Here is a 288,358-nt window from a genome sequence, read left to right on the forward strand (position 1 = left end):
AAGCAGATCTCACTGGACCTCTTGCATTTGTCGTATGCTAACGGAATTCATGTTTACACGGACGGTTCGGTCTCGGCAAGTTCGACAGGTGCATTTGTCATACCATTTCGATCAATCACCGTCAAATTCAAGACATCACACGTCACGACATCTACAGGATCCGAGCTCGCCGCTCTTCAAGCCGCTGTGGAGTTTGTTACGCAAGAATCCCCTAGTAGATGGGCCATTTTCTGCGACTCCAAGGCAGCCCTTCAATGCGTGCGAAGTCTACGACGTGGAAACTACCACCAGATGGTGTATCGTATTAATGAAATTCGTCATCACGCTGAAGATCAAGGGCATGACATTGTTTTACAATGGTTGCCGGGCCACTGCGGCATCAGTGGTAATCACCTCGCCGACGACGCTGCCCGATGTGCCCACGATGGACCGCCCACACTGTTAATACCCTAGTCAAGAGTAGACGCAGCTAGAGAACTTCGTCACATCGCGCATAATGCCACGCTTGCGCACTGGAATTCTCCACTTAACTCCGATCATCACCCTACGATTCTTAAGTCATTACGTCAGAAACAACTGCCATCCAAGATTTCTCGACGTGACGCTACAATGCTGTGCCGGCTGTGGACTCGGGTAGCGTTTACTGAGTCATTCAGCCATCGCATTGGCATGGCGGATTCATCCATGTGTGAAAGCTGCAACTGTATAGAGACTATGGAACATCTCTTGTGCCACTGTGCCCAATTTGATGAAGATCGCCGGACTCTCCAGTGTGCCTTGAATAGACTCGATGACCGGCCATTTAATGAAGCAAACATCTTAGGAGCCTGGTCGCGCAGCACATCAGCACAGAAAGCCACACGAGCCCTCCTGAGATACTTGTCAGCAACTTCATTGAGCCTGTGAAACCCGGCATTGTGTGTGTGATGTGACATGTGTCTATCCTTCTCTCTTTCTTTTACTCCCCCTTACCCTCCCCTTGTGTAGGGTAGCAAACTGGACGCATAGTCTAGTTAACTTCCCTACCTTTCCTACATTCCTTCTCTCTCTCTCAGTGCTAGTTGACTACTGTTTCCACTAGCGCATTTCTTTTTTGTCTATTGCACACGCTTTGAACATTCTGTGTTTAAAATAAGTACAAAGTCGAAATTTCACTGCTAAAAAAATTGGTAAATACCACGTATAGTGGGAACCAATGATATGCGAAGCATGAATGAGAAATGTTGATATGTCACTTCAAAATCAGCAAAACAATACGAGATAGAGGTAAATGATGCCGTACATGACTTCCGTGTCAAGATTATCACGTTTGAAGGTGTCGTTTACCTTCCTCATCAATTCACGTCACGTGATACCAAATTTAGTATATATGGAGCTAGAGAAAAGGCCGCGAGCACGCTATGAGCGTGGTATTTTGTCGTGTTCATACATGACACGCGTGACAGGATTATCATGTTTGCACCAGTTATATTTCTTCATACATTGACGTCACGTAACACCAACTTTGGTATATGTGGATCTAGTCAAACGAGTGCGAGCCCATCATGAGAAGTCCAATGTACTCCAATGTAGCGTCGACGCGGGCAAACTGGTAACAGCGACGCCAGGTTAGCAAAACGTGAGCACTCTATAGTCTGACGCCAGGCGCGACCAGACGTGGGCCGACGGCAGCCGGCGCAAAATGCGGCATGCTGCATTTCGCGCCGATGCCACAGAGTAACACCACTCTATGCCGATGCGTTACCCAGACAACACTGCGTCTCCATCTTTTCGTAATGAAGGGATGCCGGACGCGCTGAAACGCGCATGCGTCAAAACAACACAGCGCGGCGCACGCCTGCGAGTATATGGCAGGAACAGCGGCTGGCGTGGCAACGCCGGCGGGACGCGACGAAATGAACACCGGCGAACACACGCACCGCGTCATGTCGAAATGTGTTGGCGCCTTGACTGTGACATGTAGTCATGTTCTCATATGGCAGGCATCTCAAGATCATTATGTTTGCACAAGTCACATACATTTGTCATCGATTGCTTCACGTAAAACTAAATTTGGCATTTGTGAAGCTAGCGAAACAGCCGAGAGTGCATCATGAGTGTGGCATGTAGTAATGTTATTACATAACACGCATATCATGATTTTCATGTTAGAGGTGGTCGCTTGTGTTTGCCATGTAATCATGCTATACCATACCACTTTTTCAACATACCTTGCGAACGAAACCACCGCAAGGGCTGCAGGACCATGAGCGGTAAATCATGACATTCATGAAATTCGTGTCATTATTTTCATGTTATGACTAGTCAAATATGTTCTCCATACAGCCATGTTACACCGTACCAAGTTTGGTATTGATATCATTATTGTAACGGCCAGGAGTGATAAAAGTCGTAGGTGGCTATATAGATAGATAGATAGATAGGCAGATAGATAGATAGATAGATAGATAGATAGATAGATAGATAGATAGATAGATAGATAGATAGATAGATAGATAGATAGATAGATAAATAGATAGATAGATAGATAGATAGATACGCTCGACGTCGTCGAAATTTGCCAAGATATCTTTCGCATTTAAAAAGGTTGACGATTAGTGTTCGAGGCTCTTTGCAAACATATCAGCCAAACATCATAGCGAGGCTTGGGTTGGAGTTCAAAATTAGGTTGCAAGGCCCACTAGAGGTCATTTGCACTTCCCCCGCGAAATTATGTCATAAGCCTAATTTATATCGCGTCATTAACACGTGAGTCATGCCATTGGCTGATTCAAGCCCTGTGCGAGGCATGGTAACCGCAGCCACCACGGCATTAGGCGACTTGCCCCTATCGTGCTCTGCAGTACTATGATTACACATCTTATACAATTAAACTCTAACGCTAAAAAAAAGAAGCTTTTTGCTAGGGAAGCGAAGCTACAAAAAGTGCGGATCTGGGCAGTCTCTTTTGTTTCTTATTGGTTTTGTTGTTCTTTCTTCCTCACTTTTTTATTTTTTACAGTGTTCGGTCTTTTAAATGCGAAGCATTTCTTGGGGAACTTCGGCTACTTTGAGCGTATCTATCTATCTATCTATATTTCTATCTATCTATCTAACTATCTATCTATCTATCTATCTATCTGTCTGTCTATCTATCTATCTATCTATCTATCTATCTATCTATCTATCTATCTATCTATCTATCCATCTATCTATCTAGCTATCTATCTACCTAGCTGCTTACGACTTTTAGCTCTCCAGGTCTTTTCTATAATTGTATCGATATCAAGCTTGGTATGGCATAACATGACTGTATGAAGAACATATTTGACTAGTCGTGACATGAAAATAATGATATGTATGTCATGATTGTCGGGATTTACATTTCATGGTCCAGCAGCTCTTGCGGTGGTTTCGTCCGCATGGCACGTTGCAAAACTGATAGAGCATGATATGATTCTATGGCGAACACAACAGACAGAACCTAACATGAAAATCATGACATGCGTGTCATGTAGCAACATGACTCTATATGCCTCACTCATGATGCGCTCGCCGCCGTTTCGCTAGTGTCAGATATACCGAATTCGGTATTACGGTACGTGAATATATGATGAAGGTATGTGACTGATGCCAACAAGGTAATCATTATTGATTTATAGGTGGGGTTTAACGTCCCAAAATCCCCATATGATTATGAGAGACGCCGTAGTGGAGGGCTCCGGAAATTTTGACCACCTGGGGTTCTTTAACGTGCGTCCAATTCTGAGCACACGGGCCTGCACCATTTCCGCCTCCATCAGAAATGCAGCCGCCACAGCCGGCATTCGGTCCCGCGACCTGCGGGTGAGCAGCCGAGTACCTTAGCCACTAGACCACCATGGTGGCACGATGATAATTATGAGATGTGGGTCATGTAGCAACATGACTACATGTCATTCTCATAATACGCTGGTGGCCGTTTTGTAAGCTTCACTTATACCAAATTTAATATTACGGGATGTCAATGAATGAAGAAGGTATGATACTGCAGTGTAAACATGATAAACATGAGATGCGCGTCATGTAACAACATGACTAATTGCTACACTATGATGCACTCGTGGCCGTTTCGCAAGCTTCACAAGTACCAAACTCGGTATTACGTGACGCGAACGGACGGCATAGGTAAATGACACATCCAAACATGATAATCATGACATGCGTGTCATGTAACAACACTACTACACGTCACATTCATGATGCACTCGCGGCTATTTCACTAGCTTCACATATGCAAATTTGATATTACGTGACGTCAATGGATAACGAAGCAATATGACTGGTGCAAACATGATAATCAAGAGATGCGTGTCATGTGAGAACATGACTACATGCCACAATCAAGGTGCCAATACATTTAGACGTGACACGGTACGAGTGCTCGCCGGCGTTGATTTCGTCCCGTCACACCAGCGTTGCCACGCCAGGTGCTGGTCCTGCCATGTATTCGCAGGCGCGCGTCACGCTGCATTGATTTGAAGCATGCGTGTTTCAGCACGTCCGGCGTCCCTCCGTCATCAAAAAAGGGAGACGCAGTGCTGTCTGGGTAACGCATCGGCGTGAAATGCAGCATGTCACATTTCGCGCCGGTTGCTGTCGGGCTGCGCTGACGAGCGCTGGTCGCGACGGTCGCGCCTGGCGTCAGACTATAGAGTGCTCGTGTTTTGCTAATGTAGCGTCGCTGTGTCCAACGTGCGCACGCATCAACGCGATACGGGTGTATATTGAGCCCTTTATGACCCTCCACAAATACCAAAATTGGTGTTGCGTGACGTCAATGGATGACGAAATATATGACTGATGCAAACATGATAATCCTGAGGCGTGACATGTGAGAACATGACATTATACCACGCTCATTGCGTGCTCGCGGCCATTTCGCTAGCTCCACATATAATAAATTTGGTGTCACGTGACGTGAATAAATGACCAAAGTAAACGACACATCCAAACAAAATAAACATGACAACGAAGTGATGTACGGCATCATTTACCTCCACCTCGTAACGTTGTGCTGATTTTAGAGTGACATATCAACCTTTCTCATTCGTGCTCCGCATATCATCGATTCCCACTGTACGGGGATCTGCCGATTTTTCCCCTATTTTTCTTGGCATCTTCCTTTCACCTGATATATTCCTCTTCTTTTTTTGGTCTTTCTATTTTACTTGCAATAGTCCACACAAAAGTATTTTACGACGGGATGTACCAAGGATTTAGTGACATCTTCACGAAAAAATATACATGATGAGAAGACACACGTTTTGTCAAAGGGAGTTGAACCCACAATCTCCAACTCTCTTACAACAAAGACTGGGCACGCTACCAGTGCGTGACGGTCAAACTTTTTGTCGTCTTTCGATAATGTGTAACATTTTCCTCCCGCAGCGTTCGCGGCAAATTGCAGTGATGCTTCATGACAGTCACATCAACGATTGGTTCCTTGAACGCGTCGTTTCACAGCGTCCATTTCATTCGGCGCATTAACAATAGGGGAATCGTAGTTTTGTCAACTCATTAACACACCCCCTGGTGTCCATCTTATCTCAAGCGTTGACATTTCAAGCGTTGACAGAATTATTGTACATGATTTCGATATCTTAGCGCCAAAAACGGTTAGCGCTCATGTTGTGTACGTCTCTTTCTTTCGTCTCTGTTTTTTCGGCACTAAGATATCGAAGTCATGCATCTTTACCAACCCGCCAAAATCGCCGCACTCATCAGAATTATTCTGGCTCGGTGTGACGTCACACATTAACAAGCACAGTTCAGTCCTACAAAAAAAAAAGGAGGAGGGGAGGGTTCACAGGCGCCCTCACTCATTGAGAAACTCGGAACTGTCACAGCAAACGACATATACGAATGAGTGGTGCCCATTTCGCGGGGCACCGGAAGAGCGAGAGATGCGCTGCAGATTAAGCGGTGAAACGAAACGAAATCGGACAGGAGGCGATAATGCGCATGTTCCGTGACATCGTGGATGGAAAGGAGGAGATGCTCGGGGAAACGGAATGGGCGGCTCAGCTCAAGCGCGCCCCCTGGCCCTTCCGCACCCAACTTTCGTTAGGAGATCGCGAGAGGGCGGCGGAGTGAGAGCCGCCAACGCCACTGCCCTCCCATGTCCCCTGGCGGTGGTTTGGCTCGACTCGAGCGCAGCCGCCGGCGAACTGCGGTAGTAGGGCTGCTTGCGGGCTCGGGTCCGTGTCGGGTGCTTCTTCATTGCGCGCTCGGGTCACGCGGCGTGCGGAGGCTGTTTGCCAGCGTGCTACATCGTCACTCCGAGCTCACGTTCGCCGGCTCCTTAATGGAGCGTATGAGCGTCGCTGCGTGTGCCGCGAATGGAACAGCGGTTGTCGGCTATGGAAGCGTTGCGGATTAATTCGTCTCGCCATAGAAACAACGAAGCACGACTGCGGTGAACGTTTCAATCTACACTGTCATCTCTTTTAACGGCCGGGACGTTCGTTGAACTTAAGAACTACTTGGAATAACCTGCACTAAAGTAAAGAGTCACGTCTTCTCAAAATCATACCATGGATTTGTAGACCTTGGTCTCTTTCAACTGCGTTATCAGTGTGGTTGTTTTCTGCAAACGACATTCCCGAAAACTGTGGATTATAGGACGCCTGGTCGCGCGGTGTGGAATTCGAAACAGAAACTCGTTCGTTGTGTTTGTGTTCGCTCGTGTGTTTACTTGCGGATTCCGAACGGATGAATTACTGAAACATCGCCATGGAACTAGAGCAAAAGAAAAGGCCAATTCTCATCGCTGCAGGTCAACCAAGGTAAGGCTCATCATTTTTGAAGAAAAAAAAGGAGGTGGGTGGGACGGCGAGTACTTGCATTCGGTATCTGTATATTTTTGCATGCCCTGAAACTTCCGCTGTAATGTTGGCTACATTCAAATCTAACATTATTTCAATAGTATAGAGTAGACGGACAAATCTAAGGCAGTACGTAAGAATAAAATTGCTTTAGTAATTATGTTTGATTTCTAGATACGTGACAGAGAAACTGGTAAAAATATGTTAAAGTTAAAGAAATTATCGTCTTTTTAGGTGACTCCTTATCACCCAAAAGCACACTTGGCAAACTCCAAAATTACTGCAAAAGTGCTTGCTCATAAAATCGCCCGCTTTCCTTATGCCGTTGTGGTTGAATGTTGGCTACCGTTTCAAATGCTATCAGTTCGCTTATCTACTGCAATGAAGAATTCCATTTTAGGTGAAAGTGAAAAGCGATTGTCTAATAAAGTGCTCACACCTTCAAAACCCATCTTCCAAGAAGCGCGAAGGAATGTAGAATTAGCTTGTAAGAACACACATGACCCATAAACCCCTTAAACCTAATATAACTATTACAAAAAAGTGGAAGTATGGCAGCCAAGTTCCTGGTGGCTTCTGTTCATATTTGTATGTAAGGTTGCGGTTCACTGCCGCAGCTGCATCATCGACCAGACTTTGCTCTAAGCACTCAATCACGCTACAAGCATAACATAATATCTTCCAAGTTTACAATGTCAGTTAACGCGTTAATCTCATAGAATGAGAATTGACGTCAAATGAAGCTTCTTAAGGAATAACGTTTTCGCATGGTTTTCAAGGATGTAGAGAGTTCACAGCGAGACGAATCACGAAAGGCATCTTGGAGATAGGTGAAGAAGGCGACTTTATTGTGTGGCCTCTATAGTTATGAGTAGTATCATCTTACAATTCCCGGCCGGTGTTTTAATCATCCCATAATCATCAGAAGGGCCTTTCATTCAGTCTTCGTGTTCATTGTGCAGAAGTGTTCCTTCGTTATCCGTGTTTCGAATCCAATTTTCTTTTCTGAATGCGCCATCATGAGCGTGCTGAAGTGTTCAACTTACGGTGGTTATTGCAAACCGTGCACACAACGCGCGTGCATGTAGTTCTGTCTGAACGATGAGTAGCCTGGGCTATAGCGTTGCTTACGGCTGGGTTATAGGGCTGCCATTTCCAGGTATCATCATGTTGCATGATTGAGCTTCGGGCATTTTAGTTTCCGTGGCAACGAGCGTTCCCCTAGCTGGGAACCAGGATTTTCAAAGCTGAAAAATAGGTATGGTTTCATGAAAATACTGATGGCATATTTCGCCGCCAAAATACTGTGGAAGGGAGAATAGTCACGTTTTGTTGAAAAAAATTGATAGAGGCGGAATACACTTTATTGCACGATCACTTATTGCAATGCGTTTAGAAAACCAGCAAGCCCACTTTCTAATCTTCCTTCTTAAAAAAAAGGAATGAATCCAAGCGGAAATTTCTCTGCTAGCGCAAAAGCCCAGAAAAGGGGATGGGTGCTTAAAACGGAAGAATCAGAGTTTTCGAGAACTAAACAGAGACGATGAATGGTAGGACGAATGAGTTAAGGCCGCAGGTGACCAGAGAAAGGAAATTGCACCAGAAACCGCAGCGCGCCGTCGTAAATTAGGCGTGTCCCTCACGAGTTCATTTATTCTCGGCGAAGATAGGTTTTCCGCGTCAGAGCTTTAGGTGGGGGCCACTCTGAGAACAAAAAACGACGACCCAAACAGATCGGCGCGCTTCTAATTAGTGGACCAGTATCGGATGTACCAAGGAATGACCTAGATCGGTTGCCTTTGCGATTGTAGCGAAAAGTGCTCCTACGAGTAATTTGTAACCGGCAACTATTGACGAAGTTTGCCCTCTTATTTTGTGGAATTATCTGTTTACGTTCGTTTTAATTTCTAAGTACTCTGGTACGATCTTTCGGAAGGATATTACCTAGCAATTCTATTACTTTCGCCTTCTGAATCCCGCTTAGTTCGTTCTCAGCTTTAGTTGCAGTTTGCGATAATCCTCATTTTCCTTGTTGCCGAGAAGCTGCATGCTGCTCAGTTAAACTTGAAGAGAGAATTTCGCAGATCTTGCCTCTGCTAAAACACCTTCGTATAGAACAGGTTCCCTAGCGAATATGACTGTGGATTGTGTAAACTCATTTTTCTCAATCTCTTTTTGATACGGTAAAGGAAAATTTACAGCGAATAACATTCATAAAGACATAAAATCCAGAAAGTCAGTTGGTGATTGGAAAACAACGATTCAGAATAGAAACCTTAGGATGGTGGTTTGGATAATCATTACTTGTCGCGGCATCTTCATCCCGTATACGGTGCTTTTATGCACTTTTGCCCACACAAGCCGCTTGTGAAATCTAGATTTATTCGTGGTCTTGTTCATACCATTAATTTAACGGTGTCACGTTGCACACGGGGCTAGTAATATACTTTAAATACAATCACACTGCTGACTGATTCACACTGACATGGGTACTCAATATGCGTAGACATATGTTCCACTTCAAAAGCTTTGCTCCTAAATTACTCCTTTCCACTACCTTTATAGCTAGTAATGTTGAAATCGTTGTTCAACCAATCTTTGCAGTTTTTTAAGTAACACTCGATGACTATGAAAAATTTGTAAGCATAGAGTGAGCACTGAAGGCGGTGCTTAGACGAGTGTACTTGCCTTTTCCAAAGATGCAACTTCATGCCTTGCAAGGCTTGACTCAATGCATGCAACTCAATGACTAATAGTACGTGCTTGGAAAACAAGATACATCGTTTGTTCGTAAGTAGGAGAAACGTTAATATACCCCATGCCTAGGTAAGAAGCAGCTGTTGTTCTTATGGCCTCTGTTTTTAAGTGCGCCTTCCTTTTTTTACTCTACTTCGAAAATTCATGAAAACGCTAAGTTTTAGGTATCAACAAAACGCGCTGTGAGGCCACATGCTAAGCTCCCGGAGCACTATTCTTGGTGTTGTGCTCAGCATATTTTATTACTTTTAAACAGTGTGCTGTAAACATCACGCTTGGGAGCGGGAGCCTATCTGCGCAAATGTGTCGCGTCATATGAGACGCCGACGACCAGGCAAAGCCAGCGATTGGTGGCATTGCTATTCAGTAGTTGAGACTGCGCCTTTTTCGCCTTCGGATAACAGTTGAAAAAATTCAGTAAGCTGCCCTTGGCGGACGCTGTTATTTTATGTGGTTCTTAACTTGAAAAGAAGAGAAAAGTGAGCCTCGTAACTGTTTGCATCAGTTGCGACACCTCAACAGTTGCTCACAAGGGATGGGGGTAAGGAGGGATTAAAAGGATAGGATTAAAATGCATATAGAGAGAGAGCGAGGAAGGAGAGAGCAAGGTACAGGGACAGCGAGCGATGGAAGAGAAGATAGAAAAGATGGACCTGATCGCTGGAGTCCGAGGACAGGGCACCACTCGGCGAGAGCTCTTGTCGGCGTCAGGAGATGGCATATAGGGTGAGTCCAGGCGGCCAGAGCTGCGCTGTCGTCGGAGATCGCGAGGGCACAACCGGTCGGCATAAAATCCAGCAAGCTAGACGGGGACACTGTTGAAACAGCGACGGTAGTGGCGTGCAATGGGGTTGAGTGAATTCGAATGAAGTGCCATGGTGTGATCAGCTGAGGAAGGACCTTAGTGATGAAGCGAGAGTGACGTGGCATCAAGTAACTGAGTGAAGTAGGAAGATAGGCGAGAGCAGTAGTGAGCATAGGGCTGAGTTGTGGGAGTATTGAGTAGTCGGAGAGGCTAAAAGGGTGGCATACATCCACAATGGGATATACATACTTTCTTTGGGTAAATTCCGATACGATCTACAAAAGTTATCAAGCATCAAAGCATCAACCTCTAACAGCTTCGTAACTGAAAAGTAAGCACGTAGTTTTATTAATTCTTTCGAGTGGAGCGGGAGAAGAGCGGATTAACACCAGTCCCACCCCACCCTCCGACGAGTTAAGAGTAAAAGCGCGCTTACGCTGTGATGAATATTTTCAAAAAACAGAGCCCATATTTTTTTCTTGCAGTGCGGCATTGTTGTATGATATCGTGTCGATGTATATAAAAAATCACTCCTAAATTCATCCTTGAATAAAAAATCGGGCTTAGTTTGTAAGCCTAAATGAAATAAATAAATTGTTAATATAATTCTGACAGATTAAAAAAAAAACTTTCGTGCGCAGGGAATTGTGAGGCAATAAATTTTAATGGTATCATAATTTTATGACTACTAAAAAAACTCTTGCATGGCTCCTTTTTTAAGCGCACAAACGACCGCAGTTTGCATGACCGATTGAGGATGGCAAGTGGCAAACAGGAAACGGGAAATCTGCCCAGCCACCTCCGCTTAGCCACCACTGATTTAACGTTGAAGGTGTGTTGTGGCAGTAGTGGAAGCAGGGGTACCAGTGGCACATAACCGTTGTGAGATTTACCCACTGTTTGCGAGTAAATCCTAATGTGACCAACTATGGCTCCAGCTCATGAAGAACTTTGGTGTTGAAAAGGAATACTTGTCGGTGATCGCATCCCAGGCGTACCTAAGTGGGTAAGGGTAGTACCAAGCAGTTCGTAGTGTATTCTTTGCGACTGTTCTATCACAGTATATCACCTCTAAACACTTAATCAGGCCCCGAGTTCTCAATAGAGCCAGGAAAACGAACAATTGCTTGTATCCTTTCTTGATATAGCCATCATTTATATTGGAAATGAATAAGTGTAAATTATATGGCCTAAGGCCTACGCAGCCAAGATTCATGAGCAAAGTGCACGAAGCCGATGAGTATGGCGAGTTATAGGAATACCGAAAAAAAAACTGCGTCTGTGCTTTCTCTGAACAAGCGCCTTGCGTAAACTCATTTAACGACACGTGCGCAATCAATCTTGCGCGTATATACGCACACGTTCCTGCCATCTGAGCGACGGTATTACGATTACTGTACAACACTACGCTGGAATTGTGGTGCGCAATTAACTCCATTGAGGGGACAGGCTATTACCTCCTCTGTAGGTACAGTAAGCTTAATGTGAATGTCTTTTTGAAGCCGCACGAGCAAGAAAGTACTCTAATGTCGAATGTGTATACAGTTTGTCAGAATGTGCAACGATGGATTAATGCACATGCTTCTTTTGCAACATGTGCGCCGATTTGTTCAGCGTCGGAGGCAATTACTCTAAGAGGTGATATCAGCATTACTAAGAAAGAAAGAGAGAGACAAAAAGAGAAACAAAAAAGAGACATAGAAAAAGAGAAATTTTTGGAGGAGAAAAATTCTCGTCAAGGCGAGATTCCAATGCGCGTAGGCGCAATATAAAAGTGGGCGTAGTAACCAATTACACAACCAGGCATTTTGGCAGAGCATATGGTATAAGATTGTAGCGTAACAATAGGGCGGAAGAGAACTGAGGAAGAGGAGATGGGAATGCAAGAGGAGGGAAACGCCACCCTCTTTTTTCACTCTTCACACAGCTTGTGCGCAGCTTCCTAACTAGTATTTTTGCCACTAATGTCTTATTTCGTAAGATATGAAAACAGCACTCGAACGTTAGCTATAGTAGAGTGGGCTGTCCCATATTTATCAAAAAAGTATTTAATAACATAGAAAGAAAAGAAAATTTTTGGAGAATAAACGAATAAGAAATAACATATTATATTCACAAGCACTATGTACAGATACAGTATAGGACGTATAAAGCATGACCAGAATTCATGGGCATAGTCCATTATTTGAACAATGATCTTATTGCGGATAGAGACCGTAGAAATAATTTTTGTATGCACCTGAATATATCATCACTATGAGATATGTTCATAAGTCAACAGTAAAGAGAGCAGCAATAATAAGTACGCGTGTTGGTAACAAACGTGCTTTGTCTGTAGACGCAGTTTAATTTTTTGCGTCAGTTCCAGCTGATGATTGCGTGGAAGGTGCGGTGATTAAAAAAATGAAAAAGAACAGAAAAAGCTACTACCACTTAACAAAAACTCCGCCGAGTTAAATACAGCATGATGTTATGGCGCAGATGCGCTGTCAGGAAACAGCTTGAACGCCATTCTTTCAAAGACAGTAACCCACATCACAAAAAAAGCGACATTCCAATCGATCGAAAATAGAGCAGTCCCTCCTAAAAGCTTGAAGGAGGTCGGCGTAACCTGATTTCCATGGCGACATGTGTGAAGCCACCAGGGACCACCGAGAGGCAGCCGCTTCCGTAAATGTCTATGAAAACCTGAATATCGAGTTGCCCTCGAGAAAATGTAAACTGTGGTTGTTGACTATTTGCATTTCACTTGAATGCGCTGCCGAGAAAAAAAATAGAAAGAACGAGGCGTTAGGCGATCTTTAGGCTTGAACGAATATCTTGTTCGTGGCTGGCGAGCCAAAGGTAGCACTAGCTTAAAGTGGTGCCTTCTGCTTACTTTTTTTTTTCATCTTTGCAAATACGACTTTGCTCACGCATGTATTCGCTACTTTCAATATCATTGCTGCATGTGCCTTTGGCGAGAAGTTTGCTAGAAAAGTATTTGTAGGAGACGTTGTTGCTGTTGAAGGGCGCAAAACACGTTCATATTTTTCACAGTAAGAACAAATCGTATCTCCGAATGCAGTAATATAAATGATTAGTTTTGACAGATTTTCAGCTTCGTAGAAAAAATCTGGAACAGGGGCCGAATTCACAAAGCTTTCTCTTTGGCTACGCATTTTCTTAGCCGAAAATTCTCTTATCTGGAGGGATTACTATAGCGCGGGTATGAATTTAACTTATTCGGCACTTAAGAGGGCAAGGAGGACACACGATAGCCGATGAAACGACAAGGAAAGAAAGAAGTGTGTGCCGATAATATCAAGGAGCACGCAAAGCGTCTAGCATCGAGAGTATACGATGATAGCCAATGATTTGCTGCATCTAAGTTTCAGCTCCACGAGCGTCTGCTACAGCGCTTACGGGATGCCGCGTACGTTGTAATAGGCGTTTTGGCGGGCTGTGCAAAGCCAAGCACTCGCCTTTCATCAACGACTGTAGCTAAAAACGAAATTGCTCGATGGCCTTAAGTCATCGAGCAATCCATGCACTACCTCGCCAAGTACAAGTAAACAACACTCCAGGTGCATTACATAAATGAAACCACACATAAATCGATGCATGCAATGTTTGAAAATGTGCCTCGAATGTTTTCCCCTATTTAACGCGACCAGTTATCTTACATTTCATTGAAGCTGCGCTGCTACTTAACTATTTCGGGGCAATCTAGCACGGTATTGTGGTGAACGTAAGGGTGTTTTGTACCTATAGTCAAAGGTAGCCTTTGTTACAATATTCTTTTTACAAGACACATGAGCGACTTTGGTGTTTGCAGACGAATTGTGCGGAAATAGATAACAGCAGTAATCAAATGAAATTGTGAGTGCAATATCGCTGGTTCCATGCACCACAGCATTTTTATAAAGCCGAAATGCGAGAACATGCATACGCTTACGCATAGGTATATGTCTACGTAAAATGAGGGAGACTCATTGGGAAGTGTCTCAGTGCTAATGCTTTTCACAAAACACGGTGCAAATATTTCGTCCAGCGTTGTTTGAGTGCGCAAACAAAGCAAGGAACGTGTATACGAGTCTTGAGGTCGAGAGACGTTATCACACGTGCGAAAAGGATGAAAAGAGAGAGAGAGAGAGACTCTCGTTTCGGATTCGCAAAAGCTTGAAATTGATAGATAATAAACACAATTTTCTGGCCCAGCAGACGTCAGGGAAAGTCTCCGCAAAGCAGCGTCAGATGCTCGGAGAGCATAAAAAAGTGAAGTACGCGTTATATGGGAGTGACAGCCACTCAGAAAGCGAGATGAAGTGTGACTGTCCTTAGATGTGAGAATCAATGCTAATTAGGAGAGTTGAGTTAATGAGCCAAAACTTTCCTAGATAACGATAATGTAAGCAAACTAAGCATTCATCTAGTGAAAGTGACACTAGTGACAGTGAACTCATAATAGTGGATTAGCGTTGTCACAGGCCGATATGTATTTTTATTTTTTATTTATATTTGGCAAACTATGAGAAGGTAGCCTACGTTAGAGCCGGCTATCCCAACGTCATGACAGTAATTTACAAGAATAAATAGCGCACGGTTATACAGTCACGCGGTTGCTATCTTCTAGTAACCTTGGGCAAACGCATTCTATTTTTTCTATTTTTTGACAAAGTTTCACCGGACGTTTTTGCATTTGGCTTCATTTGAAGGAAGGACGATATATCAGCAATAGGGCGAATGCAAGCACTGCTGCAGTGGTCGAGCGGTTACAGCGCTCAACTACAATCTAGGAGGTACTTGGTTCGATTCGCAGAATCACTGAGCACTTTTTTTTTTCAGGAGGTTGCCCGGCCTGACATTATGCGTGGTGGCGGGTACTAATTTTTTGAGAAGTAGGCTTTCGCTTTTGCTTCTTTCACTCCTCTTTCGACCCAAAAGCGCTGTATGTACTGTGCTCCTTCAAAAATTAAACAATTCAGGGTTCATAATTTCTCCTCCATCCTCTCTTATCGCAAAGTGTCCAGTGCTGAAATACCAATATCATACCTGGTATATTACTTTTCCGTGTTTGAATATTCGACCAGCAATCAGTCTTCACGGTGTTTTGAAGAAAATCTACACATGCAGTGAGCTAACTGCTTGCAGCCAAGTTGACTGCCTTTGTAGGGACACGCTTTCGTGCTAATTTGGTGGGCATCATCAGATGCAGCAAGACCAAAGAGCACGGACAGTTAGAGCTGACGCAAACAGAGCGATTAGTTTGTGTCTTCTCTCCCGCTATTTGTCATGCTGCACGCTTCAGTGTAATGTCGCTGTCAATGGTTAAAATGAACTATACCAGTTAATCGAGTTCTGCTAAGAGGGTCCCCTATCGTCCAGAATGGAGCATAACAATGGCAATTTGATTTGTGTGATAAAGAGATACCCTGGTTTTGGTTACTAGAATAAATTTCTAAACTGAAGTTTATTTTTTATTATCAACAGTTCCAGTGCAGTTGGAAGGTGCATGGACAAAATTCGTGTATTCAGCTTGACTAGGTTTGTGGCCTTAATTGTATCACAGTATGCATAAATATCACACACATATACAACCACGGGTGATAGCTTGCTTATTCTCATTAAAATTGAAAGGTTGAAATCGACATATTCAACCAACGCAATGTGTACGAGATATGCCATGTAGAGTAGCTATGCTCTAAACTAATCTTCGCAGGTTCGTTCCATTTTACCCAATTTCTTGCCCATGACTGTAGGTTGGTTGAAACAACTTCTTCGAACACACATATTCTGCGTAAGGTTACATTTTTTTTGCAGTACAAAACAAATTGAAATGTATAATGGCTCAAAAGAGAAATAACTAGAAACAAATTCAGCCAAATCATTACCAAACTTACTCACCAATGATAAACGGATTCTCATTTAAAAATACATATATATATACATATATGCACACACACATATACATATGTACACCCATACATACATACATACACTCAGGTGTAAATATTAAAATGAATGGCTATAAAACAACAATTCTACTACATTCCTTTTGAAAATACTACAGAAAGTAACTTACGAGAAAAATCCACCGGCACTGTTATGTCTGAACATGGTGTTTCTCGAACCATCTCGCAAAAGCTTGATGCATAGTTTTCCGCTGCTGCCCAGTGACAAGCAGTTTTTATAAAAAACACAAGAATAAAGCCCTTGACAATTTCATGCTAAAGAAAAGGGCTGTGCATCAATATTTTGTACATGTCTGCAATATCACTTTATTTGCATAGCTTGGCTCATTCACAACCCACTAACAAAGCATGATAGAACACTTGGGCTGAAAGTTGGCACCGCGCGAGTAAATTCTAGACAATACATGAATAATACAATTATAAGCTGCTAAGCTCCTTGGTGCAAACAGTATTTATATTGACAGCTATAGGTGCCATTTTGTTTCCCCAAAACACTTCTCAAAAGTAGAATCAACTTTATTTAGCTAAAAGTTTCTATTCTGGCGCGTCGTGTTGGCTCAACGGTGGAAGTGACTCTTTCGGCCAAGAAAACAAAGACAAATTATTTTTCCAGTTTGTGAATTCACCCCATGCTAACATTGAGGCAGCTGGTAGGAGTGCTTTTGGAGAGAGGAAACCACCACATTCCCACTAGTTGTGGCCTTGGGTAGCTACTTCACTTGGACAAAAATGATGAAAAACACTCCTCAAGAAGACTTCAAAGTTTGCACATCAACACAGTTCCCATACAGCTGTCTATTAGTCTGCTTGAAAAATATTGAGTTTACTGGTGGGCAAAGACTGTACACTATGTGAGGTGATGCTCCAGCGCACTGCATGTATGTCTTGCTGCTGGCATCAACTGCGATGTTGCTCAGCACATATGTGTAAAATAACAACTAATACTATGCCACTGCAAAGTAATTATGTGTCATTTGCATGAAACAGGGACCACAATAAAAGAACATAACAACATTTGCCTTCACAAAGTTCAAAAAATGTAAATAAGTTTCCACAGCGTTTTCACAGTTCATCTGAGGATAGTAATATTGGTTGTAAACACATTCTTACTTCCACTAACAAACTATTTTAAGATGCCAGATTCAATATTAGAATATACCAGCACTTTTGTAGGGCTAAACAATTGTACAGGCACCTAGAAAAACACAAGTGAATGCATGCTATAGCTACATATAAAAATAAATACTTTTATTTGTAGTCTGAGTAGAGCTGCATAGATGATAAGTCACTTGAAATACATTATGAACAAACCTATCAGAGCAACGTATACATATAAAAAGTTACACTTACACAGTAGATAAGTAGACTGTTGAAGGACGGACAGGCAGTGGGATAATACCCAAGCACTAAAATCTAGTGTTAAGATATACTAAGAGTAGTGATGATCCTCTTCCTTCCAAATAAAATAATTCACATAGATTCACTTCCCAAAGCTTATACACTCATGGCATCATTGGTGCTATACAAATGAGTGTACACTGAAGGATTACATCGACTAAGTACATAATTACTGCATTCATGGCTTTACTTCTTGTACTACAAAGAATGCAAACACAGTTAGTTATCATTGGCGACCATGGATGCTGTGATTTCTGGCATGTAAATGTAGAGGCACGCAGGCACTTAACACACATGTTAAAAAGTTCAGCTCAAAAATATTTTCCCACTAACACTATAGCAGCCTTTAAATTAGTGTCATAGTTTGGTATCTTCTATGCAATATTTAAATAATTTCAAATGCAAGCAAATGAACTGCTGAATAAGGCACTGCTAAGAAGTTAAGCAGCAGCTGCTCCTGACACCACAATATGCTTTTTCTGTTGTTGTAAACTTTGGGCAGGAGAACAGTCACTGGAAGTCCCTTTATACTTGTTGGTCTTCTGTGCTTTGTTCTTGATACACTGTACATGACAGTGGAGCACCGAACCCCTTGTTACTGCTGGAACTTAGAAAAATACAGATAATTGTTACAACCATGCTACATGCAAGAGTGTATCGTTGTCAATTATGTGCTTATATTTACAGATATTGTCTTTTCAGAAGCCAATGACAAGCCTCAACACACACACACACCAACAGTGAAGACTGAAAATATATTTAATATGATACAAGAGCAAAACTACAATGTTATAGATGAAGGCATGAAACTTCTGCCAGACATAAAAAGCCAATAAAGTTTCTTCTATTTTGACTTTACACTAGGTGCGAGAAGCAGACCACAAATAAGTTCACTAAGAAATACAAGTTAGACTGCATTACAACGAAACAGCCAATGTTCCTAACTTTAAGGCTGTCTAACATAGCCAGCTCACCATACCGCATATAGGAGCAAATGGGCAGTCTAGAAGACACAAAGAACTTGTGGATTATCAGTGTGCTTGTCGCTGACATCTATTATTCTAAATGAAGAAAACCTTTCAGAAATGCACTTTATCAGAAGAAATAATCATACGCAACAAACACAACGGGCTCCTATAGGTGCCACCAACACTCACCATTATTGTTGATACCAGTGTCTTGCCGGATGGATATGCTGCGTCCTGCACAGAACACCAAAGGAGCGCTCCATGACTTGGATTGCATGTGTGCTAGCTGCATCGCTCTGCTGCTGAAATAGGCTAGTCACAGACAGAGAAATGAGAAGCCATGGCTTTGAAACACACTGAACGTCACCTTTAGTGATCAACAATGCATACTTAGGTCAGGTACAATTTGTAGAAAAATATATATCACTATGCAATCGTGGTTAACATGTTCGGCTGAAACACAAGCAACAGCACTAAGAGAGAAAAAGCTACATTAGGTAAAAGATGCAGTTACTCGCCCTATGTCATCTGAGGCTTCTTCAATAGGTCTTTCTCCTTGCAAGTTGTGAACAGCCAGGCAATTTTCACCCACTTGCTCTTTCCACAAGCTCGAGAGCTCAAGCTCGAGAGTTCAGTCACAACCTCGAGAGCTCAATAAGGAATCAAAGTATTTGTGCTCGTTTCAAAGCACAAGCTTTTGTGTCTCAGATTATTGGAGTTTCATTTAAAGCTGCAGGCTTTCAGCTTTCAACATTCTCAATTATCTTGTAATTTAGTTCTATAAATGTTGAATAAGAATTATGTGTAAGAATATTACAGGTATCCACTGAAAGCAACCATGCTTGGGTTTTCAATTTGTGCACAGTAAGTGGTGTTCACGTAATCGTATGTATTAAAGAAAAACTAACCTTGCAGCCAGCCGTTAGGCAGTTTTGTGCCCTCGAAGCTCCTAAGCAGATCGCAGTCCTTCCAGATGAGGCTGCCATGCATGCTTCCACGCCACATCCGCTGAATAATAACAGTCCTATCAGTGACATAGACTTGCACAGTTAGGGAGAACGTGTCCTTCCTATATTTTTACAAATGCTCCAAGTAATGATGAGAATTGATGTGCCAGAATGTGCAACCGATGCGTCACAGGACCTTAACACAAACCGATCTCTGCGATCTGTGAAGAGTCAAAAACGAGATATTTAAAAACAATCATTAAAAGCACTCACTTCTAATACTTATTTGAGGAAGCTTTAAAATAAACTGAAGCCTCATGTAAAATTTACGTACAGCATTATATATGTCGTACTGAAGTATAGTACTACCACAGTGGTAATCGTCTATAGAACAAATTTTCCAAAATAACATAAATTTTTTAAGTGCAACCTGGCTCCTGAAAAATAAATTCACATTAACTTTCCAACTATCAAACCTGGTCAATCGACAGGCCCAACCTCATAATAAAACAAGAGCTCACTTGTATCAAATCACAAAAAACTTTTTATGTATTTGCTCTATAATATATGTATGTATATAACAGTAGTAGTAAATTTTTCATGCTTCAACTTACCATGGAGAAACTTTACATCTGATGGGCTTAAAAACTTACACACGTTATAGAACTGCGTGAATTATAGTACCGGTGAAATTTAGTTCTACAAGGTGAACTCACCGATGGCAGCATTTAGTAGCCATCGGTGTCATGAGGAACCAAGTACGGCCAACAGGCAAAGGGCATCTGCAGACTGGAAGCTGCCAATGACAGCAATAAAGGGCTGGCCAGGCGCGCACGTCCATTGATAAAGTGTAAGAACTGGCCATGACCGGCTGTTGTCAAGGCTCTAGTGCCGTGCAAAACGATGGCCAGACGAACTCGTAAACCTGTAGTTAGGCGATATTGGCCTACAACTTCATCCAAAGCAAGGCACCGGTGAAATCTTTGCTTTTTCTGGGGGTCGGAGGGAAGGTTGACCTTCACGGGCTCTCGCTGCCACATAGAACTCTCAAGTTGTTACCGAAAAACAGTCTAGGCGCGCTTCCAAAGTAACACGATCCACAACAGAATGTAGCATCTCGCAGTTTTGGTTGATCACATCACAGCGCTAGGACTATGGTTATCACAAAAAGGAGAAGTGACGACTTAACAAACAAAAGCGCCAAGCTGCCCCACCACAACTTCGCAGGGCAAAACAGTTATCAACGCTGTCTTTCAATTTTCGGTCACACGAGCACAGCTTGTTCACAAGTCTTGGAACGTCAACACAGCACCACTGTTCACAACGAACATCGTTGCACTCCCGAACAGTACATTGCTCTCACGTAAATAGAAGCGTACGGGCTAACTGGTGGCGAAGCAAGAACCGAGCGCGTAGTTCATGCGTTTCCGTACGTACTTGGGGTCACTCAAGTAACGTGTCAAAACGCTGTCAATCCGAAATGTCACACAGCTACCAACTGAGAGACTGGAAAGTCAAGCGAACGAACTGTTACCGGCACACAAACACACATTGCAAGCTTCCCGAGTGTTAGTTGCCGTCGATACATCGACACCGATCCCCGCTTGATAACCACACCGACGCACAGGCTTCGCTGCGCTTCACCGAACACCATTGCACTGCCACAGCTTTCCGCACTGCTTACACGCACCGAAAGAGCTGCTGTAATCACAACATATCCGGTCAAACGCTGAAGTAACTCGTGCGAGAAGCGTTTGCTGAAAGTCGCACCGACCGATACGCTGTTTAAGATGCCATGTTGTTTTCGACAACTGCGCAGCACATAAGACGATAAGAGAGCTCTTAGAAAGTACTTGAACTATTTTGACGGCGTGAAAAAAATTGCTCTTATGTGCGAGAGGGGTGATATGACGAACACGACAGGCGTGCCATATGAAAGAAGTGTTTTGGCAACGTCATGGATTGAGCTGATGTAGAGGGTACTGCTTCACAACCAATCACAAGCTGTGCCCGTAGGCCAAGCCATCGTCTGCTCACGTTTGTCGTCTGCTTCGATCAGAGCATGCGATAGGACATTCGCCTTCGCAAAGCTATTATTCTCAGGTGAAGTGGTCGCTGCGTCGCACAAAATACATGTCAGTGGCTCGCTCTACCTTTGAATGATGTTCGTGCGCCAAGTTAAATGGCTGGTAATTGACACAGGGATGAATTCAGCCAAGGTTTGCTCCAGAATCGTGAGGGTTTGCATATTTTCGGTGTCATACAAAGTTACTAGGGTCATTTCATTCCGATTGCTTGCCATAATATCACGGTCCATATCGGTGTCTGAATAGTGAAGGTGAAGATGCATTATTTGTTTGTAGTTCCATGCGTAATCACGCGCACCCCTAATACGCTTTGGTTTACAAAGTACGCTTTGTTCCAGATCGTCCCGAAGTGTATCGACAGCTGTATTTCAGAGATCGGAACCATTGGACAGTTAGAGCCAATGAAAGTACACTAGAGCACAAACTTTAGAAACCACTCACTGAAAACTTCCTCTCATTTTTTTTTCCAATAGCGTGCAAAGAATGTGCTCCCATTAACCTCTTTGGTGGTAATTTCCACCAATGAGGCAAGGATCTCGAGTCGCACTTTTAATTGGATGAGATGGGGCGCAACACAACAACATAACAAATAAGGTTGATCCTATGTCATGTTGCGTTCGAATGCACCGACCATTCACGTATCACATTGGTTTTCATCCAACCACAAATCTTTACATGCGTACTTTTATGCCATTGACGCCCAATAGAATTCTTCAATTACTGCGACGTCAAATTTATTGGACGATGGTGGTTGTCAATACCATCCACTGCGTACAAGGGAAACAACACGCGAAGCTCAAAGCGCCGAAAGAAATAAAAACGCACCAGCAGTCATCAAGCAGCCCTTAATGGGCGTGAAATAACTCAAAACCAGCCAGGGCACCAAAGTATACCGCCACGGCAGCAGGTTCTAAGTAGCTACATTGTTCCTAAGAGTGGTCCGGACCACTCTTGGGGTTTTCTCTCAGCCATGCTGTTTTTACGCACAATTTCGCTTCGTGAATTCACTTACGAGCACTTTTCGGTGACGTAAGCAAATATAGCAACTGCATCACCATCGCTGACGTGTTCCCGGGCAGTCACAGCGCGCTTTATTTGCAGCGGCCGATGTGACAACTATGGCCTCTTACGACGTTTTTGCGTTTCGTGAATCGACTTACGCAACAAAATTTCTCTTGCGCAAAAATGTTTTCGTAAGTGAGTTTTGTGAATCCGGGCCCAGTTGTCTGAGTAAGATATCTATAATATTGGCGTATTGTAAAATAAAGAAACTGAAGACAGGCAGCGTAAACCTAAAGAAGGTCAGTATAATACCTTCTAAGAAGCGGTTAATTCTCATCTACTTTTGTCATACGCGCTTTTCAAAAGAAAACATGTAATGAATGTTCAACGCAACGTTATTTTTTTCTGGGGATGCCCCAGCTGTTGTATCGACATCTGAAGTCCCTTTGACCAATGCTTGCAAAGTTTAAGCAAAGTATGAAGGGAAAGTAATGCACGATCCCAGTTCGGGTTCTTTTCTGCGTAAGCTGTTCCAAAACGCATTCTCTCTCTGCAGAACTTATTGTGATTGACATAGCCGAAGCTCACAAATAAGCTTTTGGAGTTCAGAAAAAGTAGAAAGTTGCCTAAAACAAACCATATTTCTCATGCTGGCATGTCAGTCAATGCACGTCGAAGGGCGGCACAGCGAATGAAAGAGAGTAGCTCCACAGAAACAAGGAGTGTTTCTTTTTTGACTGTTACACAAGGGCGGTTGTTTGCAATTTAGAAGCTCTATATCGCTTCGGCAGCTTGGTCCAAATGCACAGATCACCCGCATTTCACAACAGCGTGGCGTTGTGAAATACAAAATGTTTACCCAAGACTACGTAGAAGTCCTCCATCGAGGAACAAGCAATGGAAGATATAAAGTACTGCAGAATGAGTTTCTGGGGTGGGCGAGTGATGGTGTTACCATTCAGTTTGACGTGCAGGCTGCCGGGGTCCAGCTGGAAAGGAAACATTCTTTTCGCTTTCTCTGTAAAGGCAGTCATACACCCGCTTCTTGTCGATAGACCACTGCAGACGGTTTTCTTCCGCTACAGCGAGCGATCGTACCAGATGGGAGCGGCGAACAAATTGCAGGCTTTCTATGCGTGTTTGCTAAGCCTAAAGAGAGGGAAAAAAAGAAGGACAAAGATCGTCTGAAGCGGGATTTCACTGGACAAATGAGAAAAAATCGTTGCCCAACTCTCCCGGAGTTTTCTCTACCAATCGAACGACGTCACGGGTTCTGCGCAAGCGAGATGATAGGCCTGCGCGATATGTCAGACTGTGCGCTATGCGGAGATCATCGGAACACTCACGGTCATGAATTAGGTTGTTCATTCCCATTGTTTGCTGTGTACAATTTTTGTGCAGTTCTTGTATCGTTCCTTTTTATACCTACTTTCTCGTAGTGACATATGGAGAGAACAAAGCCTTCAGGAAAATGGCAAAGCTACTATTCTATATTGACAACATTGTCCTAAAAGCCAACTTCATGATAATCAGGGGTGAGAGCTGGGGCATTCAAGTAGTATTTATGTAGCTCCTTAAGCTTATTTGCAGAATTAACAGAAATGTTCCACGCCAGTGTAGTGAACTTTGCATGAGAAATTTCTCATATAAGGGTACACAGGCACTAAAAATAGCTCTTCCTGTTTCAAAGGGACATACATAAAAAGATAATCATTGAAAAACTACTTGCATCCGCTACCAAAATATATCGTTTAATTACTTTGAGCAGTTTCTCTTCGCTTTGAATTTGTTGATTCTGAGACATAATTGGTAGCCCGATCAGACATAAACAAAAAAGAACGGAGTCACTGAAGACGTGGGAAAAGTATTCATTACACGTGTCCCTCATAATTAGTCGCATGTGTTGCCGAAAGAAGAAACTGAAACATGGTTTTATAGCTGGAAATCGCTGGTGAATTTATATTTTTATTCATTAGGACTATGTGGCCGGCAGATTAGACATAAGGAAAGCGGGTGCACTTGAAGCAAGGTATAGATGCTTGTTTGCCAAAGAACTCTTCTCCACGGGTAGTCATTGCTTAATACCCCCGTCGAGCCTTGACATCTGAATTAGACTGTGTGGCGTTTGCTAGATTGTGCTTGTTTTGTGTCACGCGATAAAATGCGCTGCAGTGTACATGAGCAGCTCCAACGGAGCGGATTTCACGGGCGACCGACAGCGACACCCACGGAAGGATTGCAAATGAGGGGGCGCTGCCGCCGGAAAGACGGTGTGCACACGTCAACGTACTCTCTGCATCGCCATTCTACGTACCACTCCGGACTTTCCCGGTGTTGGAAGATCGTCAGTGTAATAATCGGTAAGTGGGTAACGTTTTATCAGTGCGTTAATGCGTGCTATATATATATATATATATATATATATATATATATATATATATATATATATATATATATATATACTTTTGTGTGAGTCCGTGTGTGTGTGTCTCGCGAAATGTTGTGTTATCACAATTGCCTCCTGCTGCTCCTTAAGTCATCACCCTTTGGCTGAGTGTAGTAACCAAGCAACATATTTTAAGGGTAGTTGTCATAGCAGTTGACTGTTTTAGAGACTATATTTACTCCTTCCTCCCTCATAATCAGTCTTGCGGTTTTTGTTACGACTTGCTGTCTGCGATTCGCATATTATTTTGTTTATTTCTTGATGTAGGGGTGACGTACAAGGCAGTCGTAAAATCACGCCTTTTTCCAACAGAAGACGCTATCGACAAATATTTTTTTTTTCAGTTTTGAAAAAACTCGTGACACGAAGATATTTTAAACTGATAAGTGGTTGGCCTAACGCACATGGCTGACGATGCCCAACTAAGAAAAATTTCCAAGTTTCCCTCACAGCCATAAACTTTACGGAGACATTGGTGGGTGCGGTCGATGCCTCGGATACATGCCGCAATCGCCGCCAAACGAAATATGGCGAAAAAAAAATACACACTGGAACTAAGCACTCCGAGCACTTCCAACGCAAGTTATGTTATGTAGTTGTGCAACACTGCAGTGGCGCTGTCGTTATCAGTATACCATCGCTGCATAACGAGTTTCAACCGCCCCATACGCAAGTCGATGGGGAAGATCTCTTGCGGAAGAGTTTCGCACATACAAACATTTTTTCTTGCATTCTTTCCAGCATGTCTGCTTCTTCACTGTCGAAGTTATCCCTAGAGACTTTGCCAGAACTGGAACCGAGTGCAAAAAAAAAAAAAACGAATGCGAAATGGTTCTCTATCCCGAACAGCCATTTTAATACCTGAAAAACAAACACAAAAAGAGAGCTAAGGGAATCGTTTGCTCGTTTTCATTGCCAGCGATGTTTTGGTTTATTTTGTTTTCTTTATAGCCCCGCCCACTGATTTTCTGACGCAATAACGTTGCACGCTATAGCCGTGGCACGCAACAACATAGCGATTTGCTTTTCGTGTACATTTCTGTTTTTTTTTTGCTGCGTGAGCATGGTTTTTAAAGCTTATTAGACACGATGAATTAACAATGAGGCTTGCTTCAACTCTTTTATGCACACTTCATTTTTGGCGGGAAACAAAACCCAAACAAAAAACTTGCGAAAACTCTCGCAGAAAATTATTTGCTCGCATGTAAACGAAAAAAAAAAACGGCAGTCCTAGTTTGATCAATATGAGGTGGCCATCTGATGTGACTACCGTGCAGTAATGGTCCACTGGTCACTTTCGAGGAAACTACAGCTCCCCACTCCTATAGTCCTTAGCTTTAACTACTTATAGAACATGCTCTCCTGCACCATCGACATTCTAGCAACAGCACATACATTTATATCTATAAAAATATCTTGGGCCCAATGCCTAGCGCGCTTTCAGGACAAGCACAGCCAGAAAAAAGCAAAAGTAACAGGTCCCAATAAAGGCCAAACGAAGTAGCGTCATCTCTGTCATATTGGTGAATGCTTCAAAATATGTGCCATTTAGGATTCGAGAAGTGGGTAATCATGATTTGGAAGAGAGAAAAAAAAGTCTATAAAAGGTGATTACCTGGGATGACCACCATAGCTGGAAAGAGTTAAAGGCACTCAAGTGACAGGGCTGCAGCCAGAACTGTTTTTCGGATGTTCCACCTCCTAGATTTCAGTAAGAGTAATCATATGGTAGTTTCAGGACGTTAACTCCTACATATCAATAAATCATCATCCGATTTCAGTGAGAGAAAGAGGGGGGCACAGGCCCGGTGAGCCACCTCTGGCTTTGCTACTGTCAGGTGGCACGAAATTCTTTTTTTTTGCATGTCATCATCAGGTGCGCAAAATACAAAAAATATTTTTGTTCGCTCTTCTCGACTAAGTTCATAGGCTGTCTCTGTATGCAGAATGGGTTTTAGGTATCTTTGTCCGCATTTCTCCGCTTACTCTACGTATTGTGCTTATTTCGGATGCCACCTGAACGCAGTTCTATTATGTATCCTCAATATTTAAAACACTGTCAGCGCCTATATTTGAAGTAGAGTGTAAGTGAAGTGACCATATATGAGATATTTTTTCTGTAGTGCGTCCGTACCGCTGGTAGGCTGGTAGTACTGAATGTTAGTATAAGTACTAGACTTATAGGTACTTTTAGAAGATATATTCATTACAATGGGACAGCTTACATCAAAGGACATGTCAGCTAACCAGACACAATTTCATGAATATAACCAGATTGGAATCCACTGAGCATTAACTAAAAAAAAAAACTCGGATGATTAACTGGATTTACCGGGCACGACATTTGATGGTTTGTAACGTGAACGTATCAGCAATAGCTATGTGTTACTGGGAGACCCTTACTTCATTTATGTACTGGAGTAAGATCTCGCGCCATAGAGGATCTGAAATGGTGAGGCTGACAGCCGTAAATAATTGATGTGCAAAAATTGAAGCAGGTGAACTTCTTTTTTTGTTTTATTTTAAATGCGAAGCACTTCATATCGAAATTCAGCAACTTTAAGTGTCTCTCTCTATCTATCTATCTATCTATCTATCTATCTATCTATCTATCTATCTATCTATCTATCTATCTATCTATCTATCTATCTATCTATCTATGCGCCAATGACTCTAGCTCTCCTGGACGTTTAGATAATGGTTTCAATACCGAACTTGGTATGGAATAACATGACGGTATGACGAGATTACGTGACTAGCCACAACGTGAAAATCATGAGACGCATGTAATGATTTTCATAATTTATAATATATAGTCTTCTTGCTCTCGTGCTAGGTTCGTTCACATGACATGTTGCAAACTCGGTATGCTATGACATGAATGCATGGTAAACATAAGTGACAGCCCTCAACGTTGCAATCGTTGTGTGTTTTGTAAATCATGACTACATGCCACGCTCATGGTGCACTCGTGGTCATTTGGCTGGCTTTAGATATACCCAGTTTGTTATTACGGGACATTTATGGATGAAGAATGTATATGACTGGTGCAAACTTCATAATCATGAGATCCGTCTCATGTATGAAAATGACTACATCCCACCCACATGATGCGCTCACGGCCATTCTATAGCTCCACATATACCAAATTTGGTATTACGTGACACAAATGGACGACGAATGTAATTGACACGTTCAAACGTGATAATCATGAAATGCCTGTCATGTAAAACTTTACTACATGCGACTCTCATTGTGCGCTCACAGTCCTTTCGCTAGCTTCATATATACCAAATTTAGGGGTGCGTCACGTTATTGCATTAAGAGGGCAAAGGACTAGTGCAAATATATATATTGAAGACATGGGTGGCATGTAAAAACATGACAACATACCCTGCTCATGATGCGCTCACGGCCATTTCGCTAGCTTGACATATACTGAGTTTGGTGTCATGTGACGTGAATGAACTATGTTCAAAATAGATAAATATTTTAAGCGGGTCATGTTAAACAGGACTACATACTGCGCTCACAGTGCACTCGCAGCCGTTTCACTAGCTCCACGTATACCAGATTTGGTATTACGTGACGTGAATAGGCGACGAAAGCAAAAGACATGTCCAAGATTGATGATGACACAGAAGCCATGTACGGCATAATTTAAATCTACCTCATAACTTCTTGCTGACTTTAAAATGACATATCGACCTTCCTATTTGTGCTTCGCATTTCATCAATTCTCACTGTACGAGTGATCTGCCAATTGTTTTATTTTGTGCTTCGAGTGCACTATAGCATGCAGAAAAACTTGACATACATTTTCACGGCTAGATAAAGGGGATTTTTTCCCACTATTTATAAGCAAACTTCGGTTTTAAGTAGAGGGGGCTTCTTATGCCATTATGATCAAAAGTTCTGTCTGTTTAATTTTCTTGGGGCAATATTTCAGTCGGTCCTGCTACAGGGCATATTTTTATCGAAGTCGACCAGTGAATAACTATGAGCATTACCAAACAGAAGGCTCCAGCTGTGAATACAGTTGTTTTTACAAGGAGATTTTGGTGCTAGAATTGTTGAAATAAGCATTTCGTGGGGCTTATAACTGAGCTTCGTCTTGATAGATGATGACGTGGTTGGCATATGCTGTTTTGTTACAGTGATTTACCCGGTAATTTGGTATCACAAACGCGACTGTTGTCTGTTAAGTGTTATCTATGGTGCTGACTGAATTACAATGCTATCTCTTCAGGGAAAAAAGCACTGGGTAGCAGAGCTAATAAGACGAATATCTTCGGTCATCATAGCAGCACCTAGTTTTCCCTGTCTGCAAAAAACACGTAGGCCATCTAGCTTTGTGTATTTTACAGACAGTTTGATGTAGTTCTCTCGATGACCAGAGACCGCGGTAGTGGTGTTGTCACATGTAGTTGATTACATCCATGCCTTTTATTTCTTCACGTCACCCTCTCTTTGCCCTATCGATTGAATCATTTAGTGCCGATCTTTGCAACGACGTTTCTCGGCGCCTGTCTGCAGGAAGGATTACCTACGCCCATTCAGATTCTCTTCACTGTATTTACTTGAAACAACTTTCACTGTTATGTACAAAAAACTCAGTACTTCACTCGCCGACATACAGAATTTAGCAGAAATGAACGAAACTTTTTAATGAACCTAGATAACTTTACCATAACACTGCGAAACTACGGAAATTTCAGTGGATTTCACAAAAGTTGATTTCGACCGGCAATAAAAACGTTTAGCTGAGGGAACTACAATGACGAGATAGAGTTGATTCATTTCCCCGACAAATCACGGGAAGGAAGGAGACTACGTGAACAAAAGAAGAGAAGCTTTTCCCATTGGTTTGACTAGGCGTGGAATGGGCGTGGGGTTTAAACACCCTCCCTTCTCCTTCTTAACGAAAAAAAGAATTTTTGGTTACGCCCTTGAAGGGCGGCAATATATTTCCGGCGAAAACAGGGCTACACTTTTACTCCATATCATCTGCCAGAACGTGAGGTGATTAGATGACGTCTATAATCGTTTCCGCACCAGGTGAGTCATTAGACTCACGTTGTTTAACAATATACAAACCATATCAATGATTCACGGTAAACATTCATACTGCTATACCGATCTAGTCTTATCTGGTTTATGGCAAAAAAAAACACCGGTTATTTACTCTTTCCTACACAAAATACATTATCAAAAGTAATCACGCCATACGTTGCTTTGTGTAGCGATACTGTTAATTTGTTTCGAAGGAAGGGATGCTGCGTTTCAAGTGCCACCCACCGAATACTTTTTTTAATGTGTTGCAAGATTAATGTTTTCAAAAGCGCCGCACCATTACATTGCTCTTGTCTACAGCATAATTAACAGCAACAACAAAACAGCGGTGGGACCTCTTATTCGGTCAAGAAATTGGGGTCAGGTGAAGCTAGGCGTGGGCGCGCGTGAAGTTGTATTTTAGATGCGGAAGCATCTTATACTCGCGCCTTGTAGTGCGCCGTCCGCGCCGTCCGCACCGCTTCTCGAACATTCGACAGCTGACGCGCGCGCATGCGCCGTCGCGCCGTCGCCCACTCTTCCACCATCTGTGCATCCCTTCCTCCTCTACACACCGCGCGCGCTTCACTCCACCATCTGTGCACCCTTCCTCCTCTACACACCGCATTCGACATCTACAATTCTCCTGATTCTCCAGTGGACGCGCATGTGGCGTCGCGCTTCGAGAACATTCAACAGCTGACAGTGCATGCGCCGTCGTGCTGTATATATACTCAAGGTCGGCGCTCGCTCGCTCAGTGTCCGCTCGTCGGTTGGTTTGTACGGCGCGTCGACGTCCAAGGTCGCGGTGAAATGAATTCCAACGAATCCACAAACACAATGATCGACGTCCCTTCGACCAGCGCCGCCCTTTCGCATACGTGTGTACGTGTTCACTCATTTAACACCCCCTCCTACAACCACGTTAACCAATTTAGCCATCAACCCAAGTAAGTCGCAATTTAACACCCCATTTCACAACCACTTTAACCAATTTAGCCATCGACCCAAGTAAGTCGCACTTTAACACCCCGTTAACCAATTATATGGTCCGCATCCTCCTCAGTGTTCCCCCGAGGGAAGCTGTGGGCAATTTTTTATTTTCTTGCTCCTTTTATCTGCCTCGTTCGAACAGTGGTTTGGGTGCTTGGCTGCTGATCTGAAGGTCACAGGTTTTATAAAGGCCTCGGCGGTAGCATTTCGATGGAGGGAAACTGGTAGAGGCCCATGTACTGCATGATATCAGGGCATGTTAAAGAACATTAGACGGTCGAAATTTCGGAGCCCTGCGCTTCGGCGTAACTCGTAATCATATTGTGCTTTAGGTTGTAAAACCCGATATATTAGTAACCTGTGTCCTTTCTTTTTTCTCGCTATCCCATTATGCGACCCTTCCTACCAAGTTTAGAACTCTATCCGGTGTGCGGCATGACCACACTTGCTGCGATTTCGGGTTCCCTCCATCTCCTATGCTCGGTCCTCTCCCGCCTCACACCGCCCACGCAGGCAGCCTCTGTTAGCGGACTCTCGCTCCCTTTCTCTCCTCTCTCTCCCAACTTAACGCCGACGCAGGGAGCCTCTGCTGGTCTAGGCTCGCTTTCCCTCTCTCTCTTATTGCCATCCCTCTCCGTGGCCTTTACAGGCCCATTGCGCATGTTTGTCCCCCCCATCTCTGCTCCCACGCTCCCCCGTCTTTCGCCTCGCAACGTCGGCTCAGAGAACCTCTGCTAACGTGATTGAAAAAACTTAACGCTGGCGCTTCACAACCATTCACTAGCCATCCTTCATATGGACACCGGATATAGACCTTCAAGGTAGTGCCGTTGGGAAGTTTTTCCTGTGCGTCAGAGAAGAATACAAAAATTCGCAGAGTGTGCGTGAACTAAAAGTGGACAGCAGGTCACTATGTCCAATTGGAGTCTCTCATTGCTCATTAGCAGCCATTAGCATGTTCCAGTACAAAACACCAGTCCATCACGGCGTGCTTTAGGCGTCCGCAGTTTTTTCTCCCGTGCAAAACCGCGATGAGCGCCCGTGTCCAAGCCGCCGCCAGTGTAGGCGTTAGTGCCCGATGCTTTACATCTGCACATGGTTCTCTTTAACGTGAGATGGTGTAATTCTTCCTGCTTCGCGGGAATCGAACGCTTATGCTCGTGCTTATCAGTAGAACACTTTCCTTGCTACCGGCAATAACGATAGCAATGCAATCGTATCAAGGCGACAGTCACGCGTGCGAGTGTGAAATGACAACTAACCTTGCCACAAGATCAGATCACCATAGCAGACACGGCTGATCACCCAGACGTCCACGACTGACTGCATATAAAGCATTGAAAATCAGAGCATACAAATGCGAATGCGACCAATGGAACTTGGAGGGTCACAAAATTGCACACTCGCTGGCACTGTGCTTTCCGCATACGTCACTACCACCGAAATGCTCGAGTTATAACACGGCTTGAAAAAGCTCTATGAAATCATACCAAGAAGCACGTGCTTAAGAAGTTTGCTCATTAGACATCAACTCCGAAGCAACATGGCGCCCAAGAACGATGAACTTTTCCAACGACGTCATCTGCATGGCGCGCACGATTTCTTTTCGTGAGCGCTTCCTTCAACCCTCGTCAATCTCCACAAACTTCAAAGCTCTCACTTGAAGGGAGTCGCGCTCCTCTAAAGGACCGTGAATTACAAAGTGTCGGAAAAGAAAGGGCACCCCTAGTGCAAGCGGCGTGGCCTGGCCTGTTTCCCGCCTGCTTATAATTGCGAGATGGAGAGACATTCAAGAGGCTTAACGGTCCGGAGGGGAGACTGTACCCAGTTTCTCCCTCAACCCTTGACTTCCACTTGGAAAGAGGACTAACATTATGAGAACCCGAGAGAAATCTCGCCGCTCCGAGCGATTTGCACGGAAAAAGTGCCGCGACTGCTGATTCCATTAGTGCTGCCGGCCCCGCTTCGCTACTAAGTGCACGTACGATTAATGTCACCGGGTCCGAGGCGCTGCACATCGTGTTGCTTCTTGGGGCGGCCGCGTGTTCTTAACTTCTGAGTGTGCCGCTTTTTTGTCTGGTTCTTTTCTTCCGTGTCTCCCCAAATAAACGTTTACGATCCCGATGTTGTGCAGTTCTTTTTTTTCCGTCCTCCTTTTTCCTTCTTTTTACGCAAGCGGCGTTCCGGAATACACTGTTTACTACAAAGAGAAGATTCCCGAGCTCAACGCCCAACTCTTGATGAGTTTAATGATCCATTCAATAACTTTGTGGGGAAGACTATCTGGTTTAGGGTAATGCGGTTTTGCAGAACAGCGCATGCTTAGGTTCACAGCACAGTTACGCGGAAGAACATTGTGCGAGTGCTTCCTGTGACTTGTATGCTTTGTCTGCTCACTCAGGGCACTAAATTAGGCCGTCTATTCGTTGCCAGTGAAACTGGTGAAAACGACCTTGACTGTATATGATGGTGCTTCATGGTTGCGAGAGTGGTATCTATACGGTGCTCAGTTTCCTTTCTTAATAATTATGGAGAATGATTACACTTGTCACGCCATACGTTTTTTTTGTAAAATAAAAATGGTTTATTTGTTAAATAATGGCTAGATGAAGTTACTTGGATTAATGAGTACATGTGATTTGCTAGAAGAGATTGCCAGAAATTTCGTAGCTTTCTTTTTTTTTTGCTTTCTGTATCCCATTACTTTGTTTGGTACCAGAGTTAAAAGAGACAATACGGCTTTCAATGTGAGGGTACATTTGGAGTCATTTGGCCGATGTATGAAAAGTTCTTTCTGTCACAAAGCACAACATTATATTTAAACAGTTTGAGACATTCATAACCGCATCCAAGTTGGAAGTTCTGAGAACCACCAAAGGTGCCACGTGCAATTTGAAGCGCGGTGTGGGTTCGCAGTGCTGGAGAGCCTCGTCAGCTCTGCGCTATGCTTTCCTACGCTATAGCTTCGAATTTCGCAACTTCACCGTTGTTGCTGAAGTGGCAGAATTCATACTCACTAAGCGTTTTGGTGGCGGAGTCTAATTTGGCACCGGAGGCCTGTGTTGCGTAAAATCACATAAAATGAGCGCTAAAGATATTCTGGTTGTTGAAATAGCTGAGATGACAACCACTATCGTGTCTCATTATGAGGACGCCGTTCAGGAACCTAAATGCTTGAATGAAAATATTACGAAGTCCACTAATGATTACGTCTCTGGTTAATAAAAAATGACTTTTTCAAGTAGTGTTCCTTTCTGTAATGCAGAGCTGAAACATTACTTTGTACAACGAGCACCTATATTAATAATTTTACAGAACATTGCATAACATTTATTTAAGAAGTGTGTTTTTTCTTCTCGAACATTCTCTTTAAGTGTACGAACAATGCTGTCATTTATGAAATAGTAGAAGTAGTATTACTTTATTGCTTAGATAGAGCAGCTTTCAATTAGATCAGAGAACAAAAATTTTTCTAGGTTCAGTTTAAGCTATGAAGTAGAGCAAAAAGTACGGCCATATCCACGAAGTGAATGATGATGAGTGGGCGAAGCTCCAGAGCTAAACCTGGTAAACCACGAAGTCTCCGTACATTTTGCCTACTCGATATTATTGCAATGCTCCCCCTAGCGTACGTCGCCGCACTAAATCGAACGATTGCCTTCCACTAATGACGCGCACCATATGTGACATCATTCCTATTTTATAACATCTCGCATCTTTCATCAACTACAAGTACCGCCGTCTAGTTTATAACATCTTGCATCTTTACATCATCAGCTACATGTACCGCCATGTAGTGGACACTGAAAGAACTCAACGAGAAGTGGCTACAGGATGGATGGATGGATGTGGCTGTACCCTTTAGATCGGGCGGTGGCCAGCGCCACCAAGCCGTAATACCTAATGAACCAAAAACTATATTTATTTTTTTCCTTAAAAAAAGAGTTTGAGGATTCGTACTTTGCAGTGAAGAGTTTAATTTTCACTCGTGCCTTGACTTTAGCCACCAATCAGATAACCTCCTTCTAGTTAAGTCTTCCCGCTTAAAGTTTATTTTGCCCTCCCGGTCCCTAAACCCCAGTGCTTTGAAAAACTCTGCGCCATCATCCTGAACTATAGGGTGAAGCCCTCTACAGAACATTATCAAGTGTTCGGCAGTTTCTTCTTCCTCTTCACACACACTGCATACTGTGTCTACCCCTACGTATTTGGCCCGATATGTCTTGGTTCGCAGTACTCCCGTTCTGGCCTCAAATAGTAGAGAACTACCCCGAGTATTATCATAGATCCTTTCCTTGGCAATTTCCTGCTTAAACGTTCGATAGATGCGGACTTCTTAATCATGCCCATTCTCCACATGTCAGTCTCCGTTTCCTTCACTTTCTTCTTAACCAATAGTTTTTTTTTTGGTTTGGCCACCTGCTGTTTTCTAAGTATTTACCAGTCAACTTCCTCGTTCGCTTCCTCCATTTTGTATCGACATTCTTCATGTACAAGTAGCTGAAAACTTTCCTAGCCCAGCGCTCTAGCCCCATTTCTCTCAATCGCTTCTCAAATTTTATCTTGCTGCTAGCTCACCTGCCCTCAAATAATGTCCATCCCATATCACCGTGTACTCCCTGATTTGGTGTATTCCCGTGAGCTCCTAAAGCAAGCCTACCTATTCCACGTTGCTTAATTTCTAATCTTGCTTGAACTTCTGATTTCATGCACAAGACCGCATTGCCGAACGTCAGCCCAGGAACCATGACCCCTTTTCATATTCCTCTCACCACATCATACCTATTGTAATTTCACAGTGCCCTATTTTTCATGACTGCTGCATTCCTGTTACCTTTATTCGTCACGTATATTTCATGTTTCCTCAGATACTCGGTCCCACTGCTTATCCATACGCCCAGATATTTGTATTTATCTGTTATCTCTAGCGTGACCTCCTGTATTCTGAGCTCACTACATTCGTTGTCATTGAAAATCATGACTGCTGATTTTTCCTTACTGAATCTAAAATCTAACCTATCTCCCTCATTACCGCAGATGTCCATCAATCTCTGCAAATCTTCCTTGTTGTTGGCCATTAGCACTATATTATCTGCGTACAATAATGCTGGTAGTGCCTGATCAATAAGTTTTCCTTGTTTGACTAAAGAGAGGTTGAAGCCCAGTCCACTTCCCTCTAATTTTGCCTCTAATCCTTGTAGGTACATCATGAATAATAAGGGTGACAGGGGGCACCCCTGCCTAAGCCCCCGTTTTACCTCTGCAGGCTTGGATACCTGGTTTTCCCACTTTATAACTACCTTGTTACCTTTATAATACCCTTTAAAAGATTAGTGACTACATGTTCCACGCCTAGTATGTCCAGTATTCCCCACAATTCCTCTTGAACCACGCTATCGTACGCTCCCTTGATATCCAAAAATGCTAGCCACAGGGGCCTGTGTTCCTTTTCTGCTATTTCGATGCACTGCGTCAGTGAGAACAGATTGTCTTCCAACCTCCTGTTTTTCCGAAACCCATTCTGCAGTTCCCCCAGCACCCCCTCATCCTCTATCCACGCCTGCAGTCTTTCCTTTATAATCTGCATCGCTACATACAGGGGACGGTACCGCCATCTAGTAAACACAGCAAAAACTAAACGAGAGGTGGCTGCATACAGGGACGCACAGCTCACGCCTTAAGGAGCTTTGCCCCTAAAAAAATTGTCACTATTTGAGTTACCACCTGGGCGTGATATTTCACGAGGTCTTCAAGGAGATCTATACGTCGAACTCTTCCCGACCACTCGTTCGTTGAAAAAGGAACTCTTTTGGTATTTCGATTCCATTTTCTGAATGATTGCACTCGTTCTAAACGGTGTCAGGATATTCTTCTCCAGCGCGTTTGGTCTCGCATTGATAGTCTTATGCATTTGGAACCTTTATTTTTATTACATAGGTCCACTCTTTTCACTTCCTTGCACTCCGTTGAAGTAGTTTTGTCCATCGACGCCTTTGGAGCATTCGCGTATAGCTTGCAGACAAAGTATTGTTTTTTAGCACGAAGAAAGGGTTTAGCCTATCTTTCTGCCTAAATAAAAGAAGCTCATTTTTTTTTCAGTTCATTGCTGCCCAGTAGAACTACTAAAAAAAATATTCCTGCTGCCGTGAGAACAGGCTTGTAGCGGCCAACTTTCTTTCTGGTATGGGAAGGAAGGCTACGTACTGAAGAAATTGAGGGTTTTAGGAAAACGATTTTCATTCTTTATTTTCCGCAAAATGCCACCCTCTAACACTTTTGGGGGGAGGGGGGTATAAGGACCCTCCCTCCACGCTCTGGCTACGGGCTTGTAACAAAACTATCGTTCCAGCAGAAATATAAATGCGTTATCATACGAAGCACCAGCGTGCTTAAACGTCGAGCATCATCGGTGGTTGAAAAATGCTGACGAAAAACATTTCAAACATTGACACCAGCACAGGTGGAAGCTAGTCAATTTACACTGAGTGCCAACTTTCTATTAATTAGGCTTGCTTTAAAAATGGAATTGTCTACTAAAGTGCCTGATGAATTTCTGCAATGTAGTAGAGCAATAATGAAGCCTAACCTGAAAGATTACGTCATTGCAGAAGACGTATTTCACAAGAAAAAAAACCCTTCGTATAATCAGCCTCGTATAATTAACACTATGATGAGTGTATTACAAACCTATATCACATATGTGGACTAATAAAGCAAGCGTAACTGATTCCCCCTGTTTAAAGTCGACTTGATATATACTCAGCGCAAGCTACCTACCGTAATATGCACGGCTAATGCACTGCAACACACGATGAGCTCCTCTTCCCATGGCGCTCATGATCTGCATCTAATGAACCAAAGCTTATTTGCTGCTCGTACACGACCTATGCTGCACGTATTTTTTTTTGTCGTTATGAAAAGCGATACATTACGCACTCGCCACCTGAACTCGAATTCACGTCGCAATATATTTGAGTGCTGCTTCCGTAATCTTCCGCTTCATAAGCTTCGGCCTTGCTCTACATAAACACCACCAATATCTAATATCCAAGCAACTGGGTAAGTTCTTTTTAATTACGTGCGAGTGCCTGTATCATTCTTTTTTGTCAATACATTTTGTTTTTGCTGTGAAAGTTCACTTTTTTTTATTGAGCGTAAAACCAAACACACACACACACACACACACACACACACACACACACACACACACACACACACACACTTTGTCGAGTCGACAGAGCAGCCAGGAACTGAGAGTCTGGGGGAACTCTCGAGCTTATCATATCCGCAATCAACCACCTAATGACCATTCTCTTTTGGACGTCCGGGAGTGACATTCGAAGTGATTTTTTTTACTTACCAAAATTCATGAGCTATGCAAAATAAAGTCATCTGAAAAGCACGCACCTACCAGGTATTTGCTTTAGGCTAATATTTTATAGATCTTGCTTCGAAAACTTCAATTGCCTGCACGCTCGAAGAACACCTATTTCTATTTTCATTAGGTATTAACTATACTTGTCGCAGTCACATTCCAAGTAAAACTACAGACGTGCCTCAGATTCGGATTTACATAGTTCTTGCGAAGAATCTCAGTAGATCTAAACTGTCTTTTTTACTTAGCTTGTATATATGACTGCTGGCATCCTTGTTCTTATTATGGCCTTCATGGTATCGACAACTGAAAGAGCTTATTATCATGAACGATTCCGAGTCTCAATAACCTAATAATGCCACATAATAACTAACTTCATGGAGAGCATCGAAATTTAGTGAAAAACAAAACACTTTTTTGTGTTCATGGACTAACTCGTGGAATTTATCATCAATTTCACTACCATGTTTTTTGGTGCCTCAAAAGAGATAGTATGACCCACGGGTGCCTTAACCATTAAGGCAATTAACTACTGAGCGTCAGCAGTTGCTGAAGCTGTTACAAGTACTTTGAAACAAGTTGCGAATCGGGCACAAAGCAAACCACCATACGACTGTTACATACTAAGCGTTTATAATGTTCACGACATACACTTGTCATTCTGTGCTGCACGTTTACTGAGGCAGTACTACTATAGAAAAAATAACGGCATCACACAGTCTCTTCTAATGCAAGGAAACTTAATTTTCGTCACAAACCACATGGTGTGTTGTCACTACTTTGCCGTCAAGTGTTAGAAAGCGGGAAGTTCCCTTTACTACCTGGAGTTCTTCAGTTATTTTACGCCAGCATTTCAATAAATTACGCAAGAGAGGATCCCAATCCTCACCCTGTGTAACGTTGAAATTGTTGCCGTCGCATCTGTCGATTCACCATTTGGCCAAACTGTCTTTTTTCGTGGAATCGTCCACAACAGAGATCTTTGAAACTGCTCTTTAATATTCTGCATGCAGTGTTTTGTTATGTCCATTGTTTCCTACGGTTCAAGCATGCGACGAGAAATTCGAAATTAAGCACGGTTGTTTTTGTTATTTTTTATTTATTCTGTCCTCTAAAACCAACGCTGAATATATGTGATAATTGTGAAACAATTACCATGGCAGAAGTTACGTCACGAAGACGGCCACAGGATCATGACAGATGTCGTAGTAGAAGGCTTCAGGAATTCCGACCATGTGGTGTTCTTTAACGTGCACTTTCATCGCACTTTATTGCATTTCAATGTCACCGCGACAGCTAAATTGAACCCGTGACCTTAGAAACACAGAAAATTTGTGCTTCGGTTGATATATGCACTGACTAGTATTGGTCATTGCTGAACTGAGTTCCCCTAAAGGACGAATCAGTCTTCAGGTTGCTCTGGCGCTTACATTATTATTCAGATAGGGCAACGTAATAACCATAAGGCATGTATAGAAAAATTATGCTCTTATGAAAGCCATACTTGAAATGTGCATCATTATTTGCACCTTATTGCTTGTCAGTTATGTGTGTTATACACTCAAGTCTTGTCATGACATAAATACTTTGTATCAAGTTACCGAAACGACACCAAAGTGTCAAGACGATGGCAAGAAAATGATGCTGTTTATGATATACAAGCCATAGTTTCCACGATAAGAACTGTCATTTATGTTTGTCATGGAGCCGCCTTACACCACGCCAATTCGTATTTAACCAAATGGCCATGAAAACACAGTCATAGGCGGCTAGACAGACAGACAGACAGACAGACAGACAGACAGACAAGCAGACAGACAGTTCGATAGATAGATATACTGATATATATATATATATATATATATATATATATATATATATATATATATATATATATATATAGATAGATAGATAGATAGATAGATAGATAGATAGATAGATAGATAGATAGATAGATAGATAGATAGATAGATAGATAGATAGATAGATAGATAGATAGATAGATGGATAGATAGATAGATATGCTCAAGGTCGGCGAGGTTCACTTGGGAATTCTTTGGACGTTAAAATACGACATCAGGGTTGATGCAGCTTCTTCAACACGACCTAACTCGTGAAGCTCTTCGCACAAGAAAAGAAACAAGCAAAGATGTGCTTGAACCAAAAAGAGAAAATCAGGGGCAAATTTTTACCTTCCAGTTTAGCTGTACCCGGTCAAATTCGATTAACGTCGCTCGAAGCCAACGACACTTAGTTGTAAACGAGAAGACGTCAGTTATTCCATTGTTCTTTAAACCAACCTGAAGTGCTAATTGAAACGCGGAGCGTGGCAACCGCACCGAAAACAAAAGCATACCACCGGCAAGGCGAATGGCGGTTTGAATATATTGTTCTTCTACGGTTCTTCGCTTACCGTGTACTTCTTCTGCAGTCCGCAAAAAAACTCTAATTGAAAATTGATTTCAGACGTTTGCTTGTTCGGTGCCGCTTGAGAGTGAGTTCTTTTGTGCCGCCCACGGTGAACTTTTCGTGCTGACTGCGAGTCGAGAGAGATAACGCACGAAAAAAAAAGCAGAAAGATGTAAAGGTAAATATATTAACGTTGCACATTTCCATTAGGACTGCGAATGCAGCAGTCTGCAATTTTATAGTTTGCTCCTTTTTGCCCTCTTACCTTGCTAATCTAAAGCGTCTGCGCTTGGAAATTACTTTGCCTTGGTGGCTCCGTCGTCAGTCATCTTCGTGAATGTTTAAACTTCGCTATGTGGTCCACAAATTATATTCCCGCTTGAAAATCGCCCTCTCAAATGTTTCACTTCATAGGAAATGGTAAAATATTACTAATGTAAAAAACAGTGGTTGTCATAAACCCTGTTCAACATTAGTTTTTTCTTGATAATACATTCGACATATCTCTTTCACCGTCGCGTTATATTAATCTCTTCGTTTCCGCTTGTCTCCGTGGATTCTGATAAAATATTTCTGTTCGACTTCGACATCTTATTTTGCGACAGGTATTGCAATGCACTGTAGTTTTCCATTGCAACAGAGTGCCAAAACTTTACTCCAACGCAAATTACATGCACATGTAGCCCTTGTGCTCAGTTGTTCTTTTCTATTCACGAGTATTTTTAGAAAATGCTCTATGCAGCTTATATAGCTATATTGTGCAACGTATAACGTACATTTATTTTCAAAGAATTCATTTCGAGTCACTGCCATGCCTCTACAACACGAGGCATGTGCTATTCTCTGAACACACAATCATCAAACACACAATTGCAAATGAGCGAGCTGAGCAGCAAATTTTCAATTTAATATTTGGCGTCAAAACTTTTATTTTTGTTTTTGCTAGAAACTATCTTTATCTTTTTATTGATGAACCAGAGGTTCACTTATATATGAGCTACCATCATTACATTATCACATACCATCAATAAATCATCAAAGAGATCCATCCATCCATCCATCCGTCTGTCTGTCTGTCTGTCTGTCTGTCTGTCTGTCTGTCTGTCTGTCTGTCTGTCTGTCTGTTTGTCTGTCTGTCTGTCTGTCTGTCTGTCTGTCTGTCTGTCTGTCTGTCTATCTGTCTGTCTGTCTGTCTGTCTGTCTGTCTGTCTGTCTCCTACGCATCGCACTGGAGCGAGTGCCGCAGTGCCATCGCCATCTATTGAGCGCTCCGAGTGAGCACAAGAAGTGGCAACTACAACGGCAGAGGCAGACGAGCCTACGCCTTAAGGAGCTTCACCCCTAAAAAAGCAACAGTTTGCTCAAAAGCTAATAAATTATATGTGATTCTTCAGCATAGCGTGAAAGCGATTCATGTAACTTTCATATTTATTATCCCTCAGAAATAAGGGCACGATCACGTGCGTGTATCGATTGACTGTAAGAATAAAGATTTAACGTATGTGGTGCTATTGATTCAGAAAAAAAATAACACAGAGAAAATTCAGGCTATGTTCTCTAAAGTCGATTACCGGCAGTGCTAGAGCCACTGTCTTGGTCAGTGTCAACATGTATTCGTCCGGATAAAAAGCTGCACACAAAGCAATCGACTCCGCAGCCACACTTTTTGAGCGCTTCACTAGAGTAGCTGTCTCGTGGTAGTGGCCTATATCTGTGGAAACAATTTTACCTGAACAGCAAGTTCTTTCTTTATTTTTTTCTTTATTTTAAAAGTATTTGATAGTTGACGTAATATTTTTCTTTCAGAAACTAATGAAACATGGGCTATCGAGTGTTACATCGAAAGATGTGGACAATAAAAGGCGAAGCAAGAGGGCTCTCAAACCAATGGCCAATATGAAAGGTTCCTTTCAAGATCATATGCAGAACACTTACGACCTCACTAAATTGCCAGTACGCACTGAATGCTGCTATTTCACCACATGTTTTAGTGAATTATCAGAACATGCCAGTTGTACTGGGCTCTCAGTGATGGAAATCATAGCGAAGAAAGTGCGTGTACGTTGCTTACCCGTTATTCGAAGAACGTTTGTGTGTGCACCTATACAAGGATCCCACGATTATCTATGCATTTTTATAAATTTAGGTGTGATAGTTACACTTGTATTGGTAGCACTAGGCTCATATTTATCTACGTGTTAAGCGAGGAATTTGATAATCGCCATTTATGTCTCACCTTTTCGTTTGTCCATCTTCAAAAATCTAAGAATTACGGCACAGACAGTGTAGCTACAGAACGTTTCGTTCAGGCATCATTAAAGGTCTAGTTATGCGAACCTGTAGTACAAAAAAGGTCCGCCCGCCAACAAATAGCATTTTAATTGCCTCAATATAATTAAAACGCGTGAATGTGAATGTTATGAGAAGAGCAGCATCATTCACAACAGTATATATTTATATTATGATCGCGCTCATCCAATGACCACCTTGTGTTCTTGTTTTTTGCATACGTTTTTCTTTTTCAAGATGAGCATGGCGCGTATGGCACGGTAAGCTTGCCCTCACAAGTATACCCGTCAATGTTTTTCACATTCGCTGTCTCACCGCTCAGCACATTTTTTCAAATATAAACGCTGGCACAGCCGCTTGCTACTTTTCCATTCGGTCTTCATTGCGGTCTTCTACACGTCAATATAGGTGGTGTTTCTACATTCGGTTTTGTTCACTGTATACCGAATTTCGGTTTTTAGAAACGGCCTTGCCCTATGACAGTCGCTTATGAAACGCACACGCCGGCTCTCATTTGATGCCTGTCGCGTTTCGTCTGTCTGGCTAAATCGATATCGAAGACACGGGGCTCTGCACACCTGAACCGTCGGCAAATTTCTTGTGCGGCATCATCATGCACGCAAACAAGTCCAGCTTGACGGTTTGCAAAAGTGTGATTCCTGGCTTCTTAGGAAAACCGTACTGCGTTGATCACTCTCTCTCTCACTTTTCCGAAGTCTGCTCTACAAGATGAAACATTACTGAAAATGTGCAGTGCATATTGAACGAAAATCCTATTTTCTATTTTATCGGGCTCGCTATCATTTCTTCCAAATACCATATATATATATATATATATATATATATATATATATACTCGACGCTATGGCTACAGGTTGCACTGACTGACTTTTCCATGTTTAAAAATTCACATTGATACCAAATAGAGTGGCTGAGGGGATGAGGGGATAGCTGCCGTGGTAGCTCAGTGGTCAAGCCTCGAACGCGTTATTCGAAGGTTGCAGGTTCGGTTCCTGCCATAAGCAGGTTATCTTTTCACCCACCGCTGTTTTCTAACAATTACATTACGATTCGGTCTTATTACTTCCCCAATACTTTTCTGGGCATTATTATCTGTTAGATCTCAATAATATTGTGTCAAACATGGAAAAAACGAGCCCTTAAGTGTAAACTTCTGCCCTATTCATTAACTAGGGTCTCGTACTGGCAGACTTGGTGCCGCTAGGTTGTATACGAGGCACTATGGGTCAGCTTCTAGCTCGTAATAGGTTCACGTGCTACGTGATGCCTAACAGGCTCAGAAAAAGTGCGCCACACTCGCCTCCATGACTACAAGTGGAGCTGACTGACCCTCCCACGTTTAAAAAATCACATAGATTACCAAATAAGTGGCTGGAAGGATAGCTGCCGTGGTAGCTCATTGATAGAGTATAGAATGCGTTATTCAAAAGTCGCAGTATGCATTCCTGCCCCCTGCAAGTTATCTTTTTATCCACTTTTCATTCTTCACATTTACAATAAAAATCGGTCATCAAATTCCTTTCTTTTTTCCTTGGCATTATGGTCAGTTAGATCTCCATATTATTGTGTCAAACATGGCGAAAAACGAGCCCTTAAGTTCAAATTTCTTTATTTATATATATATATATATATATATATATATATATATATATATATATATATATATAACAAAAAATAACCAGCCGTGAGCAGCCGTGGTCGTGGCTGGCTATTTTTTCACCCACATTTCTTTCTTCTTATTTACATTTCATTTGTTCTAATAAGTTCCCCTATACATTCCTTGGCATTATTGTCCGTTAGATCTCATATATATATATACAAATATATATATATATATATATATATATATATATATATATATATTATGATAAGACTATAGACAAGCCGTGGCAAGGCGGAGTACTCCGGAAATTTCGACAGCTAAGGCATTTTTGAGCGTGCTGCACAAACACTACTTCCGTGCGCCGGGACTCATTTCTCTATTAGATATGAATCAGTTGCTTGGTGGAAGGAGCCAACCACGGAAGTGCACACTGCTCGAAACGACTGATGTCGCATAAATTTGCCGAGCTGCGTCCACAGCCAGCGTTCATGTGAATGATCCAACTCGGCAGCTGGAGAAGCTCAATGTATCTGAAACAGTGCAGAAGCTCGCCTGAGAAAAAATGCGAACAGTAGCGATCTCCCCCGGCGGGATCTCGCCATCAGCAAGCCTTGTGCAAAGCCATAATGTATTCGCAAGCACGTATTTGGCTGCATTTATCGGCAGCGCGGTGTGAGATTTATTGCACCGAAGCACTGAGGGGCGTTTGCGCTAAAGCAGAACACCGAGGATGCCTTTGAACACAAAGTGAACTTGGCTTGCTATTTGTTGGCGTTTGCTTATGCTCCCCGCTCCCCTCCTTTAAGTTTGGATAGAATGGGGCATATTGTGGAGGACAAATAATAATTATAGGCGCTTTTCAAAGCCGTCGACAAGTGCAACCCCCCCCCCCCCACCCTTCCCTGAAATAATTTCTGGCTACAGCAGCTAGAGGAAGTATTCTAAGCAGAAGTGTGGGAGTTTCACAACGTGAGAACCATCGATATCTTCTGCACTTGAAACAAGAGAGCGTTCCGAAACATCTACAGAGAGGTTTCACCGTAGAGGCTGCTGATTACATTTTTGGTGGACACAAGGCTCCGTCATAAAAATGAAGATAGTAGATTGAAACACTGTGCGAAAACTGAGGTAGGCAGAGCTCTAGATACCTGTTCAGCGAGCAGAACAACGCATGCGTAACTCGAGATTCATTCATTCATTGGTGAGGTTTGCTTCGGAAATGCAGCCGCCGCAGCAATGATTCAATTCCACAAGCTGCGGGTCACCAGCCGAGTACCTTAGCCACTAAACCTCCACGGGTGGGGGGGGGGGGGGGCTAACTAGAAGCTACGTGTTTCTGTACTACATGTGCAATCTTTGGATGCCTCTCAACTATCGCGTTCCATTTAGCGTTTGCACCTTTCATGAACCTGGAACACATTGTCCGCCATCGGCGAACGTCTGTGCATCCTCAGCTGCAGGCGTTCACCTCTGTGCTTATGCATATAGGCAGGCGTTTCCCGCTGGCGGTTTCTTTTTCCATTCCCACAGAGCACTTGGAGTTTGGGGTGATTCCGCGATGGATAGCCCAATGCAAACGCAAACTTGGAGTGAGGTGATTCGTGGGACAATCTCTTGGCAAGGGTGGCTGCGCCAAGCAAAAGCCTGCCATATAGATGGCTTCCGATTTCATTACCAGTACCTATAGATATACTTACATAGTTCCAAATTTCAAATATTTTTTAACTTCTGCACATGTTCTAGCAAAACGAATGTCAGGAGAGCGCCATAGCTGCGTTTAGACAAGTCGCTGAAATATACCTACAACCTGAAGAGGAAATAGGCATGAACGCAAAATGAAATCACCTACAACAGGTAAACAAGTTCGTGTTGTTTCGTTAAAATATTATGGTTCTCATCCATTCAAAAGCTAGCAGTATGTGTAGGCGCAGAAACTTCGCTCAGTTGAAAGCATTTTAAGACGTCCAAGTTGCTTATTTTATGTCCCATTTCTTAAACGTTGTTTGTATGATCAGACGCCTTCTATACTTTTAATGGTAATGAAGGTGCGCTGTAACTCTATTGAATGAATTTGTGCGCTGCAAATGAAGCTCGTGAGTGAAGCTGCGCCCTCGCCGGGGGCATCGGGCAGACTGTGGCCACATACTGTGGCATGTCACCATGCGTCTAATATCATATGTTTGGAGTTGTACGCGTTATGCTTATGGATCGCGAAGGACATCACGTGCATGCGGCGTATTTGTGTGTCTATCTGGATGAGTGGTTTTTAGTTGTGGGTATCGATATAAGCGACTTTATGGCCATAGTGCCATAACGTCGCTTCCACGGGAACAACATACCCAATATTCAATGCTGTCCGCACATATGCATCAAACAAATCTTCATAAAACCTCTGCACATATTGACCAGCAGCAAGATCAAGAAACGGCTATCAAAGAAAACAAAATTGGCAGTAACAGGCGGCAATCTGTGGCTCCATTTGATATTTTTCGGAGCTGAGATATGAATTCCTCAAAAAAACTTTGTGCTGTTTAGAGCATGCACATGTCATTCGCTGCCTGGCAGCCGTTCCTTAACGTCGAATAAAGACGCAATTGTTGTGTGGAAAAAAAAATCAACTCTATATTGACAATGCGACTTGTAAACATGAAACTGACTAGCATGTTTATTAGATAGTCATTTTATTAGTAGTTACTCAATATCTGATATGGTGTAGTTGGTAAAGTACTAGGTTGGGAATAAGAAAATGGAGAGTTCGAATCCTTTACTAGGACATTTTTTCTTGCAAATTGCTGTGAATCCGTTTACCGCTGTTCAGCGTCCGAAGCCATTCTGCTGCTCCAGCATCCCAGTGCCGAGCGCGATACTGGGCCCCTAACATTTCATTGCACTGGACGCTGGTGCACAGTGGCGCTGGTTTTCGAAGTAGGGCTCTCTTTTCGCCACACAAAACTTGCAGAGATTGCGATGTGCAGTGCAACTTAGGTGCCACCACGATTCCTATATGTGAAAGTATTCCTTTCAGTTCCATCTGCCACCCTCAAAACTTCGCGATTTCAGACACGCGTTTAACAAGTAAGCGTAAGGGACATGGTATAAAGATATAAAGGAAAACGGCCCTCGAGAGTGTACTTGTGCGCAAAAGTGCTGAGACGTTAGAGGCCCAGTGATTTATAGTATTTTCAAACGTCCCTAAAAGAAAGAAAAAAAAGATTCATTGCCGTAGTGCGCCTCACCTCCTTTGAATCGAGGTTCTTGTGTTAACGCCGGTTTCGGGAGTTTCTAAGTCATCCCCGCTTTTCTACACCACTGCCATTCCAACTTTCTGTACGAAGAGTTTCGTCCTGCCGGTTTGTCGTAACGCTGTTTGCCTTGGTGCCACACCAAGGGAGTTTGTGCAGCCATTGTTCACTGTTTCGCACCATCAAGCGCCTTCTGCGCTGGTATAGAGCACGAAGCATGACTTGTTTTCAGCGAAAACGTGGCCACGGTAGCGGCTTAGTAATGAGACTTTATTTCCGTCGACTAAGGTTAAAATATAGAAACAGAGGCAGATCTCTTTCTTGTATAACATTGAATGGCATAGTACAGTTAAAAGTGAGCACTTGAACCTTGATGTCTGACTCTCTGCGATTTTAATAAACGTGCTGAGTTTCGTTTCTGTGTTTCGATGCTATTCACATAACGAGAATAAATAGTGTGGATGAAATATAGTAAATACTCCGGCGTGACTGGAAGAAAAGTTTTCGTGTTCTCGTTAGGACGGAATGATGAGAGTTGCGAAACGCGTAGAAAGGAAGCTATTTTTAGGAGAGTAAGAACAAGTAGGTGCATCAATTCTCTGTAACAGAATAGCTAAACTAGGAAGAAATGACAGAAAACGCGAACTTACTTTACCGCACGTCTTGCCCAGGTTGTAAAAACATGGCTTCGCAGAACACTTACACTACATTCTTTTTTAATGCCCATTTCTTCTCTATGCCTTGTCTATATCATCACTGTTATATGAAAATGATGCTCCCATGCTTACTAAAGCAAAGTATGAAGTTCTACAACGCCTTCGCCTTATCTTATGAATGGAGCCATGAGCATAGGAAATGAGCTTCATATCATGGAAAGTTCTGAAACAGAGACCTCGTTTTTTCAAAGTACAATGCAACAAATGAAGCAGTAGAGAAAACTAACAAATGAATAAAAATGTCTTGAGCTATGCTAAAAGTAGTTTGCTACATTTTTGTACACAAAGCACGCAAATGTGCTACGTGGTACATAAAATAGCAACGACGCAACAGCACTTTCATCGTTACTTAATTTACCTCTCCCCGCAGTAGCTTCTGGGCGAAGAAATCTGTGAATCTTTGAGCGCCAAAGACAATGTCATTCATAATCTTATGCGTTCATTGAAATATCCGGTATAGTCTTCCTTCAGAGCGACTCACTTCCTGAACGATTAGAGAACACATTGTCTGGTCTTTAATTACTTAACTCATTGTCTACTAAAGCGAAAGAAATGCCTAGTTCAGTTTTTCACAGGTTGTGCACAGAGTGATTGAAACGTAGACTTAGTCACGTGGTACCACCAGGCATGTCAGAGAGTTAGCTGAGCTGTGATGTCCTCCAACAGTGCTTCACGTCGTGTGACATCATGCCTGACACACGTGTTCTACTGCGGCTCAGAGTCATTGGGAAATGGTACCGTTCGCAACATACTATAATTAAGTGTTCGTCCTGAAACAGCGTCGAAGCGGGGGGACGAAGGACAAACTCCAAGTGGCAGCTGTCCACGTAAAAGATACGTGCTTAGTTATAAGCACACTCGAGTTGTGACAGCAATCACTTTCTTGCGTGGTTCACGAAGAATGACTGTGCTGACATGCCCCTCGATAATAATGTAATATCAAGTGTTCAAGTCCAAAATCAACGGAATATTATTGTGGGTTGCCATATTGAAGGGCTCATTATTCGTATGTCTATAGCGCACCACGGCAAGGACACAAAGGAGAGACACACCCAGACAGGGCTGAAGGACTGAGACGATTTATCAATCTGGAGTTCCATAGCGTGAACTGGCATTGCAGAGTACACGGGCATCTTGCCTTCATTGAAACACGACCGCAGGGACCTCGACCGAAGCCACGACCTTCGTTTCAGTAATCTAGCGTAGTAACTACAACAATACCACGCCAGCACACTGGCAGATGCCCTCCGATGCCTTGCCTCGTTATAAATTCTGTGACAATATTTTGTGCACTGTTGCTTGCAGGCACCCGTAGCACTCGTTATGACTGCAGGTATAGAGTGCTTTGAGTCGTGAGTTGATAATTATATAAATAGAGAGCCCCAAACCGTACCAAAAAATAACTGCTTCACTTTGTGTCAGTGACGGTGCTGTTAAGAGTGCTACAAAGCGAGGCATAATAATCTAGACTGACGCCGCGAAAACTACCAGTGAGATAACATTTCACTTCAAATACATATGCGCCGTTTAACGTCCCAAAACCACCATATGATTATGAGAGACACCATAGTTGAGCGCTCCTGAAATTTCAAACTGGGCTTCTTTAACGTGCACCTAAATCTGAGCATTCGAGCCTACAGCGTTTTCGCCTCCATCTAAAATGCAGCCACTGCAGCCGGTACTCGATCCCGTGGCCTGCGGTTCAGCAGCCTAGTGCCTCAGCCAGTAGACCACCGCAGCGAGGCAAGTTGTACAATGGAATTGTACAGGAAACATAAGGCAATAAATGTAACACTCTAGGCAGATATGACGATGGTAAAAGCAGATATAACCATCATTGTGTATAGTTATTTTTTAAGCGTAAAGCGAAGCTGCCATTTTCTCAGGCCAAGGGGTCTTAGGTGCCTTGACCTTTCCTGCATTTCAGTCTAGAACGCCTTGTTCGAGCCGTGCGCAGCCGCTCATGTTCGAGATAAGGGCAGCACTATCTAGGCCAACTTCATTGATCACTCGGGGTTCGAAACGTGGCAACCGCGTTTGCGTGTTCTAACGTGGAGCAAGCCACGCCACTTCACACAGAAGTGCGATGACGTGGCTGAACGCCAGGTGGCGCACTGAGTGGCGCACGGTGTAGAAAACACGAACTAACAAGATTCTTGCACCTAGTGCCTCACTTCGTTTCGTTTTCTCTGTATTACACTGCATTGTGTGCTGCGTGGTACACGGGTCCCTTCATGACCAGGAATTAGGAACACGTCCATTTAGTTCCATCTGTTGTCGCTGATCACAGTTCCCTGTCGTAACGGAACGGGATCTAGGCGAAAAAATTATACCTGGCAGAACAATTTAACAAAAATGGCTCTCGATGATCTGTAGCAGAGACCTACTGGAACATACCGGTAAAATGGCAGTGTCACAACAGAAACCACGTAGCTCATCATCACGTGTAAAATTCAACAATATGACCTGAGGTTTTTAACATCGGGACCAAATGCAACATCATGTGAAACTGGAGCATTTATCATGTTTGGAGTCATTATGAAGAGCAAGCTCAGCATTTGGTAAAGCCTTGCAGCAAGCAGCGAAAATAGTTTAGTGCATCCACTTTTCTCATGACTGGTCTCATTATTGTAATCCCTTGATTTTCCCTACCTTTATGTTAGTTGTTCGAATGTTCGATACATTATATGTATGTGGCACCTAATATAGTGGACCTCCAGGGGCGACTCTCCTTAAAGCCGCACCCGTCAATCCCTCGTAGTAGTGCGTCACATGTCCTATGCTTTGACCTGCAAGGTGGTGCCGGTGGGAGAATTCTCCTGTGTGTTGTTGAACAATAATAATTTGCAGCGTGCGCGTTAATTGAAAGGCGAATTCTCCTGTCTCTCATTCCCCATTAGCAGCCATTGGCATGTACATTGAGCACTGTATTACAAGAAAGGGTTGCTACGTTATACTCGCTGGGCGTAACCTCCTTGGTTTTACAAAGGTTTAGCGAGCGTTGGGCCTCAGTCCCCTGAATACAGTGAACTAGTATGTACCATGAACTCGAGGTGGTTAAAGGTGGGAAGTAGACACGAAGCACAAGCCGTAAGAAAGTGTGCGTGTGCCACCTCTCGTTTAGTCTTTGGAATATCTGCTGAATGGCGGTGCTTCTATATGCGGAATGGATGAAAGGATGCGAGATGGTGGTACTTGGTGTGTTGACTAGATGGACGAATGGACACACAGACAGAAGAATGGATGGACGCATGGATAGCTGCATGAACAAATGGACGCATGGACGGACGCATGGGATGATGCATAGATGAACGCAGGGATGGACGTGCGGACGCAAGAACAGATGACGCACGGACGGGCGGATGGACTCACGGACGGTCATACAGATGGACGCATGGACGGACAGAAGCAAAAAAGAATGGACGGACGGATGCTTCGCCGCTGGTCTTGTCGTCACTCACCGTATATGTATGCGTATTGGTATATATATGAAAATGCAAGAAAGATAAAAAATCCAGAAAAAGACTCTGGTGCGCGGATTCGAACGTGGAATATCCTTGTCTGGAATTCGAGGCGTTAACCACTGAGCCACCGAAAGGCACCTCCTTCAGGGTTGAAACTGCAAGCTATTAAAATGTACCACTTACCGCTGTTGGCGGGCATCATGGGGAGAGGAACTGTTGTGTTTTCAGCATTATCAGCAAGATGGCGCGATGAGTGCTTGGCGGCTTTTACCTCTAAAGCGTACTTTGGCTCGCGGAAAGGAGGGATGTGGACGATGCCTAGCGCGGCCTTACATCCCGTGGGGAGGATCATACGTCTTAGCTGGCGTTGGGCTTTCACTGGAGAGATTCTGTTGTAGTTACGGGGCGCACAAAGGTCACTGCAATTGTTGCAAAGCCCCCGTTTTCGAAAACGGTGCGCTTTCATGACACAGAAATGTAACACCTGAGTCGCTTATTCGCAGTCGTTTGTACCTGTAAGTATGTTTCATGCGTCATTTGTGCGTGAGAAACGTGGGGCACGTTTTAATCTGCTTCCCGTTCTGTGCGTGACCTTCCAATTTTTTTTGCTTTCGCATTCGTTCCTTAGCGTTTAAAGGCAAAGCTGTGACTTTTTTCAAGTAGCAGGCTGTAAAGCTAAGGGAGATTCAAGTCAGAGGATTTAAAAGTGCTGATTGTAGTTGCACAGTGTGTGTATATTCCATATGTGTTTTTCGTTTACTCTACAAGTGATTAGGACCAAAGTTGAATTATATGACAAATGAAATAAATTATATCTTTCGACGCCTAATTTTATTATTTTTGATAAGTGCACGTCTTCATTTGTTATGCTTCCATTCTACGTAGTGATTTACCATACATAGTTTCAGCAGTAAAATGCTGTTTATTTCCAAAAATAGAACCGATGTTCGTGATAAACATTTAGGCATCTCTGTTTTGTATATCGCAACAATAATTTCGCGAAAAACTGTCCTTCATGTTTGAACCTCGTAATCCTGCTTTCTTCGCGGAAATGTAGAAATTCATAGTGAAAAAACAACCGTGCCTAAAACATTTCATGCCACCTGCATATTTTGGTTTGTTCCCCTTAATATAAAAAGCAATCACTGACAGGTCACTATTGCATCTCTAAATGTTTTATTTGTTAATCTGAACGCGCCCGCAACGCCTGTGAGGGCCCAAAACAGTCAATCTTGGTCAACTTTGTTCAGACCCAAAACAGTAAAAGAGTCAACTTTGTTAGCGGATGTGTCACTTTTTGGGTACCATGAAGAAGAAAAGGGTGACGATGATGGCGCCTCAACCACGGCTCATACCCATCCAGTGGGATTACCAATGTGCGAACTTCGCTTTCACCACACAGAAGCAGGTTAGCCACAGCAGTTTATAAGGAGCACTGAAGCCGTCATAGCTGTCATATTGTAGCAGTAGTCTTTCAAAAAAATTGTGTTTGTGATCTGACGATTGAGCCAACATTAGCAGTTCATTTATTCGTGAGAAAAGGCTACAGAATAATGCAACTCGCAGTTGTCGTTCATCGCGAGTTTTGTTTCAGACTGTAAATGTCTTGCTTTGTAATAATTACTGTGTTGAAAGATGGGCAGTTTGCATACATATGCTTGGTACCTCTACCTAATCGACAGCGTCAAAAAAAATAAAACACTTAAACAAAACTAAACGAATACATTTCTTTTTAAATGCAAAGCATTTCTTAGCGAACTTCGGTGACTTTGAGCGTATCTATCTATCTATCTATCTATCTATCTATCTATCTATCTATCTATCTATCTATCTATCTATCTATCTATCTATCTATCTATCTATCTATCTATCTATCTATCTATCTATCTATCTATCTAGTCACCTAAGACTTTTATCTCTCCTGGCTGGTTAGATAAGGGTATTGATAGAAAACTTGATATGGCATAACACGACTGTATGACGAGCATATTTGACTAGTTATAACAAGAAAATCATGACATGTATGTCATGAATGGCCAGATTTACAATTCTCAGCTCAGCTTACACATCTCTCTTGCTCAGGAAATGTCGCAGGTGCCACGCCGCCTGCGTGGTTTGTTGTTTGCAGAGCTTTCCAAACCTAACCGAGATAGAATTGTTTGGAAGGGAAGGTTTGTCGGATCCCATCATGAACGCTGTCCTACTCGTAGCGATAGAACATTCATTGAAAGTGACATGTGAACGTTTGTATGGAGAGCGTTGCTCGACAAAAAAAACAGTGACAAAAACAAAAAGAGCTCGACGACCAGTTGGGCAAGAAAACATGCAGACGATGTTGATGACAACGCGAGTGCGAATTGGACAAACGCATGGGCGACCATCAACTGGATTGGAGCAGAGAGACCTGACGCATGAAAGTAGAAATAAAAAAAGAAACTCTGAAAATGTTCACAAGAGAGAACAAACGTGATTTCAAGTCAACGAAAGGGTGCCTGCAAGTGACGTGACACGTGGGCATTATTTGTCGCGAAAGGCAAGCAGGCGTCGCTCTCAATTTCCTTTTTTTAAAATGATCAGGACACGAATACAGAACATTTGTATTTGCCTGCACTGTTGCCTTTACAGTTTGTCCTCATCAGCGCTGCATGTGTGAGCTAGACTCATAATTCTGTGTTGGAGAATGCCCAAAGCTCGATCACTCTCCTCAGCTCAAGAGCTCGCGGTAACGCATTCGTGGCCAAGACATGCCTATTCAAGCCAACGACCAACATTTACAGCAGAAGTGACGTTCTTTGTGTTTCTTTCATTCTATGTGGAGCCCTCACTTACTCCGATTGCGTGAACGTTAAGATGAACTGGAACGAAATGTGTATGGACAATTGCCTAGAAGTTTAGAAAAAATGAAACGTTTAAGCGTTTATTTTTTTCTAAACTAAAAACTTTTTTTCTAAACTGTTTTTTTTCTTCTGAAAGCCGAACTGAAGAACCTACAAACTGAACTCTCAAAATGAATATTCCTTCCGAATATGAGCATTATAAAGGAGGTCGCTATAAAAAAAACGGCGTGAAGACGTTGCTGTGCATCAAAACACACGTTCTTGTCGCCTCTTTGTTAAACGTACTTATCATGGACGCAATTGAGGATTCCTATCTGAACATGTTTATTCGTACGTATTGCCATGCAGGCTGCCGGCAATCACCCTACCACCAGCTAAGAAACGGCATACGCACAGGCATATAGGAGTTCGCGCGTTTGTCGCGAATACAGACCCAGTCTAGTGAAAACAGAACCAGACATCTAGGTGGTGCAATGGTGGCGCTGCTTTTTTTTTTTAGGAGTGACCACATATAAGGTCCTTTTTTTTTCACATAACGCAAAACGTTTCAATAGATTGCAGTCGCTCTATGCACGGGCTGAATTTCTGCCGGCATACGCAGACAAAACCCTTCTCGTATAGTATGTACAGAACCCTTAGGTTAATTGCTTTTTTTTTTCTATTTGGTATGCACTCGGCAATCTATTGAGCCTTGTTCGCTTGTGTCTTAATTAAAACCCTTCTCTGGTGGTAAAAAGCACGTGTCTGCCGACCTGACTAAGGTAAAAAAACGACTATCATTGAGTAGAAACTCTGCAAAGCGATAAAATTTGTAGAAAACAAAAGAAAACGACAAAACCTTAAGACATGAACAGCACACACTGTTCCTGCTTCGGAGTTGTTTCAAGCGTAGCACATAATTTCCGCTCGAAGGCTTCCACTATCTCGAAAAAACATAGCCGTGTTCTGAGCCCCCTTGCTTCAGTGCTTTCCGCGCCTGCGGTTTTCCGATACGCCTTAGGGGGGCGCTTCGTCAGTTTCATTCGTTTGTGGTTGCTGCTTTCTTGCTCTCTTTCATCGAGGGACAGCTGTCACGCGGTGATGTGTTAATCTTTCAAGGGTTTCAAAGAACACTGCCAGTGAAAAAGCAGCTTTGTCTTTGAATAAAATGAAAAGTTTGATGAAAAGCTTCCAATAAAGAAGCAGTGAGAAAAAAAAAGACCTCTGTAGTCCAATGTGGGCAAAATGGCGTGAGGTTCATTGCGGAGACCTGACTAACAGCCTCACGCGGGCGGACATGAAAAAGTGTTTATTAATTAGGTTGCCATATACTTTATTGCAAAAGTGCCAAAAGGCGTCAAACTGTCACAATTGCCCAGGCTGCTTGCACACAAGTGCGTCTTTATTGCGTTGTCGTACTGAGAGCCCCGCCGCGGTGCCAAAAGGCGTCAAACTGTCACAATTGCCCAGGCTGCTTGCACACAAGTGCGTCTTTATTGCGTTGTCGTACTGAGAGCCCCGCCGCGGTGGCCTAGTGGCTAAGGTACTCGGCTGCTGACCCGCAGGTCGCGGGATTGAATTCCGGATGTGGTGGCTGCATTTCCGATGGAGGCGGAAATGCTGTAGGTCTATGTGCTCAGATTTAGGTGCGTGTTAAAAAAAACTCAGATGGTCAAAATTTCCGGAGTCCTCCTATACGGCGTCTCGCATAATCATATGGTAGTTTCGAGACGTTAAACCCCCAACGCACTCCTTCGTCCACCACAGTATATGTCCCACCGCATAAATCATCGCCATAAAGTCGTTGTTCCATTAAAAAAAAACGAAAACATTCTGCCATTCATTTTCACAACGCACCGTGATAGAGTGGGACTAACTTTCATCTGAAATCACGTCAATCCCTGACAATAAACGTTTTCGAGAAGCACTAATCATTGTTATTTAATTATATAAGCCCGTTTGGCTTTACTGTTATTATTACTAACTGTGTTCGTTTTACTGGTGTATATATGTATGTAACTTTTCCCACCCCCCTCTTTAATGCATTTGGCCTTGACGGGTAAAATAAATAAATAAATAAATAAACAAATATAAATCAATCAATCGTAATGAGAAACTTCTGTGCAACGCATCTTGATATCAATCGAAAAATATTTGCAAGCATATAGGGGACTTCCAACCCAGTAATAGTAACATAATTGTTAGCTTGCCGTAGTTGAGACTCAAGAAGTATCTAGAAGACCCAAAGTTTTTTACCATGCAACAAATAAAACTAAGTGGTGTTTTGTTTTTCATTTCACGCACGTTTGCAAATGCCATCCCTGTAGCGACAATCAAACCTGAGCAATTCTGCATAGCAGTGCTACACATCAGTCGCGAAGTGTCCCGGTGGGTTAGATGAATTTCTGTTTAGGTCAATTTTCTGTGCGGATCGGAAGTTAGTATGAAGACTCATCCGGTCTCACAATGACCAACAGTAACCACTTGCGCAGTGTTTGTATTTTCATCACGGGAAACGTGATTTACGGCTTTAGAGACTGATCACGTACACACCAAGATCCTGCATCAAAGTGCAGTTATATAAAAACAAAAATTAGATACGCCCAAGCAAAACAAACACTGCTTGACGTTCTTATAATAATTTACGTGCTTGGATATTCAGAAAAAAACAATAACCCTTGTATCTAGTGTTGTAATATTATATGAACCCACAGCCGTACTTTAGGCCCGCGTGCTCAGATTTGGGTGCACGTTAAATAACCCCTTGTCGTCGCAATTTCTAAATCCCTCCACTACAGCGTCTTTCATAATCATATGGTGGTTTTGGCACGTCAAGCCCCTCATATGAGTGAACAAATGAACACAGTACCTAAAATATTGCTAAACGTTTTGTATGAACCGCAACTGTTTGGGGTTGTACGGGTGTCTTGCTCCACGATATCACAGTACGCGTGTTTGTGCCCGTTCGCTCTTTTCTTAATCATACTAGGAAGAGGCCTGCCGTATGAGTTACACAATCACTTTTCTAGACCCAGCCGCTCGGGGCGCTGACTTTCTCCAGGTAGTCGGTGAAATCGACGAAGCGCTTGTAGCCCAGATATGTCCTCCGGAGATGACACAAATACGGCTTCCCACAAATGGCGCTCGACAGAACGAACGGTTCGAAGCAGTGTCGACGTCACTCCAGTGCCCAACAATTGATAGCGTGGAATCTGCACTTACGCAACTCTCAAAGCACAGTTTCACCATTACACGGGTATGGTGAAACTGTGTTGATGTTGGAGAAGCTGCCAGCTACACCGCATTTAATGGCTGGCATAGTGAACCACGTTCTCAATGAACGAGCAGGCAAAGTGTCTAGAGAAATTTTTAGGACACCGTTACCCACTTCTAGACAGCGCTGTTTCTATGATCAGCCTCTGCGAAATAAATCTGCCACTTACCACGGTGTTTTCCTCGCAAAACTCTGATAACGCTCGCCATTCGATTAGTGCGATGCAATGTCTCATATATTTCCTTTCTGTCTTTCGCTGACAATACATATTTGTCTATGACAAGTATTGTACTTTTATCTAAAATTACATAGTGAAAATAGGCCGTTACCTAGCAATTCTGACAAAAGTAAACATACCTTGGTTCCTCTGAACCAACTCCATGGTTTGCCGCTACACTAACTCACCAGACACTGACTTAGTAAAGATACTTTACACAAGGCATCAATAATACGGTAATCAACAGCAATTTGCCTTTATTTACGTTTTGTTTGGTATTTTGACATTTCTTGAGCTTGCGCAGATGATGTGTATATCTTCTAACACTTTTCTGAGACACGTTTAAGTGCATTTGCATCTCAGCTAAGTTTCCCTAAGGCCTATTTCTTACTCACCCTTTGCCTTTCTTCCCCCCAAAAAATGATGATGAGGCTATGCGTAATGTTTTTGAGGAGCGAACAAGCCTTCATCAACAAGCTGCAAAGGTGGCCTACATTCACATGGACAGCGCACTCTTTCGTCCAGATTCACGAGAGGAGATCAGCTTTGAGAAAAGTCGGTGGTGCCGATAGTATATGCTCGATTTGACCCAAGCGTAGAGCAATGCGACGTGTGCAGCGTCGAAAATCCACCAAGCGGAAACACCACGTTCAGTGAAGCTTGCCTAAGAACAGTGTGACTCTCTTAGCTCTCAAAGCGAAGAGTTTCAAAGTCGTCTTGAAGGAAGAATCTTGCATCGCTCAGGAAGCAAGTTGATATACAACAAAAGAAGAACGGTAATTATCACAAAAAACGTAGCGGCGAAGAACCTATGTGAATGAAGATGGATGTTCATTGCGTCTCAAATATTCTCATGAGTCACCAAACAGCCGAAATTTACTTTTTGATGAAATAGAGAGAAAACATAGCGATTTGCATTGCTGCTTGTAATAGCAGGGAAATATTGCACTAGAGAGTATGATATGAAGGGTATTTGAGCGAAGCTCGAACACAAGCGCTTAGTGTGAGAATCATGGTGGTGACAGTTCAAAGAGCCAAATATTTTAAGCAAAATGACAGCAACGAAACCGTCATCTGAAACAATAAACAAGAAGTATTGACAGGTTCAACGACGAAACGACGCAAATTACGCTGAGGAGAAGAGAGATAACTGTTGTTTTCGCCATCGAACCATTAATTTCAACGTCAGGGAGCATGCAGAGCCCGACAGGGCGTCCCTCTCTCGGAGAAAAATGGCGATAAAATATCGGCCTTTGTTGCTTCGCTGTACAAAACCATTTGCGATGAAAAACGTTTCGGGGTTCGCTAGTGGCAACTGAGTGGTTTCTTTCTAGGTCCTATACTATGATCCGGTAATCCAAGACGCTTGTTCTTTCTTTTCGGGAAGAGTTCTGCTAAAACAATGGCAACACGTGCTCTAAAGAAAGTTGGGCAAGGCTGCGGATATTAATGAATTTGTGAGTTTTAAGGTGGCTTTTTTTAGCCAACGCTGCGTTATTGTTTTACTATCTGCTGTGTTTTATTTTATTACTCGGCATAAGTACTTCTATACGAAGCGTTCTAGGTATTCACATACGTATGCTCAATTTGTCTTCATATTGTGTGTTTTGGACAACGTGAGAACTTTCACGATGTGTCTGTATTTGTACTACCGTTTTTCTCGTTGCTAGGCGGCAGCCTCGAGACAATTAAAGAGAGAGACACATATTTTTATTCGACAATCTTTCATCTCTGTGCTACGCAAACGTTCTCCACACAACGAGTGAAAAACTTAGAGTGATCCTGCACCGCGCGTTGGGAGCACGCCATTACCGAACCTCAGGAGTCTCCTACGAACAGGGTAGACGTGGCAGTCTCGAACCGCTGGTTGCGATTGGAGGCACCCCTGCTTAGCCACCATCGCGCAGATTAACATCGCTGTGGGCCTTCCGGCACACCGTAACCGCAGGTCGTCTTCTATGGGACGCGGAGATACTGGCTCCACCCCACACAGTATATCCGGGCATCAGCAATGAAGTCTTCACTAAATCGCGCCAGTGTTAGACTGCGCCAGTGGTGGCAGGGTGGTGGATGTCGAAGTCTCGTTCCGTCAGGTGGCGTTACATCACTTGACCTGTGATGAAGAAGACATTTATGGGGTGGATCAATTGAACAGTTGTGTCGGGTTGAGTTCCTTCCTTGTTGCGAAGTAAACGAAGGAAGAGGAACAGTTCGAGGAGCCATTCGAATAATTTCATTGCACTGTCCTGCGCCAGTATGCAAACCCGAGTTTAATATAAACTGTCACATAATACAGGAAATACAGCATGCCAATATTGCTGATCTGAAGTGGCACAGCTGTACTCAAGGGCTAAGGTTATATATCTGGCCACGGCGGCAAGAATGTCTTCGAGTGATTGTAAAAAAAGATCTAGAATTCAAGTGTAAGGTAGCCTAGGTAGCTATGCGAGTTATTGCATCCAAAAGTGTGTAGCCAAATACAAATAAATCCACATTAGGAGTGCTGCTTTCATTATTTATAACAAGTATGACCACTTTGAATGGGCTCATCCATAAAAAGAAGGACATGCACAGTTTCAGTCTAATTTAGTCTTCAAGCCAAGCACAAATCGCAAATAAATAAATAACCAATAATAAATTCGATGCCGTGTATATAGTTTACTTATATAGATATACTTCTTCCTATAGTCATGGTGGTATTGTAACATTCAAGGCAACAAATATGCGCGAACATTGAACAATAAAGGAGTTCTTATTTTGAAATTGCAGATGAATTTGGTTAGTACTGTTTTCACAATACTAGTCCAAGTACAGATAGTGAAATATGGTTGAATATGAATAGCTGTGCGTGATGTTGTTGCGGGCTTCTTTTTTTGTTGAGTTGACACTATAACATGCACTGCACATCGAAATGAGAAACTGACGAGCAGTGTCAGCATATGTGGCGTGTAGCGTGGGCAGCGTTGTAAGCGATGCTTTCTCCGGCATGTATACGCAACTTCGCCGCTACGTATTTGCAGGCATGGTGCATGATGCCTTAGGTTCCTTTGCTGTGCACCACATGGCTATGCGGGCAAGAACATCGTTGCAACGGTGGTCTTGGCCACAAAGCGCCTCTTTCTTGCAAATGAGAAGAAAACATTGGCAAACTACTACAAGCTTCATGAGTTTCAACAGAATCAACACTTGGGCTAGCTGGTTGAGAAGCATGGTAACTGTGGTGAAAATGCATGAAGAAAGACACAAGGGAACAAAGAACGAATGCTTATTTTCTGTTCCTGTGTGTCTTTCTTCGTTAGCTTGAACTACAGTTATACCTTCCAAGCTTTATGCTCTGAAGCAGAAGTTCAAATGTAGCCAGAAACTAGCAATTACGCAAACCTGAAATTTTCGTCACTAAGCGAGGTCGCAAAGTAGTCAAGGCAGCCACCAACGGTAACTCAGCTTGGGCGATGAGAATTTTTCGGGGTGAAAGTTAAAACAAAAACAAAACAGCGTTCGTGGCATTAGTTTTACGCTCTAACCAACAATCGCTAATTGGTTAGAAATAACGCGGAGACTCCAATTGTGTCGTTTAGTTGAGAAAACACGCGGACAAGAAACTTGGCGAGTTACCAGACAGGCTGGTTACCCTCAGTGAATCTATATCTTTAAAAGGAGACAGAACCCTATACACCCCGATGCGCTTTTAGTGTGTGATACCAACCAACGAGTGGCGAGCTGCGTTTTGTATGATTCCTGCTTTTCATTAGGTAGCCATTGATGTAATAACCTTCTGAGTTTCAAAGCACTAGAAGCGTCGATACGCCAACGAACGTGAAGGTTTTCGAAAGCTTCCGGCAATGCGTGGTAAATTATCACTACGTCTGCTTTTACAACGCACAAAACGCTGGTTTATGGAAGAAGCACGACTTTCATGTTGTGGTGTTGAAGGTAAATCGTCAAAGATAAAAGCATCGTCGCAGCACTGAAATGCTCAGTGACACGAGCGTCAGACAGTGAAACAAACGCGTTTCCAAGAACTGAAAAATTTCGCAATCAGTGGTGGTCGTCCTGCTGAGCCTTCCGGTTCATCGAGTGTTTTGAGTGCTTTCCTAGTGGCATACAGTTCTTTTCTTCCCCCAATGTTTTGCTGTTTCCCGTATTCGTGGCAAAATTACCTCTTGCTATATCACACCTCCTCGAGTTGAGCGAAACGTACGTGGAGGCCAGTCCACCAGAACGAACACAAGCGGAGCACTTATGTTCGTCACTTGCGTTTAGAGGCGGGTAAAGGGAAAACTAAATGCAAACAGCCAACCACATCCAGAGCGGAGTCGTCGTGGTTTTGGCGTGCTCTCCAGTGAAGCCCACACAGCACGTAGCCGTTGACCGCGTCCGAACGTGACAGCGCTGCCATCACAGCTCGGCGTGTCAGGAAAGCTCACTGCCGAAGTGCGTGGCATCGATTGCTTTCAGGCCAGACGGTGCCGGCACGCTGGTGGGCCGCTCGCTGAAATATTAATATTTTCCCCTTCTCGAAAGTCAGAGTTGGGAAAAGTAAAACGAAAGTGCCTTCTGGTAAGCGAACGAAAAAAAAAGAACCAATACATACACCTATAAAAGCTATGTCAAACCCGCACGTGTTCGCTCATTCAGCTAACAGCTCAAAGTTAGGCCACCTACTGCGATGCACGCTCGATGCAGGCTATCGTCATAAATTGATAAACGATCCAATAAAGAAAATACGGAGACAACGCGCCGTCACGTTTTGACGGTGGCCGAGATACGGCACTCGCCGGCGTTTATCAAGGCTCTAACGCTGATAGTTTGGCGTCTGGGAATTGTCAAGTGACTGATCATCACGGTGAATGCAATATTTCAGCCTAATTTAATCGCACGTCAAAAAGCGCACCGCTTGAAGCTTTACGCCTAACGTGGGTATCAATTTATTTTGTCTGTAAATGACGATTGATGGTGGAGGCATGGCACTAATATTTCCCGCATGCATTCAGCGTTTCCTGCAGTAATACACATTTCAGAGGATAGCGTAAAATGTTATTGTTTTGTTCTAATGTTCCCATGAATCGCTCCATTTTATGTGCCCCTAGCGACAAACATTCGTATAAAAAAACTTGTTTCGGTGTATTCGATATACTGGAAAAACCGCAGTTATACTTTCGGAAAACAAGTGCTTAATCTCATAACACCTTCCTAAAGTGATTACCATGCATAAGGCCATCTAATAAAATAATATATAGACTTATATATATATAGAATTGATATGTGGGGTTTAAGGTCCGAAAACCACCATAAATATATATAGAATAATACGTCGAGTGCCGATAACCTGGTGTACCAATTTAGATGCAAGACCATTGAATTAGATATGCCTCACCCGCCGTGGATGCACAATGCCTGCGCTGTCCCATATCTAGGCAATAGTGCACGGCTGTGATTCAGGGTTGCCAACCGTACAGTAATTGTTTTATTTGTAGGGTACTTCCGGTATATTTCAGCCAGCGTAGGGTAGTAGGGCGGTAATGCGATTTCCCTGTTTGTCGAGGGGTAATTCCAACATATCGTTGGTCACTTATCGTTGAAAATTGTAGAAGATCAACGCGAAACACCTGAAAATTCCGTTAATGAGAAGGTCCTAAATCTAATTCTTGCTTCGAACAAAAGTGAAATTGTTTTAAAGGAGCCCTGCAACAGGTTTCCCGCTTGGTCGCTAAACGCTGCCGATGGATAGTCGTGGTTCCGGAGAACGTGCGAGACAAATAATATCGCCGCACGAGGCCTTGAATTTACAAAAAAGTTCGCAAAAGCAGCTGAATATCGAATTCTCGTTTCGCGACAAATAAAGGTGCAAGCTCAAAAATCACTCGTCACAGCTCAATGAATAATCCATTGCTTGATTGAGCATGGCGCGCTAGTTCGGTACAGGGGCCATCGAAGGAGGCCACGACTTGTCCATGCGTGCGCGCCCAATTGCATCAAAAAGACACGAAATGGAAGAAAAAAAAAGAAATACAACTTGCAAGGTCACGAAGTGCGCGTTACATACATTCTTTCCCGGGGCAGCTGCCGCTGTTCAGCTTCCAGCGTTTTCGTTGGGACGAGAGAAGAAAGAGTACAATAGAAGTGTGGGACGCATCTTTGTAACTCAGCTCGTACGGGACGGATTCTAAAATTTATCGGTGGCAAACTTGTGAGGCGATCCTTTGGTAAATCCACTTCATGGTCACTTGGAAAAGACTTCAGGGTCCCAGCGCATAGCGAAGCCGAAAGTAATACGTCACACATCCTTGTGCTAGCATAGTTTCTGTGATACTAAGCAGCTTTTTGACTAGCCTGTTTAGCGCTGTCCGTAAGTGTCTCCGTGTCAACGCACCGCAGTTGTTGGAACGATGCCAAGTAGGTCAAGTCGCAGCTGCGCGTGCAGGTCACTCTCTCCCTCACATGCAGCAGCTGCCGGCTCCTCCCAACATACCTATAGGTTGTGGTGCTCCTGCAACCTCTCGCAACACACTGCTCTCTCACTTCACCATCTCCACCTTCCGCAACGGTTGACCGCACGTGGAGTAGAAACACTCTTTCGGCTTGTTTATCTGCGATGAAACTTACACGAAACCCAACCCGCCTCTCATGTCTTTTGCGTTTCAAACAGACGTTTACTCGATTGAAGGCTACACTGAGTTTTGCTTCAAACCGTTCTTCCAGCACACGCGTCGGCGCCCATTTCAGTGGTGTCAACGGCGTGCGCACAGCTGCTGCATCGCTTCCCATCACGCTTCCCTTCAGTGAGATGGTCCATAATATTTCTCTAGTGGATGGTTATCAGAGTAAAGCGTTCGATGCCTCATCAAACAGCCAACGCAAGTGTTGCCAAAGTACATAATGACATAGCGACTCCGCCTCATTTCCTCATAGTGACGCCACATATTGCCAGAGTTGTTTGTCACCATAAATTCATTGTGACATTGAGGCGAATATTGGGACCCTCGTTTCTATATTTTATACTGTGTCTTAATGCTCTTTGTCAAAATAAAACTCATTGATTCATTGACTGATGCATGAAATAGTGTCTTTTTTACAAAAGATCTGTGACCCGTACTTAGCCTGGCTCAGAATAATGATATAGCAATAATATACTAATATTGTTAATAATATTCTTGATAATAATATCTTATTACTATCATAGTAATATTGTATTATTATTATTATTATTATTATTATTATTATTATTATTATTATTATTATTAGTCTTTCAAAGTTGAAATACTTTATCTTCTGAGAAAACATCCTCATAAATTCACAGCCCACTTTTCCTTGTTTCATTGAAATTAACGTTAGTGTTCCTGCATTCTGTGTACTTTTTCGCCACAAATCCTGTAGTAACTAGTAACATTTTTTTTTCTAAAGCCAAATCGTTTGCCTTTCCAGGGTTGTTTCTAAAGGCCAAGGCCCAGTTACACTCTCGTCGATGTTTCTACATTCGATTATCACATGTTTGAAACATTCATTCAGAACATGTATTCATTTGATCAGATTTTCTTGCCTTCTAAAGTCATGCACCGTAAAGAAGAGATTCTCATTTTCTTCACCTTATCTCAATTTGTAGCCATCGAGCTCTCAGGCATTCCGCCCCCTCAAACACAAAATGTGACCTTGCTTATTCCGTCTTCACCCTTACCATAGTTACACAGACGCTTTTTTTTCTCAGGCTCACATTCACACAAGACTCTGAAGAAGCTTTTTGTTTCTTTTTCACCTATGACGTTTTGCTTCAAGTTCTCTGTCACCATGTCCTTTACACTGCCAGTCATAGAGTTTGCTCATGAGGCTCCTAACTTTGCATAAGCATTGAGCCGATGCTCTTCCCGTACATATACAGAACGCTTTTCTCTCCAACCTGCTGTCTTTTAAGCACCTTATAATGATGTTTCTAAACTAAATTTCAAACCACTGAAGAGGCAACCAGGTCCTGCATTTCCATACGTCTGCACGTCGTACAGTGTATATTCTGTACAGATGGGTCTCCGGTGTTGTTTTTGAGATATTTTTTAATCGGCTGCTCTTAGCACCCAACATATGTGATAGTGAATCTTTTACTATGTGTACTTGCGTTTGAAGGCTGTAAAGCAGGGTAATTTTTACTTCAGCGCAGGGCATATCTTAAAAATTGGTTGGCAATATTGATGTAAATTTCTGCTGCTGCAGCCGCATTTCGATGAATGGTGAAGTGAAGATTAGCACGATTTGCTGAAATTGGGTTTCTGGTCTGAGCCAGATGGTATCTTGACTCCTAAATGTACGCGAAGTGCACAGCGATGCCAAGAGTGAAAAACATAATGGTATTTTTATCTTATGTTTTTTGGTTGTTTTACGTATAGGGTAAAGACATAGGTATGGGATACGTATAGGCTCAACGCATGGATTAAAATGAAACGTTACGATAATGGATGCCCATTGAAAGAGATCCTAGGTGACCCATGTAATTATATTATCCATCTATGCCACGATTCTTATTCATAATGTGGTTTTGGTACAGCACACGCTAGAGTGAGCTTTCGCCTTTTACCCTGTTTTATGAGCTTTGTACAATGACGGCACGACATCAAAATATTCCGGGAAATATATCCGCTATCAGTCGCAGAAAGCATTTCCAGACAGGTGGGTGAACGGTTAACATTGGTGTCTATCACCAATACGGATGAGGCTCCATAGCGTATATGTGCCATGGTGCATGAATAAACGATCATTGATATCCTGTTATTGGGTCACAATGTCAAAGTCCATGCATGATTGACGTGTGGAGGCTGACGGTGTCGTGTAACCGGACTGGTTGTTGCAACGGCAAATGACTAAAGAGACACCATCCCAATTCGCTCTATTAGGTTCGTTCGCATGTGCAGCTTACATGTAGGTGGCTACGGGGTCTATACCGACACAAAGGTTGTTTGGCTGCTAAGTCAACGAAAGTCATATGGAGGATGTTTTTTTACGTACTTGCAATCAACTGTGAACTTATCAAGGATTACACTCCAAGCTGTTGGGGTAGATTTTGCTACACCTAACCAATCAGAATAAATTGACTCTGCCAGATTTGTTTTTATTTCTATGCAATCAAAAAATCAATAGGCTAAGCCACATCCAGCTTCGTTTGGCTAATTAACGCAACCTACTTTATGACAGCATCTTGTCGCTTCTGATGAAGGGAAATAAAAAAAGCACACGGAAGAAGTGCTAACGAAATTATTTTCGTTTATGCTCGTTGTAAGTGTACCATCAGCGTCAAATGAAATCAGAACAGTGGCAAGCCTTCCAATGATGTTGCGCATGCCATCCACTTATCACCAATGACAGGCGCGCATATATGTGCAAAGTTGCCCAACAGGATGCGCGCCTGTCAGTCGTGAAAACTGGATGGCGTGCACTATACTATCGCGAAGGCTTGCTGCTTCGCGGGTTTCATTTGACGCCCGTAGTACATAAAAGAGAGCTTGGAAACTGCACTGGAGAAAACACCTTCACCGTCGATGCACTTCAAACTCCATCTGGGCACCCAAAATAATAAAATATGCTGACTGTAGCTTAAGGTACTATGCACGAATATTCTGACTTGACAGATGGAACCGCCTGAAAGTGCTGACGCTTCAACTGCGGCCGCGAGAAAACGATTGAGACCGTCCAGCGTCATTCTTCTCGCTCTAGCTTGCCGAGACAGCGTTGGCGTGCCTCGACGAGCAGCACCTTTTTACGCACTTAATCTAGAAGTGTCCGCTGATGCGGTCTTCACACCGCAATGCAACAAAAACGGGGCAGTTTTCCGCACAAGCAGCACCAATGAACTGCTCTAACCTCTCGCGTTTCTTTATCTATTTGTTGGTTCGTCTACTTAGTTTGTTATCTTTTGCCTTTCGCTCTCAATCGGCTTTTTTTTCATTCACTTTTCAAAGTTGGATGAACCGTTATGGAGAATAAAATGATGAGTGGAAGAAAACACACTTGGTGCTGAGTGCCTTTTTTGCACTCTTGCCCAGTTGCCTCTTTTACCTCTGAAGTGTTGAATCACAGTCAGATTTATAACCATTTGTTGCTCTTTTCTTAACCTTATTTTTGTAATCATTACACCCCATCACTCTACTTTTCTTTGTCCTCTAGCGGTATCTCTTAAGGGAATACAAATAAACAGAACTATGTCTAAACAAATATATAAATTGTGTGAAGAAAGAACTAGTGCCCTGAATGCGAAATGATATGCTTGATTTTATTATTATTTATTCCTTCACTTAATTTCTTAAGTAGCAAGTATATAGGTAAGTAAATTATTTGTTGTTCCTATTTGTCAAATATTTGCGTTTATGATTTAGTGTATCAACAATGTCATCAACAAAGGTTGGACTTCAGGCAAATGCCTATTTTGTGCTATACGCTCCTATCATGCCACCTTTATATGTGATCATGAATTATAGACTATCAAGGGCTTTTATGGCGTTTATGTAGCACCTTGAAACACCTATTTCTCAGAGTTGTCTATTTTCAAAACAAGGGTATATATGAACATCTATTAACCTCAAGTGTTTCTTCCTGGTGCAAAGGCCATTATTCATGTTACCACGTAACATGGACTACTCGGAGCTCAATAGCGTGGAATGTTGTCCGATAGTTGAATAAACTGCTGAAAGACAACCGTTAACGACTGAAGAATCGGACGCGAGAGCGCAGAGCAAAATAGGAAAGAAGTGACGTGCACGTCTCTTTTGTTTAGTTAGTAATTTATGCCACACCAGAAACCGGTTGGCGTGAAACAACCCGGCCAGTAGGAAAAGAGCAAGAGGTCGGAGAAAGTGATTTTAAATAATGAAAAAAAAATGAAAGAAATGTGAACCCCGCCACTGTCAGCAGCAAAGTGCAACACGTCAGCAGTTGCTCAAAAGGGGAGAGAGAAGGAGGGAATTGATGAGTTCGAGCTAAATTATTATTTAGAGGGAAATAACAGATTGGGAGATTGTTATAGAAGCCCGTAGATGGGGCCCATATCAGCGAGCGGTCGTCGAAGAGAGAATATCACGGGCTGGTCAACTATCAGCCACAAAATACACAAGGACCCTCATACCTAAATGCGTTTGTGGTGTCCAGACATCCTTCTTTTGGCCGTGATCGCACACCCCACCTCTTTTACATTGAAAAAAATCTCCTGATACTATACCGATATAGACGTCTCCTCTTGCTCCGCCCGTCTCAGTCAAGGCGAATAAAAGGCACACGGGAGTATGTTGATTCGAAAGTGGACACTTATTTGTCTCATTGTGCTACAGAGTAGGTGCAGAGACATGGCTCCGCAAGGCATTAGTGACAAAGGACAATTGCACGGTTACGCTCAGGTGTTGATACTTGAGGACCACTTTAAAAAACAACATATTTTTTGTAGTCCTGTCGTAAATACAGTAAGCACGCGTCTTCGAAATCATCCGGATAAGGCAAAAAATCATAGCGCTAGTATTCACGAGACTATCAATTTGAAACCTGTTTACCTGTTTCGCTTACCTGTTTGGGAGACTAAAAATTGCATTTTTATTCACTCGAAATAGAGCCTCCAGTGCACAACATTTGTTGTCTTTTTGTGTGCTACGTATTGTTTTACGCGTTTTTTGTATACATGAATATTTCCAAATTCTATCGAGAACAAACTTCACGGCACAGTGTTTGCTACACAACAGCCTAATTTCTTGAGCCGTTTTTGAAGTCAACGAAAATGGTTGTCTCATCTCGAAAATGCCTTTACGGTCGTGTATTTCCTCAATCTATTTTGATTGCGTTGGCAGGCCACTCACCTCGTGCCTTGTGGCACCCCATAAAACAATTGGCGTCTCAGTTCTGGCAACTCAGTGCTGGCAATTTCTCTTGACTGGCCTCAATGAAAGAAGACGTCCTCGTCCCTTTTGAGTCTTTTTATCTCTTCAGAGTCATGTCTCATGAGTGCGACATCCTGAGAAGGGAGAATCCATAGACGTTCTCGGATACGAATATTAGTTTAGTGGGCTGCTTTATATTTTGTAGGACCTGTAAGAATTAGCAGCAGATTTGCCGCAGACTGTATAAGGCATACACCGGTTGAGCCACTACAAGCGATCAGCCTTGAACCAGATGGAGCGCGCTTCTTTGTTTGTTTGTTTGTAGCCTGTCGAACTGGGCACGTACCCACTCAAGTACCCTAAACGCTTTTTGTAGTCTATGAATGATAACTACACTATTGCTTGCTAAGTCAGTACTAAAGCTTTACAAAGAAAAAATACAGAAAAGTTACAAAGATAAAAACAAGAAAGTGAAAAAAATAAAAGGCAATAATGCTAACAACATAAAAGGAGTCTGAAATTTTAGCTTATTAGACAGCGGAGTTTACTTGACCTGATTCAATGCGAATTTATGTCCTTCATATATTCACGTTACCATTTGAATCACAACCGCTTTATGAGTATATATTAAAGTACAGAACAGGTTAGAATACGTTTAGTTGCTTGGATAAAACTACAAACTATATCAAATACATTTCTGTAGTAATGTCCCAAGGTATAGGTGCCGGCATTCAGAACATTTTCTGCGGATGAAGTCAAAAAAGTCTTTACCTAATAGATATTCACGACAGGATACAAAGTAATGTTCACGAGCTTCTGTTCTTTTTTTTTTGCAAAAAGGCCCCGGGCAACATGATTTCGCCCGACCAGCTCTGTGGAAGTAAAACTTGAAGGAGGGGAGACGGCATCACAATTTGGCCAAACTAACTTCAATATTTGTAGATTGACTCCACTGAGATTTAGAAGAATATCTGAGGTGCTGATAGACTGTCTGTTTAGTGATGCGTTTCATCAAAGCTGGAATATTACTTATTTTTTATATTTATCTGATGCTATGTATTCTATTTCTGGGAGTACCTTATCTATTGGTTGACCAAGCGAAGCTCAAACTAATAAAATAAATTCACCAGTTCATTTAACCATATTCCACCGTGAACTGGGACCCACAACACACAAGCGTCATCATCTTCACCTTGGTGTAAGAAAAATGTATTATTATTTTTTTTGCATCATGGTTTTCCCAGAGGATTGATCGATATGCAGGGTGTAACGTCCCAAAACCACCATATTACTATTAGCCCCTAGACAACCGCGGTTGGGGAGGTTTTGACAGAGCTGGTGCTGATGTGACCTGGTACAAAACAAATGAATAAAATATTCACTGTTCCTACTTGTTTCACAATCGCAAGATTTAGAATAAAATAAAGGTGACTGATCAAAAGCTAACGTTTTAGAGCATATAATCTGTCAATCTGTTTTTCTGGGCATGCCTTCCTTTGTATATTTGGCGGGAAGTTGTGACTAACAGCTTTTTGGAACACTCATACAAAACTTTCCCTACTTATTTTACATATTAGCGTCATTCCTCTCTCTCTATCTTGCAGCCTCGTTGGCCACGGGGCCTTGCGCACACGCGAAGCCACCGTCCATGGGAGACGTGGTCTCTACGCCATCCCTCCGTGGTCCTCGGTTCACCTTAGAGCCGCCTCATCGGTTAGAATTTTCAAACGCCAGCGGCGGAGAGCTCCGTTGCGAAGCACTGGGCGAGCCAGCTCCATTGCTCGTGTGGGCAACGGCCGACTCCGTTCCCGTCACAGTCGTGCCAGGCGTCCGCGTCTTGGCCGAGGACGGCGCCCTGGTGTTCCCTCCTTTTCCAGCAGAATCCTACAGACAAGACGTGCACGCAGCCTCATACCACTGCATCGCGTCCAATGAAATCGGCACGGTGGCAAGCACAGACGTACACGTGAGCGCTGGTGAGTGAGCCGATTACTCGGGAATTCTGAAGTGGAGTTAATATAGGCTTGCGGGGTTTCTCTTGCCAACGTGCATAATTTTGGCTCCCTTGGAAAAGAGCCCCGTATCTGCGTACTACGCTGCAAAGTCGTTGAAAGGCGAGACTTCGGCTGGAGCTTGTGCAGAACCCAGGGCAACTGCTAGGTTACAACACCGTACGGCATTAGGCTTTTTCACACCGTGTGTCCCATTTTCAGCGCAGCTTAAAACACAAGGGGCCAAATTCGCAAAGCTTTCTTTTGACTCAGCATTTTATAGGCCTAAAGTTCTCTTATCTCGAGGTGGTACGATTGCATTGGCAGGAACCTCATTTACTGTGTACTATTAAGGGCAAGGAGGAGACACGGTAGCGGATGAAACGACAAGGAAAGAAAGAAGTGTGTGCCGATAATCGAAAGATGGCATGCAAAGCATCTAGTAGCGAGAGTGTACGATGATAGCCAATGAGTTTCTGCATCTCAGTTTCAGTTCCGTGGGCATATGCTACAGTGCTTACACGATGCCGCGTTATAACAGACGTTGGGGCGTCCGGCGGAAAGCCAAGTGCTCGTGATTCATCAATGATCATAGCTAAAAATATTAGCCCCATATTTGCATGTTATACTGCAATGTTGTCGTCGCGTGTGGAGAAAGTGAACAAAACATTTATTTTATGTTCTGCGCAAGAAAATTGGTAAATGGTATTCTGTAGGCACTGCGTTAGAGTGCCTCAAGTGTGCAGCAGAGGCGAACGAACGCATCAAGTCACGTCCCACGTGAGACATGTGCGCCACCTGGCACCTGGAAAGCGAAGCGCGTGGCTTTGATACGGGTGTGCGCGCCTGTCTCAGAGGGTAGGTGCCACCACCATCTTGTCTTAGCAAAGCGTTGGAAACACTCGCCTTTTCGTGCAAGCGTTGCATGGTCAGCGCAGCGTGATAAGCGCTACGGTCCCTAAATTTACTTATGTATGCCTTTTCTAGTAAAAGATGCAAATGCAGAATATATACGTGTTGTTGTGGTGCCCCAGACATGCGCAATAATTGCTTTTTAAATGACGATTGCACAAGTATGAACGCTGAAGCTTGAGCAACATTGGTGGGCGCTTCAGATGGGGCCAGCCGTTTCAAGTACCCTATGCCGTTGAGAGTGGACAAACAGACAAATGTACAGACAGACAGACAGACAGACAGACAGACAGACAGACAGACAGACAGACCTCAATTTTCGCGTCGAAGGTCCCCAAGAAAGAAGAAAAAAGTAATTGGTCGAATACTTCAAGTAATATTCCGTGTGCCACTTCGCCAAGTGCAAGTAAATAACATTGCAGGCACACAGCAGCAATGAAACCATGCAAAAAATGATGCATGCAGTGTTTGAAGAAGTGAACCAAATATTTTCTCCAGTTTACCGCGACTAGTTAACTGTATACATATCAATAAATCTGCGTGGCTATTCAAATAATCCAGCATATTCGAGGACGATATAGTGGGGACCGTAAGGGTGTTTTGTAGCTGGACGTATAAAGGGTTGCCTTTCCTACAATATTCCTAGTATAAGATACAAAAGCGGTTCTTGTGCCTGCAGAAAGCTTTTGCAGAAATATAGAACAGCAAAATATAATTGCATCGTGAGCACAGTGTCACAGGTTGACGCACCGCAAAATTTTGACAAAGCCAGAATTCGAGAACATGCATGCGCTTACGTTTGTATATGTGACTACGTAAAATGAGGGATATTAATTGGGAGGTATTTAGGTGCTAATGCTGATAATAAAACAAGAACAAGGTGCACCTATTTTGTTTCGTGGCGTTTGCGTGCGCAAACATGAAACAAAGAACGTTCGCGAGTCTCAGTGCCAAGTGACATTAGCCAACGCGCGAAACGAACGAAAAGAAAAAAAAAGAGAGAGGGATGACAATAGCGTGCATTTCGTTTTATCTTCAAAAAATCATGAAGACCAAGTCATCGAAGAAATGATAAAGACGATCCTCTGGTACAGCAGGTGTCATGGAAGCTTCAGGGAAGTAGCGTCGCATGCTTGGAGAGCATAGAAAAGTGATGTACCCGTTTTAACGGAGCGACAGTCACACAGAAAGCGACATAAAGCGTGACTGTGTTTCAAGAGTCAAAGCTAATTAGGAGAGGTGCGAGTGGATTAGCAAATGTTTGTCTAAATGATGACATGGGAAACAAACTGAGTATTGATTTAGTAGCCGTAGATGACTTAAGGCAATGTAGACTGAAACTCGTCCACGTCGCCTGAAGGCGGTGCACCAATGTGTCAAACTTCTACCTGAATAATACTGCTGGTGACCATCGCTTGATGCTAGTGAGTGCTGCCACGACCGCCACCAGTCACTACGACTATTGAACTTGTAAACAGCCGGTTTCTCAATGCACCCGCCAAAAACATCGAACGTGATCCCGTGCTACCCTGACCGCTACGCAGACTCTTGCCAGCGCTGCGGCAGCTCCCCAACAGTAGCCCATGTCACGGTGGAGTGCGCCACAAAATTAGCTCTTCCATTTCCCGCTATCCTGCACCCCTTCCGCACCAAAAAGCTGTGGGACGATGGCCTCTGCGACGGGCCTCTCGAGGTTTGCCAGGCCTTCGTTTGACGGGTACCGTTGGTCACCGAGATCATCATTGGGAACACGGACTTGGGTTGCCCCCCACATGCTTCGGCTCTCTATATAAAATACAGTGAAACCTTTTTTGAGATCAGAACACGGGTCACGCGCGGAGCCGTAGTTTTCTGCCAGTGCCACTGCCGCAGGTGTCTGTAACCGATATTGGACGAAAAAACAATTTGTATATAAAAACATCAATTATACAATGTGATTAGAACCCGAGTCTGCTGTGTGCCAGCTGCATATTCCACCACTGAGCAACGCCATAAATAATTGCGCAAAATCGCTAACAAGTGTGTAGCAGATACCACGCTTCTCTAAAGAATGACGAAGGATAGCATAGTGAATGCAGGCGTATTACACAAATGATATAATATCTTATGGCGTGGTGGGTACAGAGCATTGTGCTTGTAGCAGTTATCTAAAGAGTGTAAAAAAAAGGCTCTTAAAGGCCATCGTTCTAGCTTTAGTTTTTACTGTTCTGAGATTTCCGCGCAGGACTGGCGTTTTACAGCGAAAGCTGTTATGGGTTGACCACTCGGGTCTCGTGCAGCGAGTTGTCTGCCGCCGCCGCTGCCGTCGACGTCAGAAACCATTGTCACACGAAATAAAACCTAGTACTAATGACACTGTGGGGCTCGAACTCCGGTTCGTTGGGTGCAAGACCAGTATATACCTCTGAACCATGCCGGTGCTTGGGACTTGTTGGCAAACTTGCCTTAGGCAGGCTGGGTGTCGGGAATGCAATCGCGTTAATACGACTTATAAAGCATTTTAAAACAACGAAAGAACAACCAGCCGTCGCACAATGCGAATAGCGTAACGAGTGGGCCGTACAATACTCCAGCTCATTACAAAACCTTGTTCTTGTTCTCCTAATAACTGTGACGCATGCCCAATTCAGCCATAATTATTCATCGTTGTCAGCCACTGCATGAATAATTGGTGCGAAATTCCTTGCAAGGTCTCAGCGGATACCACGCTTCTCAGAAGAATGACAAAAAAAAAACCTTAGCGAATGCCAGCCTACTACCCAAATTTTTTTCATTGTTAGTGTCGTAGTGGGTATCATGCAAGCGTGCTTGCAGCATTTACCCAATGATTGTGTAGAAGAGGCTCTGAAAGGCCGCTCTTCTAGCTTTCGCTGTGACTACTGTGCTGCGCCTTCTGCGCAGGCCCATCTTTTTTTTTTAATGTTTCGCTCTCTCTCACGGAAACGCGAAACGCGGCAAGAGCGACGCTCTACGGCTACAAAGTCATCGTGTGTACTGAGGAAGCGTTTCATTGCCTTAGCTGCCGACTCGAGACAAAGACGGAAGAGTGGGTCTGCATGCGCAATATGGGTGTGAATGCCGCACTAGCAAGGAAGCGTTTATTTAGCTTCGCTGCCGGCTCGAGAGAGAGAGAGAGGGGGGAGCATTGGAAAAAAGGAGAGAGTGGACGCACATGAGCAGTGGGAATGTGGGTGCCGCAGGACAGAGTGAGGTATGGACACAACGGCCGCCATAGGCTGCTTTTCTTCGAAAATCAAGCTTGGCTCTACTGCAGCAAACCCCAAGAACAAGCTGAGCCAGAGATAACGCAGCAAAAAGCCAAATTCAGAAAGCGCTTCTTCCCCAAGTTACGCTGGGCTTTGGCATTTGCGATAGCATAGCCACAGTTCGGTTTCTGCGCATTTCTTTCTTAAGCGAAACCCACTACCATATACTAATATCACATGAGAGTGCCCGAATGGTTGTCATCTTGCAGATGCAGTGAACGATTTATCTGGAAGGGCCACAATTGTAAATTACTAGCCAAAGGAAGCAGCATCTGTTAGGGCACTCATGTTAGCAAAGCTAAGACGAGCGTCCTGAAAGCACCCTTTTTTTTTCTAACTTACGGGTATGCATAGAAAAAGTCACACACTTAAATGTGTACATGAATGGTTGCCACATTCAATGCAGTATGCAACTTTATATCTCACTAACTGTGCAGGTTGTTCTTGCGAGTTCATAAACGAACTGTGTTAGTTTTGTTAGGACATTACAGAACTCTCAGCTTGAAGCTTTTGTCACTTACACAATATACCCCATTCAAAAAAACCATCAGCTGACGCGCTTTTTAGTTCAAAGTTAATATTCACGTAAACTTTCCGGCGGGAAACCATGCTACGTCTGGTGTGACACGAAAATGATAATGGTGTGACACGAAAATACATGGAAAGTGGTGCTGGAATACGTTATTGAGTTTTCAGAAAGCCTGGAATTAAGGTCCTGGAAGCGAGGTACGAGAGATACTACTGGGTTTTATTTAAATTTCCTATTCTTTGTATTAATTAAATATGGTGTTTCTAATGTCAAATATGATGTCTCCTTTCTTATAGTTGAGTAATACAATTTAGTGTTATCTGTATAGGTTTTGAAAAAGCTCGAATAACGCCAACAAAAGGAGAAAAAAAACGAAGACGTAAACAAACAGCTGTTTCGGATTGTGTGCTGTGTAATATTTTCTTCAACTGCTTGGTATGCTATTAGAAGATAAGCCATCCATGTTAAACTACTTGCTCATACAAATTATACTCTTTGTGCTCGCTTGTTCGCAGTTGTGGACTACCACTACGAGCCAAGGGTGCAAGATGCCTTTGTGATACGCGGCAACACCGCGGTACTCAAGTGCTACGTACCTTCGTACATTCGCCATCACACGGTGGTCGATGCCTGGATTCGCGATGATGGCTTCACTATCAATGCATCGGGCAACAAAGGTGCGTATGTTATGACTCCTTGAACTTTGCGAAGTTCAATGAACCGCTCGGCTGCTCGTTTTGGAGTGCTCCAGAATGCTCTGGTGACGCACGTCACAATCACCTGTTCGAAATCCAGTGACGTAAATACTTTCGGCTGGTTTTTTAGAGCGCCATGATCTAGCTCGGGGCACTCAGTTAGTTATATGCTAGGTCATGTGGTTTTAATATCATCCATATGTGATTACACGAGGAGCATTCATACGATGTTCCTTGTGCTACAACAATATGCGTCACAAATGCAATGCAAGTTTTCGAAGTTAGTCTGTTTTTTACAAATGTTACATTACTTTTATTCCTGTTCTCATTATTATAATCCCAAATTTGAACATTGAGCCAATTATAAATATGTACATGACCTCTTCTGGTTAATAACATCCCTTTTCTTTGGTTTGAATGCGGCGCCCCTTAGAACTACAATTTACATGCGTTTTAACCTTTGCGGTTTTACATAAATACGCAGTATATAATATTTTTAAATAGACTCGCGAAATTGTGCAATTTCAGCCCAGGAAAAAGCGAAACAAACTCTCTCCAAGGATGATGTTAGTGAAGAAGGTTTCAAAAAATGCTTGACAGTTATTTTTAGTTAATGTTTATTTTTGCCTTTCGTGGTAAACTTGTGCCTTGCAAAGTGTTTTGGACATGCGTTCCAGTGAAGCTTTGTGCAACCGATACAGCGTTAAGGCTATCACTGCTCAAAGCCCGCGGACACTCTGCCTCCGAAATTGAATCCACTCATTCAAAGCGTCTGCTGCACCCGCCACGCTTCACCGTTGCTTTGGTTTCTCTGTGAACGCCCTGAAGCTGAAACGTAAAGTGTGTTTTGGGAGCATCGAAAGTATGAGTGAATCAATATAAAAATAAAAGACAATTCTTCAAACCAAGTCAGTAATGGAAATTGGAAGTGCAGCCGTTTTCTCGTATTACTAAACGGAGACGTGTTTCGTATGCGAGAGCAGCCGAATTTCTGGCACAGGTTAGCAGCGCCTCAAAGTGGGTTTGTCTCGCTTCAAAGCTGTCTACTGCTTTTGAAAGATGCGGTAAGACATTCAGGACACGCACCATTTGCCATAACTGTTTACAGCACAAACCTGACAACAGCAGCCTCTCTCTGGACCAGTCAGCTGAAGGGTCATCCGATGTGACACTGATACTACATTTCTCAGGGTTTAGCGCACTTCAGCTTTGCGACTACTCAGACAGTGAATGACCTCTAGGCTTATAGCAGGGTCCCGCAGCTGTGGTGCGTGCCTTCAGTAATGCTGAAATTCAACCGCTCGATAGGATATCGGGAACGTACGAGAGAAAGCTGTAATTGTCGGAAGAACAGAACAGAACAGAAGGTTTTATTGTGCTAAATGAAGAAGAATACATGTGCATGACATACAGAAAGAGGTCCCATAGTCAGAAACTGCAAGGGGACCTCTTGTACAATGTAGAATTGAGAATGATTGTGATGTACATAGCAGGTCAGCAATGCAGTTTTATACTTACTATCGGCGTCAAAGGAAACGCGAACAGCGGAATGCCTAGACCAAGCGACAGCAGAGCAATAGTGGCCGTCATGAAGTATTCACCAACCACCAACAAAGGGGGCGTGCATACAGTTTGGCAGCACTCCGCTAACCACCTATATAATTTGCTTGCCTGCTTCTGTTGATATAGTACTATGATAACTGTGACGGGTTTTGCATGCCGAACAGTACTGGTCCCTTCACTTTTGCTTCTCTTTTATTTACTTTATTCTTAGTTTGTTTTGCATATCAAAACTAGAGGACACGCGAATATATCGGAATGTAGGGGAATCGCCCAATGCTGCCAAACCAGAAGTCCGCGCCCATTATTGGCTGTTGATGGCTAGGTTGCGCTCACCCTTACTTTGCTAAATCTTGAGTCCTGTGCTCCGGCGTTTCATTTGACGCCAACAGCACGCTCACACTCAATTGATCAGGTGGTCAGCGCACTGTTTCCAAAGTAAAACTGTTCTTTTGCTCAAAGTCACTACACCTGTCCCCCATACATCTTTTTTGCGTTGTGCGTTTTTCTTTACATATACGACTCTTCTCAGGTAGTTATGGGGGTACCATAGAAAATTTTTATGATTTTCAGTTGCAGAATAACTTGTGTGCGCTTTTACTAAAGTTTCCAAGTTGGCGAGCTCGCTAGCATCTAGCTCATGCCATTTTCAAATAGAAGTTCCACTGCGCTGACAGAGAGTGGAGCCGATATTGTGTGTTATCATGCCCCTTTTTTATTATTAGCTCACTTTGTTCTCTTCCCAGTGGCAAACGTACACAATTGCTGTGATATCAAGTGCACTTGTTCTTCGGTCAATTTGCAGCACCTACTTTAGTAATGCAGCCCACCTACTTGGGGCGCACGTCTACTTGTCCTGTTATAGTCAGCACTTCCCTCAAACTCCACCGAGGGACAAAAAAAATGCGTTGTGGTATCAGCACGAACAATCCAAACAATGTGCCTTTTTGGCCTTCATGTAAGGTTTAACATAAACATTGATCAATTCAAGGCTCTATTTGAAATGCTAATGAACCTGGCTATATCAAATGGCCTGATGACGCTGGTTAGTTCCTTCAATGCTTATTTTTCCCGTACCTCCATTTCAATATTGACCTCGATCAACATGAATACAGTGTCAGTTGATGACGGGCCAGTATGACAGCAGCAAAATGAAAGTATCTGGGAAAAAAAGAGAAGAAACCGGGAGAAGCCATCTATCCCGTCTGTCTAGTATTTGACATATCAGCCTCCAATACTAATAATGAGAAGGCATCGGCATCCTCGCCAAATCGTACGCGTATTGTGCCACGTGTCTTGCAATGGCTACGCTCCCGAGTGATTCTATCAGGCAACTTCACCATTACCATTGTGGCGTCGCATTGAATAAAAAGAGCCCTTAAGTACGCGAGGCCATTTGAAAAAAAATCAGTGGTTTACCTAACTTGAATAATGCATAAGGTCATTAGCACAAGGCATTAAAAGCATGGGTCTAATAAAGAGTATCCTACCATACATCGGCTCTAGAAAATATTTAATGTGGTTCCATAATGTCTTTGTCAAACTGTCAGTTATTCCCACATTAAAACAATAGTTTCGCCTTGTGATACGTTTTGAAGAAACTGTAGAATAATTTTATTATCATAATCTAACCACAAATTAGAACGTTGAAAAAACTTTGAAATCCCGCAGTTCCGGGCAGCGTTACAAGAACTGGTGACACGCTCTAAGCTTGTTTTATCGTATTTCATCTCGACGAGCATGCTGGAAGCTGCCGGGAAATCCAAAAGACGGATGGGGCCCAGGATAAGGATGACATGGAAACGAGAATGTATGTGAGATAGCAATATGCCGAGCATTTTGTCTCTTTTTCTCGAACATATACGCACACTTCCAATGTTATGAGCATTGAGTTGCTCTGTATTTTAACGCAATATCTCCTACGGCAGCCCCTGTCTTGTAGCGAACCGAACATCATAAGTAAAGTTTACCAGCCTGTCTGTTTCAAATTTTGTAGACACTCTCTATAGCGAAGTGTAGGTGACATATAGCGGTACACTTTGGAGGCCGCGGTAAACTTGCATGACAAGAAGCGCTATAATAAATTGTCTGACCGTGTTCTGTCAACCAGCTTTTTTCAACGTCAGCTTCCTCTACTTATATTAGCAAAATTCACATGGCATATTTTCAAACAAACTCAATCTGTTAAACACCAGGTGACGTCTCGCAAGGCATCTTGCTCCCAAAGCTCGTATCAGGGGTGCAATGCAGGATGGCTCGAGCTTCTCGGGCAGCCTAGTTTGCTCCGTGCTCGCTTGCTGTGGCCGTGGCAGGAAGACGGTGCGTAGAGCGTGATAGCAGCGTTGATAAATATGGCTGCACGACGCGCGGGCCGTTTGAAACACATGTGAGGCATTTGTGGCAGTTATCAAAGAAACGCCGCGTGCGAGCACGTCAGCGCCACCACTAGCTCGAAATTTTACCAGTGCAGCGACGTCAGCACGACAATCGTGCTGTATTTTTGCTAACTCAACACGCACTTCCCACAGCCGTGTTAGTGGGCGTATATTCTCTTTCGCACAGATTGTTTCGTTCAACCTGTAGCATGAACATTTCCACTCTTGAAGGCAGCTAGGGTGCACACGCAGCACTCTCGTGCTGCTCGTTCCGTTTCTTTCAAGTATTGCAGAATAATAGAAGGACAGGTGGTCACCAGGGCCGCTAGTTCTTAAAGGGTGGTCGCCAGTGCTCGTGAAGATGCAGAGTAGCGAAACTCGGCCGATCCCGCATAGCGCCCTAGAAAAAAAGTAATATGGTAAGCGCACCGGTGGCTCAGGATAAAAGGATATGCAATGGTAAGTGTTGCTGCAGTGAGCGAAGTAAGGGGTCGGTTCCTAACCCGCGTTCGTACAGTTTTTTTATTTGCGGGTGTAGTACCGTAGTTGAACATATGTGAGATGGCAATGCCATCTCACATATGTTCAAGAAAACCAAACAGTAACTAGGTTACATTTGGTCTACACAAGAACCAATCAGACAATTTCGTTTTGTGTGCTTCCTAATAAAAAAAAAACATTTGACTTATGCACCTGTAAACAAATATTATAACAGCTACAAGGTATGTTACAGCTAGCACTATCACAAATAAGTGGTGTTTTTCCCTCCAACTACTTATAAAATTTCCCGCCAGCAGAACAATTGTGTGAAAGAAAATGAAAATCAAGTTGCTGCACGCGGGACTATATTTTCTGCTACCTTGAGCACACAATCTCCGACTTCGGATCAAAAAAATACGCAATGAGTGTCGTAGGGGCGCTTTTATTCTCACTGAAATATAGACTAAAGTCAAGGAAAAAAAAATAGCGATTTTTTTACAGTGAGCCGAGCTTGCATGGACACACATGCAGTGATACGTTCTTCTAGTTTTGCAAAAAAAAATGAACCCGTTAGGAAATAATAATAAAGTTTATTGGAAATATCTATTTGGTATACAACATGACTTTTTCAGCCCAGACTCGATACCTGGTTACTGCAACGCAGAATGTTCAATTCTAATCGAACACAGCAAGGGTGAACTGTAGGTGTCCTTGAGTAGGTTTTGTGTAAATGCTCTAATCATTATTCGAATTGTTATTATTGTAGAACGAGCTGAATACTTCGCTTATGCGTCTGTGTGCAAAAACAAAAAGGTGCGAACCTTGACGAGCACTTCGTCATAGGCCGCTGTTCTAAATTAATATTCGTTACAGTAAGACTAGTTATGCAGTGAAGACATATTGTGAGCGGAATTTGTTGTCATGCTGACAATCATTGTCATGCTGGCAGTTCCGCCTTGAACGTAGGCTTATCAACGGAGCCACTTCTAAAATTTCAAAGCCGCAATCCATAAAAAACTGGTGTTGTACGCGTTAAGTTTGAAAATGATTACTCCACCTTCAGTCGGGCAAACTGCCTCGTAGAAAAGCCATCTTTGCAACTGCGAATGAAAAAAAAAAACGCTGTCAGCCTAGGGGTTCAGATCGGATGTGTCTAGTATGTTCTTTCACTGGCTACTATGGAACGCGACGGTACATCCACATTGTGTGATAAGGCAACTATTGAACGTGGTGTCAAGGATTTTACCTGGCTACGAATACTAATGAACAGGAGTGTTTTTAAAAAAGAAATACTTGAAAAAAGCGAGAGGCTGGCTGAGAACAAAGCAATACCGTAATATTCCGATCAAGCATTCCGTTCTCCTTTTTGAGAGGTTCAAAACTTGCGCCACTGACTGAGCAAGAGCACCTTCCCCTTGCTTAATTTATTCCACCTATTCTCTGCTAGAAAGGCATGTAAGAGTGGTTCGTAGCAACCCAACCTCTGAAATCCTTTGAATATGCGCAAAACTGCGTAGTGCTTTTACAGTGAGGTGTTACACTGCATTTCAAGCGGAGAAACAGCTGTAAGAAAACCGCGAAAGCGTTATGTAGTGAATATGCCACTACATGTAAGTTTTCTGTTACCGACGTCTACAATGCCATCAACAACAAAATAAATACAATTATAGAGCTCATTGATTGATTTGATATGTGGGGTTTAACGTCTCAAAACCACCTGATGATTATGAGAGACGCTGTAGTGGAGGGCTCCGGAAATTTCGACCACCTGGGGTTCTTTAACGTGCACCCAAATCTGAGTGCACGGGCCTACAACAATTCCGCCTCCATCGAAAATGCAGCCGCCGCAGCCGGGATTCGAACCCGCGACGTGCGGGTCAGCAGCCGAGTATTTTAGCCACTAGACGACCGCGGCGGGGCAATGATGGAGCTCATGTTCCCATCTTTTACCGGTAGTGTATTTTACCTGCATTTAAGTTCGCGTTTGGAGGATTACTGAGTCTAGCCAGCTACAATATTCTCGTTTAGTAACAACCTCTACTTTAGACAGTGATGGCCAGTTGTACTACAGCGATATTTGTTATGAGGTCGCAACAACAGCCGTGTTTGGCATCGTAGTTGTACGCCGCCACGCTCACTCTCATGTGCGTAAAAGTTGTAAGTAACCACTATTGTGTGATAGAAGAGCAAAAATAAAATAAATAACACTACCTCTGAGAAAATAGGCTCAGGATCCAGCCCCCCTGCGTGGCAGCCCAGTGTTTCTCCACTGAGCTACACCGGAGCTGGGAAATTCTTCGCAAACAGAACCTATGCACGATACGTGTCGTCAAAGGAAACACGTTAACATGCGTAAAAGAGGCTTTTAGAAGAGCGAAGTAAGAAGCAAGCGTCATGCAATGCGAATTCCTTGAACGAATGGTTCGTTGAATGCTTGCAAACCACCTAAGAAGGCTCGCTCACTACTCTTCACTGTCATCAGCCACAGCGTCACCAATGTTCATATATCTTACAGGTAAAACTGCTACACGCAAAAAATAGAATAAAATAAAAAAATAAAGTGAAACTGGGTAGCATAAATAAAAAACAAGAAAAGGCGCACAAAACGGGCGACGCACCTAACACGTGTGTATTGGCAAGTCGGCAGCCTGCTTGTCTGAAGAACGGACAATGGCATAGTGTGTGCTTTCCTACTTGAGAATATTTGATGATTTATGACGTAGTGGGTGTCATGCAAGCATACGTGCAGTGGTTAACACAGAGCTCTTTAAAAGTGACTCTGCAAAGACCACTGGTTCAGTTGTCGCTGGGACTACGCCTCGCGTTGCGCACAGGACTGGCATTTTATAGCGATAGCGTTAAAGCGCTCGTGTCCCTTTTTCAATTTTCAGTGCTTTCGTTCTTTTTTATTTTAGTAGTGTTAGAACCAACCCCTCTATTCAATGAAATAGCAAGAAATAATAATACATATAAGATGTTTTGCCCTAATATCGGTCTGCTTTTTATAGTTGCGTTCAAGAAGAAGAAGCAGTTTCTCAATCAATTTAAGTTCATTCGTTCAGTCTTAGTCAATTTTTCTGTCTTCTTAAGTGTAACAATTTTGTCGTTTTCTTTCAGTGCTATGAATGAATTACCTATTTTTGAGTCTTGATTTTGTCAATCACTCTGGCAACCTTCAAAATAATCGGCAGCTTTTCAGACAATATAGCTTTTCTTTCATTAAAACAGGTGCACAATAAGTTGTTTCCAACGCACACAAAAAACAGAAAAGAGTATTCTCAGAGATGGGCTTACAAAGGCTCACAAAGAATAGGTGGTTTGAATATTTTGGATGTTATCGCTGGTCGGTATTATAAGTAGGATGTAAATATTAGGCTTTAAAATGCGTTCAAACGATGACAAATGGTAGCAATCCTCGTAAGGAAACATTACAAGAAAATATAAATTGAGTTGAAAGGGCGTTCTTGTGATGAAATCGTAAGCATTGTGAATGCAAATATAATATTCTACAATTAATAATGACAGATTGGTAGTGATATTATGTAAAATACTCGTATCAATAAAGCGTCCAAGATACACAGCTAGCCCCGCCGCTGTAATGTAGTGGCTAAGATACTCGGCTGCTGACCCACATGTCGCGGGATCAAATCTCGGCTGCGGCGGCTGCATTTATGAAGGAGGCGGAAATGTTGTAGGTTCGTGTGCTCAGATTTAGGCAAACGTTAAAGAACCCCAGTAGGTCGAAATTTCGGGCGCCCTCCCCTACGGCGTCTCTCATAATCATGTGGTAGTTTTAGGACGTTAAACCCCGCATATCAATCAGATACACAGCTAGGAATGTGTGAATAATACAAAAACCAACGAGTTCACAAAAAAGCATTGTTGGCATTACACGCAGACACAAAAATGCACAGGCGCACACACAAATACGCACAGGTGCGCACATGCCCACACGTATGCTCACGCAGATGCACGCGCACACATGAACACACACAAACATGCCTACGCATGAACACACAGGTGAACGTAATGTTTGTAAACTGTAGAAGAAACGAAAAAAAAAACACGCCAGCACTGAAGAGCGCTGTTATACCCGTTGCATTAAACAATTTCTTTGAGGAAGAAAAGTTACACAAGAAGGACAGCGCAAGGCCAGAGCGTGTTTTTTCTATTGACGTAGTGTGATGTGATGTAAAAGCAATAAAACCTCGCCTAAATATTGCTGAACGATGCGTCAAGTTATGGCTGCACAGCCGGGAACTAGGGACCAATGAACGTCGCGTGACACCACACGATAACGTGTGAGGCAATCTGCCAACCTTATTCTGTGCCCGACCATGCGTCATCCTTCCGTAAACAGTCAATGAAAGCAGCATATGTCGAAGGCCCGTGTGCTCAGATTTGGGTGCACGTTAAAGAACCCCAGGTGGTCAAAATTTCCGGAGCCCTCCACTACGGCGTCTCTCATAATTATATGGTGGTTTTGGGACGTTAAACCCCACAAATCAATGAAAGCAGCATATACAACGCGCCTTGGGTCCGTCATGTTTTGTTACGTCAACACATGAAACACGCTTACTATCATTTACATCTCTATGGTGTTTTCTATGTGCGTTTTCTGATTATCTAAACACACTCTAGACGTATTTACTCTGCTCCATATATCAACAACTGCTACTATATTCGGCTACTGTACCTGCTTCTATAATACTATAATTTTATGGAGGGTGTACGGTTCTTTATCCTCAGTTATTCGACGCATGTTGCAGTTCGAATACGCAGGATTATTGTTTAATTACGAATGAAATAGACAAACGACACAAATTTTGAAAAGTCTTGTGCTATAGCCTATTCTCATTGACCACATTAGCGAAAAGTATTATGACCAAAGACATATTATGAACTCAAGGAGGCTAATAGCGATTAAAAGCAAACCTAGTGCGTGAGCCCATGAATTAGGACCAGCTTTATCATCTATGCGTGGTAAAAATTATTGCTATTTCTTTAGAACTTGCTGCCTGTCCCAAGAAAAAGTCAAATAAATTGTGGGTACAATAAAAATGCATTAATCACTTACATTTACCTGCCAGTCTTGAAAGGAAGAAAAGTGAATAATGGAGTACGGGCGAAAGAAAAATGAATTGGCGAGGCTGAGTTCGGGGATTCCTAAATGATTTATTGTCTGATATTTTTCGTAGAGGAGCAGTCAAGTGCTGTGCGCAGTGATGCAGTCTAGGCCACGCCGATATGCTCCGAATTCATGACCTATTTATTATGGCTAGGCGTAGGGCGTTGACCTCGTGCTTACTTATATTTTTATGTTCACTACATAGACCATTTCACCTTTAGCTTTAGCCCCAAGAGAAAGTTCCTCCTCTATGCAGCTCTCATAGGTTATACGCTACTTAAGCTTCCTCAAAACGTCTACTGTAAACCAAACGCTACCTGTTCAACGACTAAACGAATGAGAACAACAGGAATAAATGCTGGTCTCTGTACCTAATACCAATCGAATGATAATGAAGCCAAGTAAGGCAAAGGGCACTATAAATGTAGTTTTTTACTGTAGCAGAATATTTAGGAAATAACTGACAAACTGCAGACATGGGCGTGTATTTATTCGTAAGCGTCTCACGAAAAACGCTATCACGAAATTGTTAAAGACAAAACATACACTGTCAACAATTCAATGACACGTGCTTCCTGGAAGTCGTTGGCAACGCAGGAACAGTGACCGTGCTATAATTGAAAGCAGTTTATATTCAACAGCAAACACACCTTTTGTATTGAAATACTTGCTGCAACAGACTGCACGTGCTATCTTTAACGGCATGTGTAATTTTAGTCCAATTAACTCTACAAGCCACCACTGAAGAAACAATTAAACCATCCTTTGTGGGCATAATGCGCACAGAACTCCACTCGCATATTGCTTTCTAGCAAGTCTCCGGCTTACCCAGCCAATCCGGCTTGGTTGCTTAATAACCCACGTTTGTTGCTCCAATATTACTGTCCGTGCAGTAGCACCACTTTCCGTGAAGCTAAGCAATCTGCGTTGCGGTTTATATCTCCATTAAGCAGCGTTGCTGAAGGGAGTAGAAGGTTAACGCAGAACAAAAACATCGAGCGTTTCTTCATGCAAAAGCACTGTTGCGAGCAGGCTCTCCCTAACAAGTGTAGCCTTTATCGACCGGTGCCAAATTACGTTCCAGAACCAAACAATGAGCTTCTGGTGTGTCCAAGCACGCCGCTCGCCCTAAGTAGAGGCCCGGACATTCTTTGGCCGGAAATGGGTACTTGTTCTGAATGTGGCCTTTGAACGTATTGTTGCAGCGCCTAATTTACTTCTGCTGAGAAATTGGACGCAAAGTGGAGCGTGTACGGTTTGTGTGACGCAAAGCGGCACGCTAAGAAACAAAAATTGGCGTCATTATTCTTGCCTAACGCACGAAACAATTGCTTCGGTCACACTGGCTGAGCGAGGTTTCGGGTGTAGAACACCACCAAGCATAATTAAATACAATTTTTTTGCCCTGTTTTCCAATAAACAGTGTTCTCTCGCTCGTGAGCTCGTAGGCGATCAACTGTTCCTTTTACAGAAATGTGATTTCTTGACGAGGTCACTTCGCGCTGGTACATTTTGCTCTTAACTTTTAATATTGAATTACGTGGTTTTATGCAAATTCGTCATTGTTACCTGTTTTAAATCATGTGTTGCGATCCGTGGCGATCCACAAAGCATTGTCCTGATATGTCAAAGATCATATGTATGTATGCCACACTGTGCATCTATTGTGATAAGCGGGAAAGGACAGTAATAATTGACGCGTTTGTAATTTCGCGTTTTCGTACGTTTACGCAAAATTGCATTCGCGATTCATGTCGACATAGATTGGGAGGCTAGTACGATAAAAAGAAGTTGTAAAGAGTGTTTTATATTACATATTTTTTTCTATTGTTTGTAAAGCAATCATAAACGTTCACAGGCTATAGATGAACATTACTAACAAGACTGTCTCTAAACCACACATGACCGCTGCTTTCTGTAGCATAGTGCAGTGTGGCAGTGAGATGGTTGGGTAATAGACATTACGTGCGTGCGTATCATGGAGAAAGGAAATATTCATGGCGCGTATAGATGGTTGCTGTATTTAGTGCTACTGTGGTGCCACTTCAAATAAACAGCGAGATTTTGTGAACATGGCCGAAAACTGCGGCAATGTCAAGTCGTAGTCTGCAAAAGGGAATATAGATGCACAAACAGCTTCCAATGCACCCGGCCCGCAAAGCAGTTACTAAAAGGATAATAGCCACTGATAAAAAGTTGAAAATTGATTACATTTCGCTTTGGGTTATCGATATCGTTACCTTCTGCCGCGCTCCTGTCATCAAGACCGTGCACGTAGCGCTTGAACTATTCGGCAAGCACAACTAATGACCGCGTGCAATTCGGTGTGAAAGTCATTTTCTATGCCCACGTAGCAGAAACAAGATTGTCATTAACACGCAACAAAATTCGCTGTGAATGGCATTCCATGTGATGTGCAGCAGGAGTTTTATTCGCACTTCGCAAGCCCAAACGTTGACAAGGTATTTTCACTACATGCTATTGAAATTGCAGCTCAGTCCCACATATGTTTTATTATTTCATTGCAATAATGTTTCAAAAATGCAGTCAAATTCATTTTTTAATGATTGTACCTTAGGAGGGCTTCATAAATGTGAGTGAACACTTATATGGACCCTGTAATTAGAGTTTTACGTTTACCTTTCAAATGACTTCTTACAAAGTCCTTATTGCCTCATGAGGCGGCCACCGAATTTTTTAGACTGCGTTACTTATGAGTGGGGTTACTGAATTTCCACGCACGCTTCAAGTGCTTTGTCTGTCTTTCCGTATTTGCAGGCACACTGGAAGCTACATAAAAAAAAAGTTGACAGTGGGGCTAAACGATGCCTGTTTTTACACTCCTCATCACTATAAACAGTTTCCATCTTTTTTTTTTCTTCGAGTTTGTGGCTCACTTCCTGTATAACCTTAACACATTGCGCAGGCTTTTAATGGCGTCTTTTGACGACCACGTAACTACAAAGCCCACAATGCTGAAATCAGCCGTAGACTTTGTATATGTTGTTCGGTAATTTGGGCGTATAGAATCATTCGTCGATAGAAGAGGGAGCAATTTTTCGCCGACTCAATCAATCATTCTTGTATGCTATGTCAAGTGCTACGCGATGATGTTTCGCTGGCGTGTGCATAAGCGCCTCCAGTACCAATGAGCAGAATTGTCAGATCACGCTCAAAAGCTGTCTTCGAGTCCCTCGAAGACAAACCCTTCTTGTGTAATTACGATGGTTTGGTGGCTGCTAGGATTTAGCTTTCCTGACAGACAATACGACATGAGTAACGCGAACCCTGCCTCCAGCTGACGCCCGCTTTGCGTTGAACGTAATCCAGTCTTTTTGTTTTCATTGCTCTCGCTTTCGCATGGACGTTTATTCGCATTCACATATTGCGTGCCCTGTTATCTGCATTCAAATTTTGTCCTCTACCATTCTGCGTAGATGGAAGAATGAAGTGCCTCCCACGGAATGGGGAAAACAGGGTCACGTGAAGCTGGGCGTGTGCGTGCATATGATACATGTTTTTTTATTGAATTGGGCTGCACTTTCTACGATCAATGCTTGTCCTTTGGGCCGGCAATCTGACTGTCGTGCACGTGCTTCATCACACACCAGACTTGTTGCTACAGGCAACAACAGCCAAAAATCGGTGCAACAATGAAATGTGGGAACGTGAAATAGAGGTCACAATGATGACCTCGATAAGAAGATCAGATGTCCTGTCACAAACGACTGTGTTATCACCGAGACAGAACAAAGTCTTCAAAAGGGATCCGGTGAAATACGCATGTCGCCGGCATGCCGTCATGGGCTGCATTCGTTGGCGTTTTCGGGTACCTTTATTGCGCACGAAGCAGACTTTTATGACTTCTAAAACAATCGTATTGGACGTCTTTTTTATAGCTTCAAGACAGGCTGTAGCTGATTCGATCACTGAAGATTTAAAGACACTCCTTTTTTCTGTATTGATAACTTATACTTGGCGTTATGGAGGCACAACCATGGCCTGACTCGACTGCTCTCCATTTCATCTTTCGCAATGTACCGAGAGTAGAAAACAATTTTTCTTGATAACACGCTCACTGGCTAACCATATAAAGGCACCTCCACGTCACCATACTAAGGGTGCCCTGATGTTCGTGCGCCGAGCCTATCCAGGCACCCTAGCTGCACGAGGGGACGCGTAGAGGCCGTCTGCAGGTCTTCCCACTGCATTTTGCTGTCATTTTAGCACGAAATTATATACGGGGGTCCGCCACAGATTTGCCGACGTACTTCTGTTACCGAAATGGCAAAATATACTAAGAGATTGCAAAGAATAAAAACAGATGGCTAGCGCTAACTGCGCGTAATCGAACTAGTAACCTCTCGATTCTCAGCGTGCGGTGCTAACAATTCCGTCACGGAGCGTACGTTGCATAAAATGCTAACGGCAAGCCCTTTATATACACCATACAACGTTTGGCAGTCTTCAAAGTTTTAAGGCTCTAGCGTGTTTTCGTTACCAGTAGCAAGATGGCGTGACGGACTCGCGTTAGAAAGGTCCCTAGATGAAACAAGTGTCAGAGGTACCGTCACTCATTGTTCTCAAGTCATCCTCCTCAATCTCGTTTGCCCCTCTTTTTCTCTGCGATCCCCGTCTGTAATTGACGCATCTCTTGCATGCGATCTTTCTAATGGCTGATGATGTTATTTATAATTATGCAAAAGGTTCAAAACGGGTACGCATGCGCATATGGCTCGAGCCGGATTCTCGCCGTGAGCAAAGAGAAAATCGTAGCCAGGACATAAACTGAAGAGAAAGAGCGTTTCAGTGTGGGTCAAATCGACCAAGATTATTTCGCTGTGCTCGTTCATTGCAACATCCGCGTTTTCAACAATGCTGCTTTGCTATAAAACAACAGAAAATAATTTCGCTCACTTCAACTTACATTGTGCTATTCAAGATGAAGCACACCGTGAAGTGCAGCTATGAAACATTTCACGCAAATGCTTTCGTGCAACTTTGTCGACGTACGTCGGTGCGGATCTGCGAAGCGAGTTTATTTGTCGGTTTTTACTGAAACACCTGGCGCCCGTCTAATACGCATCTAGTGCATTCCAGTTGGTAGAAATACTTGGCGTATGCACGTATACCGAGCAGCTATAGGCTGTAATCAACGCACCTTCAGCAACATTTCCAGCTTGACCAGTTGACCAGTATGCAGCATGAAGGAGCCGAAACGCGCTGCTTCGGAACACCTAACTAGTAGAACTCCCACTTTCCATGAAGTTCCGCAATGCACCAGACTTACCTGGCATCACGATTGTCCAAATGAGCACATTTAAAAACAACGTCATCGCAGTCCTGCTGGTCAAGCTTTCGTACTCATCTGGCCGTGGTTTTTCCTTGCATGTGCACAAGCCGGCTGTAATCACTCGTCACAACGTCACGCCCTGTGGTCACTCACATAATCTAGCAAGAAGCGTGTTCACTGTGTCACAGCACGAACAAAACACGTTTGGATAACTGTAGAAGTTATAACTGGACGAACTACGATTAACGAGTACGACCAATGCCTTCTAAAAAAATTATGCCTGGAACGGGAGCCGCGAACGCGCTGCCCTACCCTGTGATTTTTCCCGCCTCTTTCGGTACGAAGGCGAGCGTCTCCGACGGCAGCCCCCTGCGAACACAGGAATGCTCTCACAGTTGCCTCCGAGCAGCAGTAATGTCTCGTGATAGAGCGGCACGTTTGTCATGTTACTGAGTGATGCGGAGGCAAGCGGTCGTACGTGGTGACCGGTCGCAACACAATGCAGGAGACATGGCCTCCGAGATTACGTGCTGGCAGGAGGCTCCCAATTGAAAAGAGAGCGACGTTTCAGGCATAGTTTTTCTAGGAGGCGTACGTATGACGGGAGACGCCATTAGTCGTGTAAATTATAGAATTGCACAACGTTGCCAGTTGAGTAACGCACATTCCGCTAGCTTTTGTGTTGTACCGTTTGTGTTCATATAGGTAACCATTTATTCTACGACTCATTTCCTTCCATTTTGCTTCGTTCACATATATTAAATGTGAAGCATTTCTTATCGAGCTTCAGTGACTTTGAGCGTATCTATCTATCTATCTATCTATCTATCTATCTATCTATCTATCTATCTATCTATCTATCTATCTATCTATCTATCTATCTATCTATCTATCTATCTATCTATCTATCTATCTGGCTGCCTATGACTTCTAGCTCCCCTTGCCGTTTCGATAATGGTATCGATACCAAACATGGTATGGCATAACATGACTGTATGGAAAACATACATGACATTCGTGATGTACATGTATGGTTTTCAAAACATGAAAATCAAGACATGTACGTCACGAATGTCATGATTTACATTTCATAGTCGTGCGGCTCTTGCGGTGGTTTCGTTCACATGGCCTGTTGCAAAACTGGTATGACATGACATGACTACATGGGAAGCATAAATGACGGTCTCTCATTGGAAAATCATGACAAGCATGTCAGGTAACAACATGACTGTGTTCATTTACCTCCACCTCAGAACGTTGTGCTGACTTTAAAGTTACTTATCAACATTTCTTCTTCGTGCTTCGCATTCCATCGATTCCCATTGTACGTGGGATCTGCCAATTTTTTCACCGTAGCAACAAAACCCAAACATTCGCTTTTTAAAAAAAAGTTTTGAAGTTTCTAAGGGGCGCTCCATGAACATAAGTGAAGAAGAAAGGGAAAGGGGTCGCTACTTTGGAAACTTGTTTCATCTAGGGACCTAAGCGTTGGGCGCACTCTGAAGGTCGTAGCCTCCATGAAGCGTCGCTTCCATGGAGCACGTTCTTTCTTACGCATGCGCTGATCAGACTTGTAATTTTGGAGAGTACAAAAGTCACTTCGCACGCTGCGTGGCCATGTAGGAGCGCGCTGCTTACACACGACGCTTGAAGTATTGCGGCAGTTGTTCGCGCTTGTCCTGTGTGTACTTGTGAGCTCATATCATGCGTCCTTCTTTCTGTTTAAACATGAAGCTTCAAGTGTGGCGCTGTGACAGTTGTTGTTCTGAGCTCCTCTTATGTATGCCCATTTCGTGTGTGCATTCTGCTTAAGGTGTGCGCTGCAAGTTTCTAGCTGCTGGCCGTTCCTAACGTTTGTTTGCAATTTCTTGCTGTTCCTCAAACAATGCACAATAAACGCTCAACTACCTCTGGAAAGACACGTTTTACTTTCGCTTTATACCAACGTCTATATAGAGGGATAAGCTACGTTTTTCAGTAGATCCTGCTCCGATTGGTGACATTCTTCTGTGTGCAGCACCCGTAATACTTATCAGCTGCCTCTCACGATGTGAGTGTCAAGTGCACAATTCCTGACGAGTCATTTTTCTGAGTTTTGACAAGCTGCCCTAGCCCTCAGAAACAGGTGAATACAACCAGTGGCTTTAATGTGAGCTTACATAAAGGATAGACGTGAATAATAAAAAAGTTATCCAAAACGTTTGTGTATTTCAAAAGAAACAAACTAAAGGTTTGGCAAGGAGTACTAGAAAGCACTTGTGCTCTTTGAATTATGCTCCCCGCAAGTGATAAGCAGCCCATAGTTTCCCTTTTAGGGGAACCATTCAGACTACCCGACCCTTTGCAGTTTCAGCAAAATGAGTTCAACAATATCGCACATAAATATGTTGATGCAAAAATTTCCTCTCTATGCCAGTGTGTGCGGAGTGAAACAAGAAGCCCATTTCTGACAAAAACGACCACTGAGTGTTCAAACTAAAAAAAAGTGTTTCCCATACTGTTTGAAGAATATCGAAAGAGCTTGCATCGCGAAGTTCGAGTAAATGAACAAAACGTACCACCTCTTGCTACTTACCACGAGAACCGTGAAAATGACAAGGCTTTTCTTATGGAAAAGATCGAATATCTTTTGACGAGCAATCCTAACAGTTACGAAGTAGGAGCACCTCTCGGGATAGCCGGGATCTATGTGATGGCGGATGTGTGTTAGTTGTGCTCTATGGCAGGGCATGCACAGTTGCCCTTGCTTTTTTTATAAAGCCAGCCGTAGAAAGCAGATGCATGTGACAGAGACTCAAACTGAAGAGCCTGCTACAGCTGTGCCTCAGGACATACCGCAGCTGGAAGACCTGAAAAAACACCATTTGGATTTTACCCCTTCATCTATATACTGTGGTTAAGTGTATGTTGGGGACTAACTTGAAAAAATTAGCTTTGTGTTTGGATATAATGCGCGACTGATAATGTTGACGGCAATGTACGAAAGGGTCCGCTTTTGTACACTTTTGTTCAAATTTGTTCTTTTCTGTTAATTTATTCCGTAATTGAAACGAAAGTGCACATGACTGCCCAGATCGCATGTCCTTGGCACTTTCGAAAGTAACCTTTCACAAACGAAAACGTCAAACGTGCTGCAAGTCGTCGTCGCTGCCTTGAATGTGTCAGCACTAGCCACAGAATCGGCACAGAAGGTGGAATCCCTGCCAAGGTTTTCAGAATATTTTAGTAAACCCCACCAAAGTGGCAACAGAAAGGAATACTAAGCCAGTCAGTTACGTGCATAAATACCCTAGAAAAAATTTTTGTAATGAATCTGCATGAAGGGTAGGCTGTCGGTACTAAAATATAAAAGAATGCTTTGTATCGAGGCGGGCTAGAGTAGGGAAACGTGAGAAGGCGTGGAAAGTAACCAGAAGTGGAAAGGCCTGAAGCGGAGCCGCGGTGGCTGTCACCGTCGGACACTCCAGGCGTGTGAGCTCGCGTCTGTTTTTGCGCAGCACTAGCTACGCACAAGCTGCGCGAGAGGCGCTGTGCGGTGGCCAAGAAATTGATGATGATGATTATCCTACACTACAGCATCTATCAGAAAACTAACAGTTCGCAGCCCTACTAATTAAATTTTTGTGGTATAGGTTAGCGAACTCACTCATGAGTCAACTCACTCGGACTCACTCAGACTCAGATCAAGCCATCAGTCTGAATCTGAGTGAGTCAAGGCCAAAAAAAATTTTAGTGAGCCTCAGTACAAGTAATTCTAAAGCGCAAGATATACTTCTTGAGTGAGCTTGGGTGAGTTTCCTTTTCTTTTGCCTAATTATGATCCTATCTATATATTCTTCAGCATTACTATCGGCCTTACTTGGAATAACGACTATGTTTTCGCATATTTCAAAGCAGTGTCCTTTACACGCCATTTCAATAACTCATTATCAAATGCGCCAGTTATGTAGAGGGGTGTCTTGATCTGCCCCTCGCCAACGATTCCGGGGATGTTTTTGATAAATATATATTATGTTGTCATCTCTTCCAAGAAAAATCAACTTACTCATACCTCACTCGTATTCAAAGGTACTATATCAATCTGTGCCGAGAAGAGCGCACTGATTATGTGAGATGTTGGTGTTAAAAGCGTAGACACCAGGTTTGAAACTGTTATTTCAAGACCAACGTACTCATGAGCGGACTCAGTCAGACTCACTCACGCTCAGACCAAGCCATGATTCTGAGTCTGAGTGAGTTTGGGTGAGTAATGATTTTGTGAGTTTGAGTTCTATTGAGTTTTGTTGAAGGAAACTTTTGTGAGCCAGAGCCTGAGTGAATCCGACTCAGGAAAACCTAAGTGTGAGTGCAAGTGAGTCTGAAGTGCAAAATATGTTTAATGAAGGAGTCTGACTGAGCTCCTTAAGTTTCACTGACCTCTCCATTCGCAGCATCCGTATGTCTCAAGATCTGAGCTGCGCCTACGGCAGCAGTCACTAATCCTAAGCAGCAACCGGTCTTTGAAACAAAAATTGGCTATTCCTATTTATTATAAACAGGTACGAACTGATAGTTGAGAGTTTTATCAAAAGCATTTACCGAGAAATGATGGTCACAATTTATGGCATAGGACATGTACATATGAAGAACCACGTACCAAATATGGCACACAAAAACCATTGTCCCATATTTCGCATTTTTTGAACGAACACCTGACTCTAGTTATTCTTATTGATGGTTCTGGCTAATATGGCAATCTTAAGTGCAAGATAAAGGCTCACTTACTGTCTACGGAAACATAATCACCGTCATCATTATTTTTGTTTCATATTCTTTTTGTGCTTTTGTATTACAATTTATTGTTCTGTGTTTTATGTATCCTAATGTAACTCACATTAGCGTTTGAATATATTCTGTAAACTGTTTTTAATTAGTTTTTCTCGTAGATGCTTTGTGGATGTCATTACCTGAGCAAATTTCTCTCATATATTTTTTTATCTTCGCACAGGAGTGATTTGCATGTAGCAACCTGTTTATGTTTAATTTTACGCTAAACGTGGTGTTATTTTGGTGGGTTTTGGGCTTACAGGGGGCAGGTGCTTTGTCAGGCTTTTAAGCCTTTTCGCCGGTCCCCTTGGCAAAAAGGCAATTTGTACATATGCTTCTTTTATGTACCGCTTTTTTTGCCAAAAAAAAAAACTTCAACTTCAGCTTAAGTAACTGTGGTTGCTGGCTGAAGCTGCCATGTTAGCTTTTCCAGTGTCGTCTGCTGCAGAAGGTATCAAAATTGAGGCCGTAAGCTAGTAATACGCATCACGATGTTGAGCAATGTGATTGAATATTGAAGTAACGATTAACCTTCTAGATGATATGTGCCTCCTATAGGTTCCGCACATATTCCTTGTATGCGGCCTCCTGAAGCGTGTCTGTGAACTATATAAGTGGAGGTGGGAACAGTGAGCTAGCAGTGCCACCATAATGCTGCGGCTGCAGGCAGAAGTGATCGTCATTGCAGAGGTCGTGAGTGAAGTGGAGAAGTGAGTCGAGTCCAACCGTAGTACAACATAGTACCAATATAGCGTCCTTGAGCACGCCAATGAAGTGTTATCCTAGATTGTTAACCCGCTTCAGTTGGATAACCACGTCGTCAAACTGTTATTGGGGCTTTGTACCTGAAAACCAAACAAAACAACCTGAAATATATTGAAACTAGCGTGACACTGCAAATTTATTAACCAGCCTTGTTGGTGTTCCACTTTGGCTGTTTTAGTGACGTCTATGAAAGTTATTCCTGCAACGCTGGCCTTCCTGCTATCTAAATGGACTGTGCATATAACGTCCAGAACTTCATGCCATTTATAGCGTTTATGTATGCATCGATGTATGCTAAACATGATTTCAAGTCTGGCGGTGCATGACTCAACGCTCAGCGGGCCGCTCTCATGTTTGGACAGTCAGGCCAAGCCGGACCGCCGCATCGTGGGTGCCCTGACAGCCCACCGTTGATCCCCGATATAGGGGCTCCTCATAGCGGATATCCACATGTCTTCATTCTACTGGTCCGTGCCCTGCAACAAGGGGCACCACCAGAGCATTGAGACTAGGCTAGCAAGGTCGTTGCATTGAATGCAAGAGCTATAAGGGCATATGTTGGGATACATTTCATGCAATAAAGCCGGGCTCGGGTACGAACCCGTCTGCAGTATACAGTCTGAAAGCCAAAGCATGCGCTCGATTTAACTTCTTTTTCAGAAGGAGAAAGTATCTCCTCCTGATATAAAAGGGCTGGGTAATTTTATTGTAAGTGATCGCTTGATCTCTGTTTTCCAAAACTGCGGGCTGGCGAGAGAATTCTTCATGGTCGCGGAAAGTGGGATCTCGCGCCTTCCAGTGGGCCAGCTCGTTCAGGTTTGTGGCAATGCCCCTGATTTATTGCATGTGAGTGGGGAACCAGGTGAAGGTGTTGGTGGTGATGCTTCTGCCTTCCACTATGTGAAATGCTTCTTTACACACGGCGCAAACGCGGAAGGCTACCCTAGAGTCGCTGAGTATATGTTCACGTTTGTCATCCAGAAGCGCCAAGGCAATGACCAGTTGCTCGACCGTACACAACGAAGAGCATCGTTCTGAAACGGCGTTGGTGGTCTAGCCCCTGTGGTAGATTGATACAGCTGCAAAAAATATTGCTGTTGTCATATTGGCCCACCTTGACGAAGCAGCACCGGCCAGGAAGTTCTGTCACCCGATGTAGAAGCATCACAGCTCTGGGCTTCCTTCTTACTACATTGCACAGAGGATGCATATTGCGGGGGGTTCTGGATACAGTGATATTGTCTTTTTTGCTTTTTTGGAAAATCAAGTAGTTGTTTTCAACATTAGCGGGCACGACGCCCATCTCTATGAGGAGTCACCTGCCAGCCCTTGTACCAGAAAGTCTGTTAACCTGCGCCGTTTCTTGTGCTTCTTCGATCTCTTCTAGGGTAATGTGAATGTCCTACTGCAGGTCTCGGTCAGCGCCAGTGTATTGTTGTAGTCAGAGCGCTATCTTGATCTTCCTCCTTAATGTGGCATTTAGCTTGCTTCACTTGGCCCTCTTACAAACGTAAAATAATTTGACATAAAAGTGTGCGTATGGCCTGCATATAAATTTTTAAGGGCATATCGGCAATGTAGGGAGTTTTTTATTTATGTCGTCATGTTTTGAACGCCTTTGAACACAAACCCTGCGAAGACGAGAAATAGCATAGCCACTTAATGCCATAATACAAGATGGCTAGTGCTGCGGCAATCGGGACGCCATTTTCGTCACATGCACAGTAGAGCACTTAGTAAACACATGCTTCTCCCATGGAAAGCTTGTGTAATCTGCAGAAAATACACAAACCAGTACACTATATCAACACCTTGTTGGAGAAGTAGGTTGAACCTAATATCGCTTTGCGTCTTGCTGCAAAGAAAGACATCGACAACAGTACTCTGGTAAAGGATCCCTGATATGGACTTTGTGCGTAGCAGCTATTTTATGATAAAATTGTGCGCCGACCTGAAAATAGTGTCTGCTGTAAAAAGTTTGATACTACAAAAATCTTACTTGATTTTGTCCAATGAGCTCGCATTTGTCGTTCTTCTCAATGCAGAGGATCGCTACTCCCTCCTCGACAGTGGTGAACTGCTTGTGCACAACACGACAGCTGCAGACTCCGACCGCAGTTACCGTTGCCGAACCCGACATCGCCTCACGGGGCACTTGGCTTCCAGCACCGTGGCAGGGAAAATATTCGTATCTGGTAAGTGCACTTTTTGCCGTTAGAAAAATGCAACCATCAATATTATTTGCAGTTCATCAATATTATCTGCAAGCTCAGGGCTCCTCTTTTTTTCTACCCTCATGAGCCTAGAGTGGGTGGTCGACGAATGGATGGGACAGAAAAAAAGGAAGGCGGGAGGGCACTTTAAAATGGGGGAGAGAGAACGATCAACGTGTGCCTTGCAAGCATCTGCTGTTTTTGCCATGCCCGAGACGGAGACTGGTGTCCGTAACTGGTTCAGGCATGTGTTGTAGCACTTACCCCTATTTCTTGTTGGTGGACAAGTTCTGGCAGCACACGCTTAGTAGCGAGCCCTTTAAAGATATAGGTCACCATTCCCGTGGCGAGAGGCCAATTGTCTGTTTTATGGCACGTGAATGAAGCGGCGATTTTTTAATTAGGTGCTAAAGATATTCCCGCGTGTTGCAGTTTCTGCAGAGGCCCACTTTTGACGTTTCTAAGCTAAGAGAGTTTTTAATACGTTAAGACACTGCAAAAGGGTGTGAAAAAAATTTACGTACCTCGCGCCATAGCAATGAATCCTCAAAAATAGCCCCTTCTTATTTAGTTGTTGGTAACAATATGTGAGGCACAATATATGCTGCCATCCTAGCCAAGTACGTGTTGGCCACCATTTCTTGACACAGTGCTTTAATAGCGTTTTATATTACGGTGAATTAAGCGCTGTTATATAGATACCATCAATAATGTACGTTTATCACTAGCCTCAAGCATCCCTTAATAAAAGTAGTAAACTATTACTATTCAGTTAAGATATTATTATTGGTACACAAAGACAATGGGCACACTAGCGCAGAGCTGCCGTATTTACGACAAAAACAGGTTGCCCAAGCGGCGATAAGAGACATCGTTTTCTTCTAGTTCGAGCGAGCTTCCTCGTACTCTTTACTGTTTAGTGGAGCATACGCACCAACGCGTATGTGCCTTCGGACTGCAACTGCAACATTATCCAAGTTCAAATCTAGGAGTTTTTGTTTCAGATAAATTTCAACAGTTTCCGCTGCGTACGAAGCAACATCCCAAATAGTAACCCTTCATCAGTGTTGAAACGAAAATGTTTACTTATCAGAACTAAAAAATATCATATCCTCGCCGTGAATGATGACAAGTGGACAAAGCTGCGGTAGCTCATTAACCCCCGTGCATAGCCCACTCAATCACACAAACCCATGACAACACATATGTACAGTATATCAATATGAATATGGAGATCCATAGGGTGCCACGCCAACGGATAGGTAGACTGGCTCGTGCCTAAGTATATTCACCCCTAAAAAGTGCAGGCCTGCATTTCTCTCCTTTCAAACCATTGTTGCTGCAAGGCGCATATGCGTCACTACAAAATGAATCTGAAAAGATGCAGCAGTTCTGTTTCACTGCCCTCACAGAATATAGTGGACCTAACTGCCCTAGCTTGAGCTATCTCGCCTTCATACGACACTACAGACAGTTCACGTTTATAAAATGCGTGATGAACATGGTGTGGAAGTAAAGTTGATTTGGCAGCAAAAGAGACAGAACATTTATTATTTTGTTTGCCTACACGGATACACAAAGACACAGAAAACAGAGGAAGAAAGCAAGCTGGCAACTGCTTCTAGAGGGGCACACTACCTGGTTACTCTTTCGGAAGAAGGGGGCAGAGAAAAAAAAGAAAAAAAAAACTGACGAAGGCCCAGACAACCGCAAGTAAGGCTGAGATAAACAAACATGAAACCTCTCCCTTTCCATGTCCTTTGGTGCTGGCAATTTTGAAAACACGTATATCCGGACTCTCCTGGCTAACATCACACGCGTGAAAGTAAGTCTGTGACTTTCGAGATGAGGCCACAAGCGCGGCTTACTGTGAAGCCTCCTAGGTGATGCCACACTCGTTGCTGCTGGCGTCATCCGTATCTCGGGTGTGGCAGGGTCTTTCAATACTGCCAAGGACTTCAGCCTGGGCGCAATTTTCCTCGGAAGAGTTGACGAGGGGGGTCCTCCTGCCCTCCCAAGGGAGCGCTGCCGCGAAGGAGCAGCGTGAACATCGCGCCCATAGAAGCCGGCAACGAACTCGAGGCAGAAACCACGCAGTATGCAGATGAGCAGCGGGGAAGGTCTTAAAACGTGAAGGGAAAAGCCCAGCTCAAAGAACTCTCCCGGAGGCGGAACTTAATTAACATCGAGCCATTTGCGTGGTTCACGGCCCGCGCAGTAGGAGGTTGCGTATGAAAACAATGACATTCCTTCGTACTGGAAAGGTTTTGTACTGGAAAGAAAATATATTTACCAAGCATATTGAAAACACATACGATGGAATCCTACACATATAGTTGTTGCTATACGTATTTGTAATGTTATTCCATACATACATACGTACGCATTAGTAACGTCCATCTTTTTTGTTTCACGAGAACTGAGCAACACTGTTGTATCTTGCGCAGTATTTGATACCACCTATTGCCTTCTTGTTTAGTTAAACAAAAGCTACCTAATGCAGAAATATATATAAAGGATGGCTGTAGTTAAGGCTGAAGAGAGATATGATATCAGAGCCCTAATTTAGATTGACACACTTCTGTGTGAATTAAGTCATCTTCTACGTCACCGTCCTCTGCCATTATGTCAGCGAAATTCCTGCATGCAGACAAGGACAACGTAAAGTAGCAGCCTGGCCTACACAGTCGGCTAAAGCAAGGTCTGCCTTACAATTTATGAGGTGAAGCATGCTGGATTTTCGTCAGAGCAAGTGACCAATAACTCTTGACATTAATTATACGACATACTAGAGAGTTACATCACGAATTACAATGTGGGCAGAAGCAAGCAACGCATAGAAAAAACAGAAAAAAATGAAGAGAGGAAAAATGCCATAAATAAATCTTGACAGAGCTTAATAAATTAGCACTTGCAAAGAATAATTTAAATGAACAAAAATTGGACTCTAATCGCGCCCGCACCATACAAGGTAATACACATATATGTCGAACATTAGAGTCGCGCGGAATCTTTTAGGCTCCAAACTCCTTATGCCGTGACTTGTGCGTTCTACGTTGTTGTTGTGTGTAACCACACAACGACAGCGCACTGTGGTATGTGCCACAGGAGATAGACGGGTATGTGGCACATGGGAAGGAGATAAATGATCGTGCGACTATGATCGCGATGAAAAGCTGCGAGATGGCGTCACTTGAGTGTTCACTATATGAACGGGCGGATGCACGGATCGACAGACAGAGAAGCAGACGGGTGGGTGGACGGATGGATGGACGGATGGACGCATGGTTGAATGTTCGGACAGATGGACGAATGCATGGAAGCAAGAACAAGTGGACGGACGGAAGGGAGGACGAAATGACGGACGCTTCGCCCCACTCATCATCATTCACTCCACTGATATGCTGTGATTTTTTCATGTAGGCTTATCTCCAGCAAACAAAGCAACCGAGCCCGCACTTAACGGAACGCAAGCACTCTTCCAAACATTTTTGACATAAATATCCGTAGTAAAAAGTAGCTGCTACTTTTTTTCTCTTTCTTTTGCTAAAATAGCGTGCAGCCTTCTTGTCTGCGAGTTTCTTATGTGAGTGTAAAAATTTTGCTTACTTTTCTCTAATACTTTTATATATTATTCAAACGTTTTTGGATCCCACTCAAACTATTACTAAGAATGAATTCTGCATATATGGCTCTATCGTTGCGCACTCTTAAAGGGCTATGAGAACAACGCCTTCCACATTACGAATAACGCAATGTTTTCGTGTCTCCATCGCGTTCAGTTAGTTAAAAAAAGAACGAACCATATCGTTTCGCAAGCCTCATGGCAACTTTCAGCCGTTACGCAAGGCGCTTGGATTCAAACTCTGAGCGAGCGTCCTAGGAAACTAAATGTGGCTAGTGCTACACATGTGAATGACTACCAGAGCCGCGTCGTCGTTCGATATTCTTCGTATCGAATAGGGACGTGCAAGGGGTTCATTAAGGCACCAAACCTTGTCCTGCTCTCGGCATCCGAATATTTTATTCCAGCCAAGTTCTCCTGAACAGGCTCTCTAGAGGCTGTCTGTAAGACATCGACTGACTCCCGCATCGTTCTCACGTAGCCCGCGTGCAAGGATACGATCGAGCAGGGAGCAAATTCTCGTTGTTATTTCTTTTCTTCTTGTCTGATGTTCTCTGAGTAATCTATAAAAACAAAGAAACAGGCTTAGATGAGCCCTAGTTGAAACAGCACTTCATTCGAAAGCAATCCGCTTCGGGAAGTGCTTGCAGAGCATTTGGTCGCCAAGGCAACGCAGTGGCGCATAGAGGATGGACGTGCTATACATTGAAGACGTGCGTCGAGTTTTACTTGTGGCGCAACGTGATTCTCTGTATGAACGAGCATGGGAGAGCTGGCTGCGATATTAAGGTTTCACTCGGTTCAGTAATTGGGAGGCAGTGTCGCCTCATTGTGGAAGTGAGGGGATGCCTGCACGTTTTCCAGAATTTCAGGCTACCTTTCAGTGCGAACTAGAGTGGTGTAACTTGTGAAGTAGAATAACTTTTGCTATCGACTCTACTAATGCAGACTATTAAATATGACATGGAGGTAACCTTGAGCATCCCTTTTCTTCTTTATTTTGTTTGCATAAAGCGAGCACAGTGATGGAAATTTGGGTGGGTTGTTTGAAAATTATGATTGCGATGAGGAGCTTGGTGCACAGTGATGAGTATGATATAGAAGGTTCCCTACACTTGATGTTCTCCTCTGTCCGTGCATTCGCGCTTGCGCTGTATTATACCATGTATGAAACGTTGACTTCCACTTTTCTACAACGTGCAAAGCTTGAATAATAACATACTATCATGATGAAAGCTAACGCGAACAGCGAGAGGCGCGGCTTTTGGCCCAGCCACGCAAGTGTCATTCTCTGACAGCTGCTAGGCGAAGCTTTACTTTCAGCTGCTAAATGCCGTAGCGCTTGAATAACCCTGCAATGAGGGGTGCTATCGCATTGTGTGTGTTCCGAGTGCCAAGCATCACTGGCACTTGGAAAGCAGTGCCAAATGTAGAATAAAGTGGACAAAGCTTCTGTAGCTGAACAAAAACCCTTTTCATTATTCTTAGTATTATATGCGAAGCAGCTTTTGACTAGCCTGTTTAACTCTGTCCCTCCGAACAATGCGCCATGCGCCGAAGGTGTGGGCGCGGTTACAGTAGGTCACACGAGTACTGCGCGTTGACGTCTCACTCCTCCCGTAGTTCGCGCTGACGCAGCTCACTCGCCTCCCAAGCTCGCCGTGGTCACCACTCGGCCTCATCCATTCAACCATAACTCCTACAGCGACCATCGATCGCAGCACCGCCGACACGTCAGTTCACGCGCAAAACACCTTACGCGCGCCTAACTTACGCGTTGAAACATGTGTGCACGTGTCACCTATAAGACCTACGCCAGCCGTCGCTTCAAACAAATTTTCCTGCGCTCACCGCAGCACCCGTGTTTGCGTCGTTCAACCCACGACGTCACCCGTGCGGAATGCTGCTGCATCGCGTTCAAGAAGATGGTTCAATAATTTATTTTTGCTGCAGTCCTTCAATTTATCGCCTCATGATAGAGCGTTGTTTCAGATGTGTTGCTCAACAACGATGAAGTAAATTGGCAGAGAACATGTATTTCAAGTTTTTTTTATAATTAGAGGTGAGTCTACTCACAAGGTTATATACAGGGTGTCATAGCTATCTTTATTCAGAGTTTAAAAATATGCCGATACCCACAATGACGACACGATCAAATGCATGTTGCGGACTGTTTCCTGGAGGGAGTCAGACTATTCTTTGTGTTTAGAATATTTGCCTAATTAGGTCGCTTTTATTAACTAACTCTTCAAGCAACGAAAATGAGCCAGAATTTCCAATTAGAAAGTTGTTCACCGGTTCGCAAAGCGTTCGAATTTACAATTCAAGCTTTATATCTGCCAATTTTTTATGCTTTCGTAGTAACTGAAACATTTACCATTGAGCACCTAAAACTCGCCTTGGATGTAGTCTTTTGTCTTTGTAGATGCATTTTCTTTTGATTTCAATTCAGGTTTTTTTTTTCTTATTTGGAGCAGTTTTGTGCATTTTGGCTGACCGTCTGAAGCACCCTGCATCCTCTTCAGATGCCTGCCGTAAAGGGCACGATCCTGAAGAGTACTCAACTTGTAGTGTAATTTCTTGCAGTGTTTTACCACAGCCAGCATCAAAACGGCAAATTGCATCCGCTACAGGCAGATGGTGTTTTTGACGGGAGGGACCCAATCACACTGGTCAGAGACTCAATGGCAACTGGGTCCTGCCTTGTTGGCATTTTTCAACAAGTTTCCTTGCAGAAAGCAGCTTGTTTATTGGCTGGAGTGCTGTCCGAACATAGGCAGGAAGCTGCATCTTGTGTGTAGGCGCTTATTTCTCCAAAGCTGCCGCAAAATTATGAACTTGCACCATGATTTCACATAAGTAGGGAGGTGCTCGTGGTGTGGCTCGTTATCAGTTGATGTGACGTGATAAACAAAGCCATGGCGGTCTTTACAAGGCAGGCACATAATTGAAATTACATTTTATGACCTATTCGTAATACTTATTGATACAAGAGGTTTAACGTCCCAGAACCACCATATGATTATGACAGATTCCCTAGCGGAGGGCTCCCAAAACTTCGACCACCTAGGGTTCTTTAACGCACGATCCATTCATAATACTTAGCTTTCAAGGACGAAGCCCCTTAAGTTGTGGGTCGTTTCTATGTAGTATGTATGTAGACACCTTTAGTTTATGACTTGTTTACTAGATGGCGTTGTTTGCATAGGTCCTTGAAAATAATATTGCTAGATGGCATTATTGGTTTTCGTACAGTTAACGAGTAAAGACAATAGATGGCGCTGGTATTATAAGAAATGCACAGCATATCGACGAAGTGAATGATGATGATTAGGGCGAAGCGTCCATCCGTCAGTCCGATGCATTCTCTAGTCTTATAGAATTGAGCTGACAGACAGACAGACAGACAGACAGACAGACAGACAGACAGACAGACAGACAGACAGACAGACAGACAGATAGGCAGGCAGGCAGGCAGGCAGGCAGGCAGGCAGGGAGGCAGGCGGGCGTATGGACAGAGAGACGGAATTAGGGATGGACGCTGGGCCTCACTCATCATCATTTACTCCATGGATACACCATGGTTCCTCAATATCTTTTTCACTGGTCACAAAATTTCGGGCCAAGTTTTGCTTAGGAACAAAGCCTTCCGCCAAGGGTGCTACTGAAGATAAGGGGGCTTTCACTGCAGACGCCCAAACGGCGTATTGTTGGTGCGTGAAGAGGTTTTCTTGGTGGAGACTCGCTCTGGTGGCTTCACGGGCATATTTCCGTGGGTCTTCATGAACTGGTCACCAATCACATTTAGACAGCGTACTCGCACCTGCTCGTAGCGACGAAAAATGTCTGTACGGTTACAGCAGTGTTCTACATTCGATTGCGGTGATATCGGCTTGTAGCCACGTCCGTCCTTGCGTTCGTTCATGTGTCCATTCGTCCATCCGTGCGTCTAATCCCAGATTTAGTTCATGCTTTCATCCGTCCGTCCATTCATGCATACGTCCATCCGTCCATCCTATCGAGTGTTCATTCGTGCGTCTATCCTTGCGTTCGTCCATGAGTCCATCTCTGCGTACGTCTATGCGTCCGTCTGTACGTGCATCCGTCCGTCCGTGTGTTAAACAGACAGACGATAGATGGACGTGGTCAGCGGATGATTCACGGTTTGCTGATAAAAGTATGACATGCGCAAGGTGGTGGCTGCTCGCGCTCGAAGATGGAACGCCGATGTGCGAGCGCACGAGAAAATAGGAGAGACTTCACACAGAGTCGTTGGCGATCGCGTGTTCTTCGGTGGCGCCGTACGCTAGGGGGTAGAGTGTAGTAAAATAAAAGCCGTTTTGGCGTGCGCGCGTGTTCAGGTCGGTGGATGGACAAGGTTGCAGAGAGGCGTGTGCGCAAAGTGGTGGCGGCTTGCGCTCGAAAATGGAACCGGATGTGCGAGCAGAAGTGTGCCGTGAAGCTGCGTGGTGGCGCCGACAAGATCCAGGCGTGAGATGTGAGGCCGAAGTGGCGCGGCAGCGGCGTGCGTACCCAGCCTCGCCACACTCCCCGTCATTCACCGTGTGGAAATGCTGTTAGTTTAATTAGCGTTGTGTGAGGCGGCATCTTTCACTTATGCTAACAGCTCGGTGCTTGCTTTTGTTTTTTTCCTACTAGGTTTCGTAAAGCTGTGGCAATTATTTTTTCACACGGTTCACGCATTCTTGCTTTTGTATCAGTATTAAGACATCCACCCTATCCTCGCTGAGCACTGTGTAGACGTGGCTATCACCATCAAAGTATATTGGTGTACTGGAGCTGGTACTATTGGAGCAACCGACCAAACATGGCCTTTTCCGCTATTCTTTCCCTCCGCCCTGAATTTTCTTTTGTGCTCTTTTGGCACTATGGTTCCTCTTTTTTGTACCTCTCCCCGCATCCAGTATCTTGAGGTTTTGGTCAAAGTGCACAGCTATGGCACCAGTTGGACAGAACACAGTGGTCCATCACCCAGCCAGAGTACAACACGATGACACATACAACACTGATGTGTCTTGTATGGCCTCTTTTCATACATGTGCTATCGTAAATGACATCAATTACCTCTGGGGCCCATCAAAGGTGTACATATATTTGACGCACCTTCTGTGAGTCAAATATATATATACACCTTGTTGCAGCAGATGCAGTGGCAGGGTGCCTACGGGCACAATACAGTCGGCAGTACGGCTTGAGATGCAGTCTCCTATGGGAAATGTCCATGTGGAAAAACTTGTCGTTAACTGCAGTTTGAGTTATACCGACTGACTGCATAGCCCTTACTGCACCGCCATTCAGCTCCAATGGGTTGACCTGCTGAGGACCAGCGAACCTCGGTGATGACAACTCTATACTTCTACAGTTGTCACATAGCACCTAAGTTTTAGTTGTGAGCCCAAAAAGAAGTGCAGTTTAAAAACGAGCTTGAGAGCTCTTGTAGCCAAGTGTCAGCGAAATCCGGACAGCAGCCTATTCATCATCACTTTGTGTGCTACAAAAATTATCCTTCACATGTGTGTGGCAAACGCCGGGCTCTAGACGGGGACGTAGCCTAGAACCGAACGCGCTGGGAGAGTGCACTGCTCATTCATGCCTTCTAAGACGAACTGTGTGCCGTCCAGCAGGCCGAGGTCGCCGCCACTGCTCAAGGGCTCTTGGCTGACACCTGGGCGGATATATCTGCCCAGAGCCCTGAATAACTCGTCAAACTTTTTTTTTTTAAATTAAGTTGCGGGTCTCTATCTCGGGAACAATATAATCGTCACTTCCACCTCCATTTGGAAGTTCATATTTCCTTTTTGTGGCCAGGCTAGCAGAAAATGCAGTCAAAGGGCCCTCTCACGTTTTGTTGCGCAATAATTTATTAGTGAGAGTTGTAGCTGGAATTCGCTGCTGTATACTCGACGCGCGAATATATGCGATTGCCGAGGCCACGCTGTCGTTGCTTCCAGATTCGCGTTCACCGCCGCTCGTGGACGCTTCAACGCAACACGCGCACCCGAAAACTCGGCACACGTCCTTTTCAAGATCGCACGCGTACTCATCAACACCACACGCGGAGGCGTCGACACTACACTTGGTCGCGTCGAAAGCACTGATCGCGTAATGAACGCAGCATGCGCCGTCAACACGGCCGGCGGTAGGGTCGTAATCAGTGCATACAGACGCACTGTCCAGTCACACACGTGGAAGCTGTCCCTATCTCCCACGTGTGCCGGCTTTCGCTGGTCGGCTAGGTGAGTGGTGTTTGTTTAGTTTTTGATTTCATCCTTTTATTCAAAGGCCTTCGCTATTTCCCGTATGCGTGGATAGTTCGGTGCTGCGTTCCTTTGGGGCTCATCGCAATACACGCATGTTGTCGAGGCGATTAACACTGACAATTAGGAACTCGCAGCAGCAAGCAGTGGCTCCCTTCTGCGCCAATGTGCGCCAAAGCCATTCAAATTGTACACAAGCAATAGGAGCACGCCATGAGCCTCAACTTCATTATTTCAGTCATTCAAGATGCCACTTTCGCTCTATTTCGCTTATTTTTCAAGGTTTTATTTTTAGCTGGAATAATACCGTGCTGAAGCAATCTTCAGCTCGGAACTCTCCTCCTCACTATGAACTCTCCTCCTCACAATGACAGTACTCTGTCAAGCGAGAGCCGCGGAATTAATGGCGCAGCGGCACCTCTCGAAGAGGAACTCTTTTCGCGGTTTTCGGCGACAAAATATGATTAGGTGCTTTTCTTGATTACTACCGTGTAACTCGTTACAATATTTCACCACGAGATAAAATATGGTCTGATGATCACGAAAAAAATAAATCCGAAAATTGTCAATTTTGACCAAATTTATCGTTCCAATTGCTGCATCCTCGCTTAAAAAATTATGAAAGCAAGGATCGCCTCTTCTATCGCGTGTCTTTAAAATAAGTATTGCTAACATTTATTTTCATCTAGAACGCCACAATGCTAAGGCCTTCTACGTTAACTACACCTTGGCACCGTGGGATGGCGTGAACTTGCGGCTAAAGCGAAATACAGCTTTTAGGGGCGAAGCTCCTTAGGGCGTGGGCTGTGCGTCCCCTGTAGCCTGTATGTAGCCACCTCTAGTTTAGTTCTTGCAGTGTCCACTAGATGGCGGTACCGTCCCCTGTATGTAGCCACCTCTAGTTTAGTTCTTGCAGTGTTCACTAGATGGCGGTACCGTCTCCTGTATGTAGCCACCTCTCGTTTAGTTCTTGTAGTGTTTACTAGATGGTGGTACTTGTAGCTGATGATGAAAAGATGCAACATGTTATAAACTAGAAAGCGGTACTTGCAGTTGATGAAAGACGCGAGATCTTATAAAATAGGAATGATGTCACATATGGCGCGTGTCATTGGTTGAAGGCAATCATTCGATTTAGTGCGGCGACGTACGCTAGGGGGAGCGTTGTAATAAAATCCGTTCGCTGTTGGCCCGTGCTCAGAGCCGCCGGATGGATAAGGCTGCACAGCGGAGAGAGCGCAAGGCGGCAGCAGCGCGCGCTCTCAGACAGAATCCCGATGTGCGAGCGCGCGAGGCAAGGGACATCGCAAGCCATCCATCGTCCAAGAACAAATAAAAGTTGATTTGTGTATATACACACACAGCGTTTCTCACGTCTTTACATGATGATCGACTGGGTGAATTACACGGAAGATTCACAGTTTACCGATGAATCCCTCCGGAGCTTCGCCCATTCATCATCATTCACCCCGTGAATATGCCGTAATTTTTTTTAAAGTTTCCTAAGAGACAGACTGATCATCTTTGGCGTGGAGCGCGAAACACTTCTGTGTCGGTTGCTGCAAACAGGGCCCTGTCTTTTATTACTTTTTTACCACTCCAGTGCACTGCTGCTGACTAGGCTCAGCCCTGGTTAATATACTCAGCCTTCTTTGATCATTCATTTTCACTTTAAAGGTGAGAGCTATTCTTCAAAATATTGTACTTGAGCATTCGCTATTTACCTGCCCCCAGTGACGTAGTAGAAATAACTTCAGAGAGTGTGGCACGCTGTCGCTGAAAAAACTAAAAGAAAAAAGTCATTTTTTGTCTGGGGATGAAGTGAAGAGTTACTTGTTTTGGTTATCATAATATACAAACAAAAATATCTGTGCACATAGCTCAGGTAGGATTTTATTTGGAATGGATTGAAACTTTTTCACAAAACATTTACAAAAAACATTTTCAGAAAAAATAATTCAGATGTACCAGAACATTCCTCAATAAGAGCGTTTTGAATTTTAAGGGACAACATCAGCGGGGAAAAATCACTGTTTAATTATGAACGCCACAACAGACAAACTCTACAAGGGTTCCTCTACAACCTCTAACTATCACGTTCACGTTCACAACAAAATGGCCAAAGCGTGACTGTCATGCCTGCAATCAACTTTCCAATTCTGCCAAAGCTGCTGCTGGGCGACAGTAACATGCAAAATAGCTGTTTTGTGGATAACATTGAATTACCTTTTATAATTTTATATAAAGATGCGGTGTGTGATTAGCACTGGCGAGAATAGTGAAAAGAGTTGGAGAAAAATGTAGGAAACACTACTATATATTTAGGGTCCTAAGACACCGTACAACATTGAAAATAAGTAGCCTTTTGTAAAAAATGGTGAACATCTTGTGAGAAATATAGAAATAAAAAACTGAACTGGGTCACAGAGACCGAGGAGACACAGGGTGATCAGAAGTGGTGAGCTCAACATAAGCACGATTTCCTCAACTACAGACAGTGGAGAGCATATCAATCAATCAATCAATCAATCAATCAATCAATCAATCAATCAATCAAAGAACTTTATTTTCATCAAAAACGAAAACATTTACGGTGAAAAAAGGTGGTTGGGAAAAAAGCTGTTCAATGACAGCTTGACAAAGCTCCAGCCACCCATCGGTGGCGAAACGACAGGGTACAGCACCTGATAAATGTAGGGGAAAAATGCATAATCATAGTCGCTAAACAGTTTCAAATTGATATCATAGTGCATTCACTACGGGCGCAGGTGCACTACAAGTTACATATGTTACATAAAAATCCGAGGAGGACAAAGAGGTAAACATAAATTCAATACGCCCAGTGATTCTTATAAACTTCGCTGCCACGGGCTCTGCGAATTAGTGTTCATACTATCAAGTTAAAATAACTCTCTTGCAGTCAACTAACTTATTGTTCTCTTTTTGTCTACAACTGACATGACTATCAAATAAAATATAGGGCTCATTCGCTTGAATATTAGGCTAAGTAAGCTAAATGTTACTTCATTATTGCTGTTTCATGTTGTTTCATACACGTGTAAGTACTTGAATTGGGCGAATTAAAGAAATAACAACATATCTATGGCGTAAATGATGGAGAGCGGAGCGAAGCTAGGTCCACACGCCCATCCCGTGCCTCTTCGGCCTCCCGTTCTCGCACGCAGCTTTCCGGCTCGCTTTTGCCTCGTGCGCTCACACATCGGGGTTCCTTCTTCGAGCGTGAGCCACCGCGGCCGTGCGCGGATGCCGCTCTCCAGCCTGGTCCATCCGCCGACTTTCTAAACGCGCGCGCGTGCCAAAAGGGCTTTTATTTTATAACATCACCCCCCTCCCCCTGCGTATCATACTTTTTTCGGCAAACCGTGAATCATCCGCTGGCTTCGTCCATTCGTCGCCTGTCTGTCTGCCTGTTTGGCCTACGGATGGGCAGACGCACGGACTGACAGACGAATGGACACATGAACGGACAGACGCATAGATCGATGGGCAAGAGGACAGACGGATGCATGGACTGACAGAAGGGTGAACGAATGGACGTACAGACGCATGTATGGACGCACAAGAGGAGAGACACGCGGATGGACGCACGAACAGACGAATAGAAGGATGGATGCATGAATGAACGCACGTACAGGCGCATGGACGAATGCAGGATTGGCCGAACGCACGGAAGGACGGATGCACGCACTGGTGAACGAATGGACGAATGGACGAATGCATGGGCGGACGCATGAATGAACGCAAGAAAGGGTGCACGGGCGGATGAATGGACGCATGGACGAACGCAGCGACGGCCGCACAGATGGATGGACGCACGAGAGGATGGACAGACGGATGGGTGCATGGACGGATGCAGGGATGGAAGCATGGACGGACAGACGGGCGGACAGACGGGCGGATGGACGGACAGATGGACGCACAGAAGGACGCGCGGACGGACGCACGAGAGGACAGACGGATGAACGCACGGGCGACGGGTGGATGCACGTATGAACAGATGGGCGCACGGATGGACGGGTGGATGAACTGACGGCCCGAAGCATGAACGGAACGGCGAACGTGTCGCCCCACTCATCATCATTCACTCCATAAATATGCTGTGATTTTTATTATTTATCATTCTACAAGTAACGTCCCCTAGTATCGTGCCATTTGCATTTTTCAGCATATATGCATTTTGTTATATTGTACAAGTACTGCCCTCCACGGCCGGTTCAAGAACTAACTAGAGGTGGCTACATACGGTTACGACGGGACGCTCAACCCACGTTTTAAGGAGCTTCGCTCCTAAAAAAAGGAGCCATAAAAGTGCCTTGCTAAGCCTTCTTTTTAGTGCGTTGCGTAACACTGGAGACATTCGTTTGATATTGATGCATGCTGTTTGTGCTTAAATATAATTTCGTTATATGAAAAAAAATTAATAAGAGCATTGGATTCTGTACCATGAAAGACTGAGCTTCAAGGGTGTAAACAAGCGCCACAGCCAACGTATGGTGCACGGCGAAGATTTGAATGGCCTGCCAAGGGACACTGATATCTTTACAGACGACGCATACTAAAGTGCATGATTGCAAAATTACGAAATAATAATATAATGTACCGCAATATATAATACCTTAACATAGTTGAAAAATTCTTCTTCGCTAATCTTTGTTACACTTAAACGCAGTTTAGCATATATAGAACTGACAGTTCGAAAAATTGCCAGGGTGCTTTGACAGAAACATTAGGGATTATAACATCACTTGCATGCGGATGGCTTTTTCAACATGTTTCATATCTTGTTCTTTTGACATGAAAAGTATTTCTGGCTTTTTTGCAGATGCCCATGCTGTAACTCAAGTCAAGGTGACGCTCAGCCTTTCCGATGTATCAACGACTGTGGGAGCACACGTCGACTTGCCTTGTGTGTCACACGGATATCCACTTCCCCGTTACACGTAAGCGTAAAAATGGCTTATTTTGCACACTTTAAGCGCTATTGGTGGATTCCACTAAATAACCTACCTTATCTGTGTACGTTCTCTATATGAATAAACTTTCTTTTTATATAAAAGCTGACTTAATGCATCCAAATGTAGAGCCCATGCAAGACGGACACAGCGAATGGCACGTAAACGCACACACCAAGCGTTAAATTTCAAAAGCAGATAGTCTACCTACAGGGTCATTTGTATATATAGCGCACATAAGATGTGCAACACGACACGTGTTCAAAAGAAAGAATCGTAGATACAATACACATCTTCATGCCACTCTGGCAAATTCAATGTGTTTGACTGCTAGTGAGACAAGTGGTTGACTAATGCATGCGTAACCAAACTAAGTGACAAAGTTCAGTTCGGTTACTACTCTAGTCTTTCAACAGTGAAGTGTTTTATAATGAAGCACTTCGCTCTCCGCAAGATCTTGTGACCAACGCTACGCCCCGTTCATTGGCGTAGCGTTGGTCAGATGATCATGCAGAGAGATAAAAGTGGGAGTTGGTAGGACCGTGCCAAGCTGGGTGCGGGCGAAGGTTGTCAAAAGCGTGAATCAATACGAAGTACGCTATCAGTGCTTGGTGCAAAAAGTGAACCACTCAAAGGCTTAGGAATACGGGTGAGGGTGGGCCTCACCAAAAGGATAATCTGCTTCGCGGAAGTTGAGATGGCCGTTTTTTTTCTCGTTTCTCTTGTTTTCAAGAATACTTGTTTGATGAAAGAGATATTGGCAAGTGCATTTGTTGCAGCGAATCGAAAGATGCCCATTAGGTCAAGCCGTGCAAAGCTTGTTTCCATGTACTTTTAGCATCTGGTTGTTGCATGCAACAACCAGTTCGTCTTACGTAGCCTGCACCATATGCTATTGTGATCAGGCCATCACAAGATGAAAATTTTGTTGAACTTCTTTTACCGGTGAATATTATATATAGGAAAATAAATAAGTGCTTCATGTTGTTTTTGAATGGTTTTTGCGGATGTAGGAATTTTATTCTGTCAATAACTATTACTGTATACACACAAGTCAGGAAACCTCTGGCCTCACAAACCAGAGGGCTTCTCTCTCAGCCATAGGAAGAACTACATAATAGCAATCCTTTTTCCCAATATCACTTAAGCTCTGTTTGAACAGGTGTCAGGGCCACAAACGATCTGAGATGTACTCTTACGCTGTCACTGAACCAGTCCACTCTGTTAAGACTACTTCGTTTTAAACTGCTGATGGAAAGCGTCACTGTTAAACCACTTTTTAAACGCAATGTGCCACTGTACTCTGTTAGACAATCGATACGTACAAATACTGAAACATGTGGTGGCTTTCGCGCACCTATGTCAAGTACTACTGATAAGCATCAGTCAAAAAGAGGACATCTATATTACTGGTAAATTTTATTGCAACTAAAATATTCAACGTTGTATTATGAGCGAACCTAGGTGTCCTGTATTTAAGTATTTGGGCTTGTATGTATGTTTGTGGTTCAGAACCTTCCAGGCATCAAAAGTGCACTCTGTCTGTTCTCATGTTTTTTTGTGTACAGGTTACATTTCATCTAAAATATCAGAGTATTCAGAATATTGATTATACGCCCAGTATTGTTTAACAAGAAGGTGAGAAAGGCTGGGATAGAAAGCTAAAAATCACCTTGACTACCCTCCCCCTGCCTTCCAAAAGTACACCTTGACGAGTTTATAGGTGGTCATCAGCAGCCTTGTTATCAGGGTAAATGAATAGGAAGTGAGAAGCACGAAATGACCGGAAACAGGATGAAGGCCGCGAGTACATCTCACTTCCTTTTTAATAATGTTTATATTGTAAACCCAAACACTTTTTTACGAAAAAAATAGAAGGCATTGCAAGATAATATATTTTAAATTTAACCATCGAAGTTTGCAGAATTGAAGATTTACGAAAATAAACTCTAATAAACAACCCCAGTATTTCAACAAGTCCAGAAAACACGAAGCCCTAACCACAACATATATGTGCAGCGCTATGAGTGTCTCAAGTTTGCCAAACTCTATTGAACTCATACACGGACCGCGTTCAAAGACTACAATTCGTGCACGCAGGTGGTACCATGAGGATCGTAGCGGCAGGCGCTTCGCCGTTGCCGAGTCTGACCGTCTCCAGTTTACCAACGGTGTGCTCAGCATTCTCGGCGTCAACGTTCTGGACACAGGCCGCTACACATGCGTTGCCAGGAACAGCGCTGGAGAGCAGACAATTCAAACTGTGCTCTCAGTTGCAGGTAGGCACAGCTGCTTGCCACTTTACAATGCATTGCGGACAATGCCATCTTTTAGAGCAATTTTAGCGTCAATTTTGAAGTACGAGCATGAGCCATAAATAATCTCTAAAAAACATCTTCATGACTACATGCTGAGGACTACATCCGTCAGGACTATACACAGTTCCATACATCAGGTGCAACGCTGTGGAAGCTGTGCAAGATGTTTGGCCAGCAAAACGTCTCGTAGGAGCGTCTCGTAGGAGCTCGCGTGACATCCGATTAGTCGCGGTGCACCCTCACGTTTTTTAGTGGCGAAGCTCCTATAGCGGCACCCGTTCGTCCCTCGTAGTCGTAGTCGTAGTGTGTAACCAGTCTTACGTTTTGACCTGCAAGGTGGTGCCGGTTTGGAGATTTCTCCTGTGCGCTGTTGAACAAGGAAAAAATTCATAGCGTGCGCATTAACTAAAAGCCGAATCCTCCTGTCTCTCATTCCCTATTAGCAGCCATTGGCATGTGCATTGAGAAACATCTGACAAGAAAAGGTAGTTACGATGTACTCGCCGGGCGTAACCTCCTTCGTTTTAGAAAGGTTTAGCGAGCGTTGGGCCGCAGTGCCATCAATACAGTGAACTAGTATATAACATGAAGTCGAGGTGGTTAAAGGTGGGAAGTAGACACGAAGCGCAAGCAGTATAAAAGTGTGCGTTTGCCACCTGACGTTTAGTCCTTGGAATCTCTGCTTGATGGCGGTGCTTCTATATTGAGAACATATGATGAAAAGATGCGAGATGGTGGTACTTGAAGTGTTGAATAGATGGACGAATGGACAGACAGACAGATGCATGGACGGACTTACGGATGGCTGCACCGACAGATGGATGCATGGATGGACGCAGGGATGAACGCACGAACAGACGCACGCACGGACGGGCGAATAGATACACGGACGGTCACACAGACGTACGCATGGAAGGACGGAAGCAAGAACGAATGGACGGACGGATGCTCCGCCCGACTCTCGATCAATTACTACGTGGATATGCTGCCAATTTTTGTGCTCCCCTTTGGTGCGACTGGCGAACAAAAGAAAACGGAGTGAGCGCGGGTAATAAACTACCCTGGGGTGTTCTATTCGGCAGTGACAGTGAAAGTCCAGGCCGCCGCTATCGTGATGTACCCAGAGTAAATAGCCTGTATGTATGAATGTGAAAACTAAGCTTTACAGCCATATAACAACAGACGTTCAATGGCGTTCTTGTATGTAAGGCATGAAATATATTGAATTACTTCTCACCCTAATAACGAAAGAAAAATTAGGTTGTTGGTGGTAAGAAAATTGAACTATTTTTTTTGCAAATGCATTGACTGAAAAAAGTCTCGTTAGTTTCCGCGATGTTGCACATGATGTGTGAAACAGAGTATACCTAAATTGCGTTCTTGGGCGCAATGTGACGGTAGCTGTCATTTTTAAATAATATAGAGACGTACACAAATGCGAAATTCATCACTCGAATTCAATATTTCTAGGATCACATGATCAAAAACACAAAGATTAAGTACGCCATTACGCGTGGCTGGCCATTGTTTTGAGCCCCTCAAAAATTTCACATGCAACTAACTTTTTGTGTATCTTCATTTATACGCTGAAATCTATTTGTTAAAATAAGAAACAGTTAGTGAAAATATTTTTGAGACACTTACTAGGTATGTCATTCTGAGCAGCCGCAATTACATCCAGGAACGTTATTGCCACAGTTCTGGTAACTTATGAAGAACATGAAATGACGCTTGACTTGACACCAACGAAAAAGAAGTCAAGATCACTCAATGCAGTGGCAGTACGATGGTAATTTGAAATAGAATTCATCAAAGATGGTAATAAATATATTTTTAACTATACTATGTTGGCGTCGCTACATATGCTGCGAGAATCTGCAGGAAGTAGACCAACATTTGTTGGCTTTTTAAAATCTACTCATTTGTAGGCTATCTGGTCCTGGTGAAACTCGCAGTGGGCTCCTTGATAGAATATATATTACAAATTCCCGAACACACGATCCAGAAACTCTTACTTTATTTATAATTTCACCACCTGACTACTTTAAAAAAGTTTGTTCTCTTCGTCGTTAAATATAGACGTTCACTGGGCTGTCATTATCCTAAATAACGCAAGAGTCGTACAATTGACGCATGGATCCCGAAGATGCGGCTTTCTTGGGAAGTTGCTATCAATTTTTGAACATCGCGAAGGCCAGTGAATTAAGATTTTCTTAAACCCTCTCAGTGTGTCCTTCCACGAAGGACATCGCTTCAACACTGCGGGGTGGATGGATCAATACTTAGCGAAGCAGTGTGAAAAGTTGGCGACAAGGCGCAAGGCCGTGGTTACATCTCACTTCTTTTTTAATAATATTTATATTGTAAAGCCAAATCTAAATAAAACACACAGCCATCAAATGACATGGGACGTTAAAGTGATAGTTATTATAATATATAATTACTGCCTAAGCACTTCATACAAATGCTTAACCAGGGAAAGCTGAAACATGCAGACCCTGTGTTTAGCAGTGCGTTTAACCAGACGTAGTACTGAAACCTTCCAGAATTATTGGTTTCATGTTCACGCTGCTCGATGAGGTTAGGCCACGTTTGGCTTGGGTTTACCAGAGTGTTCATTTCACATGACGCACATAGTGTCTCAATTTATTGTGGTTATGCAGGAGTGTAAGCAGCACATATAAATACATTTCACTATTCGTTATTAACAGTGGTTGTTTTCGAGCCAGTGGCGGTCACAGGTGTTGCAGCCGAAGCCAATGTGCCACTCGAGAAACTGCCGCCGAACGCGGGCGTTCGCCTCCGCAAAGGCGCTCCCGCAGTCATCACATTGACGCCGCAACGCGGCGTAGATGCAAGCGTTTGATAACGCGACCTAATTTGGAGGCGTGGTTTCCAGAATAAGCCCTGCATCGGTGCTTGCATTCCTATTCGCAATATAGAGCGGCTTGGAAGGCTGCTGGATTTTACCACGCAATTTCTACCGGCCCTCGGCTTTCCGGGCTCGTTTCCGTGCCCAGACAGCGCTATCGTCCCGGCGATTGCGAGCTTTCTCACTTTTTCACTGTCGGCGTTCTTGTAGAGTTGTCCGTGTGTCACAGAACGAGCGCTCAAAAAGGGCGCGCCGCCAAATTCTCGCGATGAACCGCCGGAGTGACGCCGCGAGGTCAACGAAAAAGAAAGAAAAAGAAAACAAACATCTAAAGGCTCCCCGGGCGCGCGAGCCTCTCCTCTCGGAAGCGTGGCTTCGCCGACGAACCTCCTCACCCCACATCGGCGGCCGAGCAAGCACTGGATGTTTCTAGAAGGAAAGGGGCGTGGTCATACCGAGTTGAGTCATCCGCCGCGGAGGGCATCCCAACCGTCTCGCCCTCTCCCCAGCCTTCGCTGCGTATCGCGCCGACGAAATGACGAGAACCTTCTGGAATCTCGCGCAGAAGGTATTTAATTGAGCAGCCGAGACGAGAGAGCAGGAGAAGACGTGAGGTTTCCTGGAAGAGAAACTTCGGAGGAGAAGACGGAAGTTAGCGCCAGAGCGCGTAGGGATTCCGCCGTGTAGTCGGCGAAGGTTTTGTCCGTATAGACAAAGCAGGAGAAGAAGATGATTTCCACCTAAGGGGTGACGACTCGAGCTACAGGCAAGAGTGTATGTTTACCGGTATCGAGCGAAGACGCTTGGCAACAGCTGCGTGTGTGAAGCCGACGTGTTTCCGGCGAAGAAGTTTGAAGCTTGGAGAGTGGCCAATTAAAGACGCGAGGTTTCCTGGAAGAGAAACTTCAGCGAGGTTTCCTGGAAGAGAAACTTCGAGAGAAGCGGAACGACAACAACGCTGGACTTTGAGTGAGTGATTCTCGGAAGAGTATCATCCAGACTTTTGTTCCAAGAACTTTGGACTGAATAGGTTTTCTATCTCTTTAGTCCTTAAGTGTCTTGATTGTTCAATGCATGCGACTGCAATTGTAGTGCGTATTGTTGTCTGTGTCCGTTGTTTCGAGTGTGGCTGATTGTACTGTGTAGTACGTTGTTAGATTAGTGACATATTGTATGCAACTATTGTGGACTGTGCATACTTGTGTATTGTTTTGATCTGCCGTTATTGAGAATATAATTTTGTTTGTTTATCAACTCTCGGCTCTGACTTGCTCTTTGGGCCACAGCCGGCGTCCGCTGGCGCGCCAAAAAGGACCACTTCTAAATTGTCCACGCTTTCGTGGTGCGGTTGGGGGGCCGATACTTTGGCCCTTGCAATTAGTTCGGCGATCGCCTCCCTAATTAACGGATCCTGTGTGGCACCGTTGCATGTCCATGTGAACCATTTCAGGAGAAACTCTTGCGCGCGCGCTCGGCGCCGCCACTGCGACGAGACGCGCGACCTCACTCACAATGCAGCAACAGAAGGCGAGCGTAGATGGCTACGCCACTGCGAATGACGTAGCTGATAACGAAGCCAATGGACACCGCTCGCGACACCGCTGACTGACGGTTTTTCGCTTTTCCTATCCATGTACAGCTTCTGCTGTGAAAGGTCGCCTTCCGTTCATACGCTGACGATCGAAGTGTCACGTTTTCCAAATACTGGTCTTTTGCAGCAGATATTGAAACGCTAGCTATATGTATCTTTCTATTCGTGCGAATTCTCTATGAGATTTAGTATCTGCTTCTTTGCATATTCATGCAGAACATTTTTCAGGCACTTATGATGTTGTTAAGGCCGCATTTGTACGAAACAGTCCAAGGAGACGACTTATCATTTGTAATTTTGTTGAGATGTATTTAGCAAGGCCTCTTGGGATGAAAATGAATTTTGATGTACGAATTATCCAAATTCACACTTCTAGTGAGCTTTTTGAAAGTATGAATAACAAACAATGCGGCACTGGTTCTGAGGTGGCAGCAAAACACTGAATGGGTTCTGCTAAAAGCACACTACACCGTGCGTAAATAATTGCAATAATTGATTCTTTGAAAGTATTCACGTGATAAAGAAATAACACATCAGCTCTTCTGTCGGAAGAGCATTGTGGTTTATGTACCCATTGCCAATTTCTTTCGTGTTAGTATGAGGATCAGAAATAGGAACGCAGAATACGTAAGTCATGAACACAAAACACGCGACAAACATGATGAACTCCGTTTTATTCTTTAAGCAGTTTTCCTCATACGGAAGAAACATTCGTCCATATGTCTAATCGAACAGAAGTTTCCCTCGTAAGAATTGACCAAAAACACCACGGATTGATTGGTATTCGGTGCATAATAAAGTGTGAGCTAATTTAATGCAAGGTAACCTAATATTTAGAATTTATCGATGCTTCCGGAATAACGATAATAAGAAAGACTTCTGCGTATTTGTTTTACAAGACGGCAGAGTGCATTTGGGCATTGCAATAGTTTGCGTTATTGATGCACGAATGGTGAAATTACATTGTAAGTCAAATTAGAATCGAACATTGTTGAAGGGTATAAGTAAAAGTACTGAACATCATCTCGGCTTCCGACTATACACAATACGTTTACCGTCAGTTGCAGCTGTTGAAAAAAAATACGGGGCGCTATGGCATGGTGACAGCTTTCTGTGGAGGGGTATTTGCTTCAGCTTTATGGGGGTGCAAGTATGTTGATACGAGAGCCACTTATTTTTAATCTTGTATACAAAGCGCGAAAAGTACACAGTGGACAAGGTAACGACGAGAAGTGCTAACTTCCAGCCATCATTTAATAAAGAAACGAGCACACATGTAGCTGCCGCGTGAGATAACAACCATATCAGTGAAAGCACGAGGATGACAAAAAAAAATTGAAACCACATAGCATTGGCAATAGTCGGGAAGACACCGTGCCGGTTATTTTAAAGGAATGCTGACAATAAATTTGAAAGACGGGATAATTATCGAGATAGATTTATCTGGAGACGTACACAATGCTTACGAGATATAAAAAGCAAACGTAGCCTGGAACCTATTTAAAATAAATTTTAAAGTGCACATCGCGCAACTGAGTGAGATGAGGAGGCCCTCACGACGCCGACAACAACGCAAGGGCAATGCAAACAGACCTACGTCAAGACTATGTGTTAGCTGATTGGTGGCGCGCGCCTTGCGGTTGCACTACGTTTGATTGCCTCCTCCACGTCTGCGGCTTCGTTCGTGCTGACTGTCAATGCGGTGCCCGTTCGCGCACGCGGCGCCCCTCAGTTTCAGTTTCAGTTTCAGTTTTTATTGAGCATTTTCTTCACAGAGTTGCGAAAAAGAAAGCGCAAGGATAAGAGCAAAAGGCTGCTATGTTAGCAGCTTGACGAGGCTCCTACCCCTTTTCACTTGGCATTACAAATCGGCAGAGCACAAACAAAAATAAACAATTAGACGTCGATCTTCAAAACTTCAAGAAATTAGGAAATAAAAAGAAACTGCATCAAAAAACATCAGTTTCAGATTTACATAAAATGAGCAAATCACAAAGAGAAAAAAAAACAACAAATAACAAAAGAAAACAGCGTACGGGCAATCATGAAACAATGCACACGTTGCTAAACGGCTACCGAAGTATTACAAAATGATTATACAACGTTTACAACACTGGGTATGCGAAAAGCACAAGTTTTGATGCACAAGGGAAACACTGACGAGTGAAATGTTACATGTTTTACTCGTAAAAAAAGCAACGTAAAAAATGTCAAAGAAAGCAAACATCATAGGATGCCATGTTACCCACGAGCACTAATATAGGGTGTTTCTTTTACATATAGTATTGTAGCCGGACAATTAGAAGAAGCTAAACTTCACGCCGCCATTCTGGATGAGAAGGTTCTTAAGTTGTTTTTTATGTATATTAAAGATGTCGATGTTTTTATTTTCAAACATGTTGAAAGAAGCAGAAATACAGTGTTCAAGTATTCTCAAACCATGATTAGTTCGCGAATAAAGAATGAACCAGGAAGGCCTTTTCCGAATGTCATAATGGGATTGTGTATTTTTTCTGAGGGTACAAAGTTTAAGAAAACAAGCGTTGTTTGATAGCAAGCTTTGTTTGTATTTCATAATAAGGTTAAAGCTGTGGATGTGATCGATCAGTAAAATCTTATATTCTCTGAATAAATGACTTGAATGTGCGTCGTATGGTACGTTTGCAATATGACGAATCGCTTTTTTCTGCAGTAAAAATATTTTGCTCCAATTTGCTCTAGATGTGTCTGCCCACACTAGACTACAATAGTTTATGTGAGATGAAAACAACGTATTATAGAGTAAAAGTTTAATGTTTGCTGGAAGTATCTGTCGAAGTTTAGAGAGAGCACCGCACGTCCTAGCTATATTTCTAGTTACTTTTTTAACGTTTTCGTTACAATTAAGATTTTCATTGAAAGTTACTCCTAATGATGAAACTTCTTTGACAACCTCAATTTTTTCGGGCCCTTGGTGTATATCCAAACCACGACAGACAGCCTTCTGAACCGGTGCGAATACCACAGCTTTAGATTTTTTTGTGTTGATCATTAAATAATTTGCAGTACTCCATATGAAGATGTCAATAAGAATGTTGTTGGCTGAGTCTGCAAGCTTAGCTAAATCATTACCATGAAAAAATAAACTAGTGTCGTCTGGATAAATTATAAAGTCCACATATTTGCTGACACTTGTTATGTCGTTTATGTAAATATTAAACAGTAGGGGCCCTAATATGCTGCCCTGAGGTACACCTGACGTTATGGTTAGTAGGGAGGATTGGCTGTCATTTATAACTACAGATTGTTTTCTTTGTGATAAATAAGTTTTCAGAATGTCAAGTGGGGTTCCCCGAAAACCATAATGACGCAATTTTGCATAGAGTACTTCGTGGTTGATTCTATCGAACGCTTTGGAATATTCAATAAAAACGCCCAGCGTTAACAGTTTCTTTTCAAATGAGTTAAGTATAAGTTCTTGTTGTGTGAAGAGCCAGTTCCGTGGACATGCCCCGTCGGAAGCCAAATTGATGCGGTGATAATATAGAGTACTTTTCACAAAAAGACATGACACGTTGATATATGATTTTCTGTAGCCCTTTAGATATAACAGGAAGTATGGAGATCGGACGATAATTAGAAATAATATTTCGGTCACCAGATTTGTATAAGACACTAACTCTCGCATGCTTCATTCTTTCTGGGAAAACTCCCGTAGATAGCAGATATTAAATAGATGGGTAAGAACAGGTAACAAAAGATCAAGTGCTGCTTTAATAGGCTTAATTTGTAGGTCATCTATGTCCCGAGCAGTAGTGTATTTTAGTGACATAAATACAGACAATACTTCTTCAGGAGTTGTGTTTAAAAAATATGCAGTGCACATGTTTGGCACACCTAGAAAGTTCCTGTAATCACTGTTACAGGCACGAGAAAGGTTTGATAAATCAGAGGACACCAGCGTAGTGAAATACACGGTAAATTTATTAGCAAGTTCTTCACCTTTTACTATCTTGTTATCTATGTTTAACTCGAGTGCGTTGCCTCTAGAGCATTTTCTATTTAGAAGCTTATTTATTTCTCGCCAAAGCACGTCGCCACGAGTGCTAACCCTCTTGAAGAGAGCGTCATAGTACGCATCCTTAGTTTTTCTCAGGTGCTTCGTTACAAAATTTTTATACCGTTTGAATTCCGAAAGATGGTTATGGTGTCTTGTTTTCCCAAATTTCGCGTACAGTAGATTTTTCTTCTTAATCATTACCAGACATTCGCGCGTCATCCATTGTTTCCGACCTTTCTTTAGTGTTTCGACAGTTTTATATTTAAAGCACTTATTGTAAGTTTTTCTTAACAGGCACATGAATATTCCATACGCCTAATTAGGGTTAACTGATTTATACACAGGATCCCAACAAATCTGGGCAATTTCACGCGTAAAGGTGTCTAATGTTTTGTTACTAATTTCCTGTATTTTGTATGATTCTGGAGTTGATACTTTTGCACGATTAAGATACTCGTTGCGATTTTGAAACATGTATATAGGGTAGCGATCACTAATATCGGCAATAACAGTTCCAGATGCGGTTTAATCACTTATGTCATTTGTAATAAGTAAGTCGATAAGGCTTTCAGTATCTGAAGTGACACGTGTAGGTTCAGTAATAATATTAGCACACGCAAAGGAATCGAGTAGTAGTTTGAAGTTACCAGAGGTTTCAGTTTGCTGTAGAAGGTTATTGTTGCAGTCGCCCCCTATGATAATGTGCAACTTGTTAGTGCACGCATACGTAAGCAGATTTTCAAGAAATCGAAAAAACGCTTCTGTTTTTCCGTCAGGTGGACGATAAACTACCACATATAGATACTTGTGACATGCTAGTGATAATGCCTCATAGTCTGGTGTAATCGCTGAAAAGTCTGAGAGAAGGCTGCAAACTAAATGTTCAGCAATTAGTTGTAACACACCTCCCCCTCGACGAGAGGGCCTGTTTATAAAGAACAATTTATACGTTGGCAAGCATAGTACCTCGTCATTGCACGTGTACCAAGTTTCAGAAATCATGATGATGTCGAATTTAAACGAGAATTCGTCGAGAAACATAGTTATATTATCGTGCTTGTTGCGAGCTGAGTGAGCATTTAAGTGCATGATACTGCAATATCCACTAGTGTAAGGTATATGGATATCACGTGGTAATATCGCCATCTTAGCAAAAGGAAAAAAAGAAAAAGAAAAAAAGTCGTGCCGCAAAAACGAAAAGCGTTAATCAGATAAGCCTATGGCATGCTAGATGCCTCGCGGCTGCTTGAAGTGGCCGCGCGCATCTTATGCAAGTCGGCTTCACATGCGATTTGAACTGCACGAGATGTTTCCGTTTCATGCGCAAATATTTTGCCACCACTTGCCCACGCAAAGCGCCAGTTCATTTCCCGTTTCCGAGCAATCGTCATACCCAGCATTTTTTTCAGTTGGGGACAAAGGTGGTCATTTACGAAAACAGACTGTTTAGTTGTGAATCCCAGTTCCTCAGCTGTGAATCGAGTTCTCCCTGCTTTCTTAACGATGACATCCCTCTTAGCTCGGCGACTGAAAACAACCACAATGTTTTCGTTCAGAGGGGCGTCACTGCCTGCTTTGCTACCCCGATCGGGAACAGCGCTTGCATGAGGGCGTACCTCGTTGTTCTTTGCTACACCTGGGTCTGGTGCCATGTCACTTTGCGAAGCTGCACTCTTCGCTGGCAAACAGTGGCATATTTTTATGTCTTCTTCACTTATTGCTCCCCCAAGGCGTCACCAAATTTGGCAAGCAATTGCACAAGGTTTTCATTAGGGGTACGTGGGGTCCTTTTAATTTCTATATTTTTGTTTCGAGAATATTGATCCTGAGCAGTTAGGCGCATGGAATTTTCGTGCACCAACTTTCTCAAACGGTCTATCTCACATTGCATTGCCTCTTTGGACGCCCTGAGAGCAGCGTTTTCCTTTCTATTTCAGCGCACTCCTGTTTTATATTTTCGTAGTCTTTGTTCATGTATTCAAGGGTTTTGTTTAACTCTCTGATTTCTTTCCGAATATCGCGTTTGAAGTCCGCGAACTCAGTACCCATGATTAAAGGCCAGTTACAGATTCAACAGTGGGCAAAACAAGTACAAACTTTGAAAAATAGGCAACAGAGACAGCGCTAGGATAGCGAATGAACTATACAAAACAGGAGGGCAAATACCTAACCAGGGAAAACAACAGCAATAAGCGTCCCCGTCGTATGCTGTCCCTGCTGCCAAGTGATCGAGGGAGGCGTTGCCGCTGTCTTTTTGAAGGGCCAGGGGTGGCCGATGCCACGTGGTATGGTGCCGGGCGCAAAAACGTAGCCTGTCGGTCAGCGCGGCACTCCCGCAAGGCGCTGGATGCAGCACGCTCCGCTATCAACGCCGAAAGTCAGCCACGGCACGCCTCGAACACTTGGGAAAACAACAGCAATAAGCGTACCCATCGTATGCTGTCCCTGCTGTCCTGTCACAGTTTTGCGTGTTCACGTGGCCAGCTCTGTTTATCTTTCGCCGGGAACTGCTCCTGCCTAGATTGGTGCTTTTGGAAAGCGAAACTGCGACAGGGCGCCTTAAAAACGTCTCTAAATAAATACCGTCCCGCACTCGCGCAGATGAGATTTCATGTCGTGATAAGTGGGTCATAAGCCAACTATTATAAAAAAATCAACGTGCAAAATTTTGTATTTTATCTTCTTCTAGTCATGTATTGTTTTGTGTTGCGAGAGCAATTATATGGACACTCTTGGCTGCATTTTTCCGCCGGCTTCGGCATCACTCATCGTATATATATATAGTCCAGTAGATCCTCCGTGAGCGGTCACAACGTGGTTTATTTCGACGTTTCGGCCTAGAGTCTGGCCTTCATCAGGATTAAAGATACAGTTTGTTGGTGCTCAGCTTTATACACTCTCAAATCAGAGGGCAAGAAAAGAGGAAAAAAAGACAGAAAAGAAAAAAGAAAAAAAAAGAAAAAAAGGAAAGAAAAAGAAGGAAAAAGAGAAGAAGAAGAGCAAAATAATATACGGTGGACGCCCCTCGGGTGCCCCCCTTCCACTCTTCCGTCCACTTCCCCCCTCCACTCTTCCCTCCACTTCCCCCTTTATCTCTCTCCCCCTTCTCCCCTTCACCTTTCTGATGTCAGCGGTCTGTGTATGTTTCCGTTCACTAACGCATTCCTCCCGATCAGACGGCCCTTCCTGGCACTGGCGGTTTGGTGTGGGGCAAAGAGGAATAAATGAGAATCCTGGTACACTTGCAGCAATTAAAGCATTAGAAAACAATAACGGCAACAATGAAAATAGTAATTGAGTTCACGGCACTGCAGCTGCGAAGGGCACTGGACAATTCAAAACAATTCCAAGTGTAACTACTCTTTCTAATTGCAGCTGTCGTCTGTTTTCTGTTTTATTTTACTACCCAATCAATTGTGCCATGCATGACATGCCCAACAGCAACCCTGTGCACAGCCGGGAGGCCCCACTACACGCGTAATCCAGAAGCGGGCAAGGAATTCGCATTGCACCCGCTTGCACAGCCTACCGCAATACGGGGCACCCCTCTTTTTACGACGAAATGTTGACAGGGCGCAGAGTAGTTAAAGGCTTAGAACTTCCTAAAATGCCCGCTTACCAGCCTCTGACACAATACGCGGCACCCCTCCTTCTACGAAGAATTGTTTACGGGACTCCGAGTAGTTAAAGGCTTAGGACTTCCTGAAAAGCTCTTTTTTTGCCCCACACCGAACCGCCAGTGCCAGGAGGGGCCGTCTGATCGGGAGGAATGCATTAGTGAACTGAAACATACACAGACCGCTGAGATCAGAAAGGTGAAGGGGAGAAGGGGGAGAGAGATGAAGGGGAAGTGGAGGGAAGAGTGGAGGGGGGAAGTGGAAGGAAGAGTGGAAGGGGCACCCGCGGGGCATCCACCGTATATTATTTTTCTCTTCGTCTATTCTTTCTCCTTCTTTTTCTTTCCTTTTTCTTTTTTTCTTTTCTGTCTTTTCTCCTCTTTCCTTGCCCTCTGATTTGAGATTGTATAAAGCTGAGCACCAACAAACTGTATCTTCAATCCTGATGAAGGCCAGACTCTAGGCCTAAACGTCGATATAAACCACGTTGTGACCGCTCACGGAGGATCTACTGGACTATATGCAACGCTACGGCCGCTCAACCACCATGTCTGCCTATATATATATATATATATATATATATATATATATATATATATATATATATGTGTGTGTGTGTGTGTGTGAATATATGTACATATAAGTGCAAGAAAGAAAAATGTTCCAGAAAAAGGCTCCATCGTGCGGAATTGAACTTGAGACCTCTATTTCATGGGTGCGACGCGTTGACCACTCAGCCACCGAAAAGAAATTCATTAAGCGTTCAAACGGCAAGCTATCTATATCTACCAATTACCGCAGGTGCCGGGCAATTCGGGGGGAACTACTATCCTGTTTTCAGCATTAGCAGCAAAATGGCGCTATGAGCACATGCTATTCGATTTTCGCGACGCAGTGGCGCGTACTCTCATCTTACACGCGTACTTTGCCCAGCGGAGAGATGACGCTTTCGCTTACCTCGCGGTGGAAACAATCGTTCGAATTGAGCTTTCACCGGAACGATACTGTTGTAGTTACGGGGCGCACAATAGTCATTGCACTCGTAGCACAGTCGCCGTTTGCGGAAAAGGCGTGCTTTTCAGACACAGCGAAGTAACAATGGAGACGCTTATTCGCGTTCATTTGAACCTGTGAGTACGGTTCGTGCGTCATTTGTGCGTGAGAAACACGGGGAACGTTTTGATATGCTCGCCATTATACGCATGACCTTACAGTTCCTCGCTATCGTGATCATCACCTTTGCAGCAAAGCTGTGACTTCTTTTAAGATCGTAATCAATGACTAGTTGATGCAGGATTCATTCGCTAACACCACCACCTAAATGATAAGCCTAGCGCTACTGCTAGGGTGAATAGCCAACACAGTCGTTTCGTCAAATAACGGCGCACCCTGCTTCGTCAAATAACGGCTCACCCTAACGATAGCAATGGGTTCATCATTTGTTCGGCAGCAAAAGGAAATGAATACGGTGTTAGTAAGCTATCTGTCACACTAAAAAAAACTGGGTTATTTGAATGGACCCGCACGAGTTCGTCCTGCGTAGCTTCACTGAAGTTTGGCTTGAATGTTTTAACCCTCGCGCTTTGCTTGGTATGGTTGTGATATAATGTGACAGCTACTTTTTTCCGCGTCGCTTTATAAAATGATAGTTGGAAGTTAGAAAAACAGGCCACTTTAGATACGATGTGTCTCTTGACCGGAAGTGTACCAGAATCCTGGAAGAACGTCAACGTCATTTTTCCATAAAAATGGAAACTTCAAATACATGAAAAATTACAGGTCATTCAGATTACTGTTTGTTCTCTACAAAATAATGAAAAAAGTAAGAGCTAAGAGAAGTAAGGCAACATTACACATAATAAACTAAAGGGCCAAGCAGCATTTCGCACAGGCTACTTCACAATACACCATATTCACGCTATCAATTAGGAAATGTAGACATGCGTGGAATTCAAGAAACACCTATACATAGCTTTCATAGATTACGAAAGTTGTTTGACTAAGTTGAAACATCAGCAGTAATGCAGGCACTGCGGAATCAGAAAATCCATGAACCCTACATAAACATACCGCAAGAAATCTGTAGTGTATCAACAGCCACCATAGTTCTCTACAAAAAAGAGACAGAACCTCAATAGAGAATTCTGTAAGCCAGGAGACACGACCTCTTCACTGGTATTCACCGCGTGTTTACAGGAGGTTTTCAGGGCCCTAGATTGGGAAGAGTGGAGGCTAAGAGTTAATGGAGAGTATATTATTAACCTGCTATTCAATGATGACATCGCCTTGATGAGTAACTCAGGGGACAAACTACAGCTCATGATTACTGAACTGAACACAGAAATCCGAATAGTAAATATGAAAATTGATATGCACAAAACTAAAATTATGTGCAGCAGTCTAAGCAGAGAACAGCGCTTTGTGATACTTGGAGAGATGCTGGAAGTTGTAAAGGAATGTATCTACTTAGGACAGCTAGTAACCGCGGAGCGAATTCATGAGACTAAAACAATTAGGAGAATAAAGATAGGGTTGATCATAGTCTGCAACCATTCTGAAATTATTTACAGTAATCTGCCACTAACCCTACAGAGGGACGTATGTAACAGCCAGTACTTACCTACGGAGCGGAATCATTGAGCGCGAAGCAGTTAGCGATGGAAATTTTGCTGGTACTTACTTACGAAGCAGAAACCTGGAGGCTTACAAGGACGAAGCAGCCTAAGTAGAGGACGCCGCAGTGTACGATGGCAAGGAAAATGATAGGGGTAAGCTGAACAGACAAGAAGAGAGCAGAGTGGAACAGAGAAAAACAAGGGTGGTGGTGGTGATGGTGATTATGATGATGATGATGATGATATGTAGGGTGTAACGTCCCAAAACCACCCTATGGTTATGACAGACTCCGTAGTGGAGGGCTCTGGATATTTCGACTACCTGTGGTTCTTTAGCGTGCATCCAAATCTGAGCACAGGCACCTGCAACATCTCCACCTTCACCGAAAATGCAGCCGCCGCCGCCGGGATTCAATCCTGCGACCCGCGGGTCAGCAGCCGAGTACCTTAGCTACTAGACCACCGCGGCGGGGCACAAACCGGTGTGAAGGGTATAGTTCAAATCAAGAAGGAGAAAGGAACATGGGCCTGGTAGGTAACACGCCTATAGAATAACCACTCGTAACTAAGCGCTGCTGACTGGATTCCCAGAGAAGGCAAACGCACGAAAGCGAGATGGAAAGTTAGATGGGCTGATGAGATTAAAATGTTCGGGAGTATAACGCGTCAAAGGAAAGCACAAGACCGGGTTTGTCTGCGGATTGAGGAGAAGCCTTTGCCCTGCGTTGGGCGTAGTCAGGCTGATGATCATGATGAGTTGGAAGCTAGCATTTGCCCCCGTCATTCTCCTCTCGGCTGTATGCTTTTCGCGCTTTACGTTTAACATTATCGAATGTCAACAGCCCTCTCCCTCACCTTGATTCCACTCTAGTGAGCAGCGCTACTCCAAACGTCTGAACGGCTAACTGAGAGAGTACGGCAGCTAGTCGTCATCATAGGTCACCCCCACCCTTTTCCGCCTACTTAGAAACAAAAAAAAAATCTTTGGGTAACGATTAACAGCAGAGTTTTATCTGCGTGTCGAGGCAATCCGTGTTTTAACGCGATATTGTCAAACAGCTCGTTTTGCGGGAATTGTGGCGTCGGCGTCTGTGACGTTCGTTGTGAGCGAAAAATCATCCTCTTTTGCATGACCGAGAAACTGAGGTAGATGTGTTTGGAATGCATAATAAAATGCTCTAGTTCAGAGTGGGGATTGAAGCCGGATGGTTCACATGACAAGCGGGTCTTCCACTACTCATCCACGCACCCTGCTTGTGAATACTGGTAAAATACCTTCCTCTGCCTGAAAATGAAGGGAAAGTATCATGATTACTTTACAAACACATGCGTACTATATACACGCTATATGATACAACGCAAAATATTGCAGTATCGAACATGGTACTAGCGTACATTGCCATCGGGGGCCAGAACATGCAATCACCATAAAGAGTTCATGGTTTAGAGCCTTCTCACTCACTGCAAAAAGCACACACGTCATGGCGTCTACTCCCTTAATGTGACGTAGTAGGTGCGTGGCAAGCTCGAAAATATACCACGCGCCATGTGTTTGAAGTACGCACTAGGGGCAAGACATCACTATTGCATTCAACATTTAAAGGCGACGCTTAAGGTTGCCCCAATTTTCCTAACGATTTGTGCAGTGTAGGGGTGACGACTGCACATCCTGAGAAAGTGTTTATGAAGCTGCTTTTAGAGCCATTTCCGCATGAGCGGCTGAACTCTCTAAAACGTCGGTGCCTTCGTTTCAGAGGAAAGGAAGGGCCTGAAAGTTTTCTCATGTGTCTTGCGCTTTACGCGGAAAGATGTCGTAATTTTCTTTCATGTAATCGTAACCGTAATCGAAAAGCCAGCATATGTGCTGGCTTTTCAACCAGTACGCTAGTGAAACGTTTAACGAAAGCCTAATGTAGTGAAGGAGGGGAGGGGACGTAATGAAGGAGGCTAGGTGGGCGTAATGGATATTCTGACACTCTTTAAGGGTACAAACCACTTGTATTTATACCGCCTTGAGAGTTTTGTTTCGCACATGTTTAGTTTTCGCATGTTTGTCACTTTCCTTAGAGTAAATGAAATATCCCTACGGAAGGAGCAGAAGTGATTTCGCTTTGCATAGCTGTTATGTGCGTATGATGTGTCAAGAAAATAGAAAGCTGTTTAAGATAACATAGTCGTTGCTATCTTCCACCATGTGTTACAAGTAATGAGTGGCACAGATAAATGTGTGGCGCTATACTAGTATTCTAGAGCCACTAGACTTGAACCCACGGGCGTAGCTTGTGTCCACGCACCAACGTCTTACACCAATCAAACAACAAAGCTTTTGCATCCTAGCAACTTGCTTAGCTGACGCCTCCTCTTCTTTTCTTTCCTGCCTTCGAACTCAGTACCTCTGAGAGCGCGGCTACAGCCTGAGCTGCAGACCGTGGCCATAGGCCTGCCGGCCGAATTCAACTGCACCGTGGACGGGCAGCCGATCAACCGAGTCACATGGAGAAAGGATGGTGCACCGATTCTTCCGGACGGACGCGTCGAACTGCTCGCCGAGAACAGGCTACTCCGCATCCGGACTGTGCGCCGTGAAGATGCCGGCATGTACCAGTGTTTCGCGGCTAACGACCATGACTCTTGCCAGGTGGCAGCAAGGCTCAAGTTGGACGGTGAGTGTCGCTATTCATTTATACACAGTTATGCTGCTGCTTTGTCTGAAAGTCTCGTTGGACGCACAATGAGAAAACTTAAAAATTAGTGCTCCCGTAAGCGCCTGCTGTACCGTCACGTCACTTGACCGTGACAAAGACATGGACAGCAGTCAGCGAAACTCTATATTGGGGTGAACCTGTGACCCCAGTGCTATGTCTGTCATGCAAAAAGAGTGCACTTACATTGGTATGGGAGACAAAAAGGCGCAAAAAAACTGCGCCTGTTTGCATATTCTTCATCGAAGTTTTAAGACATTAACACCAAAGTTGGTCTGTGCACGTGTACGTAGTTAGGATACAAGTTGTGCCACGTCAAGCAGATGCCAAGGCCAATTTTATCATGCTCGTTTGCTCGACAAAGGTGTACTGTGGTGCAAATGACTAATACTCTAGAAATTAAATGGATCATCGCCAGAAAATGTGCTAACGCTGTCACTTGTTATTATTATTTGTTTGTGGAGACGTTACCACTGTTTATGTAGCAATTTATGGCCACACGTATTCAGCAGCGCAGCACCACCGTGGTGGTCTAATTGGCTCAGCAACTCAGCTGCAGACCCGCAGGCCTCCGGATAGAATTCCAGCTGCGGCGGCTGTTTTTTTGATGAAGACAAAAATTGTTTAGGCCCGTGTACAAAAATTCAGGTAGCGTGTAAGAACTTAAAGTTGTCAAAATTTTTAGAACCGTCCGCTACGGCATCTATCATAATCATATGGCGGTTTTTGGTCTATAAAAGACACATTATAATCAATTCAGAAGCACAGCTCTTAGTCACAAGTCTTCTAGAAAAAAAAACAGGTAAGATATCCGTTTATACATTGCCGTTAAATTCAAAGTCAAAGCAAGTGGGCAATTTAAGACTTTACGTTAAACTGGATGCCCCATCTTTTTGCTGCTTCATTTTATAACCACAGTGTTGATAAACACACCTGTTTTGGCTACGAAGTTTTCGCATGCACAATTCTACGCTACGTCTTCCTTTTTTGTCTCATCATTGCATGCAGTAGTCCTCTATCTTGATATTGTTATGGGAAAAATAAGTTTAACCGGCGCACACAAAGCAAACTCGGAGGTAGAAAAGATTGGGCCCAGCTCACAGGGTCTGTCAACCTCGCCTTCTTGCCTGTCCTCTTCGTGGTTTTAATCCGCCCTCTACATGATTTCTCGGTGGCTGGAGCGCCGACCTTGTGGTAAACAGGGGGAGCTGGAGTGATATGGCTTGAGCTGCGTAACGTGCACTATGTCAACTCGAGTGTGAATGATGGTGGCGTCCGTATGGATGGCTTCCAAGGTGACGTCAGTCGCCAGGCTTCAGATGCGGTAAAGGCCTGAAAAACTAGAAAGTATTTTCTCCGAAAGTCCAACTCGGCGTGAGGGGGGCCAAAGCAAGACCAGATTAGCGGGTGCGAAATACACATCGCGATGATAGGTGTCATAGAGGCTGTTCCGATTGTTCTGGGAGTCCAGTAGTCGTCGTCGAGCAACTTGGCGCACCTCTTTTGCCTTCGTTATTACGTCCCGAACCATGATTACGTCCGATGTCTTGATTAATAGCCCCCGGCTATTATTCATGGCAACATGATTGAACTCAGAGCGCATGGTGTGCTGCTTAGCTTTTGTATTGCCATCCGGTATTACCTTTTTGTCAACAGCACCAAGAGTGTTGATACTCCACACCTTGTGTGGTGCGTGGTGTCGCCAAAGAAGTTTTTTGTTTTTGTTTAGGTGGACGTATCAGTGTTCAGATCCAAACATGCTCACCAGGCTCATAATTGGCGTGCCACCGTCGAAGGTACAAAACACGGCTCTTAGTCTTATGCTGGCTCTTTGTGCGTAGACAGGCAAGTTGTCTGGCTTCACCCGCTAAGGTGAGCGTTGACATGGAGGTTTTCTTGGTCGGTCACGTCTGGTAACATGGCAACTAGCGTCGACGCAGGCTCCTTTGAGTAGACAAACTTGTAATGCGTCATCTAGGTCGTTTCTTGCATGCTTGTGTTGTATGCTAAGCACAGATTAAAAAAAGTGGCGTACCATTTCTTGTGGTTGACTTCGACGTACGCTGCCAGCATGTCGGCGATGGCCTTAATTGCACTCTTCGTGAAGCCATTGGTTTGTGGGTTTTCGGGCATGGTGAGGGGATGTTTTGCTTGGTTATATTGCAAGATCACCTGACTCCTGAGTAAAGTCAGCCTTAATAGCCATGCCTCTATCAGTACCAGGAACTTCCGGGACATCATGACGCAGCACGAATACATGATGACGTTGCTAATGCTGCCATTGGGCAGCTAGAGAATTTGTTTCGGCGGAGTAAGTGGGGTAATTAGCAGCTACGACGATCCACTTGTTTTCGACAATAGACTTCGCGAACGTCTGGAGTGGCCCCCTCCAGTAAGTTTATACCCATCTGTTGGAACATTTGTTGTTGCTGCACTGAACGGTAAACAAGAACGCAATGAACCCGGGTTAAAGAGGAATTCTTCTTAGCAAGCATGTTGTTGCATGTCGTTTTTTTTAATAAAATTGACGCCACTATTTGGCTGAATACCATTGGAAGAAACTGGTCTCGTCCTAGAGGTATTCCACTGAGTCCCTGAGTTTCGTATCGGTTGGCTGTTATACAGAGAACTCGTTGACGTTTATGGTTCCTAACGAGCAGTGATCATCCCGGTCATCCTGCTGCAGTGTTTCGACGGGGGCTCGAGAGAGGCAGTCGGCATTGCGGTGTATTTTTTGAACTTCACGTGCAATTCCTCAAGTCATAGACACGACTGTCCGAGGTGACCTCAAGGGTCCCACAAGTTAGCCAGCCAACACAAGCCATCGTGATCCCTCACTAGTTTGCAAGGCCTGCTCCGCCGTTCGAGGTAACCAGAAGGATCCTTCTATACAGGGCATGTCGTCGCTGAAACTTGTAGAGCGAAGCTCCTTAGGGCTTACCTGATCGTCCTCTGTATACCAACCAAGTCTATCGGGTATGTGCCATAGGGGAGTTTAGTTCTTGGAATGTCAGAGCGAGATGGTGGTACTTGAAGTGTTCACTAGACCAACGGTCATACAAACAGAGAGACGGACAGATGCTTGGACAGACACATAGACCCACGGTTGCACGGATGGACAGATGCACGAATGGACAGACGGATGCTTCGCCCCACTCATCTTCATTCAGTTCATAGATATGCTGTGTTTTCTTAATGAGTCCTAATGTGAATTATGTGATTAATGTGATTAATGATCTTAATGTGATTCTTAATGAACACGCTGAAGGCCATTCTTCAGTTGGGAAACATTCCAATGCGCGCGTTTTCCGCTTACGACAAGGCAACTACGACAGGCGTCATTTATGATGTGGACGAAGAAAAAAAAGACTCAAGCTTTGAGAAATTGCTTTCTTCGACGGCTCCTGGAATTGGTTTCCACCGCTTTGGACGGTCGCGTTGTGTGAAAGTAGTGCTCGAGTACGAGTCGTTGCCTACTCACGTCAAGGTTGGATATGTGCGTCATGCGGTACGTACGCCCTTATGTACCGAGACCTCTACAGTGCCATAAATGTTTGAAATTCGGGCATGTCAGTGCAGTTTGTAAGGGTGTGGTAACTTGCAAACGATGTGGTGGACCTCATGACAATGGCAACTGCCACGCTGCCACAAATTGTCCTAGCTGCACGGGCGCCCACGACGCAACCTCATAGGACTGTCCTAAAATAAGGAACCAAATAACTATCATGAAAAAGATGTTAGGGACCACTCCACGCACAGAGAAGCTGAAAGGGCTGTCTGGCGCTGTATACGTCGTTCACAATACCGACGGAAACGAGGAAGCAGTGCTAACCGAGTTGAAGAACTGACATCTGAAGTCCAGGATTAACCTTCTCGTCGCTTGCTTTTACCGGCCAGAAATGAAGATGTCTGTGCTTCCGTACCTTTACAGCTGACGAATGGACGAGCCAACCAGCGGCCGGCCCGTAATACCTCGGAGTGGCCTTCTTTACCATCAAGACCCACTTGTACGTCTTCCACGCATAATGCTGCTGAACGCAGCGAGCAGGACGACAAGATGGATCATAATGACATCAAGAGTATGCTTAGAAATTTGATGGGTTCCATGCGCAAGATCTTTAGTGGTCTAAACACTCCGGTGGCTAAAGCTGCTGCCCAGTTACTTGAGGTGCTGGAGCCACTTCTTGTTGTCCTTCAGTAAGCGAACATGGCCTCGATGTTCGAAAATCGCATGCGGCAGACGCTTGTTATGCAGTGGAATGCTCGTACTTTACGTGACCGTCTCTCTGATTTCAGACAGCGGTTAATGAAATACCAGTTCCCAGTTTTTGTCATCTGCGAACCAAACATAATTTCTTCATTCCGTTTATCAGGGTACGTCCAGCTTTGGTCTCGCAGTGATCACCGCGCAAGCAAGGTGCTAGTTTGTGTACGCTCAGATATGACGTACGTACGACATGACATTCTGTCACATACAATGAATGATTACGTTTGCTTGACTATGAAAAATAAAAGGCGCACGTTGTCGGTTATCGGAGGATACATCCATCCAAGTGCGAAGATGAACTGCTCTCACCTTAGATCTGTGCTTCAGGCTGCTCAGAGCCCACACATTGTCATTGAAGATTTCAACGCTCATCATCGCCTCTGGGGTAGCACTGTAATGAACAGCCGTGGCAGAGATTTGTGCGACTTCGTGTGTAATTTGGGACTAAGAGTGCTGAACGATGGATCGCCCACTTTCATTCGGGGTACTTCTTACAGCAGATGCCTTGACATTACATTTGTATCCAGAAGTCTCCTGTCTTCTGCAGCTTGGTCTACGGATATAGAGACTCACGGTAGTGATCACTTGCCAACTTATGTTCAGTTTATGTGGTAGCGCCGTTCATCCACACGCTGCGTTCATCAGACAGACTAGCGTCTCTTCAAGTCATCTGTGAAAACCAGCTGTCAGCGCACTGCTACACCATCTGAAGTACAAGACATCATTTCTTCGTCCCTGCGCGGCACAACAAGACAAGTTACCATTCTGCTGCAACGATCAGCTATCGACTTACAATACGAGGCCCTTCGTGCTATCTGTCGCCGCGCAGAACGGCGATACAGAAGAACAAGATCACCGTCAAACCTCTCAGCCTGTAGTCAAGCTCAACGACACGTTCTTCGGCATCTCGACAAGCTGGACAGGCAACGATGGAGGCCGTTCTGCGGTTCTTTGAACCCAAGACAGCATCTCTCTAAAATCTGGTGGATAGTACGAAGTCTACAATCTTCTCCACAACAAATTTGGCCATTCCGTGCGGTGGCTCTACATCAGGTCGGAGTGAAATAGAGGTAGCCAAGGACTACTGTAGCCTCGTCGTTTCCACCACTCACACTTTGACACAAGCACTTACCACCACTGTGCCCCCGTCTTTCGACGAACGCCTCGGAAAGCCTTTTACAACGCAGAAACGGGACGCTGCAATTTCACTTTCCCGACGCTCATTGGCACCCGGGCTGGACGGAATTACGTACGCTGCACTTCGCCATCTTGATACAGAAGTACGACAGATCCTGTTATCTTACTACAACACCTCCTGTGAGTCAGGAAATGTTCCAGATAAGTGGAAGCGCAGCCGCATAATCGCACTGCTTAAACCGGGGAAGTGGCCTAAACAGCTTTCATCTTACCGGCTGATCACCTTAAGCATCTGCATGGCAAAATCATGGAAAGGATGGTATTGTTGAAATTAGACTGGCTCTTAGAGAGCAATAATCGCTTTGCTGCTTTCATGAATGGCTTTAGGAGAGGCCAATCAGCCATTGACGGGGTCATCAACTTGGTCTCTGATGTTGAGCAGGAAAGATGTCGAGGCAGACTAGTGGCTGCTGTTTTTCTTCACATTAAAGGCGCCTATGACAATGTCTTACATTATGCCATCCTTGATGCGCTTGAGGATCTAGAAATCAGCGGAAATCTGTGTGCATAGATCGTGAGCTACCTTAGCGACCGTACCGTGTATATGTCAACAGGCGATGGATATACACACCATTATAGCATTCACGGTGGTGTACCCCAAGGGAGTGTTCTCAGTCCAACACTTTTTAACATCAATTTGATTGGACTTGCTACTGAACTTCGTGACACGGTGAAGGTGAGCACAGATGCGGACGACATCTGCATCTGGGCTTCTGCAGCTACGCGCCCCCAACTGCGTGCTCGACTGCAACATGCAGTGACCCCCACAGCAAGGTACCTACGTCGCCAGGATCTCGCACTGTGAACTGAAAAATGCGCAGTGCTTGCACTTACACGAAAACAAATGGCAAGATACCCACTAACTGTGAATGGAACAGGAATTCGTGCTGTTGCGCAACACAAGTTCCTGGGTGTTATCCTCGACCAGAATCTATCGTGGTCAAAACACGTCACAGCCTTGAAGTCAACGCTCAAGAGTTTTTTCCAAGTTCTTCGGGTCATGGACGGAACAAGATGGGGCCCATCGGAGGCAGCTCTCCTGCAACTGTGCCAATCTTTATTCGTAGGGTACTTACGATACAGCCTGCCCATGCTTTCAAGAATGAAGCCCAGTTGTGCAAGCACGCTAGAAAGCATCCAAGCTGAAGGGTTGCGCCCATGTTTGGGCTTAACTCAATGCACATGAACCCAGGGAACTCTCGCCGAAGCTCGGGCTTGTCCAATCAAAGTATATGCCCTCAGCGAGCCTCTTTGAGTCCACCTTCGCCTGTTGACTCGACACAGGCAACATCCCTTATCAGCGCTCCCTGCCAGCCACCGAGACTGCAGGTAATCAACAGCTATATCGCGGCTCGAGAACATCATACCGCCCAGATTCTCTCCCCCACGTGTTCCTGAGACACCTCCGTGGCTCCTGCCCAGACCACTTGTCATACTTCAGATTCCTGGGATTATGAAAAAGTCCCTTGTATCATCGATCGGCCAAAAGCAACTTACACTGCTGCACATTTACACTGCGTGCGACGGTGTGGTACACGTATATACTGATGGATCTACCTTGTCGCGTGCCTCCGCCGCAGCCTTTCTCATCCCGCAGATGAAGATATCTCGACGTTTCAAGATAGATCACAAGACCACATCAAGAGCCGCGGAACTTGTTGCTATTCGGGAGGCAATACGTTTCATGTCGACAGAACCCGCTCGTAAATGGACGATACTGTGCGATGCCAAAGCTGCTCTTCAAACCATCGATGACTTCATGAGACAAGGTCCATATCATACTTTATCGATTGAAATAGCAGAGCTTCTTGGCATTGCTACAAAAATGGACATTATGTAACAATTCAATGGATACCTGCTCATTGTGGCATAATGGGCAATGAAGATGCGGACGCTGAAGCTAAGAGAGCTTTAAGTAGTGCCCGGGAAGAGTGCATCGCATTTTCTCGACAAGATACTAACGTACTACTTCGACGCGTAATGCGCAACTCCATCTTAGAGCACTGGGAAAAACCAGAACGCCAGCACAAGCGGCTGCACAAATGGGACCTGGAACTGAAGTTCCGTATGTCTCACAAGTTAAAGAGAAGCATTTCATGCATTATCCACCGCATTTACCTCGGTGTGGCTTACACGCGACGTTACACCCACTTGATTGGCTGTAATGACACAGGTCCAAATTGTGGTCACTGTCGGTTGCCATAAACGCTCGAACATATATTTTGCGACTGTCCAGCATATGCAAGCGAACGTCAGCAACTGATATCTTCGATTGGCCGATATATTAGTCGACCATTAACCGATAAGGTTGTGTTAGGTCCTTGGCCTGACGCCAGCAGCACACATGTGGTTATACGAGCCGTCATCGCTTTCTTAGAAGCAACTGGACTGGATGCACATCTGTAGAGTTACCCAGCCTAATAAGAACATATCATCTCTCTACCTTACCATCGTCATTCATCACTCTTTCACTCCTCAGACACCCTTCCCCAGTGTAGAGTAGCAGGCCAGAACAAACTATAGCTCAGGTCGACCTTTCTACCTCTGTGTAAATAAATTCTCTCTCTATCTCTCTTAATGGTTTCACCTTGTAAAGTTAGGAGGCCAAATTCGACTATAGCCCAGATGATGTCAATACACTTCTTTTAGGTGTACAATAGTTATAACCTGACATGTGAAATGGCTGCCTGGCCTATATTCTTCTATAGGGAAGACAGGTGTGCAGGTTGAAATGGTGTTTAGTCACAGCAAAACTCCGTAAACAACGATCCACAATTTGCGCGTAGTGGCTGAAACCACCTTTACACTCGCCCTTGATGCTTATAAGTCGTCTGTTTGACAGAATTAGGCGTGGCCGGGACCAAGCATTGCTTAAAAAAAGACTGAACAACAACAAAAAAAAACATACATGTAGCAGACAAAATAGATATCCGCTGGCCCACGCTGGGAAAATACTGTGTTTTCCTTTCACAATTTTTTTTATTTATTGTTGTTCTTTGGCTACTTAGCCACCACTCAGCTGTTGCATAGGACGTACCCGTCCTCTGTCCTTCTGTTTGGACACACGTGTTATAGTTCTTTTCTTCACGCAACGATCAGTTTCAGTGTATACGACTGTGCTCCACAGTTCTTCAATTTTCAAACTTTGGGAATAATGTTTTGGCTCCCCGCTCTTCATAGCTTTACCCCGTCATTGTGCAGTCACAGTCGTTCTGGTATTTGCACACGGTGACTTACTTTGAATGTGTTGTTTGCAACAAGAGTGCCTAGGTTGCAATTTTGTACTAGAATTTGTTTCTCGTATATTTTGATCTACGTTACTCTTTAGAGCATTCTTTTATTCTTTTTTTCTTGGTTTTCTTGTTCTATATTTGCGTCCTCACTTTTTGATAATTGAATTCAGACGCCCATACATTTCAGGTCGCTATTCTTCAAAAGATTGCCGTATCTTAGTCATCGTGCTTTTGCAAAGCAAAGACCAAAAAAGTAGGAATGCTGACAATGGTTCGTACGTGAAACCGGCGTGGCGCCCCGCGGTATCCCTAAGTAGCGGTGTGGTTTTGACACCCAGAGAACCATTCATTTCGCCTCGCCACATGCTGAATGCGACGCAGTCCAGAATTTTTTCGCAGTTGTATTTATTTTTTGCATGTTCCCGATGACATTGTCGCGATAACTTTTCATTTTTGAAGCCGCATGCAATGGTAGAAAAGCGTATTTTACACTGCATTTCATCGCAAAGTCATCATAAAACGCCTTTGTTAGCTGCTATAAGAGGCGGATGACATTTTATTCCAGCAATAAAGAAAGAAAGCTTCGAAAGGCGGCTTTTATAAACGTGCGCATTTACAAATAATTGATAAAAAGAAAGAAACAAAGCTTTGGAAGGCTGCTTATATAAGCGTTTGAATATACAAATATTTAATGAAGAGTTAACGTGTGGCGTAATGGAACGTGTGAATATAATGGAGCCTTTTCGGCTACACAAACCGCTTTAGTGTGCACCAAGTTTATTTTTGCTGGAGCCATCTTGTACGAGTCATGCACATGAGGCTGCTACTGCGTCATTTATCAGCCCTGCATTGCTCCCGCTAGTTGTTTATCTGGATGCGCCACGAGGCGCTATTTGTAACGGCGAGAAACAGCTTTTCGTTTCATCACACTGCCGAGCTTTTGTTCCGAACAGACACAAACCTAGAACCACACTCGTGCATCTGCATTAAAGCGAGACCAAGCCCAGCCACACAGATATTCAATGCGCTATGGCATGTTACAGGCACCCGGAGTTCGTGATAAGTTATGGTGGGCCATGCTGCAAATGTGCCACTGTTTTCCCGCTACCTTTACTTTCTTCTGTACGAGACTGCAGCATTCTTGTGCAGATGGTATACGGTGTGAAGTGGTTCGTTTCTATGAATGACTCTGTATATGAGTGGCCCTACGGTGTTCTCATTCATTTATGCGAAAAAGTAGAGGTATAGAGACATAATATTCCGCTATTTTAGCCAAGAGACAGAATTAAACGTTTATGCGGTGTTGTGCGGGAGAAGATAGGTGAGTGTGATACTTCGTCCACGGGATTACAGTGGAGTTGACCGCCGTCATCGCTAGTTTCGAGAGAGCCTCTTGGGCCGCATAAGCAGTGAACACCTTAAGCATTCGTGCTTGTCAAGCAAAGATTGTTGATAAAGATTGTTATTGTTTTGTGCCGTGTTTGCATATGTCGGTGAAATAAAGTTTGGATATGCCTACAGCTTGAATACACACAGGTTTATAAGGCAACACAGGTTAGGACACACTGCGATCTGTTACACACAGCTGCCGCTTTGTTGTCAATTACATGGACATTCTTGTCAGAATTTTCCATCTCCATTTGTCTCAACCATCATGCACTTACGGGGGACCTCTCAATTCGCCACGCGTGGCTTTAGCCCCTTAGCTACAAGCACACATGATCGCGACCGTAGAAACGTGCAGCTACTTATATAGACAGGCTGATATCGTGTGAATATCAGCGTATTGTCATGCAGCTCAGCCAGTGAAAGGGCGCGAAGGGCGCACTCAACGGTTCCCTCACGTATTGTGCCCAGCGATTCTAGTCTCACGGTGCACCGCGCGCCCGCTTCTCTCGCGATGGCGGAGAATTGTACTTTGAGGGCTGTAACCGGGACAATTGTGTTCTGATCATAGGGCGCAAGAAGGTCACTTCGACCGCTTCAGGCTTTCCGTTTCCGAAAAGAACACGCATTTCAAACGCAGCGAAGTAACAAGTGTGGCACTAGGTCGCGCTTATTTTGTGTACACCTCTGCGTATAGGCCCTTTCACTGTTTGTGTGTTTAGAAAAAATTGGCAGCATATCCACGGAGTTAATGATGGAGAGTGGGGCGAAGCATTCGTCCGTTCATTTGTTGCTTTCGTCCATCCATTTGTTCGTCTGTGTGACCGTCCCAGCGTCTATCCGCCCACCCGTACTTGCGTCTGTTTGTGCGTCCATCCCTGCGTTCACCCATGCATCCACGCGTACGTCCGTTCATGCATACATCCATGCATCTGTCTGTGAGTCCCTTCGTCCATCTATTCAACACTCCAAGTACCACCATCTCGCATCTTTTCATGATATATTCCCCATATAGAAGCATCGCCATCCAGCGGATATTCCAAGGAATAAACGAGAGGTGTCACACACACACTTTCTTACGGCTTGCGCTTCGTATCTACTTCCCACCTTTAACCACCTCAAGTTCATTCATGGTATATACTAGTTCATTGTATTTATGACACTGCGGCTCAACGCTCGCTAAACCTTTCTAAAACTAAGGAGGTTACACCAAGCGAGTGTAACGTAGCAACCCTTTCTTGTCAGATAGTGCTCAATGTACATGCCAATGACTGCTAATGGGAATGGCAGCGTGCGCGTTAACTAAAAGCCGAATACTCCTGTCTCTCAATCCCCATTATCAGCCACTGGCATGTACATTGAGCACTGTTTTTTATTGTTCAACAACGCACAGAAGAAATCTCTCACCAGCTCCAGCTTGGAGGTCAAAATGTTATACTTGTTACCTACTACAACGGCTACGAGGGACGAATGGGTGCAATTATAAAAAGCTTCGTCCCTAAAAAGTGGGTAACGATTAAGAGTACTAGGTACTCTACTAGGGGGAGCGTAAAGCCAGCCTGTGAGGAGAGAAAATCACATGCCTAAAGAATCAATAGTTGATTTTTTTTCGTTTACAAACACCAGCCTATGAAAACATCTGCTTTTGTCCACCGCTATGCTTTATTACCATCGGTAGGTAAGAAAAGCGTTAAAAAACAGGGCCCACTGATTTTCTACACTTCCCTTTCCTTATTTGGCAAAATATATTTAAATATCTCTTATCTTTAGCTACATAAAACTTTTAAGAGGTGGTGTTCAACATTACGCACGTAATTTTCACATGAAAAAGTAATAGGAGACTTCTTTATCCTTGAAAAAATGTGAAAATGTCCTTTTAGTTTCAACTTTAGGTGCTGGTAAATGAGGTGACCGGACGTTTTGTTGGGGCACAACGCTTTCAATCTTGAAATTGCCTAAACGTTTCGTGCGTCAATGAGTTTGAACTGTGAACATGGTTAGCTCGCGCTCGTCTTGTGTGCGCTCTTTTTGTGCGTGCTTCCTTTTTGAGCCGCGCTCTGCAAGTTTCAATCTCGTTGCCACTGTTTAAATTTGCATATGGTTCACTTACAAAAAGAAAGACTTAAACATCGCGAACGATATTTATTTTCAGTCGTTTTGGTCGATGGCTGGCTGCAAGTGCTTTTGAGTACAGACTCACTCGTGGAAGGAGGCGCTTTTTTTAGGGGGCGAAGTTCCTTAAAGGGGCATCCGTTCGTCCCTCGTAGTAGTGCATAACATGTCCTACGCTTTGACCTGCAAGGTGGTGCCGGTGGGAGCTTTCTCCTGTGCGTTTTTGAACAATAAAAAATTCGCAGCGTGCGCGTTAACTAAAAGCCGAATTCTCCGTTCTCTCATTTCCCATTAGCAGCCAATGGCATGTACATTGATCACTATCTGACAAGAAAGGGTTGCTACGTTATACTCGCTGGGCGTAACCTCCTTAGTTTTAGAAGGTTTAGCGAGCGTTGGGCCGCCGTGCCAAGAACACAGTGAAGTAGTATATACCATGAACTCGAGGTGGTTAAATGTGGGAAGTAGACACGAAGCGCAAGCCGTAAAAAATTGTGCGTGTGCCACCTCTTGTTTAGTCCTTCGAATATCCGTTGTACGGCGGTGCTTCTATATGTGGAATATATAATGAAAAAATGTGAGATGATGGTACTTGGAGTGCTGACTAAATGGACGAACGGACACACAGACGCATGGACGGACGCACGGATGGCTGCGCGAATGGATGGACGCATGGACGAACGCAGGGGCGAATGCATGGACGAACGCAGAGATGGATGCACGGATGAACGTGCAGACGCACGAACAGACGCATGCACGGACGGTCACACAGACGGACGCATGAAAAGATGGAAGCAAGAACGAATGGACGAATGGATGTTTCGCCCCACCGTCCATCATTCATCGTTACGATATGCCGCCGTTTTTTCCTCAGTTTGACCTGGCACTGCAATTGTTTAAACACCACTTTTCGCTTGATATTTTCATTTGTTGCTATTGCTGTCATTGCTTCCCCCTTGCGGCCAAACTATGGCTTCTTTCTCCGTTTGCTTTTAGGCGCACCTTGTAATCGGCCCCTTCAGTCATTACATAAAACGTAATGTCGATAAGTTATCCAGTTTTATTATTTTTGCAATTTGTGTTCGACGATGCGCTTCGATCCAGTGAAAGTTTTAGGCGCAGGGTCTAGCATGTGGCCTTATCTTCACATCAATTATAGCCATAATAATATTGAATGTTTCAGGTGATACTTCCATCAGAAGTGTAAATGAATCTTCGTTTCGTGATGCATGTACAACTTGACAGACGGCTAGAAGAATTGCGGCACAAAATATCTGAACTTATTTTGCGTTGCGGGTTCGGATCCCGGCTGCGGCGGCTGCATTTCCGATGGAGGCGGAAATGTTGTAGGCCCGTGTGCTCAGATTTGGGTGCACGTTAAAGAACCCCAGGTGGTCTAAATTTCCGGAGCCCTCCACTACGGCGTCTCTCATAATCATATGGTGGTTTTGGGACGTTAAACCCCACATATCAATCAATTATTTTGCGTTGATGGTGAGATGCTGCCTGTAAAACTTGCTTCATGTATGATAAAGTGCGTTCCTTAATATGTCTCTGTATTTAAGATATGTGAATATATTCAAGCCAGCTGGACTCTAGCTAGCGACAATAAACTCTGGTAGGTCAATGGCTTTGTATGACTTTTAGATTGCTGGAAATACGTGAGAACAAAACTCCCGCAGGGGCGTCTGCGTAGCAGGAGTTTGGTGTGTAGTGACACCACGTACCCGAGCTAACGAGGGGCGTTGACCTCTCCCGCACCTAGCCGTGCTGGCTGAGCCCGATCTGGGGAAAGGGGATCCTGGGGTAAACCGACGCCAAGTGATTGGTCCTTTAAGGCCTCCCGGCAGAGGCAACACACCCCTTTAGCCTCGGCTTCACGTAAGCGGCACCCCTGGGCTGATCCATCCAGGGGAAATCGGCAGTCACCTTTTTCTATCTCTCTCCTACATCTTCGTCTTTCCGCCCCACATTTTGTCGGTCCTGTCTACACCTCTGTTCTATTTACTTCCTTGTTCTCTGGCGGCAAGGGTTAACCTTGTGGGGCTAACTACCATGAGTTAAGCCATATTCAGTTATAGTCGTGGTATACAGCTGGCGTGGGCAGGTCTTGCACGTGAGACCCTGTCCCGTCTCCTCGTTTGGCTCCATGGTGGGTGGCTGCTACTACGGCTGAAGCACACACAAACTAGATAGACTCCCCAGTCTTTTCACCTGATCGCCACTCTCAAAAAAGGATGCGCACTGATCTATCATCAAAATTTTTCACTAACAGCAAATGAACATCTTCAAGATTCCATGTGATTCATAGCGAGCACGCAGAAAGAACAGTGAGACATGTCTCCCTTTCAATGTATCCAGAACCCTAACCAACACCTTAAGGCAAAGGTGTAAAATCAAGAAACTAGCTAAGGATGACCTTCTTTTGGAAGTACCGTACAAGCACTATTATAAGAACCTTTCAAAACTCACTGCCTTCGAAGACAATCTAGTGTCTATTACAACTCACCGATCACTGAATACTGTCTTAGGTGTCATTTCTGACGATGACCTCATATATGTAAGTGAAGAAGAACTCCTGAATGGGCTGAAGGACCAAAACGTCACAAATGTATATGGAATAAAAATCACAAGAGAAAAAAGGAAATACAAACAAAGCACTTCGTTCTTACTTTCACATCAAGCATACTACCAGAAGTTTCAGTTGGGTTGGATACACCCAACTGAAACTACACCCATACATACAAAACCCCCGACGCTGCTTTAAATGCCAACAATACGGCCATGGCTCACAGAGCTGCAGAGACCAAAACACATGTGCTAAGCGTGACTCTCACGAAAACACTTCCGAAAATTGCGAAGTCCAACCACACCACTGTGTGAACTGAGAGGGTAGTCATCCTGCGCGCTCCCGAGCTTACCCAATATGGAAACAAGAAAAAAAATAGCAGCATATCCACGGAGTGAATGATGGAGAGTGGGTGAAGCATTCTTCTGTCTATTCGTTCTTGCTTCCATCCGTCCATGCGTCCATCTGTGTGACCATCCATGCGTCCATCCAACCGTCCATGCGTGCATCTGTTCATGCGTCCGTACCTGCGTTCGTCCACGCATCCGCCCCTGCGTCCGTTCATGCGTCCATTCCTGCATCTGTCTGTGTGTCCGTTCATCCATCTATTGAACACTCCAAGCACCATCATCTCGCATCTTCTTATCATATATTCCTCATATAGAAGCACCGCCATCCAGCGGACATTCCAAGGACTAAACTAGAAGTGGCACACACACACTTTCTTACGACTTGCGCTTCGGGTCTACTTCCCACCTTTAACCACCTCGAGTTCATGGTATACACTAGTTCACTGTATTCATGCCACTGCGGCCCAACGCTCGCTAAACCTTTCTAAAACCAAGGAGGTTACGCCCGGCGATAATAATGTAGCAACCTTTTCTTGTCAGATAATGCTCAATATACATGCCAATGGCTGGTAATGGGAAATGAGAAACAGGAGAATTCGGTTTTTACTTTCTGATGGCTTCCGCTGCGTCTCTACCTCCCACCTTTAACCACCTAGAGTTCATGGTATATAGTAGTTCACTGTATTTATGACATTGCGGCTCAACGCTCGCTAAACCTTTCTAAAATAAAGAGGTTACACCCAGTGAGTATAAAGTAACAACCCTTTGTTGTCAGATAGTGCTCAATATTTATGCCAATGGCTGCTAATGGGCAATGAGAGACAGGAGCATTCGGCTCTTAGTTAACGCGCACGCTGCAATTTTTTTAATTGTTGACAATGCACAGGAAAAATCTCCCACCGGTACCACCTTGGAGGTCAAAATGTAACGCTGGTTACACACTACGACTACGACTACGAGCGATGAACTGGTGTTATTAGGAGCTTCACCCCTAAAAAGGATTGTTACTCTCAAAGTTAAGGAAAACATCAGCTTGACAGAAACGTGGAAGCGTCTTTCGTTGATGGAAAGCAAACGCTACTCCGTTGTGCTGCAACACGGTGCGGCAACACAGTGGCCTTCAGCGCCTTCCCAGGGCACACCGAATGACGTCGGGGCTGGGCACGCAGCGCCCAAAGTGGACGCAGCTCCCGCTGCACCACTATCTCAATCTCAGGCTGTGCGAATCTCTGGGTCAGCGAGCCTGAAGGCCTCTCTCCATGTGGAGGGGCTAAACGTGAAGAAATCCGTACAATCAGGGCGGACGTCCATCATGTCAGGCGATGCGATGGACAGAAGTCAGGGTAGTCCTGGACTGTCGACGCTGGAACGATGGCGGGACTCCTTGGATAAAAAAAAAACGCAAGCCCAGGGCCTGATAACAAAACTTAGGTTGTACACTAACCGTTACATACAACATGGAGGAGGAGGAGGAAGAAAGTTTAAGCGGAAAGACAGGGAGGTTAGCCAGTTCTTAGAATGGCTGGCTACCCTGTGCTGGAGAAAAGGGGTGAGAGGAATGAAAGATGTTAAAAAGAAACGTTGCGAAGAGAGAGAGAGAAATTACAAAAAAAAAATTGCGACAGAGGAAAGGCAACATCAAAGAGTATAAGACACTAAAGTTTGTCTCTGAGGCCAGTTGTCCGCAAAAAGCGCAGCAAAGCTTTCAAAGCCTCCTGGGCTGAGGATGGCTTTTATACACTGGAACTGCAGGAGACTCCAACATAATTTAAACGACATAAAGGACATACTAGCCACTTTTTCAACAGTAGGCTTGTGTTTACAAGAAACAAATGTAATTCCTTGAAAAACATCTTGAAAAGCTACAGTGTATTCCGGCACGACCGAGAGCAGGCAAGTAGGCTCTCAGGTGGTGTTGCAATTATAGTCAAGAGTGGAGTGCCAGCGCGAGAACACAAACATAGAACCAGAATAGAAGTCGTGGCGGCCACCATACACACATTTAAAACGATTACATCGTGCAGCGCATACTTGGAGCCACATCTTAAAATATCCATTTCTGATTTAGAACACCCTATAGAACAGCTGTCAGAGCCATTCTTTGAGGTCAGAAATTTTAATGCACACTCCGTTTTTTTGGGGTAGTGAAAAAACTGACATTAGAAGCCAAATGATTGAAATTTTTTCATTGAGCAATAATATATGCCTACTTGATAGAGGAAAATTAACCTACTGCTCTCCTAGCCCAAGAAAAATGAGCTGCATAGACTTTCATTTTGTTCACTCTCTGTTTTTATGAATCTTAAGTGGATGTCGTAAATGACCCATGTGGAAGCGATCATCTGCCCATACTAATCAGCCAAACAACATCACCTCAAGTCAATAAATAAAAACCACGTTGTTGGAAGCTGCATTTCGCTGACTGGGCCCTCTTCGAAGAAAAGGCTTGCCTAGAAAAACTTGCGACAGAAGCCCTCAACATAGAGGAACGAAATGAATGTATTACAAACTGCATCGTAACAGCTTCCCGGCTACCTATCCCTCAGACATCTTGACACGCAAAAGAAAATCGAAAAACATGGTGAACTTACGATTGAAAACAAGCTAAAAAGGAGCAAAATAAGATTTGGGGGACCTTTTGCAGGTACCCAATGCCGGAAAACTTTGTAAGTTTTAAATAAGCCAGAGCCAAGGCCAGATACATTCGTCGCAACACTGAAAAAGCATCGTGGCAAAAGCACATCTCTTCCGTAAACAACACCACCGCGTCAAAAGAAATGTGGGAACGGGACTGGAAGTTAGACGGCAAGTTTTCTCGGTTCGCTGTACCGTTGCTGACGCCTCCTGGCGTAGAGACAACTATTAAGTAACAGGCAAATATTTTAGGGGAATTCTTCTATGCTGTTTCCAGCTCGTCACGTTGTACACAATCATTTCTGAAACAGAAACACGCAGCCGAAAAGCAAAGTTTCCAACAAGTGAAAACACAAACGAATCATACAACGGCTTAATTACTTATCAAGAAATACGCACAGTACTGACTGCAGGCAAGCCAACTGCACCAGAACCGGACGAGATACACTTTGAAATGTTAGCCCATCTCTCCGAACGCGCCGTAGAAATACATTTACCATTGTTCAACCAAGTTTTGATATACAGAAAATTACCTGAAGCCTTCCATTTTTGAAACCAGGAGAGGCACCAACCAGTGCTAGTAGCTACAGACCCATAGCTTTAACCAGCTGTCTGGCAAAGTCCTTCGAAAGTGTTGTTAATATTAGGCTGTCATTCGTATTAGAATCACGCAAACTCCTCAATATTTATTATGCGGTTTTAAGAAATCGTGCTGCACAACCGACCACCTAGTACGACTTGAACACACCGTCCGTGAAACCTTTGTACACAAACAAATTTGTCTGGCCGCCTTTTAAATGCGAAGCATTGATTAGTGAACTTTGGTGACATTGAGCGTTTCTATCTATCTATCTATCTATCTATCTATCTATCTATCTATCTATCTATCTATCTATCTATCTATCTATCTATCTATCTATCTATCTATCTATCTATCTGTCTGTCTGTCTGTCTATCTATCTATCTATCTATCTATCTATCTATCTATCTATCTATCTATCTATCTATCTATCTATCTATCTATCTATCTATCTATCTATCTATCTATCTATCTATCTATCTATCTATCTATCTATCTATCTATCTATCCATCTATCCGCTTACAACTTTTGGCTCTCGTGGCCGTTTCATTATTGGTATCGATACCAAACTTGGTAAGGCATAACGTGTCTATATTACAAGTGTAAGTGACTAGTCATAAATGAAAATTATGACATTTATGTCAAAAAATGTCATGATTTATATTTCACGGTCTTGCTGCTCTCGTGGTGGTTTCGTTCACAAGACATGTTGCAAAACTGGTTTGGTATGACTTGACTGCATGGCGAACGCAAGCGGCAGACTTTAACTCAAAAATCATGACATGCTTTTCATGTAAGTCATGAGTCAAGACTACACGCCACGCTCACGGTGCGCTCGCGGTCGTTCCGCTAGCTTTACGTATACCGAAATTGGTATTACGAGACGTGAATGCATGACGAAGGCATATGACTGGTGCAAACATGATAGTAATGAGATGCGTGTCATGTTAGGACATGACTACATGCCACGCTCATGATGCGCTCGTGGTCGTTTCGCTAGCTTCACGTATACCAAATTTGGTATTACCTGACGCAAATAGATGACGAAGGTATGTGACTGGTGCAAATATGATAATCATGAGATGCGTGTCATGTAAGAACATGACTACATTTCACACTCAAGCCATCAATACACTTCGACGGGACCTGCTGCGCGTGCGCGCCGGTGTTCGTTTCGTCCTGTCACGAGGGAGATGCCACGCTAGGCGCCAATCTGCCTGCCTCATACTTGCAGGTGCGCATCGCACTGCGTTTCTAAGACACCTGCGCGTTTGAGCACTGCCCGCGTCCCTCTTTAACAGAGAGTGGCAGAAGCAGTGCTGTCTGGGTAACGTCACACCAAGTCGCACTTAGCGCCAGTTGCCGCGGGGCCACGCTGACGGACGCGGGTCGCGCCTGGCGTCAGACTATAGAGTTCTCGCGTTTCACCAGCGCAGCGTCGCTGTGCTTAGACTGCGCGTGCGTCAACGTTGCGTCGGAGTGTATTGGCACATGATGATGCACTTGAGCCATTTCGGTAGCCCCACATAAACCAAATTTCGAATCAGGTGTCGTGATAAGATCACGAAGGTTAATGACACGTTCAAACATGATAATCCTGACAAGGAAGTCATGAACGGCATAATTTACCTCCGCTTTGTAATGTTGTGCTCATTTTAAAGTGGTATATCAACCTGACACTTTCGTGCTTCGCATATCACAGATTTCCATTGTACGTGGAATTTTTTATAGTTTTTGATTTACAAAGGGCATACGACACCACCTGGAGGTTCGGAATTCTCCAGGATCTGGCTGAACTAGGAATCCGCAGAAGAATGTTGAACTGCCTCAACGACTTCCTAATGGACCGTTCATTCTAGTTGCGTATAGGTTCAACACTATCCAAAAGTTTCTCTCAAGAAAATGGAGTGCCCCAAAGGTGCATTTTAGGCACAGCACTATTTGTCATAAATATGAACTCGATCAGCAAAGTAATACCCAGGTTCATCATGTACTCACTCTACGTCGACGACCTCCAAATAACTGGCACATCCTGCAACACATCTACATGTAAAAGACAAGTGCAGTTAGCGATTAACAAAATAACAACATGGTCATACAGTAATGGTTCCCGCTTTTCTGCACAAAAAACCGTGGCCATTCTCTTCTCTCTCAAACGAGGCATACAGACAGACCCTACATTACACCTAAATCAAACCGAACTACCAGTAAAGAAAAAACATGTTTTGGGGCATAGTATTTGATAAGAAACTTACACTCCATCCACACACAAAAACGTTGAAGAAAAAAGCATCCCGAACTCTGAACATACTGGAGGTCCTGTCACGAAAACGCTGGGGTTCAAGTAGGACAGGTCTACAACAAATTTACTGCTCTGGTATACGATCCTGTCTAGATTATGGTAGTATAGTGTATAGAGCAGCGAGAAAATTGTATCTGAAACAGCTGGCTCCGGTACACAATCAAGGTCGGCGCCTCAAAACCGGTGCATTTAAGACGTCACCAATAAAAAGTCTGTATGTAAAGGCAAATGAACCACCACTGGGAGACAGAATAATCATGCTCACATGCTCATAAGTTCTAAAGATTCGATTAATAGCCAACTGCCTTTGTCACTCTATAGTTAATCAATGGCCACCCAGAACACTATTTATTAACAAACCCTAAGCAATCAGGCCGCTGCTTCTCAGATTTGAAGTGAAGTGCCAAGATTTAAATATAAAGGACACGTTGCCGATGATTGCTCAGAGACCCAATGCACTCCCACCTTGGTACTGCCTCCCCTCTGTGTGCGTCTTCACCCTGACTGAATTTAGAAGAAAGGGAACCCCGCGCGAGCTTATACTGCAAAAATTCCTAGCACTTCAGGCAAAATATGCGAGACACAGCATTTTACACAGGTAGTTCCAAATCGACACGATATGTTGGAAACGCGGTTATACAGAATTATTGGAAACATACAGTTCGGCAAACGCAAAACACATCCGTATTTACCGCAGAATGCTACGCTGTCTCAATAGCGGGGACAGAATCAAAAAAGAAAACATCGAGAAAAGTATATTACACACAGACTTAATAGGTGTACAAAGAGACCTTCATTCGAGAAACGCGTTTGTACCAGTGTAGATGACATCCCACACAACATAATAATTGTTATAGAACAGGGACACAACATAGAGCTTTGCTGGGTACCGAGCCACGTCGGATTCTGTGGAAACGAGAAGGCAGATGAATGTGCAGCAAAAGCACAGCGTGGAGAAATAAAGAACGTCAGCATTCCCTACAAAGATGTTATAAAATCAGTACACCGCAAACACAGAATTGCATGGCAAACAAGATGGCATTCAGAAACAGAAAACAAGCTCCACCTAGTGAAACCCACCTTAGAAGAATGGAAGTCCTGCTCACACCAGGAACGGTTCATAGGAGTAGTTTTATGTCGTTTTCGCATGGACACGCGCACCTCACTCATATTAACTTAATAGCAAAAGAGGACAAACCTATGGGTCCGAAATTTGGAGGTGAGGTATCAGTAAATAATATTTTACTGTCATCCACTAAATTGGAGTGATTACGGAAAAACATTTTATTGTATTTTACAACGAGCATATATACCTCTTCATCTGGCGCTGCTTATAAGTGAAAACTCGCTTGTTGATAACTCGGCAGTTTTTAGCTTCCTAAAAGAAGCAGGATTTTTAGACAAACTCTAAACTTTTACCCTGCATCGTCTAAATACACAAAAAACACCTCGTAGGGCTTCCCACTTTTGAGAAGACGATCGAGGTTTTTTGGACCTGGTTGGTATCCTCAAGGGCCTTGCCTTGGCAAGGACTCGACGAGGCATCCCAACATTTTAAGGGAATCATACCATGCGTTTGGTGCATGATGGCTTAAGCTGCCTATGCGCCATAAAAAACCAAACCAAACCAAACCAAACCAAACAAAACCAAACCAAGTGAACAAAACGTCTGGTACTTGACTGTGTACGCTGTCTCTGATGGTGTAATGACTGTAAATAACCACTTTATAATGCCACTCAAGCTTGTAAGTCGGGTAACGCCTACGTCTTTTTTGTTTTATTCTTTAACTAGCGTGGCACAATGACAAATAGCGCACGAAAGCAAACTCAGCAGCTAAGAAGAACGCGATAAGCACACACGGTGATATCTACTCTTTACCTCCAACAGCAGCGGATGTGATAAGCAGCTTGCATTTGTATTTATCTGTCACTAACGGAATCTAGCCCCCATCTGTTCCCCTTTTGCAACATATGTTTGGTTGGGCGATACGAGATAATCATTTTATCGTTTTGCTTTCTCGATGCTCCCCGTAGCTTAGTGTGCTGAATCCTAAATAATGAGGTGATTCTGTGCATCAGCGCGAGCATTAGCCGTAATGCAACGTTTCTCTCATCTGCTCTCAGCACTGATCGTTTTTTATATACGTAGGGTGTGAACGTCACTCTAGCTGCAGTTTTATTACTGGTCACGCTAACGAACACCGCCTGAGTGAATGATCTTTCACTCACAAAGGCTCCCTGATATTGTGACTGCCGATAAATTTACATTAGCTCTTCCCAGGGTTCCTCTCTGAAAGAGACCGGCTATGTCATTTCACTGTTTAAATGAGGAGATCAGATCTCGTCTTTAAATGTTGCAGCGAGTTCGTACGGAATCCAGATGCGCTTCTTCCGCAAATCTCCTTTGTAATCAGCGCCAAAAAAGTGTGATTGGTAAGGTGTTTCTTAAACATTTCTACAAAAGAAAATCTAGTTTTATAAAGGCACCTAATGATTTGTTGAAAAAACCTAAATAGTCGTGCTAGTAACAAAAGACTCTTGTCAAAAAAAAAAAGGAACTTGATAGTGTAACACAATTTTTGGTGAAGCAACTTCACTTGTAAAACTCACAAAAACTTATTGCAAGATTTATATTAACGAAACTCTTGTGAAATGGATGAAAAAGGACCACACATGTCAATATTCAGGGAAATTTTTATCATTTGAAGTGTTTTGCTATCCTCAAGTGCCAATAAATGTTCTTGTTATTCGGGTTGCTACTGTATTTAGTGCAGGTAGAGCTTCTACGGTGGCTAAAGTTCTACTTCCCACATGGGTTCTTTCTGATTCTGCCAGCGCAGACATGTCACCAACACTGGAGGAGACTTTCGGATCGGTGACCGTGAAACGAGGGGATGCTGTAACGCTTCGGTGCCGTGCCCGTGGCAGCCCGACGCCCGAGATCAGCTGGGCAATCGACGGCGACTTTCTCTATCCATCTCAAAGACTCAGGATCACCGCCGAGCGCTCTGCTTCTGATGTGCAGTCTGTGCTGAACATCTCAGACGCCAGACTTGAGGACAGTGGGGAGTACAGCTGCGTTGCACGAAATGACATCGCCACCGACGCTCATTCGGCCAGAGTGGACGTCGAAGGAGCGCCCTTTGTGCGACCACTCCGCAACGTCACTGTGGTATCAGGAACCCTGCTGACACTACGGTGCCCGTACGGCGGTTATCCCATAGAGTCCCTGGTGTGGCGGAAAGGTGAGCAGTGTGAAGCTTAGGCTTGTATCTGTGGTATAAACCCAGTGAAAGTTTGACCGATGGGACGGAAGGGAAAAAAAAAAAACTTTGGTTAACTGGGCATCATATTCCGTGAGAGGCATCATGTGTCTTCCGGAAACGGTTTTCGCGAGCGCCTTCTAGGTGTGCGCTTCCGCAGCATAACAGACTAACCATTCGGCGTCATACAAAACAGCGGTCTTCCGGCATTCATCTTTTACGCAATTACACAACAAAGTGCACCGCTTGCTCTAGAGGTGGAAGAATGGAACACGCCGGGACTAGGAAGGCGTGCTAGCGTGTCTGCTCGCGCTTGTTCACTCCGGCCTTAACTGGAACTATCAGCAGAGCTTGTTTCGACCAAAGTTTGGCCGGCGGGCTAATTGTACGCTTTGCTGGAGGTAATACCTTTTTTGCTTAATGTACTGAGTACAACTACACATGTCACGTGACTACCCATTGCGTGATGATGCCATTTTGTGATGTGACTGTTATTACGTAAATTTTACAAGGCGTAAATTTTACAGTGCCACGAATCATGGTTGTGTGAGTTCAGGTAATTGTTGACTCCTTCATTGTAGTTTTTGTATTCAACACCAAAACAATCGACGCACTTGTGTAGTGTTGTGAGAGCGAAGCAAGCGTTAAAAAAACGAACGAATCGCTTACTGCTTCATGATGTTGAAACTTGCACTTCGTACTACCCAGCACAACAAAATGCTTAGGAGAAGTTAGAGCATTAAAAAAAAGTTACTTCGAAGATCGTAAGAACCATCTGATCCCCGCTGAATTCAAAAAGTGACGTAACAGTTGCAAATTTAAACGCAAATAGCGCTTTTTGGCAACGAAAGAAAGCGGTTACGGCCGCTGGACTTTTTTAGACGATGAGTAAACGCGGTGACGTCAACCTCGGCATGCCGCGTTATCTGCAAACATCTGCACTGCTGAAGTTATGGCCTCCTCATTTACTCGGGCCAACGGCATCTCATGAAGTGTGATGGAGGCCTTGCTTGAAGATACGAGATAGCATTGCCCGCGTAACATCGACCGCATTTCTCTAGCCGCTTACGCAGTCGACTAGGCGGAGGGTGTTGGGCTTGGCTTCGCCGTCTTTTCCGATTCGCGCTGACCACGTCATGACATATTGCACTCGACAAAAACGTGATATCCATGCACTTCCCTTTGCTTGATTTTATAGGAGAGATAGGTTAGCCACCTTTCTTACCCAGTTATTTAGCGGGAACCCATAGATAGTTATACTCAAGGTGGTGTATTCACTTAGACAGTGGCGGGAAGGAATGCGGATGCGACGCATTCGCTAGTACAGTGTTTTCGAACTCTTCCCTTTATCTCTCTTCCTTCCTCTCTCTCTCTCTCTCCCTTTCTCTCTCTCTTTATATATATATATATATATATATATATATATATATATATATATATATATATATATATATATATATATATATATATATATATATATATATATATATATATATATATTCAGCTACTTGCTCGATACTCTAAATGTAATCGAAAACAGCGCACTAGCATTTGGCGTAGCTACGCGCAGTGCTCATTCAAACTATACCTGATTGACTTCTCTACGCATTGTCTTAATTCTCTTCGTTTATGCTCTTTGTTTGCAGCGGGGATGGTGCTTCCAGTAAACTATCGGCAATCTGTGGACAACAGAGGGCGCCTTCTTGTACAACAGGCGCTTAAGTTTGCCGACGAAGGCGAATACACCTGCGCCATCACGGGACATTCACAACTCGTTGCCAGTGGTTCGACTTACGTCTCAGTGGTTGGTAAGTTTACATTAAAAAATGAGTTATGTAAATCGATTCCAAAAATGATTTAAACAAGCTAAGTTACTGTCCCAAAGTTTGTTCAGAAGAAAAAGCACCATCGCTTCTCATTACTCTAACATTGTGTTCAAGTATAGGTGGATTTATATTTCATATGATATTCGTTGCACGCAGATGCGTTCAAGCATACAGGAAGGTTATTACTGTATTTTCGTCTTCCCGATTATAAGATTGTCGGGGCTTGGCGATGGAGTAACGTGGTATTTCTATAGTGTAGTAAAGAATGTAATTGCGCTCTGAACGCCATTGATGTGAACCCTGAAATACTGACAGTTTCTTGTTATATAACACTCTGAAAGCCACGCCTTTTTGACGAGATTTCCACACTTTGGAAACAGTGAACCAGCTTCATTCAAATATATACTTTTATATACCGTATTTGCACGATTACTGTGTGCTTTCGGTCATAACGCCTAATTTTTTTATAGTAGAGTAATTAAAAATATTTGCTACTGATTTCGCTTTTGAGCTCAGTTGTAACGGGCGCATACAACCGAGGACTCGACATAGCAGAAAAGTGGGGCTTAGAATTCTCCAAATATATTTTTTTAGTTGAAAGAAGTAAAAACAAGCTGCGTATCTTCACAATTACATATACTTCAATTTATGCATCAAAGGGTAAAAACAATATGTGTACCATTACATGAAACATAACTGCTGATGGTATGGCCGTGGCCTTAATGAAATATGGTGCATGTAGAACTGGCGGCATGCGTGGCATTCATCAGCGTTTATGAGACGCAGACAAATGCCTAGCTCGTACAGCTGTACATGCATGATTGCTAACTTATACAGCTAATCTTCGGACTCGACATGACTTCCGCAAGCTATATTGCGCTATCTGAGCTCTGTGCCTCTCTGCATAACGTCATCATGAAGGGCGGGATAGCATGGCCAACTTCGAGGCACTATGTTTACTCTCTATCACGCCGCTATCACGTTTGTCCTTTAGTATACGTGTGCGTTTTGTGTTAGGAACACGAAATGCGAAACGTTCAACCTTTATAATTGCGATGGCTGCGCCCTTATTTATTTACCAATTGGGCTGGCTGCTGTCATGGTTCTTCGCGCATCTTGTTTGCACAGCGGATCCATTTCACAGCGATGGCGCAACCTATCAGCGGTTTCCGAGGCTGAACTTACAACAGCAGAAAACTTATTCGGCTGCATTGAAGTACTGCCCAGGCACATATGTGCGAGGAAGACACGGGGGAAGATATCAATTTTTCTACAGCCAAAGCTCTTACGAGAGCAGAAAATGAGCGGCGCGCAGCATAGTTGTCAGTCGCTATCGCTTTTGGCGTCCATAACCAATGTCACACGAAATAAGGGGGAAAAAAAGCCAAGTAAATGGAACTTACCAATGAACCAACAAAACTCGTACTCGGGTCACCTGCGTTCCAGCCCAGCTTTCTACGACTGAGCCCCGTTGGTGGTTCAAGCTTTGCAAAGTGACCTTACGCAGCTTTGTTACCAGGAAAAAACTCTCGTTTTAATGAGTAATAAATTATTTCAGAACGGCAAAGAAAACACGAGGTGTCATACAATGTGAATGGGGTAGCGAGTGGGTCATCGAATACGCTATTCCATTACAAAAGTGTCAGCTGTATTTATTCATCCTCGTCAGCCACAACATCAAGAAGTTGCACAAAATTTATTGCTTGTGTAGCAAGCCGCACGGTTTTGCAAATAATAACGAAGAATTACATAATTATTGCTTGCCTACTACACTACAATATAGATGAAATATTGAGTAGTGGGTACCCTGCAAGTTTTTTTGTAGCAGTTACTAAAGAATATTTTGAAAGGGCTTCAGAAAGGCCCTCTACCAGCTTTCGCTGTGACTGTACTGCGTGTTGCGCACAAGCATGCCTTTTTTTTCAAGTGCCTTATATGTACAGCTGATTGAAGTCATATTTATATAGAGAGCCACTAATACGCAATTTAAAGGTTGGAATGAAGGGTCTCAATAAAATAAACGCATCTTGAACTGAGTAGTTTTAACTGAAGTAGGTTCCGTAGGCGATTGAGGAGAGCAATAATTATTTTCACATATCTTGTTCTTTCCTATCATCAATTCAGAGAGTAAATATATATATATATATATATATATATATATATATATATATATATATATAAATATATATATATATATATATATATATATATATATAAATATTTATATATATATATATATATATATATATATATATATATATATATATATATATATAAATATATATATATATATATTTGTGTGAATTATCGTTATACAAATATCTGCTAACTTGGTTCGGAGCTCATCGCAAGTCTTATCACGATAGTCTCAATATGTGCGCCATTTAATGACGATGAAACACTCTACTCGTCTTAACGCCCCACAGGTCAAGTAACAATTGAAAGTGAGACTTTGAAATGCGAAGTGCATGCACTTTCATCGTTTATATCTACGTATGTATTTATTTATCTGGCCGCCTGCGTCTAGGTGCTCTTGTGGTCACCTCTAACGTGGTGCAGACAGAAAGTAGTACGGGATGTTAAGAGAGTTTGAGAAATATGACTGTCTGATTATGAAAGAAAGAATGTGAAAGTGCTTTCGCATACATCGTCAGGCCCTTTCCCATAAGCAGGTGTGGTATGTACCCGTATACTACTGTTCACGGTGTGCGAGTATGTGCCGCAAGTGTTAACAGTTTATATTTACTCCTGGACGGTGAGGGCATACATTAGTATATTAATCCTAAGAACTTCAACAGAAACTGACATCCGCAGCATGCACCCGACTTATGCAAGAATACTGTCTGGAATCTAACGCAAGACTTTTGCGTGGCAATGAGGTAATCTACCACAGAGCCATGCCTGCTCTTGAAACTGCTCTGGAAAAAATACAGAACGCAAGCGTGATGTCGTACGTCATCGTTGTTTTGCCCTGAATTTTACTGTTCATACTATTGCACTATTACGCACGATTGTCCCTTATTGTGGACATTGTTTTTCTATTAAGAAGTCTTTTATAGTAATATTAGACAACGATTCATTTTTGTGCAAATCAAACAAGTGAAAAAATTATAAACCAGAGTTTGTACACGCTTTTTTCTCATACGCAGTGGCTCCAACAATCGATGAGCATTTCTTTCCGGACGTCGTAAAAGTGGAAGAAGGTAGTCGATCTCGACTCATGTGCTCCGTGTCCAAGGGCGATCCTCCTTTGCGCTTCCGATGGCTGAAGAACGGCCTCAGGATCAGTTCTCACGGCGAGCGAGTGATCGAGACCACGGACGACTCGTCAATCATCAAGATCGGTCGGGTGCGATTCGCGGACCACGGCGAGTACACGTGCTTCGTCTCGAATGACGCTTCATCTGTCAACCGAAGTGTGGAACTCGTCGTGCACGGTGAGAATGCCATGTCGGGGTATTGAACCAGTAACCGCAACCCATGAGCCTTATTCTCGGTGGTGCGTAAGACTAGAACATTGCGAATACCGAAGGCAGCCGTGCGGACTGAATAGCATATATACAGGAAAATGAGGAATATGTTTACTCTGTTCGAACAAGCAGAAGGCGAGTACAAAGAGTTGGATGTGTTTTCTGTGTGTAATCATCTTGTCTTTGTGCGTTTTGCGCTAGTGTTTTCTCAATATTCATAATCAGTCAACTCAACAGTCAGGAACGCCTTATCGCGGACATCTGTTGGCAATCAATATTGCATTAGCTATTTGTAAGAGCAGAACAGGTGTCGTTGGCGGAGCTATGGTTATAGCAGATACTGCGTGATAATTGCAGAATAGTTACGAAGACAAGGCAGGTGCACCGAGAAGGGACGCATAGTTAGGTCTAATACGTTGGTTTCGAAGTTCCAGACTGAAAGAGAGTTCGACTGCAATGATTAAGCCAATCGTAGGCCATCTTTTAGTCTGAATGAAAAGGTTGTAGCCAATGTTGCCGATAGCCATAATTATTGAACGTAAAATGATACGTAGGTATTCATGAGATTAGTATTATGAAGAATGAAAAGACAAAAACGGCAATTAAACTTTATTGGAAGGTATGTATATTGCTTGCGATGCAATGCAAATGTGAAACGAGAAATGCAACTTTCCGTTGGTAGGGAGAGTGTCTGCGACCATCGAAAAAGTCCGATGTTGTACCAACTAAGCTGCAGTGGCCGTCATACCCTAGTCCACTATATGGCGTATATGCCTTCATTCGTGGGTAGCAGGTTTGGTCAATGGTCACGTCAAGTTACGTTTTAGGTCACCTTACAAGCTTCTCAAGGCCGGATAGTTCGTATAGCTTCAATATCACTACTTGGCACCGCAAACAAACGGAACAAAGTAGGAGGTAAGCGCGAACCTCAACATGGGTTCAATTGTAGCAGAGGTAAATACAAGAAAAGATGGTGCAAAAGGAGAGTAACACGAGGATGGATCACTACCAGCTGTATCGCGTTTTTTGTGTGCACATGATGACTACACCTGATGTTTTTCCTTCCCTCGCTATCCTTATTTTCACATCGTCTTTCTTGTATATAAACCATTAAACTAAGTTTCAGTTTGCGTTTTGTTTGTACCTTCTTACTTTGTCCATCTTGTTTTGCGCTGCAAAGTTGTCATGAAGGATTGGATGCTAAGTATTATATGTAACATGCCCTCTACTTTTTTTCGCTTTCATGTCTGTTAGATCTCAGGTAATGTTGGCGTTTAGCAAAGATAAAGGAACCCTTCGCAATCGCGTTGGATAAATATTGAGTGAGATTTCGTGTAGCTTTCGGTACCAGGAAGGGACAGAACATGGCGAAATGTTGAAGCGTTAGACGCTCTGTGTCCTCATCCCCTCATGTGCGAAAGGAAGTAACACCACCAGCATGCTAGTGCCCAAAACACCACTCTACTTTTAAGGAGTATTTCACTATGCTTCGATTTGCAGTAAAAGTCAGTCCTGTCAGTCTGCGATGCATAGTTGCATCCGCATAATTGCACATGAGTTCAACTGAACACTGCTGAGTCAGCAGAATGACCAAATTCAAACAAAAAAAGAGAGAGAACGTCAATAGTTCTTCAGCCAGCGACTGTCGCGTGTTGTGCGGTTAAGGCGAATAGGCGGGAAAGGAGAGTATAGTTGCAGGCAGCCGGTAACCCGAGTTGAGCATTTTCCGCAGCTGAAAGCAATGACGAAGCAAAACAAAATAAACGAGCATGTGCAGAAAGGAATTTACTGAGATTTCAGCAAACACCTTGGCGCCCTCAGTGGAGAGCTGGTGCTCTCATAATTGGGAGAGGGCAGACGCTGCAGTTTTTTTCTGTTTAACCAGCGCGCTTCTTGTAATGACGGTGCTCGTAATGACGCCAAGCAAAGCTACACCCACGGGTTAACACGCACTGAGTAATGAAGAATTTTCGGTGCACTTGAGGTGGGCTGGAAATTTGCCACCCAGCTGATGACAGTGCAAGATTTTTTATTAGCATGTGTATACCTCGCAGAATATTTTATTTTTTATTTTATTTATTTGTTTCTATGTGTCAATGAATAAAAAATGGAGCGAAGGCAAAATCCTCTGGAAACTGACAAATGCCCTTCACTCCAAATACAGTGAAGCACTCTCAAAAATGATGTAAGTGTCGTCCGTGTACTTTACTAGATTGGCGCAATCAGGAATGTGGCAAATTTCACCAATATGAATCATAAATAGGAGAGACCTAGAGTGGATCCCTGTGGCACTCCCTTCATCACTAAAACGTATTCTGATGACTCGTTATTTATGTTAAAAAATAGCATAGATTTCTTAAACAGCTTTGCACTAAGTCATGCAAAGTTAATTCTTTCTATTCGACATGAGCTTAATTTATCTAGGAGGACGTCATGACACACGGTATTTAACGCTTTACGTGGATATATGAATAACCCAGTTGTGTACAAGTTTCTGCAAAGATAGCTAATATGTGATCGTTTATTGGTAGTAATGCAAGTTTGGCCGACTTGTTTTTGAAAGCCAAATAGTACATGATTTATATTATTGTATTTATCCTCGAAAAATTTTTGAGCCGCTCGTTCATTCCACGTTAATATACCTTCGACAGAACAGGTAGCGCCGATATGGTACGATAGGTGGTCATGTGTTTCGGATTGCCTCCTTTGAGGATAGGACATACGCGAGCAATTTTTAAATATGTCTGAGAAAATACCCATGGGGAAAAAAAAGTTGACAATATGCCCTAGTGGAACGAATAACACAACGGCCCTGTATTTTATCGGCGTAGGTTTTATTTTGTCCTACATCGCTGTACACTTTTTTTTATTTTCTTATTTTTAAAAATTTCAGCGCACGTGAGAGGAGCGAACAAAATTATGTTTAAAATGCTGTAACTGATTGACGACAAGTGTAGATTGTCACCATTGGTGTAATTCTGAGTGTTATAGCTGCTTGTGTTGAATTCCATTGCCGCACTAACATTATTAGGGACCTGTAGTAAAAGAAGAAGGTTCTGAGTTACTTGGTAATAACTGTATCCCAAGTGGTGAAGCGAAAGGTTATTAATATTGCTCCCTTACTACCTCCCTTCATTCTAGAGGAAGAAGACATAACTTCAGACTGAAACCATCGCAGCACTTCTAATGGCTGATATGCTACCACTCAGGCTTGGTGAAAAACAAAATTTTGCCAAAAGCAGACACAGCTATGAACAGCTCAGCGAAATCTTGCTGTAAAGCGGAGAACAGAGAACTTACAAGTGGACCACAACGTTGTCATATTGTCATTTCACTGGCAGGTCCTTAACCAATCTTCGAAGCTAACGGTGCTTGCTCTTTAGCGTTCTGCAAGTGATAATGCAGCGTTGACTATTAGTAAGCCGGAACTTGTAAGCAATGGTGATACTAAGCCCACATAAATTAGGAGTGGCATTGGGAGAAGATCCACTCACTGCCCAACGCCGCGCAGCGTAATCTGATAACATTTCACAGCATTCACACTAGCGTGAATGAGTAAAAATATGTAAAAGCGATCGCGTTTGGTTGTGGGCGTTCAAGGCTATAACACCTCTCCTCCGAGCCAGCCCTGCCGGTGTAGCTTCCGGCTCTGCTGTCACGGCTAAACAGAGAGAAAGCGCTTAAAGGGCGTTAGTCGTCGCAGGAACTCTATATATTTGTCGGCTCTGCGATTACTTTCTGCAGCGCGCCTTTGACAGCGATGGCGCGCTACCGTATCTTACCTCGCGGGACACAGCAAGGTATGCAAAACAGAACAGGAGTGCCATAGGTTCACACGTCAGTCGCATACGGTGGCTCGCTAGGAGAGCTGTGAAACTGTGCTCCTTGTGAAAACGTATACCGCTCTCATGAAAGCCATCAGCGAGATCAGGCGTCTAGTCATGTGCGTCCCATAATAATTACTTTCGCTCATCAGTTGTATTTGTACATGAAACAAGTGCTAGTTTTGGAGTGGTCGGCCTCTGCGCAATCTTCACATGAAAAGTAGTACATAGATAGATATGTGGAGTTTAATGTCCCAAAACCACCATATAAACATGAGAGACGCCGTTGGGAAGGGCTCTGGAACTTTGGACCACCTGGGGTTTTATAACGTGCACCGAAAGCTGAGCACATGGGCCTACAGCAATTTTGTTTCATTGAAAATGCAGCCGCCGCAGCCGAGATTTGATACCATGTCCTGCGGGTTATCAGCCGAGTATTTTAGCCACTACACCACCGCGGCAAAGCAAAAGAAAATTAGCGTAATTATGGTTTCAACAATATAGCAGTCACAAGTACGTCTCGACGAGCAGCATCCTAAATGGTATGCAATTTCGTCATTATAAAAATTTTGATCAAAAAGGACCACGACGTTAAGCAAACGTCAGCCGCCTAAATACGGGTCTGCTTACTCACACGTGATTCAAGTGGTCGGTTCCGTCCAAATAGATTGTACGATGAACCTCACTATCTAAAGTGAAAAGCGTCTAATTTTACAGAAAAAACTAGAACCCGTCTGATGAAATATGGTGGCGCCAAGCTTTTCAACAGTTTCTAAGTAGGTGTGGTAAATATGCTAAAAAACATAAGAACACTTTTTTTGTAGAATTCTTACTTTTTGGCAATTGTTCGTTTGTCTGTAAGTGTGCTCTTACGTCAATTGTTATTTGGAGGGTGGGAGGCAACCATCCTCTTCTGTGTTGACGTTGCTGTGCGAATGTGCGAACTCGTCAAATTACCTATAAGATCGCATCTCATTGATTACAGCAAATTTGTTACGTCTGATGAATCTGAGTGAGTAATTCACAGCACACAATTTTTTATGTAGTCACATTTGTGTCGCCAATCATAAAGCTAAGATTCGGAATTTTTTAGCTTATCACAAATGTTTATGTGGAGCACGAAATCGTTCAGCTTGCACGCACCTTTCTCCCCTCGATGATCATGACGGTAGACGTTATTTCTAATCAAATATTTTACTCTGTTATATTATGAAACCATAATATATCTTACTTTTTGATACACAGCGCCACTTGCTTTAGAGAAAATTTTGCAAGACAGTGTTGGCACATAGTGCTTAGAATAAATTGATGAAAGCTTCTTGTACTCAGACACCACCTGTGAATTATAGTGCTATTTTTTTGCAAGCAAAAATTAACTAGTGAAATGCCAAAACATTTACCTGCATATAGAGACCTAAATACGCACAGATTATTGGAAAATGAGAGATCGATATTCGGAGGCTCACCTGGTTCCCTTTCTTTACGTAGCCGAGAGTGTAAATGCGTGCCAAAGTTTGATGAATGTGGCATAGAATTAAGAAAACTCGTCTAATGTTTGAGGCATGACTTATATATATATATATATATATATATATATATATATATATATATATATATATATATATATATATATATATATATATATATATATATATATATATATATGAGCAGCGCAGCACATGCGTCAGCCAACCATCGAATACCTTGCATAAAGATGATAAATGCCTTAACAGTTATCTTTCACGTAGACCACCACTCATTCCAGATTGATCAGTTTGCATATTGGATGTGTAGGCGCAGATGACTTTTTCTGCCTTCTTTATTTTCCGCCACCTTGAGCATCTTCAGTCATTATAGCGTTTCAGATGTCCTGTCTTCCTTCCTGTATCCAACACACTGTCTTATTCAGAATGTATACCAGAATGTAGAGTGCGTAAAGTTAATATTAACGGCTTGTTTTCTGTTCCCCTCTGCTCCTCTTTACACAGTGAGTCCTCGCTGGAAGATAGAACCGCAGAACACGTCGGCCGTCTTGACGTCCACGGTGATCATGCATTGTTCCGCTGATGGTCATCCGCCACCCGTCCTGACGTGGAAGAAAGGTGAAAGTAAGCTGGAACTTGTGTGTTTGTCCTTTTATCTGCTCCGTCTAATATCGGTGTTGTGTTCAGGTGGCGTACAACGAATCAATAAAAAATCAGTTAGTACAGTCTGTGGGCTTAATTCACATTGTCTTCAATTGCTCTTCATGTCAATAAATGTCCTTCGCGAATTATATGTTCAGTAAAATTATAGGCTTCTATTTTTTTCTCAGGAACATCTTTAGCTTAGACGGTTAAACGAATGCGGCCCTCTATAATTTCCATCATGGATTCGGTGGTAATATAAAGAACAAATTTATGCAAGAAATATAATCTCGGCGAGGACTATCTTAAGCAGCAAGGAGAAGTTTATTAACTTCCAACCAAGGATAAAGTACATGACAAAAACATCGAGCTTCACGACTACAAAGGGTGCATGTACAATCAGGAAAGCACCACTACCGAGGTACAATGTATGTGGGGTAACGTACCCCTCTATTTACTGTACAGCGCGTGGTGCTCCAGCAGGCTTAATCATGCACGGTGGTAGGTCTTCTCAACACGCGGTTGTAACAAGTAGCGACTTAGCGCTGTACAACACTAGGTATTATTTCTTTTTGTCGCCTGAAACAATGCTGCTTTCGTACACGGTAAGTGCATGCCCTGAAGTATAAAGAAGGCCTTGAGGCAGGGGGGGGGGAAGGGGGGGGTACAAGGGAGGGGAGGGGGGTCTTGTCTCCCTTCAAATAAGGCATCAGCAACAATCTGCGCGTAAAAAACTGACTGAAGGCGCCAATCAATGAAGAAGGCGCTATACAAAAATTAACTCAAGTGTCAACCAGCACACTTTGCCCGAATCGATTACAAATAACAACGACAATGGGGTGATGAAATGAAAAGGTGATATATATATATATATATATATATATATATATATATATATATATATATATATATATATATATATATATATATATATATATATATATATATATATATACATATCAATAGACATGTAAAACTGACGTATGTGTAGGCGAAGATAAATCACCCGCAAGTTACAAGACCCCCTTTAATGCGTTCTCCTTTTTCACAACCTTGAAGGAGTGGTAATGACAGTGGGTGCTGTGAATAAGCACAAGAAATAATCATTTTCTAGGTTCCAGATACCTTACAAGCACTTCTTCAGTAAACCTTTTTGGTGGCCTTTGTTATCTCCGAATAAATATAGAAAATGTGTTCAAATTGAATAGAAATCCTTTGTCATATGCACATAAAGTAAGCATGTTTTTGTGAATCCGGCATTCGTACAACGCAAAACATCTAAAAGTATTTAATTTGTGTTATTTAGAAAAAATTTGAAAAGTAATCGTCAGAGATATCATTAGGAATTTCGCATTTATACCTAACGTAGAACTACTGCGTCTTACGCAGCTTGCAAACGCACTGTTGGAAGACAGATGCACTTCACTGTTGTCAAGAGTTCCGTAATTAGGGAGTCAATCGCTGGGCTACTTTTGAGGTCTGACGTATCGGCCACCAGAAATGCACCAAGAAAGTACAGACTGTGTACCGTTGGTCCTTTGGTGGGCAGAGAACTTCGGCTGTGGTTCAAAGAGCACGGCAGTGCGGATTATTGATAACAAGACAAAAATTTATCTCAGATAAGGCAGGACAAACAGCACACAAATGAGCGTATTCGCAAGTTCTGAAGTACAATACGACACCTCCCAAGGTACTTTTATACATGCATAACAACAAAAAGAAACATCATGCGCTACAACACAATTTTATGCATTAACTAATGAAGACACTTATAGACTAAAATGTTCGTCAAAAGTATTCAGTTAAAAATTCTTGAAACAAAGCTTGAATGATTTTCTGCAACAAAACACTCACACAAAGCCCAGCGTTGGCTGTCGTCCCGCTAAGTCGGACGTTCCTCTTCCAGAAAACACCCAAGTCGTCACCTGACCGCTCTTCAATAAAAAAAAAAACTTGTTGGCCGGAAACACGTCGTCCACTCACGCACTACTGCAGCTGAAGACGTCAGCTGCTACTGCAGCTGACGTCTTCGCCCACTGCTGGACAACACAATCAGTGCATCGCCCGCTCTGTCCCTGCAGGGCAAGCCTTCTCACATTGGCGGAAAAGTCACACTTCTCTTTATCGCTATCCTCCGCTGCTTGCTTGCCCTGGGTTCTCGAAGTTTTATTGGCGCGCCGCACAGCCAAAGCTGGGGAAGGGGTGGGACTATTCTCGTCATTATCATCACCATTATCAGCCTGATTACGCCCGCTGCAGGACAAAGGCCTACCAAGCAACCCGGTTTTGCGATTTCTGCTGCCACGCTATACCCGCGCACTTTTAAAACTCATCTGCACACCTAGCTTTTAAGGACGGTAGTCTTTCTTGGGGATCTTCGACGGAAAAATTTTGGTCTGTCTGTCTATCTATTTGCCTGTCTGTCTGTCTGTCTGTCTGTATTTTTGTCTCTTTCTCCACCTTTAACGTACCCTGAATGGTACCAGAGTGGCCACACGATACTCCAAACGGGCGACCCTATCCGCAGCGCCCACCAATATTGCTCAAGGTGCAATGTTCATACTTGTGCAATTGTAATTTAAAAAGCGTATATTGCGCATATCTGAGGCACCATAACAACACGTCAATAATATGTGTGTGCGTTGTTTACTAGGCAAGGCATACTTAAGTAATTCTAAGGACCATAGCGTTTACCACGCTGCACTTACCATGCAACGCTTGCACGAAAAGACAAGTGCTTCCAACGCTTTGCTAAGATGACGCGGTGGTGGCACCTACCCGTCCCCTTGCGTTCTACACCTTATCACCTCAGAGACGGGCATGCACGGCGTGCGCCCTGTTTTCCGGAATAACTGCCAGATAGCGGTCATGTCTCCAGTGTGACGTGACTTGATGCGCTCGTTCGCCTCCACTGCATACTCGAGACACTCTAACTCAGCGCCTCGAGAATACTATTCATCGATTTGCTTGCGGAGAACATGAAATAAATGTTTTGTTCACTCTCTCCGGACGCAAGACTACCGTCTTTCGACGACGATTGCTGTGTAACATACTGATACGGGGCCAATATTTTGTCCACCCTTCTTGCGTATGCATTCTGTGATAACCCAGTCAGTTACTTTTATTGATCATATGTTATTCTGGCTACGTGTCACGTGTCCGGTCCTTGTCTATTTGCGCTTCCTTATTTCGACTATGATATCCTTAACCCTGGTTTGTTCCTTGACCCACTCTGCTCTCTTCTTGTCTCTTAAGGTTACACCTATCATTTTCCTTTCTATCGATCGCTGCGTCGTCCTCACTTTAAGCTCAACCCTGTTTGTAAGCTTAAAGGCTTCTGCTCTTCATGTAAGTACTTGCAAGATGCAGCTGTTATATACCTTCCTCTTGAGGGTTAGTGGCATATCACTATTCATGATTTGAGAATGCTTGTCAAACGTGATTCATTCAATCTGTCACGTTACCCCTCTTGTAACGTGACGCAACACCGCAGTACCCCGCCTCTTTCCTTCAAGATTTTTGTAGTGTTAGCTAGTGTTAGTTCCGAGCTGGTTGTCGTGGTGGCGGTGTCTTCGAGGGAAAGAAGGCATGTGATTGGCTTTCTTCGTTTCGCCGGCTTTTATCGCGCATGCTTCACACGTGGTTTTTACGTAGCCATTAGAAATCGGAGGCGCGCGCTTTCTTGAGCACTCTTTTGAGACAGCCTGTGTGTAATTGTAACTTGTCATTTGTTTACAGGAAACTACCCTCGAAACTTCTCGTACATACACTACAACTTTCGAAACCACCAGTTCAACAACGGCAGTCTTCTTATTCGTGAGGTGGAGGAAGCCGATGGAGGCTTCTATCTGTGCGAGGCAGACAACGGAATCGGAGCAGGAATAAGCAGACTCGCCCACCTCAAAGTGAAAGGTGTGTACGACCCTTTGGCTGCTGCGCTGTCTTACCAGCGAAAGCTTAGTGAGGCCGCGTGTCGTCCATTGAGCGTTTCGCATACGAAACGCTGATTGAAATCGATGATATAAAATCCAACAATTGCAATGATAAGATAACCTAGAAGCTAACTTAACTTTAAATTTGTGGCAACAAAATTAAAGTTACCCTCTAAGTTATCTTATCATTGCAATCGTTGGATTTCGTATCATACTGGAGCCAAGCTTTGACTCAAGATACGGGTTGCGCCAAAGAATAAGGCTCTAGAAATACTGTAGAGAACCAAGCAAAATTTGCAGGTGGGAAGGAGGTGCTATATGCCTTCAGGGCTTTACAATTTAACTAACGATTTTACAATTTACTGCTCACTGTAGTTTGTAGGTACTCAGGCTATTTTTTTATTTTTCCCTGTACTAGTTATTCCATTTGTTGATTATCCAGTTTTTATACTTATGGGCTGGATAGCCAAAATATGAACACTGAGATGCAGAGCACTTTCAGAAACCACCGACTAATGTGTTTCCTGTACGATACGTCTAGTGCTGTAATTTGTTTCCGTGTTGTAAAGAAATCCTATAGCAGCACTGTGGCATTGCGCTCGTGGTCCATCAGACGGCTGCTTTTCACATTTCGTGGGCTTTCTTTACAACGTGGAAAAACGACAGCGCGACACGTATCGTACAGGAAGCAATTTAGTCGGTGGTTTCTGAAAGTGCTCTGCATCTCAGTGTTCAAATTTTGAGTTTCCAGCCCATAACAAAAAAATTAGGTATTTAAAATTTATTATTTATTAGTATGCGGATCAATAAAAAGATAGCCTGAGTACCTACAGGCTAGTGCGAGTTGTATGCATTTGGTTCAATTCGCCTCTTAAGTGCTTTTAACTTTCTAATCTTGGCTCAAGTTATGTGGGATGCCCTGTAGATTGGGGTTATGGTTTGCGGTCACTTACGAGATGCGCGCGTGCCCGCCGCGGTGGTCTAGTGGCTAAGGTACCTGGATGAAATCCCGGCTGCGGCGGCTGCATTTCCGATGGAGGCGGAAATGTATGCCCGTGTGCTCAGATTTAGGTGCACGGTAAAGAAGCCCAGGTGTTCAAAATTTTTGGAATCATCCACTATGGCGTCTCTCATAATCATATGGTGGTTTTGGGACGTTAAACTCCACATATCACTTATGAGTTGCGCGCGAGTGACCGATGCAAAATAATAATTGTGCAATTGTTTCTTTCATTTACTTTTCATCCAGTACCACCAAAGTTCAAGGAAAAACACCGGAGACTCGTTGTGAAGAAAGGTGAAAACTTGCAAGTGCACTGTCAAGCTGTCGGTGATCCCCCAACTACATACATTTGGGAGAAAAATCAGAAGCCTATTGACACGGAAAGGTGTGTGTGTCACTGTATCCTTGCTGTACTTATTGAATTCAGTTTATTAGCTGTGACTACTTCGCACTACAAGCTTTTGAACACAGAAACAGAAGCACGTATTGTCACCACTATAAAAATAGTGTTTAAAGTAGTAGTGCCTGCAGTTTGTTATTCTAAGATATGAAAGTTGTGCTCGTGAATTCTGTTAGCTTGTGTCTAGTGGAAAGATGTACAATGTGGTGGGAAAAAAAAGGTGCATCCTTGTTCCATGCCACTAGCTGTAAGCTTAATCTAATTGAAAAAAAAATCAACAGGGCTAGCACCAAGTGAAAATTTTGTTGCTTAACATGAGAAAAAAGTAGGGGCAGGGGAAAGACATTAGAGGACAGGAAGGTAATCTACCAACTGCAAAAGCAAGCAGGGGGAATGGGCCTAAGTTCGGCGCATCTGATTTTTAAACTAGATATTGTAAAATGTTACACAAAGTAGGCTTCTTTCTCACGTTAAGGGGAACAGGACAGCACCGACAGGCATGCAATTACTACTGTACATCACTTTGTTATTCTTAGAGCAAACCTCACAAATATTCGCAAGTTGCTTGAATAAGGATTTTACTATACGTTTTGCAAATTGGATAAGAAATTACAAAGCAGTTTTGAGATGATCAAAATGAAACTTTTGTCTTTTTTATTTTTGGATTGGCGTTTCTGCAAAAGATATTGCATTTAAAGTGATGGGATTTCTTCTGGTAAGTGCATATGCCTAGGGTATCCTTTATAATGAAAGTAATAATTGTAGGCATCACCATTCTATAATTGTTTAATGACTAGAATTGCAAGGCTGTTTTCTCAAATAAACGCTTTAGTAAAAAAAACAATACGATTCTGGTGACAACTACAATCTTTTGTTTCAAAAAGGCCGCACGATGGTCAGGAAGCAGTGTCGAAAATGTTTGCAATCGATAGCTTCAGCAGTTAGAGAGAGAATGCTCATTTTCTGATGAAAAATACTGTTCGGAGAAAACGCTATGTAAAGTTCGAGTTGCCGTAGCGCTGACACGGGATCAGGTGCTTTGGGGGCTGTTTTTAAATGCTTTCCATTGCGCGCAAAAACTCGCAACTTCGTAGAAGGCAGTTGTGCTGGAATATTATGCCGTGAAAATTCAGTCGTACACGCCCTACTTCCTTCTATAAGTATCAGCAGTGGAGGCATAACGGGAGGATGCTCAATGCCAGAACAATTCTGCAGAATGTCCCATAAGTGTTGCTATTGACGCTACTACGAATTGTGATGATGGTTTCAGGGTATGAAGCCATATTTTTCTCTGTTAGTTTCAAAATCTATTTTTCCACACACATGAGCATGCTGAAGCAGCAGTTATGCTGACTTGTGCATTCTGCCAAATATGTGCCGTGTGAGCTCATGTTGCTGTGTTCTAAAATGAAGTTCTTACACTTCAATGAACCCAACGTCGTTAACAAATTTCTTTAATTTCTTAATAAATCTATACGGTACGAAGTTGTAAGTTCAAGCGTTGTGTGTTTGTTTCCCTTTAGGTACCATATAAAAACTGTCGAAGGATCTGGTGGAAAATCTTACTCACTCTTGGACATGCAAGAACCAACGCGAGATGAATCAGGAGTGTACTCCTGCAAAGCAAAGAACGAACACGGCGAGGATACAAGCCACATCCAAGTGATCGTTCAAGGTCAGTGAAGATATCTCCTACCTCACTGAGCAGCCCTTATGGGCCTCCTCACGACTTTTACTTCGTTCAAGTGCGTAGCCAAGTGAATGGTTGCCACAGGGTAGGCTGAGAGCCATCGAGCGCTAAGCACGGCCCTCAGATTGTGGGTGCCAATCTGGTGCGCTTTAGCGCAGAAGATCACGGTGCTATGGCTTCCGCTATAGTGACGATTTTCGCATCTTTTCTGTGACTGTACGTACTGTCTCTACAGCTCTTTACGTATATGAGAGTGCAAGAGCTGAAGTAGTGGACTAGGACCTAATAAACGTGGTGTTATTGCTATGATACGTGAAAGGATTTACTAGGCAAAGTCAGAACCTTTCACCAACATTGCAACACTACATGGTAACTCCCAACGCCAATGTTCGCAAGAATTAGCCCTGATTTTGCCCTATCAAGGCAATAGCACCGAATATTCAGTAAACGTTCTGCAGTATTGGCATGTACTTAACAGACTCTCGTCAGTTCTCAGAACTAATGACGGCACTGGAGTAATTATGGAAAGATAGGGCACAACCGTTCGCAAATCACGAGAGAGGCAGAAAGGTAGAAGGGTAAGTATTATCTAGGGTATACAATGACTTATAAAATGCAGTACTTGAAGAGAGGACAGAGTGATGTTAGAGCCATTTGGTTCACGCATAGAAAATACAGGATGCAATGGTGTTGCACTAACGTTCAAAACAATATACAGCATTAATGTCGTAACAATATCAGTAGTATAATATTTACTTAGCATTTAGGTGAGGTAACCATGATATTACTATTAGTCACAGCACAGAGTAGAGTACTGAAAGTTTCTATCACTTTGGGTTTTATGAAATGCCCCTAAGCTTAATTACGGAAATTTCTTCAAAACTGGGACTGCCGTGGCCAGTACTGAACGCATGATGGTCCGGTCTGTGTCCGAGCATCAAGAACCATTGCACCTACACCACAACCTGTCTGAACTATTATTCGCGTACGGAAGGGGCGATTACACTGTGCCACCATCACACTTTGCTGCAGTGTATAAGAACAGTCATCAAAACAAAATGAACAGTGATCACACAAAGCGAGCCATTGCGCCCTATCAGCTACGACTTTGGCCTTTTTTCGAAAACAGGCGCATCCATCGAAGCACCAAAGATTAAAAATCACGCGCAGGAAAAACGTGGCGCCGAAAATCGATCTGGTCTTTTATCTGTGTATAGCAAGTGTAGCGGAAACAAAATGTCCGACGGCCGGCGCATCGACCTCAACAATGCAGCTGGCTTTGCGGGCCTTTTTCAAGTAGCACTGGCTAATGAAGCCTTCTAAAAGAGCGGGATTTAATTTGCACGAGATCCTTTGAAGGTCGCGTTTGTAAAATGAGGCCAGAATCAGTTTTTGCTGGATTAGTTCTCTGAGGCTGCAAGATCTTTAAATAAAAACATCTCTGAGAGCATACTTCAGCAAATCGTGGTAGTGGAAGACGCCTGCTATATGTTTCTGGTGCAGGTCGAGGATTTATTTTCACCTTACAATAAAGAATGCTAGTGGAAAGATGACTAGAGAAGCTTGTTCACCAACGGTAAAGAGGATATACAAAAGAAACATAATCATTGTGAATCTTGCTTCGCTATTGGGCTTAAAAAGATTCATTACAAAGCTAATCAGAAACAGCAGCTAATGAAGCCAGGGAAAGGAAATGGCGTGTTAACCGTGTTCTTTAAGTAGTAATTGTGATATTGATGCAAACAAAGTAAAGTGGACGAAAAGACATAGTATACCACAGTCAGAGAGCGAACCTAAAGCCGGCGGATTACGTACTCGACGGTCTTACAAAGTAAACAATGATGCTGATCATACAGCCATAAACTTATCGGGTATTAATTTGCAACGAAAACTGGCAGTTTCGGTCAGCAAGGTTGTGTCAAAAAAAAAGATCATGCCCTAATATTATCTTCTTTCATATATGAAGGATAATTATTATTTGATGTTATGATTAGTGTACGTGTTTTAGTCATAGTGTACATTTCCAGAGAAATTAGTTGCCTGTATCTTCGTCCAATATTGCATTTCACTTTCTTGCAATAAACATCGCCTTCGTAGTATGGGCGGAGGAAGGATGAGATATGTCCATATTAGCAGATATGGGTATGAACCACTTTATAGTCATGAGCTTATCTACGAACGGCTTTCATCGAAAACTATCGCTTTACCATACTGTACATTGTCAATGTAGCACTTTTTTTCTCAATGTGGCCAATTTCACAATACACCCTTTGGTCAAACAAAGGAACAGCCGCTCTATACCAGATGAAGCCTGTTGTTGAGAATACAACGTTGTATTTCTTCCGTATACATGGCTTTGCCCACACATGCAGTTTTTTCACTGCCTCAAACACTGCGAAAGCGAGCATGGCTGCGCAGGACGTGTTCGATTGCCGTTTTTGTTCCGCACTCTTCTGACGCAGAAGTGTCCATCCTTCCAATGCGAAACGTGTACGCCTCTGAACAAACCTATCTGAGGGCAGCATACTCACTATAATACAGAGCGCAAATACGCAATATTAGTTCCAACTTCAACACAGAATCAAGTTTATGTCAATAACAGAATTTGAAGCTAGCAAATGCCCAAAAATTGTGTTATATTCGCACTACGTAAGCGCCAGACTATGTAACCACAAATAGGCGAGGAAAAAAAAAACAGCATCAGCCTCAAAACGTAAGCACGCGAGGACCACCACAAAAAAAAAAAAGTAGGCAAATGTTTCTTGATCACCCTTGAGAAACAATCCAGCATACATGAGTTTGGCACCAGTGGGCTGCTTTTTGTTAGCCTATATACGAGGAGTTTCTTTCGACCTCGGTACAACAGGAGAAGTAAAAGAAAACCACTATTTTTGACAAGATCTTGTTTATTTCATTTCCGTTTCAGAAAGATAGACTGTAAAGTAATTCTACAACTTTTAACAATTAGTTTGCACCCGTAACTTTCTTTGAACGGGCATTTGGCAATTGACTGCAGGAATGGCATGGCTGCTAGCAGAGGTCGGCAAAAACTTTGGCACTCACTCAGGCTCACTTATTATGTATATATGGCTCTCGGTACTTACTCAGACAAAAATTCACCAAAACATTTTTGAACTACACTCACTCGGACCCAGATCCACCAACCTCTTTTTCTGTTGAACTCAATGAGACAGGGACTCTCAAACACAACACTAACTTGGACTCACTTACTCAGACTTAGGCTATATCTGAATCTGAGTGAGATTCTAGAGACCAGTTAAAAATAACGTGAACAGCCCGATTTTGTAGATTATTTATCGATGAAAGATTCCCCATTATTGCATTTCCGCAAGCGATATGTGAACGAATGAAGATAAAGTAAAGAGAAAGGAGGGCTTTATGAAATAAATATGAGTTGTCCCTCAGTAATGCACGAACGCCCAATGCTACCAGTTTTCTACTGTGGGCGTTATGGTGAGCGAACATAAGGTTAGCATGCCTTGAACGCCAAGAAATGATGCACAGTGACCAACATTATTAAAAAAGAGTGAATTGCAATTCCTGGTGAAGAGGTTAACTTACGTTAAAAATATCTAAATCAAGAAATTCAATTTATTTGAGTTAAGATATAAGTTTTCTTCCTGACCACAAGCTACAATGCTCGGCATTTAATTTATGCTGACCGTATGAAGGCATCTATCAGTAAATAAATTGATAGTATCTTCAGCATATAAAACTTAATGAGCCATGTGTGTAATGTCATTAAGGTCAATATAGTAAAGTAAAAAAAAACACATCGTATGCGCAGAGTGAATGATGAAGAGTGGGGCGATGCTTCGGAGGGTTTTATCGGTAAACCGTGAATCGCTCGTCCACTGGCCACGTCTGTGTGTCTGCCTGTCGATCTGATCGTCCATCCGGCCGTCTGTCTGTCTGTTCGTCCGTCCGCCCACCTGTCTGTCTGTCCGTATGTGCGTCTGTCTGTCTGTCTATCAGTTCATCCGTCCGTTTGTCTATCTGTCCATGTAGTGAGCACTCCAAGTACCGCCAACTCGCATCTTTTCATCATATACAAGTATCGCCATCAAGTGAACATTTCAAGAACTAAACGAGAGATTACCTACAACTATATACTTCAAGGACGCACGACCCACGACCGAATGAAGTTCACCCCTAAAAAGTGTAACAGACCCAGTAATAAACCTTGAGGAACCCTTAGATCTATTGTTTCAGTATAGGAAAATGAGCCTGATATACAAACTATATGCGTTTTGTTAGGGCAATTGTTTCAAACTAGAGGAATGAACCTATAGTACCGTATACTTCGAGTTTTGTTGGACAAAATGAGATGCCTTATGGTATCAAAGGCCTTTGTTAAGTCCAAAAGGCCAATCCAACTACAAATTTTGAATCAATGGGGTGTTTGATAAACCCAGAGAGGAAAAGAAGAGCAAGGTCAGTAGAACTTTCAGCGTGAAAGCCAAATCGACAGGGCTTCAATATACTAAATATATTCAGATGCTTGTTTAGCTTACTTATAAATGCTTTTTCGATGACTTTACTCCGGTAAAAAATACACATAGGGTTATAGTCACAGACAGGTTTTTATCACCCTTTTTTTAACAGTTGGAAGAAATTTTGCCAGATTTACTGAAGTAGGGAAAATACCATGCTTGAATTGAAGGCCTGTACTTAAACAAAAGGTTAAGAAAGAAAATTTAGTACAAGGTTTAGGTGGCATGCTGAGCCTTTCTTTATACCACAGTTCGTTCCTTTCAGACTTTTGATTGGTGTAGACTTGTCATCAGCACTCACGGGTAGAAGAAAAAAAAATTACATGAACGTTGTGGATTGCAGTGAGAACATCTATGTTGTTGAGTGAACATTTCGAAAAAAATTACTAATATTGTAAGCAACACTTTCGGGGTACTATGCTCAATACCTTTATGTATGACTTACCGCAAGGAAGAACAACGTAATAATCGACTGATAAAAGTTGCCATTTGTAAGTCATCTAGAACTTGACATTGTCTTAATGTTTGTCACTAGATAATTTCCTGCCATTTTTCTGGAGTTACGAAATCTGGTTGTTGGCTCAAAGCTGTAGCTCTCGCAATCATTCCGTAGTGCATATAAACGCATTCCATCGTCACAGTTGTAGTAGAAGGTGCGGGGAAAGCCAGCTATTGCCAAGTAGAACCGGAGGGCAACTGTCTGCTATCGATGAAACCACATCAGTACAAGCTTCGCTGCAGCTGTCGCCAAGCGGGCTTGCCACCACAGCGTCAAGAGAAGAACTCGGACCGAGACATTCAGCAGCCGTGCATGCGGGCACCGCCTTTCCACTACCGAGAGCCGTGCACCTTCACTGGGAAACCTGACGATAACATTGAAGCATGGCTCAGCCCCTACCAAGGTTGAGCAGGGCCAATGACTGGAATTCCATCAGCCAGCTGTCTCACGTCAGTCTATTTTTCGACACCACTCCTTTAGTATGGTTCAAAAATCACGAGGACACCTTGAAAACGTGGGACCTATTCACGGATGAGATTAAGAGACGCTTTGGCCACCCCGCGACGGAAAAAAAAACGTGCAGAGCTAATGGTGTCGAAGAGAACTCAAGCTGGTGGTGAGGCTTGCAGAACGTACATTTATGATGTACTAAAACTGGGCATGTCTGTGGAAGCGAACATGATAGAAGAGGACAAGGTGGGCCAGATTCCTAAAAGAATTGCGGTAGTCGCCTACCACTTCCTTATTGGCAAAGGAGAGTCTTGATTTTGTGGCTTAAGTGATCAAGCACTGCTGAATGTTTGACGCCCTAAAGACTCACCGTTTCACTTCGAAGTTCGTACGCATGGCTAATATAACGACGTTCGCCACGGTCGATGTTTGCCAAGACTCCTTGCCTGCCGACTTTTCTTCAACGATTCACCTCATTGTACGTGAGCAAGTTCGTCACCACGATTCTGAACCCGTCGAAAACGGAGAACCACCGCCCGAAAGCATTACAGCTGCGAGTTTTGACGAACGTACCTTTTCCAACTGTGGTCATCGGCTAAGGGCAGCAGCACCAACGTCTTCGTATGTCGAGCAGCTTTGTGGCTCCCGCAACCAAACGGCTACAACAGCCGTCAACTCCATTTTGCTTCTCAGTGGAAACGGTGTGCTGCGTACCGTCAGCAATCGGCGACATTCTCTATATGCCTGCATCAAGAGCGGTGTTCGTAGACATATCGCCTAATTTCTGCCAATGCGACGTCATCCACGTTCGACATTTCTTCCATGATCCGCGATGTTTGAACGTCGAAGCAACTGCCTGACTACAGCTGCTGGCCGCCCAACCAAAGTGACAAGCAGCACGCCTCGCAGCCGAACAACCGGAGTTATTCGCCCGTGTCTGTGCGCAGCTTAACGCCGCTCACCACGCGTCTACCTAGGTCGCCATCTCTATGACGCTGGTTACGACTTTCATTTCTGCCACCGTCAAACTAGCCGGCGCGGCTGAAGGGGGTGAGGTAGCTGGACGTACCTCTTTTCACCAAAGTATGCTTCCAGTGTTTTCTATGCTTCAAAATAAGGTTCTTGCACTACGATGGCATTGATAGATGCTGACGCAAGTGCTTCCGTGACGAGTTTAATTCAAGCAACGACTTGACCGCAGGGCTACATTTTGTTAGAAAAAAACCTTGCACGTTTCGGGCAGTGAGGGGCCCGTTCTTGCGTCCAGTCGCGGTTTGCACATTGTCTCTCAGTGTTGCCAGTAAAACGTCCAAGGCGGAACTCACAGTACTAGCTCAATCAACGCACAATAGTTCTCATTGGCGTAGACTATTTGAGAGAGTATCGTGTGACAGTCAATTGTGGAGCTGGCATAGTTCTGTTGTTGACTCCCGCCCAGAAGCTTGATTAAGAGAAAGGTAACCTCACTGTAGCTTAAGATGTCGGTGTGTTCCACGGCAAAGTTACCACTTCGGAAGCAGACTTGAGTTCGACTATACATGATATTGTGATTGAGCCGTTGTCCGCAACATGTTTCAAGAAAAAAAAATTGTACCACGCCACCTTTTATCTCTCGCGGGCAAGAAGGCTCAACTCTGGGTGATAAACACCTTACCCGAGTGAATTGCACTACCGTCAGTATGCGCTTTGCCATATATAAAAACAGAGCCGTACCTGCGTTGGAGCCTTAAGCGATCCTTCAAAGTCGGATTACGATGAAACTACCAGCATGGAAGCTGAATTCTAGAAAATGGCTACCAAGTCCATTTGCTTGAAGAAGCGCAGAGCACTGGTTGCACTACTGGCGAGGCATGCTAAAGCATTTGATTTCTCACAAGGTGCATAGGTATGAAATACAGAACACGCGCTCCCGTCACAAGATCGATGCTAGATCTGGTCATCCTCTCTTACTAAAGCCTTATCACGTTGCCGCATCAGAGCGCAAGGTTATTGCAGAACATGTTAGTGAAATGCTAATAACCGGGGTCACCCAAGAATCGTCAAGTTCCTGGAATGCGCCTGTTATGTTGAAAAAAAATGGATGAGTGCTGAACGTTGTGTGTTGATTATCGGTGGCTCAACTCTATAACCAAGTAGTACATGTATTCACTCGCTCGCTTTGATGACGTGATCGACTGCCCACATTCAGCTTCCCATTTTTCTTGGGTAGACTTGCGATCCAGGTATTGAAAGATTCTTATGGATACGACTTCTAAAGAAAAGGCGGCTCTTGTGGCGCCAGACGGTTTGTTGGAATTCAATGTTATGTTGTATGCATTTGAACGCCATCTAGATTATGTCTTGCGAGGCCATAAATAGTAAATTTGTTTAGGTTACCTGGATGACATGCTTATCTCCAAATGAACATCTGGGGAACATGACCATTGCCTCAAACTTATTCTAAAATGTTTAGAGAAAGCTGTCTTGACATTTAGCTAAAAAATTGTGCAACAGGGATTTTAGGACACTGTGTGCACAAAGCTGCAGTTAGGCCGGGTCCCTCGAAAGTTGACGCCATCAGCAACTTCAAGCAGCCGTAGTGTCTCCGGAGGTTGCGAAACTTTCTGAACCTATGCTCCTGTTTTCAACGCTTAGTGCATAATGTTGCTAAAAAAGCCAAGTCACTGACTGAATTGCTGCACAAGGACGTCCCTTTGCACTGGACATCAAATTGTGAGCCAGCAGTTAAGCATCTTCCGGGCCTCACTTCAGGGCCTATACTACGCCATTTCGACCCCTCCGCTTCCACGGGAATGCACACGAATGCCGGTGAAGTTGGTTTTAGCACGGTGCTCATTCAACGCCATGACAATGCTGAACGGAACGTTGCCTATGTAAGGCTGTCCCTGAGCAAGTCAGAGCGTAATTATACGATTATAGAACAGGTTGGCCGCCCTCGTTTTCGCCGTACACAAGTTTCGACCCAACATCTACGGCCGTCACGTTTCAGTCAACTCAGATAATCACCCCCTTTGCTGATTGGTAGGCCTACGCGATCCCTCTGGTCGACTTGCACAAAGGGCCCAACGTTTACAAGAATTTCACTTCACTGTCTGCCACAAGACCGGTAACTGTCATGGCATGTAGACACAACAGGCTGACTGCCTGTTAAGGTTTCCTCCACCAACGACGGAGTATGAATCTGACAACTTTGATCATTTTATTGCTGCTATAGACTCTCATTTCGCTGACCTCGCGACTTTTCGGGCAGCACAGTACGAGGACCATTGCTTCAATTACCTGTTTGCCTCCATGAATGAACCCGCCAAGACAAGCTCTTTTGTCTTTCGCGACGCAGTTCTTTACACGAAGAATTATTCCAGCCCATGTGCCCATCTGCTTCTGGTAGTTCCACGCACCATACGTCCCCAAAATTTTGTTCGGCCATGACGATGCAACCAGCGGACACATAAGCTCCGCCGGAACGTTTCATCGCATCCATCGAATGTTTTACTGGCGCCAGATGCGATGCGACTCGGAAAAAACGTAGGGGGTTGCGAACAATGTCAAAGTCACAAGCGTCCCACTACTACGTCACGTGGTCTCCTTCATTCCGTACCACCTTCTGGCTCTCCCTTCGAGAACAAAACGATGACACAGAGACAATGAGGACACAAAAGACACGAGCGCTTTTGTGTCCTTCTTGTCTCTGTGTCGTCGTTTTGTTCTCAAGCTATAACTATCGTCATGCCATACCAACTAGCCCAAGCTGCCAATATCCCTTCGAGATCGCGGGTGTCACCCTTCTAGGTCCCTTTCCGCGTTCAGCCACTCAAAATCTTTGGGTTACCATATGCCTCGACCACGTGACGCATTGCGCAGAAACTGGCAATACCTACTGGAACAGACTTTCATCTGTCGCAGTTTATGTTTTGCCATATCTACGTCATCGCCCTCCACTAGTCGCCATTAGCGACCAGAAACGTCAGTTCTTCGCTGACGTCGGTGAAGAGATCGTACGCCTGTTTGCCAGCCAATTCCAACAGGCCGGTCCGTATCACCCACTTACGAGTGGCCTGATATATAGAGTGGACCAACAGGACGCTGATGAGCATGTTGCCAAGTTATGTTGATGCCAAGTACAAAAACTGGGACGAGGCATTGCCCTAATCACGTTCGCATACAACACCGCGAAGCACGAGACAAGATGCTCGCCCTTTTTATGCTCTACGCCCGCTCTCTTCACAGTTATCTCGACACCATTCTGCCTTTTACGCTAAATGTGGACACATCGGTTGCCGAGTCACTATACCGCGCTAAAAAAGCCCGTCACATCGCACGCCTCTGAACCATTGTATCTCAACAGCGCTCCAAGACCCGGTACTACGCCCACGATTACTTCGTTTTTTTCACAAAAGGTGACTTTGTGTGGTTGTGGACACCTGTCTGCAAACGTGGTTTCTACCGAAGATATTTGTTCTGCCACTCTAGACGATTTGTAATTCTTGATCGCCTCCGTGCGTTACATGCATCATCTCTGGCCTTACAAGCAATGGTCGGCACTCTGGCAAAACACAGCTGACGCACGCCCACGCCTCAAGCCTTTTTACGATCGAATTTCCTACTGACCCGTCGACCGGGCATCATCTTCGAAGGAGGCAATGAAGCAATCTCGATAGATGCGTGAAGAGGACGAGGTCAAAGCGGTACTAGCACGTGGCAGCTCGGTCGCCTATTTTTTGCTCACAGATGTACCTCTTGCAATCATTCCATAGTGTAAATAAACGAGTTGCATTGTCACAATTTTCTATGTACGCACAATTATCAGTGTTCAGCAAGTTGAAGTTGCTGTCTTGAACTATAAAAACGTCCTTGCTTTAAGATAATAATGAACGAAAAGTGATGTCTAGTTGAGTAATGAAATCTCTCAAGTTCGAAAAAGATGAACGGTAAATACCCCCAGAAAAAACGTTGTTATCGTTTAAAAACGAATTATCTAAATCAATCCGTATTGATTTGCTATGTGTGATGCCTAAAGAAAAGCCTAATGGCAGGTGTGACAGAGATTTGAGGCGATAAAGACTGCTGAGCCACCATCGCTGCCTGAACAACGGTGACAGTACTTAGCTTTGCACGATGACGGACCGAACACATTGCCGTTATAAGTGCAGAGGCAAGTTTCAGAAATGTAAGCGATAAAAAAAAAAGACGGCGCAAGTGACCATATGAAGTTCTCTAAATTTTCGCAGCGTCTACGTGCGTTGAAATGACCCCAGGTACGATTACTGCCAGCAAGCATATGCTCGGCCTCGTTAGGAAATGGCGGTGCCATCTTAATAAGATGATAGTGAAACAGTGTTTTAGAGAAAATTGGGCCTGTAAATCAATGGCTACGAAGAGATGTTAAGGTCACTGACTTTGATATCGTTGTATGCCGAACCATCAACAGACTTTCCCACCTTGATATGGCAATGATCTGTCGAGAGAAGGTAATATTTTCGCGCCTTTTTTCAGAGGTAGTCCAGCCCAAGAAAACGTTTTCCGCTTAGGGCTCGCTAATATTCAAGCTCGCCGAAATTACTCGCATGTGAACATATGCAGACTTCGATTCACTGTTCTCAGGCGAACTGACGTAAACTCAAACTCACGAAATATTATTTACCCAGGCTAACTTAGGTGCAGGATAACGGATCAAACGGAATCTTAGTGAGATGGCTCAGAAGTAATTTTGCCAACTTATGACGACCGTTGATGTTTTTTTGCGTCTGTGGGTGTTTAGCTAAAAGTCAGGAACAGGTGGTACAACTTTCCTTTTTTTTAACCCCTGTAGACCATATAGAAAAAAAGGGACGTGCCTCGTAGTATAAGTGGTTCTTCAATTCGTGAAATATGTGACAGAAGGAAGTGACAAAAGTGGTCAGGCTTTCTTCTCTGTGAAGGTGGATAACAAGCAAATTTGTTATCCCTTGGTAGAGAAGTTACATCGCTGTTGCTTTTTCGCAATAAATGATGATCTCATGCCAATACTACCAACGTTTCAACTAGTGTGCAATGTGAACTACAACACACAGCGATGGTAAAAAGGTTGATTCAAACGTACATGCTCGTTAGGCTAAAGAGACGTACGAATAATTCGCAAGAAGCTAGCAATGACTTACTTTCTTGGCACCCATTTTGACGGAGTGAAAACTCACTGTAACTTGTTGCCTTTTTTTTTCAGAGCCACCCGATCCTCCAATTGGAGTTCAAGTGACCAATTGCACTAGTCGCTCTGCGACAGTGCAGTGGCAGACTCCGTACAACGGCAACAGCCCTATCACTCGCTACATGCTCAACTACAAGCTCCTCAATGGTGAGGAATGAATTATCAAGAGCTGTGGAGCTAGTTCCATGTCGCTAAGTTGACTTTCACTGGTTGGCCGCAGTTTATATAAAATGTAAGAACACCACTCCCGCCCCAAGATTAATGTGTCCGTTGAAGAACTGCACCATGCAAAAATAATCCTCAATACTCCAATACACGTGCCTCATGAATACTTCGAGATCCTTACACGTAAATTACTAGAACTTGTGTGAGTAGATTTCTCCTAGCTTACTTACATATGACAGAGATTGCGTTTAGGCTGAGTAAAATACACTTTATTGCAAGCGCAAGAAATTTATGTATCTCTCGCACTGGTCCCTAACTAGAGAGCAGAAGATTTAGGGCGCTTCTTTCTGCAATCTATTTTCTCGTCAAGACCCCTGGAATGGACCCGTCTCCGTCCTAGTCATCCTTGGTTCTGACACACAAAGCACTGTTCGGGAGCTTCAACCTGTCACCAAGTACGCCATTCGTGTCTCTGCCGAAAATGCACTTGGACCAGGAGAGCACAGCAACCAGGTGGTGGTCACCACCCTTGAAGAAGGCAAGTGCTTCCAGATTATCTTCTTTCTCAGTATGACCAGTGTTCCGTTTTTGGACATAAATCACTAATGACTATAAAGTTAGCTTCCACTTCCCACCTTGGCCAGTGCTATCAAAAGAATATTTCACTTAGCATACCTACGCTAGAATTCAACTTCTCCACATTTCAATTATTCGAGAGGTACTTTTTTTTTTCCTGACTTGCATGTCGATGACTTTGCCGTGTATGACGCAGCCGATCGACTTCGTTGTCTCGCTTGGATGTCTTTCGTGATGAACTGATTTCTTTTTTAGTAATGTGATTTGTATATAAAATGAAATATTGGTAGAAGTGAGAGGTTATCACATGCCCAACAGTGGCTACTAGTAGTTATTGTTGGGCATGTGATGATTACAAATGGTAGCTGGCGTTTGCAATCTGCATTGTAAGGGTGCAAGTGGCTTTAAACATACAGCACGTGCGGGTTAGATAGCGCGTGCGCAAAGAAGAAACAAAGCTAGCTGGATACACGAGATTAAGAAGCTTGTGGGCATAACGTGGCCATGGTGAGCACACCACTGATTTGATTTGCTCAATATAGGATAGGCCTCGGCCTTACAGTCAGCGCTGCGAGGCTTGTGGTTTTGATTACGGGCTTAGGTAGTGTAGACGAGAAGAAATCCCCATTTTTAGCTCAATTGTTGGAGGAGTTAATGACAGGTTAATTGATTCATTTATCCAAGTGTTATAAAAGTGTAGTTCATTGAATATGCCTAATGAAATTATTATTTTGAATTACTTAGATAATTCGTGGCTCTGTGAATATGTCATGGGCAAGTAAGAAGGGCTGATGCATTTGTTGTTTCTACTAGTACGCCATAGTTGCACCTATACATTGAAAAATAAATTGCTCTCAAATTCGACAATTTTTTTCGTTCGGGTTTTTTTGCCATTACTGGGCTGGACAGTGAATAGGAGAGCCGCTGGTTACTAGGATTTTGCTTTTATGAAAAATTTCGGCTAAAAAAACAACTTTGAAATTACGGTTGCCTTTGGTACTGATGTACAGCTATTTACGCAATCATGGTACTTATCATTACACAGCGTTGTGCTTTCCAAACAAGCATTGGGGACGTGTTGATCAATGAATGGCAATTATTACGTATACAAATATGGTTACCACTGATGCACTCTAAAAGGGCTTACTATGTTCTGACCCCTGTTCTGTACTTCTAAGTTATTAGCATCAATTTTTCTTAGCTCAACTAGATTCTACCAAAGAGGATCCATTCCAAGAAGATTATATGCACCACCCTATTCATGCTCGTGCAGAACTACAGCTAAACCGTAGAATTTTCACACAAAATTTTGAGTCAGAAATAACATTTTGAAGCACTCCCTTTAATATGCACGTATGATTACTGCTTTTAGTGATATGAACGGAGAATACCAAGAAAACTGGGCCCTCTCAAAATGAAAAAAGTGCCTGGCTTACATTGTTGGTCACTATCACCTTAATCTGAGCAGAACCATTTAGTAGTTTTTCCTAAGATGAAATTCGGCCGTGTCTTAGTGTTGTAAACTGATTCTCTCATAAGGTCAGTATTACATGTTCTTTCTTTTTCATTCGCAGCTCCATCAGGTGCGCCATTATCACTCACAGTGCACACAACGGGTTCTCAATCTCTCAAAGTTTCCTGGAAGGTAAGTGATCAACAACGACATCGTTTACTTGGAGACGTAGTTTTAATGCATTTCGATAACGAGTACACATGAATAGCACCGCATTAGTTCACTGCTGCAACCGTAATCCGTCGCATTAGCAATTTTAGATTATTGTGACTAATAATTGAAATGAAACTGCCGACAGTGTCGCAGAATAATTTGCACCGTAAATATGAATTAGCTGTATTTTTGCAATTATAATAAGAACTTGCATATAATCAGAACTAACTTTTACCAGCATACTGTTAGTACTCACAATTGTCTTTTTTGCGTTTTTATTGCGATGATATTTCGTAGCTTCCACTAGTAGTGAAACTAATTGTCTAACACAGAAAACGAGCCCCTACTTGCTTGTTGTGTTTGTCATAATGCACGGCTTTAGTTACTGGTGCGAATCGCGCTATCATAACCCAGGGCTGCAGGAGACCTTAAAATGAAAAAAAAACAATGTTTTGGGGAAGTTGGAGGGGATGAGACATCCTTAAACTCCAAATGTCCCATGAGCGCATGTTAGGACGAGTTCACACGTGAATAAAAAGAAACATCGCTTCGCGAAGTCTGATTTGTTTGTCGAAAGCATGCCTAAAGCGTCATTCCCTGTTTGATTATTGGTCATGTATTACTAGGCTTTACCTTATTGTCACGTCGGCCAGGCAATAATTGCTAGATATAGGGGTAGCAAGTATAGCGGATATTTTTGAACGACCTTGAGATTCAGCTGGCTGCAGCATGAGTGGTATAAGCGTGGATACCTCCGTGTTCAGTGATGGACAAAATATACCCTGTAACGCAGCAACCTACACCGACATGGCTATTCGTTTTGCTTTTACGGTTCTTTTTTTGTTTTAGAAGGGACCAAAGAAGTGAACGGGGTCATGTGCTTTCACCGGAGCCCGTTACCTAACCCTGTCTGACAACAGCGCGCTCCAGTGCGCTTCAAATTAACGGATCCAGTGTTCCGCCTCATCCGCCACTGCGATCGAAGCGACCAAGCTCAATAATTATTCGTGAGTCACACGGCGTCAGGACTGGATAGCTACGCTCGAAAGGGCAACTTATCGGCTTCCCACAACAACGCGCGCCTTCTACATGAAGCTTAAAGCTGTAACGCGTTGGTCGATATTAATGTCGCTGTAGCGAACACTATCTCCCTCCTCTCGCTTTGGAACAAACATCAGGTATGGTGCGGAACAAGCGTGGGATAACGGCAGCGACAAGATGGTACACACTAGATGCCCGCTTATCACTGCCATTCTTTCCAATTTCCTTCTTAATATTAGTATTCGTTTATTTTTGTTTTCACTTTTCTACTACTCGACGCATCAAAATGACATTTGAGAAGCCTTTTAAATTTAAATAATGACATTAACGTTGTGGGAATTGAGGCAGGCCCGCTGCCTTCGCGAGTATGTTGGTGGTTATGGGGTTTGGCTTTTAACTGCGAATGTTCCATTCATCCCTTTCTATACCTGTTTGTATTCGTCACGTCCGCAAGACTTCATGACCATTGGTACCTACAGCCTTCAGTTGATCGGGCTAATTGAGAGTGCTCCTATTTCTCGACGTAGGCACCGAAGAAGGAGCAGCAGCACGGCACCATCTTAGGATATCGCGTCGGGTATCGCGTCGCCCACACCGACGACAGCTTCCAGTTCAAGCAGGTCGAGGTGCGCCGTGTTTCCAGTCACAGTGGCGTTGCTCCTGTACGAAACGAGGAAGGAGATGGCCGAGAAGCAGAGCAAGAATACGTGGAGACAACGTACTTGACGAATCTGCACCGTCTCACGAAGTACGGTGTTGTGGTCCAAGCGTACAATGCTGCTGGTACTGGGCCTGCTTCCGACGAAGTTATAGCCACTACCCTGGAGTCTGGTGAGTTGTCGCTCCTGCACTTGTATAGGCTTGGTTGTAGGGCAGTTGTGAACTGCCGAACCCAAACAGCTTGCGAGGTACGAAATAAACTCCAAATGAGATCGAGTGCAGTAAAATGACAATGAAAATTAGCTCATTGGGATGATTAAAAACGGCACTGCGGAAGGTCCTATGAATAACTTGAGAAAATTGGCAGGTCTGTAGTATAAACTACACTCTCTTTGCCCTATATAATGGTATCTGTAGATTTTTACGAAACGACGCAGCAGTAGTCTTTTATAGGCTGGCAATTATTCTGTTAGGTAATTGTGTTGTGCATCATAAAAGGTCAAAGTGTTTCTGCCACGGATACCTAAATATGCACCGCTAATTATAAGGAAAAGCTTCGCTACCATGTGCGCATATTCTACAAAAAACCGTAATGCTCACAATTTCACCTCTTCCTAATTGCGTGTCAGATCACCCTCAGTGATCACTTGCATTTGATTCATTTACTGCACGCATTCTCACATGTTTACTCGAGACAAATGCTCCCAGTAGTTACAGGCGTGGAAAAATAAATTTTATGTTGCCTTCGGAACGGTGCCGTGCAAGCCTTTTCAGCCTACTAGACATCGGGGTCAGAGTGCGAGTCTGAGTTAAAAGCAGCTTGAAGAAGCCACAAGGACACGTTTTTATTGTAGGTGCACAGATAGTAAAGACGTTCTCTTCGTATTCATAACAATTACTTTTAAGGTTAAGTAAACACACTTGTACTGTATCAATCTTTACATGAATAGTGAAGCCATCAACTACGTAGCCGAGAGTAAACAATCGCGTATCACAAAAAACTTTTATATTGGAAGGACACGACTAATAATGACGGCTAGTTTAGGCACTCGGACAGCCGACCGCATTTATTTTGAGTGCACGACGACCGTCCCTCGGCATACTTCCCTACAATCTCATGTTCCGGCAAGGGTGCTTGATTACAGCCCTATGACAGCAAGGACAAACAAACAATGTCTGATGAAGTACTTTTCACGGTATCAGGTCATTTCCGGACGAGCATACGTGATTAATATATGCCCTCCCCTACATGACACTGCCCTTCTATTTTTAGCTTTGAAGTATGCGATAGCTCCACGTATCTCAAAAACACGGCATCGATTGAGCAGAGCAGCACGTTTTTTTTCATTATTTCGTTGCTGTCTATGTGTACTCTTTGTTTGGGAGACATTACTCCCTGCGGGTTTTTTTGCATGTTGAAAAATGTTTGTTTTCCTCGCAGTTCCACTTCATGGCCATGGGAACGATAAACGTGTAATGAGAGCCTCTCAGTAATTACACCATCATGGTTGTTTGGAGGGACGCCGCTGTGCGAATATAGTGTTGCAAAAAAACAAAAAAAAAACATGTTCGTTGTGGCAGGACAAGCACGTAGTATCTTTCATCCTTAGAGGGGTTGAGTGACACAGTGACGCGCTCACGTTGCCACAAAATTGTTCTACTCTAATAGCGACATTTCTATGAAGTGTCGCAAAGCATAGGCGTAGTCACATTATAGGTTATTAGCCTTTAATTGGGAGAGCCACTTCATTGGGAGTCCGTTCTTTTGTGATACTATAATTTAGTTAAACAAAACGTGGTGGTCTCTTGCTTTCTACAGTTAACAATACTTGAGCTTCGAGATTGACCCCCTGTGCAGAGCGAGTTTTAGAGAAACCCGAGTGGAAGTTAGTTGTAGTGACGCATGAACGCAATATAGTTGGAATGATGCCTAAAGATGGTTGTGCACATTATATTTGTGTAACCGTCTGATATACTGTAGCAATTACGGGCAATGCCCTTGAGAATTGTCTAGAGACACTGCCACGGGAATAAATTGAAATATTTCAGTTTGTCTACAACGCACAATAAACACATAGGCACAAACTTGACACAACTGAAAGCCCCTAAGGAACAATCGCCTAATAAAAAAAAGCGACGATGTATTTAAGTTAAAATACCTGTAGTAGTGATCCGACCTGCTTATGACCTAGTTCGTATTTGCTATGAGACTGAATTTCAGGCATCATTGCAGGATGAAATATAAATTCATCACTGTGCCGTGTCTCGCCGTAAGAACATTGTGTCCATGAGTGATTATATGGGAAGCGTTCTACGTATGAGAATACTTAGGCACTCGTCTCCTTTGCTCAATTTGCAAGCAAAAGCAGAATGAGCGAAGCTGGACTCTCGCAGATGTAAACCTCTCGAACAGCCAGCTCTCATAGCATGTGGTCTCACCGGTTGCCTACATTTCTTCCGAGTGTTTAGCTGGAATTAAAGGCCTCCGACGACTGGTGGTAATCTTTTGACTGAATAAAGGCGCACACCCAGACACGGACACCAAAACAGAAAATTACAGAGACCGAAATACAGACCGGTGGTAAAGTTGTCATACACAACATTTCCTCCAAACTGGAGAAAAAAACTGAGTTCACAGAAATAGCTATGTGAACGGTCAAGAACGCCTTTTATTTCCTTGTAATTAAAAAAAATATTCAATGCCTGTGTACACGCAGCGGTCACTCTGCGTATGTTGAAGCTTGCGTGTTTATGAAACAGCCGTAAAATATTTAAGGGTGCTTATCGCAAATATACCAAACATTGAAAGTAGCGGTTTATTGTGCATACAGTTGCAAAACAGCATGCCGCTCATATATTTTGTGTATTTTAGGGTAAACTACACGCTCCCATGTTTGTATGCCGCATCTTTATGCACGTACTTACCTCTCTTAATTGCTCATGCTAAGTGCGGTTGTCATCAAATTTTACTTGAACATATTGTGGATGATTTAAGATCGCTGACTACAAAGAGTTTCAGCACATTTGGGCTCTATTGTGTTCATTATTAACAAGTACTGTGTTATATAATTTAGGATAGCTTGAAAGCATGTGAGAATATTGACGCATAACACACTTAATGTGCCCATCACCAAAGTGTAGTAGGCCCTTGTGTGTTTGCCTTTTCTTCGCAAACTGACACAGAGTAACTCAAGCCTTACTCATTTTTTGATGCTCAGCACCGCCTACATCACCCAGCGCAAAGGCCCTACCAATCTCGAACTCGTCTCTGCTAGTGCAATGGGAAAAGGAGAAGAAGGACGATTATTCAGCGACGGGTAAGTACTAGTAGCTGCATAGGAGAGATATTTCGTAGCCGAACCAAAATGTGAACAGAATGTCTATCTCCAGTTTATTGTCGTATTTGAAACTGTGTTATATAATGGCAGTGATTTTCCTTCTTATTTAAATTTTGTCTTCGCTTGTTTTTGTTTTTAGCAGGGCAGGTATAATGAGAACTTTCTCAAATGAACATTGTTTAACAGCACGAATCTTAAGCTTAAAGTTTCTTGTTCACCTCGTACAAACAAAAACTGTCATCATCATACACTAACATGCGTCACAGACATTGAATAAATCCGACTACTCACGCCGGCTGTACGAAAAAAAGAAGGTGATTGTTGCTAGTGAAAATGCCTTCCAAGCAATGGCAGCTAGCCCAAGACACTTAGTATCATGATGGAGAGAAGGCAACGGTATCTGCAGAAAAAAAAATACACCATCTCCTACTAAACGGAGTCATGTGGGTATCCGAGGCAGCACTGGTGTTCACTTGTGTTTCCATTTGTTTCTTTCCGAGTGGGTTTCGTTTATGCGTGCATTTGTGTATAAGTTGTGTATGGGTTATCTTACCCCCCTCCCATTTGTTTGTGTTACATCGTGTGTGCCGTAAAATGCATACCCAGCGCTGCTAGGACACTGCGATGGAGCGAGCGCGCACAGCATTATAAACGACTGCACAGCTATGGCAGAGAGAAAAAACCAGAAAAGAGAAGCAAAGCTGAGGCAGCGCTTAGCCACCTCTTCCCGCCTCCTCGGGCTCACGTGAAGAGAGGGGCGGGAGCTGGTTGCATGCGCAGTGGGTGAATGGGCGGTTGTCGAGGAATGAACGCGCTAAAAAAGAGTCGAGCCGAGCTAAAGCTTATTCGCATCTAAAAGTACCCGCGGTGCTGGAATGCCGAAGCCAACGAAGACGAGGCTTATGTCATGTCTGTGACTGTTCGTGGTTTGGATCGACCATCCATGCACTGAAAATGAAAAATGGAACTCACACTTGATGCTTCACGCACAGGAAGCGTGTGAGCGCACACACACACACACACAGACACACGCACACACACACACACACACACACACACACACACACACACACACACACACACACACACACACACACACATCTCTCTAGACCTCCTTTGACTCGTTGACATCACGTGTATCAACGTTTAATTTATTCTTAGATTTATGACCCGTGATCGGATTTTTCTTGTAGAATATGTGCTGCATTACGGCACCGAACTGGGAGAATGGCACAAGGTTTCGCTGAATTCGAGCAAGCAGTCCTTCGTGCTTGATGGCCTCAAGTGCGGCACCACGTATCGCCTCTACATGACTGCATCCAACAGCATCGGCACAGGAGAGCCTGGAGCCGAGGTCATTGTACGCACCAACGGCGCAGGTTCGTGCGAGCATTGTTCCTCTACTTGAAAAATCACATTACCTTTGTGTCGCTGTCGCTTTCTATATTGCGTTGGTTTAGCCTTTGCCATTGTTTTGCTGGCATTACTTAAAAATTGAGTATGGGTCGTTGCATCCTTCCATATTATGTACATCTGCGAGAATGCACGTGTTTCATCGCCTTTTGTCCTGGTGTTTTGTCGTCCTGGAATTTGCTGTCTCATTTCTTTACTCTCAATATATGTATAACATGTAAAGCTGTTGCCTAATTACAGATAGTGCCATTACCGACAAATCTTCCTGTTTTAGTTTTAACGCCCTTGTTAACAATAAATTTGAGAGGAACTCTGAAAAGTGCTTTTACTTGACGAATTAACAAATTTTGCAGCAGTTGATTCGCGAGGCAATGAAAATTCGTTGTGAGGACATTCGATTACTTGGAAGAGAATTGCAGGAACACTTAGAGCCCCTAGCATTTCAGGTATGGCGCACCCAGTGCGCGACAAAGAGCGCATATTATCAATTCCCACTGTTCGTGGTATCTCATATTTATTTTGCAACATTATCACTAGAATCCGTTCAACAAGTGAAGGTGACTCTTACACTTCCCGCAGAAGCTGTGTCTACGCAACAAGCTTTATGGCAGCTAACTACGCGTGCCTATATTTCGTTTATCGTGCACATGTTGTTTTGTTTTTTGGTAATAGCGCACACTGAGTTAAAAGCAAGTGCGCTTATTGATGAATCAGTGCATTGTTGAAAATCAGTGCTCTGAATGTGTTATGTTTTTTCTCTGTCCCATTCCTGGTGCTCGCTATACATCAGGTGCAAAGAATAACCAGCAAGGCCGTCGTCCAACCTAAGGCCCCACAGCGTTCTCCGAATCAAGACGTACTTAGGCTAGTGTTACAGTGTGTTGTTTAGACAAAGTAACTGCATCTAAGGCTTCCACCCTATCTCTTACTTTCGAGCTGGTGGCTTCTGTAACATTTACATTCATATGTTTTATGTCCGTTTCTGCTTCAGAAGTAGTCAGTTCAACCTGTCGTTACTTCGTTATTGCTTAAGTCAACTTAGCTTCGTTTATGAAAGCATACTTTTCTACTGGAATCTCTTGCATATATCCATATTTTGTTCAGCTCCGATATCTCCGGCGAGCGACACGTTTGTCGTCACCAATGCCACCAGTGCCAGTTTGAACTTGGCTGCTTGGATGACCGCCGGCTGTCCCGTGACTGGTTTTGCCGTCCAGTACCGACCGAGGTTCCACAAGGCATGGATTCTGGCCGCAGATGGCATCAACCCTGGCACGCGTCACTACGTCATTGGAGACCTATCACCTAGCCGCCAGTACCAGGTGCGCGTAGTTGCGCAGAGCGACGCCGGTGCAACGCAGGCCGATTTCTCTTTCCGGACCACAGCGTTGCCTGCCAGTGGTAAGCAATCGAGCCATCTCATATGGCGTCGTCTATTTGAGGCACCAGACACGAGTCTACGCAGTCTTCGTCACTTTGCCGATATAATACGTCTCTCATCGGGTTCCATTCAAATGTGCAGAATCTCTTTATGTTCGTTTATTCTGCTACTCCCCTACTTTTGTGGGCTCCCTTAGCCTGGGATCTTTTATAGGCTGCAGAAGATAGTGTCGTAATTATTTAACATTGCCCATAAAAGCTTACTTGTTATATTGAATAGTGGTCACCACATTCGGGATTCGGCACAGACCAAATGCCTGAGACCCGTGTACTCATGTTTAAGAGCACAAAACTGAGCGTGGCCTTCACCGAACTTCGCTAAAACGTTCGGTGGTAAGATATAAATGGTCGGGCACTGTAATATAATGCAGCATGATGAAAAGAGCCCACTTGTCATCGTGAGACTAAAATATGTGATTTTGTCGATACCCAACTTGCCCGATTCCTAGCGCCCACTATGAGGGGAAACAATTGATAGATCACCTAGGTTTTCTTTTTTATCTGGTGCAGCGCAGTTCTAGATAACGTAGTCAGCAGTACGTCACAATGGAGGTTGACGCTGATGTGTGTTTTTTTTGCAAGTCAAATAATGAATAATAGGCATAAGTGGGAATGATCTTATAAACTACAGACCGTCGTACCAAGCTCGAAAGCGTTCTAGAAGAAAACTATGGCCAAATATAGTTGGATGAAGAAAGCTGAAGGTGTGAATCGCTTTCACCATCCTTCTTGCAATGATAACTCCTGGTAGAAACGTTGATCGGAACAACGAATTCACCATAGTCATGTCTTGTGCTCAGCAAAGGAACACCATTAAATACATGAACAGGGGAAGGGAGCCACATGCCTGTCGCACTTTAGACAACCACAAGTTATTGTGAAACCATTGGCGCTAAATTTATGGGATTTTTCAGAACCTTTCAGAATACAATGCATGCTCTTCGAACTTTGTTAGCCCCCAGGTGGTCAAAACTTCCGGAGCCCTCCACTACGGCGTCTATCATGTTCATATGAGTGGTTTTGGGACATCAAACTCCACATATTAATCAATCAATTTTGTTAGCGGTCGAGTAGAAGTCATTTTCCTTTAGTTGTATGTCAAGTACGGTTGAGGATCATTCAGCCTTAAATTTTTTAACACCCAACTCTAACAAAATTATCAATTTTACAAGTCTTTCAAAAGTTAGTTTGCGACTTTCGTATGTGTGCGAAGTGTAATAATAAGAAAGGAATAAACAGATATTCTTATTACGGAGGAGGCGTAGCAGTCGAGGTTAAGGCTCGGAATATCTTGAGCGGCAGTAAATTTATTGGCCTGTAGAGGAGAGTTTAATTTAGAGCTCATTGCAGTACTAAAAGTTGTTCGTTGTTTGTGTTAGAGACATTTAAAAAGAGGGAACGTGAAACGTGATGTCAATGCCGGAACCATTTCAGTGGAGGAGGGCACCGCACCAACAGCGCATACAAGAAATGGGTCGGGATGGGGGTCCGCTTAAAATCTTGCAAATGGTTAGATAACCAGTAAAATAGAGTGAAAGGTGACCACGGTGACCTAAGTCAGGCAGTCTACTAATAAACATATTTTCCAGCGTCGTTGTTCTTCTAATGCGACAAGCAGTTTTTTCGACATCAGACAGTTACCATTCCGTCGACGAGAGGCAAGGAATTTCAATCATTGACGATAGTTTTGCGACCGCAGTTCAGGAAAAAATCTTCAGGCTGCATAATTCAGCTCTTTCCAGCCCATTTTATATTTTCAGAATGCATCCTCAACCCTTACAAACGCTGTCTGACTCTATAATGCCTATTGTTATATGACTTGACTAAGCAATGGTTGAGAATAGGCTCAGTAGCTTTATCCCGTCTTTTTTTCCTGGATATAGCCCTGAAAATGCAGTCAGTGTAAAACAATATATAATGAACAGTGCCAGCGACTTCTAGTAGCGCGTACTAGTTTTACCTTGAAGTCAGCAGCTTTAAGTACATCATACGTTTATCTATGATGGAGCCCTGCTTCAATAGCTTCCAGTTGCTGAAGCACCCTCACTCGATGAAACTGCTAAAGAAAAACCGTCGTACACACAAGTTTCTTCCTTTTTTGTCCCTATAAAATTGATATATTCTTGACCTAGAATAAATAAATTCTCGCATAAACAGTTCAATTAGAGACGACCATCATACAAATAACTTTCTATTTTTATGGTTCACGCAGTGTCAACCCAGAGTCCAACTGCAATCAAGGACCAGTCGGCAGTACCATTTCACCTGAATGCGTCAATGGTGGCTCCACTGGCTGTGTGTGCCATTTTAATGCCCATTGCCGTCCTTCTCGTCCACATCTACTTCAAGAGGCATCGGTCACGCAGAAACAGAGCCATTGAACAAGGTAAGGAAATCGCCTCGTTTTATGTGCAAAAAATGCACGAATAAATAGGCAGCAGATGGTGCAGTCTTGAAAAACTTTAAAACTTGAAAACTTGAAAAAGGGACAACGTATTTTAGGGCCCCCTTAAACTCTTTGGCGTGAGCAATGTACACCCAGAAAATACGTTCGGGTGCAGCTGCAACATGACGACGCAAAGGCCCATGCTCGAAAGTGCACAGCTGGTGGTCGATCCATGCGTCCTTTAGGCATAGTGAGTGCGTATAATGCGTGCTATTGCGCCATCGGTTGCAAAAGTCAGTGTAGGTGGCGTCATGTTCGAGGTTGAATTGTTGCAAGGAAACACAACATGGGGTCAGTTTTGTTTTAATTGTTAGCATTGGACAGTTTGCCGGTGGGCACAGCTGCTCCATCATTAGATATTAGATATCTGACTTGATATAAAAAATATTTCTGACTTGGGCAGGAAGAATAGAATGTAATTGCTACTGAACTCACTATATTACACACTGAAGAGCTTGAAATAAACGAAACAGAGCCCAAAGTTTCTTGCTATGCAGCTATTTACTATACAGCTATTTTAGCGTAGTTAATTACAAGTTCGTACCAATTAGCTAGCGTTTTGTTTGAACAAGCTATATCTCAACATTCGAAGATCTTCACTGCATCAGATATTCTTCAATGTGTCTACCAAAGCTACCGAATGAACTGCCCCTGCTGGTAGTATCTGTTGTGAGATGTGCTGTGTGAGTTAAACTAAATAATAAGATGTCTGTTATGCTCTTTCCTTATACAGAGAGTCCTGACCCGAGTAAGCAGTATTTCCAAGACGCGGTAATTCTGTCCGTGTTCAACCAGAAGGAACCAGCCATGAAGAACAGCGTAGCAAGCTCCACCTACTACGCTTCAATGTCAAACAAGACAATGCCATTAGCGATCAAGAACCATAGTAAGTACAATGCGTGCGTTAGAATTGGAAACTTCTGAAGTGAAGGACAAACATAGAAGTTAACATCACCTTGCAGCTAAGGTAATTGCAATTAATGAAATTCCAGTATTATCATATTTACATACACTACAAGTGGTACGAATTCCTCGAACAAGAAACATCTGTGTACCTTTATTTATGCAGAATACATATTGTTATACAGGGAAGCAACCTTGTATGATATGGAAGTTTTACGATGGTATAACCTTACACCTCATCGCATACCTTTAGGGAATACAAAGCTATGGGAATCAAAGAATGTTACACCACGTATCTTACTATGATTGTTTTTCCATGAATGCAGGGAGATCTATAGAACAAGAAAAGTGGGATGCACTTGCTGTGGCTGAGGCACTGTGAAAAAACTCAACTCATGAGCTTGAAGCACACAAGGCGCTGGTTAACCACCAAGGTGAGTGACTGTATTGCGTCGGAAGTGTGTCTAGAATGCATGCTTATTGCAGCTATTAGAGAATGAAAATGTATCGTTTCATTATGAGCGTTGAAATAAACAGAGCTATGGCTAGTTAAAAGAGTTCAGAATGAATTGGTGGTGGAAGCAATGCATGAGCCAGTAGAGTGCATGAATTTAGGCTTATTGATCTCAGTAGTCCAATGTACCCAGTGCTACCTGGACAAATGTTATGGGATGAAGACTTGAAGCCAAATGAGTTTACATTGTTGAACATAATTTCTTGATGGGTAGTAAACCTTTTATCAGCAGACACTCTTCGTGGACGTCATTATTACCAATCCTCTTGTGCTAGGAATATATGCAGGTATGAGCTCCACGTACAAAAAAATTTTTGATGGAGGTGGAAATTCTTCATGTCCGCGTAGTTAGAAAAAAATGAGCAAAATATAGAACGCCGGGTGGGAAAAGTTCTTGCAGCCGTTCATTTTGGCTTCTCTCAAAATCCCTGTTTGGTTTTGAGACGTTAAACTTTATAATAATTGTTACAGATGCAGAAAAAATTGAATGTAATAGTGAAATAAACAAAATTACACAAAAAGACCGAAATTAGACGCCGCTAAACAATGACAAAGCAAAGAAAAAGTAAAACAAACAGAAAATAAAAAATAGGTATTACCAATATAAAAATAAAACAAAGACAAAAATAGTGCATCATTTTATGCTTTTGCCACACGAGACACGTGATAGACCATGGGGGTCGCCGCAAACATTTCACTACTGTGAATTGCCACAGTAATTCTGTTCATATAGTAACAGTGCATAGTAACGCAAAAAAAACCTTGCATGGCTTTGAGCTACTTTCGGATTAAATCAGAAAAAGCTGCATGAACTGGTGATGTAAATGCTTCTTTAAAGAGAGTTATACAACTAATACCGCTGGTTGAACATGTCATCTGTTCTTATTCCTGCGTCTTAAGAGATATCGATTGACACTCTGTAGAATTACAATGTTAGTATTAGGAATTATAAGGTGTATTGTGCTATAGTATTTAGGCGGTGGCTGTATGAATCAGGTAATGAGTCAATGAATGACTTTAAACTTTCCCGCTGACTTTTTATCATTGCGAGTACTCAGCCTAAGCATGCACTGTACATGCTTAAGTACAATATGACCGGTACAATGCGAAAAACGACCACATTACCGTTTTCGATGCTCTAAAATATGAAGCAATTTCCTGACGCCTCCTGTAATTTTCTTTTATCCTAGGAAAGCCTTGTCATGCTGGGACTACGCTCGCGTGTGGAGCCATGAATACCCACTGTGCTAACGACGGTGCAGCTACTGTACCTCGAATCTTGAGGTTCGTGCCAAGCATCAAGGCCCACAACTGCCAGACTCAATATCAGTCAACAAAGTACGAGCTGCTCTGGTGCTACGTCGGTGGCATCAGTTGAGACTTCAGTCGTTCATCTGGTGTCCGTGTTGACCGGTGTGCGGAACCAGCAATGAAGGAAGCAGTGATAACAGTTGTGATGGCGATGAAGCATTCTGCTGCACAGTTTTTGCTGTGCTTTAGACATTCAACGTGCCGGAAGAATGTTGCCGCTGGGGGTAACTTGCAATGGTGTGTCGACTCGCTTGTTTCTATCCCCATTGTCGGGGAAGTGACAGTTGTGCCTTCTCTATGCTCTGTTTGAAGCCAATAAAAAGAGCATGTTTGTTCAGTAGATCACCGAGTCATATTTATAAATATCCCCAGTGAATTCAAAGAGCAATCAACAGTGATAAATAATATTGAAACTTCGCACATGCGACAAATATGGGGTTATATCAACCTTTACATTGTTTTTTTTTCAGATCGTTGAAGAGGTGACAAAGGCAACACTGCGTTTGATGCCTCATGGCGTTACTGTTTACCACTTTCAGCCCTATGAAGGTTCTAGTAAAGTTAGTAAGACATGCGTGCTCCCCAAGTCGTAGCTTCCCCATTGGTCAGCTTCTCTGCTGCGAGTGAATTTCGCTACCTCTATTGATGTTGACAGCCGTGTCTAGTAGACGCTCCAGAAACCGGTTTTGGGCTCATGCGACAGATGCCGCTCCGTTCTTGGGTCGAAATTGCTTGCATGTGAAACAGGTTCATACGCCGGTTTCTGCGTCAAGCAGGGTGCTTCTAAGCGACAGGCTAAGCGAGGATGATACGAATAAACGGAGATCACGAAGAGTAATGAACGACAGTGGCGACGGTCGCAGTACGCTCCATCTGTGGTGTTTTACATTGAATGAGCTCCATAAAATTGTCCATCCTTGTCACGCTACTCAGGCCGTTTTCTTAGTGCAAATCTATATACAAAAAGGTTCCATTTCGTTTTCAAAATAAGCAACGTAACTCGTGGAAGACTGTCGTCGGCCATTGATGTTATGTGAGCTGCCCAAGTAAAAGCTCAACGACACCGCCACAGGAATACCGCGGCCCTCATCTGAAGCAGAATTTTTTAGTTACACTTATTACCAATCAAAATACCCAGCATTTGCGTTCAGAAGTTGTATTAGACAGTACTGCAATTGTAGATGATTTTTTTTTACCCAATCAATTTTTCTCTGGAGGTAAGTCACCACCTTGTACAAATATGTTTTGTTTGGTTCCAAAAATGTTTTTTGACTCTGATTAAAGACGACACCTTATAGAGACACTTCCAGTGTGTTAAGAAGAAATACCAGTTATACGTAGTAGAATTACAAAATTTACTCAAAATACGTGGCATGTGCCATCAGTTCACATTACGAGTTCAGCGACAGAGGAATAAAAGAGCTTTGTGTCATTATAGCTGCCTATTTAGATCACGCATTGGACTAAAATAATTTACAGTGTAGTAAAAATGGCGATGTATTGCTGCATGTTTTGTTTTCACCGTCATATTGTAAAATATGGTATAAAAACTGAAAACTAGGGGACATAGAAAAGTTTAAACTTTGTTGAAATTTCGCATAAGAACCTACTATTTATAACATTAAAAATACTAAAAGTTGGGGAAATTGTAGGTTATCTCAACTTCAATACTTTATATTGTGAAAATTAGGAATATTCTAATCTTATCGCGTTGAAGTATCCTAAATCAGTCCACGTTATAATAAATACCTCAAAAAAGTGCAGAAAGGTGTCATAAAAACTGTTGATTTTTGGAAAAACTATGAGCTTGCATTTATTTGAAAACAAGTGAAAATTAGGTCTAGAGACAACGAACAATTAGGTATTCGAAACATGTACTTTCGCTTTCGAAGGGCCCCCTGAAAGGTAATGTTTTGTGAGAAAGAAATAATGGTATACATTTTTTCTGCTCCACAGTTCCTTTGCTGTACTATCGGCATCAAATGAAACGCGAATAGTGGAGCGCGTGTTTCAAGCATTAGAAACAGTATAGTGTTCGTCATCAATTCGTCATCATTCACAGGCGTGCACATTTGGTTTGGCAGCACTGCGTAATCCCCCTATGGTGTGTTATCTCTATTTCTACTCTAGTTTCCGTATGGCGATAATGCTGGCCATCGTGCGCATGCCAAGCGCTTTTGATCGTATCGCTCTGAACTTCTTGCATTTACTTCAGCGTCGCAGTGCAATCTGTGTCTTAACAAGAAGCGAAAAGAAAATAAATTTATTCGTTCTGTGGTAAATTTGCAAACGAACGTCATATCTCGTTCGCCAGCGCTGCTTTACCTGCACCCTTCGTTCACAGGCGTACCCGAAAAGGCTTTACTTTAACTGAAAATGCCGAACATTTCCATGGAAGTGAGGGCGCAGAAAAGAGGAATGGGAGCGCCTATGCGCTAGTGATCTTGTGACACGGCTATTTGACAATCTTCCCTGAAGAATGGGCGCCGTTGTGGCAGCTGGAGGCGAATTCACTAAGTATTAAGCTAAAGAGGCAAATAATTTTTCTCGTGGAAACGTTCCCGCCTTCTCCTCGGCGAAGTCACGCTGGGGAGCATGAATGAACACGATGCTTATTTTTTACACATTGCTGTTATCATCTGTAATAAAAGCATATTGCAAGTCAACCAGTTCTTTTTTGTTCGTTTCTTTATACTTATATGCTTTTCAGCTTAGGTGCACCTTCATTAGCAAATGTAGATATATTTACATGGCTTAGCTATCGTGACTTGAGGCAACAGTTAATTTTAATGGTCATGATAATGGCTAGTCACATTCATACTTTCTTTTATCATGCCCAGACGAAGAAAGCGCTGCAATGCTGCTGTGCCCCGCCGCGGTGGTCTAGTGGCTAAGGTACTCGGCTGCTGACCCGCAGGTCGTGGCATCGAATCCCGGCTGCAACGGCTGCATTGCCGATGAAGGCTAAAATGTTGTAGGCCCGTGTGCTCACATTTGGGTGCACCTTAAGGAACCCCAGGTGGTCAAAATTCCGGAGCCCTCCACTACGGCCACCCTCATAATAACATGGTTATTTTGGGACGTTAAACTGCACATAATAATCAATAAATCAAAGCGCTGCCATGCTGCAGTAAAGACGAAGTGACGCAACGACCATCGCGACTGCCCCCGATATAAGTTTGTCGATCGAAAGCATGATTGCGGTTCCAGAGCGTGACACTGCAAGAGTGCATCTATCTCAGATCATTTGGTTACAAGCTGCTCTACGTGTGACCAAATTTGCGATTCGTTTGGCGTTGACAGCACTGTTGCTTTTGCCTAACCGTGCTTCGATACTCGCCTTTGGCTGCAGTAGTTTAACTACTAATTTCTATCAATTTTCTTCGTCTCTAATAGCACAACTTGAACACAAGCAGAAATATTGCACTATCGAAGGATTGCGCAGTGCTGCCACACCGGATGGGCGGGCCTGTCTGTGCCAATGACTTGTTGACAGCACGCACTGTGCCATTGATAAGGCTTCTACCACGCACTCCGCTGTTGGCATTTCATTTGATGCCAATAGTACATTCTGAGAACGTCGGCAAAATATGTGCACTAAAAATGCGAAACCTGCAAGGAAGTCGCTGCACAGTGACAGCGAAAGCTGGAAGAGTGGCCTTTCATAGCCTTTTCTAATGAAAATGATGAATATTCTCAGAAGAACGGCACAACTCACCACGAGGAATCGGCCAGGAGGCGTGTGGCAGTAGAATCTGTGAAACGAGAAATAACAAAAAAGAGAAATAGGCAGGGAAAAAGAGGGCGACAACAGGCGAAAAGGATAATCTAAAGGGCAACAAAATTATTTGTGATCATACTGGTGTCTTTTACACGATGTGATTTTAGGTTGACCATCTCCACCAATTATTTGATAAAGTGAATGTGAATAAATATATGAAAGATAATGTTTATAGGTACTGATAGTAGTAACATGGTATTCTTTCGTATTACTTTATATATTTCAATATAGCATCAGCAATGACCCTGTTGCAGTAGTTTAGTGCCGATTTCCAAGGGACAGCAATGCCCATGTTGAAAGTTAAAGACCCCTTTTTTGACAGGGTGGTTTTAGAAATCTTTGCCTTAGGTTCCGATATCTTCGACAATCCATGAAAAAGTGTTCGATTGTTTCTGCTTCATTACAAAATATACATTGAGCGCAGCAACAAATGCAGGCCTGTGTAATTAAAACTTTACTGAGCGTATTCTGCATCGCAGTTTTGTTAACCTGACCTTCAATCGGCTTGTAATGCACCATGAGCTATTCCATGAGTACCCAAAGCGCTAGAAACTTGTCTCGCTCAGTACAGAATGTTTAGTAAGTTTCTCGAGCTGACAAACGTTTTTAAATTGTGCGAACGTGTTGTCACAGGATTGATTTAGATTATTTAACAGAGGTCCTTTAACACATGCTGCCAATAAGATGTCCGTAGCTTCATATAAATTGTATCTAGTGTGGCCTGGTACCCAAACCAGACGATTGTTCCGCACAAAATTTGGCATATACGAATAAAGTTCTGCGAGGCAGCTCGATGAGTGAGGTGCACATGTACAAGGAATCTGTTAACACCACTACAGAAGAATTGTTTAATGACAGTTTAAGTACTGTCAGAATAATTGTCATTCATTCTGCCTGGAATATTGGTGTGAAATCGGACAAGCGAGGAGAAAAGGGTCAACTAAGATTCATTGAATCGATTTTCGCTCCGGCCTTCAGGCCAATTACAGAATAATCTATGGCTACTACTGGATTCATCTGCACACTCTTGAGGTTGTCTTCCAACAATACTTTTACTTATCTGGGGGGTAGTGATTTAGCATTTCTTGAAAATATATAATCAAATTCTATTACCAGTCTGGAAGTAAGCATGTTTGGGTGGACTATATTATGAAGTGATAGTTTTACAGGTTCCTAAAGCTTCTCCGCGAATATTATTGAGTGTCTATGTAGCCTAGATCATTCACATTGAAAAAATGGGCAAGGCTCATTAGGTTAAGGCTCATTACCACACATTGAAAGCATCTACGTGGGGCCCCGCCGCTGTGGTTTAGTGGATAAGGTACTCGGCTGCTTACCCGCAGGTCGCGGGATCGAATCCCGGCTGTGGCGGCTGCATTTTCGGTGGAGGCGAAAGCGTTGTAGGCCCATGTGCTGAGATTTCGGTGCACGTTAAAGAACTCCAGGTGCTCTAAATTTCCGGAACCCTCTACTACGGGGTCCCTCATTATCATATGGTGGTTTTGGGACGTTAAACCTCAAAAACCAATCAATCAAGTTAAACGTCTGCGTGGGAAGGCATACATGTTTAGATACGTTGAAACTGATGACATGCGGAACCTAGTATGAAAAGAAGGCAGGTATGCTTCGCCATAAAGTATGTAGTTGGCTACAAATTTCGGAATGCCGCGACATAAATATAGCGCCTCACGTTCTAAGGTTAAAAGCGGGCGTTCTGGCAATGCGGAGGCAGCTGCTGCGTAGGCTCAGTAAGGGTGGTCTCGCGGCACACCACCGAATTGAACTCTGCTGCGTCACATCTAAAACGACAATGAATTTCATAACGCGAGTACTGCACGTCTTGCTTAGAATGGGTGACAACCCCGTGCTCCTAGCGCAATCTAAAGCAGAATCGCGCAACATGACATCCAGGAGCCACCACCTTATTTCGTAGGGTACCACCAAGTCACGCATGTCGACGGCTTGCTCAGCCGTTAACGTTCGACTGTGGCATTTTTTCGTAGCCTACACGGGAAATTAAGATGATGTATGGGAAAGGCTTAACTTGAGCCGTTATAATAGACATTAATTCAGAGAAGCATCTAATCACTGCTGCGCCTGAAATGAGAGATTCTACAGGCATTCTAAACAAAATAATAGAATATATGTTGTATAGTTGGTGCTAAACAAACCTTGGAATACGATTGACTTAAGTTTCACGACGACCAAGTGAAAACGAAGTTGACTTGTCCTTTTCCACACAGTCAGTTTTTAATGGCATAATTTTAAAACACTAGCACCCCATAGCGTTTTGTTCTTTGTTGGTAATATCAGGCACCCCCGTCTGTGTTAGCTTCTCAAACAAAACGTCAAACATGAATGCGGCGTTTAGATGCGTCACGCTTGGCTTGGTCATTTGGCTTGGCTCTAAATGGTCTCTTCCGGACACATTATGCTCTATGAAAGTGAAACATTTCGCAAAATTTGTTGACTCCCAATAAGTGTTCACTCGTTCTCTGAAATTTATTTCAGGTTGAGTAAATGAAGAGTACGTGATTACAGCAACTGCAAAGTAATTTGTCTCTCATAACCTAACTTTCAATGACAATAGCCAGTTAAACACTAGTTCTTTAACGTATACGCGCAACGAGGCCTTATTATTATGCTTTTACAAAAATCGATTTCTGGAGATGAAGCACATGACGTCATACAAGGTATTTTCACAGAATTGATGTTTCAGACTTAATATTCGCATGTAGGCACAATACTACGTAGGTTTCTGCCTTAATAAAAAGACGTCCAGTCGAATGCACCGCACGTAGGCGTTTATCGGTTTATTTCTATGAGGTGGTAGCCTGACGAGTTTTCTTTTGCAGCCTTACACACTGAGAAGACATGTATTGCACGAAAATTGCAACTGTGGCTCCAGAAGTGGAAATGTGTTCTGGTTTGTTATTTGTCTAATATAATATGTACTCAATTTGAAGGGGCCCTACAGCCCTTTCTGAGCATGGTCATAAAACGCTGCTGATCGGTAGTAGATGCTCCCGACAACACGCGAGCCAAATAATATAGCACAGCACACGGCCTCGAATTCATAGTAAATGATCAAAATCAGATAAAAATTGCTTTTTCTTCTCTCGACAAATGGTGGTATATGCCCAAAAATCACACGTGAGTTACCCATTTGCCAGCAGTGGGCTGATTTGAACATGGCGCGCTCGCTCGTTACAGAGATCGCAGCGGGAGGCTACTACTTCACCACGCGTGCGCCTGCGTTCACACTGAGAAAGCCGCACGTTCGAAGAAAAAAAAAAGTTTCCAAAGCCATGAGGCACGCGTGACGTTTTTCTGTGGCCCTGCCATCCCTCCCTGCTTAGCTTTTAGCGCTTTCGTCGGGATGAGAGAAGAGAGAGAGGAATTGCAGCGTGCGACAAACCTTTCAAACTCCACTCGCACTTTTTTCAGTGCTGAGTTCGTGAGGCAATAAGCTCTTCCAGTGAATTCACTTCATGGTTACAGGAAAAAGTGTTTAAGGGCCCCTTTAAATACTACTTCCAATACTAATATGAGCGATTGTGTTCATTTGGTGGTAAGTGAACTACACTGAAGTAATATTTTTGTTGAATAGAAAATATACGAGGCTGCAGGCCAAGCATTTATTTATATTACTGATGAAGCTTGGGGTGTGCTTCGAAGCACAGTTAGAACAATCAGTATTAAAATACGAGCATTGACTCCCACAAACGTTAAGACCATACGTGAAATCATAAAGTGGCAATGCACACTTGAACGTTCCATCGCACGGAAGTGTTTGAAACAGACGTGGTACAAAACGCCTGGTGTGCTTTGCCCATAGACATTACTAAGTGGTATTACCTATTACATTAACACAACAGGCAGTCTGGGGTCTTCAAAACTCGAATACATAGGCTCGATTCTAGGCCACGCCAGTTACATTTCAATGGTTGGGACACGCAAGAAAGCACACAGAGGCGCACGTCAAAAAACTCGAAGTCATCGAAGCTAAACCGTATTCCTTTACATGGCAAGCGTTGTACCCCAGAAAACTTCCGGTCACCTCACTTACCAGCTCCTAACGTCAAAACTGATAGCACGCTTATAAGTTTCTTTTAAAGGTAATAAACGTCTCCCTTTAGTTTTTGAGATAAACGTAACGTACGTAAATATAAAGGGAATCTCCTATATTTTTATATACCTTAAAAGAAGAGTTATTTGTATATATTTTGCCAAATAGGGGGAAAAAAGGTAGAGACTCAGTGGGCTCTTTCCTAAAACTGTTCTTGCCTACCCACCCTATTAAAGCACGTCGGTGGACAAAATCGGATGCCATCAAGGGGCTGTTTTTTTTGTACTGTGAAAGGGTTCCATACGCGTCACATTTTGGCGTGTTCTCTGTATACGAAAAATCTCAGAATCGATCAGTATGCTTCAATGAGATTCCACATGCTGATTACACGTTTATTATAGTGCTTCTTTCTCGTCAACATTGTACATAACTTTTCCTGTGTCGGGTTGTGTTGAGGTGATATTTCCCACAGCATATCGGCTTTCCTTCGCAGTCTCTTCTCGTGTCAGAACAAAAATAGAAATAAAAACGTGACCAAACAGCCTTTTAGTGATATTTGAGAAAGATAGTGACAAGTAGCAAGGCCAGGAGGGGAAACTTGGCGATGTCATATTTCGTCGTGTACCGTGAAAGCTACGATCCAGCCGCGTATGTTTATATGAACGGATTCGCTCAGCTGTCAAGGCGTCCGTTAAGAGTGCACGTTCGCAAAGAAGAAAGACGTGACGAGCCGAGCCTATCAGATATTCATTTCAAATGGATCTAGAAAGGCAAAGCCAAATGCACCAAGCCCCTTAGCCAGCTCCAGAAAAAAAAACACACATGCGAAACTGCTTGCGTGCTATGCTACGAAACCTCCACCAGAATGTGGTATACTTGCACGTTCTCTACATATTCGAAAGTTTGCATCAGTACTCCAAAATATTTCAATAGGCTTTTGTCCACTTGTCAAGAAGAAACCTTGCTGACGTTGTACACTTCAATGCCGCTTTTCGAGTATTTAAAAAGAAATTGCCTTACAGCTCCTAATACCCACGAAGACATTTCTGCGCGCAATTCTAGTTTCAATGTTGTGGCATTCGGCTCGCACACACGAAAACCGTGAAAAATGATCAACGAAGAACGTGTATCAATGTTCTAGAAAGTTCGCGATTGTAGTACATTGTTTCGTTAAGTTGGTTTTGTTAAGTTCGCGTGCCAAACACCTTGAGAGGAGTCGGACGCTTCCCAGAAATACCTAGCTGAAATAAAGTTTGCAAAGCTGAAGTGGAACCGGATAGACAGTTGTCGCAATATTTGTTTGACGCATTCTTCTTCAACTCGCTTCGCTCCGCAGTGGAGGGCATCGCTGATCACTGCAACCCGCCTGATTTCTTACGTCACCTCGACTAAATGTTGTGTGGTCTTTCTTTTTTGCGTAATATAGCAATTCTGAAAGCTTCCTTGGGTATATCACGCTTATTGAGTGCGATGCAGGATCCCCAGAACTTCACGAAACTTGGTATCTTTCCGTGTTCTGATTACATCCCTTTTTGAAAGAGCAGACAGTTAGAAAAAGTCAAATCCACCCCTCAACCTACTGCGTTTCAATTATTACGATGCAACCCGGCATCGCATTGCCGGGTGATCGGCAAAGCGTAGCGTTGTTTTGAAACCAGAGACATCTTGCTTCTTTTGTTTTTGTTACACTAAATAAAAAAGTCAGCCTATGCAATAAACGTGTCGAAAGATTTTCCTGTTATTGTTTACAGAGGCTCGAGCTCTTTGAATTCCTTTTGAAGCTTTAAATCTCTGCGTTAGGTCTGCTTTAGTATAATTAAAATGGTGGCTTCTAAGATTTGTTCCTGCCGAGCGCCACGCAACATTGGGACCACAGCTCAATCCGAGACCATGTGTTATACATCAAGGTTCACCTGTACATACTAGCACGTTCTTCGGCGACTGCATGCCTTGTCTGTCGGGTGCATCGTCGGCTGGCACCGGAGCACGTGCGGCCATATAATTAGCTATTTGGCTGGGCGGCATACTTGGCAAGTTAGGTAAGGACATTCTATCAGCGAAGTAATCAGGCCAAGGTCTTGTGATACCGGGGTAATTGCGACACTTCTTATTAAGACCACACTCATGAGGCCCTGTAAAGCTAGAACCGTCGTAACTAAATTGATCAAGTTGACATGCCCACTAAATGTTGGTAATTAACGCAACGTTAATCGTAAACACGCAAAGAATAACTGTACTACTAGACCTTATTATTATGATGCCAATTAGCACTGTGCAAATAAGTATTGCATTAAGTAGCTCTATTCTAATGACGGCTTTGCTTATTGTAACCCTAAATAATTACTGCCATCTTAAGTGAAACATTAACAAATAGTAAAATACTGTTAAGTGTAATGTCCATTATGCCCTAGGTAATTGGTGTAATCAGAATTAAAAAATCGTTGATGCGGCCTTTTCTTCGAACCGGACAGATCAGATGAGCAGACTGCCGAATGGAGAAGCAAGAAGAAGCTAGGTTATCACAAGATCCTGTATCACAATAGGGTGATCCGAATGAAAAGCCAAAGCCAGCTTCTGCGGAGAGTAGAGTGACCTTTGTTCTCACGCCGATACAACGCACGGCCAAGGGCGCGTGGGTGGCGTCCAAGGGAGGCTGATCGGATGATCGAATCCAGTCCATGGGATCTACCCAGATGGGAGCATTCGCGGCGTTCTCAGACGAGAAGAGCCCGATAGGTGCGTTGGCGAGAACTGGTGTGACGGCGTCGAAGAACGAAAGCTGAGCCGCAGCGGAGGCATGGACGCCGTCCTCGGACAGCATACGGAGCTCCAGGAGGTCTTGATGTTACGAGTTTTGATGTTCCACTTTACCACACTGGGTTCGGTGCGGTGGTGGGTACACAGGCCCTATGGCCCAGGATGCGTGGACAGCTTTCCCGGTGTGGAAGCTCCGGAACGCCGAGTACGCACGAGTGCTGGTGGCGTCCGCTTTAAGGCAGCGTTTTTGACAGCTGCGCCACTGTGAAGAAAGAAATAGACACAACGCCTCATTCTTGGTTAGTTGGTTGATTGTTCCTCATAGTCCTGGCACAACCAACCACGGTGAATTGGCCATGAGTTGCACGTTAGCTCAACTTTAAAATGGAATTGCTTTACAAGACAGGGTCTTTAGTTAGAGATGTTTTAAGAAAGAATATAGGTAAATTATGACTGAAAAATAGAATAAATAGAGGTACTATAAAGAAAACTCAAAAAGGTAATCTATTTGCAAATAAAATGAACCTATGTCTACGCTTAACGTTCTATTCGTTTCGTTTCTGTTGGAAGACTGTACATGGCCTGGCGAACGTTCCTGGGGTCTAATCCCTTTTCAGTTGATCGAAAATAAATGACCACCAGAAGGGATGAGTTTCAAGCCAACCTACGGAGAGGTGCTTCTAACAGTCTCTTTCTTTTGATTTGTAAATAACCTGCATGTTAAGAAAAAAATGATGCAGAGATTCAATCTCGTGGCAGTGGAGGCATAGGGGAGACTGCAGCAGACAAGACCTGTGTAGATAAAGATTCAGTGGGTGGACTCAGAATCGTAGTGTCGTAGTTGATATCCCCGCCCTTCTAGAGGAGCATCATCGATTTTTCCACGGGTACTATAGATGAGAAAACTTAGAAGTTGCCAAACAAGACTTTTCGAAATTGTCTGATGTGACAAATTTTTGAATGTTTTCCACAGCAATAAATGCTAGCGTCGGCCCTATTGAAATTATGCGACAAATTTGTGAGGCGACTGCAAGTACATTTGCATAATAATTGAGGGTTAAACCTTTATGGCCTGGTATCCACACCAAGCAAATGACTCGTAAACGTCTTGGGGCAATGCCATATAACACTTCTAAAGCATTGGAGAAATTAGGCGCCGTAAATTAAGTACACACAGACAGGCACTTTGTAAGAGAGATAACATCTGTTATGGATTGAGGCAATTTCCGCATGCTAAGAGAACTGCAAGTAATTCCGATAATAAATAGATGTAAAATCAGGTAAGCAAATTGAAAAACAAAACTAATTCAACATGGCAGATGCGAATCCGACTCCTCCCTTTTTTCTCATGTTGGCAGGTGGTCTTTAAAAATGGCCTTTAGGTAGCTGCTAACAAGAGTTTTGAATTAATAAAAAATATAATGTCAAAATCTATTTTTACTGTTTATAATAGCTTTTCTTATTACAGGTAATTACGGAAGGTTTATTTTAATGTTTTCAAGAACTTCTGTACGACGATGACTTGTGGGCTCCTTAATTTTGACCACTGTTCTTAAAAAAGGACTTCAGCTCATTCATAAAAACATGCTGTGACCTTTTTTGTGGGGATGCAAATATTTTTAGGAAGATAGGAGCGGCTAGTATTTGGAACCTTGCCAGACGAGAATGCAGGCACCCTTGTTTATATAAAAACTGTTTGCGACAATTTTAGGGAACCAAAGCCATAATCGTAAATGCTTCGCGTTTTAGAAGTACCCGTGGTCGAATATTGTAGGCAGGTGCTCTAGAAATCAGGACACAGCCAAACTTCAGTATCGGATTGATATACATACAATATATCATAACGGGAACATCGCGACATGAACCAGATCGTTTTCTGCGCACACTATAAGGCAAAATTACCCGGAAAAGGAGTAACGAAGCCCAATAGGCGCGCGCGATGAATGGATAGACCGTTGAAGAGCAGCCACAGAGGGAAGCGTGCGGCGCGAAACCACTTAGTCTCAACTAGGGATGAACCGCACGGGCATTGCAGGCAGCGCAAAAAGCTTTGCCAAGGTGACGAACCCTCCTTCTCCACAGAACACATGCCCTTCTCCTCCTCTGCTGGCTCAGTCTTTCCCTATTTTGCCAGTGACGGTTGCGTAGCGTCGCGCTCGGAGTGCTCGACCATGGCAGTCTGGATTTGACGATCTAAGAATTTCTACGTGGTGCTTGTGTGTACGCCTGGATGAGCGTGGGCTGCTGCTTTAGCGTTTCGCTGCACCCATGAAGTCTGGAGCAAGTATCGACACGTCACCACGCCACGCTGTATATCTCTGGCTTCAAGATAGTCACGGCCAACACACGACAGCAACAGTTGGGAAGGCCAATATGGCGGCCGAGAAGAACAGGCCTGTCGGGTACATACTTAAGTCCGACTCGGGGCAGAAAACAGCGCTGGATTCTAAGGCAAGTAAGTTATCATTAATTATTCTACTCGTTACGTGTGCCATATGGATCGCGCTTGCCGGCAACTGCCTCGGTCGTGTTGTATATCGCACGCACGAAATGCATCGCGAAGGTCAGCTTCGGCATCTGCAGTTCGCCTGTGCTTTGAGACCGCCTGGAAGTTGGACGCCATTGCCGTCGGCCTCCCGTACGCTCGCTCATCGAGTGCCCGCCTGTCTTCGCAGCCGCGATGAGCTCCATATTAACAATATTGGACTGAGACCTCGTCGCTGTGTTGGGAGTCGTCGAAAACACGTTGCGGATTCTCGTAAAGAGCTTGGTTGTAGTATGTCGCGCGCTGTAAGAGCACCAGCACGGGCTGGCGGGAATTTCGCTAGCGTCGGAACTCACTGATAATATGTCGCCATTACAGTTGGCTTCCCCGTCAGTCGGTCGCAAGCAGCTCGGCGCAGTCTGTTGGCCGCAGCGGCGGACTCGTGTTTGCGCGCTGAAATCACTCGAGTTTGTGGAAAAGGTCCACATTACCGTCGATTTCTTCGGCGCTAGCTCTAAACCAGTTCGGCACTGTTCATGGCGGCGGCCAAGCGTACGCTCTCTCTCCTGTTCGAAGTTAGCCGGCGGCAGACACTCCGCGTGGAGTGCCGTGTTTGGTCTCGCGTTCGCTTGCTCGAGCTGAACGACGTCGCTCGCTTAGGACTCGCTGACTTGTTAGCGGCACGGTGGTTCGCGGAGTTGTGACTGCGGCCGCCGCTCCAAAGCTGTCGCGCTGCGGGGATAGAAATGAGTCTTTGACGATGTGTGACATCACGGTGAAATTATTAGCATGTCATATCTCACATATGTTCTTATTTCACCTTGCACGTATTTCTCATATGCATTTGTATATATCCTCTGTCACGTGTGACTCCCTATTTTACATACTTATTGTGCAGCCGGGGGCACACACCATGCTGAAGACTGTGCGCTGGCGTCTGCGATGCCCGTCATCCATCTCTTTTGTCAGAGCAGCTTCGGAAGGACTGGGCGAAGTGTGAAGGTAAGGTTATTTGTGTGTCATATTTTAAGGCTTGTTTTTATAATAACTTGCACATAGTTATCATATGCGTTCATCTTCGTCTTCTGTGACGTGTGCCTAACTATTTTCAGTATATTATTTATTGTACGTGCAGCCGTGGGAACACAACAGGCAGAAGTCTGCGTGCGCTGGCGTCTGCAATGCCTGTCATCTATCGCTTCCGTTGGAGGAGCTCCCCAAGGAGTTAAGATTTGACAACGAGACTAGACTTGTACACTTCACCATGAATTCACTTAAAAGAATGGGGAAACTTCATGTGTATGTAGAAAAATAAAAGATTTCGATGTCTCACTTCTGTCTTCCGTCGTTGCCGTGACTGTGAATGCAGTTACAGATAGGTGGCTAACTACTTTTTCGCGTGTCCTTTTCTGCGGAATTTGTTGCTCACTGCGCAGAAAAACAGGCGAAAAAAGTACTAGGCCTGGCGGATAATAAACAAAAAACAATGTTTGAGCTCAAACAAGTTCATCCGATTGGAGTATTTGAGTGGATCAACCGTTTGTCCGGCAAGGTGCAAGTGTGAGGACTAACAGTTGCCTGGTAAATTGTAAATATGAGAATTAACCGTTGCTCTACAAGATGCAAATGTGAGGCCTAAATGTTAGTCCTTTGGGGTAAACTGTTGGACTAACGATTACTAACTAAGGTGTAAATGTAAGAACTAAATGTTAGTCTCATGAGGGGACTAACTGTTAGACCCGGTGCCGTTAGTCCTTAAAAAGATTATTGATTGTGGCAGCCCCATTAGTCACCAAAAGGACGAACCACACACACTTCTAACACCCTTTTGCCTTGGAGTGTAGTATACGAAGCCTCCAAACCACCCGTGCTCCTTTAGCTACTAAATTATCTATATGTGGACTCCAATTCAACTTTTCGTACAAGTTACTCCTAAATACCTAATAGATTTTGCGGGATAACATCCTCTCTGTGAAGTATGAAAATATGCACTGAAAAACTTAGCGGGAATTGCACGTTTCCTAGTGTTTATTGATAGAATAATGTCGTTCGACAGAGTGTTCACATAAAACTGGAGCATCTGATATTGTGTATGTATATCTGCGGCTGTAGCACAATGCGATGTCGTCAGCGTATACATACACGTGTACGTCATAGTGTACTGGAATCGTGTATAATTAAACAAAAATTTAAAAGTGTCTTTACCCGCCCGCAGCCAGTCACAATGTACGAAGCTTTGGGCTCATGGTAGTATCTCACTCTCTTTAGTCTTTGTTCACGTAATCTAACTGACAATGGTGACAACCCACAATGCCTGAGTACACACCTAACAGTGGCGCTCGAAAAATATGAACTGTATGGAATTGCCCGCGCTGGAAAACGGCGCTGCACACGGTTGAAGCGGTGAGCGTACGACGCTTTGCTAAAGCTTTTAGATACAAGCTGTAAAGCCGCAATATTACCGAAAACAAAAAGCACTCTCCAATCAGAATCAGTTTAACGACATAAATGTTTGTTCATTATGAAATAATAACTAACTGAAAAATCCTCTTTTTCCTTCGTATGTGAAAAAGTACCATATTCTGCTAAAAATTATTAACGAATAACTTAATATTCTTTCCCCCTGCATTAACCTTAATTTTTCGCTTACAACAAAGGCGTCTTGAAACGCCCGCTCTAAAGCGACTACGTAAAACCACCGGCGCCCACACGCACTAACTACGTGATCTCATCATAAGTAATGCTTTTTTTTTATCGAGGAACACGGAACTCTTTGGTACTTGCGAGGCCTGGGATTGGGACACCCATCATGGTCATTGCCATACGATATTAGTGCTAAGTTCAACTCTGACATCATTTTAAGCAACGTTTTTGTGGGACTTGAATCGCGTATGGCAGACGCCAACGAGCGCCTCTTGCGCGTGCTCGATATGCCGTAGAGTTTTCGGTTCATCGATAGGCAAAGCATCTAAGTAGGTCCACTCTGGCTGATAATATAGTTAGCGCGTATGGCTGCCGATAGGGCCACATTGTCGTTCTAAAGCGACCACTTCACGGCCCTTTTAACCGCAGACTTCTTAGCCAATCCCCCGTAGAGGGTGAAATCCACGTGCAATAGAGTAACAAGCAAGCAAGGAAGCTTCCTCCATCTATGAATACACCGATTGAGAGCTTTGTACTACGTTACAATACACACACTGTGCAAAGGACGACACTGAAGTTATACCAAAAAAAAAAAACCTTAGTAGTTGCCGAAATAACGCAAGCAGTCGGAATTTTGTGTTTTTTATCTTCTGTAGGAAGGCATTGAAAAGCATATTTGACGACAGTTATATGCTGCGAAACTTAATAGTTCATAATCTTCTATGTTGAATACGATTTGATACTGTTGGGAGCAAGTAAAATATACAAAACAAACCTAATTAAACCCAGCCAAACTAAATAGTGCAGTATATTGTAATTTGATTACAATATGCTTCGCAATCAAAAAGCACACCAAGTAGCGGCACTCGAAAAGCGTCGCTTATCAGTGAGAACATGGCCACACTCTAGATACGGCACGTACCTTTACTGGCGTCATTGCGAGCCCTCAATGGCGTAGTTACCATGCCGCGAAGTGCTACGCTTGCTTTGTCCTTTAAAGCGTGAACACGACGAGGTAACGCCCATTCCACGTAACGAGAAATAAAGGCACGGTGCTCGCGCTCAACTCTCATTACTTCAATTGCCTTTCTCATCACACAAGTTTTGCGAATTCTCGACTCCCTCGTGTCTCCGTTTTATTTCAATCGTGTGTTTTATTTCTTATAATTGAATTCACGCTGTTTCCTTTCTTATATTTTAAAGGTGATGTTGGAGATTGTTTTTGTCAAGAAGACCTGCAACACTTGATTTTCATCCAGAGCTTACATTTATTGAATGAGCGAACACGTTCAATTTTCTTAGCCGATGAAAACAGGATGTGCTCAAACTTTCCAGTAGGAACGTTTAAAACGAATCCTAAGCATGAGCAAAAAATACCTTGTAGAGTTCCTTTAGTAATCACTTACGGTGCCTAGAACACGGACGCCATACACTAACTGTTTTCAGTCAATGCATGGATTCTGCTCCATATTCTTGTGAAAAGTTTTTTCGTCTATTACAGCCTTCCACTGCCTCAGTGGTTGACTCCCATTCGAATGCCGGTGCAGTACGAAGGGGTCATGGGGTAAAAAAGGTTTGTGATGCCAAGATGATGCCACAGGTTTACGTCATTGAAGGCGTGATGCATGGTACATTGAGGTATAGCGCCTTTGGTCGACGTCTTCAGCTTCGGTCAAACGTGCAACACGATCCTGATGAAAGGACGAATAATGGAAATCGCGAGCGCTGACTGTACAACTTGCTGAAATAGACAGTCTCTTTTAAATCTAGAGTGGCCTTCAGGTAATCACAAAGCACATCTATGCAATTAAAAAAACACATCGTGGCCCTCCTGCATCTTCAACGTGCGTAGCCACAGACATAACAGTGGTTATCTTTTTAGCGGGTTTCAAGTCCGGTTCCATGCAGAACTTTGGTCCTCATTTAAGAAATTCCATGTGCTTATCTGGAATGCTTGTGTCTGTCGGGTTTATTGTTTTGCCTGCTGGCGTAGGAATTTTGTCGCTACATGCGGTTGGGAGAGGGTCTGAAATAGGCAGTGCCAAGCTTACCAGAATTGATTGCTGACGAATAAGCCAACGATGAATTTCCTTTGGGCTAAGATACGGTGAGGATTACCCACCTGAAAAAAAAATTCGACGCTAGCAGGCAAATTGATCAACATGCCAAACACAACAACCCCCGCTAAATTCTCTAGGAACGACAAAGGTTCTGCTTTGAACCAGACTTGAAACCTGTTGAAAAGTTAACAACGGTTAGGTCTATGACTAAGCACGTTGATCATGCGCTAAGGACTCAATATGTGTTTCTGCTTACATAGGTGTGTTTCGAAAGTCCTAGAAGAGACACTCGAGATTTGCCAGAACCTATTGAATTCAAAAAGTTGTACAGTCAGAATTGATGTCGTCCATTTTTCGTCTTTTGTATGTGTTACGCTGCCCGTCACGCGAAGCTGTTAGTATAAAACTCATTCAAATTACAGCATTAGTTCGACGATTTCAATTCTACAAGTATAGTATATCACGTGACTTTCAACCACCATTCCTTCAGTAATTTTTGTGTGTCAGTCTTGTTGACATTGATACCAGTCTCACTGATATGTATGGTTAGCAGAATGCTGGTATCCCCCGCCGCGTTGATTATCGTGCTCGACGACTGCAGAAGCGCACGTCACGGGATGAAATCTCGGCCTCCACGGCCTCATTTTCGCTGAAGACTAAATACCTGACACAACTGGTCTGAGATAAAGTGTGGTGTAAAGAGCCACACGCGGTGCGAATTTTTTTAGCTCTCCACCATGGTGTCGTTTATTATCATATTGTTACGTGAGTAACGAGACAAAGTATTGCGAATATATTCGAAAAATATATTTGCAAGAGCGGTTGCAGCACTGGCCAGTCTGGCTCCGAGCTCGAGCAGCCAGCGAGCCTCATCTTCTTCGTCGGGCGCACACGCGCATTCGCACTATGGTTTGTGGCAGCCTACAGGTAGCATATAACCCCCGTCGGCAAAGGCGCCGTCTCGGCGCATCTAGATGTCAAGATCATTGGGCGAGTGGTACTGCTTCAGGCGTGCGACGTGTACGATGTCGCTGGCCCTAGGGGTGGATGAAGACGGCGAGGCAGCAGGAGTGATTTCATAAGTGACGGGAGTCACCTCACGAAGCACTCTGTAGGGCCCTGTGTACCGAGAGAGCAGCTTGTCAGACAGGCCAACGTGCCTGGTCGGAGACCACAGCAGAACCAACGAACCGGGCGAAAAGTGCACATCGCGGTGTCGTTGGTCGTACCGACGCCGTTGGTTTGCTTGGGAGGTCAGAAGGCGAGCACGAGCGGTTTCGCGTGCGTGGGCGGCCCGGCTGATGGCGTCCAGAGCATATTGTGAAGTTGGAGCTGCTGGTAACGGAATCGTCGTATCGAGGGGTAATGTGGGTTCGCGGCCGAACAGCAAGAAAAAAGGGGAGTAACCAGCCGTGTCGTGGCGCGAAGAATTGTAGGCAAATGTCACGTATGGTAAAGCGATGTCCCAGTCAGAGTGATCTGAGGAAACGTACTTTGCAAGCATGTCAGTTAGGGTTCGGTTCAGGCGTTCTGTGAGGCCATTTGTTTGCGGATGGTACGACGTAGTGAGCTTGTGGCGTGTTGCACAAGAGCGTAGAATGTCCGCTATGACTTTCGATAGAAATGTGCGGCCTCGGTCCGTGAGCAGCTGGCGTGGAGCACCATGTTGCAAGATCACGTCGTGTAGAAGAAAATCGGCGACGTCAGTGGCGCAACTTGTTGGAAGGGCGCGTGTGATTGCGTAGCGTGTGGCGTAGTCTGTGGCCACAGCTATCCACCTGTTGCCAGCAGAAGACAGAGGAAAAGGGCCGAGTAAGTCCAAGCCGACGCGAAAGAAAGGTTCAGTAGAAATATCGAGTGGTTGAAGGCGCCCAGCCGGAAGCGTCGATGGTGTTTTGCGGCGCTGACATTCCTCACACGCCGCGACGTATCTTCTGACGGACCGTGCCAGACCTGGCCAATAGAAGCGACGGCGAATCCGGTCGTATGTGCGGGACACACCCAGGTGACCGGCAGTAGGAACGTCATGAAGTTCGTGGAGTACAGCCAAGCGGAGGTGTTTGGGTATGGCAAGCAGCAGAGATGGGCCGTCTGGATGGAAGTTATGCCGGTATAATGTGCCATTCTGGAGTACGAACGAGCGATAGGATCGGTTCGATGGGGAGGAGTCGAGGCGCTCAATGATAGCTCGTAGGGCTGCATCACGGCGTTGCTCGTCGGCTATGTGGTTCAGTTGAGAAACGGAGCACACGCAGGCGTCGTTGTCAGGTATGGTGGCCGATGGGTCAACTGGATAGCGAGAAAGGCAATCGGCGTCCTGGTGCAGGCGTCCAGACTTGTATATCACAGAAAAGGTGTATTCTTGCAGTCGCAGAGCCCAGCGACCAAGTCGACCTGTAGGATCTCTTAAGGATGAAAGCCAGCAGAGCGCGTGGTGGTCGGTGACGACGGAAAAATGAGTGCCATATAAATATGGACGGAATTTTGAGACCGCCCAGACAAGAGCAAGGCATTCTCGCTCTGTGATCGAATAGTTACGCTCTGCTCAAAGGGCGGTGTGACGGTAGAATCGGAGCAGGTGGACGTAGCCGCCGTGTTTGGCAACCGAGAAAAAGGAGGGCGCACCCGACGGCTTTTTGCTGTTTCGAAACGGCGGCATTCCTGAATTACACGGTCGATGGTCGAGACGTTAGTGTACACCAGCAAATTGAAGGCGTCGTCCGCGATCCCCTTCAAAACGTGTCCAACCTTTTCAGCCTCAGACATCGCCTCGTCCACTTTTCGGCAAAGAGCGAGAACTTCTTGGATGTATGACACATACGATTCAGTTGGCGACTGGACACGGGTAGCCAGCTCCTGTCGTGCAGCTGCGTGGCGACCGGTCGGGTCCCCAAAGATGTCACGTAGCTTCTCCTTGAACGTGTCCCAGCTGGTGAGTTCGGACTCATTTGTCTCGTACCAGACACGCGGGGTTCCGTCCAAGTAGAAGAGAACATTAGCGAGCATCATGGTAGGGTCCCAACGGTGAGTTTGACTGACCCGTTCATAAAGGCGAAGCCATTTGTCGACGTCGAGGCCAGGTTGCGCAGAAAATGTCCCGGGATCACGTGGTGTTTGGACGGCGACAAAGGTTGTCGGAGAAGCCGCAGATGATGAAGCGGACGCGTTGTCACTGGAAGCCATGGCGGGAAGCTGGAGGATGCGGCCACTGCGGAGCTGCGTGGTGAGGACGGGGATCGTTCCACCTCCACCAAATATGTTACGTGAGTAACGAGACAAAGTATTGCGAATATATTCGAAAAATATATTTGCAAGAGCGGTTGCAGCACTGGCCAGTCTGGCTCCGAGCTCGAGCAGCCAGCGAGCCTCATCTTCTTCGTCGGGCGCACACGCGCATTCGCACTATGGTTTGTGGCAGCCTACAGGTAGCAATATTGATACGCGTTGAGTTGCAGTCGCAGTTGCAGACGCCCTAACGCATGCTCGACACCATCGGTTCTGAGCCCCAGAAACTTTAACTTCTACGGCTAGTAGCATCCTTTACTTAACACTGGCCTAAACACCTGCGTAACAATATGATCAATTTGGGACGGTAAACCCAACAATTATTGTGAAAATGCTACTGATGTTTTCGGTAGAATCGGTGATACTTTATCACACCCTGCTCTATGCTTGCACGACACAGCCTTAACGACCGTAACAACTTTCCCAGGAATTATGGCGACGTATCTCAAATAATTTACAATTCATCAGGCCTCACGTATTATTGAAGGCGCCGCTGATGCCGAAGGGAAATCTTCACGTTTGATGAGGCAACTAAAGGCTGCGCTTTAAAAAAGCGAAACTTCGCTATGTTGATTGCGACATAAAATTCTTTGTGGTTGCGCTTGCAGGAATGCTATCTTTGTACCTCGGGTGTTGGTGAAATGTTCGTGTGCACACATGCGTCGACAGAAAATGCGCACTTGTAATCGAAGCTTGCTGAGGACTGCAAGGCTTACGGGCTTACGGGTGACTGCAATAGTAATGAGATTAATCATTTTGTTTTATGACAAGATGAGTGTATAAATGATACGTTATCAAGACAGTACGGGTTGTGAAAAGCATTTTAAGGATTTTGGGCCGACCGTCAACAGAAGAATATCAGGCCGCTTGGATACTAGGGGATAAACCTCCCTAAGGACCGTTCGATACGCTATCTGCACAGCCGAAGCGAACGTGCCAGCGCACCTGCCGCACCCAAGCGGAGGGTGAAAGAGCGTCGTCAATTAATTTACTTGTCCCCCGCTTGCGTGCGGCAGGGGTATCCACACGTGCGTTGCGGCTGTGCGGGTAGCGCGTGGAACAGTCCTTTCTGTGGAGAACGCGTCTGTCAAAGACCTATGCCACCTTCTTATGAACTCGGTGTTTCACCTGCAGGTGCAGCGATGATACAATGATGTCCGGGGAAGCGACGATATAGTGATGTCATCCATAAGACCCGTCCTCACCTTTCAAGTACTTGAGGAATTTTTTAAAATTTTATTTGAACATGCTGCAGGCTTTTCACTGCCCATACAGGAGTGGAGATATGAAAATACATACTAAGCAATCGAAAAAAATACATAAAGGAATAACAAGAAAGAAGATACAATGTAAAACAGGTCATATTTTAAAATGGAGACACTTTAATATGTTCATAAATGATTTATAGGTGTTACAGCACATATTATTGTTGTCTAGTCTATTCCAATGGTGGATAGCTGACGGAAAAAGGGAATGGTTGTGAGCGTTAACGCGACTGAAAGGTTGGTGAATAGTTTTGGAATGATTCAGTCGCGATGAGTGTTTGGGTGGGTCTAGCAGGTAACGAGATCGTGATATGCGGAATAAGTGGTAACAAAAATTCAGTCGCAAGTTCATTTTGCGTTGCGAAAGAGGTTTTAAGTTTGCCCTTGCGAGCAAGCCTGCAGAACTGGATTGTCTCGGGAGGTCTGAGTATACAAATCTAACTGCCAATTTTCGTATTCTTTCTATTTTAATAATGAGGTGCTTTTCATGTGGACTCCAGATGAGATCGGCGTACTCTAAACATGGTGTACTTAGTGTTTTGTATACATTACGTTTAATGTGTGATGATGCAGTCTTCCATTTTCTCCTCAGGAAGGATAGCTTCCTCTCCACTTTACGACATATGGCTAAAATATGTGGTTCCCAGTGGATGTTCGATAAGAAAGTAACGCCTAAGTATTTGACTTGGTCGCTTTTGTCGATAGTTTTGTTTCCTATAGTATATGTACATTTAAGGGGATTGGTCTTATTTGTGAATGAAATGAAGGGAGTTTCGGTTGTGTTTATTTTCATGCCCCAAGTATCACACCAGGAATAAATCATTTGCAGTGAATTGTTCAGTTTAACTTGATCGTTTGAATTGTGTACGGCTGTGTACACGACACAGTCGTCTGCGAATAGTCGCATTTGAACAGGATTATTCACAGAAAATTGAATATCGTTATTAAACAATAAAGACAAAACTGGGGAAAGTACGGATCCCTGAGGTACTCTAGAGTAAACATGAAGCGCTTTCGATAGATGTTTGTCGATTGTTACTCTCTGTTTTGTTTGGTTTAAAAACTGTTAATCCACGCTACTATTCGATCATCAATACCAAAGGCCGATTCTTTTGTTATTAAATTCTTGTGTGACACAACGTCGAACGCTGTAGAAAAGTCTAAAAAAACGGCGCCTAATTGACAGTTCACATTAATTGCATTGGATATGACGTGAGTTATTTCAGCTAATTGGGTTGTAGTTGAGAGACCTGATCTGAAGTCATGTTGATATTTGTAACGGAGCTCATTTGTTTCTAGGTGAGTTATTATAGCCTTGAAAATTATAAGCTCGAATATTTTGCAGCACGAGCTCCTAAGCGACACTGAGTCGTAGTTGCTTCTTTCTAGCTTAGAGCCTGATTTGTGTATAAGGACTACTGCAGCATTGCACCAGTCGTCCGGTAATCTTGAAGTGTGTAGGGATAACGTGTACATTTTAAAGAGATATTTAGATATCCATTCCGCAAATCGGCATAAAAACGAGTACAAGCTTGAGTAGAAGAGCAAGTATGCCTTCTTCACTTGCAATTCATTCTTCCATGAGTACTTTCATAGCATAGGGAAGTAGTACCGCGTTAGTGACATGTTTCGTAAAAAGTAGTTAAAAAACTTATTTACATAATAAGCGCTTTGCTCTAGATCTCCACTAACTTGCTCTGAATACTTAATTTGTGAGATTGAATGTCGTTCATCTGACAAGTGTCGCCAGAATTTCTGGGGACTGTGGGTCATAAATGAAGGTAACGTAGTGTTAAAGAAATGAGCTTCTGCTTCGAACATTTTATGTTTCAAGGCTCCCATAAGATTGGATGTGTTGCTTTTGTTACCCTTTTTCCGCCGTCGTTTAATTTTTTTTTTGTTGAATTACTTCACGAGTTATCTATGGGTACTCCCGGTTGATGCGTTTCTTTTTATTCAGACTGAAGGTATGTTCGCAATAGTTGACAATGTTTTCAAAACGGGTCCAGAGTTCTTCTATATCTGTTAGCTCAGCGAGTTCATGATACTGTGTTTCCAGGTAACGTAGTACAGTGCGATCATTTGCACGGGCGTAATATTTAAAGTAGGTAGTGGCTTTTTGTATTTCCGCGTGTAAGTATAATAGAACAAATAAATAAATCTCTTTATGGTCCGAAATACTTTTCTCGATGCACACAGAGGAACCTTAGAATGTGCTACTTACAAACGCTAGATCAAGTGAAGGTGATGATGTTGAAGTGATCCGAGTGTTATCAGTCACTAGTTGATTAAGTGAAAACGTCAAAGCCACGTCAAGAAGCAATTCTGAACTTATGATGTCACGACCATCATGTGAATTATTGCTCCAATTTATTCCGGGAAGGTGAAAGTTCCTGGCAAGTATTATGTTTGACTTGGAGTTTGTATGCTTTGAAAGATGATCATGAATAATTTCGATGTAGTCAGGTGCCGCATTTGGAGGTTCATATATCCCTCGTACGGATGCCTAGATGAGGCGGGAAGGATATCTCTCTAGGAATGTCTAGATGAAGATATCCCATATAGGAATGCTTAGATGAGACCGGAATGTATGCTTGAGTTATTACTTCGGCTTACATCTCCTTCACGGTACCAGTGTCTGTGACCAGTGGTCCACTGGCGTAGATTGCTGTCATGATTCATAAAAGCTTCAATTAATGAAAATGGGTCAACTCCCTTCTCTCTGTTCTCTCATGGTGGTGAAAAACAGAAAGTTAAATCAAGGCCCTCTTAGAGGGGCTGACTAATCGCGTTGGAGAGACGTTCTTTTCAAATCATCACATCTATATAATTTGAACATGTCTAATTTAGGCATTTACATAAAAAGAAATATAACGTGGTATCGAGCTCTCAATTAACACGAATCTCTCATCACACAGTTTGGTCCTCTTGCAAGATGCAAACAAAATTCTGTTAGTTTTCGTCCTTCTAGTCGCTCACTGCCTCAGCTGACTGCTCCTGTGGTGCATGGGGCTGTGATTCGACATCTCCACTCGGCAACGTGGTACTTACAGGTCAGCTTCTGCAGCAGGCCTGTTGCAAGAGGATCCAAGTCACCGATTACCTTGCTCTTTCAAAGACGCACAATTTGATATTACTAGGCTCCCGGAATAGAACCGACTCGAAGGCAGCGTGTAGACATTGATTGTGTATATGCCTCTCAATCCTCCTGTTCTAGTCGTCTCCTAACTCACTGAACCATTTCACCATGGCAAGTCTTGTGGATCGCAAACATCACATATTGTCAACATGATAACTTGCTAACATGAGCAATGTCATTTTAATATCACGGTGCGGAATGCTGCCGCCAACTTTGCAGATTAGGGTCGAGATTTGAAGAACACTTATGGAATTGGTTTTACACAAACCTACATAGGCTCGGGTAAAAATTTTCCCTCACATCTGTATTGCCAGAATCTGTGTCAAAATGCGGTATTCACAAATATATGTGCTAATGACAAGAAGTGTTTTTGCTAACAGCTTCATCTCAAGCCCCTCGTAGGTGGGTTTTAGGAAAGGTGGGGTGTCATACATAGGCTAGGAAGTCCGGTGGGAAATTGGTTTTATGCAGCAAGTCCAAAAAAGGGAAATTTACTTTCACCAAAGTTTAATTCAGTGTCTCTGTGTTTGTTTTGTTTGTTTATATCTTGAAGCCACATCAGGCACAAATCATTACCGCAGCCTTCGAGTTTCCACTGTCTTTAAATATTCGATGTGCTTGGTTCAAAGGTCCAGTAATACCAACACTTAACTATTAATATTTTAATAGCATGAATTAATGCAAAATGCTCAGTGTAGTAACGAAATAGTCGATTTGATTTTGGGTAGTTTTTGAGCGATAATGCGAAACCGTACGTCACTTATCTTGGTTGTCTACAAGCTATGCTTGTAAGTGTAAAATTCAGCTTCAATATCTTTGCTGGAAACATCACAGCATAGAGTGCATAATCTATGGAGTAATTAACTACATTTGAAGCTAATATATCGAATTTTAAATACAAGCACGAATTCGCAGTGAGCACACATAACAATTGCATGTTCTTGTACACTATGTAACCAAAAAGTATGTATTCACTGCTTTGAATTGTATTGCGTTGTGAAACATGCGCTGCTATTGTGAAAGTGCGCCCCTGCAACCGGATATCAGTAATAGATTCACTGAGTATGCGCTTTGGACATGTGCGCCATTAAAATGCAAGTAATATACGCAAGAATGCTATACATCATACAGTTTCTATTAGGCAGGCTCATCAACGGACAGAGGAGAGAAACAAGCTCATGCCCCAGGTCACAATCCGATGGCGCGGAGCGACCCCATTAGTTAGTCAGACAGCCTCCCGGAGGCGCTAGCGCAGAGCTTCTTAATGAGCCTCTAGGAATGAGAAAATAATAGCCGGCTCCGTCTGTCAGCCTAATCCTACGTGTCTGCCGCGGTAGAGTGCGGCAGGGGTTCCTAATAGTACGATGGAATGAAATAAGCCTTCTTGCAAAACGATTGTCAGCGGAAGCGCTCGGATTAGCATAATTTTCACGTTTGACCATAGCGTAAATGCGCGTGAATCCAAATAGCAGGAAAGTCATTATCCCTTATTTTTGAACCAACTGTCTCTAACTCGTGTCTTTCGTCATAGGTGTTGATTAATTTAGTTTCATGGCAACAGCTTATAATTTCTGCGCACTAAGTTTTTAAAAAATACAGATTTTGGCGTTTCAGCGGAAACCTCACAACAACAACCTAAAAGGAGAATTGTAAGGGTAAACTGAAATGAGATGCGTTGTTACAAGTCGGTGAGCTGTTGTCAAACGTGCGCTTATCAACGCATCTTCTCGTCTATATAGATAACCTAAGACCACACGAAAACTGATTCCGAGAACCCGACACTAGAGCAGTATTCTAGAAAGCACTTACACGTTGGCAAGACAAAAAAAGTTCGCCGATTGTTCTCACTGTTTTGTAGTAGGCAATGATACTTTTTTCGTAAGTGAGGTTTACATAAGTAGTCCAAATTTTGTTTCTAACTCTACAAATACCGGCTGAAGCATTAAAAGTCTGGGGATTTAGGAATTGAACACAATAGCGATGCCCTGTTTCTAGTGCGTACTTCAAACACCCAATGCATGAAATCTTCTAACACTAGCTATGCACCCACTACGTGACCTTAGGTAATAGGCGGAGTAACGTGTGATTTTGTAGTGGTGACCTATTTTAAACTAAAAAGTCGTTGTGATCACTACACGTTTTGGCACCCGATGGCAATTTACGCTTGTAGCATGCAATATTACTGCAATATTTCATATTCTATTGTAATGAATGTATGCAGGACGCGTGTCTTTGAACTTCTTTGAACTAAAATGAAGAAAATTTCACTGTATTCATAAGCAGAGACGTGGCTGTGCGATAGAACATTTGTTTGCCAAGCAAACAACACGGTTAAGATTCGCACTAAAGCCCAGGAGTTTTATAACTTATTTCATTTACATCTTTCGCGCCTTTAGGGCAACGCACAAGAGGACAAATCTCGCTCAGAACCAATGACGATGACGACGACGCAAGAAATTCTGTGAAACCAGCTCTTCAATACACAACCTAAAGTCAATGCTTAGCATACAATTCGATGATATATTTCCTCATAACGCGAAACAATTGGCATATAGGTATTTAAATGACCAGTTAGCAGATTATCTAGCTCACCTAGAGATAAGCAATATCATAGCGAATGATGCATATGTGTCAAAGGACAAGGCTGGGGTTGGCATCTCCTCTCCTTCTTTGGACTGGTCCTTTTTGATTCGACTCCCAGATTATATCCCAGTATTCATTGCAGAATTATTGGCCATTGTTCTTGGCCTACGCAAATTATCCTCAAGCGAATCATTAGCAGTTATCATTACAGATTCGTTATCAGTTTGTAATGCACTTTCTGCGGCAGTAAATTCAGAGCTGATGAATACCTTTCGGCAATTAGTACCAAAAAACGTAAAAAAACTGCACTTGCGGTGGGTACCAGGCCATCGCGGATTATATTTGAACGAAATGGCTGACTCTTTAGCAGCAGTATCCCTGGGTGGGCCCACCATCCCAGTTTTGCCAGATACGGCTTACGTAACCGCGCTAAGGTTCCGAAATGCTTGCCTGCAATAAGGAAAAGGTAATTTGGATAAATTCAAAGATTTCGAGCATTTGAGCTATTGCTGGAATAAACAGTGGTGTGTATCTCGCCAGTTAGAGGTCACTTATACCAGATTGCGCTGTGCAGTTCCACAACTAAATTATTACCTTAATAAAGCTCGGCTCAAGGTGTCACCGCTATGCATTTGGTGCAATGAAATTGAAACAATTGAACATTTTTAGATGCGGAGCATCTTATACTCGCGCCTTGTAGTGCGCCGTCCGCGCCGTCCGCACCGCTTCTCGAACATTCGACAGCTGACGCGCGCGCATGCGCCGTCGCGCCGTCGCCCACTCTTCCACCATCTGTGCATCCCTTCCTCCTCTACACACCGCGCGCGCTTCACTCCTCCACCATCTGTGCACCCTTCCTCCTCTACACACCGCGTTCGACATCTACAATTCTTCTGATTCTCCAGTGGACGCGCATGTGGCGTCGCGCTTCGAGAACATTCAACAGCTGACAGTGCATGCGCCGTCGTGCTGTATATATACTCAAGGTCGGCGCTCGGTCGCTCAGTTGCCGCTCGTCGGTTGGTTTGTACGGCGCGTCGACGTCCAAGGTCGCGGTGAAATGAATTCCAACGAATCCACAAACACAATGATCGACGTCCCTTCGACCAGCGCCGCCCTTTCGCATACGTGTGTACGTGTTCACTCATTTAACACCCCCTCCTACAACCACGTTAACCAATTTAGCCATCGACCCAAGTAAGTCGCAATTTAACACCCCATTTCACAACCACGTTAACCAATTTAGCCATCGACCCAAGTAAGTCGTACTTTAACACCCCGTTAACCAATTATATGGTCCGCATCCTCCTCAGTGTTCCCCCGAGGGAAGCTGCGGGCAATTTTTTTTATTCTGTCATCGTTATTTTTATCAGAAAAAAAGATTTTTAGTAGCCCCATTACAAAAGCTAGGAATACAAGTAAATCTACCAGTAATTTTATCACTTGGCGGAACTTCATTTGGTTACTGCCACAGGGATGTATGCTCCGCTGTGTTTGATTACATCAACGCAACTAAAAGATTACCATGCTACTGAACCCCTACCTTTTCAGATCTTTAGTTTATAATTCGTAGTTATGTCTTTCAAAAACAAAAGATGGTTTGACCGCTTGCTCAGCAAACATTTTTGCTTTTTGGTAGTATTATTTTAAGCTAATTTTTCAGATTGGCTTCATTTTCAATTTAGTTTCATTTAAGTATCCTGCCGCCCGGTTCTTGGCCCATCCCCCTTTGTGGGTAAGCGCCATCCATCAGAGGTCATCAGCATCAGCTCTTCAACGCAATCGTGTTCAGAGAAGAAATGATAGAAAGCGAAAGGCAGGGAGGTTTAGCCGTCCAAAAAAGCCGGTTCACTACCTTGTACACTTGGGAACTGGAAAGGAGAGGTTAAATGTTTAGAGAATAGAGTGAAATGAATGTTAAATGACGTCAAATTGCGCTATTGTAGGCAAGGTAAATGACACGCAGCTATGTTAAATGGCATCAAACTGCTCTATTTACACGAACCTACCAATCACGTGGTTATTTTTAAGCTCATAATTAAAGAACGTGGAATATGAAAAGTAACAATTGACGCTCATCTGGCACCTCACCAAAGGTGGAACTGTAGTCGGGACTCGTGGTCTCAGAGGGATCTTTTGTGAGGGCGGTGCTGTCTGATTGACGCCGTAGTCCAGTCAGCTTACTTTTTTTTCTCGAGCAGTCTAGATATGTGTCTTTCTCTGTTGTCCGCATTTTAAGATGCCCAAGAATATTTTGCTGCGGCAAACCGTAATTACAATTAGCAGAAAAAATTGCCTATGGCTGCAGAATTCAATCAAAAGGGAACTGTACAAAGCTACTGCCCAGAGCAAGTGTCTGAGCAGGCGCTGCAACGCTTATCATCTGGCTTCCCTGTATGTCGCAGTAGCCAGCTTAATGGGGAGCTCCGAAGGGCGTCCTTTATGGGTCGTAAGGGCTGCCATCATTTCAGGAGTGGCCTGCAGCTCCTTTGGACATTTCCTGAACTGCGACACGAGCACTAATAGGTGTTATCTGTGATAGCAGTATGGACGTGGAGGCGGAATCGTTCGCCATTAACGCCTTCGCCGACTGCAAGGCACCACTGTGATCTGAGAGTTCTCGGGCTAGGGACCACGCCGTGAAGATGAGACCCGACACTTTTTCTCGGTTAACGACATCTGCCATCTCGCGCATGGTGTCCCGTCGCCAATTACCAGCTGCTCCTCCGTTTCTGAGCTTTGTCACCTCAGCGCTTCAGAAAATACAACCAATGTCTCTACAGCAGGAATTTTTCACTGAATACGACGCAGTCTGCATGATATCATGAAAGATTTTCTTTATTTTCAGCACTCTGTTCATTTTCGGCACAAATAATGCACCACTCCGGCGAGACTTCGAGGATTAGAGCTTAATGCAATGTAGAAAGTATACACCTAATAAAGCGTTCTTCGCAGGTCACTAGTTCAAGCAGCAAATCAGGCAGCAAGAACACATTGAATGCTCCTTTTTTTCACACTCCACCATAAGAGGTGCGCGCCAAATGCGTGAAAAAAAATAAATCTAGGACAGTACTATTCTAAAGAAACCCACTACGCTTAACGTTCCTTTCTACATTTTGCGTTTCAAACGATAACCTGTTAGTTTGTGTATATATTCTAGCCTACCTGGGTTTGAAATTTTACCAATATATACTGTCGTCGCTTGTCGTCGGGAAACTACCGTAGATAACGTTGACAACGTACTGAATGCAGATAATATTACATACCTGCAAGGAAATCAAGATGTGTTCGTGTACAGTAAATAGAAATACTCTTTTGTTTAGCAGTCCTTGATATTGCACAAGTAGTTGTGTGTATCAACGTCAGAAGTGTAAGAATAAGTGAGGAAAATATCACGAAGGCATGTGCGGCAAATTGCATAACCGCAGTCGCTATTTGAACAAATACACCATAAACAATTTAGCGCACCTATGACCCGGGTGAAGAAAATATCGGTTGATCATAATTAGGCCTCGTAGTTTTCTTGTAGTTTTGTGTTGGTAGGCAGTTGCTGACTGCCTGCACTAAGAATCGTTATGCATCCATAGGGGCCTATTGCAGTGATGACTATTGCTGTCAGCCAGCTCATCGTCTATACTGAATTGAAAATGACAGAATACTTGCGACGTTTTTGTGCTGCACAATAGGCTGGGTACATATGGTGGGCTTACCACAATAGGTAGGGCGAGTTGACTACTTAGATGTGTGAAGGGCTGCGTAATTTAAAGCGCTGCGTTGGTGCTGAGGATTCATTCTAAATGCCACATTTGTTGTCACTAAGCGAAACCTATGATAATGGTTCCAAGATAATACTGCGGGAATGAGCAGTGCTAGACTAAAGCGTGCATAGTCACAGGAGTTCGTATCGTATCCTTATTAGGATATGATTAGGCGTACAGCCTACACTGTAATGGCTATTGACATTGACCCAGTATAAGGCCCATAAGCAATACTTTTCCCGACAATGTTTGAAGCACCTGCTTGACGATGTGGTCAAATGCACTCGTAGAACGCCTATGATAACTTCTGTCTAAACCATAATCTTTATTTTATGCAACTCTAAGTATTATAAAGCAAAAGCTGTTATGAGATTACAAGGGCTGATTTCGGTGACGATGGCGTGAGCTGCCATCACCACCACTGCAGCATCCGGCACCTGTAACCATTATCGTGCGAAATAAAAAAATTAAATAATACCGAGGAACGAATAAGATTCGAGCTTCAGCCCTGTGCGTGGCAGCCCAGTGCTCTGTTTGTTTAACAGTGTCTCATGCTTTCCCTATTGGCAGGCTTCATGCCTGGAGAGCAATCGCGTTATCATGTGTAATGGAACGTTTCAGAGCAGTAAAATAACTACGCATTACACAATAGAAATTGCGTAACGACGGGTTCGCCTGAATGCCCCAACCCATTTTAAAAGCATGTGGCATAATTCTTTATTATCATCCACCACATGCACCATATTGATTGATATGTCGAGCTTAATGTCTAAAAACCACCATATGATTATGAGAGACGCGGTAGTGGAGGGCTCCAGAAATTTTGACCACCTAGAGTTTATTAGGGTGCGCCCAAATCTGAGCACACGGGCCTGCAACATTACCGTCTCCATAGGAAATGCAGCCGCCGCAGCCTAGATTCGATCTCGTGACCTGTGGGTCAGCAGCCGTGTACCTGAGCCACTAGACCACCACGGTGGGGCCGCCACGTGCACCAGAAAAGTGCGCATATTATCATGTAAGTGCGTAGCAGGTACCACAAAGTTTAAAAAAAAACAATGAATAATCAGCAGCGATATGGACGCTTCCCCAAAGCACAAAGTTTGGATGATTTAAAGCATTCTTGTATCAGTTGCCAAAAGACAGTTCAAAATTTGTGCATTGCCACAAAGTAAATCACGAGGTGAAGCTCTGTGTATTGTATTGGTGAGTAACCACACTTTGTATATCCAAGCATTGACCCATGCATTGTAAATTGACTGACATTATTTGCATGTAAAATTGCAAAAGTATTTCGCCTTCCTGTTGTTTTTGGTCAATTAAAGAAGGATACAGAAAATTGCTGGAGCGGAGGATATATACTTTAAAGGTAAATCTATCTCGTCACCAACGTCTGGGTGCTCTCGTGATTATACATTACCTTGGAGTAAATCAAAATTAGCAAAGAATGATAAAATTGATGTATACGACTTGCTGGTCAGGACATGAATGAAGTCACAATCCCTTCGTTTACGTCATAAAACTCTTTTCGCCAGAAAGCGGCACATAACCGCAGGCGCGTATGTGCCCTTGGTAGTGGGTATGGACCACAGCTGATTGACAGATAATGTCAAGCCAAGAACGGCATAAACACAAATGAGTAATTTGAAAGTGTGAGCAATGGGGAAAAGCTGGCATCGTCTGCGTTAACCCGATGAGTGTAAAGAAAAAAATGTCACGGTCTCAGAAGTCAAAACCAAGCATTCTGCGGTGCTACCGAGAATTCTACCACAGAGTCATCCCAGGTCTCTCAACTGTTTCTCAAATAGATCATAATGTTCATGAAGTGTCAATTGGGAATGCAGTAATCACTATCTCACTAGATATGTACTCCTACGACATGGCCATTACATCGGGTTAAGATCAGCTGTACTTAACGGCAATGCACCGACAGTGATTGACACTTTTTACCAATCAAGAAACGGCGTGTACTGACATTGGTAATATTAATTTTAAAGAAAACTCAGTGCATCTCGACGAAGTGAACTATGATCAACGCGAGATGCTATAGGTTCTAAGGCCCATATTGTCTACGTTGAGGTCACCGTCTAGTATAAAGTAAGGATGCATGAAAGAACAAAAAAAAAAGGTGGGCGCATGCTTGGACAAAATCTTCGTGGCAATCAAATAGACTACCACAGAGAAATGCCAGATTTCAGAAATGCTGTTGAAGTAGAGCGTATTGTTCATGAAATTTCAATTGTGGTTGTAGTGCTGGATAACCGATCCTATAAACAGTACTTACGTACTCCTATCATACAGCCATGACGTCGGGTAAACTGCAATTCTAGAGAAGCACAATCCACTGAAGCTCATTCATCTAGCAGTGTCCAAGACCACCACCCTTCCTGGTCCAAGCGCTATATAACACGACACTCCATCTTGTGCTGCGAATAAAAATGTTGCTATTGGCATTGTTACTCAACAGTAAACATGCGACTACTTACACATATATTGGTGCGTATGGCACTTCTACATATTATTGGTGCATTTTTTACTGTTTCGCTCAATCAAATATTATAACACAGTCACCTTCTCTCTGCATATATATGAAGAAGTTTTTGCAGTTTTTTCAATGGGTCAAATGTAATAAGACACAACTTAGCGGTTGCCTTAATTTTATTTCCAACGGTTTCCACCGGTGGACCGGTCTTCGTCAGGGTTTGCGAACAAGTCTGAATAACATTTCCGACCATGACGAAGACCGGTCCACCGGTCGAATCCATTGGATATAAAATGAAGTCAACTGCTCAGCTGTGTCTCTTCTCTCTCTCTCTCTCTCTCTATACATATATATATATATATATATATATATATATATATATATATACATACACATATATATATATATATATATATATGTGCGTGCGCGTGCGCGCGTGTGTGTGTACGGCACAAGAAAAAATAATGCGGAAAAATTCCAAGGCACTCACCGAGGTTCGATCAAGCGATCCCAATCGTCACAACGCGCTGTGATAACGAACTAGGGTACGCCGCTTTTGCTGTCTATTGCACTATTATAGCCTGAGCGTTGATTCTACTGAAGCTATACACATACACCATTCACCATTGACTTCCTCTAAATGGACTTCAAAGAAACATTCTGTTACAAAAATTGCATGTCTCGCTTGTAGTTACGCAGCAGGAAAAACGAGACAGCTACTTTCACCGATAGGTAGGACTAGCCAATCACATGTGGTGGCTGGGAGCCCATCAAGGAACAAGCAAGCAAGAAAGCTTCTTCCGTCTTCCAGCTTCTTCTCCCGTCGACGCCCACACTGCATTGTATGGAACAATCTTAGACAAGCGTTTTGGTGAAGTGCATTCGATGTATGGTTTTTCTACCGTCACCGGTAGCGTCGACGTCGACTGATTCCGAGAAAGGAAACACCAGACAAATGCCGGTGAAAGTGCTGTAGGTTATTTGACCTCTGTGAAGCTACCCCTTGTCATGCGAACACCTGAGGAACAAAGGCGGGCTCGCATACGTCCCAGCCAAAGAGAGAACTTGCTGCTGCGCGTGCGAGAAACGCTGCTGCTCAACTTTCATTCAATTGTGAATTCAAGTTGAGCTGCAACTGCTACATTTCGTATGGTTTTTAAATCTGTTGGTCTTAGTTCATGTAACAATTCAGTGGGTTGCCATCACATTTATTGCTTCGGCCTTCTGCCAAAACGGACTTTTTGGCACTTTATTTATGATTACACTATAGCAACGGCTCTATTAATACCGCACTGGAAGGCAAAGCTAAGCCCTAAGGGTCTTCGTCCCTTAAAAGACGCTAAAAAGTCAACTATTGCCACTCTCACTGTGACCAACGCTGCGCGTTTGCTGCGCCGGTCTCGCTGGTTTTATTCTTTGTGTCTATCCTAGCATACTGTGGACACCGGGACTATAATCTATAAGGCAATGGCTTATTTGTGCTCGTCGTGTGACTGTTGATTTTCTACACATTTCCACATGTGCCAGTTTAACATTGTTCTTGTTTGAAAAGTATTCCACTACAATGTTCAATTTAGCTACATATTATTAAGTATTCAGCACAGTGCCAAGGTATGTGTGGGCAGTTGCGCCCGGCGTTCGAACTGACACCGGGTAGGAGTAATAAGAAGCATATAACAGTCACCCATTCAACGTCAGTTGGCAATATTAAACGATTTTAGCTTGTCATCGTCATACCGGCTTTCTGTTGTGATATTATACGGTACTTTAAACATTAGAAATCCTTTATCACAGATCCTAGTTTGGGAGATTGGCCATTAGTCTGTAACTAATTCATGGTGTTTCCGGAGCAAAGCAATCATGGTGGTACCCAAAAGCCATTTCAAGATGGTAGATTCTGCTTTATATTTTCTAAACATTCTTTAGGTATGTTGTATATTATCGCGTTCTCTCAAAGCAATTGACATGCAATTTACAGGTTTACAAACCATTTAAAAGTGTGCAAGAGCCAAGACTCCTAATCATCAAGCTAAATCCTAAAATTAACGTCAAAGCAACCAGAATATTTTGAGGATTCGTACGAATTTGCTGTTTAGGTGGTGTGGTGCGGCTAAGTAAAATTTTTACATATAATTGTTAAATTCCAATTCAGTGGTACACTTCCGTCACAGCAGTGCCATTAAGACATCAAAGCAAAACTTTATTCCGATGGGCATTGAACGATAGACATTCTCTCGGTTCACCTCAACAGATGCTGCGCACTTTGTCTGCTGCTCCATCAGAATATAAGTGTGAATGAATTCATATTGCAGTGGTAGATTAAAGCATTCATTCATACGTTTGGCCTTCGCGAGAAGTGTGCCTAAGGCAAGTTGCTACGCGTCCGTCCCAATCGGCACTTTTGTATAAAATTGCAATTTTTCAATGCCTTAACACCGTGCGAAGGGCTGATCTCCGCCGTAAGGTTTTCTCTCTCATAGCGTCCATATAACTCGGCGACGCGTAGCAGCCTCACCTGGCTGTAATAACGTGTTTCCTGCTGGGTCCAATACACGATGGTCTTCTGTTCAGCTAGCCTCTTCCTTTGATCACGCTATCGCTGCTCACATCTAGACCTACCACTGTTGCTTGATTAAATCATTTATCACGAACATTAGTAGTCGGAATTTAGATGTACTCCAAAGCTTCAACGTGGGTCCATCCAAATTGAGGTTTCTATAGCTGTTGTACAGTAACATGCATTGTGCAAACTCTGTATGATGCATGCGCAGTAAACACTCATTTACCTCTCTAAGCGCACATATTGCTTTTGTTTCATACCAATCCCAATGACAAGGGGATCAATAATGTTTTGTTTTCACCGCAGTAACCACGCACCGAAACTAAATGAAGTCATGTGAACAATGAGCGCCCGTTTTTAAAGCAACCAATCTTACTGCTAAACCGGTCGAAAAGTAAATATGCAACGCCACGCTCTTGAACATATCGCAGATGCTTACAATGCTGTAGAACACTCAAAATGAGGCGCCTTCATGTCTAGAGTCAAAGATAGCCTAGTCACGAAAATTCGAAAACGTTAGGTTTGCACTGTCTCGCCTGAAGCCACACGACATGATGTCTGCATCAGAACGGTAGTCATCATGTTTATGCTGACACAGCCGAGGTAGCAAGCAGCCTGCCATCGATCGCTCCTTGATTAGAGAGCCTCGCCGGTCGTTGTTGTAGAGCACTTCGCAGTGCTTCTGCAAGAGCCTCTATATTTTTTCTGCATATTCCTGACAGTGAAAACAGATCAATATGGCCGCGTAGTTGGAAGACCTGGCAAGCTCACAGAAAGCTAAAGTGGGCTGATCGTGTACTAAAGTTTTATGAACAAAGGCACCCGGATGAAGACTTGCCCAAGCAACGTCGCAGCGAATCAAACTTCGTGCAAATAAAACCAAGTTTGCTCCTTCTTTTCGTAGCATGTGATATTAATTAATCTACGCTAGCCATATGTACGTTCCACTGCTTAAGAAAAGTCAATATTGTAGTACAAATAAATGTATGAATTTGAAAGACGTGCCTTTGCAAGGATTTCAACGATCGCATTTTTCTGTATGTCCTCGTATTTCTGTGTATTTCCTCGCGGTTCCTCGTGTTTTCAAAAAAGGTGAGAAACACGAGGGTGTGGAAGTGCAGGGCAGAACAGTTGTAGACCACTCCAAGTCATGTGAGCTGAGTTCACGTCAAAATACCACAACGGTAGTTCGTGCATGTGGTGTCCAAAGAGTTCCGACCAACTTACTATGAACACCGGGGTGAACACAGGAGAGGGAGCCAAGGCAGACTTTATTCAGTACAGTGCGGTTATGGGCAGCTCCGTAGAATGTGAGATTACTTGTTTGGAAGGAAATGGCTGCACTGTTGCTAGATGCTTTAAGGTGTCAGCCAGTCTGAATACGAAATAAAAAAAAGCAATTTGCACGCAAATCTTTTAGACAGCGTGGGCCCGACGGCGAACGAAATCAGGGAGAGTGCTGGTAGCCAGGAACGAGTGGGAGAGTTCTTCGCTCAGCGTCATCCGCAGCGCCCTGAAGGACGCCACCAAACAACGACGCTTCGGGCAACCTGCACGGCTGGTCACCCTCAGGTCGAGTGTCCCGCTGGTGGACGAGCTGTTGCGACGGGCACATGGGCCGACGAGGGAGCGGCGTTCTTTGATCCTCAGATAAGTCACCGAACGGCTGTCGGCCTATGTGTTCTTCTGCCTATCCGGAAGGTGAGGCGCCATCTCGCCGGACGCCGTCAGCCATTTCACGAGACGATCACAAGTGTTTACGCGGTAGCAACTTCTCCTTTGAAAGAGAAAGTAGCGTTAGCACCGACGTCAAACACCCAAGTAAATGAGAGAACGATTGGGTTAACCCTTTTTAGCTTTGTTGTGGTGGCCCTTTCTATGTATGCTGTTGTAAGTTTGGGACCCCTCGCCCAGCGGCACACACACAACAAGGAAAAGCCACGTTGGTGCTATATCGCAGTGCAGTGACGACACCTCAATAGTAGACACATTTACCTGTGCGGGTGTGGACGTCCCCCTCTCAGGTTGTCTGTGACACGTTATTGGACAGTGAGATCGGCCCACATTCCCCGATCTAAGTATTTGGGGACACCGTACTTTTTATAATGGCCACCAGGCTCAGGCAGAGCGAACTTGCCACGTACAGAATGTAAATAAACACTATGGTAAGTTCACCTTCCCCCTGCCTGGACATCTTCATCCCAGGTTTTGGGTGCCTGCTAAGACTGGTCGCAACTGCACACTGCACACAAAATAGTTCATTTAGGTTGAGGGATGTCTAAACTATACTTTAAGATGCAAATCAGCTCTTTGACAAGCCTGTCTAGGGCAGTATGTACGTGCGTCCGTACAAACATTGTGGTGCGTCCGTACGAACGCACAGCGACGCACTCATCTCGCCGCAGCAGTTGGAGCGGTGCCAAGTAGATCACGCCGCAGCTCCGCTCTGATGGCACGCTCAATCCTCTCGCAGTGTGCGCTGACGTCACTCTCTCCATCGTCTGCTGCACTCGCTGCAGCACCCACAGTTGCCCCTTCGTCCGTTACACCACAACAACGGCCACTGACGCTTCTCGCCAAAGCACCGACTCGTTGCTTCAGGAGCAATTAACATGACGGGCGCTTCACGTACACATCGAAACGTGTTTGCACATGTCACAAAACTCACGCTAACCATCGCTACAAACAAATCCTCCAGCGTTCACTTAAGCACCCACCTTTGTGCTTCAACCAGTTATGCCAACTGTGCACAAGGCTGCTGCTTCTCATCCCATCAGGGTTCGTCTTGAGAAGATGGTGCAATTTTTATTATCGTTCTTACACTTTACGATTGTTTGTATTTATAGGAGGAACTTCTGGCAACATGCATATTCTGCGTCTAATGAAACCCGAACAGCGGCACGCCTTTGTGATGTTTAGTGCGCGCCATTCACTTATCACCACGAATGGGAACGCATATGTGCGCACAGAGCTACAAACCAGGATGCGTGCGCGTATCAATGGAGAGAACCAAATGGTGCGCACTATACCATCGTGAATTCTTTCCACTGTTCGGGTTCCATTTGACGCTGATAGTTTACGAACACGGCTGGCACACTTAGCATAACGCTCACTTGGACTGGGCACTGGGTAAGACCGGTCTCGCCGCAGTTGAGCTTCGATGGTGGAATTTTCAGCTTTTCGAGCTTGAGAACATTTTAAACTGTTTTAAAAAGTTTGAAAAAGTAAGTGGAAACATTTTAAAAAGTAAGCGGAAGGACAAGTATTGCCAGACTGGCGTGTTTGGTTCTGCTATTCCGAACCACGGCTGTTTTTCTCGCCTCTGCTTGAAGTTCAGTAGGCGTGCCAAAGCACATATTTGTAGTAGGTATTTATATATTTAGAACCAAAACATCACGGGACCAAACACTAGCACAATCAGCTGAAAAAGTGCTCCAGTGTATTAGTTCACAAAAGCCTACCAAAAGCGTGCCAAAACCGCACCTACGAGTGAGAAACGTACAGAAAAATATGACTCCGCCCAGCAGCATTCAGTGACAGCTTGCGTTGCTGAAATCGCCTCACATCGATGGAAATCGCATCTCGTTCGGACATAGAATACAAACAAGAGTGATTTATTTATATTGACGCATGCTTAAACTATGCTTTACAGTCATTATTGCACTTTAGACTTGTGTGTACTTAAAGCAAGAAGCTCCGGCAACATGTACACTGACACCAACGGCATGCACAGGCTTCATGCTCACTGGTACCGGACACAGGGTAAGACTGATCGGCACGCAGGGGAGTTGCTATGATTGAAGTCTGTGCATTTCAGTTTCAGAACGTTACTTCTTCTTATACTGTACCAGAAGTAAGCAGAAGGACAACGATTGGCACACATGCATTTTCGGTGTGGCGATATCAGACGAAGACTGTTTTTATGGGCGAAGCTCTTTAAAGCGGCACCCGTTCGTCCCTCGTCGTAGCGCGTAACCAGTCTTACGCTTTGACCTGCAAGGCGGTGCCGGTGGGAGATTTCTCCTGTGCGTTATTAAACAATAAAAAATTCGCAGCATGCGCGTTAACTAAAAGCTGAATTCTGTCTCTTATTCCCAAATAGCAGCCATTGGCACGCACATTGAGCAATATCTGACAAGAAAGGGTTGCTACGCTATACTCGCTGGACGTAACCTCCTTGGTTTTAGAAAGGTTGAGTGAGCGTTGAGCCGCAGTGCCATGAATACAGTGAACTATTATATACCAGGAACTCGAGGTGGTTAAAGGTGGGAAGTAGATACGAAGCGCAAGCTGTAAGAAAGTGTGCATATGCCACCTCTCGTTTTGTCCTGGGAATGTCCGCTGGATGGCGATGCTTCTATATGTGAAATATATGATGAAAAGATGCGAGATGGTGGTACTTGGAGTGTTGACTAGATGGACGAACAGACACACAGGCAGATGCAAGGACGGATGCATGGATGGCTGCACAGACGGATGGGCGCATGGATGAGTGCAGGGGCAGATGCATGGACGAACGCAAGAACGGACGCATGGATGGACGTGCGGACGCACAAACAGATGCACGCACGTGGACAGGTGAATGGACGCAAGGAATGTCACACAGACGGACGCATATATGATTAGAAGCTGCGAGATAGCGATACTTGGAGTGTTGACTAGGTGGACGAATGGGCACACAGACAGGTGCATGAACAGACACGCGGATGGCAGCACGGATGGATGGACGCATGGATGAACGTAGGGGCGGATGCATGGACGAACGCAGGGACGGACACACGGAATGACTTGCGGACGCACGAACAGACTCACGCACGGACGGGCGGATGGACGCACGGATGGTCACACAGACGGACGCATGAACGGACGTTAACAAGAACGAAAAGACGGACGGATGCTTCGCCCCACTCTCCATCATTCACCCCGTGGATGTGCTGCCATTTTTTTGTCCTCCGCTGGAAAAGATCTTGAATTGCAATTTCTTTTACGACTGCACAAATTAGTTGTAATGTAGCGATTCGCTCTTAGGTGGGGCGCATCCAGGCTAATAAGCCTGGATGTGCCCCAGCGGCAACGGACAACACTGCAACATGAAATCATTAAAACAATACATCACTGATGCGATATTGGTATTGGCAACATGAAATCATTAAAACAATACATCACTGATGCGATATTGGTATTCGCTTGGGGCACGCAGAAAAAAGTGTGTTCATTGCTGCAACATACCTTCACCTCATCAATTAACGCTGTAATTGACACTGTGTAAATATTAAGAATAGCCGAGCTAAGTAATAAAACATCCAGAGTTAGCTCTTTTGTGATACGAACACACTTTTCTCCACATCCCAGAGAAAAGCAGTACATATGACAGTGATTTAGCATATCACCTATATATAATTAATGTATTATACTTACTCTTTATCTCTGCCAAGCGACTAATCGTGACAAATGCTCAGGAGCTGCTTGGGTGCCATATATTCATACTATCGAATCAAGTGTTTTACATTAAACGATACTGAAACATTCCGCAGTACACACACATAAACGTGCACGGGGCACTATGCCCGAACAGTGCATGCTCGATCATGCACCAATGCACTCCTGTGCAAACTCTAGTGTTTCCAGCGTTTTCTAGTGTGCGTCAGCGACATCGCTGTAAGCCAGTGCCCACACCATGTGACCCAGTTTTTGGCCGTGCGCCCACCGAAGTGCCAGTAAATACCAGCGTGTACCAGTGCAAAAACGTACTAGGCTGATGCTGAAGACTCCGATTTTTTCACCACGGACTTCTTTTTTTCTTTTCATTTTTTCCCACTTTACTCAATAACGCTCACGGAAATCCGCAGCGTCAATGGAAAACTATGACACCAAAAACGGCTCTTGTTGTGGTCTCATAACAACATTCGGAGAAAATCAATTCAGAAAAAAAATATTACCGAAAAAGTTTCATACCTGTGCCCTCTCCGTGGCAGCCAAGTTTTTTAGCACAAAGTGATGTTGGTGCTCTAGAGCCTCCATCAGCAAAATGACCCTATACCTGCGTTATGCGGGAAGGAGTACACCACCATATATTAACGAGGCCTTGTTCAATGAGACTTCGGTAACCAGGCGTCACCCAATACGTGTAACGTAACAAATAGTTAGTTGAATACTTCAAACCCCTTCTAAAGGGCTCAGCGGTAATTCGTCATTGTTACCAGCCACCACGTCAATAAAGTGCAGGTAACACCTTAATGGGTAGCGGGTACCTCACATCTGTGGAAAATGACGAATACAGACCTAGAGAGTGCTTCTCAAGTTAAAAACAAAATGATAATTTAGGGCATAATGAGTAGCTTTTAGGTGTATTTGTATTAGTAGATCCTCGGAAGTTATCTAAAAATCTCACTGTTCTAGATTTTGCTGCAACTGCGCTTCTACATTTCGTGCAGACCTGACATTTTTGACTGAAACCCCTCTACTAACATTGTTTTATGAGTGAAGTGGGTGAGTCGAGAGAAAGGCTTTGAGGTGGTGAAAATAAACAGAGAGGTGCGTTGGTGGGGTGGTTTTCTACGGGACAGAATTCGCTTCGCTGGCTGGCTAGGTAATAAGGTTGGTTGGTGACTTGCAGGACGCCTAGTACTTTTTCTGTGGGGGGGAGGGGGGAGAGCATGTGTGCCCTTCGGGGTACAGGATAGCTAGAAACGAGGAAAACAACCAGGGGGACCCTTTTACAGGTGGTATAGACAGATACGATTCCAAAGTGGCATCAATAACTAAGACACGTAGAGTTCGGGTGAGAAATCGACGTAGCCACGAGGGCCGAGCCAATTCATACGTAGGTATATTAACATGCAGGGTGGCAGGAATACGCTTAAGTAGCAAGAGATAGCAAAACAGCTAAGGAAGGAGAGGCCGATGCTATATGGTTTTGTAGAAACACATCTTAGGGACATGTAACAACGTCCTAACAACCCGATCTACGCGTGAGAATATTGCAATAGAGCAGAAGGCAGCACAAAGACAAGTGGTATTGGGGCATTCATCCATAAAAGTACAGATTGCCAAAAGGTCAAGGAGGAGTGCACGAAACATTTATTACTGAAAGGAAAAGTGGCAAGGCACCTGACGCCCCTGGATTTTGTATAGTTGTGAACAGGGGAAACGCAAGAGAGGAAAATCAACAAATGGTGCAGTGCATAGCAAAGGACATTGACGAAATAGGAGAAGAGTGCGAGGTAAATATATGAGGAGATATGAGTGCGCACATAGTAGATATGAATGAATATACTGACCCAACAGGCAGAATGGTAAAGAATATGTGTGAAAGGAATGGAAAGGAATGAAAAAACTTTACTTAATCATTTGCAACAGCACCGAAAATTGTGAAAGCCAGAAAACAAGGGAGATAGGAAGGCTGCAGTCAACGATAGATTACGCAATAATGTCACATACGATGTATGATCAGCTAAGGGTGATGAACATAGATGAATATTGGTCCATAAGCTTAGGTAGTGATCACAAACATAACGTATAGCTGAGTTTTGGAAGAGAGATGAAAATGAAAAGGTGGCATTACGAGCAACCACACGGTATTATTTATTCAGAAAGGCAAATAGAAATAGCGACTAAAGATATTGTGAAAGTAATCACTAAAGATACTAAAACAGAGGGGACGTACACAAATCTAGCTCGATTGTTTGTGTTAGAGCTTGCTAAGGGACGAGTCAAATCAACCGAGAAAAGCAGACAGAAACCCTAGAGCTGGTGGGATGAGGAAATTAAGGAAGCCATTGTAAGATATTAGGAAGCCTCCAGGGAACACAGGTATGCTAAAAAGAGGGGTGAACAGGAAGGTGGTGTTAAAAGAAAGTGGGATAATTCTTCGAGCTGCAGAAGGAAAGCATCTGATTTGATCAGTGAAAAGATCAGAAGAAAAGGGGTCCAGTGGATAGTGGAAGTAAAAAAGAAGGATAGAAAGGCAGCTGCAAAAATTTGGAACAATCTCAAATCTCTGAGTAATAAGACAAGCATGAAGCATAGCTTTATAACTACAGTTCAATAGGTCAGACTAAAAGGGAATGGGGCAATGGAATATATAAAAACAATAATGATAGAAATATTTGAACATCAAGAAAGCACTTCATGCACTGTACTAGATGAGGATGGACCAATTAGCTCAGTGGCTCCAGCGGGACAACGAGAGTTGGAAAGGACAGAGAAAAGAGTTCCTAATAACACATAAACAGACCCTGACGCCATCCTAATATAGCTAATAAAGAAACTAGGACCAACCTCTAAGCAAACAATACGAGAGGCAGCTAGCAAAACAATAATGACTGGTGAAGCTCCCAATGGGTAGAAGCAAAACAAGATGAGCATGATCTATAAATGAAAGGGGAACAAAGCCGATTTAAACAACTACCGTCTTATGACAGTGACATCAGTAATTTACAGGCTGGTGATGCAGACAGTAAACGAAAGACTACAGAGATGGGTGGAGAATGAGGGGGTGCGAGGAGAACTACGAAATGGGTTCCATAAACAAAGGAAGTTGAAGGACAATCTGTTCTCATTGATTCAGTTTATTGAAATAGCGGAAAAAGAACACAGGCTCCTGTGGCTAGCATTTCTATATATCAAGCGAGCTTACGATAGTGTGAATATAGAAGACTTGTGGAGAATACTGGACACACTAGATAGGTAAGATGGAATAACTAATTTTCTAAAGGGTATCAATAAAAAGTAACAAGGTAGTTATCAAATGGGAAGAACAGGTATCTCAACCTATAAAGATACAACGTGGTCTTCGACAGGGATATACCTTGTCACATTTGTTATTTATGTTGTATTTACAAGGACTAGAAGCCAAATTATAGAGGAGTCGACGCGGATACGGGCTCTCTTTTGCCAAGCAAAGAAAACACATTGAAGAGTTATTACTAGCATTGATGTATGCAGATGATATAGTACTAATGGCCGAAAACAAGGAATATCTGCAGGGATCGATAAACATCTGTGGTAATTAGGTAGATAGGTTAAATCTGAAGTTCAGCAGGGAAAAATAGGCAATCATGATTTTTAATTATAACAAAGGTCGTGAACATAAAATACAGGAAGTCACACTAGAAACAGTGGATAAATACAAATACTTGAGTGTATGAATAAATAACGGTGCTTAATATGTAAGAGAGCACGAAAAATACTTAATGGCTAAGGACACCAGGAATGCAGCTGTAATGAAAAATTGAACACTGTGGAACTTCAATAGATATGACATTGTGAGAGGGATTTGGAAAGGTGTCATGGAACCGGGTTTGACGTTCGGCAATACGGTCTTGTGCATAAAATCAGAAGTTCGAGCAACATTAGAAATTGAACAACATGGCATAGGTAGACTTGCTTTGGGAGCACGCGCGAATACCTCAAATGAGGGGGTACAGGGAGACATGGGTTGGACATCGTTTGTGTGCAGGGAAGCTAGCAGCAAGATAGAACTTGAGGAGCGATTAAGAAAAATAGGAGTGAGCATAGGGCTAGGAAAGTTTTCAGTTACTTTTACATAAAGAATGTCGATGCTAAATGGAGGAAATGAACTCAAAAATTGTTAAGCAAGTATTTAGACAACAGCAGAATACCAAGCCAAAAGAAAACATCGGTTACGAAGAAGGTGTAAGAAGCAGAGGGGGACATGTGGAAGATGGGATGCTTAAGAAATCATCACTGCAGACCTACTGAACATTTAGACAGAAAATTGCAAGGGAAAAGATCTACGATAATTCTCGGGGTTGTCTTCTGCTCTTCGAGGCTAGAAAGGGAGTGTTGCGGACCAAGACGTACCACGCAAAATACGAAGGCACAGGCACGGTATGTAGTGCATGTGAGGTGGAATAAACAGCTGAACATTAGATAATGTTCTGTAAAAGGCTCCACCCTATAGTCGAAGATAATGGCGCCAAATTTTTCAAAGCATTGGGGTTTAGGAATAGTGAAGGCCAAATGGACATTAAACGGGTAGAAGTAACCAGGAGGTGGCTAACTGATTGGTGGCTACAATCAAGGCGCAAGTGAAATTCAATCCTTAAACACACAGTGATAGTACTTAACTTTGTGGCTAGGTGGTGTGAGCCACAGCCCGATCTACAGGGCTCCGCCGGATACATCCAACCGTCCATTCATCCGATTGGCTGCTCCGTGGGCTGTGCCTTGGTATGCGGAGAACGAGTGTCTCTCTCAGTCTCCTGGACAGCCGCTGCACGCGGTGGATCTTTGTGGGGCATGGACGAAGCAGAGGGGCGGGCGCGTTGAAGAGGCTTGCTCTCGGCTTGCTTGACTCGCGTCTCGTTGGTGTTACCCGTGCACAGTCTGCTTTCTCGAACGTAATCGGACGCATGGACACATACGCAAGAACGAATAGATGAACGAACGCCTCGCCGCAGTCACCCTCATTCACTCCATGGGTATCCTGTGATTTTTTTTTCTACTGAACCCTTTTTTGTGGTTCGTGTACTTTATATAGTTTATAGTGCCCCATCTAAAGCTCATTTAAATGTGCCCTATCTAAAGCGACATAAAAAAGCTCTTCTATTACGGCGTAAATGTAGCGCTAAAGAGACACAGACATAAAAGTGTACGCCACTTTCAAACAAAAGTGTGGTGTACACTTTTTCGTTCGTATGTTTTTCGCGTTACATTTACGCCACATTGAAACAATACCAACTAGCTTGCCTCTCCGTTTTGCTGAAGCTCCTCTTTATTCGCGCAAATTTACCTTCTTCATGTGTAAAAGGCCCAATGAATGATCGTTTCTAACCTGTCTTGTGTATTGTTTGTTAACAGAGACAAACTTTTGCGGAGTTTTATTATGATCAAATTGCATCGGTCGCAAAACTTGGAACGACAATTGTCAGAAACCTATTGCCACAGGCAGTAATGCCTGGCAACGATTGAAGCGTGACTAGGTGAGGTGTGGACTAACAACCGAAACTAAAAACTCATTATGATGTTTTAAATAGTGATAACTTCATATAAGTCAAAATGAACTATAAATTTCTTGGATTATCTCACGCCTGCCTAAATGGTTGATTGCCCCAATTTTTCTTCGAGTGTGCTAAATAGGGAAGAAGGCTCATATCCAGGCAATCCGCTATCAGAGCTTGTGATTACTTCGGCGTGTTCTTAGGTTGAGCGCATTGCCAGATCAAGGAATCAAGGAAACATCGCTCACTTTTCCGTGATGGTTTCGTGCGTACTTTTAGTATTTTACTCATTAAATACGAAGCATTTCTAGCGAACTTAGGCGACTTTGCACATATCTATCTATCTATCTATCTATCTATCTATCTATCTATCTATCTATCTATCTATCTATCTATCACCTACCTTTTTATTTATCTATATCTTTCTTGCCGCCTCCGACATTTAGCTGTCCTGGCCATTTCAATAAGGGTATCGATACCAAACTTGGTATAGCATACAATGACTGTATGAAGAATGTAATTTTAAAGTACTAAAATAAAAATCATGACATAGATGTCATGAACATCATGACTTACATTTATTGATCCTGCAGCTCTTGCGGTAGTTTCGTTCAGATGACATGTCGGAAAACTGGGATGGTATGACATGATTTCATGGTTAACACAAACGACAAAAAAGCGTGAAAATCGTGACATTCATGACGCTATATTGGAGAATATTATGCCCTTCAAGATGCGTTCGCAGTCGTTTTGTTTGCTTGACATATACAAAATTTGGTATTACGTGACGTCAATGAATGACGAAAGTATATGAATTGTGCAAAAATGATAATCCTGATGTGCGTGTCATATAAGAACATGACAACAGACCATGCTCAAAACGTGCTCGCAGTCGTTTCGCTAGGTTCACATATACTAAATTTCGTATTACATTACATTGATAGATGGGGAAGGTAAACGACACACCCAGAGATGAAAATCATCACACAGAAGTCATGTACGGCATCATTAACCACCACCTCGTAACGTTGTGCTGATTTTAAAGTGACATATGAACTTTTCTGATTCGTTCTTCGCATATCATCGATTCGCACTGTATGTGAAATCTGCAATTTTTTTTATGTTTTCTTTACTGGTGTGATATTTTAGAGCTAGCCAGTGCTATGACTGCCTACTGCTGTCGCTAGCGCACGGTTGGCGTGCCCTGGCTTTTAGTGGCAGCAAACGCGGCAAGCTGAGCATTGAGGCGCTGTACTCTACTGCTGCCAAAGCTTTATTTTCGAAGCTGGTGTCTCGCAGCAGTGGTTTTCGACTATTGGACAACATGAGGTTTCGAACAAATATGCTATTTTTCCATGAACAGCTCTCTCACAATTGCCTCTGCGAAGGTTTTTGTGCATATTTTAGGCAAGTAATTTAGCTATTAAAACACCTTCGCTTCCTGAATCTTAGTTTTTTTGTTTTTTTTCTCCCGCTGGCAATTAGCGAGGCACAAGGCGCGAAAATAATGCGCTATAATAACGACAACAAAAATGCCACCAATGAAAAAAAATTCACTTTCCTGCCATGTAGGTAAAATACGCGACATAGCGACCACTTCCAGTTGTGTTAATATTATATTTTTTATTTTAGTTTGCTGTTAGTTTATCTCTCCTCACGTGGATTGCTACAGTGACAACGAGGCGCTGAATACTGGTTCCATAGGCTTCTAATAAAATTACGCTACTGGTTTATAAACTTTATGGCTTTATCAAAAAAGCAACGCCTTATGTGAGCTCAAAAAACATAAATAGTTGCGGAAATAGCATTGTTGTTTGCGTTTTAAGAGCCTATGTCACATTATGACGATAATGCATGCAATATATGCAGAGACTATGAGGAAAGTTTGGCTTTCTCGGATTCAATAAAGTGTGTTCTTCTATCTAAGCCCCATCAACTGGCGTTCACTACGGTCATGAATTAAACCTGTCTCTGTTAAACTGAACAGCGTGGCAGTCTATACTTTATGCTACGGCGTTGACATATGAGAAAGTGAAAATGCCATCATGCAAGACGTTATAGTTGTTGGACAGATGCAAGCAAAATGAAATATGTTCGAGTGTAATGCTTAACAAATTATATAGTTACCGGGAAACTAACAAAATCTGAACTTATTCCTTAGCAAGAATTATAAAAAGAAACGCGAGTGTTTACAGTCTTCAAGCTTTCGCATTTAACTTTCATGGCTGGATGGTAGAAAGAATTCTTCATTGCTATTTTTTCTCAGGCTGCACAACGAGAACGCGTGCGTGATTGCCTGGCGCACTCAAGGAGCCTCAGTCGCCAACCTTGTACGTCGAGACAGAAGAACGAACAGACGGACGTGTTTCAGCTGACATACGATCTCGATTTATTCTGACCCTGTTTCGTCGACTCGCTCAGTGTCACTAATGATGTAGATTAAGAATAGCTCATTTAGGATGCATGTGCCTGTCCAGACGAAGAATATGGCATCGTTAGGCAGAGGTCACGTCTCATGGCGCTCTCCACTGTAAGTATACTTTTTTATTCGAAGTAGGATGGCGTGGTAGATCAAAAAGAGTAAGGAAATGCGGTGAAAACGAGTCGTAAAACAGCGATTTAAAACCGTGCTGCCGAACAACTCTAGTTTATAAAGTAAGAGCTTATATGTGATGTCCATTCCTTTTGTTTTTCCAGGTATCTGAAAATACTTGAGCGCTTCGAAAATTTGAATCACTATAATAGTGTTAGATTTAGACTTGATTGAAATTTCAAATTTTAGAGGTTTCGAAGTGTCAAAAAACCAATTGACGTATTTAACTGAATAAACAGCTGTTCCTAAGCAGGTTTCTTTTAAGCATATGTCACCGATTCACGATACGTTCTTATGGGGAATTTCCGGGCTTCCAAAAGGCCACCCTAATTGTTGAATGAATAAATTAACTCTATGACGGCTACAGAGACAAGCTAAAGCAACAAGAAAAAAAGGGCCTCAGGTAGCCCAGAAAATTTGTTGAAAAAATTGAAAATATATACCAATAGCAGCAGCACGTGAGGAAGTTGTTGAAAAACAGTGGGCTACTTGTTAAGGCTTTTGTTCCCCACCAACGCCGTTAGATTACGCCAGCGCACAAAACCGAAATCCGTCCAGGACCTTTGTTTGTGAACATCCAAAAAAGCCTTAGTTCAGACGGTTGCCTAAGCAATGTTCATAATATACACATAATAATAATTAAAGATTATAGTCTTGCAGTGTATTATTCAACACAGTAATCCTGGTCTGTCAGTTGGTCCTTACTTTCAACAATTCAGCCAGCCGGCAACAGCTTAACGCCCGCCCTTCTTGATCTTGTGACTGCGCTCATACTTGTGAACAATCAAATAGCAAATTTCAGGCACATTTGTGGCTTTGCATCAATACGTAAGTATTAGATAATGTGTTTATTAGAAAATAGATAGATACGCAATTTTACATACCATAGTGTTATTTACATACCATAGTGTTATTTATTGAAAGTGCACGTCCGAGTGTCCACCCTGCCTCCTTTCCGCTGATCTAAGTACGCGTAGGAGATGAAAGCGCGTGCCACCTTGTGACAATGTGGCGACCCACGTTGATTGCAAAATCTTGCTGGTAATGCTGAAAACACGATAGTTTTCCCCGAGATTCCCATCATCAGCCGTATTTGGTAGATATAAATAGCGTGTCAATTAACGTTAAACGAGGTGCTCCTTCATGGCTTAGTGGCTAACGGGTCGCACTCACAAATCACAATTCAGAGGCGCAACGTTCGATTCGGCGCACCGGACTCTTTCTGAAATATCATTTTTCTTGTGTTTTCACACACACACACACACACACACACACACACACACACACACACACACACACACACACACACACATGCATATATATATATATATATATATATATATATATATATATATATATATATATATATATATATATATATATATATATATATATATATATAGGAAAAATAAGTATACGCCTTTACAGAACTGTTTATTGGTGACGTTTCGATCGGAGAACGATCTTCATCAGACGAAATTTAGTAGGCTCCGACGCGTTTTTATGCCAACTTCCAGCCGAGAGAGAGCGAGAGAAAAAGAAAAGAAAGAAAAGAAAAAAAAAGAAAAAAGAAAGCGAGAAAAAAAGAAAAATCTACATATACCAGTGGCCCACTACCCATCATGCACTGATAAGCAGCCGAACGGCCAGGTGTGCGTACTACGCATAACACGTGCATTAAAAAAAGAAAAAAAGAAAAGAGAAAAAAGAGAAAAAAGAAAAAAAACAACGCACCTGGGCCAGTGGCAATACCACCCATTATACACTGATAAGTAGTCAAACGACCACGTTTGCGTACTAATAATGGCAGGTTCATTTTGTAAAAAAAAAACGAGTGGTAAACAACATACAATCATGGCAAGTTTTTTGGTCCAAGGGGCTAAATTAAGCAAATTCCAGTGATGAAAAGTTTGACTCCTCAGGTTCACCTCTCATCAGCTTTCCGGGTAGCTTGTAAAGAATAGCACATTGTATTCCTTGCGATAATTGTCGCTGTCGCATTCCACCTGTTCTCCCCCTCCATAGTTGCTCTTGAAGCCTGGTGAGGAGGGCTACGTCAGAACAATGTGATATATTTTAAAAAAGGGAAAAAAGAAAAAAAGGAAAAAAGGAAAAAAGAAAACAAAAGAAGAGAGGAACAGCAAACAAACGCTACGCGTGTCAAAGCTCCGCACGTGCAGGATAGGCACATGACGCGTAGCTACAATCTCCGGTCTGTGGCTCAGGAATATTAAACATATACTGGAGGTTATTTTTTAAGTTTTTACCTCGGGGCTTGGATGTGTCGTTTTACTTCGTTTAGTGGTCAGCTTTTCTTGGAATGCGCGTGCCCATGCCGCACGCCCGAACACGTGCTCCGGGCGAAATCAGAAGAGAAGAAAAATGATAATTAAGGAAACCAAAAAGAGAGAAGAAGAAGAAGGAAAAAAAGAAAACTGATAGGTTTTGTTGGGATAAATATTATCCCGAATCTTCCAGAGCGCGAATGGAAGAAAGTATGCGTGGAGTGTTATTTAGACCAGCTTTAAATGTATTAAATTTTAAATCATGTATGATTCACGCTGTTCACGTTCCCTTGTGCTAGAAAGACCGCTTTGTAAGAGTGTGGCCTTTATGGAATTAAATAGGTGGTTTCCGCAGTTAATATGCTGAGACAGAGGCAGATCCGGAAGTGAATGAACATGTGAACGGTGGTTATTGAAGCGGATGCGAAAGGCTGTGTCAGTTTGTCCTATGTATTGAATACCGCCTTTTCTGCACTCGAGAAGGTATATTAGATTGAAGCTGTCAGAGTTAAGGTTTGAATTATTGAAGTACTTGAAATAAGATTGTGTGCTTTCAGCAACGTTTGTTACCTGTATGTGATGGCACACCTTGCAGTGGGCTTTGCCACATGGTTTACATCAAGTTATAGATGTTTTATCGGTTTTTGATCACACAAGATAACCTTTAATGTTTTGGGGCGTCTATATACCACTCGTGGAGGGGAATGGAAAGCTTTTGATAGTCGTTCACTCTGTTGTAAGATGATAAAGTGTTTCTTTAGAATTTTGTTTACGTTAGGGGGTTGCTACAAAATGTTAAAATTAAGTTCTGTCGTCCCTCTTGTTTCAATTCTTTCTGCTGGTCAAATAGCTGCTCGCAATCTAGGTTTGCCGCTTTGTGTATGGCGTCGTTGACTATTGTTGCGACGCGCACCTCCGACGACGACACGAAGGGCGCCTCGAAATCTCACCGCTGCAACCACTGTTTCGAAAGACGGCGACGCCAACACGGTCCCGAAGGCGCCACTGCTTTGAATTCCACCGGGAAGGTCACCAGCGGTTTGGTAGTGTAGGTTTCTCAGCTCGCGACTGCTTCTGCGCAGAGCTGATAGACGAGCGGACGAGACGACGGTGAGTTAAACAAGGTTTATGTACAGCATATATACAGAGGCGTTACAAATTCGGCACTGGGGCCGACAGAGACGCGAAGAACCGAGCTCTTTTCTCTAACACATAGCTCTACTCTCAAATGGGTCTGCTGTCAAAGCAGTTTGCTGTCAAAAGGGTCTGCTCTCGACGCGCCGCAGGGCTTCTTTTATATGCCCCGGGTTCAACCCAAATGTCCAACCAGAAGCGCCGCTGGTCGCGAGGTCAGAATCCTCCAATGAGGCCGCCGCTGGGCCGCGTCCATCTTTCTCATCGAATCTGGAGAGGCTGCGCTGCAAGTGGCTGCACCTAAGGACGAGTGACGTCGCCGCGCATTGCGTCAGCCGCCAGACAGGAAGACACCGGTTGTTTACTCGACGGGCCCGCAGCTGAGATGACTCACTGCAGGTGCGCGCCAGAAAGGTGTCGTGGCGTGATGACGCCGTTGAGTTGTTCCCGTCAGGCGGCCTGGCCTTGACACATATTGCCTTTTTCAGAGGCACGGACGTTCGCTGTGAACTCGCAGGCATAATAGCACCCCCGCCGCCAGACAATGCGCCGAAAAGACGAGCTGCTTCCACGTGGCTCGTATGTAAGGCGCGCTCGTTCGCCAGGTCCCTCCAGGTTCGCCTCCAGGGCCATGGGAAGAATGCAGCTCCAGACTCACTTCCGGGAACACACCCCATTCTTGAGGACGGATCCCAGCTCCACTAGCTTGTCGCCACAACTTGCCGACCAGCTTCGCTCGTCTCTTCTGTCAATCTTTGGTTTCAGCACTTGTCGATGGTTCTGCAACTTGCCAAGAACGGTTCGACAACAGACAACACACGACACAAGGAAGTGCCCTCGGTCACCCGACAGAACACCAGACAAAGTATAGTACAACATATACCTAGCTACGTGTCTATCGGAATTTCGTTTCCTCTACATCAAGAGGCACATGTAGGACACAAGACTCTTAAATTGAGAGCTCTTTTTTTTTACACGTACAATAACGCAACGAATTAGAATACCACATAAAGTTGGCCCCTTGAGACCACTCTGAACGAGAGCGCTCAGCCCAGGTCGTGATGAGGACAAAATTTTGCCCCGAATTGCCAGCGAGAAACCGAAAGGTTGAGAAGGTACTAGCTAGAACGCACTGCTCAATGCACCTGTATTAGCGTTTAGCTTTCCTTTTTTCTCTAGCGAAGGTCAAAGTTGCGCTGTCGGAGGACCACGCTCCATCTCAGTAACCGGTCACTTTTAGGCGACGATACCTATGCGGTACCAACAGCTGCTCATACTTGCGACGTTCCACAGGAGAACAATAATATGGCTTGCTAGGGATTGGCTCCTCACAAGTTAGCTCGGTATCGTAATCGATCACCGTCGTGTTTTCGTGACAGTCCGAAAACACGTCTTCAAACACCAAAACAATCTTTCTCACGTCCTCCTTCCGGAACCTAGGTTATAGGTTCAACTGCTCCAAGGTTACCTCCGATCCCCTTTTTATTACATCACTAGAACTCAAAACTTCCGCTCCCTCTTCCTCTGAAGCAATTAAAAGTAAATTTACGACCGCTTGACGTTGAACGTATGGTTTCCTCAAGTTACTGTGATAAATTTTGTTCGGCCGCCTTCCTAATTTCACTTCATAATTCGTATCGGAAAGCTTAGATATTGCTTTGGCGGGCCCTTCCCAATGAATCTCAAGCTTTTTCCTTTTGAACGGCCACAACAGCACTACCTGACTTCCTACTTCAAAAGCGCGCTTTTTCGCCGATCTGTCGTTATACTCTTTCGACAACACTTGTGCAGCTTTCATGTAGCTTTCTCCAGGCGCTTTAATCGAGAGGTCCGCACGCTGCTCTCGAATGGGCGTTTCTCGATCAACCCTCGACAGCTCATTCCAACTTTCCGCTACAGGCCAGAGCATTGCGCCCCTCTCGCTCTGACTCAATGGCGCCATGTCGTCTCCCCCCCTTTCTACAGAAACCACGCGGGTCGCTTCGGCGACGGGCCGCTCGCGTGAGTGCTCACATGACTCACGCGGAAAATTTCCTCTCTGAGGTTTCGTCGACCCGCCGACAAGGTCACTTGAAAGTTCACCGCATTGAACAAGATAAAGCTCCTGCGAAAGCTTCCACGCTTGCGATCACGTGAGGCCCATGTACGCTAAGTTGGGGAAGAACGATTTACCCTGCTCTGTAAGAAGCTGCTCTGAGTTGTTAGAGAAAAGATAAAGAAAACGATCGGGAAGCACGGCAGACACAGCCGCTTCGGTGCGAAGCTTACCGAACGGGCCTTCAATGACAACCGTAGCTATTGGTAAGCAAGCACTCAGCTCCTCCGCGACTTGCCTAATCCACGCGCATTCTCCTTTAAAGTCATCCGGAGACATCAATGAAGGATGGACAACATCCATGGTTGCCGCTGAGTCACGAAGTGCTCGACACGTTTGCCCATTCACACTAATTTCTTGGATATACGGCTCCAACAACCGCATGTTCTTTTCCGATTCTCGGATTGTTGCAAATGCAAACTTTTGCTTACAGTTCATCTCGATGTGCCCTTACTTTTTGCAGTTGTAGCAGATTAGCGGCTTCCGTGAATCAAACGGCCATGTGGTATCAGTGCGCTGTTCAGAAACCTCACTCGATTTCTCCGCTTCCGTTTGCCCTTCCCCTACAGTGTCCTTCGTAAGAGACGGGTCCTTCTTGAAATTACGGTGCGGAGCGGGTTTCCGTTGATCAGGTTTCCTTGAAAAGCCCTCTTTCCTTTCAACCTTTTCAACGCGCACTGCCCTGCTATGCAACTTTTGGCGAGTATAATACTCCTCAGCTAACTCTGCTGCCTTGTTTAGCTGTACATTACCAAGTTTGTCCTGCAGCCAAAGTTTGACATCCTCCTCTATGCAGTGGTAGAATTGCTACAATGCAACGCATTCCACCACTTTATCGCAGTCGTCATAAACACCTTCGCCCTTGAGCCATTCAATTAAATCGGCTTTAAGACGAAACGCGAAGTCAACGTGTGACTCATTCCCCTTTTTAGCATATCGGAACCTTTGCCTGAAAGCCTCGGGTGACAACTTATAACGTCTGAAGAGCACTTCCTTAACCTCGTCATAGCTCTCAAACGCTTCCCTCGACAAGCAAGTTATCGCGTCGGACACTTCGCCGGGAAGAAGAGCTAACAGGTTCTACGCCTAAAGAGACCGCTCCAAAGCATTTCGCTCACAGACGTGTTCAAACTTGACGAGATACTTCGCCATGTCCTCGCCTACTACGAACGGTGGCAGTTGGTCCCGAATTCTATAACCGCTGACCTGAACTGTTGGAGAAGCTACGCTAGGCGCCTGCGAACACTGTAGTATTGCCAATTCTAGTCGTTTCAACTCGAGGCGTACCTGTCTCTCGGTCTCCCCGCTCGCGACGTTCGCGCCTTTCAGCTTCTTCACGTTCGCGAACTTCTCGCCTTTCAGCTTCTTCACGTTCGCGAGCTTCTCGCCTTTCAGCTTGTTCGCGTTCGCGAGCTTCTACTTCTCGCCTTTCAGCCTCCTCGTGGCGTGCTTTGATATCCGCCCAGGCCTCATCGACTTCCTCAACCGACACTCCCTCATCCTTCATGATCTCAAGGATCGCTTGCTTTCGTTTCGCACGGCCCAAAGTAATGCCGAGTTCCTCACAAATTTCGATGAGTTCCTTCACTTTAAGGTTCTCCATCGTTCACACTAGCCTCTTGCTGTTTGCCCCTGTTAACAATTTACTTACCGTACCCACTATAAGTCAACTAGCAAGACGCGCAAGCAATTTTTCACACTCCCGTGTTTACCCCCTCCGCATTAACTTTGGTTTCAAAGCATTTCGACTTTGCTTGAAACGATCAAAGCTCACTTCAATGCTTCACACAGCCCTTCTCTAAACTACTACAACATGAGCTAGAGTAGTCTGGTGAACTGAGGGGAAAACATCAGGTACTCACCGCATCGATGTCGCTGACGCCAGCCGATCCCGCAGCTGCCAACCATTGTTGCGACGCGCACCTCCGACGACGTTACGAAGGGCGCCTCGAAATCTCACTGCTGCAACCACTGTTTCGAAAGACGGCGACGCCAACACGGTCCCGAAGGCGCCACTGCTTCGAATCGCACCGGGAAGGGCACCAGCCGTTTGGTAGCGTAGGTTTCTCAGCTCGCGACTTCTTCTTCGCAGAGCTGATAGACGAGCGGACGAGACGACGGTGAGTTAAACAAGGTTTATGTACAGCATATATACAGAGGCGTTACAAATTCAGCACTGGGGCCGACAGAGACGCGAAAAGCCGAGCTCTTCTCTCTAACACATAGCTCTACTCTCGAATGAGTCTGCTGTCAAAGGAGTCTGCTGTCAAAGGGGTCTGCTCTCGACGCGCCGCAGGGCTTTTTTTTATATGCCCCGGGTCCAACCCAAATGTCCAACCAGAAGCGCCGCTGGTCGTGAGGTCAGAATCCTCCAATGAGGCCACCGCTGGGCCACGTCTTTCTTTCTCATCGAATCTGGAGAGGCTGCGCTGCACGTGGCTGCACCCAAGGACGAGTGACGTCGCCGCGCATTGCGTCAGCCGCCAGACAGGAAGACGCCGGTTGTTTACTGACAGGCCCGCGGCTGAGATGACTCACTGCACGTGCGCGCCAGAAAGGCGCCGTGGCGTGATGACGCCGTTGAGTTGTTCGCGTCAGGCGGGCTGGCCTTGACACAGATTGCCTTTTTCAGAGGCACGGACGTTCGCTGTGGACTCGCAGGCATAACACTATGGAAGGAGGATAATGTTATTTTGAAAGTACCTTGCGCAAGTTCTCTTTATTGGCCTAAAGTCTTCGGAACGGGAGCAAATTCTTTTGAATCGGTGAACCTGGGAGTACGGGATGGATGTCTTGCAGTGACGAGGGTGACAGCTATCGAAATGAAGGTATTGCTGCCTGTCTGTAGGCTTTTTGTAAACGTTAGTAGCTAATGACCCGTCTTTTACTGTTACGTGGACTTCTAGAAAATTTATTTCCATTGTTGAGTACGAATAAGTGAACGTTATGTCTGGATGAACTTTGTTAAACGATTCTATAAAATTGATTAAGCTCTCTTGTGTGTCTGTCCAAATGACAAAGATATCATCGAGGAAGCGTCGGTAGAGAAGTGGCTGAATTTTCTGGGTTGATAGAAACTTAGTTTCAAGGTCGTTTATAAAGATGTTTGCGTAGTTAGGCGCCATGCAAGTCCCCATAGCCGTGCCATTAATTTGTAAGTAGTATTGCTTAGAAAACTCGAAGCTGTTGAGCTGGAGGACCAGCTAAGCGAGGGTTTGAATCAATATTGTGTTTGGTGAGTTGTCAGATTTATGTGAACTATAGGCTTGTACTAGTGCTTTGACGCCGTCACTGTGTGGAATATTGGTGTAAAGGGAAGTAACATCAAGAGTTACAAGAAAGGAATCCTCAGGGATTATGAGATCTTTGATCGTCCTAATGAAATGGTTGGTATCACGTAGGCAGGAGGGGTGCGTAGGAGGTATGTTCTCAATTAGGGAGTCTAAGTAACTTGATATTGGTTCGGTGAGGGTACCTCTTCCTGAAATAATTGGTCGGCCGGGGTTTCCTTTTTTGTGTATTTCCGGGAGCATATAGAACCGTCCTGGTTTGGCACGTGCTACAGTAAGTGCCCTAGGTATATTAGGATCTAACTCTCTGAGCTCTACCAGATCATGGAGTGCGGTGGTTATTATTGCTTGATGTTCTAGGGTTCGATCTTTATCCAGTGGTTTGTGGAAATAAGTGTTCGTTAGTTGGCGGGTGCCCTCTTGGATACAGTCCGATTTATTTAATATTACAATTCCTTCTCCTTTATTCGGTGGTTTTATAATGATGTCCGTTCGGTCACTAAGTGCCTCAAGTGCTTCATACTTCTTTCTTGAGAGGTTTTTGGCTGCTGCCGGTCTGTGTGTGTTATATTCCCGAAGTATGTCATTTTGGATGGCTTCGATACAGATATCTAGATGCCTTTCCCGCCGAGAGCTTGGTGTCCACTGTTACCCTGAACTAGAAGGCACTTTGGTAGTGGTTTCTTTCTGGGGTTTGTTGAAAAAGTATTCTTCTAGGCGAAGATTCTGTGTGAAGTTATCAAGATCTTGTAATAAGGAGAACTGACTGTATCGGCTAGTGGAGGGGCAAAATGTGAGTCTGCGCGAGATTACTGTCCGTTCATGACAGTAATGACGCAAGTGGTGTTTCTCAATGTCTTCCCCTTAAAAGCTGTTTATACGGCTTCAAACAAGTACCTGATGAACCTATAGTGCCCCTATATGACTCACAAAACAATTTTGGTGCAGTTTTTTTTGGTGAATTACCTGAACTCTCCACTTGCTGCTCGTTCAATTTTTTTTTTCATTGTTAGCATGTGCTATACTCGTTTGCTATCGTGAGGCGCATTTCATATAAACATCGTATGTTTTCTCTGTGTTTCAGCTTTATTATCTGTTCGATGATTGCAACTTACTTCTAAAAAAAGAACACCATCGCTAAGGCTGGATGAGGCTTGCAACGTCGATAGCGTATATATAGACAGAAACAATGGCAAGCAATTGGCTTTTTAAAAACCTGCCAAACTACCAAGCTTGCTTTGTTGCACGTGCTACTTCCCTAAAAATGTTCTTTTCTGTCAGTTGAGGCTAGCGCTATTATCTAAACAGGCACAGCTTTACCTTGCGGTGATTAAGTTAAAGTTCAAAGGAAATCGGCAGACCAATATAAATTATTCACTGTCATTATTCATATAACACCACTTCACCGCCACGTACATTGAATGTGCCATAAACCGTCGCTGCGCATAGTCGAGCCACTTCAAATAGATTTTGTGCACAAGCTTTCCACTGTATTGGTTCTTTCGCTACATCATTCTAATACGTAGCCTACCGCAGCCCCACCCAACTGGAAATTCCAACCTCTCTTACCTTTCTTTACCACTACTTTTACATTGCGTGCCACGGGTTGACATCACGTGATATAGTCGCATACTGATAGGAACTAGTGGGAGCCGATCAATTTTGCGGCCGCAACAAACCTATAATTGCGACGAAAGCGACTGTATAATGCGGTCAACGTTACCCCTGATATAAACAATGTTTTTGCGCTGAGTGGCTGATGTTATCGTGTTGCAAAATTATGCAGTGCTCGCACTCACAGAGAGCAATGCAGAAATAAATATGTTTAGCAGAGAAGTAAACAATAAAGGTGGTGCACGAGAAGCGTTTACGCGACATTAAAGCTTCTTGGCGTGAGCAGCACCTGCGAGTAGTTTTCTGAAAGAGCTTGTGGTGTTCCATTGAGCAAATTGCCCCAAGCTGTCCTGTGCGCTCGTCATTAAGTGCAAAACGGTGTAATGGTGCGGCTTTCAATATGCAGCTCTTCGACAGACAGGAACATTGATTAATTGAACGTGAAACTTGCGTGCCTCCATTACGTTATGAACTGCTTCTCGCTGTATACTTGTATTTGTAAACTGTAGCTCAGTCAAGCTGTGTGTGACAGCTTTTTCTGCAGCAGCTCGCTGTCACACTATCTTCATTAGGCAAAATAAAATTATAGTATTAAAAAACTTTCAAGCAGAAGCGTGAGTGGAAGTAACTGTTAATTGCATTCATGAACTGCATTCCTTAAGCGAGCTCGATGCGGTGCTGTGACAAAACCATTTGCGAAAGCCGATATGCTGAATATTATACATTACACATTTAGTCCAACAGAAGAGATACACAACTCAGAACGGTAAGTAGGCAATTGGTCATATATAAATTTAAAAAGATTGTTCAGAAGATCACCATCACCATAGGTGGCACAGAAGAATACCTGCTGACGCAGGTATTTTGTCCTCAGCTTATCCTTCAGATAATACGTAGCAGTTCAAAAACGTACCTCTTCGATATGTACTTACATATGATTCATTTCACGCAAGGGCAGTATAACATACATACATACATACATACATACATACATACATACATACATACATGCATACATAACATACATACATACATACATACATACATACATACATACATACATACATACATACATACATACATACATACATACAGGAGAGGCATTTGGGCACTGGCGCGAGCTTGACTACCGCGAAGCAGAGGATGACGAAGTCAGATAAGGTGCAGCATAGTTTGTGCAATCAGTGAATTTTATAGTGTCATGTATGAATGCTCGTGAATAAATACAAAGTGTCTTGCAGTTCTCCAAGAAGTGGTCATAGCTCCACTTCCATTTAGCCTAATAATCAGTTCTTGTCAGGTTTGCTATGCCTACGTGTATGCATATGATATAGCATTCTACGCAGCTGGCAGCAATATTCACGCTCTACAGCTAAAATCACGAATCTACTTGAATAAGTTGTATATATGGCTGCAGCCGATTTCAATTGCATTGAATGCGAACGAGAGCCCTCCTGGCGTTTCCTTTAGCAAGTTCTATTTTCACCACTACTGCATAACCAAGAAAGAACTCCGCAAGTAGACTCTTCCAAATATTTGGGTGTTTTACGCAATAAAATATTTGACTTCAGTCATCTTATTGGATACGTAGCAGCTAAGTTCAACAAGTTTTGGACTCGCCGTGCCCAATGATCAACCGCAAATTCTGGTGTACGTAGGAACTCCATGTTATTGTTGCACAACATGCATATGCACCCTATATTAGAATTCTAATGTGTGTTGTTCTTGGACGCACCTCCTCACTAAATCAAGCCGTTTATCACCTTGGCGTGGGAAGCTGTGAGCTTGTGTCTGGGGTTCTATAGATCTGCAGCAATTAGAGTTATCCATCTGGAAGCGCGTCTGGCATCATTTCTATGTCGATTTCGCTTATTAACAGTACAAACATTTCTAAAATTTTATGGCTTGCCAGCAAGAAGAGATGATTATGTTTTTATCATTGATCTGGGCTGCTTGTTTCTGGCCTATTAACAACGTGTTCATACGCCTCAGATATTGTACATAGAAAAGAAACTGAAATATAAATGTCAACAGAAAGGTAATTGTAACTAGTACCTCCAATCAGCTTCTCACGAATGATTCTGATGAGCTTTTTTCTCCTAAAGTTAATTTCAATCCTACAAATTCTTCACGAATATGTTTTTGGGTTCTGCATAAACACTTAACAACAACAGATGATTCAGTGAATGAGAGAAGGGCAGGCGGGATAATTGTCTGCTCGTCACTTGGCTATTAATTCACAATGAGGACACCCAATTTAACTCCGGTTTTTGAAGTGGAGCTCATCGTTTTCATCGTGGCACTGCAAAATCTTCTGGAAGATAAGATCTGGGTGGTAATACTCGATTTGGTGTTGGTATGCACTATTCTTTCAGCTTCACATAACTCTCCAGCCCTCAAGATGTGGTCTTTAGTTCCACCACTGATAAAGCACCTAAATTTAGCGACGGCCCCAGGTCATTCTACGCTAATATTAGATAAAAGGCTCGATGATTTAGTACAGGCATCACTTGACCTCCCGATAGTTCACGTTCTTTCAGTGGTAGAATACTTCACCACAAGCAAATATAAAAAATAGCACTTCACAAAGCCAGAGTGAGATCAACAACGTGGATGGAGTACAGAAACCTAAACTTTCTATGGAAGGCTCAAGAGAGCCAATCTCCTTGGTCAGAAGTGACGACCATAAAAACTTTATGTCATGCCCGCTCTCCCCGCCTCCCTCCTAATTGACTTATGTGGACTGACTGGTCTGAAAACATCACGGTTCTGCAAATGCTGCAGGGAATTAAGAGATATTGCACTCTACATTCTGTCATGAATCAGATATTCAAAGAACACAACTTTTAATGAGACTGCTTTCTAAAACAGGTTTATCGTTAACTGAAGATTTCGTACTAAGCTTCAGAGCATTATGTTTGGATACTGCCAAAAGGATGCCCTTGCTGCAGTGCGCAGCTTCATTGCAACTACTAAACTAGTACTATTTAAGTGTTCTCTTCAGGAATATTCGTTATCAAAATGCTGTAAGATATAACTAGTCTATTTGAAAACTGTTCTGATCAGGCAATATAAGGCAGTCTGCGAGCTCAAAAGCATACAACTTGTTTTCCTAGTTTTATGTAATACGTGTCAATGCCGTTTCATTTGTAACTTTTAAATCCATAAACATTTCTGAATAACCTTTCATATTTTCAACTGCTCATCCTGAAGTGGTAACGGGACATTGTTTTTGAAGGAAAAACAAACACCCGGCGCAGTGAGCGGGTATTGTCTTTTGCCCTTCCGTGACAGTGGCGTAGTCGACAAAAACAAAACCTTACGTCCAAGCTTCCTCTTCTATGGCACCCGCACACGTACAGTCGCAGTCGCATTTACCGTGGGTTGAAGACCGCGTGCAGGCTTCCTCAGTAGCGCCACACCACTTGACTTTTACCAGTTCACTACATGGAACGCCGTTCACGTATTTTTAGGTAAAGATCGCGCTGCGATCCGTACAAAGAACCGCGTACTCTACTAACTACACCTATGGTAAATCAAGTGCCTCAACAAAGATCGCTGCGAAACTCATGTGTCCTTACGCCACTGTTCTCTTACTTCGACCACTTCTTGTCGTGGCACTAACAACTGCTTCACAATCGTTGGCTGTTTGAGCACTTCCAGTGTCCCATGATTTTCAGGACGACTTCTTTGAGTAGCTTTCGACCATGATCTAGCTCGGCATTCTTCATGCCTAGCCGGAAAATAAAAAAATGAATATTCCCCATCAACCACCTTTGACATACCGCCAAGACAAGGCATTCCCACGAAGGCATCAGGCAAAAATCCTAATGGCAATAGCGTGTGTGTGTGTGTGTGTGTTTGTGTGTGTGTGTGTTTGTGTGTGAGCGTGATGAAGTCTTCTAGATGAGGCAGCAATGTTCATTGGAGTGGAAACGTATTGCATTACCATGCTCCAGAAATACTTCTTCTTGGGACCTAGGTAAAGTTTTTTCATACCATACCTTACAAAGAGTCGCTCACGCAGCAAGACTTCCTGAAGGTGACATAATCTCGAATCGGAAACACTATGCCTCTCGGCATAAGAGAGTCGTTGTCGGGCTTGCTTGACTTAGATATTTTTTTCTTTTTTGTACAGTCAAAAAAAGGGGATGCAGAGGAGAAAATCTCTCTGCAAGCAAAGCAGAACTTGTGGTTACGGGGACACAGGTACGGAAATGGCCCTCGTTGGTTTATACTCTCAGCTGTGAACAACCATTTCAGTAAAACTTCTATCTGGGTGAGTTGGTTCATAATTCTAGGAAACCTGGTGTGCGCAAATGCAGACGAACGACAAGAGAAAAGAATAGACAGGGGCAAGCGCAAACTTTCAATTGAATTCAGTTCATCGTTCTTCGTCATTCTTTATATATATATATATATATATATATATATATATATATATATATATATATATATATATATATATATTTATTCATGCACCCAACATAATCCAGCGGTTATAAGGTCCGAACTAAACAGCTTACAGTAGGGCGCGCCAAAAATCACGCTCACTCTCAAATAATATTATTGACGTATCACTAACACAAGTGTTGCCAATTGCAGCAATATAAAAGCTTTCCATCTGTTCATAGCCTGTGTATGTGAACACGCGTCTGTGCATGTGAATTGCGCGAGAAGTGTCGTCAACGAAATACCTCTCTCTTGTGGAAAATGTTACGTAAGTCATACGGGGCGTTTCGTGAACGACCGTGCAAGGGAACATGAACGTTCGCTTAAAAATAACGGGATCACTCATTTGCCCGCGCATTTCAAAGATTGCATGTGCTCACCGATTTTCTCAGAGATTATGATTTTAGGTCGAAGTGCTGTTATCCCCACCCATGAACTGATGGAAGCCATTTATATTACACCACCGCGGTGGTCTAGTGGCTGAGGTGCTCGGGTGCTGACCCGCAGGTCGCGGGATCTAATCCCGGCTGCGGCGGCTGCACTTCCAGTGGAGGCGGAAATGTTGCAGGCCCGTGTGTTCAGATTTGGGTGCTCGTAAAGAACCGCAGGTGGTCGAAATTTCCGAAGCCCTCCACTATGGCGTCTCTCATATCCATATGATGGTTTTGGGACGTTAAACACCACAAATCAATCAATCATTGAAATCAATCAATCAATGAAATCAGCCTTTTCCATCGCTTCAAGAGCCAGCACTTGTGCTAGTGATGCGTCAATATCATTATTTCATAGAGTTCGTGACTTTTTGCGTGACCTGCTGCAAGATGTTTGTTTCTGACCTTGTTACCACTTGAATATGCTAACTCACACTACATATGAAGGATGATGAAGAATAAATTGAGTTGAAAATTTGCGCTCGTCCCTGTCTATTCTTTTCTGTTGTCGTGTGTCTGCATTTGCGGACACTAGGTTACCCAGAAACAACCGTTTGACTAACACTTTTTACGACGGCAGTGGCATCACGGCCGGTTAAATTTACCTAAGGGCCTTTTCTTTTCCGTGTACGTTACACAGTCTAATTGAATAGCAATTTGCTGAGCAAATGAGCGTTTTGTGTTACCAATATGAGCATAAATGTAGCTATTTTTCAGGAGGGGCACGTGCTTGTTGTTTGTGCGAGTGCATGCTAGTGCTTGCACTGTCAAGCGATGTTATTATCGCTGCCACCACGAACGCATGCACCATCTTAAATATATTTCTGGACTGTTGAAATAGATCAAGCTAGAGCAAGTGATTCACGAATTTTCTCACCTAGTTTGACATTTGTGTGAAGGGCGTCCTCTATCCTGTGTCAAGGCTTTGAGAAATCCTCCTTTTAGAGCCACACTGTGACAGAAACGGACACGTTTCGAAAAACATTTTGTTCATAAGCGAAGACGCATGGTCTACTTTACTTGTCACAATTATGACAGAGTTAGTATGTACATGCTTTAGGTATATTGTGTCGTAGTCTTTTCAGGGTACCAAGTATATGCAAATCAAAGTATGTATGAGTAAGACAAACGTTTATTTATTTTCACTTACTTTATTATGGAGGTTCAGTTTTTGTTAAGTTCTGCCACGAGGAGCGCAACTATCTATCTATCTATCTATCTATCTATCTATCTATCTATCTATCTATCTATCTATCTATCTATCTATCTATCTATCTATCTATCTATCTATCTATCTATCTATCTATCTATCTATCTATCTCTGGTAATGAATGCGTGAAAAACATGATAGTGAACAGTGTAGCCTGAGAAGAAAGCCACGATTTCCCCTCGAGAAATTAGTTCAACCTATGCAACTTCCTCCCGATTGTTTCGAATTACAATCATTCATAAAACGCGCGTGTTTCGGCAAAGTTTGAATGAATTATTTATTTCATTTGTATAATAATTTGTTTATCTGCAAAAAGTTCGCAAGCATAATAACACGAAAGTAAGCGACGGAGAGAGAGAATAAAATGAGGGAAAGGCAGGGAGGTTAACCAGAAAATGGAGCATCCGGTTTGCTACCCTGCACTAGGGGAAGGAGGATTGGGGAAGAAAGATTGGAAAGAAAGCGAAAAGGGGAATAGACGCGCGCGAAAAAAAAAAGTGTGTGGGGGGGGGGAGCTTGGGTGCTACAGTCTATACAATAGGCCGCTGCCACGCAAAAAGTTCAGTAAGGCCTTCACTGATTTTCTGTGAGCACACAAATCATGTCGTCTTTCTAGCACTGATTGTTCAAAGGTCTGTCGTCAAGGCAAAGTAAGCATCATTACAAGTTACACATCAATCGTAGTTGTCCTCTCAAGCAAAAAATCTACGCATTTAAACGAGGTGAATCACGTCGAGAGGGCATATCACTGAGGAGTGCTTTTATCGTAAATCACCCGGGGCAACACCCTCCCGCACTCGTGATTGTGTGACAATGCGTGGGCACTGTGTATTTTTGCCGTCGAGCCACCGTATTCCGCATATTCAACTGTAGGTAAGTAGATTGTTGTTGGCGTTGCCACTACGCAGCTGCTTCTCGAGCTCCCACGTCTGTGATACCTTTCTCTTGGCGTAGATGTTGAGCCACTGCCTGCCACGTTCTCTCCTCCGGAGTGGCAGCTTTCTGTCATCGTTACCACTTTGGCTTTATCGGGCGAGAGCACTTTCACGATCAGTTTCTTCTATTGCTGAAAGGGAATGTATGGCAGAAAGAGAATTACCGAAGTAAAATGCAACACGCTCATTCCTTTTTGATATCACATTATCGACATCATCATGAAATACACGGATACATTACATGTACAGGGCTGTGAAGGCAGTGTCATCATCAATGCCTCAGTATATAGTGGGTAATTTGCTTGTGTTTTATAGGCAACGGACAACACACAGCAGAGAAGCGTAGACACTAATTTGCTTCACCCCTAAAAAAAGCAATTAGGTTGGCAAGATTGGCCCTGCTTATGCTATTGAAACACTGAATGCTAATACATTGTGCCAAGAACGAAATTGAACCATGATTTTTAACTACGGGTGGAGCAAGCATGAAAATGCATTCATACAGCCTAATTTGAGTACAAAGTAAGGTGTATTGCGAATGTCAAGAAGGTGACCGGTTCACAAATTTGTCAAAATCGCATATACTTGCTTTTTTCAAGCGAAAGGTTGTTTATTGACTCAACGATAAAAGTTAAATTACTACAAATATAATTGAATTGACAAAAGACTTTGTAAGCCCATTTCCAAAGTTGACAAGCAGAACAATGGAAACCATCCGTGTCGAAGAACAGCCAGCCCTATTGAAAAAACGTCCACAGTTGGAATGTTAGATTCCATCCACCATGGTGGTGAATTATGGTGTTGGAAATGTTGGTGGCACCTGGTGCATGGCGCGCTCAGCCAGTATTGCTGGAGCGTGAAGCAGCGTGACGAGCTGCCACTAAAGAAACAATAAGTGTAATTGTATAAATAACGATGTAGACAGCACCCGTAAAAATTGTGAGAGCGCGGAATCGAACCTGCCACCTTCAGATTTCCTACTGAGCACACTAATAACTGCGCCACGCAGCCACATGACAAGCCTGGTGTTAGAAAAGTAATCAACTCTGAAACTGCGGTAATGGTAACAGGGTTATACTTTTGTTACTATTTAAAACCGGAAGAAAAAATCAACTCAGTCGACTGAGGACCAGGTACAGTTTGTTGGCGGTTATTGCCAAGTTTAAAATCCATCTCTCGCTCCTTCCAAAGGGCGATATCTGTCCATGCTTTATAAAGCTGCTACGGTCATTCGATAGATACGCCCACAAAATCGATTGGGATGTTTTTCGCGCAACGCTCAGCGCAGTCATGCCAGCGCACCACTGTTGCTCTGTCCTTGGGAACAACTACATAACGGCTCGGCCGAAATAATGAAGCGCGCCAGAAACATTACGCTATCATATTGGTTGAGTAATCATGCAAATTGACGAGTCTGTCTTCTCGTATAACAGCCTGTGGTGTGCCGGCGAGTGCGACCGGCGGCGGTCGGAGAGGCGAGGCGTATATTTGGTGGAAGTGCTGCAAGCGCGTCGCATCGATGTTTGTCGCTTCTTGCGCGGACACTGCACACATTAAAAAGGCTTCATTTAGGTCAAATGATGCCACAGCTGTGCTGTATTGTCATTTTCGCTCGTCAAAACTGTGTATTCTGAAACCCAGAAGCGCTGATAACACTTGTACGGGCTCAGTCGGTAGGACTAACCTTTGATGGAAATCATGGTGGTAGAACAGGAGGGTGAAAGTAAAATTCGCTGGGGCTCGTCTCGACGCATGTCGAAAGTGATTGTTCATGCATATTCGCACGCACTTTGTTAACTTGAAAGTACGGCTCAAGCAATAGAGTGTGCGAGAATTGCCAGAGTTGCGTTTAAAGCCTGGCGACTTCAAGTGACCGCTGTATTTTGCTCTATTATTGAAAGGGGCAATTGCGAACTGAAGTTCATTTATTTACCGACAACTGCGCGCCGATGTAAAACATTTATTGTCACTGTTCATAGTGGCACCTCTAGTCTTTTTACACATCATAACGAAGAAACATATCGCGGATGTTAACGGCTGTAAGTACATGCGTGAAGTGTAAACATATTCACGGCCGCATATTCTATGCTCCACAAAAATTGTAGCGTTGTTGACACCACAGGAACAAAAAAAATAAACGTGCTAGAAAGTGTTATGAGCAGCGTTCGTTTATTTTGATCGTAAACATATATCTCTGTACATTCAAGATTGAAACGCTGCAAGTAAGTGATTTCACATACTGTCATGTGCTTTTATCATGCCACCGTCATCCACCACGCTTCCATCACGCCACCGTCATCCACCTTGTTCACCAAGCCTTCCACCAAACACGTTTTGCCTCGCCACCATCAGCCGGCTTTTTCCACCATTACCACTATTGGTTCGTCACCACCACCTCCATCTGCCATCATTTTTCCCCTCTCGCCGTCATCAGCCATTATGCCCACTAAAGTTTCTACCATATCCACTAATATTTCCACCATATCCACTATTCTTTCAACCATATCTACCAACGATTCCAGCATCCACCAACCCAGGATGTTCATTAGACAGGAGGCATTGTATTTCAGTTTTAGGGGCGAAGCTTCTTATGGCGTGGGCCTGTTGCTTCTATGTATGTATGTATGTATGTATGTATGTATGTATGTATGTATGTATGTATGTATGTATGTATGTATGTATGTATGTATGTATGTATGTATGTATGTATGTATGTATGTATGTATGTATGTATGTATGTATGTATGTATGTATGTATGTATGCCACCGGTGGCACATACCCGGTCTAGAGCAAGCGGGTATGTGCCAAAGGGATAGCGAGATGGGAGATGGTGGTACTTTGAGTGTTCACTAGATGGATGCACGGACAGACGCATGAACGAACAGACACACTGGCAGACGAACGGACGGATGGATGAACGCACGAGCGGATGTACAGGTGGATAGACGGATTCACGGACGGACGCACGGAGAGACGGATGGACGCATGGATTGACGCACGAATGGTCGCGCGAACGGACAGAAGCACGGACAGTCTGACGGACGCTTTGCCATACCCATCATCAATCACTCGGTGGATATTCTGTGAATTTTTGTTTTTTGTGACCGTGAAGTGCCTTGCAAAGTCTCGCCTGTACATGCTATCAAATAGGCGCTTAGGTTCATTTATTAAGTTTGGTATTAATCATTATCAGCCTGACTACACCGACAAGAGTGCAAAGCATGTTTCATGTTCTGCCAATCATTACTATCCTGGACTATCAGTACTATCAGTTCGGCTCTGCGGAACCACGAGATTGAAGTAACTAGAAGAGTAAGAATGGGGTGGAGCACATTCGGCAAGCACTCTCAAATTATGACAGGTAGATTGCCACTATCCCTCAAGAGGAAGGTATATAACAGCTGTATCTTGCCGGTACTTAGCTACGGAGCAGAAACCTGGAGACCTACAAAGAGAGTTCAGCTTAAATTGAGGACGACGCAGTGAGTAATGGAAAAAAATGGTAGGTGTAACCTTAAGAGACAAGAAGAGAGCAGAGTGGATTAGAGAACAAAAGGGGGTTAAGGATATCATAGCTGAAATCAAGAAGAAGAAATGGACATGGGCAGGGCATGTAGCGCGTAGACAGGATAACCGCTGGTCGTTAAGGGTAACTGACTGGATTCCCAGAGAAGGGAAGCGGGTTAGGGGGAGACAGAAGGTTAGGTGGGCAGATGAGATTAAGAAGTTTGCGGGTATAAATTGGCAGCAGCAAGCACAGGACCGGGTTAACTGGCGGAACATGGGAGAGGCATTTGTCCTGCAGTGGACGTAGTCAGGCTGATGATGATGATGATGACTGTCCTGGAAATTCTGGGTTCAGGCTATACCTGCAAACTCCTTAATATCATCTGTCCACCCAATTTCATGTCTCCCTCTCGCGCATGTGCCTTCCTTTAGAATTCAGTCAGTTCCCCTATAGACCAACGACAATCCTGCCTACGCGCTGCCTTCCCACCCCATATTATTTCTTCTAATTACGACTATGATATACTTACCATCATTTTTTCTATGACCCACGCTGCTCACTTCTTGTCTATAAAAGCTACACCCATTTTTTTTTTCAAGATTAGATTCACTGTCCTCAATTTAAGTTGAACCCTCTTTGTGAGCCTTCAAGTTTCTGTTTTTGCTCCGAAGGTAAGTAACGGTAAGAAACAGCTGATGTATACCTTCCTCTTGAGGGATAGGTGGTACACTACAATTCATGATTGGAGGTTGCTAGCTGACTGTGCTGCACCCCGTCGTTATTTTCCTGTGATATTTTCTCTGTGGCATTTTAAATATATATTTCAAGATAATACTTATTGGCAGGTCTCAGCTGTGCGTAATACTGTAGCGGCGTACGGTGGCGTTGCGTACTTGCTTAATAAATGTACCTTAAACCCGAAATAACCACTTAATTTTTTATTGAGACGCGCTTTGTATTTTTATAATAAATACTTTCATCAGCAAAGATAGGCGTGGCAGTCTACCTTTTTTTACATTTACTTAATAATTTGCTTTTTTCGACAAGTTTTTATGAGACGCATGCTAACGTAGACTGCACCAATGTGGGTACGCAACACAAAATACATGGACCCTGAAGCAGCTTGTCTCACCACGTTTAAATGTGTAAGTGGAGGCCAGGCCCATGTTTTGAGCATAAAAGCGGGAGCCTTCTGCTAGGAAGTATCGGAAAAGAGCAGTGGGTGAAACAGTGATGTTGTCCTATGCATATTTACTTCATGCTGGTCACACCATGTTCAAGTTCTCCATTAAACAAGAAATGGGGGAATTTTTCAAACCTCATTTCAATACCCACTGCTTCTGGACGAATCGGTTCTTCTTCATCCTTTATGACTTAACACCTCCAGGCTCATCAGTAATTTGTTTAAAACTTGTGGTAACGGGCGTTGAAATGAAGACCTACAGTAGCACTGTTACTGCGTGGTTTTCGGCGACCAAGAGGCGTCAGATGACAAGATGGTCCGTCACTCTTGTGCCATGTGCACTCTCGCATTCATTTGTGCAATTGGATACCGCCTGCTTTAAGAAAACAAAGTGGTAGTTTCACAACATTTCTTCTCCAGCGCAACGTCTTCGTTCACTTCGGGAGTTCGTGTCTTGGTGAGTAATTACCTTCCAAACAGTTTAATAACTTTTTCAGGTATATCCATATACGTAATAAATGAACTCAGGGTTTCATTGTCTGAACAGTCTTGTATATTGATTACTTAGTGAATTTAATAGCACTATGAAACTTATGAAGCTTTGTGTCAACTGCCAATAGATGTAAGCATGTAGCTATGTTACAGTCAACGCAAAATGTCATGGAAACAACCACGTCTGAACGCAATGTGTTTCACAAGTATCCACAAAGACTCCAGTGATGTTATCACAATCACTGAAGTGTTAGTGATAAAGTGCAACCCAAGAAATAGGAAAATCATTTGGCACATCCTACGTAATGAAGGAATCGATGCTATGCGAAGGACGAATGAGAAAAAATTGCTATATCACTTTAAAATGAACACAACGTTACGAGGTGGACGTAAAATATGCCGTACATGAGTTCCCTGCCATAATTATTACGTTGGACAGTGCCGTTTACCTTCGTTGTCTGTTCACGACATGCAATACTGATTCGTATATGTCGGGCTAGCGAAACAGCTGCAAGCACGCTATGAGCGCAGCAAGTTGTCATGTTTTACCTGACATGCATACCATGAGTATCATGTTTGGACGTGTCATTTACCTTCGTTGTTCATTCCCGGCACGTAATAGCAAATTTTGTATATGTGGAGCAAGCGAAACGGCCGCAAGCACGCTAAGAGTGTGGCATGCAGTCATATGTTACATGACACGCATATCATGATTATAATGTTTGGACGTATCATTTACCTCCGTCGTCTATTGACGTCACGTGATGTCAAATTCTGTATATGTGGTGCCAGCGAAATTTCCATGAGCATTCTATGAGCGTAAAATCAAGTTTCACATGACAAGCTTATCATGATTATTATGTTTGGACGTGTCAATTACCTTCGTCTATTCACGTCACGTTATATTAAATTTAGTACATGTGGAGCTTGCTAAATGGCTGAGAGCGCACTATGAGCATAGCATGTAGTCATGATAATCATGAAACGAATGTCATAATTATCATGTTTGGACGTGTCATTTATCTTCTTCGTCTATTCACGTCACGTAACACCAAATTTGGTATTGGTGTATGTCAAGCTAGCGAAACGACTAAGAGTGCACCATGTGCATGGCTTGTAGTCACGACTAGTCATATCATGACAATATTGACATGCATGTCATTAATTGCGCGTTAGGGTCTGTCACTTATGTTCGCTATGCAGTCGCGTCATACCATACTAGTTTTGCAAAATGTCTTGTGAACTACACCACTGCCAGAGCAGTAAGTTCTGGAAATGTAAATAATGACATTATTGATGTAAACATTATGATTTGCATGTTACGACCAGTCTAATATGCTCATCGTACAGTTTTGTTATGCCATACCAATTTTAGTATAGATACCATTATCTGAGACGGCCAGGAATGCTTAAAGTCGTCGTTAGATAGATAGATAGATAGATAGATAGATAGATAGATAGATAGATAGGTAGATAGATAGAGAGAGAGAGAGAGATGGATAGATAGATAGATAGATTGATAGATAGATAGATAGATACATTGATAGATAGATATATAGATAGATAGATAGATAGATAGATAGATAGATAGATAGATAGATAGATAGATAGATAGATAGATACGCTTAAACTCACTGACGTTCTACAAAGAATTTTTCGCATTAAAAATACGCCATCTCCCACAAAGGAGAACCATGAGTAGCATGTGAAGAAGCTACGCATGTGTCGACTTGAAGTTTCGTTCATGACAGGTGCCGATGTTAGCGCGTCCTTGCAAGTGGAGCACATCTTGAAATAAACGTAGTTTCTCTTACTAGTACTTGTCCCGAGCTCTTGTTGGAGCACGCCACGTGGGTTCATCGCCACGCCATGCAGAACCACGTTGGTTCGTCATGCGTCGGCAGAATCTCGTTGCCCGACACCATCACATGATTACGGAGAGAGTGTAAGGAGGAGAGACCACATCCTGTTACACAGCCACTGAAGCAGGCGAAAACGCGCTAGCGCATGAGTGCGTTATGGCAGTCTTGGGCAGCAGTTGCATATGCGAAGTAAGCTTGGTTACGCACTCAAGGTCGAACTCGGCCATATTGATTGATATGTGGTGTTTAACGTCCCAAAAGCCAGAACTTTGTCATACGTTGCTTCGCAATTAAAAATAGAATCTGTACAAGAGGTTGCATTGATTTGAAAGATCTGACCATCGAGCGCACGACTTCTCACGACAATACGTACCGGGCTTTACTCGAACTGAGCTAAAAACGCATATTCAAGAGGCTTCAGAAACGCAGCTAATATTTGTTGCACCGCTTCCATATCACTGTGGTCTGGGTTTGCGGGGGCGGTGTCACAGCATAAAGGAGCTGAAGTGGAGTACTACATTCAGACCCAAAAAAGCAGTGACAGAGACCGATTCTATATTGTTTAGGTCCAATGGAGGCGTTCACTGCCATAATGTAGAAACGTTCTCGATTCGGTGCAAGGCGCCAAACGCAGTGACTTGGTTTGGTGAAGACGGAGTGTTCTACTTATCATTTCATGCCGTGGCAGCGTGTGACGTCTCGTTGCCAGAGCAGTGCAGCTTCTACCAGTGCAGATGTTTTTTTTTGCCACCGAGCACCTTGAGTGCGTAAACAGAGATAAATAACACTGTTGCAATCAGCGGCCAAACAAGGTCATGGTGTTGACGGGGATTCGTGTCGATACTCATACGCCAGTGGAAGCTGAAGATACCCCTGCGTTCATGACTCAGACTACGAGCTCCACCTTTGGCATTGCTGAAGGGCAGAGTAGTGTATGCATGAATTCTAGCGTAGGTAACCTGATTGTTAGGCAGCGCACACCTTGACGCTACCCTCCTCGCGATGGTTTTCATGAGCCCTCATTGATTGCCAGTGTGTAAAACGTGATTTCTGACATTTCTTCACCGGTATAATTCCAAGCTGTTGCCAACTTGTTTTTTGTATTATAGCTACCACAAGCGATGAATCATAACCATGAATGTTGTTAGCGGGGATGGAGATACGTGACAAGACGCGAACGTGGGTGCAGTGACGTCGAAAAGTGCTACCTCTGCCAAACACAATAAACATAATGCAATCTCTAAAACATCAATGTACAAAAGACAATCAACTCTTTTAGCGAAGACGCGGTTGGCTTTCGTGGGATACCGATTCCTATGGCAAAGGCATGAACAGTGTTTCTGTATTTCTTTTTGACCAGCAGTCTTGGTAGTACGGCATCTGACTAGGTGACGCCAGATGGATGAAACATGGCATTTCAGGTCACGTACCTTTTTTTGGTGAAAGAACGTGTAAAGGATATTTCGAAATCGAAACAAGTCGCCTTCATTCTGCCTTGGGCGACAATGGCCTTCTACAGCTCAGCAACAAAAGAAATGCAAGATTGATGAATAGGCGCCTGCTTAGTGTCCCGAGAAAAAAGGCGAGATGTTCTGGCTGGCATACAGTAGCTTTCGTGTTAAATAAAATACAACGAACAATAATACCACAAAAGAACAGTGGTAAAACTTTGCCCCGGGGAAGATTCGATTGAGGTTTAGACAAACAATTCAAGCAAGAGCATGACGCCCTACCATAAAAATCAAAGGCTGCGTGTTAGGAGCTACACCTACGTAACCTGCCACAGAGTCTATTTGGCCCATTGGAAAAAAAAACTGAGAATAAAGTTCAGTTCACCAACTCGAGAAATATAATAGAAAATTTCTAGAAGTTTTGTATTGGGATGAAATAAGGCAGGGATCCCGAACAGTAGGCTCGTGCACTTCTCGCTTTAAGCCCGAAGACTGCACCTAGCTTTCATCTTCACATCTGCTTTTTTCTAATTGGTAGTTTCATTAGCTACTTAGGCATGACTGGTCTAAATGATTGCTTTTTGAGGCATCTTTCATGGTCCCTCAGACATGGTCATTCACAGAACTTCTTTAGTCACACTTTGTACAGGGTCCTTAAGACAGTTTCAGCAAAGTCGTATATATATATATATATATATATATATATATATATGTAAATATATATATATATATATATATAAATATATATATATATATATATTATAATATAGAACGGAGACAGTCAAAACTATTATCCGAGACCAGGTAGGAGCGTAGGCCTAGCTATCAAAATCAGCGACAGTCCGGGCCGAGCGTCTCGTGCTTAGCACTGACAATGTGTGTGCCGAGATTTGCATGACCCACTACAATCATCATTACATATTTCCCCCTCGCTGAAGATAATGCCAAGTAAGTGTTCTAAGGTGTCGTGAGGACAAGTGGTTCGTGATATGGTTTGAGGCGATTCACATGTACGATTTCGCGGCCTCGGCGACGCATGTCCACAGTGGCCGTGAGGGGTTCGATGAGGTAGTTAACAGCGGAAGTTTGTTCTATGACGCGATAAGGTCCATGGTACCTGCTGACAAACTTTGTAGAGGTACCAGGAGCAGCACTGGGGGGCACCCACAGCCAAACAAGAGAGTTGGGCGAAAATTGGTAGTTGGACCGTCCATCGTCGTGACGAAATTTCTGTAGCCCTTGTTCTTGGGTTGTAAGGGTGCAAGCTAATTGCCGACATTCTTCCGCATACCGCGCGGCTTCGGAAAGTGGTGTGCCTTCGGATGAGTCGGGTCGGTAGGGGAGAATGGTGTCAATTGGAGACGATGGTTCTCGACCATAAAGTAAAAAGAATGGAGAAAAGCCTGTCGTCGCTTGAGATGCCGTGTTGTAAGCGTACGTTACGTAAGGAAGGATGAGATCCCAGTTGGTGTGGTCGGAGGCGACATACATAGAAAGCATGTCGCCAAGAGTACGGTTGAAACGCTCGGTCAGGCCATTTGTTTGTGGGCGATATGCGGTAGTACAGCGGTGAATTACATGGCATTCTGCAAGAAGTTCTTGAATAACATCCGCGAGAAAGACGCGGCCTCGGTCGCTCAAAAGTTCACGTGGAGCGCCATGACGCAGAACAAAACGTTGCAGCAGGAAAGACGCAACGTCACGTGCCGTCGCGGCTGGTAGAGCGGCCGTTTCTGCATATCTCGTGAGATGGTCGATCGCTACAGTAATCCAGCGATTCCCAGCTGATGTATATGGTAGAGGACCATAAAGGTCTATTCCAACCCGGTCGAATGGTCGCACTGGGCACGGTAACGGCTGCATTGGTGCAGTAGGACGGCTAGGATCGTGCTTGCGGCGTTGGCACTCTGTGCAAGATCGAATGTACTTTTGAACGAATGTGTACATGCCGCGCCAATAAAACCGAAAACGTAGCCTGGCGTAGGTTTTAAACAAACCGGCGTGCGCACACTGCGGATCGGCATGGAAAGCAGCACATATGCTGGCGCGGAGATGCCTGGGTATGACGAGTAGCCATTTGCGACCGTCAGGGTGGTAGTTGCGGCAATAAAGTATTCCATCACGGATGGCGAAGTGAGAGGCTTGTCGGTGTAGCGCTCGAGATGGCGGGTGGGCGGGTGTTTCAGATAGGTAATCCATCAGAGACGCAATCCACGAATCTTTGCGCTGCTCCGCAGTCATGTTGATGGGTCCTGATAGTGGAAGGAAGTTGTCTTGGATGGAGACACTCGCAATATCAGTAGAAACAGGCGAACGCGAAAGAGCGTCGGCATCGGCGTGCTTCTGGCCTGAGCGATAAATGACGCGGATGTCGTACTCTTGGAGCCGTAAAGCCCATCGTGCCAAGCGTCCTGAGGGATCTTTGAGGGAGGATAACCAGCAGAGCGCGTGGTGGTCGGTAACAACATCGAAAGGGCGGCCGTACAGATAAGGCCGAAATTTTGTAATGGCCCAGATAATCGCTAGGCATTCTTTCTCAGTTACCGAATAATTTGCTTCTGTTCTTGTAAGAGTGCGGCTCGCGTACGCAACAACATATTCTTGGTAACCAGGCTTTCGTTGGGCGAGTACAGCGCCAAGACCGACACCGCTAGCATCTGTGTGGATTTCTGTGGGAGCGCTTGAATCGAAATGACGCAGTATGGGTGATGTTGTAAGCAGTTCACGGAGCTTCGCAAAGGCACTGTCGCAAGCTGGAGACCACGCAGATAAATTGCGGTCTCCCTGAAGTAGGTCTGTCAGAGGCGCCATGATCGAGGCGAAATCTCGGAGGAAGCGGCGGAAGTATGAGCAAAGGCCAATGAAGCTACGCAGCTGCTTGAGAGACGCGGGCCTCGGGAACTCGCGAACAGCACGTAGCTTAGCGGGGTCAGGAAGAACGCCATCCTTCGACACGACGTGTCCGAGAATGGTCAGCTTGCGCGCTCCAAAGTGACACTTCTTCAAGTTGAGTTGGAGGCCGGCTGCAGAGAGGCAGCGTAGAACCTGTTCCAAGCGACGAAGGTGCGTGGGAAAATCAGGTGAGAATACCACTACATCGTCTAAGTAGCACAAACACGTGTTCCATTTGAGGCCTCGTAGGATAGTGTCCATCATGCGCTCAAATGTTGCCGGCGCATTGCATAGCCCGAATGGCATCACGTTAAATTCGTATAAGCCGTCTGGTGTAACAAATGCAGTTTTTGGCCTATCATCCGGATTCATGGGCACTTGCCAGTACCCAGAGCGTAGATCAAGGGAGGAAAAGAACTCTGCGCCTTGTAAAGAGTCGAGGGCGTCATCAATTCGAGGCAAAGGATAAACATCCTTTCGTGTTATTTTGTTTAGGTGACGATAATCTACGCAAAAGCGTATCTTGCCATCCTTCTTTTTAACTAAAACAACCGGCGACGCCCAAGGACTGTTTGACAGTTGAACGACACCTCGCTTTAGCATGTCACCTACTTGTTCATCGATGATACGGCGTTCAGTCGGCGAAACACGGTATGGTCGCTGCCGTAGTGGTGGGTGATTACCTGTGTCGATCTGGTGGCATACGGTAGATGTGCGACCTAAAGTAGCGCTGTGACTGTCAAAAGATTGTCGAAACTCGTCAAGGAGGCTCAAAAGCTCACACCTCTGTTGTGGGTTTAGGCCTTCGTCGATGACACGGTTGAAAATGTCGGTAGTGGGAGGGTCATTCACGGAACTACAGGAGAGGGCACTGACTTCCGATGATTCATCAGGAACGTCAAGTGTAGCGATGGTTTTGAATGATTCTATCGAACCAATACATTCGCCTCGAAGTAGCGTAATCGTGAATGGGAACGGATTCTTCACAGGCACGTTGGTCGCACCACCTTGAAGAGTAACGAGAGCGGTTGGGAGCGGTGATAGGTGGCGATGAACGAAAGCAGCGGAAGGCGTGAAGAATGCGGTAGCGTCGACGACGGTGGAACACGACACAGGTGCGAAGACAGTAGCGCGTGGAGGGATTTGGGTGTCGTCACTAATGACCAACTTCGCGTCGGAAGGGCGATCGTGCACTGGTAGCGCATCACCAAGGGGACAAAAGGCGACTTCGGCACGGGCGCAATCAATGACGGCTTGGTGATGGGAGAGAAAATCCCAACCTAAAATGATGTCATGAGAACAGTGCGGGAGTACTACGAACTGGACTGTGTAGGGCACTCCTTGAATTACAAGTCTGGCAGTACACACGGCCACAGGCTGCACAGGCTGTGCAGTGGCAGTATGAAGACATGAACTCAAGTAAGGCGTTGTCACTTTACGAATTGAACGGCAAACTTTTTCGGCGATAACAGAAATTGCGGCACCAGTATCAATAAGGGCAAGTACGGGTACACCTTCAAGAACGGCATTAATTAAATTCGGGGGCGAACGAAGAGGGCTTGTGCTTTGCGACGAGGACGCAGTTCTTGCCTCGGGAACTGCGTCATTTAGTTTTCCGCGTCGATTGTAGGGGGGCGTCGGCGCATCCGGGAGGGCGAGCGTCGACGTGGAGAAGGAGATCGGCGATCAGGAGCTGGTCGGTGGCTTGGACGAGGAGCGTACAATTCGGGGTCTGGGGTGTATTGAGTGTACGTGTAATAGTTTTCGTATGGACGTAGGTTTTCACGTGAGTGGAGTGGACGGCGGCGGCACAGACGTGCGACGTGCCCAGGTAGACCACACGAAAAGCAGATCGGTCGGTTGTCGGCAGTGCGCCATGGATTAGGGACTCGGCGAAGTGGAGGTCGTGGCGGCAGGGCGGCATAAACAGGAGCAGGCTGTGGAGGCGGCGCTTGGAACGTCTGTGGTCGTGGTCGTGCTGCTGCTTCGGCGTACGTCAATGGTGCATTGACCGGTGGCACCAGCTGTGGAGGAAGGACCTCAGACACTTGATCTCGTATAATAGTCCGTAGAGTAGGGCTAAGCGGTGCACTGCGCTCCGGTAGGCCAGAGATGAGCGAGAGTTGGCGGGCAACTTCTTCGCGCACGAAATCTTTGATCTGCGAGAGGAGGACGGGGTCTTGCGAGGGAGTTAAGCCGGACATCGATTCCTGATGTGGGACAGCACGGCGGGTGACGAGACGTTGCCGGCGGAGCTCATCATAGCTTTGGCAGAGCTCGGTAACTAGGGCGACAGTAGCAGGGCTTTTCGAAATGAGCATCTGGAAAGCGTCCTCGTCAATACCCTTAAAAATATGCTTGATGCGGTCCACCTCTGTCATGTTCACATCGACGCGCTTGCACAAGTCAATGACGTCTTCTATATAACTTGTAAAGTTCTCACCAGGCAGTTGAGATCTCGACTGAAGGCGCTGCTCCGCACGAAGTTTGCGGACAGAAGGACGACCAAAGACTTCGCTGAACTTTGCATTGAATGCTGTCCAGGTGGGAACGTCGGTCTCATGGTTCCGAAGCCATAAGTGGGCAATGCCACTGAGGTAAATGCCGACAGTGGCCCGTCTCGTGGCTTCGTCCCATTTGTTCAAGACACTCACGAGTTCATAAGTAGCCAGCCAGTCGTCGACGTCGTGGTCGTCAGTGCCGCTGAACATGGGAGGATCCCGCTGACGGACCACGCCGGAGCACACGATGGCCTGGGAAGCCATAGGAGGAGGGCTTGTGGCAGATGCAGTGGTCATGACAGCAGGCAGAGTCCGGCTTCGCAACTCCAGGATTGCAAGGAGACCCAGCAAACTCCACCAATTATAATATAGAACGGAGACAGTCAAAACTGTTATCCGAGACCAGGTAGGAGCGTAGGCCTAGCTATCAAAATCAGCGACAGTCCGGGCCGAGCGTCTCGTGCTTAGCACTGACAATGTGTGTGCCGAGATTTGCATGACCCACTACAATCATCATTACAATATATATATATATATATATATATATATATATATATATATATATATATATATATATATATATATATCATCAGCAGCAGCCTGACTACGTCCACTGCAGGACAAATGTCTCTCCCATGTTCCACCAGTTAACCCGGTCCTGTGCTTGCTGCTGCCAATTTATACCCGCAAACTTCTTCATCTCATCTGCCCACCTAACCTTCTGTCTCCCCTGAACCCGGTTAACTTCTCTGTGAACGCAGTCAGTTACCCTCAATGACCAGCGGTTATCCTGTCTACGCGCTACATGCCCGACTCATGTCCATTTCCTCTTCTAGATTTCAGGTATGATATCCATAATCCCGTTTGTTCCGTAATCCACTTTGCGTTCTTTTTGTCTCTTAAGGTTACACTTACCAATTTTCTTTCCACTGGTCGCTGCGTCGTCCTCAATTTAAGCTGAACTCTCTTTGGAAGTCTCCAGGTTTCTGCTCCGTAGCTTAGAACCGCCAAGATACAGCTGTTATATACCTTCCTCTTGAGAGATAGTGGCAATCTACCTGTCATAATTTGAGAGTGCTTGCCAAATGTGCCCCACCCATTTTTTATTCTTCTATAGTTACTTCAATCTCGTGGTTTGGCTCCGCGGTTATTACATGCCTTTAGTAGACATAGTCTTTTACAACTTGAAGTGCACTATTACCTATCTTGAAGCGCTGCTCTTTTCCGAAGGAGCGCTTTGATAATATATATATATATATATATATATATATATATATATATATATATATATATATATATATATATATATATATATATATATATTTATATATATATATGTGTGTGTGTGTGTGTGTGTGCGTTGAAGTGTACTCACGAAACAAAACGGTTTTCAGGCTCTACGTCCACATTAGGCTCATTTTGAAAATCATATATACATGTTGGTAAATGCAATCGCCGCCCTGAATCTTTGGAAATAAACCAATTGGTGGTATAAACATGCTTTTTCACTACGAAAGTGTTTTATGCTGGGGTCAATCACGGTAGAAAGAGAAACAGAGAGACAAACAGACAGACAGATGGTTAGACTGAGGAACACACGCACGTACGGATGGACACACAGGCGAAAGAGAATACAAACAGACAGACAGAAAGATGGAGGGACGGTTCTCTTGCTCACCATCATTTACTCAATGGATGTGCTGTGACTTTTTTTGTCCGGCTACTTTTGCCTTATCACTGTCTGGATGCTACCTGACCAGTCTGTTGGTCCTCCCGCAATGCTACTCAAGAGAGTTTGGGGCCTCTTGAAACTGCGTTTATAATTCTTTTAACGGAATAAATCAAGCTGTGCTTGTGAGCCAGGTCTTGTTCCGTACGTGTCATTGCCCTGTGTTTGCCACTCTTTCTCATCGAATATGTACCTGCAGGCCCAAATGAGCACTCTAGTGCTGTGTGCATCTACTTTGGTGCTCAGCCTATGAATGTTTTGTGTTAGGACAATATTGTCTTACCGACAAGCCCCTAGCTAACTTCGAAGCCCAAAAGGCATCTTGGAACAGGCTGTGCATATAGCAATGGCCACTAAAGTTATGGACTAGGAACCCATGCATACCGCTCTCTTGTCTCTCTTGTTTTTGAAGAACGTTTTT

General features: G+C 43.8%; 1 protein-coding gene across 1 annotated transcript; it reads left to right on the forward strand.

The window, feature by feature from the left end:
• Positions 1-6,426: 6,426 nt before the first annotated feature.
• Positions 6,427-204,495, forward strand: LOC142796339 (cell adhesion molecule Dscam1-like). Its single transcript, XM_075886697.1, has 26 exons — positions 6,427-6,806; positions 24,936-25,123; positions 72,125-72,496; positions 77,734-77,895; positions 100,366-100,515; positions 115,280-115,397; positions 117,510-117,688; positions 134,852-135,124; positions 158,635-159,039; positions 160,704-160,865; positions 164,033-164,320; positions 170,166-170,285; positions 174,042-174,215; positions 175,485-175,623; positions 177,162-177,313; positions 188,991-189,122; positions 189,511-189,678; positions 191,291-191,361; positions 192,951-193,254; positions 196,302-196,400; positions 197,615-197,800; positions 198,939-199,235; positions 201,487-201,660; positions 202,454-202,606; positions 202,950-203,057; positions 204,328-204,495. The coding sequence occupies exons 1-25, from the start codon at positions 6,754-6,756 to the stop codon at positions 203,003-203,005; spliced, it is 4,575 nt and encodes a 1,524-aa protein (XP_075742812.1). The 5' UTR covers positions 6,427-6,753; the 3' UTR covers positions 203,006-203,057; positions 204,328-204,495.
• The last annotated feature ends 83,863 nt before the right edge of the window (positions 204,496-288,358 follow it).

The sequence above is a fragment of the Rhipicephalus microplus genome, chromosome 2 (assembly GCF_043290135.1).
Source record: "Rhipicephalus microplus isolate Deutch F79 chromosome 2, USDA_Rmic, whole genome shotgun sequence".
Lineage (NCBI taxonomy): Eukaryota > Metazoa > Arthropoda > Arachnida > Ixodida > Ixodidae > Rhipicephalus > Rhipicephalus microplus.

Excerpts from the sequence above, each read along its gene's own strand:
- LOC142796339 (XM_075886697.1), top strand. The coding sequence starts at position 6,754 with ATGGAACTAGAGCAAAAGAAAAGGCCAATTCTCATCGCTGCAGGTCAA. Across the intron at positions 25,124-72,124 it reads GATCGTCAGTGTAATAATCG|CCTCGTTGGCCACGGGGCCT; the intron begins GTAAGTGGGTAA and ends TCTATCTTGCAG. Across the intron at positions 189,679-191,290 it reads GGTCACCACCCTTGAAGAAG|CTCCATCAGGTGCGCCATTA; the intron begins GCAAGTGCTTCC and ends TTTCATTCGCAG.